Source organism: Ceratotherium simum, chromosome 15 (genome assembly GCF_057802395.1).
Source record: "Ceratotherium simum simum isolate JZ-2026a chromosome 15, ASM5780239v1, whole genome shotgun sequence".
NCBI lineage: Eukaryota > Metazoa > Chordata > Mammalia > Perissodactyla > Rhinocerotidae > Ceratotherium > Ceratotherium simum.
The window spans coordinates 11,545,903-11,797,417 of NC_141914.1; the positions used below are offsets into that span (position 1 = coordinate 11,545,903).

General features: G+C 40.4%; 2 protein-coding genes across 3 annotated transcripts; one reads left to right on the forward strand and one right to left on the reverse strand.

Annotated features, from left to right (window-relative positions):
- Positions 1 to 24,498: 24,498 nt before the first annotated feature.
- HHLA2 (HHLA2 member of B7 family) lies at positions 24,499 to 99,447 on the forward strand. Of its 2 annotated transcripts, XM_087439559.1 has the most exons (11): positions 24,499 to 24,623; positions 61,599 to 61,674; positions 79,585 to 79,696; positions 81,897 to 81,986; positions 83,572 to 83,928; positions 84,927 to 85,190; positions 87,677 to 87,994; positions 90,660 to 90,779; positions 92,705 to 92,823; positions 93,421 to 93,477; positions 94,481 to 99,447. In XM_087439559.1, the coding sequence occupies exons 4-11, from the start codon at positions 81,923 to 81,925 to the stop codon at positions 94,493 to 94,495; spliced, it is 1,314 nt and encodes a 437-aa protein (XP_087295685.1). In that variant the 5' UTR covers positions 24,499 to 24,623; positions 61,599 to 61,674; positions 79,585 to 79,696; positions 81,897 to 81,922; the 3' UTR covers positions 94,496 to 99,447. The 2 variants fall into 2 exon arrangements, with proteins under 2 accessions (XP_087295685.1, XP_087295686.1); XM_087439560.1 differs by lacking the exon at positions 79,585 to 79,696.
- MYH15 (myosin heavy chain 15) lies at positions 96,862 to 224,756 on the reverse strand. Its single transcript, XM_014792268.2, has 41 exons — positions 224,669 to 224,756; positions 220,102 to 220,208; positions 216,311 to 216,454; positions 214,689 to 214,845; positions 214,019 to 214,046; positions 212,599 to 212,692; positions 210,763 to 210,855; positions 208,270 to 208,333; positions 208,084 to 208,179; positions 199,850 to 199,953; positions 198,169 to 198,307; positions 189,059 to 189,177; positions 184,366 to 184,515; positions 183,573 to 183,743; positions 175,737 to 175,916; positions 174,572 to 174,704; positions 171,856 to 171,923; positions 170,931 to 171,018; positions 167,835 to 167,952; positions 166,800 to 166,923; positions 165,111 to 165,247; positions 160,232 to 160,487; positions 156,899 to 157,141; positions 155,656 to 155,832; positions 153,792 to 153,937; positions 149,927 to 150,017; positions 147,497 to 147,886; positions 142,375 to 142,501; positions 137,635 to 137,753; positions 135,026 to 135,222; positions 131,574 to 131,923; positions 129,271 to 129,395; positions 126,356 to 126,471; positions 120,883 to 121,075; positions 120,439 to 120,642; positions 116,357 to 116,482; positions 114,077 to 114,247; positions 111,113 to 111,217; positions 100,395 to 100,490; positions 99,318 to 99,452; positions 96,862 to 97,322 (listed from the first exon to the last, which is right to left on the reverse strand). The coding sequence occupies exons 1-41, from the start codon at positions 224,754 to 224,756 to the stop codon at positions 97,308 to 97,310; spliced, it is 5,784 nt and encodes a 1,927-aa protein (XP_014647754.2). The 3' UTR covers positions 96,862 to 97,307.
- Positions 224,757 to 251,515: the final 26,759 nt, after the last annotated feature.

Sequence of the window (251,515 nt, forward strand, 5' to 3'; positions counted from 1 at the left end):
AGATTGGCAGATGGAGGAAAGTGACAGCATCAAAGAGAAATGTAGGCCAACTCATGAGATCTATGTATGTAGAGTGGGAGTTGGCAAACTTCTCCTCTAAAGGGCCAAGTAGTAAATATTTTAGGCTTTGCAGACCATATGTGATTTCTGTCACATGTTCTTTTTCACCTCCTCCTCCTCCTCCTCCTTCTTCCTTTTTCTCTTCTACTTCTGCTCTTCCTCCTTCTTCTTCTACAACTCTTAACAAATGTAAAAACCATCCTTAGTTCCTGGATCATACAAAATCAGGCTGCAGACTATATTTGGCCCAAGGGCTATAGTTTGCCAATCTCTGGTGCAGAGGAATTTTTGGCCAAATCTCTTAGGACCATGGATACTGTGAATCTACAAGAGAGATGAGAGGTCATCTGCAGGAAAAACTCATGCCATATGATGGAGTACCTATTGGTCAATGTCTGTGCTAAAATACCAAATCCCTAGGCACCATCAGTTATGCATAGAAAGATGTGGATATGCTCTTTCTCTCCACAGCTGAGTGGACATAATTTCTGAGCAAGGATGAGATGGTAGCCTAAAAAAAAATCTTTAAACAGAAATGCAATTAAATGATTTTCAACTTGGCTGGAAATAATTGTTGAATGAACCACTTTTTCTACTGCTGAGCAGAAGTGGGGCTCCAGAGCTGAGGTGAAATTTGTTACAGAGATGGAGTTTCAGTTATGTTCTTTCTAATTTGACTTTCAAATCTATACCCAGTTTACAAAGTTGTTTGAACAACTACCAGTGAATATTAGAGACAATAAACATATGTCTCCCTGCCATGGTCATTTTGAGCTGTCAAGTTTGCACACTGCACATTCAAGACCTCTTTTAGTCTTTGAATACAGCTTTTGTACTCCTTTCTCTCTATATATACCTAAACCTCTGATAAGAGATAAAGTTATTTATCTTAGAATCCCCAATTATTTTTGACCACTTTGTACAACAGAGGTAAGATATAATTTTTAAATAGTTTATTTTTTTGAGAAATTTTCTATACTTTGAAAATTGGGTACTTTCAAACCAATTCTGACAACACCAAACCCAGTGAAAGATACTATCAAAGTTTACTTGATTAGGAAAAAAATTAACTATCTAGGCTATAGGAAAAAAATTGGGAAAATTAATTCTGATTATTAGAAACATTCAGGTTTAAATATATCAAAAGCTCAATTATAAAAATGAATTTCAAAATGACCCTGACACTTACTCTTTGTGATTCCTGATGGTAAGATCTGTGGGACAAACAAAGAAGTCCTCAAATCTTGAGCTGATGTCTAGAAAGGGATATTTGGCTCTTTTAATGCCTTAAGTGTTTTGGCCTAAGAGGTAGCAGCAATCATGCCCAGTTTTCGGGAAGTTAAACTCTTTTTATCACAGCTCTTGCACAATAATCCTAGGAAAAGGCCTCTGATGGTTTTGAGAAGTCCTAGTCCATGTGCCTTTAGTCTTTACATCTCTCCTTTTGAAGGTCTTGCTGAGGTTTTTGACTGGTACTTTTTCATTCTACTGACAGGCATGTGTCAGAACAGAGTAGTACAGGGTTTAAGTCAGGCTTGTACATGGTGGTATAAATCAGGTCAGGCCTCATGGAATCCCCAGGGCCAAGACAGACAGGAACTCCAACGCTGGTTCATGGCTGTTGAGAGAGTGTGTTTACACCAACTTCTTCATGGCTTTTGCTGTCTTTAATTTCAAGGCGGCCCAGGTCTTCTTGCCCAGTTCTATCTTGCTTTTAAAAATTGGACATAAGGAGACTTAAAATTGGCCTTGCATTTATCTCTTGGTGTAATGTCCAGCAAGACTGTAGTCTTGGGATGGCCTGGGAGTCTTCAGAAAGACTTGAGCCAGCCATTTTTCAGAGCTGAGTTATTATCTTGGCATGATCTCCCTCCATGGGACATGCAGGAACTCTGTCAAGGGGTCTGTGGTAGGTGCATCTGAGAACAATTCCGTCCTAGTATGTCCCCAATCTATCCAATTATCCTTCGTTTGCCCAATCCTTGGACAATGGAGAGTAGAGCAATTAATGGTTCTGGACATCTTGTTCAGATGATTTGGGGCAGAAATGTCTACTTCAATCAGTTGTCTGCTTCCTCTGAGAACCTTGAGTCAGCAGTTGACTTGCAGTTGAGTGTCATTTTAAGGTCTCTAATGGTTGTAACTTTCTAACTCTGTTAAAAATCTTTCCACTTTTCCAGAGGATTGGGGATTAATAAGGACAGTGAAATTTCTGAATACATGAAAAAGCCTTTTGTAAACCAAGAATAATTGCCCCAGTAAAATGTCTCTCCCTATCAATGGATAGATAGATACGTTAGGATGGCATACGTAGAAATCATGGAATCTTAGTGTCTCTCTTTTTTAATTATGCCACTGCAATTGCTATGGCTTCAACCCATCCAGAAAATAAATGTTCTGTTACTACTACATATTCACCTATGAAGGCAGACAATTTTATAAAATTTATTTGGAGATGCTTAACTAACCCTATCATTCATGGTTTTGGTCTGTATCATCTTTACAGTTTTTTCAGCATTATGTTAATTACAGATGAGACATGAATTGGGCATATCCTGTCTTATTCTAGAAAATTTTTCCCATTAATATTTACTATCAGAGGCAATTTGTAATGAATGGTATCACAGAGGATTTAGGAAGGATTTTAGTGAGGTCCATTTAAAGTTATCTGATGACACCAGGTGTCCTTCCTGGATTTGACAGTTCTTATCTTCATGATAAAAAACTTTAAAACTTGATGGTTTCCATTGTTGCCCAGAATTCAGGGTCTAATTTTATGCTTCTATTATGGACTCCTTGAACTTCTCTGTGGATTTTTCCTTTCTGTTATGTAGGGGGTATTTGTATTAGAACTTTGGTCAAAGCAATCTTTTTAGCATGGTGTTCTGCTATTGCTGTCTCTTACTGCCTCTATCGTGATGACAGCAACTTTCTTGGGTATAAAACCTTTGTGTTTCTATAGCATTTCGAAACCATGAACTCCTGAGCTACTAATGAACTACTCCAAAAGCATGTCAGTGTGTGTGTGTATTTATCACTATATTTATGGCAATTTAGCCAATAGGACCACAGGTTCAACCTCTTGAGCTGATTTGGCTTCTGGTAGGGGATTGGGTTCTACAAGAGCATCTACAGTAGTTATTGCATATCTCTCCCAGTATTATTACTTTTCACTTTTAAGATAAAACTTATCAATTAACAAAAAAGTCAGAATCTGGTATGGGCATGTCCAAAAGATCAGTTCTAAGATGGACACTTCTCAAAGTATAGAAGAAGAACCATGAGATTCTCTTTCATCGGGTAAGGGTAATCATGTTGCTGGTTTAAGATTGTTAAATCAGTAGGTAGGAATATGAAGAGGGAAAAAATCACAATATTTCACAATTAGTTCAGCCTCGATAGAAAATGCTAGATGTTTTCAGTGAGCAATAGGGACTGTACTGCATCTGGTACCATCAGATTTATAGATGATTGTGTTAGCTCAGGATCCCTGGGAAAACAGATAACTAGGAGAAGTTAGAAGTGCAAGAACTTTATTGGAAGCAATGCGCCTGTGAAATATAAAAGTGAGAGGGAGAGAGGATGAGTCAGGTGAAGTCTTTGGACTGTGATGTAGGTCCGATACTTAGGAAAGAAGAGAAGGAAGGAGAATTGAGAATGAAAATTTCAAACTGGGGTAAATCTCAAAGTCATTTGATGAGTCCAATAGGGAGTTCCAGAGCAAAGACTGCCCTTTAAGGAAGTCTCACATTGAGACAAATGGCCAGGGCCTCATACCAGAGTGACTGAGCACAGTCTTCCTGGGGAGATTGTGTCCTTGACTTGAATACTGTGGAAAATCTCAAAACACAGCCCTTGGAGGTTGTCCTTGTGGCAGGTTTTCTCTTATTGGGAGGTCCTAATGGAACGTTACATTGCTGTCACAGTCCACACTTGCACCATGCAGATCCATTTATGCGCACAAATTCAGGCAGCAGCTCCTTCAAGGTTCCCATGGGCCTCTCTTCCTGAGTGGGAACTTAGAGTGGGACGTTGTGGGAATAACCATAGCTTTGCCATTGCCGTTGGTCTTGGGCTGTAACTGATATGATGAATACTAGTTGACAGTCCAGATCTCTCTGGACTATATTATGACAGAGGACCAAAGAGTTAACTGTCCTCAAGGCATAATTGTAAAGATATTTTATCTGTTCCATGTGAATGCAAGTTTTCTGATTCTCATTCCTGATTGGGACAGAAAAGAAAAAATTTGTTAAATCCATGGTTGCATACGCGTATCCGAGACCCTTTTAATCTGCTCTAGCAATGCTACCACAGCCAGCACAGTGGCTGTGACAGAGGCTGTTAGTTGGTTGAGCTTGCAGTGGTCTGTAGTCATTCTCCAGGATCCACTCAATTTCTCTAGGGCCAGAGTGGCAAATTAAATGGAGATATGATAGAGACTACCATTCTTGTATCCTTTTTGGAATGTGATATTGTTTTGTATATACTATTGTATCTGGGGTGGGGGTATTTCAGAGACTTCTGCTTGGCCTTCCCCACTATGATAGCTCCTACTGATAGGAGAAGGACTCAATGTGAAGGTTATGCCAACTGGCAATTATGTCAATACTAACTATTCATTTGAGGACTAGGGAAATTATGACTGTGCAGTTCTACAGGCCAAGTGGATGTCCTGTATGTCAGTGAAATCCATTTACTACCTGGTCTTTGCATACCCCACCCTAACAGTGCAGTCTTGACTCTGTTCTGTGGGTGTCAATGTCAATGAAGAATGTATGTCCATAAGTCCTTGAAATGTCTGGCTATTCCCTTTTCCTCTATGTTCAAGTAAATGGTCATCGATCTTGTTGGGAAAGGACTAGTGGAATCATTACAGTACGTGCCTACCATGGTTTTGCGAAGTCCTTCCCCCTGAGGATTCAGCCACCTCTTTAGTCAACGAGTTCCAGATCTTAAAACTGTTCAAGTTCAGGAATGAAGCAAAATATGTGACTTTTAAATGAGATGGCCACCTTCAGCCTCCTGCTCTTCCATTCTCGCCTTCTGTTCTTTGTGTGTGTTAAGCAGAGCCCTCATTAAGTGCTCGTCTATTTTGTCTCTAGACACACTGCAACTCCCTATGGGCTAAGCCCCCTTGGCTGCCCCTCCAATCTTGCTGGTTGTTAAGGTGATTTTGGCCCCCTGGTTTGTGGCATTTAAGCACCCCCACCTGTCTCCTATTATTCCTCGTTAATCCCATTGATATCAATGTGCCAAACTCTGAGACCACCTTTTCTACTCTTAGCCCTGGCCTGAAGAGTAGAGCAAACACTGAACTTTTTAGAGATGCTGGCACCCCTCTCCCCAGCACATTCCTTATGGCCTTGTTGAATGGTGCATTTTCCAAGCCCTCCTGTGGAACATAATCCTGAGGTGGGTATTCTGGCCTCATATAATATCCATTCCAGCAAACCACTTCTCCGAGCCTTTTAATCCCTTTCTCCACTGTCTGTCTCAGCAACTCAGACATTTTTACTTTGCACGGTGTGGACCAGCACTTCCTTAGGTTTCTAAGAACCATCCTAGCAGCATGTTCAGTCCAACCCTAGGGTCCTTGTCATATCCCATTAAGCCCCCAAGTCAATAAACTCATTTATCCAGTCTGACACTCTTGCTCAAACACCCTCATAATCTATTATGATGGATACTCTCCTTGTTCCTGCCAGTACAAGCTAGCTAACTCTCACAGTTCCTTTGGGATCTCTATCCTCTCTTGACAAGTCTGGCATAATCCCAGCTGGCTTATGCTGGGATTTAACCCTAAACCATGGCTCCAACCTTATTGTCCCTGCATCTTGTCCTGTGATTAACACAACCTCAGTTTCCCATATCTTTTAAGAATTTGAACAATGAAATTTGATCTTCCTTATTATAGCCTGTAAAATCTTTAAGTGTCTTGTTCCCCCTGGAACATTCAACCTAACCACTCAACACATTGCAACTTTTAAAACAAATGCTTGAGTTAATTTCTTTTTTTCCTCTCCTTTCACACTTCTTTTCTTCAATAAATGCTTGTTAGTTACCAGGCAATGAGTACCCTAGGTGCTAGGGCGATAAGGTGAATAAATATGACCCCTGTTCTCAAGGAAGCTTTTTAAGAAATTATGTAGACAAGTGAATAGTTTCCATGAGATTTGAGACATTCTTCACATTACCTGGTAACAGAAGAAATATAATCCAAGTTTGGGTAAACGTAGCCTCTACAGATGAAAAGGAGAGAAGAATATGAGGGTGCATCTGACCTATCTGGAGATGGTAAGCCTGTGTTTCTGGGCATGGGAGTTCCTTCTACAACATGCAGAGACAAAATGCATTCCCACAGAGAAAGACATCTGATCTTCACATAAAACAGGCTGCTCTTAAGGAATCTTACCCTTCAACTCCCTTCTAATATGTAGAAGGAGATTCTGGAAAATTTACTTCTTCCGTAAAAATAAAGAAAAATGGGTATGTGAAAGTTGCATGGATTCATTTACTGTGTTTAAGGGGATGTAAATATTTTAAACAGACCACTAGGGTGGCAATCAAATCACCATATCCGAGGTTCTTAAAAATGCTTTAGAGACTCTTCACCTTCCGATTACTTTGACTTGTTAGAATCTGAAAGCTGAACCGATTAACCTCAGGGTTGTGATTGTATACCTTGCAATTGTCTCCAGCTCTAAAACTTTGAACTGTTAACTCTCATTGTGTACTTCATTGTTCTAAAGGTCTAAAATTAATTAAATTTAGTGTTCTTCACCGAATAAATTATATACTTTTGGAATGTTATAGTTTAGATTTGCTTATGCATAGCTCTAATCCAGAATTTAATGTAGGAGAAATAAGACTCTATTTCTGTACATTTCACTAGCTATGTGCCTATATTGTTGTTTTATAGTAAAGGAAAGCCTGACTTGTGATGACTAGAATGGAGTCCCGAGTTTTCCCTTGTGGTGGCTGTAACTCCCTTACGTGATAGTACTTGACTCTGCTGGCAACTGTCGCCACTTCTGCTCTGCTGGCCTCACTATAATTCTAGTTCACTGTTCTGTGGAACAATGGGGGAACTGGGAATAAAGACAGGGCAAGACTGTCTTAATAAAGACTGTGATAGTGGCAGGATGTTATTGCATTATTGCAGTGGTGTGCCTTTATTTATTTTTTTTGGTGAAGGTATCATTCAGAAGAGAGTGTTTGCACATGTAACCACTCTGTTCCTATGAGATGGATATCAGGTGTCATCTCCATTCTGTTGCTGAGGATTGGCCCACAGACACACTGTAAAATCATAATAGTATAGGAGGAACTTAACAGTTGAGCAGACATTTGAGTGTCTACTGTGTGCTAGGGGCTTTGCTAAGGGAATCACATTCCTATATAAAGCAAAATTACCAGCTCCAAGGGGGAAAGTCAGGCATAGTCTTAACGGTATTGAGAGGATACCAGGGTATGGCAGATATTGAGTCTCCCTGGAACTAGATGATTCAGAAGAAGTCTTGTAATACGCACTTGGAAGATCAGGAAACTGGTAGCAGACTTATTTCAAAAAGAAGCAATCCAATATTTCAGTGTCTACAATGAGTCAAGCGCCTTACAATGTTGTTGTTTAATCCTCTGTGCCACCCTATGAGTAGATGTTTTCTATGCCTCACAGATGAGGAAACTGAAGGATAAAGATCAAATAGCTGAAGTGACAGTGAAGGACTTCTGCTTCCAAGAAGATCAAGTACAAGTAACTTGTCTCTTTTCCTCCCACTGAGTACAATGAAAAACCTGGACATTATATATAAGACAAACATAAGGGTCTGAAAGGTAGAGAGAAGCAGGCCAACGGGCTAGGAACCCTGGGACTGAGGAGCGACAGTGTGAAGAGTTCCCTGGGTTTTCTTCTAGCCTCATATATGCCATATTTTTAGCTGAAGAGGCTGGCAACCCAAAAATGCCAACACATGCAGACAGAAAAGATCCAACCCAAGGCCTTCGCTCTCTACTAGAAAAGACCAGGAAAGGGGAAACGTAACAGAACAGAAGACTTTTAGACAATAACCTCTCTATTCATCACAAACATCACAGAAAAACGGTGGTAGAGAGCCTGGACTTCCACCTTCTGGAGGCTGTAAGAAAAGTGCCACACCCTCCCACTGGGGTGGTGGTGTTGGGGCCCAGGACAGGCCACCTCAAGATGTTCCCCAATGGCACATTGGCTATTTTGAGTTAAAGTTACTTAAAAAGCAAAAAGCACTTTCTGACCCTCTTGTCTCTGCTCCCCTGAAAGCAGGCAATAAATCTCCCGTGTAAAAAGTGCTCCTCCTTGGGCCGGCCCTGTGGCTTGGTGGTTAAGTGCGCGCGCTGCAATGCTGGTGGCCCGGGTTCGGATCCCGGGTGTGCATCGAGGCACCACTTCTCCGTCCATCCTGAGGCCGAGTCCCACATACAGCAACTAGAAGGATGTACAGCTATGACATACAACTATCTACTGGGGCTTTGGGGGGAAAAAATAAAATAAATAAAATCTTTAAAAAAAAAAAAAAAAAAGTGCTCCTCCTACATCCTTATCACCAGAGCTAGAGGATTCAAGGCGGAGAAGCCTGCATAAACAAACCTTGCTAATCACATATCCCAAACGAAGTTTCTTTGTCCTGTCAATTCTTCACAAATTTATTGTTTCCTTGTGCAAAAGAGATATATACCGCCTGCTTTGTTCACTCTCCACGTATCATTTCTTTATGGTCTCCAATACGTGCGCATTAAACTGGGTTTTTCTCCTGTTAATCTGGTCTTGTGTCGATTTTATGATTAGTCCAGCCACAGGAACGCGAGGAGGGAAGAAAGGGGATTTTCCCCACCCTGACAGTTTTGGCGAGCCAGCCACGAGCCCCACCAGCTGGAAAACTGCTTTCTTCCTCAGGCTGCTGCAGCCCGGAGACCCTGGGACGTCTGACACGAGGGCGGCAAAATGGCAAGCTTTCTTACCACATCACCCTCCCAGATCTGTGTCTGCAGACTCAGTGGGAAGGAAAGTGGTGAGAGTTTCTTTTTATCTCTTTCAATTTAGCTTAGCAGGAGAAAATATTTGTGAAACTAGTTTCTTGGACTCGAGTGACTTCGGCATTTGGTAAACGGTACTCTTGGTTTTGCTGATCCTTTCGTCCCTGAGAAGGTTTTCCTTCTTCTCTGTCTGTTGTGTTGATACCGAACCAAGAGGGCTCGCCTCCTGGTGAGTTAAATAAGACTCTACACCAGTGGAAGTTGTCTCACAAAGTAAAGTGTATTTGCAGCAAATAGGAGGCCATGAGGAATCATTTCCAAAGTCATGACGTGCCCCAACAAAGGGAAGCAAGAACTTTTATTTCAGTTGGGGAATGAATATTCAAAAGGGAGCGGAGGGCACACTGCAGACTATGGTAATGATGCTTCATCTCCTCCTGAAGAGATCTTAGTAAAAATAAGGCAAGGTCATGGGTGTACCTCTTGTAGGGAGGCTTGGTTAGCTTGAGGGTGGTTGCTGGTTGTGTCTCCTTTACATAAGAAAACGACTTGGAAAAATAGTTAAATGCTTCCAAACCCACCTTTGAGTTCCTCGGGGCACTAGTCTGTGACAGTGTCATTTGTCAGGAGGAAGAACCATAGGGCAGAACAGCAGGTACAGGCCTTTGATAAGCCTGCTGTTCAAGCCGGCCTCACAGACTGGGGGTTTTATGGTTCTCTTCAGACCAGCGTCTATTTAGACAAACTTTGCTGTGGGTTCCCTCTGCAAAAACCAGATGAAGTTTTTCCTTCCATCTTGTTCTATGTCCTGAGCGCTTGGCTTTGTGACCAGTGAAAATGTTTTCTCTGGTCTCTGCCATCCCGAAGGTGCATTTACCGAGGTGCACCTGGCGGCCAGTTGAAAGACTGGGGTTTCAAGAGAGACAGTCACAAGCAGTACTCTGCATGTCCAGCCGTGCCAGCTCTCAGGGCAGTATGTCATAAAGGGTCCAGTCCATAAGGGCTCTTGTCATCTCAACCTTCGATGCTTGTTAGTGCTGGAAAAATCCCATTCCGGTAGCGCCTGCCCGGTGTCACAGATTAGCAGGTCTGTGACTGGAGGCGTCCCACGCTCTCGTGGGAGACTGGAGACACTGTTTTCACTACACCATCCTTACCGCTTGTGCAACGAAGGTCTTTCCTTTCTAGACTATTTTTGGGAATGAACTTTTGGAACTTGGTAGGGCTGCTTCTTTTGCATTCTCTTTTGGGGACACCTCTTGTGTCCATTTATTAAGCCACAAAAAGGTTTATTGGTTTGAGTCGCTATTAAGATCCTACTCGTCAATGGCCAGATGATGGATCCTTCAAATTGGAAAAACTTCTTAACCGGAAAAATTTTTTAGAGAGCTCTCATGTTAGTATAACGGCTAGCCATTAAGACTCCCTTAATAAGATAAAAAGACTGAAATTAGAACAAATTCAAGTCCACTCAGACCCCTTCTTATTTGGCTTCAGACATTTGCAGATATTATTTTTTAAAAAATCAGGACACTGGAAATCTAATTGTCTGGCACTTAAGAAGGAAAAGGAAAAAAATAATATAACAGCTAGACTTAGGGGCTCCCTAACAAGACTAAAGAACAAAAATTTAGACTTAACATAAAAATCTAATGTAAAACCCACTTTTTAAAATCTGGCTCCATCTGCCAATTTTAGCTTCCTTTTCCTACAAGATTTAAAGAGAGCACTCCAGCCTAATCTCTAAGAGTATAGAGGTTATTCATGTAAATGCTGAAAGCCAGAAAATAAATCAACAGCAGCACCTAGGACAGGCAATAAAGCTTGCTTTGCTGGGCTCTATAATCAGGCTCTACCAACTTCAGGCCTTCCTATGCAATATCTTTTACAGATTTATCTAGAACCCCTCCCAGGGAATTTATGTCCCCTGGACAACAGCCCTTTCACCTCCACTCAGGGCCATTCTGTAATGCTCAGTCAAGAGAAAAAAAAACTTCACATTGTCCCTTCCTTTCCAAATCCAGACCCACTGATTATTGACCCTTTCTTTCCCAGGGATAGCTATTACCCTTCTCACTTCCCTCGCTTTGTGTCCTAAGGGCTTGGCTTAGCTTTCTGCCTGCCTGGGGCATGCATGCAGGCTGTCAGTTCCTTCTTTTGTCTATCTTTGGGAATGACTCTGGATCTTGGGAAGATAATAATCTTTGAGGACACCTCTTGGGTCTATGGAGTTGTTTAACACTGCCAGAAATATTTACTGTTTGTCTCAGCTAAAAACGGACAAGATATTTTGAAAGATTTTTTTAGTAGCTCTGTGGTCAAAAATTGGGCAAATTAAAAACTAACATTCAGACCCTGATAGGAATTTTTTTATAGGCCTTTTCCCCTAAGTTAAAATAAAACTGTGTACCCAGAGAAAAGAAACAAATTAGGAATAATGTAATTGCATGGGTAGATCTACCTATGGTGTCATTTAAGTTACAGCCCAATTTCTAAGAAATTAAGAGCAACTGTCCTTATCTTAAAAATCTTTGCAAAACTAAAAATGTGACTCTAAAGGCAGTTTAGATTCCACCCATTCCCTTTCGCCAATACCAAAACCTCCACTATTTTTCTCAAAAGACTTGAAACCTGTCCTTATTTAGGCCATTCAATTCCTAAGACTTTAAATCACAATTATCCTGAAACTCCCATAAAAAACTTGCATGTTTTCTCTCTGTCCTTTAAAGGTATAAATTTTACCATATCTTGAAAATGTAAACACCCCAGAAGATAAGAGCCCATAATAGCCTGAGAGTAAATCTGGCTAGCTCAATCAGTAATGCCTAAGGTTAGCGAAAAAAATGTTTTGTTTTGAATACAGACTGCTAGAAAGACTCTTTTGCCCCAAATCTAATTCACGGCTTCCTTGCCTAAGGCAAATATATCTTAAAAGTCTTCCCCAGAAATATTAGCAACAGCAACCAAAAAACACTTTTAAGTACATAACCTTAACTTGTTCCATCTTTTAGTGACACGATTATTTATAAATTAGTGAGTTTTATATTATACCTGATAATGGCTGAAATTTTTAAAATAAAAGCTATAAGATCTCTGTTTGTGTCTATGTATATGTATGTATGTTATAGATATGACATTTTTCTGCCTCTGGATAGTATTAGCAAAATTCATTTCTATAGAGCTTTATTTAATTAACTTAAAGTAAGCATTTATATAAATTATTTCTAAATATAATAAAAACAAACCCAAACGTTTTTCAAGTTAATATAATATAAAATAATCTTTGGTAAATAAAAGCTTGCTTAAGTTTGTTGGTTTAATTAAAATGGGCATGCCTTCAGAGTGATTAGTATTAGATATAATGCAAACATGCAACTTTTATTCTACCTGGGTTATGAACCAAATAAACTCATGTTATCTCTGTTATAAAATTGGTTAGCAAAAAAAATAGTAATAATAACTTAAAATGATGGCTAACTGCTTTAATGTCTTAAAAATGGTCATAAATAATCTGATTGTTAAGAACAAATAAATTATATAAATGTTAACAAAATAAAGATTTTTTAGGTACAATAATTATGTTCTATGGTATATGTACTTAAAAATAACTTCCCCCAGTCTTTTTGATGGCTTAAAACTTTCAAGTTTTACTAAGTAAGGTTAAATGATAAAAAGTTCATTAAATATCTATATCATCCCCAATAACATAAAATAATAAAATATTAATTACCCTACTGGAGTTTATCTACTTTGGGGTCCTTATTACAGAAAAACTAAAAGATAACTTTGGGTCTATTAATAAACATGTTTTGTGCTTTGTTAAAAGATTACACTATGAAAAAATGTATGTTTCTAAAAATTATAAAACATGTTCATAAATTTTCCAATTTGAAGAATATGGATATAACATACAGTTCACAATTGCTTCCTTGTTAGTTTTCACTAGAAATTAAGGTTTCTAAGGGTTAAAAATTCTAATTAATATATGTAATTAAGGCTATTAAAATTAATAAGTAAAAAATCTCTGTCTACAAAGAAAATAAGATCTATGTTTTTCATAAAAGGTATAAAAAATGACAATACATTTTGTTAAAAAAAAGCTGGATTCAAACAGAACAAGAATTAATTACATGGGACTGAGTGAACTGATGAGGATGATTATAATTTTTTATGACTTTTTGTCTAAAATATTACTGTTTTTATAACCTTTCATTTTTCCAGATTTAAGGAAACTTTTTTTCCTTTTCTCTTAAGCTATCTATGACACAGCAATTTGGTGAATTATACTTTTGTAAACAGAATTAAAACATTTATCTGTTTCTCTCTACCTGATCCCTCCATAATTTGGAAACTCTTAGTAAGTAAATATTATTTCATGGCAATGTATTTATTTACATAAGTTCAATAAGAATCTGTTCTCCTTGGGGGCCGGCCCAGTGGCGCAAGCGGTTAAGTGTGCGCGCTCCACTGCGGCGGCCCAGGGTTTGCCAGTTCGGATCCCGGGTGCGCACCAACGCACCACTTGGTAAGCCATGTTGTGGAGGCATCCCATATAAAGTGGAGGAAGATGGTCATGGATGTTAGCCCAGAGCCAGTCTTCCTCAGCAAAAAAAAAAAAAGAGGAGGATTGGCAGATGTTAGCACAGGGCTGATCTTCCTCACACACACACAAAAAAGAAGCCATTCTCCTTATAATAGGACACAATTGGAAACATTGGTTATGTTACCAAAGCTTTGACTGGAATGTCATACTTAAGAGAAACAGGCACAAGCTTAGATATGACCAGACAGCTTTTGAGGAACAAAAATTGGACTTTATGAGGGGCTGGCCCAGTGGCCTAGCGGTTAAGTTCTAGCACTCTGCTTTGGCTGCCCGGGATTTGCAGGTTCGGATCCTGGGCATGGACTGACGCACCACTTGTCAAGCTATGCTGTGGCAGCGTCCCATATAAAGTAGAGAAAGATGGGCATGGGTGTTAGCCCAGGGCCAGTCTTCCTCAGCAAATAAAGAGGAGGATTAGCAATGGATGTTAGCTCAGGGCTAATCTTGCTCACCAAAAAAATATATATATATATTGGACTTTATGGAATAAAGCCACTTGGAAATATTGGCCTGGTACCTTGTTTACAGGGTTCCCAGCAACCATACCAGGTAAGTAAGGAAGGTCATTTATCTGGCAGGTGCATGGAACCTCAATATTTTGGGGAACCTGAAAAGAAGAGAAGAATTCACCCGAAATCTGTAGGTATTACAGGCTTTGTCTGATAAGTCCTTGGCTTTCCTGGCCTTGAGAGGCCTTTAAAGTTCAATCTGAGATTCCTTATAAAAAATTCCAGCAAAGCAGGTTTAAAAGAGCCTGTATGACCAATTGCTATTCTTGCTGTACTTATGTAAATAACTGGGCCAAATTTTTTGAAACTAGACTTATTTTACAAGCCTGTTAGTCTTAATTTGTCTCTCTTTGGTAAAAATAAGGATGATTTGAGAGAGAAAAATTATGTTTCAGTGAAAACTATAATACACACTTGTAAATATTAAATTCTAGTGCTGTTAATTTTCCTTGAAGTTTGTTATTTACCTAAAAACTGGACTAGATCCTAAATTCTTCTAATTTCCTCAAATATTTGGCTACAAATCTCCAAACTAATATTTGCAATTTTTTCCATCATTTACATTCTGAATTAATGAGAACTGAACCTGCCCTTTTCCTGAAGCCCCGGAAACTAAAGCTGGACAGCTTGATAGAAACCTCAGAGAGATTCATGTCTGTTGCTGTGTAAGCCACTCAGAAGGATACCTGAACACCTGATGACATCATCAGAGACATTTCAAACTGCAAAAGATGCTTCTACTCTGACATCTAGAGACCTTTTTGACTGGCTGCCCCCTGGGCTCAGAAATTGTTTTATAATTTGCTCCAACCATTAACCATTGTTTTTCTTTGTTTCTGTAGAAATGCCTCTTACTAAATACCTAATTGCTTGCACCATAGACCTAACTTGGGGAGCCCACCTGCATCACTGCCTCCTGAAATGAGACATAACTATTTAACTGAACTGACTTATTTTCAAGATTAAAAGGTTAATTCAATGAAATAATGAAACAATCTACCAGGTCAATTTTTTTTTTTTTTTGAGGGAGGTTGTCCCTGTGCTAACATCTGTTGCCAATCTTCCTCTTTTTTCTCCCCAAAGCCCCAGTAGATAGTTGTATGTCATAGCTGTATGTGCTTCTAGTTGCTCTATGTAGGACGCCGCCTCAGCACGGCTTGATGAGTGATGAGTAGGTCCGCGCCCAGGATCCGAACCTAGCGAACCCCAGCTACCGAAGTGGAACGCGTGAACTTAACCACTGTGCCACCAGGCCGGCCCCCAGGTCAACTTTTAATATGAGAAACTTCCAGGGAAGTTTCAGAGGAGGGAAGTGTTGGGGCCCAGGACAGGCCACCTCAAGATGTTCCACAATGCATATTGACTATTTTGAGTTAAATTTACTTAAAGGGAAAAAAGGGCTTTCTGACTCTCCTGTCTCTGTTCCCCTGAAAGCAGATGATAAATCTCCCATGTGAAAAGTGCTCTCCCTGCATCCTTATCACCAGAGCTAGGGAATTCAAGGCCGAGAATCCTGCATAAACAAACCTTGCTAATTACGTACCCCAAACCTAAGTTTCTTTGTCCTGTCACTTCTTCACCAATTTGTTGTTTCCTTGTGTAAAAGATATATATACTGCCTGTTTTGTTCACTCTCCAAACATCATTTCTTTATAGTCTCCAATACATACATATTAAACTGGGTTTTTCTCCTGTTAATCTGGTCTTGGGTCAGTTTTACTATTAGTCCAGCCACAAGAACACAAGATGGGAAGAAAGGGGATTTCCCCACCCTGAAGGTGGCAGAGAAGGCTGAATAGGATACTGAGACTTTCAGCCCTTCTCAGCAGTATGGAGAACCTTGTCCTCTCCAGGGTGTCAGTGGAGACTGTGTGGGGATCCTGGACTTCCCCATTCTGTAGTAATGATATCGCATCCCTGCCTGCCCCTGCAGGAGCTGCATCAGAAAAAGCCAACTAAAATACAATGTAAAAGTAAGATCCAGAGTCTCATAAATTAAAAACTTTTGCTCTGCCAAAGTCTCTGCTAAGAGAATGAAAAGACAAGCTACAGACAGAGAAAATATTTGGAAACTACATATCTGACAAAGGACTAGTATCTAGAATATATAAAGTACTCTAAAAGCTCAAGAGTAAAAAGACAATCCAATTAGGAAATGTACAAAAACACGAACAGACGTTTCACCCAAGAGTATACACAGATAGTAAATAAGCACAGGAAAAGATGTTCAGCATTATTAGACATCAGGGAAATACAAATTAAAACCACAAGGTGATATCACTACACACCTATCAGAATGACTAAATAGTGACAGCACAAAATGTCGGTAAAAAATACTGACAACAGCAAATGCTGGTGAGCATTTAGAGAAACTGGACCACTCATACTGCTAGTGAATCACTCATGTTGCTGGAGGGAATGATACGGAACCTCTTAATCTCAAATTTGGGTCCCCGATGCACAGTAAGCCAAACACTGAGATATCAGTGCTTGGAGATGGAGGAAGCTTTATTTGAACTGGCCAAAATGAGAAGGTGGGAGGATAGGTTCTCTCAAATCCACCTTCACAAGAGCAGAAAGCAGGGGGTCTCATAGAGCTAAGGGGCTTGGCAGGAGGAGTTTCCGAGAAACAAAGGGGGTCACTCCTGATAAGCCCCTGGACAATCTGACTGCTGAGCATCGATGGCAACTGGAGGCCCGGCCATCAGGTGATCACAACCTCCCTGAAGGCATTCTCTTTCTTCTGCAAAACAAACTCACAAATCCTCCTAACCCCTGAGTCACCCCTCAAGTTAAACAAGGAAACAGGAAATTGACAAGATTCGTGTATCTCTGTGTTGGGAAAAAGATCAAAAGGCAATCATGTTCTTACTGAATATCTACAGTAACCCTCAGGTACCTGGCTTCAGGAATATAAATGGTACAACCATTCTGGAAATGGCGGTTCTTAAAAAATTAAACATCTGAGCAATTGCAGTCCTGGGTATTTATCCCAGACAAATGAAAACCTATGTTCACTCAGAAACACATATATGGATATTTATGGCAGCTTTCTTCATAATAGCCCCAAACTGAAGACAGCCCTGATCTTCTTCAACAAATGAAGTGTTACACAAACTGTACACCCACAACATGAATACTACTCAGTAGTAAAAAGGAATGAACTATTGATACATGCAACAACCTGGATGAATCTCCAGAGAATTACGCTGACTTTAAAAAGCCAATCCCAAAAGGTTATATACTGTCTCATACCATTTATAAGACATTCTTGAAATGACGAAATTATAGACATGGAGAACAGATTAGGAAATGCCAGAAGTTAAGTTGAGTGAGAGGAGGGAGGTGAGTGTGGCCATAAGAGGTGAATATGAAGGATCCTCGTGGTGATGGAAATATTCTGTTTCTTTGCTGTATCACTATCAATATCCTAGTTATTATGGACTGAAGTATGTCCTCCTAAAATTCATGTGTTGAAATCCTACCCTCCAATACCTCAGAATGTGACTATATGTGGAGGTAGGATCTTTAAAGAGGTAATTAAGTTAAAATAAGGTCATTAGGGTAAGCCTTAATACAATATGACTAGTTTCCTTATAAGAAGAGGAAATTGGGACACAGACACATGTAGAAGGAGGACACTGTGAAGACACAGAGAGAAGACAGCCATCTACAAGCCAAGAGAAACCAACCCTGCCAATACCTTGAGATATTCAGCTCACCTGAACTTCAGCTTCTGAGGCCAAGAGACCTCAAAAGAAACTAACCTTGCTAACACCCTGATTTCAAACTTTCAGTCTCCAGAATTATGAAGAAATAAATTTCGGTTGTTCAAGCCACCCAGCCTGTAGTTCTTTGTTACATCAGCCCTAGCAAACTAATGCACTGTTTATGATATTGTACTATAGTTTTGCAAGATGTTACCTTTCGGGGAAACTGGGTAAAGGGCACATGGGATCTCTGTATTATTTCTTATAACTGCATGTGAATCTACAATTATTTCAAAATAAACAGTTAAAAAAGTAATTCTGAGATTCAAATGTAGGTCTCTCTGTTGCTAAAGCTTATACTCAAAACTGACCCAAACCTTTAACTAAGTCCTGTGTTAGAGGATCTTCAATTCTGAGGTTGAGTCAAAAATCCAAACTACGAATTCAGACTTCAGTGATTAGTGTGGGTGCTGACCTAGAGTCTTAGTAGTGATAGATCAAAACTTAGCATTTTGCCATGGGTTTTCTGATTTTCTTTATTGTGGATCAATACTTCCTGACTGCTTTCTTCCACGTAGAAATAAGCCTATCTCACAGCCCAGAGCTTAGAGTAGGGAGTGACCTCAAGTGCTGTTGATTTCATATGTAATTAAAAATGCTTCGCCAAATCTTAAAAGTAATTGACACCACGCAGTGTTCTGTGACTTTCCAAAAGTCCTACTGTGCAATTTTGAGTTCAATTATTTCATAGTGATTAGGAATGTATCGCTTTTAATAATTATTTTTGGTACCACATAGCCCCTAAATGCAAGCCAGCTATGTTGGGTCCTCAACTGAAAAATAGTAATGTAAACTAAAGAAACAGTAATCTGTTTCCACGCTTAAAAAATAAAAACCCAAAAGACAAAAACTCTCTGATGAACTCGGGATGCTTCTGTCTGTTTCTTATGTGGTAAGGGATTTTTATAAGGAATTTTCAGAGGTAATTTTGACTTTGTGAGTGTTTTTCTTTTTATGCTGACTTTAGAAATTAACCTCCTCAAAAAATCCAATCCCACTTTGCTAATTTTGACACCTCTTTTGTCTGAAAGTATTCATTAACATTTCACATAATTGCCCCATTTCCAGAGCAAGTATATAATTTCCTACAGAGTGAAGACTTTGTAATGCACATCCAATAAAGTCCATCCTGTCTGCTACTAGTTGATGCCTTAGTCTTACTACGAGCTTCAAACAGATTTTTCTGCTGCAGCTCCTGTTGAATCTTGTTGGCCATCTGCACCATTAAAAGGTGACCACCTATTGTGGCCATTTGTAATGTCTACTATTCTTCAGTCATTGTTGTTCTCTTATGAACTCCTGGCTCTTTTCTGAGTATATCCTGCTAGTGGTTATTGCCAAGTCAACATATAGGATTTTAAGCAAAATTGACTAGAGTACTTTCATAACTTTGTTTTTACCAACATAGTTATGTAAATAAGAATCTAATTTTGACAATAATATTGGAGAATAGGGAAAGCCACTATAATATACCTATGAGATCTTACATTCTAGGGAAATATGAAGTGTAGGGGAAGAAGAAATATTCCTCTACCCTTCTAGGTTCTTCTGGCTGATCTAAGAATTAAATTGACATAAGATAGAATAACAGGAGAGTATCAAACAAGTTTAATAACATGTATACATGAGAGAAACCCCGGAAAACTAAGTAACTCACCAAAATGGCTGAAGCTGCCACCTTAAATATCATCTTCAGTTTAAGACAAAGGAGGTTGTTAGGGGTAGTGGTTTGGGACTTCAAAAGGAAGGAAGGCAATTCACATGGAGATGGAAAAACAAATGTTGGTAAACAAACGTTTGCCACACCTTGCAGAGACAATGGGACACGGGGAGGACTTTGATCAAATGGGCCTTGCTAGGTTCCTCCCTGTCTACCACACCTAGTTCATATTATACCATAGTAGTCTATAGTATTAGCTCCTTCCTGAAACAGGCCTTCTATCTTAAAGTCTTTTAGGCAGTTAGAGGGAAGGTCAAAATTTTTTCCTGAGTCTTTTGTTCTTAAAAATAATCAAGTCAAAGAGACATATTTTGGGGTAGCAAATTCTGCTGCCCTACAAAGCCCAAGGTTAGGCTTATTGAAACAAAGGTGTTTCACTTTCTAATTGCACAGAGCTTCAAGAAGAATTTTTAAAAATCAGGTATGTGTATTTGTTTTTCCTGAGGAATTAAAAGCAGTCATGAAAACAGATTTCAATTTATTATTTTCTCAACTGAAATGACCTACTATTATTTTTTACATTAAAAAAATCTACAATTTATATGTTCTTTAATAATTTTATTGGATAAATTTTAATGGATAATTCTGGTGTTCAACCCATAGAATAAGTAACCTGATAACTTTTTATAGGTATCTGTATTTTATGCTTTGAGAGAAATGGATTTGTTGGCCACTCTCTGTAGACTGCATATATGTTCTTTAGGAAACCAATGGAAAACACTCAATCAGTTGTTCTGTAGTGACAGATGTTTCAGCCAGTATATCTAAGATCCAGAAGTGGGTCTTAGTTTCTTTTCTTCATATTTATAACTTAAAACTCTGCATCTCAATCTTAAGTGACAAACAATCACAGCAATGTCTACATTCAGGCTGCCTAATTTCTGGTATCTGTCAAATATTATAAAATGATCTTTGTTGGCTCTTAAATCAGAAGCAGTGTGGCCAACTGATCTGATAGTTTGCACAAGTTGAATAGAATTATTCCTTTTCCACTTGTCTTTATACTTAGATTTCTCCTTTCCAAATCAAGAATAGTTTGACATTCAGCAACTGGCTTTTCTTGGTCCTATGCTGGTATGTGATGTTGATAGCAATACGATACTTTATCCAAGAGATTTCATTTATTTTTTATGCCAGAAACAAACAAATATGAATGACCATGTTCCAACTTTATAGAAGTTGTGAAAGGCAAACTCCCATTAATACATATATGAATATGTAATTATAGCTGGTAAATATTGATATTATAGCTATTATAAACCTCAAAGCTATAAAGACATCATTCTGTTTTCTCCGTTCAGTGAGACTGTTTAAAGTAAGCCATAAATATATCTAAAATAAGAAGCCATAAGAATAAAAATTTTACTTTTTATTAGAAAATGTAGGATGAAAAGGAGCCAGCCAGGAAGGTTTATTGACATAGAAACTTTATAGACTGACTTTATAAAGGTCATTGGATAAAGATAGCTACTTCCAGCTCTCTTAAGTCATCTGTAGAAGGGCAACTTATATATTTCTCTTCATAATTACATATGTATCATTCTTCTTAAACAATCACTACCTTAAAAATAACCACAATTTCCCTTTATTAAGAACCTAATGTGTACAAGGCTCTGCAGAGCTTATATTTAGTATCAAATATTAAATCTTATAGCTGTTGTTTGTGATTATAAATGGAAAAAAAGATGAGTATTGAGTTTTAGGTCTCGTTAATAGGGTAATAAGAAGAATGAACCAGAAAATAGAAAGAATGTCTTTGCAGCCTGTTATCACTTAGGTTCCTCCAAGAAGCAGAGCCTGAGATGAGTCTTTCATGCAAGTGGTTGATTTTAGGAAGTGAACCCAGGGAATAGGGGAAGGGGCCCTGAGAAAAGTGAAACAAGGAAGGAGAGAGAGCTAACCCAAGGGTGTGTTCTTGAGTTGGCTATCCCTATGGATAACAGGGGCTTATTCCTGGTGGGGTTGCTTTAAGCAACCATGTAGAAGACACTTCAGAACTGTTGACCAGAAACTCAAAAGGGAGGAGCAATCTGACCCCTGCAGCTAAAATTGACACCAGAGGGAGTTAATTTTCTCTCCTTCAGGATTCTCACTAGGAAGTAGAGAATCTGTGGGACAAGCAAGACAGACACATAGTACAGCAAAGATGAGGTGCCGTCAAGAACACCAGTGCAAAGCTAATGGGTGACTCAGCAATGGCCAGAGCCAAAATATGGGCTGGTGAGATGTGAGAGGGGAATGGCAGGTGTCTAATGTGATGCCCATCTTTGACACTTATTCATTAAGTGCATCACTTTTCACTCTTAGCACCAGTTTCCTCATCCTAAAAGAGGCAGGGAGTAACCTACTCTGCCTGTTTCCCAGAGTGAACTTAAGGATTTGTGAAAACACTTGGAAGCACTTTAAAAGATAACTCACTGCAAAACTGAAGGTAGCTGAGGCTGCTCTAGACCTGAGACATGTAGAATACAGGGAAAACAGAGAAACAAGAGGAGGTCCCAGAGAGAGTTAGAAGGCCACAAGAAGCCCCTGCATATGATGTGACAGCTCTGTAGCAACAATGGACCAGGAAAGGAAGACATGTACAAATGATGACAAATATCACACTTAGCATCTTGGAAAATAAATGTGTGAATTTAACAGATCAAATCATCTACTAGCTGGGATATTAGGAGATTGTTTCTCGTTAGAAATAAACATTGACTGAACTGATTTAACAAATGTCTATTATATGAAGACTATAATGCCTAGTCTGCCTCAGACCAATTTAAGGTCCTCTATATTTTAGTCATGTCTGTCTACCCCTCAGCTTTAGAGCTCAAATTCACTTTCTTCTGCAGTGTTTTGACAATTGAAAGACTTCAGTTGGATCATTAATTTCAGCCCTATTTGATCTCTGAGGATTCAGCCGGTAGATACTCTCCCATCCTCAAGTTACATGACAGTTATATTTTTATTTCTTCGGAACTTTTACAAATTTAATAAGTGTTAAATGTCAATGTTACTTTAAATTCTCCTCTAAGCCCTAGTGTAGGTGCATATGCTTGATAGATATACTCAAGGTTAACAATATTCCATATGCCATCTCTCTCCCAGCAACTCGAAGACATTATGGAGGAACTTTGCAGAGGAGAGCCCAAACTGGTATCTGAAGTGGTAACAGATCTCAAAGCCTAACTGAACCTCTGCCAGCAGTAGCCTTGTGGGCTTCCCTAATCTAGGGTCCTAATGGCTCATCCCACTTACTTTCAGGTACCCTTTCCTGGAGAGGTAGTGACAAACGTGTTGCAAGGGAAAGGTGCATAACCTAAAACTGTTGATCTAGTCTCCACTTGTGGTATGAATGTTGTAGTAACATTCTCTGTGACATAAACCTCAGAGCATCCTTTATCTCTCAGCCATTGATATTCTTAAAAACCTTAATTCTATCTTTACTTCAGCTTGAACAATCTCTGCATAAAAAATATCTTTGTGTGTACGTGGTATTTCATCCTAAAACTTCAAACATGTTCAAAGACCATCAAGTTCTTCTGTTTTGTGATTCCGTGAAAGTCTGTTCTCCCCATGTGGATGCTTTAGGATCTTAGCTATTTCCTTAAACTAACATTCGAGTAGCTGTGATGTACCAGGAACTATGTGGCCCCGGGGATTCACAAGTGAAAGCCGGGATTGCCTACATCTTTAAAGGAAGTCCCAGTTTCATCTTATTTCATAATGGATCTTATTAAATAATGATAAAAGTTGGCGTGGGCGACTTTGGGGATCCTGGGAGCAGGGCAGGGGCCTCCAACTCAGCTTCCATTGGGTAGCAGGAGGCTCACCACAGATAACTCCTGAGTACAGAAGGAAAGCAAGAAAGAGATGGGAAAGAAGAGGGGAAGAGGTCCCCAAGTGTACATTGCCCTCTCCTTTAAGTGTCTCCACATGACAGGAGGGTAAAGTGGATGTGGGGAGTAATGCCTGAAGGCTAGAAAGCTGGGCAGGGCCGTATGATAAAGAGCTTTGTGAGCCCTGCTAGGGTTTGGATGATATCCTTTGATCCAGGCAGAAGAGCCCTGTTGAAGAGTCCATTGTCTTCATGAAGTATCTTTTTGTTTACTTTGTAACTTTTGTTTCCATGCATTCAACAAATATTGACCACCTACTATGTGCAAGTGTGTAGTAGGCACAATGCCTACTATGTTGGGGCGTTGTTGGGGCTACAGAGGTGAGTTAGGCACGGTCCCAAGTATCTACTACACACCTGTGCATGTGTGTGACTGAGAGAGAGAGAGAAAATACCCAATAATGATCATAACAATACATAATGTGATCGCATAAAGGCACTGCTAAGCTCTCCCCCATGGAGTTCAGGGAAGTATTTACAAAGAAGTCTCTTCTCTGAAGCTATATTTGCTAAGCTTGGGTGTTATAGCAACCAGAACTTCAATGAGAATTGTAGGATCGGATAAACTATGACTTTGTGTAGGGTTCTGACTCTTTTTCATAGAACTGTCATCACCTGCTATAACCAGCAGCACAATTTTCTTTACTACTATGTAGCAAAGTAGACAAGTTTGCTCAGGACATGGAAGTCACAGAGCAGTCCCACTGCAGGAAATTCCCTGAATCACGCTGGCGATGAAGGCTGGCACGCAGAGCGTGGAAACTAGAGTGCACCACTTCCATAGGTCAATGCTTAGCTGCTCCATTATATGATCTGTAACTAGGCATTCTGATTTCTGGACTTTCGAAATCTGCACTAATCCTAATCTGGGCGGGGTTTACATTGAAAGAAGGAGTCGTGCGTAACATCATTGGTTTCCTTAACAGGTTAAAAAGTCAAACACACTTTAGACTTCACTCTCTGACTCACTGCGTTCATCAACCCTCTCGCTCACACCTGACTTCAACCTTTATTCTTACGGACTACTTAGCATTCAACTGAAAGATAGCAATTTCTAAGCAAGGTGAGAATTTTTTTCTAAGTTGTTTTACCTAGAACTTAAAACTGGGCTTGCATGAATCAAAAATGTGTAGTTTTACTTAACATTTTATTTTTATGTTAGGAAAAAAATTGGGAGTGGTTATTTAAATTGATTTAGTGCAAATATCTATAGTGCATATATGTAAAAAAAATGCTTAATAAAAGGTTGTCTTGAAGGATCATGCCGAAATATTTCAAATAAAAGAACTTACCAAAAATGATAAAGTGCAAAAGATGAAAGTCCTAATGTTCTGATAAGATACTGAAGGATAAATGAGAAATGTCTGTTTTGAAAAGTATTTGGTGAAATTTATGTCTGAAGGTGTATTCTTACTTATAATTACTTATAATTACTTACATATAATTGTTCATCTAGTTACACTATAGAGACTTGTTGGCTGCCCCAAGGATACACTTTTTCCCCCCTCTATGGGGAAAAAAGTGGTAGTGGTTTTCTAGAAGGATCAAGTGATCTTTGAATTCTAAAATAAGAAGCTGAAGTCTGCTAGTCTCAAGGGAGAGCCATTAAGTTAATTTCATTTTTAATGCCTAAGAAAGGATTCACCAAGTTAAGATTTAATTCTCATTAAGTTCCTATTATTTGAGACTTTGGACAGTGGAAAAAAAAATTACTAAAAGATAATTTAGGTTTTCTGTGTTACTGGTACTTGACAAAGCAAACTTGAGTTGCCTCACTTCCCAGAAACTTGGAGGAAATCATTTGTGTCCAAAACAGTAAACTGATGTCATCTCCCACATTTGTAAGCATATTTCAATTAAAAGATGTAATAAAGTGTAGTGGTCAAAATCATGGTCTTCAGGGTCAAATAATCCTTGGTGTGAATACCAGCTCCACCACTGGGCAGCTGAGTATTTTTCTCTGAGTCTCAGCTTCCTAATCTGTAAAATGGGGTAGATGGGACATCCTAGGTTTGTTGTGACGATTAAATGAAACGTATGAAAGTGCTTAGCAAGGTGCCTAGTATGTAGAAAGTGTTCAACAAATATTGATCATTATTATTTCGGAATATAGATGTAAGAGGCAATTTCCTAATCATATCATAATATGATACTGTTATATCTTATTATAATACTGAGTGTCCTAAAAGTCTGGTGGTTCTTAAAGTAAATTAAAGTCCATGGATGAGAGCTCTGCCCAGTTTCAGCGTGCGGCCCAGCAGCATGCTCTATCAGTTGGCCTGTGCTGGAGAGGGGATCAATTCCTGGCTTTAGTTTTCCTGCAGATGCTTAGAGGAGACCACAGCTGTATGAATATTTTGATCAATAACTGGGGATCCTGGGTGGCTCCTCCTTGCTGTGGTCAGTAACCAGGTCTACATTGTTAAAGTTATTTTCCCTCCTGAGGCTGTCAATCAATTGGAAATTCCCAAAGACTTGTCTAGAAGTGGAAACTTTGTTCTAAACTGTTACATAATAAAACCCTCTTCTTTGAGGCTTTGAATGAATCTCTGTGGCTGACTTCCAACTCCAGACATGGAAAGATTTGCCCCAACCTGGTGGGAATGAATATCTCTTCTCTGAGAAGCTCCCCAGCAGCAGCCTAGGGGCTATCAAAGTGCCCAGTTACTTCCTGACTTCTTTTAAGCTCTGAGAAGACCAAATTGCCTACTCAGGAAAAACCCTAGTGTTTCTCAACTTCTCCCAGGTGCAACTGGCCCTTGGGTATAGACTCTCTAGGGCTCTGACCTGACTCCCCTAGAAAAGAAAACTGGGGTCCGAGTTCATTCCACTTAATTGGAGCCAAAAATAGATGTCATCCTAAAATGCCTGCTATTCTGGTTTTCTTTAACTTTGAGTTCTCCTTTCCAACACAGTACTATCTTTCTAACATATGCACACCTTTCATTGGTATTCACTTGTGGTATTTGTGTGTTAGAAATCCCTCTGATTTAGCCCAAACTAAAGTTCTCAATACATATTTTAGGGCTTCTTTTACTCCATGATCTTTAAAAATATGTATTTTTCTTTCTTTTGAGATTGACCTTACCCTTGGAGGCCGTCTCTTCTCTGGATGCTCGTTTGTAGTGGGTCTTTGTGATGATGCCCTCCATTGCATCTGTCTCTGTTGAAGCATAAGATGTGGCTAGCAGGTGCAGCTTCCTGTCATCTCTCCAGTTTCAGAATTCTTCTCTGTAAAAACTGTTAAATGTCTCTTCAGAGGCTTACTTTTAAATTCTGAGTAATGGGGGTTGCTTTTCCTTTGCTCTTGATCTTGGAATCTTGTAGTGTTTAATTGTACATCTCTCCTTGTCAGCTGTTTAGAGTTCAAACTACTAATCCCCAACCAATGAAATATTAAGATACAAACTGGAGATATGCAAATATGAACTTACAGCTTTATTACCTTAGTACTTTGTGTTTCAGATAGGGTGTCTTCTCCATTGCCACCCAGCTTCTGTCCTACACACCATCTTTGACAAGTGGGATCCTTTTTATCTAATTTAACCTAGAGGAGAGGCATTGCAGAGAACACCTCTGAAGACAAAAACCTTCTTGCCTTCTTCTGTCCCCTCCTCTAACTGCCTTAGCTGTAATCACTAGAATGTCCTGTCAATTATACAAAATCAATGTTGCTAAGACTGACGGGTAGTATTTCTATCTGTCGGGTGATAAGATTTAACACAATTTCAAATTAGGAAAGTAAGTATTTCTTCTCTTGAAAAATACCACTGTCTTATACAAAGTTCAAAACTTCATTGAACATTCTATTCCCTGTTATATCTTTAAATTTTTACTCCTTGTTTTGGGATTACCGTAGGCATATTTTTTTCTTTGAAATCTATTATAGTTAAAATGGGTCTTCCCCTCCATGCTATCCCAGCCCACTCAATCCCCACGTCGGTCTGCATTTAGAGTATTTTTAAGAACATTTTCCATATTTAAATAGACTTCCTTGATTTATGTATTCCTTGAACCATTTCATCTAATCATCTGATCTCTAAAGAATTTATACTATTTTTAAAGCTGTGCTATATTTTTTTAAAAAAACCTAAAACATTTAATGATCATTTACCTACAATTATGTAAAAAATTTTTACCATCACTTTTGATATAATTGCAAAAATCCCCTCAAGGTATGTTTCTAAGTAACATAGGCAACAAGCTAAAATATTTAGCAAAGATGTCTCATTTGTTTAAAAAATTATAAATTCAAATTAATATAAGACAAAGATGCCTCTTTTTATTAGGAAAAAACTTAAAATATCTAATGTTGGTGATTTTGAGGTGTGACAAGTACTTCCAAACATCCAAACATGGCTAGTGCAGTGTATATTACAAAACCCTTTTTGAAAACTATATCTTAGTAAATATAGAACATGCATAATCCTGGAGTCAATCTCAAATTCATACAACGCTAAGACACAATATAGAAAGCATGCTGTGGGCCGGCCCCGTGGCTTAGCGGTTAAGTGCGCGCGCTCCGCTACTGGCGGCCCAGGTTCGGATCCCGGGTGCGCACCGACGCACCGCTTCTCCGGCCATGCTGAGGCCGCGTCCCACATACAGCAACTAGAAGGATGTGCAGCTATGACACACAACTATCTACCGGGGCTTTGGGGGAAAAAAAAAAAGAGGAGGATTAACAATGGATGTTAGCTCAGAGCCGGTCTTCCTCAGCAAAAAGAGGAGGATTAGCATGGATGTTAGCTCAGGGCTGATCTTCCTCACAAAAAAAAAAAAAAAAATCACGCTGTTTCCTGACCTAGTAGCTTACTGGAAAGATCATCTCCTGGTGAGTATACTGGAATAGAGTTCTAAGGGCTAAGATGCTATTGGTAGTTAACTGTTTTCCTCTGAGATACATTATTTGCCTGTGGTAACTGTAGACAATAAAAATATGAATATTTTTTATTACCAAGACTTTTACCCCTTTTGATTATAAGGCAAAAATCCTTTGGAAATTCTAAAACTCCATCTGGTAATTATTGGTAAGGGGCCTCATTTCTGAGTTCCAAGGCTTTTATAAAAGTTAAAACTTATTGTGTATGTATTATATGCCAGTCATTGTTCTACACACTTTTATACACATTAATTTGTTTAATCCTCCAACCATCCAAGAGGTTTTATTCTCATTTCTGTCCAATGCCATAAACATAAGTATAGCAACCAGGATTTGTACCCCAATGGTCTTATTCCTTATTGGTCTTTCTCAACAAGATTAATTATGATATGCTTATATCCCTTCTGTCCAGCTGTTATCAGATATAGACAGCTATGGTCTATACCAGACTCTCTCAGTTGCCATAATTATTTCTAGAGAGTTAAATGGCAGGATTAGCTTTCATCTACACAATATAGATTTAATATTTATCCATGAGTGAGAGTATATTCAACCCTTAAGGCAGGGGCACTAGCCAGTTTAAAACCCAGCATTAAACAACCAGTAAGATCAAATGGGTGTAAAGTGACTGGGTGTCAATCCACTCTGTGACTAACTCAACCCGAGTTGTCTGCGTGACTCAAGAAAACTAGCAGCTAAGTTTATCATTAACAGTGTACTTGTGTTTAAAGATAGCCTATGGCACAATCTTGAGGAATTTGATAAGGACTCCATAATTACAATTGCGAAGCAAGTTCTTTTTACATCTTGTGTTGTTTATTCTGGGCCCAGGAATTGGAAATCCTCACTCTACTTGGGCCTTCAGTTCATCCTTAAACATTCTTTGTTCTATCACTTTTAGCTTAAAGAGCCATTTTTTAGTAGGAAGATGCAAAAAGAATAAGAATTCTATTAACTGTTAAATACATGCTGAGCAGTGGAGCCCATCCTTCTCCAGCACGAGCTCCACGCGTGGTTTTACAAAGTCCTCTCTCATTCTTAACTCTTCTCATTAGCCTTAACTCAAACTAGACTGTCCTAATTTTGAATTCATCCTTGATAATACCTTTCTAACTTTGGTTACTCTCTTTTCAAAACCTGAATTTAGAGAAACTTTTTCATTCACAAGGTTTTCTTTGGCTTTCTACCTCATTTGGGGGGAGGAAGGATTATTTGTGACACTGTTATTTGTATTGATTTGAGAGACTCCATCCATTGTGCCATTTTTTATTTTAGAGAGTTTCACCATGGAATGATAGTTAACTCCTTGGAAATGTTAAGAAGTTAGTCTTTTCTAGAGTCTATAGCAATGACTATCTATGGTCAATGGGTTTTTTTGCAAGTAACATGATTACCTTTTTATAAGTTTCTCCAATAAACAACCCATTTTGTTCTTCCTTTTTTCAGGAGAGTGGACTTGTACTGTGCTTAATTTAAAGACAGATAGCATGGGTACTGTGTGAGATGGTAGTCTGAACATTAATTTTACACTTTGTCAAACAAGGATCCTAATATCTGAGCTCATAGAGCTTTTGATGAGTAGGGGCTTTTAGTGTTTATACCCACATCCTCTCTACACCATTTTTCATGAATAGTATTAGGTACATGGAGTGGATCGCTCCCTTTTGATAGTGGGCATTCAGAAATGAGTCTTTTCTAGAACTCTCTCTGGTTATAAATTCCTGGCGAAGAGACAACTCAACTCTTTTGAATTGTAAACCGATGTGTTCATAGCTTTTTTATAGCTTTGACAGGAGTGAAGTTTTTGTACTTCTTTGGGGATGGATATCCCTTTCATTACATCTGTGTATCCTAAAATAATTCAGATGCATTGTACACCTACTGTACCATTTATCTATTGTTATGTAGCAAATTGACCCAAAATGTAGTACCTTAAAACAGCAAGCAGTCAGCTCATGGTTTCTGTAGATTGAGAATGTATATACAGCTTAGATGAGTGCCCCTGGCTCAAGGCCTCTCAGGAGGCTGCAGTCTCTTCTGAAGGCTTGATAGAAGCAGAATTTACTTCCAAGTTCACCCTCATGGTTGTTAGAAGGATTCAGTTCTTTGTGGGCTGTTGGATGTGAAGGCCTTAGTTCCTTGCTAGTTGTGAGCAAGAGGCCTCCCTCAGTTCTGTGCCATGTGGACCTCTCCATAGGGCAGCTCACAGCAGGGCAGCTGGCTCCCCAGAACAAGAGAGCAGTGAGAGCCTAAGATGGAAATCAGTCTTTTTGTAAACTTATCCTAGAAGTGATATCTCATCACTTCTGCTGCATTCTATTTGCTGGAAGTGAGTCACTAGATCTAGCTTAGATTCAAGGGGGGTGAAACTACTTAAGGGTATGAATTCTAGGAGGCAGATTACTGGGCACATCCTAGAGGTTGCCTATCACACCTATCAGGTGGAGCAGGCATATGTGCATATAAGTGTGTAGGTAAAGAAAAAAGAGTCTCAGTCAGCCATGGGCTTAATCTAATAACTTATAAGAGGCCAAGCATGATACATGCCACGGTAGAAGTGATGACATTGCAATGGGAATGTAAAGGAAAGTAGTTTGGAGGAAGATCTCAGGAAGCTTTATGGAAGATGTGAGGTTTGTGTGTGACTTTGAAAGATGGAAATGGCTTTGATAGGTGGATGTTGACAGAAAAGATATCCCAGGTGGAGGAAGCAGTGTGGATTAAGCACAGAGCACAGTCAGGAGACAGGTAAGTGACTATGACCAGAATCCTATTGTGTATGAAGATAGGGATGAAGGGCAGACATTTTAGAATGATAGCCTGGGACCAGATTTTGTATCTTAAATTTTATTTTGATATGTTTGTCAGTGTCAGGGGCGGGGAAAATCCCTTTTTCCCCCTTCCTGTTTTCTTATGGCTGGACTAATAATAAAATTGGTGTAAGACCAGATTAACAGGAGAAAACTCCATTTCATTGTGTAAATATTGGAGATCATAGAGAAATGATGCTCGGAGAGTGAACAAAGCAGGCAGTATGTATATCTTTTACACAAAGGAACAATAAATTTATGAGGAATGACAGGACAAAGAAACTTAGATTTGAGTTATGTAAATAGCAAGAAATTTAAGCAGAGTTTAGGCTTGAGGTAGTAAATTAGCAAGGTTTGTTTATGCAGGCTTCTTGGCCCTGAATTCCCCAGCTCTGGTGATAAGGATGCAGGAGGAGTACCTTTCACATGGGAGATTTATTTCCTGCTTTTAGGGAAAACAGAGACAGGAGAGTCAGAATCACCTTTTTGCTTCTCACATGACTTTAATTCGAAATAATCAATACGCTGTTGTGGGATATTTTGGGGTGGCTTGCCCTGGGCCCCAACATGGGCAACATGAATCTATTAGATATCTGAGGAGGAGAATAAACTGGTTAAAGCACATACCTGGGCCATATTCTCTGTCCTCCAGGACACGTGGTATGAAGTTAAGAGCAGGTGCTTTATACTTAGGCCTTGCCACTTGCTATGAATTTGGAATAAATTATTCAATTCCTTGACCCTCAATCTACTCATCTGTAAAATGGACATATTAGTATGTATTTTATAGAGTTATTGCAAGGATCCGGTAAAGGAATGTTTATAACATACTTAGCAAATTTCCTGCCACATCGCCAACACTTATTGAATGACTTCTGTTAATTACAAAGTGAACCACAGGAGAGCTCCTTGTGTGTGTGGGGGTGAGGGGGTCTTTCTTATTGCATAAGCCATCTTTGTGGGCAGCAAAAAGTGAAAGAGCTTTGTAAGATCAATTTTTTGGTTGTTGACTTTATTTACCTTATATATCTGGGTTTGAGTGCCCACTTGGAAGGCAAGGGCATCCAGAAACAACATTTCACCTAAGATGTGTGGCTGAAATGGTCACACCTGGACACGCCCAAAAGATAATTGGCTTCTCAGTCTCTTGACGATGCACACAGCCCGGGGTAGAAAGAGGATGGGCTTTGGAATGGGACCAGGTTCACTGCTTAAGTAACTTTGTGACTTTGAGCAATTTATTCACTCTCTGAACCTCCACTTCCTGATTTTAAATGGAGATCAAATAGGAACTTATATGGAGACTATTATAGCTCATAACTAATTATCCAGCCTTTTAACATCTTTTCAAAGATACATGTTCATGGAGAAGGCTCTCTTAACTCCTCATCTTTTTAAGCCTCTCTCTATAGGTGTTCTAATTGAAAAAATTTTTTCTCCTGTCTGGTTTATACTCCATTAGCCCTGCCAGCTAGAGAAGAGAGGGATTTCTGGGAAGGGAAAATCTCTCTTACTCTTTCATAGATTTTCCTAGAGGAAATGATCTGTAATTGATGAGTTTATTATAATCATATTTTTGAATTCTGCCTACTTAGAATCTTATTTCTCCTTTTACTATTTTACCCTTTGATCAACCTCTGCCTTCCTTCCCAAGCTGAGTTGGCAATATTTTTTTAAATCCAAAACTACATTTTCCTGTGAACTTGTTCTTACCTAACTTTTTATACCAAACCTCTTCAGACTAGAAGGATGGATATCAGAAACATGCTTCTACTTCCTAGCCAATTTAAAGTCAGCGTCTGTGGAGGTTACAGCTATGAGCTGACATGTGATGTATGCAGAGCATGTAAAATGTTACCCACTTGACTAGGATGGGGGCCTGGTGGAAAAAGCATAAAAGCTCAGCTGAAGGAATAGATACAAATTATGCCTCTGAAATCTGCAGATTTCAGATCTACAGATTTGATGTGCCTCTGAAGATGTATGTGGACAGACTGTATAGTGTACAGGGGAATAATCTCTTCCCCATGTACCTTTGACTAGGGCTTGTGGTACTGTTGAAGGGAGGGGACAGATCGACGGCTTCTACAGAATCACTTCAAAGGAGTTGTCGAGAGCTTCTTGCTCTACCCAGGTAGTTCTGAGAATTCCTGTTTCTTTCCTTTTGAACACAGGAATACTTTACTAGGGATTGCTTCAAGATTAACCAGAAGGAACCCCTGTCTCGCTCAATACTTCCTTCCAGCCTTCCTCAGTTTCCCTAGGAATAGTGGGTCCACACTCATATGCAAATCTTTGGGGCCCTGGAAAGTCATTGTGACCTTTTGCTAGTTTTCCAGCCTCAGAAAGGGTACTTCCACTGTGATGAGTAATGGATAGTTGTTTCCAGAACTGGTTGTAAGCTGTGGGCATGTTGTGTGGTTTGGGAATGCTGATTATGGAAATGAGACCAGCCTTCTCTCTTTGACCTCAGGATTGTGTAGCCCATTAAAACAAAAACATCGTAGCATTTCTTAGAGAAAAACTGTCTGGATGATATCAACAGGAGCCCACTTGCTTCAGTGGCTCAAGTGTTGTTTAAATGCCAGTGACAACTGGATTCATCTCCAATTCCTGATGTACGTGGTAGAAAGTAGGTGGGTGTAGGGAGAGGATGTGGGGAGCTTCCCTTCTTCTACTCCATTTAAGAGGATACGTACTTAATATTCTTAATTGAAAGCACTTTTTAATTTCATCATAGAATTTAAAATAATAAACACTAAAGTTAATTGTAGGATAAATTCTTTACAGGTGTTGGTTTACCACTCATTTCATCGTTGGTTGTATTCATGCTAACTGGGAATAGCGGGCCTTTATACCACATTTTTGTCTTTTGAGAGAAAGAGAAAACCCAAAGCCTTATTCAGTCTAGGGGTGCTGTGCCTAGCATTCTTTCCTGTTCACTTGGCTAGTCTCACTGTGAGAATCTAAATTTCTTCTAAAGTAACCACATCAGTTGCTAAACATTGCTCTTAGAGATTTACAAATTGACAAATTATATTAAAAATCTAATTACATGTGAGCTAAGCTAGCAGCTCTGTTGTTATCAAGATCAACTTGGCAACAAGGAAAAGAAACCTGTTTAGGCTTTTTTTCCCCCAAATAAGCTCAAAATGTTAAATAGTTTTTGTAAAAAGACCCAGGAAGTATATAATAGCCTAAGTGAAAATGGGAGCATTGAGGGAATCAAGGCTTGGAAAAGACTGTTAGTGTCATTGGAGGGAGAAGGTGGTGTAGTGGAGAGGAGAAAAGAGGTGAACACTGGATGATAGGGGGTCGTGTCAGGGTAGGATGAGTTTGAGATTTCAGGGAGTTCTGAGTGATAAGGGCAGGAATCCACCTATGGAAATGAGAGGTTAAGTGGAGAAATGACTAGTTTTGGAGTTCTTGACTTTTTCCTTACACAGTTTTGGGTTTGTTAGCACATGGGCGTCGAAATCACCCAGAGTTTTGTTAACATTGAGGATGGAGAAGGAGACTGATTTTGGTGCTAGTTTTCAAAATTTATGGCAGCTGATCAGGATTTAGTAGATAATAAATGAAGGAGGAAAGTAAGAAAGCCAAGACAGATGGTCCAAGCCACCACACATTTGTTGAAAAACATTTCATACCTAGAAAATGTATAAAGAATACTGTAACCCAACCATATAAGCCCCACCCAGCTTAAAAACAGTTGACACTCCCTAAGTATCCTCCTGTGTAGAAGCAAGGGTCACTTCAGAAGAAATTTCAGTTCTCACAGTGAGATCCAGAAGCCCTGAAGATACAGAAGTGATGGTTTGGAAAGAGTATTGTTGTAGAAGGAGATGGTCAGCTTTATTGGCAGATTCCGGTGTGAGAGAAGGTGGGAAATGAGTCGCCCCTTGTTAAGAAAAAGGCGAAGCAGGGGAAATGGCGCCTTTGGGAATGAAGCAGGTTTCAATGGGGCCTGGAAGGCAGCGGAAATCTAAGCAGTTTATGGGTCAAGGGCAGTTTATCGTGGAATGATGTTTTCAGAGGGCACATGGAAGAGATTTGAGAGGAGCAGGAGAATTAAGATGCCAGGTCAGAACACGGAACCTGGGAAAAGGAATGTATGAGAAGATGCGTGTGAAATGCCAGCCTCAGCAGAGACATGAGGGGGGGAAGGAGCAGCTCAGAGCTTTCAAGCACAACCTGCCAGGGGGTTTCAGTGTATTTTTTTGTGTGTCTTAGCTACTACAAGCAGCTCCTTAACCAAAGATTTAGGTACAAATGATTTATTAAAACAGTGCTCCCAGGAGAAACCAGTTGGAGAGTGGGGGAAGTGAGTGTGACGGGAGGGATGAGAAAATAACCAAGATGAGCCAATGATATGCAAAACATTGTTTCCCTGGGCTTCTAGGAAACAAACTTCTCATCAAAAAGTGCTGGCTGAAGCTCCTTTTCATCGGGGTTTGGTTGTGTGTGGATGTCAGGCCTGAGACTTCTGCAGCCACTTTATTACCATGAGGAAAGCCAGGTTGTATATGGAGCAAACCCAGGGGAGGCAAAGCAGAGACATGGGACCTGGTACCATGAGTCCTGGATCATCAGCCTGAGTCTCCCATAATTATGTTTTTCAGAAAATTTCCTTTTTGTCTAAGCCAGTTTGTTCCAGAATTTTGTTGTTGTTGTTGTTATTGTTTACAATAGAATTCTAAATTCTCAAACACTATTTTAAGAATCCTATCATGCTTATCTAAATATGCTTTGATCTTGGGATTGAGAGTAATCAAAATGGCTAATGACATCAAATATTTAGGATTAGCTTCCAACACAGCTGAAATATTGCATAGCTTTACAATTAAATGAAAGAAAATTTTCTTTTCCATTGGAAAGGGAAAAGGAGATCATACACCCACAAATATCTCTTCTAATTTATGCTTTCTGGTCTTGGAGTTAGTCTTTTTAAAATTTGAGAGTGAAGAGACCTAGGCCCTCCAAGCCAATTTTCCCCATTGAATTTAGCTTTTTATTTTATATGCAAAACAACTTTATATTCTAAGTGTGCTTCATGGATTACATTTCTAATTCTTGTACATTCTTGTGCTCTTATTTTTGTGTGCTCTGACACAGTTCTGGAAGTTGTCGTTGAAGGGCTTTTTACCATCCTTTTGTCTGGCCTGTGAATTCCAGAGACGTGACAGCAGAAATAGACGATGAAATTCAAGTATACCCTTGCTGTACTTTCCCCACTGTTATTCATTTCCTTTTCTGAAGATTCCAGACACATCTGCTGTTTTCTGAGAAATTTGCTGTGTTCTCCAGCTATCTTCTTGCAGTCTGTTTTCTTAAGGTACCTCCTATACCACGCAAAAATTCTCTCCCCATGGTTTTCTCCCACCACAACCCGAAGTCGGTTGAACTTCCCTCCTCCGCCACCAATTATTTCAAGTCCTCTTGTCTCCTCCATCCCTATTTTCTTCCTTAGCCTAATTTGAGAGACTCCATTACTCCTCTTTTCCTTTTGAAGTTTTGAGGGTTGCCCACTGTAGTTTGACACATTCTTGTCGCCTTTCCTTGGAAGAGTTCTACCTTGGTCTCCCTCAGCTGAGCAGCCTCAAGGTTGTCTTGCCTACCTCTCTCTTCTTGGAACCAAGCAGTGTATTTTCCTTCCCACTTCTCTCTGCCTTCTACCTTACCCTTCCTGCCATCTTTTCTCTCGTGCTTCCAAGTTGGTTTAATCTCAGCGACTCATTTGCTGAGCACCTCCTATGAACTGAGCCGAGGTATCGGTGGGTATTCTCATTTTAGAATAAAGTTGAGAAATGTTTGGGGTTTAGGAAATAAAGTGAGTAAGGATCTGAGATTTGATTTCTGTGTTGCTATTTATATTTGCCATCTAATTGACGCAAGAATGCATACTTACTAGTTACATAGATCTAATTTTTCTAGTTGGGAAATGAATTTTAATATGAAGAATTAATAATCTGACCTTTTTATGGTATATAGATTTAGTTAGAGGAGAGACTACCTTGTTTCATTTTCTGTTTTACTGTATGAGGAGGGTTAATTAGTCACAAGATAATAATCTGAAATATGCACTAGATTAACTAGAAACCTGTAAATATTTTACTACCCAGGCTTCCACCTACCTTCCGTCATTTTGCTGATGGTATGTTGACACATTTAACATCAATCTCAACTTACTGCCCTGCTAATTGTACTTTGATTTGTTCAAGGTACAGCTGAGGATTCCGTGATTCTGACAATCCAAGATATTCAATTCTGTTCAAGGCAGGTCACGTGCTTTTTTGAACTGGGTCTTCAGTTTTTTTCTTTTCCCCAGCTCTCTCGTAGCCACTCAGCATTTTGTTGCTTCAGGGCTTTTCTCAGGTCAAAAGTGGCTGCTACTTTAGTAAGTGCCTTTTCCTCGTTCTTTTTTGGGGGACCTAACTCAGAAGAGATTATGCAACAGGGTCCTGAAGTTGAAGTGAGAGGAGGTAGGAAGGAAGAGGAGAAAAGGAATTCCCTGAGGGCATTTAATAGAAATATCTCCTTCTGGTGCTCCATTTCTCTCCTAGACTGGCTCTCTCCATGGAAACAGCACACACCCACAGGAAATAAAACATCATAGGTGTTTCTGTGTAGACTGGCTGTCTCCATGAAAACAGCACACACCCACAGGATAATAAAACACCATGGAGTCAGCATTCTCTGTTGTCTTGTGCGGAGAAGTCACACTTTTTCCTCTTTGCCACTGCTGCCTCTTTGTTGCTTGATTGTTTAGGCAAAAAAAGTAAAATTTTATTTCCCCTCCCCTTTTATTTGATATTCAGCTTAATGAGGGTATGCCTTGATCCTGAGCATTCTGTATCAATTTGTCCTGGAACATTGGATGTTCTTTTAATCAACAATTCAATTTTGTCTTCGTTTCAGAGAAATTTTCTTCTATTTATCTATGTATCAAAGGCTTGATTTGAAGGGCTCTTGACTTGAAGGGCCGATAACAATTATCCCTTTATTGCATCATCTATGTTCTACAGCTTAACACTATTGAATTGCATTCATTTCTTCTTTCATCTGAGTTATCAGAGTATGTCAAATCTTTCTATACTATGGTGTGAGATAATAGAAAATATATATATTGGTCTCTGCCCCCGTTCCTGGCAGAGAGCTCCTAAAACCCTTGTAATTTCCTAAGTGATAAGATAACTAGGAGCATGGCTTGTTCTAATATTTGGTCTTTGAGCTGCACCTGATACAGGGTTCCTGAAACCCTTGTAAATTCCTAAATGATAAGAGCACTAGGAGCATCTCTTGTTCTAATGAGGAGACTCGGAGTGGGCCCCTGGATGGATCCTGGATGGGAACTGGTCACCAGAAAGACCAAGCCATGACTAGAAGCTTGGAATTTTCAGCCCCATCCTCCCTTCTCTAGAGACAGGAGAGGGGCTGGAAATGGAGTTAATTGATCATGACTTTGTGATGAAGCCCCCATAAAAATCCCAAAATCATGGGGTTCGGAGAGCTTCCAAGTGTGTGAACATATCCACGTACCTGGTTGACGCACCCCAGCTCCACTGGGACAGAAGCTCCTGTGCTCAAGACCCTCCCAGACCTTGCCTTGTGTATCTCTTCATCTGGCTGTTCATCTGTGTCCCTTATCAAATCCTTTAATAAACTGGTATAGTGTTTCCCTAAGTTCTATGAGCCACTCTAGCAAATAGTCAAATCCAAGGGGAGGAGGTCATGGGAACCTCCAATTTACAACCAAGTCGAACAGAAGTTGTGGATAATCTGGTGACCTACACTTGCAATTGGCATCTGAAGTGGGGAGCAGTCTCCTGGGACTATCCAGGTAGATAGTGTCAGAATTGAGTTAAATTGTAGGACACTCAGCTGGTGTCACAGGATTGCTTAGTAGGGGAAAAAACCCACACGTTTGGTGATCACAAATGTCAGAAGTGAAGTCTTCTTTGTGAGTAGTAAAGGAGACACATAGAAGGAAAACTGTAGGTTTTTAAAAAAATATATGGGGCCAGTCCTGTGGCTTAGCGGTTAAGTGCGTGTGCTCCACTACTGGCGGCCTGGGTTCGGATCCTGGGCGTGCACCGACGCACTGCTTCTCCCGCCGTGCTGAGGCCGCGTCCCACATACAGCAACTAGAAGGATGTGCAACTATGACATACAACTATCTACTGGGGCTTTGGGGGAGAAAAAAAAAAGGAGGAGGATTGGCAATAGATGTTAGCTCAGAGCCGGTCTTCCTCAGCAAAAAGAGGAAGATTAGCATGGATGTTAGCTCAGGGCTGATCTTCCTCACACAAAAAAAATAATAATAATAAAATATATGGTCATTGGTGGCTTTCAGTAGTATTTCTTCTGTACTTAGCTAGCTCTATATTGTTATTCTCCCTAGAAATTTTAATGCCTTTTTTTTCCCTTAGATCTACAATTCCATTTTCTTCTTATTCTTTCATTTATCTTGTTTTTGTCTACTTGTTTTATTGTATACATGTTCTGGGCATTATCTTCTAGAATGGACTTAATATAAGTGAAGGCTTTCTTTCTGTTCTCTGAACCGTTTTATTCTAGGTTGGGTTTTATTTTATTTTTTAGTCATTTGCATGTTATTCCTGCACCCTCACCCCTTTTTGGACTATGGTATATATTGCGTATTTAGTGTGTCATTTCTTTATTTTGCTCAGTTAGTGACTAAACAGTCAAACTGCTCTGACATAGTATGTGTGATGGGTTCTTGATTTTTGTTCCTGTTGTATCTGAGACTTAGGACCACTATTACAACCACTAGTGCCACCACCTCACATCAAGGAACTCTTTGAGGTCTGGGTATTTTGTATTCTATTCTCATTTTCTTAGCCTGAGTTATTGGCCAGGGGTAGACATTAAGCTGTGTGCAGTTTTTGTTAGACAACTGGGCTGAAGTGTTTTTTTTTAAATCTGTTAAGAATTCCATTCCAGTGTTTACACCAGTTAGTTGGTGTCTGTGTGTGTGTGTGTGTGTGTGTGTGTGTGTGTGTGTGTGTGTTTCTAAGAGGGAATACATCAGGGGGCTTTGGATGATTGCTCTCAGTTCAAGGTACAGTTGTGTTAGCTGTACTTCCACTGTAGAGTCAACTCTGTTATTTATGTTCCTGTTTCTTTCCTACTACTCCCCAGGGAAGAAAAAAAGGAGAAAAATGATTTCTTTCCAAATGTGGGTATTATATTAGTTTCCTAAGGCTCCCATAACAAATTACCACAAACATGGTGGCTTAAAACAACAAAAACTTGGGGCCAGCCCGGTGGCACAAGCGGTTAAGTGCACGCGCTCTGCTGCGGTGGCCCAGGGTTCACCGGTTTGGATCCCGGGTGCACCGACGCACCGCTTGTCAAGCCATGCTGTGGTGGCATCCCATATAAAGTGGAGGAAGATGGGCACGGATGTTAGCCCAGGGCCTGTCTTCCTCAGCAAAAAAAAAAAAAAGAGGAGGATTGGCAGATGTTAGCACAGGGCTGATCTTCCTCACAAAAAAAAAAAAACTTATTTTCTCAGAGTTCTGAAGGCTAGAAGTCTGAAATCAGGGTGTCAGCAAGGCCATACTGCCTTCGAAGGCTCTAGGGGAGTATTCTTCCTTGTCTCTTCCAGCTTCTGGTGACTGCTTGCATTTCTTGACTTTCGGCAGCATCACTTCAGTCTCTGCCTCCTTCTCATGGCCTTCCTGTGTGTCTGTGTGTCCTTTCCTGTCTCTCATTGGACTTAGGGTACAGCCTAATCCGGTGAGATTTTGTCTTGATCCTTACCTTAATTACATCTGCAAAGACTCTATTTCCAAATAAGCTCACATTCTGGGCTCTAGGTAGACATGAATTTTGATGAGACACTAGTCAACCCACTATGGGTATATTAGGAAGAACTTTCAAGATTTTGTCAACACACCCACAAATCTCCTGGGTCACTGAGGGTTGGCTGTACCCCTCTACTAAAGCGCATAGCTCATGTCCTGCAGACCTCTAACCTCTCTAAATCTGGTAAATTGCTCCTTCAACCCAGGGTAATAAGCACTCTCTTCCCTGATTCTAGCCTTGGGGGTGCAGTTTCATCCTTGTTAGTTTCCTTTAACTCTGCCCATTGCTTTGTAAATAACCACATTAGTAAACTATTCTTGAATACCTCAATTTATTGGCCTATTTGCTGCTCAGTTCCTGCCTGATTCTGCATCCTTACCTTATATCTGATTTTAAAGGGAGTATTTCTATTTCCCCATTGAAGACTATATTTGTTATAGGTTTTTCAAGTATATGCTTTATCATATTTAAAAAAGTCTTTTGCTCATTTAATGAGTTTTTAAGATTATTTTGCATATTATCAATTTTTTCTTCATTTATTCAGATGATTGGCTTTTCACTTTTAATCTGTTTAATGTGTTGTCTTAACCTGGGTTCTCTAGGAAACAGAACCTGAAGCAAGGATTAAAATGCTAGTGTTTTATTTGGGAGGCGCAAACCCAGAACAGTGAGAGAGAAGGAAAATGGAAGTGAGGCAAGGGAAGGTGGGGAGCTTTGTGTAGGGATGGATTAGCATGCTGGCTACTGCTTGATGAATAGCCAAAGCGACCCAGCAGTTCTCTTGGTAGCTGCATTTGCTCAGCATCAGGGACTTTTCTGAACAGGCTGTATAGAGAACTGTGTCTCCAAGCAGTACATGGGAGGAAGGAAGGGGAGGGGGAATTCGTCTGTCCATATCTGTTTCCTTTTGGTTGAAGTTTACCCCACAGGAAGTAAACGATCCTATATATCCACGTTTCTTCATCTAGTCCCTTTGATGGCAGCTCAGAATACCAGGTTCTATGCCCTGCAGTATGGTGTTTCCTTCAAGCGCAGAAGTATGAGATGTCAGACACTCCAGGTATATGGCTGGTTGGCTCAGTTCTGCAGTGGTGGCCAAAAGGGAGGGTCTGGTACTAATCAGGGCAAATGACTAATCAGGTCCTGACAGTGATGGTAAGGTCTGTGAAGCATTTGAGCCAAGGGAATCTGAACACACACACAGATTTGGGTCCAACACGTGTGGTAAGTCACATTTATAGGTCTTTCTAATATTAAACCTTTGGATTCCTGGAGAAAATCCAACTTGGTCACTGTGGTAGCCATGAAAATGTAGGGCTCAGATCTCCTGCTGTGCAGAGTAGAGTTGATTGACAGCCTCAGTTGCTGCCCTCTGGATTAACCACCACCTTCATGTTATGGCCATGCTTACCCAGGCCATGGTTGATCTCACCTGATGCTCAGCCATTATTTACTCAGCCGATGATTGAGCACAGTGGTGATGCTAATGCAGGCTCATTCCTGAGAGTCTCGGGCATCCTCTGGTGGGTGCCTGGCTGAAGGATTCCCCAAGGGTCTTGCCAAAACCTTCTTAGAACTGCACTGCAGTCTGAGGCTCTTTGTACTCCATTTCCTCCTGTCTGACTTCTGTTTCCTCACCTTTATCCTTCACAGGAGTTTCCCCTCAATAAATCTCTTGCACATATTATCCCATCTTGGTGTCTGCTTCTTGGAGGACATGATTAGCACAGTCATGGTATATTATCTGTTTAAACATTGCTAGACTTGGTTTACTAACATTTTGTCTAGATTATCGTATCTACTCTCCTGAGTGAAATTTTGTCCTCACGTTATCTTTGCCTGGTTTTAATACCAAGGTGACACTGTCCTTAGAATTTGGTAGAATTCATCTAGAAAACCATCTGGGCCCGCTGAGTGTGTGTGTATGTGTGTGTGTGTGTGTGTCTGTGTAGGAAAGTTTTTAACTATTATTTAGTCTGTTTAATGATTATAGGATTCTTTAAGCTTTCTATTTTTTGTGTGTGTGTGACAGTTTTGTAAAGAAAAGATTCCCAGAAAACTGTTTCAAATCCATTTGCATAAAGTTGCTGATATTATCTTTTCAAATCTCTGCTTTATTTATAGTTATGCCACGTTTTTCATAGTAACACTTTTTCTCATTTAATTTTGCCAGTTTGTCTATTGTTAATTTTATTAGTCTTGTCAATTTTTGACTTTAACCTTTTCTATTGTTTATATAATTTCTATTTCATTTATTTCCATTATATTTTCCTGTTATTTTCTTTGTTGTTTTATTTTTCTAACTTCTTAGATTTTACCCTTATTTCATAAATTTTCAACATTTCATTTTAATATCAGTGTTTATGACTATAAATTTTCCTTAAAGGACTGCTTTTATTGCGTTCTACATGTTTGCATATGTTGTATTTTTAAATTTCTTTTTTTAAATTAAAAAAAATAATTTTAGAGTTATAGAAAAGTCGCAAGAATATTACAGAGAGTTCCTGCTTACTTTCATCCAACTTTCCCTATGTCGACATCTTATATAACTGTGGTTCATTTGTCAAAACTAAGAAATTAGCAGTGGTAAAATACTGTTAACTAAACTACAGATTTTATTTGAATTTCATCAGTTTTTCCATAGTTTTTATTTTCTATCCCAACCAACCCAGGATACCACATTGCATTCAGTGGTTATATCTCCTTAATCTTCTCTAATCTGCAACGGTTTCTCAGTCTTTCCTTGTTTTTGTGACCTTGACAGTTTTGAGGTATAATGATCAGACTTTTATTGACTCTCTCAATTTGGCTTTGTCTGTTGTTTCTCTCCTAATTAGATTGGGGTTGTGGGTTTTGTGGCAAAATACTACACAAGTGAAGAACCTTTCTCATCATATTAAGGGTACATGACATATGTTAGCCTTGATCACTTGGTTTAGGTGATGTCTGCCTGGTTTTTTCACTGTGAAGTTACTATTTTCCCACTTTCCATACCTTATTTGTTAGAACTGAGTGACTTAAGTCCAGCTCACACTCAAAGGGAGGGGAATTAAGCTCCACCTTTTGGAGGGGGGTGGTATGTACTATATATTCTTTGCAATTCTTTGGTAAGGAAAAAAGTTATTTATTCAACTATTTATATCAGTATGGACATATGGATTTTTGGGGGGGGGCCGCTTTATAATCCCATATTATAAATTATTTTGCTGCTTAAAATTTCCAGCTTTGGCCATCAAGGGCTCTTTGAGGTCAATGCCTGCGTCCTTTTGATGTACCCCCACTTCTTTTCTTTAATTAGTGCTTTCTTTCCCCTCTCTATCACTTCCCAAATGTTTTCCCATACCATTCATATTTACTTAGACTAGAGCAAATATATTTTTCTAGAGATAAATTCTAGGCTAAATTAATAAAAGATATTATTTTATCCCCGGTTTGATATTTATTCATAGAAAGAAATGTCTTACATGGATAAAAAGCAGTTTATATATTAAATTGCTTTCAGGGGAAAAAATATCTGAAGAATGCAAAATTTGTCAAAAGTGTCAGTTAATACCCTTGTGTGATTTTCATCAATCATATTCTGTTGGAGTTAATGGCATATTGTTCCCCTCTTACTTGGAAAAAATCAGCTGGCTTAATTGTTAATTTTTTTGAAATTTCTTGGCAAGTCAGAGTAATTCATTTGGATTATCGAGAGAAATTTTATAGTATAGTGGTCTGAATTCTGATTCTCAAAAGTTGTTAATCACTGAGAATTAACTGCATCCCAGATCCATACTGGCAGTGAGAATGAATTTGCCTGTGAGCTCTGATTAGGGATTTGATTTCTCATCTCAGCAGATAGGGAACTGGATGCCCCTCTGGTGCATCTCAAAATTTGATTTGAGAGCTTGAGAGACCATTTAAAATTTGGATTTGGGGAAAATGGGAGTACTTGGTATACTATATTCTAAATATTTGACTCTATGTCATTTGCCCTGGTATATGAGTTCCCTGAAGGTAGAAACATTTTTTTTAATGCAACATTTACCAGGCATATTCAATGATCATTTATTTTAACAAATGATGTTTTGGCAACTGTGTGCTAATATGCCCACACATAAATATTATTTCTTGCATAAGATTTTATTCACCAGAATGCGATATGGATTTGGTCGAGGGTTATAGCTTATAGATCTTCCAGGTTGTTTTAAAGACATATAGAGTTGAGAACACTTACAGAATTCTACTATTTATTTTCCTCAGTTTACTAAATGGAAATGAGTGTGCATGTCTGCATGTAGTATATATACTTGGAAAATTGCTCCACCCATAGCAAACCTGTGTATATATGTTTTTTCAGCTACTTAATTTGCAAGTGGTAGAGAACAAGACCTGGGACTCTTGTCTTTCCATGTTTCCTAATAAGCCTGTAATCACTTCGTTAAGCCCCTAGGGGCAGCCATCCTTTAAACTCTCTGTTGAGTAGTCCTGGCACAAGTACTGACAAATAATTAAGACACATGTGATTGTGCCCACTAAATTTGGACCTCTGGTTAATGCTTAATTATATTATTTAGCGTATGGTGAAACATTTCAGATGATGGCTAACATTTTGAAAATATCAAGTAATATCAAATATTAAGTATTGTTTACTCAGATATATGAAGGATAAAATGGAAATTCAAGCAAAGGGAAGGTTCTGCCAAGTCAACCTGTGTCAAAACTATTAACAGAATGGAACTCATTCTTACTGTTACCTTCAAAATACTCCAACTTTTTCTTTCCCTTTGCCTCGATTTAATTTGGAGTTGGGAATGGGCACCGGGAGGAGCTTTCAATGTTGGTCTCTTCCACAGTTTGAGAAGTAGGGACCGAGCTAGAACAACACGTTGGATACATCTGATGGCATTAACTAAGACCCGGCATGAATTTCATTACTTCTTTTTTGATCTACAGAGATGTGTGTGTCCCCAAATTAGTTTATTCTAGATAATGGCAGAGAGAATGGAGGACATATGGCTGCTTTGGTGTGCATACAACTCGGTTGGTACGAACAGAAGTGTGCAGAGGTACTGCCGCTGCTGCCAGTCACCTGATACTGGCTCTCATTTTCTTTCTGCACTTCCCCTGTCATCACCAGGAGGTGCAGTTCCATGGCCCCTTTTCCCTCTGGCTTCTGGATAGCTTTGGCCAGTAGGAAGCACAGGCAGAAAACTGGAGAGGAAGGGAGAAGCCAGGTTATTCCCCCCATCCTTACTTCCTGAGGTGTCTCCTCTGCATCCTCTGAGGGGTTCTAGCTCCCCTCCAGACAGTCCTGACTGCTAACATCACCTTCCATTGTCCCTCCAGCCCTAGGGGTTGTAGCAGCTTCTTGTTACTGTTAACCATTGGATTGCCTCATTTGTGGCTGTTGTTCCCCAACTCTCCCATCACTCATGTGGCCAATTTCCTGTAATTAATTTCTCCTTTATGAAAGACTTATGGTTGTTGCTGTTTCCTGGCTGGACCTTGCAGACTACTAGCTATGTCAATGGACAGGCATCAGTAAGAACAGTAGCCCCATTGATGTTCTGCCTAGATCCTGTTTTCTGGGCAGGTGCATCCAACATCCAGCTGCTATGAGTGTTGGCTACTAATGGCTCACGGATGCATTCTTCTCCAGAGAATTGCCCTTGCCCAAAGACGCCTGGGAGACTATGCTCTCCCACCGGGGGCGGCCCATGGCCAATGACCAACTGATTTGAGAGTGTAAAACGATGACTCCTTGCCTTAAGGATGAACAAGTCTGTGGTGCCATTCATCAGAGAGCAGACTTCAACCAAGCCCATCTTTGCTTGGCTTCTTTTCCTTCTCTGTCCTACTTCCCTTACTTCCTTACAGCTTTCCCTTGAAAGCGCACCCTCAGAAAACCAACTGCATGAGCATCCCCATCTCTGGCCCTGCGTCATGGGAACCTGACTTAAGAAAGTATGTTTTATAGAAAAAAAATGGCGAAACTCTGTTACTCTGATGAAATGGTTAAGTGGAAGTTATGAACAGAGCTTCAATTACAGTTCCTAACACAGAAGTGATGGTGAGAATGAAAAAAGCAATAGCTGAACATCTCGAGGAATCCACAGTTGTTGGAGAACTCAGAGTTTTAATATCTAGAAACATAATGCCTTACAAAATTAAGAAGGTTTAGAAAGGCTACATGTTATAGTGAAAAGATGATATTGTGCTTTTGGCTAGTTGAGTGTGGAGCCCCAAGAGTTTTCAAGAGTAAAAATGCCTGGGGGTGATAAGAAATGCAAGTCTGATCTTAGACTAGAATTATAAACTCTGTTAGACAATTATATGAAGGCAGCTTTTCTCAGACTTGAATAATATAGAATTCTCCTTTTTTGGAAAAAAATCTCTTGTATCTCCAGTATCGACTTAAATGATTCTTAGTTTTCTTAAATGATTTTTACTTTTTTGGGGGGGTAGCCACTAGTGGCACCTTCCATGTGGTATGTCAATTGGGCTTCAGTTGATGAAAACATATCACTTACATAAGTCTGCCCCTGTCCTTATTAACATGGGATAAAATCGTACAACTTGATGCTAAACAAAGGGAACACTGACACTGAAATTTGGTAGTAGCTTTTTAAAGTGGTCATCCAGGAGAGCCAGAATATTGGTCATTTTATTGCAAAATGAAAATAAAGTTCCTAAGTGACTTTTAGATCACAAAGAATACATCCTTGGACCAGTTGGGGGTGGGGGAATCATAACAGGCAAAGAAGGTGGAAGGGTGAAACTCGACAGTGAGCATCTCGGGCTCAGGTTTCAGGGGAACAAAGGTGGTGCAGGGAGCAGGACTATGATTCAGGGGGAGGAAAACCAGGAATAAAAGAAGGTCAACCCAGTGGTGCATTATTATTAGGTCACCACTTCCAGTTACTGTGTTCAATCCTTTGGGACCCTTCTGAGGAACATCAGGAAACGTGTTTCAGAACCATTAGCATTTATCCATCCCTTTCGGTCCTCCCATGGACATTACCTTCTACACATTTCTGGACTCAGTGTGTGTGTGTGTGTGTGTGTGTATGCGTGCATGAAGAAGCATAGTAAGAGAATTCCTATGGCACTCTCACTTCCCACTTCAGAATCTTCTAGGCAATGGTCTAGTCTCAGGGCAAGGTGCCCCAGGCTACCCCTGCAGTCAGCTGGTTGAAGCCTTTGCAGAGCTGGTTGCTGCAGCATGGCCAGAATAAGAGGTTTACTAAGTGGATTAAAGTCGTGCCCAGCAGGTGTCCTTATAGGCTACTACGTGTAGCATGAGGGATAGCCACAGAGAAGTGAAAAGACTTGATCTGGAGTGAGATCTGGCTCTTTATCACACAGAAGCTAATCTCTGTGACCTTGGGCAAGTCAGTCCTAATTTACTAGTGCGAAATTGAGGCTGAAGGTGTTTAGCAACTGACCTTCCATTATATTCCTTTGCAGGGTTAAAATCACTTCATGAGAGCCTTTCCCTTTTCTCCCCAGCCCCCAACTAAGTCCTCCTTAATCTGCAAGGTACACTTCAAATACAATCCTTGAGGGTCTATGGATGGCTTCACAGAGGAAGTATCGCTTTCTCTTCTGCGTGTCCATTGTTCCTAGCATAAGTCTAGCATGTACCATGTTTAGTATAATCATCTGTCCCTTCATTTCTGCTAGACTGGACTGCACGGGACACACTGATTTTTGTCTCTGTGCCCACAACTCTGGCAAGTTGGCAATCAAACTCTTATACTAACAAGTGCCTATGAAAATACTTGATCCAGAGAAAGATTAAGGGGGAACAACAGTAAAGGAGGTGGGAGAACAGCAATAGAACTGCATTCCAATGCTTGTGAGCACCTACTCTTGTTACCAGGGGTAAAGCAAATCCATGGCCCTGTTCTGTCTCTTCGAAGAAAAAGTTTTCTCCACTCCCACACCCTTAGGCTTACCTTTTGCCATTTTGTGGATTCCTTCCCCTTTTGAATCTGTTCTTAAAAGTCATTGCTTCTCAATTTTAAATAGGAAAAGAATATTGTTGGGGGTGAGGGAGGTTGGCAGGAGAAGGGGAGGAACTTGCCCTGGCCCCAGATGCCCCATGGATGGGCCTGATTATACCCACAGCTTCTTTCTCCACGTCTTCTGTCAGAAGGAAAGCTGGAAAGACAACAGAAGGGAAGGAGAGGGTGGTAGAATGTGAAAAAATATTTGTGTGCCTGCTACAGAGCTAGGCGGTTTACTTCATTGGGTTGTTGTGAGGATTTTTTTTTTTTTTTTTTTTTCTAAACTGGGACCTGATAAGGTTAAGGAACTTGTTCAAAGTCACACAGCTTTTTTAAAATTTTTTTTTATTTTTCCCCCAAAGCCCCAGTAGATAGTTGTATGTCATAGCTGCACATCCTTCTAGTTGCTGTATGTGGGATGCGGCCTCAGCATGGCCGGAGAAGCAGTGTGTCAATGTGTGCCCAGGATCCGAACCCGGGCCTCCAGTAGCGGAGCGCACACACTTAACCGCTAAGCCACGGGGCTGGCCCTGTTGTGAGGATTAAGGAGATTATTTGTATCCGCTGCTACCCCCAACCTCCATTTTACAGGTGAGGAAACAGCTTAAAGACTATTGTATTATCAAAGTCATATAACTAGTAAATTTCGGAGCTGGAAGTCACAAACCAGACCTGGATCCAGAGCCTGTGCTCTCGCCTGCCTCCTGCTAAGACACCTACTGGTATTGACATCAAGGCTCAGGTGGCCCCTCTATAAAAGGAGCCTGCCATGCTGAGTTGGGACTTTTCTCCCCACTCATCTGAATACAGAGGTGGCTGTGTCTATGAAAAAGATGCCAGGCTCTGTGTCAAAACTTCTTTTCAGCTTCTGAAAAGAACAAATGCCCTTATTTTCCCAGATGGGTTGAAAATGGTGCTTTTGTACTCACGTTAAGCCTTTCATCAGAGGCTCTCGCCCTGTGAAATTCAGTTCAATTCAAGGTGGCTCATCGAGCATGTGCCAAGGGTGTATTCTCTTGCCTCCTTGCCCTCGGAAGAACCTCAATTTCAGAACTGAGCCCTGCATGTTCCATAAAAGTGCTGTGCACACTGATTGAGTGTATTCAGTGGCTCTGGAAGGTTGGCAATTTGAGAATCCTCAGATATGACAGAGAACATGACCTCCTGTTACATAGGATGGGAGTAATAGTCTTTGGAGCTTAAGCGTGTGCCCAGGGTACCTGTCAGTGTGCTTCCTTAGGGCTGTTAACCTCTCCTTTGCCGCTTGACTCTTCTTCGGTCCATCCTCCCAGGTGGTCAGTGGTCCCTGCCCAGGCTGCAGGTGCAGAGGAGGCTCTTAGTCCTAACTGCGCTCTCCCTTTGTGTGATCTGGGGCAAGTCTGTTGACTTCTGCTACAGTTTATTTGTCACATAAGAGGCTGAGTCTGGCTAGCACTCCAAGAGGCTTTCTACTTCGGATTCTAGTCTGTTTGGGTAGGCGAGCTGTTAGATCAACTAAGATGATTTATCTTATGGGAGGAACTTTCGTTTCTGGAAACTCAGGGGCTTTCCTCTGAGATAATAAAGCTCTGCCAGGCACTGCAGGTGACATATGCCTTAGAAGAGTAATTAAGCCACTTAGAGATTATTAACCTATGTATATTTTGTGTTACATCCTTTCTATTAGAAAATAATGCAGAATTAGAAGTTTAATTGATATTTGGCCCAGCTTTAAGTACTATTTACCAAACTAGAGATAGCTTGTCTGATCATTTGGAATGGTGAGAGCAGACCTACACAAGCTTGTTTTCATGGGAAAAAAGAGCTTTGATGCTTCTTCAAAATCTTTGGAAACTACTTCTGCTGGCAGCTGGCTTTTCTTGATATTTTAAAAGGGCATATAATAAGCATAACTAGAAGCAAATGTGGTAGTTTTCTTAAGGTTGTTTGTTTTTAAACTAGAATGCTATACCTTGCATTTTCTTTTCTCTTGATTTTCAAATATCTGTCTGTCTCTTAAAACTACCTCCATTCAAAAGCCTGATCTATTTGTGTGGTTTGCATGAGGCTGATGTTTATTTGGGTAATCTGAGGTAGCAGAAGAGGAATATATTTAATCGTCTAACCTTTACAAAAAGGAACATTTGAAATGTCAGCATTTTATTTCAGAAACAGGTGAGCTATTGCACTCTATGGCTTTTATTTATTTATTTACACCCTTGTCTTTCTGAAAAGGAATTTGAAACAGCTTAGAACAGCTTATAATAAAGGGTAAAATAACAAGGAAAAAATATGGCAGAGGAAACAGAGTAAATATTCCAATCAAAAGAGTCAACATAGTTGTTGTGATGGATATAAACCTGTGTCTCAAATTCTGGAAAACGAGGCAAGGCAAGAAACAAATTGTATCATCTTTAATATTCAAGAGAAGAGAACAAGTTCTTCTGGTTCAAAACTCAGATCTCTCCTAGAGCACATTGTGTAAAGGATGTTGGTTTAATCCATTCAACAAATATTTAAGCACCTATTACGTAGCCAGATCTGCGTCAGGTGCTGGAGGCAAAACTATGTAGATATGAGTGCTTTTCTCGTGAAGCTCAGTCTATAGGCATGATAAATATTAAATCAATTCTATTTTTCTTTTGTATCAGTTAGTGAAACAGTAACAATTCCTAAATTTGCTTAAATGTCTCTGGCTTAGAATCCAACCTTGACTCCCCAGTCTGAGACTTGAAAGATGAGGAGGCATCAAGCAGGTAAAGAGAACAGAGAAGTGCCTGGGTGGGCTGGAGAGCCCGGAGGGAGCCATGTGCCTGGAGGGGAGCAGTACAGAGGAGACTGGACCATGCCAGCAAGTCCCCGACACATCGACAGGCTTTACTCTTTCAAAGTAAAAATGTGGGTCTAAGTAGACAGCTTTTGTTTCTTGAGAAATATTGGCCTTTTACTTTAAAATTACTGTGCTCAGTAAATTACATACTTTAAGTCATCTTATTTTTTCAAATAAAACTTGGCAACTAATTCTATGTCAGTTCTCAAAAAAACCTTCGTGTTTTGTTTTATTTTATTTTTATTTTTTTGTGAGGAAGATCAGCTCTAAGCTAACATCTGATACCAATCCTCCTCTTTTTTGCTGAGGAAGACTGGCCCTGAGCTAACATCCATGCCCATCTTCCTCCACTTTATATGGGACGCCACCACAGCAAGGCTCGACAAGCAGTGCGTTGGGGTGCACCCGGGATCCGAACCAGCGAACCCCGGGCTGCCTCAGTGGAATGCACGCGCACTTAACCACATGGCCACCAGGCCGGCCCCTTGTTTTGTTTTTTTAATTTAACTGGTCCATGAAATCCAAAAACCTGGGAAACATTGGTGTACACAGGACCCTCAACAAATATGGCTGGAGAGACATATGGATAATAAAGGTTTAGAGTTGAAGCATGATTTAGTGACAGGATTTCCTCCTGGGACAAAGGTAATGTCCTCTAAGCACATAAGCCATGGTTACCCTGGACAATTATTCAGATTGAACAATGTACTGGGCACCAGCTCATGGGGTGAGTGGAGACTGAAATGCAGTCCCCGTTCCTCTCACCAAATCATGTACCCTGGGGTAGGGCAGGCTCTGCATAGAAGAAGTGGAGCCTTTGTTTAAAATAGGAGGACACTGTGGCCAGTGGTAACTGTGTGTCGTCTCCCAGTGATCTGGTTTGATCCAAGGATAGGACTTGAAAAGCCTGTGGGAGTAGATAGATGGCATGTAGTTAGGCTCTCTGTGACATTCTTTCAGCCAGGTATATTTTTTAATGGATACAACTGTTCTTCTGGTAGGTAATGGATACAACTTTTCTTCTCAAGTGCTAGCTGCTGCTAATTAGTGATGGATCTGTATGTTTTAGAAATTAAACTGGCAAGTGGAAGTATGAGTAGCTATAAGGATAGAAGGGCATATCTTCATGTCGCAGTCATTGAGGTAGGTACTTTATTATTTTACATAATAGTATATCAGTTTACCAATAGAATCCTGATGACTCATGTCCTTGAGAGGGTAAGGTAGCCTATGATCTAGGAAGATTGCTTCTTGAGAAAACTGTTAGCTTTAATTATAGTTAATTTTGAATTTGGTCCTTATTGGAGCAATATTTTTCTGAAGACCTCATTATAAAGCAAAGTAGAGATGGGTGTGGTCAAAGGCTTTTCCGAGGAGGGTATAGCCAGTCATCCTCAGCAACGTGGAAAAGAACTTAACTAAAAAGTTTACTTTGACTAACACAGTCTCCAAAATACACCTCCCAGGATGAATTGGCTGCAAAAGGCATCCGTGGGTTACAGGGTAAATTGACCTATTCTGTGGAGTTCTTTTATAATTGACCAATTGTATTGGAGACTCTGCTGAAAACAACAACCTTACTTAGCTAATGTTCATTCTAATTCCTGGCAATAAGCAATTACCCAAATTATTTCTTTTTTCCAAAATCTTTTCTTTATATTATACCAATTCATGTTCATTGTAGGAAAATTAGAAAAGACAGATCAGAAAAAAATTATTCATAACTTTATCCTGTAAAGCAACAACACATTTTATTCATGCTATCAAATATTTTCTACCCCCATATATTTCAAAATATATATATATATATTTTTTGCTGAGGAAGATTAGCCCTGAGCTAACATCTGTGCCAATCTTCCTCTATATTGTATGTGGGTTGCCCCCACAGCATGGCTGATGAGTGGCATAGGTCTGCAACCAGGATCTTGACCCACGAACCCTGGCGGCCAAAGCAGAACATGTCAAACTTAACCAATACGCCCAAGACTAGCCCCCATTTGTGTATATTTTTGACTAAGATGTCAGTTGTGGTGACCCTGCCTCTCACAATCTACCTCAGATCAGCTTGTACTCCCTCCCAACAGCCCCCCGCTCGCACCCACCCCCAGCCCAAGTCATGTGGGAAGTTTAGTGCATGCCCTAAGATTTCTGGAATTTCTCAAGGACTTTGTCAAGCTTGGTTATCATTTCTTTCTTCATCTTGTAGGTATTTCCCTATCTGTACTTGGCATACAGCTCCTCTTTCTCATCCTCCTCAAAACATATACTGTCACTCACGAGACAGCATAAAGTCCTTTGGCCTCTGAACACATCGTGACTTTGTTCTTTCTCTGTTCTTTTGCTCTTTTCTTCTTCAGGTCTTCTCACACCTTCAATTCTTATTTCTTACTCACAGTGCTCTAGGAAAATGCCTTAAGACAGTTGCATAGGGGATTTAGGACCTGAGGGCCTGGGTGGGAAGGAGGCAAAGTCACTAAAGGAATTCTATTGGTAGCGAGTAAGATACTTTTTAAAAAATCCCACCATATAATGTAATTGGCTTTACAACAAAGAATGGAACCGTGCTATGTTCACGTTGAAACATACACACACACTTAACTATATTGTTGAGAATAGATTTCAGCAAATTTGGCCATTTTACAACCATCAGATTCTTTTTCCCTAGTTGTCTGTTGTTTCCAGTGATTAGATTATTAGTGAGGGCACTCACAATCTCTCTTCTAGGTGATTTGTCTCAGTCTGAATTCCGCCATGCATACTGTGGCAGCCATGAAAATACTCAAGTCTCTTGCTGCGGGGAGCATATTGACTAGCAGTGCCAGCTGCTGGGCCTCTGGATCTACTGCCTCATTTGCACTGACATCATGCTTCCCATGGCTGCTCCTAGCCAATCACTGAGCACAGCTGGGGGTATTAATGCAGGCTCTTTGCTGCAACATGAGTGAATCCTTAGATGGGTGACTTTGGCGTAAGGACTCCCCATCAGACTGGCTAAAGCTTTCTTGGCACCACACTGTAACCTGAAACTCTTCCCATCCAATCTTCCTTCCTTCCCTGTCTCCTTCACAAGTACCTTCATCACAGTCTCAACGTATACCCTGCCTTCTCCAGCTCTCTTCTCTTTTCCTTCTTGGGTCTGTCTCAATAAATCTCCTGCAATAATCCTGTCTTGATATCTGCTTCTCAAACGTACCCCAAATAATACATATATTTAGGAAGTGACCATTAAAAGTCCTAAAACCTGTTCATGCAAGTTTAGTGAAGTACCAGAGCTCTTGTCCTGTAAATACTTAAAGTTCCTCGCGTGACAAGTTTACTAGAAGCAGACTCAGAAATATTCTAGTGCTAACTACTCGTGTAGGTACAGGCTTCTATTATACTCCTGTCCATGCAAGAGCAGATGTGCGTGTACTTTTCACCAATGAATAAATATGTTGAGCATCTCTAATGCTAATTAACAAATCCTCCAATGCTGATGGAGGTAGCTATCACTGAAGCACTTGCAGTAGCTGCTTTTAAAGCACAGAACCTGGATTGCATGCAGTGAACAGGTTCTTCAAATAGTAACCAATCATCCCCTGGGAGTAGATTAAAACCAGTAAATACACACATCATCTGGTCTATGCTTAAGTACTTTAAAGTAAATTACAGTGCAATATGAACTTTGCCCATGTTAGTAGATGCATCATGTCTAATGACTGCATAATGGTCAATTGCATGAATATCCCACTTATTTTAATCAATTCTGCAAGAGTGGATGTTTTGAGTTCCTAATTTTTAACTGTTAGTTTTTGATTTAGCAAAGCCTTTCTGCACACTTTGGGCATTGTCCAACTTTTCATAGAATATTTTTTAGAAGTAAAATTTTTGGATCAAAAAGCATGCCCAATTTTAAAATTTTTGATATTCACTGCCAAAAAGTCATTCAGGAAGTTTGTTCCAATTTACAGTCCAACCATTGCTGTATGAGTAGGCTTATTTCTTTTTCCTTTATTTTCTGCATGTGAAATTATGTGTAAAATGTAAATGTTTAATCCAAAAAACAATTTAACAAACCTTTGAATCCTCCACCTAGATTATGAAGTAGAACTTAAAATCCTGTGTTTGCCGCTTTTCAACATTCCTCTCCATGACTCCCCTCCCCACAGAGTGGCAGATACAAAGCTATTTGTGAGAGGGACTCTAGGGCAAGATAAACTCAATAGTCTCTGGGTCTTCTGCTTCTGCTTCTGGGAGTTGACAGGAGGATCTTCTGGGCTAATCAGTGGGAGAGGCTTTGTATGAGTTCTAGGAGATCTGAGGCTTACCACAGTCTATGAATTTAGACAAGTTGTAGCATAAAACAGGTACTAAACGTGATCAGTGGGAGTGAAGTGAACTGCCCCGGGTTTTTTGCTTCCAAGCTCGCTATGGCCTTGTTCCAGCTCTCAGAACTAGATCGAAGCAGAAAACTTTGGTGGATGAAATAAATGTCCACAGCGGTGTTAGGCAGCAAGACCTGGAGGAATGAGCAGGAAACTTATCAGCAAATTGTCAAGATCACCACATTCTTATCTGGGCCAGGCTCTCCACGACATTCCTGGTGTTAAAAAAAAAAAAGACTATAGCAAAGCAGTGCTATAGTCCAGACAGCATGTCTGTCTGGACTCCCATCCATTCAATCTAGTCTAGTTTCCAGCTGACATCTCAGAATGGCTGTTCACAGTCCTCCGAGGAATCCCTTCATCCCTCTCCTATGTACAACTCATGTTTCCAGTACCATATCTTTCTTTTTCTTGGTTTATACTTTCATTTTCATGGAGCAGATTTTCAGTAGCTTCTTGAGAAAAGCGATGGGTAGTAAATTTATTTTTTTGAGACCATGAATGTCTGAAATATCACTCTACCCTCACAGAGTTTGAGAGTTTGACTATAATTATAGGTTACAAGTCACTTTCCTTTAGAACTCTGAACATCACTCCATTTTCTTCTTGCAGTGATGCTGTTACCAAGTCTGAAGCCATTATGATTCCTGATCCTTTCTGATCTGCTTTTTCTTCCTGGAAGTTGATAGAATCTTCTTTTCCTTTAGTGTTCTGAAATTTCAAATGTCTTTCTGTAAGTATTTTCTTCTACTACTTCTATTCAGTAAGCTTTTTTCAGGAATGGCAGTTCACCTCCTATTGTTCTAGGAAATTTTCTTGAATGGTTTTGTTTTGTTTTCTGTTCTGTTTCCTCTTTTCTCTTTTTTTCCCCCTAGATTTTCTGGGGTTGTCATCCAATTTTCTTATGTCTTTTTCTCCTATTTTTGCTCTCTTTGTCTTTTTGCTCTACTTTCTAGACTTCCTCTACTTTATCTTCTAACCTCTATGACTTCACTTCTACTGTTATGTTCTCGATTCTAAGCTCTGTTTTCTGTCTCTCAATTTTTTATGACATCTTGTTCCTCTTTTATGGATGCAACATTTTCTTATTTCTCTGAGGATGATAATAATTTTATTTCATTTGGTTTTGTTGATTCTTTCTCCTCCTGCATTATTTATTTATTCCAAGATGCCTTTTAGTGAGGGAGATCAGGTTTTTTTTTTTTTTAATTTCTGTCTTCCATGCTAGCTTTCCTCAGCTATCTGCAAATACCTGAATGTCTGCTTAATATTAAGGATGGGGGATCTAAAAATCTCATCAGAGGCTCTGAGAGCTTGAACTATGGGCCATGCTTACCAACTGGGTTCACTGTAGAATCATCTTGAACGGGGGTGGGGGAAGATCTCTGCATTCATCATTAGATATACATTTGATCACAATCCTAAGCCTTACCCTAACTCTAATCTATACCAGGATCATCAACCCAGACGTCTGGCTTTAGTCTCTCCCGAGAACAAGCTTCCAGATTTCTCTAAGAGTCGAGGGGGGCAATTGCTCAGTAAAGTGGAGTGGAGGAGTGACTCTGGAAGGTTTATCTTCTTCTTAAATAGTATAAGAGGGTCTGACTCCATTTTTTTTATTTTTGACTGCTGAAGCTTTCAAGCCCCAGTTTATTCCTTCGCCTTCTGACCCCTATTTGGACAAGCTGATAAGAAAGCCAGGGCAGTCCTTCCTTGGGCACCACAGGGAAGTTCAAACCACTCCAGAAGTGAATTCTTCCATAGTCCCACCCCCTAACCATGATAAAAACCAGGGCCACTTGCTCTCACTCTCTAAGACACTCAAGTCAATTCCAGACCAGCTTGGGTGCTGTCTTGCCCCGCCCAGAAATTTATATGATGGGAGAAATACCATTTTTTCTTACTTCTTAATGTGTGCATGGTGTCATCAGTCTGGACATCACACCTGTTAATTAGAAGGCTGTCCTAGTCTTCTTGGGCTGCTGTAACAAATTACCTAGACTAGGTGATTTAAACAACAAACATTTATTTCTCATGGTTCTGGAGGCTGGGAAGTCCAAGATCTAGGTGCTGGCAGACCCAGTGTCTGGTGAGAGCCTGCTTTCTGGTTGACCGATGGCCGGCATCTCATTGTATCCTCGCATGGCGGACAGCAAAGAGAGATGCACGCTCTCTTCTTCTTATAAGGACACTTATCTCATCATGAGGGCCCCATCTTCCAATATCATCACATTGGATGAATTCTGGGGGGGACACAAACACTCAATGCATAACAGAGTGGGTCCAGCTCACCTGCATTGGACAGCTACAAGAAACAGCTTTCACAGAAGATTTTCTTAGTCTTCCTTTCACCACCAGTTCCATAAATTCCTGAAATGTATGACTTTTGAGCACTTGGTGGTGTAAACTGGCTAGCTCTCACACCTTCCCAGTACTAGGCAGAGATCAGTTTTGAGTCTCCTATGTCAGTTACTACTTGCCCATCATTCTCTAGCTTCCAAAATTTTTCTGATATTTTTCCCTCTCTTGTTTTTCTGATTTGTATCTTTCTCCTTTTAAAAAATTGCTTCCATAAATTTTAATTGACTTGAGAATGTAAGAAACAAAATTGGAATCATGTGTTCAAGCTGCCGTCTTAACCCAGAAATCCTGGGTGCCTCATTTCTTCACACCTTGTTGACAATGGATGTTATCTTTTCATTTATTTATAAATTCCCGAAGTGTATACTGCGTTTAGTTCTAATTGCTCTGACAACTCAGTTACCTGTATTATTGGATTCTGATCTGGTCTACTGTTCACATGACTAAAAGCCTAAAGTACAATTTTATGATTTCTGGCAGATTCTTAAATCCAGTCATTCAGTTTACCGTTTGCTTCCTATTTTTAGTAGCACTCCATTGTAATGCAGATGAGAAGGCTTCTACCAACGTTCTAGAAACAAGTTGAAGTGAAAATGAGTTAACCTTACCCATCTCTACTCCATTTGTGTGAAAGAAATGGAAAGATAATCAATTCATGGGTGTCTGTTTAATATAAAAGCCACTTTTCTTCCCTTCTTGGTTATGAAAATTTGATCCATCTTTTGAATAAATTTAGCAATGATTTAAAATTCTTGGTTATACACACCAGATTTAAATTAAGATTTCAAAATGCAGTTGTTAATTTGAAAATAATGATTTCATCAAATGGTAACTCTATTTTGTTTTCAAAGTTGATTTATAGGCTGGTGAAATTTCTTTTTATTAAAAAATGTAATTCAAAAGTTATTTTCACAGTAAAAGCATATAGATGAAAATTAGACCCTCCCTTCCATAAACTGTACCAGAGTCCTAGTCTCCCCAAATTTGAGGCTGCAGTCCAGATTAAATTTATTATGTATGTCTTGAAAAATGATCCGTGTGATAGTATACATTTATATAAATATGTGAGCTTTTTGATACAAACAAGATCATACTATTTTTGCTGTTCTGTACCTTATTTATTTAACCATGTATTTCTGAAGATTATACCATATCAGAACATTATATCTCTTTTATACTCTTATTATTTTTTATGGCAATAGAATAAATACAGGGAAATGCACAAAATACGTATAGTTAAATGAATTAGCACAAAACAAAATCCCATCAGGTAACCACCACCTGGTTAGCCAAGTCATGGAACATTCCTACGTCCCTTCCACATCACTACCATCTCTTTCTCCCTCAAATGAAACGTTTCTGAACTTCTATGATATTCCTTTCCTGCTTTTCTTTAGTTTTACCACGTAAGTATTCATCCGTAAACCTTATAGTTTAGTTTCGTGTGTTTAGAATTTTTTGCCTGGGTTAGGATTTTAGGCAATTGGACTCATGCAGTATGAATTGTTTCTATCTGGCTTTCTATTTGTCCTATTTATTTTATGGTTTTTTTTCCTCCCAAATTTCCTTCTTTCTGGCCTTTACTGCAAATTTATTATTGTATTTTTTTCCTTTACTACCTTGTAAGTTACACATTCTTTTGCAGTTCTTTTACGGTTCACTAATCTCTGGTTAACCACGGGATTATGACATACTTTTCTGATGTCGAATCCTTGTATTAATTGGTATTTACTCTCTTCATGGGCAACGCAAGGACCCAAGACTCCTCTTTTGATATCTCAACTCTTTTAGCCTCCTCCAAACTTTTAAGCCATTATTGGTATGTCCTTTAATTCTGTCTATATTTTAAACATTATTATAATATTATCATCAGTAATCTACTTATTTAAATTTGCCCCATATTCACCTTTTCCTTGCTCTTCATTCCTTCCTGAATCTGAGCTTCCAGCTGGTGTCATTTTCCTCTACCTGCAAACCACGCCTTCAGCATTTTTTTTCTAGTGCAGATCTACTGGTTACAAATTCAATTTTGTGTGTCTTAGAATTGTTTATTTAATTTTATTCTTGAAATATATTTTGCTAAACCTATAATTCTATGTTAGGAATTTTTATTATTTTTTTAGCACTTTAAAGACATTATTTTCTTGTGTTCTGGCTTCTATTAACTGTTTAAAAGTCAGCTACATAACTAATTGTTGCTCTTTTGAAGGCAGTCTGCCTTTTTTGTTGCTTTAGACTGCTTTAAGATTTTCTTTTTCTTTGGTTTTAAAAATTTTACTATTGGGTACTTGGTTGTTTTCTCTTCATTCTGTTTGGAGGTTTTTTGGCTTCTTAAATCTGTAAGTTAATGTCTTTTGGTTTTGGAAAATTCTCTTCCATTATTTCTTCAAATAATTCTTCTTACACACTCTCTTTTTTCCGCCTACAATTACACTTATATTGCACTTTCTCACCTTATCTTCTGTTTCTTACCTTCCTTTCTAATGTTTCCATTTGTTTGTTTCCCTTTGCTTCATTCTGGATAGTTCTTTCTGACCAATCAGTATTCCAGGCTGCTAATTCTCTTTGACTATCTAAATATTGTTAAATCAATCTATTAAATTGTTGCTGATTTCAGTTATTACTTCCCACTTCTTGTAGTTTCTGTTTGGTACTTTATTATGCTTTTCAGTTTTCTACCAAAATTCTCTATCTTATCTCCTTGAACAAAATAAGTATGGTTATTTCAAAGTCTATGTCTGAAAACTCCAACATCTGAAGTGCTTATGAGTTTTATTTTCAGTTGTTTGTCTGTTCAATTGTTATCTTGTCTCTGAATATCTGGTGATTTTTTGTTCTGTGCCAGACATTTTATTTGCAAAAATGTTGTAGAAATAATTTTCAACTTGGGATAATATCTTCTTGAAAAGAGGATTTGTGTTTTATGTTTCTTTTGGTCAGAACGGGTACTAATACTAGGATCACCTTATCTAATTTCATCCACACAGCATGTAGAAGAGTACTGATCCTACACAAGATGCAATGGTGATGCCTCTTTTGAATGATGCTCAAGTACCTCTTATGGTAAGTGGGGAGATATACAATCAGGTTTCAATATGATCTGTGCAAGCTATTTATTTAACACTTACTTGGTACCAGGTAGTATTTTAAGTGCTTTCCAAATATCATTAAGATAATTCTTACAACATTGATTCTGAGATGGGTATTACTACTATCCCTATGTCACAGATATAAAATTGAGGCAGAGAGGACTTGGGTAACTTGGCCAATGGTACATGGCTTTAAATGGAAAAGCTGGGCTTTGAATACAAGTAATCTGTTTTCAGAGTCTCTGATCCAAACCAATAAGGTAGAGTGAGAACATTCTTTAGGTGGAACATATACAGGTTATTGTTTATGCTAATTCCTCTGAGCTCCCTTAGCCCAGTTCCTGAGCTGAATGTGTTGAACCAAAGGGCAAACACCATGAATAGGATTATTTAACTTAAAGTTTTTTTCCAGGGGCAAATTTTGTGAATGGTTACCAGGCTAACTTAAAGAAAATGATTTGGTAAGAGATAATGCCGTTGAGGTGAATTTAGACTTTGAGTACTATATTATTCTGGAAATGGTAAAGTTTGGAATCACGTGGGGAAGGGCAATTACGAATGGTACTCTAATGATTATGAATTTAAGAATGCATTATCTAGCTGTCATTTTGGCAGTGGTGCTGGGTGTTTAGGAGAAAATCACAATAGGATTATTATATGGGGGAGGAGACTCACTGAGAGAAATCCCAATTTGTGTAAACTCACTGCTGTGGTTCAGAACTGGGAGGAAGCAGAATTGTGGGCTGTGTGGGGTCTCTACATACTCCTTTGCACTGAGAACAGCAAGTATGGAGAAACTGCATCTTAGAACTCAGAATCTTTGCTTGATTCATGCGTGGGCTTTTGTTTATTGTGTTTCTTTTCACAATGACTGCTCAGGCTGCTTCAGCATGAACAGTTGGCTCAGTACCCAGAGAGTGTTTGATTAGCTAAGTTAGGAAGCAAAATGCCATACACTATAGAGGAAATTTACCCTAGAATAAATGTAGATCATTTAGTCAAAGTGCTATATTCTTAGCATGCTAAGGCTTCCCTGGAAGAAAATGCCATAGGAGTTTTCTTAGAAACACAAGTAAATAGAACTTATTTTTGAGGGAACCTGAAAAGCATGACCTAACACATGATTCAGGATCAGCCAACATGACCTTGGAGGGAAAGATGCCATAAAAAAGAAACTAACCAGAGTGAGGCAACAAACTAATCCTATAGAGAGCTTTAATGAGTCAGAACTCCTGGTTGCAAGTGACAGAAACCAGATTCAAATCAGCTTAATCGCAGTCATTGAGAGACAGGGAAGAGGAACAAATTACTCACTTTGGCTGACTATATTGCATATCAGTATAAATTTGCACTTGTTGGAGATGGAGAGAGGGATGAAATGTTTTCAAATGACCTAAATATACTGCTGCCCCTTCCACCATCCAACCTACGTTTGCTCTCCACTCCTCTCTTTGTGGGCTCATTAACTCCTACTGTGTATGTGCTTCTCCCATGTTGTTAGGGAAGAGGGACACAGGTATCTTTCCCTCTTCCTAGATTAGTCAGGCCCAGGACATGTGTTGTATTAGTTATCTACTGCTGCATAACAAATCGCTCCTGAATCAGCTGTTTAAAACAGCAAACATTTATCATGTCACACAGTTTCTGAGGATCAGAAATCTGGAAGCAGCTTAGCTGAATGGTTCTGGCTCAAGGTCTCTCACAGGGTTGCAGTTAAGGTGTTGTCCAAGGGGCTGGAGAAACTGCTTCTAAGCTCATTCTTGTGGTTGTTGGTGGGAGGCTTCAGTTTCTTGCCACGTGGAACTCTCCATAAGGCTGCTTACACAGCATGGCAGCTGGCTTCCCCCAGAGTGACTGATCAGAGCAAGAGAAGCCAAAATGGAAGACATAGTGTCTTTTATAGCTAATCTCAGAGGTAACATATCATTTCTGCTGGATTTTATTGGTTACACAGACCAACCCTGGCACAGTCTGGGAGAACTATACAAGGGTCTGAGTACCAGGAAGTGGAGTGATCATTGAGGGCCATCTTAGAGGCCGGCTACCGCAGGTGCTGTAATAGGCAGAACTCTACACTGGCCCCAGGATTCTTGCTTCCTGGTGTACATTCTGTATAATTCCCTTCCCTTGAGTGTGGGCTGGGCCTGTGAATATGATTGGGTAGTCATGGCCTTGATTAGATTACATTATATGACAAAGGTGAAGGGATCTTGCAGATGTCATTAAGGTCCCACATCAGTTGATTTTGAGGTAATCAAAAGGGAGATTATTCTGGGTGGGCCTGATCTAAGCAGTGAGTCCTTTAACGGAGAGGGTCAGAGACTTGAAGCAACTCTCCTGTTCGCCTTGAAGAAGCAAGGAACCATGCTTGCTCCATGTGGTGGAAACGGCTGTGTACAGGGAATGCTGGGGGACCTCTAGTTGCTGGGGCCTCTGCCCCACATGTGCAAGAACCCAGATTGTGCCAACAGTCAGTGAGCTTGGAAGGGGACTCCAGGCCTCAGATGAGATAGCAGCCCTGCCTGACATCTTGACTGCAGGCTGGTGAAAGCCTGAGCAATAAGATGCAGTTAAGCTGTGCCTGGAACTCCTGATCACAGAGATTATGAGAGGATAAATGTGTGTTGTTTTCAGCTATTAAATTTGTGGCAATTTGTTATGCAGCATAGAAAACTAATACAGGTGCCTACCTGTGAAAGATGAGGGATAGATGGGTGTCATCTCTGTCAGTCTCGCCTCATACTGCGAATTGAGAGGAAGATCCCCAAGAAAAGAAAGGTGCTTTAGAGAAATGAGGGGATGGCAAAGACAAACCAAGCTTAGCTCTCAGAGTTTACCATAATATTTCAAACCTGGGGACTCGAGCCATTTCAAGGATCTGAATCATCAAGCAAATAATACTCTCCAGTAATGTCCGAAATGTTGTTCTCAAAATGTTGTCTGTGTGTTACCTGTGATGGAACTCTCTGGAGTGTTTGTTAAAATAAAGCCTCCTGGGCCTCGCTCTGGGTATACTGACTCAGTCTCTACGGGGATAGCTTAGGGCTATGCATTATCTTATCTCATTTCATAGAATTTTGTATTTTGAAGATTTTCAAAATCAGAAAAACGTTGAAGGGAACAGGACCATGAACACTTGTATGCCTTTCACCAAGATTCATCAATTGTTAATATTTCACCCAATTTTCTGCATTTCTCATATACATATTTATGTATACTTTTATTGCTGAACTATCTGAAAGTAAATTACAAGCGTCATGACACTTAACCCCTAAACACTTTAGTACCTATCTCTTACAAATGAAATTACCTCGTATAGTCACATACCCGTATCACACCGAAGAAATGAAATATTGATGTATTATCTAATACACAGTCCATTTTTTCCAGCAGTCCTCAAAATGCCCTTTAGATTATTGCTTCTTAAAGTTTGATCTGTAAACTAGCAGCTTAGGCATCACTGTATTTTGACAAGAATCCAGTGACTCAAATGCCATCAGTTTGAGAAGCCCCATAGCTATTTTTTGGTCGAAGACATAATCAAGGATCACATTGCAGTTTGGTTATCAATGTTTTCTTTACTCTCTAGCATCTTTAAACTAGAATAGTCTGCATTTTTTTCTACTCTCTCCTTCTGCTCTCTTTCTGCATACCTCCCTTCACTCCATCTATCCTGGCAAAAATGTGTGAAATTTTAAAACCTTTCTGTGCTTTTGAAACTAACCGCAGAAAACTGTGTAAGGGCTTAGTGAGTGAGACAAGCAAGATGTTGAAGAGTGTGGTAGCAGGTGACAGCACTAGGAGGTGACAGGTTTCATGAAAGATGTGGCACTTCTGTGGATCTTGAAATCACAGATGCTGATGACAAGGAAAACGATTAGTGGGGATAAGCGTGATGCATTTGGGAAACCAAGTTAGTTGGTTCTCTCTGGCAGCTAGTTCAAGAAACAAAGAACATCCATTTTAAAAGGTAAGTTGGAGCTTGATTCATAAGCAATCAGAAATCTTAATTTAAAAATAACTTCCAGACTCACAGAAATATGGAGGCTACTTAACCGTGAAAATAAAATTATCTCTGGGTGGTAAAACTAATGAGTTTTAATTTTTTACTATATATCCTGCCAGTCTTTTGCAAAAAGGGATCATTGTAAAATGCTGACTTGCATTATAAATTCATATGAGAACTTCTCATAACATTAAATATCAATCCAGCCTTTAAGATCACCTCATAACTAATATACATTTACATATCATATTTTATGTCTCCATATTATTATTGTAATCTTCCCCCATTACTGGACATTTAAATTGCTTCCAATTCTTCACTATAACAAAAAGCTCTGTCCATACATCTATTACATCTCTGATTATTTTCTTATACTGGAGTCCCAATAGGGTTGACGTGTCAAGCTTCCAACAGACCCACACTGGGGTGTGCGCCCAGCTCACATTGACTCCCTCAGAGTCTCCGCTGTGCCATCGTTCTCAGGCCTTGTCCCCAGTCATTTTCATCCAGGAATGGAGCACTTGGAATGGTGCCTAAGAGAACTGCAATAAAAACTCCTAGATTTTGAGAAAGGCTCTGTTCCCCTTAGCTAGGGATGTTCCTTTCAGAAACTGTGTCTGGGTGGCTCAGATAGCACAGGGTTTAGGAAGAAGATACTTGAGTTTTAGAGTCGATTATCAGGGGTCGAGTATCTACAATGAAGTAAAAACAAAGTTGTGTGTGCCTTCCAGCATTCCACCAAGCAAATAAACTGCATGAGCAGATGGCCTACATGCCCACTGAGCCTCCCTCACTGCTGTTCCACCCTCAATCTGTGCTTATGGCCTTTTAGGGGGTTCCCTTAACAAGTTGTTGGGCACCGAGGGTGTTTTGGCAGGATGCCAGCTACCACCAGCTGTAAGTAGACTCTGCTGCGTCAGAACCCCTGATGGGTAACTCTAAAGGACAACAGAGGAGGGGAAACCTCAATTAGGTAGGATGCTGAGTAGCACATGTCATTGTAACTTTGTCTTGATGAAGATGAGGCCTCACGTCGGGCTCTGTACCACTTTTTGGACGTGTTGGTCAAGGATATGGAAGAAGGCTGACTGGAGGATTGAGGAAAGGAGTGTGAACATGGAACGTTCAGACCGGATCTGGGGCATGAGATTGTTCAGGAGCCCATGGAGCAAGCATGAAAAAGAGGCTGAGCTGACCTGACTCCGTCAATGCCTATTCACGTGATAGAGCCTCATCTGTAGTGAAGCCTTTCTGGTGAGCATTCACATGGAACGTGAAATAGGCAGCCATGGGAGTAGGGATGGAGTCTTCACATAGACTCCACCACACAACCTTTCCCTCGTCAAATCAGGCCAGGTTATGCCACAGCTGAGTGCTCAATTTGTCAGCCTTAGAGACCCGCCAACATCTCTGGCATGGCAACATACCTGGTGAAGACATCAGCTCCTTGTTGGATTATATTCAGTTGCTTCCACTACAGAAAGGAACAGCATTCCCCTTTTCCACTTCCTCCTGGCTATGCCTCTGCCAGAACTACCAAATGCAAAGTTACTGAATGCTTCTTATACCATCTTATTATCCCATTCAAATTGGCTGTGAAGGGAATTCCTTGATCAAAAACAAAGATAAAAGGCCATAGACTAACTCAAATGTAATTCACTATCTTATGTTCCCTATCAGTGACGCAGCCAGCCTTCTAACCTGGTGGAATGGCCTCTAAAAACTCGGCACTGCAATATTCCAGGGCGTCTTCTTCCACTTGATGGCACAGCTACTTTGCAGAAGACTGGTTCTGAGCCAGTGTTCCAAATAAGGCACTGTCTCCCCATAGCTAGAAGACGTAGATCTAAGAACCATGGAGTGAGGAGGGACTAGTGTACCTAACAATTGTAACTAATTAATCTACTCTCAAAACTTTTACTCACTGTCGCTTTTAGTACCCAAGGGAGAGATGCTGTCATCATGGGATCCAGTGTGTTTTTACTGAATTGGAAGCTAAAACTGGTCATTTGGGCTCTTCATGCCAGGGGACAAAAGGCAGAAAAGTAGAATACTGTATTGGCTGGTGTGACTGACCATGCCTAGAAAGGGGACTTATGATCATACAACTAGGAGGAATATGATAGGAACTTAGTGGATCCCTTCCTTTTTTTGATGTTCTCAGTGGGAAAGGTTAATGGGAGACTATTTCCCCACTATGGGCAAGACCACTGAGAACTGAAACAGCTCAAGAATTAAGGGTCAGGCTGCCCCAATGGGGAAAGAGCTAAGGGACTGGCAGAAGGTAAGGAGATCACAGAATGGGTAACAGAACAGGGAGGGCATAAATACTAGCTCTGGCTTAGGGATATGTGCAGAGAGAAAGACTGTAGCCTGTTTCCTTGCTTGCTGTGTCATTATTTTGAACAAAATGTCCTCTCTTTTCTATCCATATTGTATGCAGAGTGTGTTGCTAGTGGTAAAGGATTCCTTTTGGACCATAGATTGAAGCAGAATTCGAGGGGGAATGGATATCATCTAAAGCAGAACTCCTTAAAGTGGAGGTCTGCAGTCTGGTGCCAGTCTGTGAGCTGTTTATTACTGGTTCAGGATGCAAGAAGCATAGAAATAGAAAGAATTTAAACTTACTTTGCCAAAATGCTATCAAAATTTCTATGCATATTGTATGTAATAATAAAAAATTGAGGCTAGCATTTTATGTTTAATTTCATTTTTCTAGAAATTCATTTTTATGGCATTTTTCTAATGAATTTTTCCATGACAGATTAGAAACAAAAATTTACTATTCCTTTGCTACAGATAGTTTCAGAAGCACTGATCTTGATGAGCAGTGACCCTGTGAAATCTATTATTACTCTTGGAGGCAGCAGCTATGTGTGAAGGAGGACTGCTTCCACTGTGAAGGAAGTGAGTGAGCTTGCCTCTGTTCACAGAGTATTGGGGTCGTGGTAGGTGGAGGCAGCTTTGGCTCTACGGGAACACGTGTGTGTGTTGGGCAGCCAAAGGCGCATGTATGGAAATATACCAATGAGCTGATTGTGCAGCTTATGTTCTGTTGTCTTCTCTCCCTCCCTGCTATGGCTGACTTTCCCAAGAGTAAACGTGCATAACCAATGCTTGGTCCCTCCAATGTGGAAAGTGGAACAGTGACTTTGTCAGGGGGAAGTTGATTGGAACTGATTCACTATATAACAGAACCCAAGAAGTCTGCAGGGTTCCTCCTGTCAACTTTCCTGGAATTGCCTGGGCCTCCGCTCGTCTTGAAGCTTGGTTGTTCTTCCTTCAGTTCTGGAGCTCTCCAGTGTCCTAATAAATTCTCTTCTTGCTTAAGTCTTGTCACTAACTTACCTTAAATGATACAAAAGGTATTGCAGTTTTAAAGGCTTTTGATAAATATTGCCAAATTGCTATCCAGAAAGTTGTATATCAGTGTATACCATCACCAATGATATGAGGGACTATCTCCAAGTATCTTTCCAGAACTGAATATTAAATATATATACATGTATACATCTGTCATCTATCATTTATCCCCTATCTATCTATCTATCTATCTATCTATCTAATCTTTGCCATTCTGCCAGGTTGAAAATGGGGCCTTATTTAGAATTTTTTTTCGTGTCTTTGAATATTACTGAAGGTGAATTTTGGGGGGATTAGGAGTCAGGACACTTTTATATATAAGTTATAGAAACCAAATTCAAATTACCTTAACCAAAAAAGAGATTTTGTTAGCACACATAAAATGGAGAGATACCAGAGTAATTTATAGACTTGAATTAAGAAGTGTGGGCACCACGGCCATGCTTATTGGCGGGCACCTATGTCTGCCCCGGTGCACTCACCTGCTTGCCATCACACTCTCACCCTCAGCCTCTCTGTGCCTCTGCATCATTGATTGATTTCTTTCTCTCAAACAGTTCGCTTCACGTGCAGGAATTATTGCTGCCAGTAGTTCCAAACACATTCTCCCAGCCTACAGCCTAGCAGAAAAAGATCTTCTTGTTTAATGTCCAGAAGTGCTTTGGCCTTTTTGGATCACTTGCCAGCTCTTTAGACGGGTTGCCATGATTTGCCATGCCTGGATCATTAGCCTATCCTTGGTGGGAATGGTAGGGCAGGACATTGTGCCAAGAGTGATTGACATTCCCCCCAGAATGAATGAAATGGGGAAGGAGGGTTTCCCTGAAGGCAGGGTTGCTGGGCAGGCAGAAATGCCCCCTACACATTTAGCAGGAGCTCTTGATTTTTGCAAAGATTGATTACATGTTGAAATCAATGTTTGAAGATGACTAAGATGGCAATGGTACATAGGTAGGGTGACCATATAATTTATTGTCCAAACTGGGACACTTTTGACAGTGAAAGAGGCTACTCTTACTTATTAATGCAATGAGAGTTAAGCCATTTGGAGAGCTGAGCAAGTGGAAGCAGAGAGGGCTCTCTGGCAGCATGGCACTAACCTCTTTCCTGATGTGAGAAAGGTCTAACAGTAGTTTATAGTTGAAAAACCATACATGGTTGTACAATCACCACCGACCACTTGTTAAGAGAAAGTAACTTCTTGGAACCAGGGCTAAAACTCACAGAAGGGTCAAGGTTCACAAAAAAGGCTACATCTACACTGGAAGAACCATTTGCTCCTCGATAGTTGGTTCTCAGGGGAATAAACTTGGGGTGAATCTCTGATGTCACTCTTGAGGTTTCACAGTAGAGTGATTAAATGAAGGCCTTTAAGTCATGAGAGTGACGTAGTTTAAAGTCTTGACTTTGCCGTTTGCCCACTGTGACACTTAGCACATTACTTAACCTCTTTAAACCTCAGTGTCTTCATCTCTAAAATGGAAACTATAATAATTCACGAGATTGTGTTTAGATTTACAGTGTATACAACATTACTATATGCTTACTAGCACTGAAATGTTAGCTGCTAATATTATCAAATGGGGTGATAAATGCAGGAGAAAAGAGGAGACTATAGATATGTTTTTAGGAGATAGGACCTCCTAGTAAACATTGTTCATTTGTTCATGCCAGTTCTTTCATCCATCTTTATTGATTCACATGATCTGCTTTTCCGATCTGCTAATTCCTCTCCCTGAGCTCCCTACAAATATAGAAAACACCTCATTTTGTGGCAAGAGAGGAGTAGATGCATGTTTCCCCTGTGATTTAAGAATGTCTTCGAGTTTGTCACTTGTGTCACCAAGATCTTTCAAAAATGATTTCTGGGTTGGTGGTGGAAAGTCTGGTTTGCAGGATTTTGAGTAGTCAGTACATTGTGAGAAGGGGCGGCAGTAGATGTGATCCCAGATACAACTTGGATGGTAAAGGTAGTTGGGAATTAGGGTCCTGACTAGAGGAAAAGCAGGGTTGAGGAACGTTATGCAGTATGTTTGTAGGCTGGGGAAGAGAGAAAGGGGCAGGGCAGGGGAAGGGCTAAGGTCTAGGGAAGAGAAAGGGGACAGAATTGAGACAGGGAGGAATTGCTGGAAGACAGTTCAACAGAGAGCAGAGTAGAAGAGAGAATTCATATTTCTCAAAGAAGGCGGTAGGCGATCTTTGGAGATTAGGGATTGGAGGCCAAGGCAAGGAGAAGCAGACATCCTTCCGCAGTGAATCATGCTGGGCCTGGCTCTCACTGCGGAACAGATGGGCCATGGGCACAGATGCCTCTCTGTAAAAAGCCCTCCTTTCAGCATTGGTTGTTCTCTCTCTCTCTCTCTCTCTCTCTCTCCCTCTCCCTTTCTCTCCCACTCTCCCTCCCTGAATTTTACAGTGTCCTTACTGAACCTGGAAAACCCCCTAGGAGCATTTCTAGAATTTTAGAAACAAACAGAACTGAGCAGGGGCTGACCTACCAGGGGTGTCTGGCCAGCTTGGGCTGTGAGGGGACCAACAAATCCATGTGTCTGAATGAGTCAAACTCACGTGCTCCGCACTGAAAGGTCTGCAGACTGACTTAAAGCTCATATTGTCCCTTCTTTAGTCTCAACTTTACGTAAATTCGACACTAAACGTATGACATTGAAGTACACCTAATTATATCATGACACGTCAAATTCATCTTTCTACCAATATTCAAGTCCTAATTGTATACTATGAAATTGCTTTACTATTTTATAGCCTTATTTTTAAAGTCCCCTTGAAAACAAGTATTTACTCTTTTTTTCTTTGAAAGAAATAAGGAGAAACAGGGACCCTGGAGAGTAAAATAGCCGAACTCTTTTCTAGTTGTTTAATAGAAAACTCCATATTTGCAAGATACTGCCTCAGCTGAGATCAGTATTTTCCTCTTAATGTTGACACTAAAAAGAAACAGGAATTTAAGGTTAATGTGGTTCTGCTGTTAGAAACCTCTTCCTATAAAAACAGAAGGCACATTAAACTTACTATAAACTGCCAATGGCTCATAACTAATGTTTGTTTTAGCTTCAAGATTAAAAGTGGTTTTGCTACCATTAGCAAGCAAATGCGTGTCTCTAACTTTACTCTGTTAAAAGATAACTTCTTTCAACATTTTGTTGTAGTGGGAGGAAAGATTATTTTTCATTGATTTATTTGTGTAGACAAAAGTGGAGCCTACTTCCTGTGTCAGTAGCTCTTCATCAAGTATAAGAGTTATTTTTATTTTGTGTCACTTTGGAAAGTTTGGACACATTTGAAGGCCCAACTCATAGCAGTTTAAATATATTCCTCAGTTAATAGGAAGTCTAAAGGTGGAGGATCCAGAACAGGCAGCTACAGAGACTCAACAATATCATTACAAACCCAGATTCTTTCCATCTTTCTGTCTTTCTGGTCTGTCATCCTTATTACATTGACTTTTAAATCCTCATATTTGTTTTTTCATGTCTGTAAAATGGCTGCTGCAGCTCCAGGCATCAAATCAATGCTCAGCAAGCAGAGAGAAGGGAGTCGCCATTAAGTTCTGCTCTTGCAGCTATCCCTCTTATAAGGACGTGGATGTTTCCACAGAAATCCTTCCAACAGACCTCTGTGTATGTCCCATTGTCCAAAACAGTGTCAAAGAAATTTTTTTTTCAGTTTGGGATTTCAGTAGTTCGTTTTGGAGACAAAGCAGTGTAAGAGACTGGCCACACTTTCTTACCTCCCTTGGGCTCAGAGTTAGGAGGAGGAAAAGGCAGACATTATAGTTGGGGTTCAACACAAGAGTCATGTGAACATGGCTAGTTGCTGGACTCTCAATTTCCAAGAAAGTTGGGAAGTTCTGACTGGCTTCCACCCCTCACTCCAGGCTTAACTCATTACAGTGGTCACCACCCCAGCTCCTCCTTTCCCTACACCCACACTGAGCCAATCCTGGTCATCTCATTTACCTTTGCTGGACGCTTTCTCTGTTCTCCTGGTAGCCGGAGGTGGCCGCGCCCTGCACAGGGCTGGGCAGAGGAGTTCTGTTAGCAGGGAAGGAGGGAAGTGGTACTGGTGTCTGTCACAGTGTCCTTTCACGTTTTATCCATTTCACACTATGAAGTTTGCTTTTAAATGGTTTCCTGTCACATTTACTCAGTTGATGCTCACAGGCTGGCTCCTTTTATTCATCTGCTATAATCCCACTGGTGTGATCTTTCTAAAACACAACAGTAGCTTCAAAATTAGCTCTCTATTTCCTTAGTGTGGCTGATAAGAATGGTCACGATCGAGCCCTTGCACTCTTTTCCAGCATTTTCTCTTCCACGTGGCCTGCTTGGTACTTATGTTCTCCGTTGCAGCTGTATCCTTGTTCTATTGTCTGCCTAGAATATCTTCCCTCCCTTGCGTCCCTCTACTCTCCCTTATAGGCCAGTTTCTCCTCATCTTTCAAAACTGATGCTTCAAGAAGCTTTCCTTAACACGCTGCCCCCACTAAGTTCAAGTGTTTTCCTCTGTTCTTCCATAGCACCTGGTGGGAGTTCTTATTACTGCCTATATCTCTGTATTATGATTTATTTGTTTATATAGCCTGTCCATCTTTTGGTACCGGACTGAAATTTTTGAGCTTAGGGACTGTCTGATTCATCCCTGTACAGTTTGCGACTCATAGGAAATGCTCAAATTATATGTTTTTAATGGCAGAAAAGCTTAGTGGATGACAGAGTGGGGTACCATGCAAAGAAAAATCGAGTCCTATTTCCTAGAAGGTCAGGATAAATTCGAGGTATTTACTTTTCTCTTGTTTCTCAGAACTTTAACATTTTCTGACTCTAATTCAGGGATGGGCTGTGAGTAGAAGATAGGGCTGAAGCAATGGAGCTTTACAAACAAAGTTATTTGGCAGAATTGACTGAGCAGTACAGAAAACTCACTGGTACAAGGCCAGCCTGATAACCACGATACTTTGGAAATGACTCACTGAGCTGTGGACACAGAGCTAGGCCTACAGCCTCTCTCTTCTTGCACACCAACTGGTTGGGTTGGCTACAGTCTTAAATTCTAAGGACTGAAAGCCACCACTTCAGGTATACATAGGTACAAGCACCAGCCAGAGAGAAGTCCTCTATAAAGCATCACTTCATAAAAGTTCGAAGCAGTCTGTGCAGCTAGGAATAAGTCTTGTAAAGATTGGGCTATACCTATTCTTCACCCCAAATCCTTGATTCTGATATTCTGTTACAAGTCACTCAACCCCAGTGCCTTGATAGGTGGATACGAGGAGGAGTTCTTTACTTCTGATTTGAAAGGATGACACGGGGATGAAGTCAGAATAGTTAATCTCATACTGGGGAATGAGGAATACTGAATATATCACTTACTATACAGTAGGCGTATTTAAATATAACAACCGTGACCATCATCAGATGGGATTCTGATATCAGAATTAGGTGATAAACCTAAGCCAACATTAGGAAGGAACCTCCTAGTGCAGTCTGGCAGATTCTTTGACCCCCACATACTGCTGCTCCTTCACTGTGTTATAGAACTTTGTCTCACATTATCTGTGGTGAGAGTTCACTGTATCATTACAGAGCTCTCATTACTTTGGTCGAAATCCTTACATCTGACAGAGTCAGACCCAGTAGTTGGTCTGGTTAAGGGGAAAAAAAAGTTGGGTATCCAAATTACATATTTTGAATGTTTTTAAAATTAAAATACACAAATGTCCATCTATTTTCTATTTTTCTGAGTGGAGGAGGCCAAGGCCTTGTTCTAAATATGGTGCCACTGTTTGATTTTCTGTATTATCTTTCTTGCACAAGCTACATCAAAAATGCACCATCTAGTATGTTCAGTTTTTGTTTTGTGAAAGTGGCCAGAGAACTTTGCATTCAGATTGTTACGAGAGAGTCCAACTCCTTCTAGACCTTTACAATTTGCTTTCAGTGTTTCACTATTGTCTCTCCCACACCTAATCCAATAGCAATTTTCTTCCCTCCTTCTTTGTCACTTGCCTTAATTTAGCCTTTCCAAAGCATTCATCTCATTCAACTTAGTTGTTGGAGTAACACCAAGTTTGTCTTGTACTCCCATTTAATCGATTAACACAACAGTTAGTTGAATTATTTAATGATAGTGACACACTGAACTGGTGGGAGTAGAAGGATACAGTAACAGCAGACTGGCTTGCAGAGGCATTTGGCGCCATGGGCATCTATCAGTGTGTTTCATAGGGAGAGGTGACGATTTCCAAGAAGTCCTTGGCCTTACATCTGCACATGTTCAAACCTCGCACCACTTAATGGAGTCCTGTTCAATTGCTTACCACCTTGATGTGCTCAACAAAATGCCTGCCATCTGCCTTGTTAAGCCCGGCACTTTCTTTTGTCTGATGTCTTGGCTTTGCAGTGTTCTTGCTAAAAAAAGCCCCACTCTGTCCAATTATCTTCTTTTGTGTATAGAGAGCTGTTGAGGAGGATTATATAATCCACCCTTTTGGCAAGAAGAAACACTTGGTGATGGGAATCTGAACTGGAAAATGCTCCCTGGAGGCTCAGTAGTGCCCTGGCCCGCCCTGTGTAATGTGGTTTCCTATACATGAGCTTTGTCTCGAGCTCTGTTTATAGGGAACCAACCCCACTGGAGATGGCGATTTGTGGACAAGTAATGAGGGAGTGTTTTCAGGAGAAATCTGTAAGGAAGCGTGGGAAGCAGGATGGGGCAGATATGGAAGCTAAGCAAGGATGTGGCTTCAGGTGAAGTCTCAGCCTCACTCCCAGTAGAGCTCTGAACCACAGAATGTCTCTTCCCTTGAAGCCACCACTGAGTGGGGAGTAGAGGAGGAGTGTGACTCCCAGAACCACAGCTTCCATCACCTAAGGGCAATCCTCCAGAGAAGGTGGAAGTTATGAGAGCGGGTGGCAGTAGCTGAGGAAGGCATGCGGGAAAACTGAACTGATAAAAGTGATCGCAGGGGACCTGGGCAGGTGATGAAGGGTCTGCTAACATAGCAAAATATGAGATATTAAACGTCGGGCATTTTTGAAATAGCTACTTTTATTGGACTCAATTTATGAGCCTCCCAAGATTTTCTTGGCCTCATCTGTCTTCTGGGCCCTCGGCTGGTTGGACAAAAGCCCCAGCCCCAGTGCCATTGCCTCATCTCCAAACATCAGCAGCTGACCCCACCTCTGGGGAGGCCAACTTCAGCGTGTCCTCCATTGTATCCACCACAATGGGAGGTGCAACAGCCACAGAGTACAGACATGACCCAAGGAGAGAGACTCACAGAGGCTGTGGTTTCCCCTGCCCTATATTTCCAGACTCAAAATGCTGACGCAAAACTGAAAAGCAATAGGATATATTGGAGGATATGAGGAAGCCATTTGGTTTAAAACTAATTCGGCCTGACCTTGTTTTTCCAGAAAGGCCTGACGTGGCCTGCTGAGCATGCATTGTACATCTGGTTTAAACATTTACAAGGTCCCAAAGCCAAGAATGATGCCCTTAAAGATAGGGGTGTTGCCTTCCCCATATCCGCATTTCTTTACTCATAAGCATTTCTACCCAGAAACTCAGGATTAATTACTAACCTGCTTTAACTCACCTTGCGACCACCGACCTGCTGTGCTCACCTTGCAACCACCGACCTGCTGTGCCAGCAAGGCATCTCATGACTGTTGTAAAAGGGGCATTCCTGTCATATATGATGTATGCCCTTTGTTCTAAGACAGTGTATAACCTCTCTGCATATCCCACTTCTTTAGCGTGCTTCCTTCCTTGGTGAAGGTAGTTTCTCCCGGGCTATATGGTCCTCAAACTGGCTCATATAATAAACTCACCCCAATTTTTATTTATAGATTGATTATGGATTATTTGCATCGACAATGAGATACTGTGAGGCATGACACCTGGCTTCCTTAGTGGCTGTCCCAAGGGGCCAGGTGCACAGCCAGGAGGAGCACAGCAGCTGAAGCCCCATGGGGAAATCTTTGACCGAGGGAGAAAACCTGTAGATAAATTGCTCTTGCTCTCTCCCTCTGATGGGTTGTGCTGAAGTGCTGTAGTTCTGTAGAGCGTGCCTGGAGATGCCTGAGCCGGTTGCTGTGTTTCTGTTCTAAAGCCATGGCCAGCAAGGCAATCACCACCTAGTATCTGCTTCCCTTCTTCCTTGTCTCGCTTCCCCTTTTCTGTCACTCTGCTGCCCTGCAACTGCACCTTTGCACCTTCCCAAAGATGCATTAGCACATACTTTTTTTTTTTTACTGAGGAAGATTGGCCCTGAGCTAACATCTGTTGCCAATCTTCCTCTTTTTGCTTGAGGAAAATTGTTCCTGAGCTAATATCTGTGGCAGTCGTCCTCTATTTTGTATGTGGGATGCTGCCATAGCATGGCTTGATGAGTGGTGTGTAGGTCCAAGCCCAGGACCTGAACCCATGAGCCCTGGGATGCTGAAGCAGAGCGTGCAAACTTAACCACTATGCCACCGGGTTGGTCCCTATTAGCACACACTTTTAACCTGGTTTCCAAACCAACCAACCAAGAACTACTCCCCCTCTCCCCCAAAAAACAGAGCCTGAAGCAAAGACAGTACCCCTAGAGATTCAAAGTTTTAACCCAATGTATAAATCCTCAAGTGGCACATTTTCACCATAAAATATCAGAGATTTTTTTGAGTAAAGAAAGAGTAATCCTAAAATTGTTCTTTTTTTTTTTTTTTTTACTTTTTCTATCTAAACAAAGTCAATCCTATTAAAATCTAAGTGGATGCCAAGGAGAAATCCCTAGGATGCTACAGAGTTTTCCCTTTATGACTTCTTTTGCAAATTGACTCAGCGCCATGAGCCTGTGGAGAGGCACTGAATTTAAAAACAATGCAGAGGAGGATGTAGCACCCTGGAAGCTGCTTTTCCTGAAGGAATTCATAATGTGAACTGATGCAAGTGATGTGAAATATTCTTGTTTTTGCAAAAAAGGAGAATTGACTTATTATGTGGCTCTGGTCATATGTAGGCCAGCAGTTACGAGGCTAGGACTAGTCTTGAGTGTCACTGATGTGCAGGCTAAAGGATCTGACCTGAACACAAGTGAAATTTGTCTCAATGTCACAGTGCTGATGGCTGCAGTCAACCTGGTCTGCAGCCATTAAGATGGATACAGGGGCAGCTGTTCTGTCCTCTTTATTTTATGCTTGTAGAATGGCCTCAATTTTCTCTGCTGTCTGAGTAGTCTTAGCATCTGGATTTCCTTTTGCCATGTTCCATTACAGAGGCTGCCTCTCTGCCTTTCTCCTCCACATCTGGAATCCAGCCAAGAAGTACCAGCACGAGATGCTGCTAACATTTGAGCCCTTTTGTAAGGGTGCTGATTGCAACTTGGGTAACTTCAGTTTAATCCAAGGTGGAAGATTTCTGCTGCTTTGGGGGAAGAAAATAAATGTCTAAAAATAAAGCTTAGGCATAAAAATAGGGCCAAATACTCATTAACTGCCTCACTTTGCTGAATGCTGAAATTATTTCAACAGTGCTAAATCAAGCCTTTGTGTAGAAGAGGTTGAGTATGTTTTTTTATTCATAGCACTTTATCTTAGATGATAAATGGGCTACTGTAATTTGTCATTTTATTCAAAAGACATAAATTGAATAGTCTCAAGGGCCTAATTTTCGGCTCATGCTCATGCTGACCCTTGAATTGGAGCACTTGTGTTCACAAGCCTTTTGGAATGTATGTTATGGGTTATTATGGGAGAGGGTGGAGGGGCAGGCAGGACTGGGAGCCACGGCACACAAGGCTTGGTTAGTGAGGGTTAAAATTTTGGATCTGAGTGTGGTGGGAAGCCACTGGAGGGATTTAATTAGGAGGATGTCATAGAATGATTTATATTTTAAAAATATGACTCTTGACTGCTGTATTGACAGTGGATTGTAAGGAGGCAAGATAGTAAGGTGGCAAAGGGTAACCAGCCACATATGGGTTTTAGACATCCAAGTAAGACATGGCAGTGGCTTTGGAGTAGGATGTGAACGGTGGAGTTGAAGAGCAATGCACAAATAATGGATTTTATCTAATTCATGAACGAAAAAGCCTGGTTAATGGATTAGATATGGAACATGAGGGAAAGGAAGGATCAAGGTTGATTTGTAAGATTCTTGCCTTAAACAACTAGGAGGATTTGGTATCAATTATTGAACCAAATGAAGATGAAGACTAGAGGAGGAATAGGGTCATTTTTGTTGTCTTGTCTTGTTTGGGGTGGGGCAGAGAGCAGTGGTAAAGGGAATGAGGTGGAAACCAAGGGTTCATGTTAATTCTGTGATGCCTATAAGGCATCTAATGGACAGGTCAAATGTGCTGTTGAATATACTACCTTGACTCAGTAGGTAAGTTTGAGAATCCTTGGTGTACAGATGGCATTTAGAGCCCTGGAATAGAGGAACTCATCTACAGGGAGAGAATAGAGAAAGTATAAGGCCTAAGAACATTCCATATTTCCACATAAATAGGGCAAGCAGAGGAGGAGGCCCAGTAAAGGACTAAGGAGGATCAGCAGTGAAGAAGGAAAATAGGAGAATGTGGAGGTTCAGAAAGCAAGAAAGAATCCTCTACAGGAGAAAGGTAACAGCCAATTATGCTGAATGCTGCTGTGAGAGTGAATAAGATGAGGACAAATGGTATCCACTGTTTTTGGCAACATGGAAGTTCCTGGTGACACTGCCAAGGGCAACATGACATGTCATGCACACAGGAGCCCAGAGTGGATTGAGGAGAGATTGTAAAGGGGAAACGGGTATGGCTATTTTGACAGTTATTCCAAGAAGTTAGTGGAACTGAGAACTAGGTAGATAGATAATTAAGTGTCAGAAGAGAATATTGTTTTTCTCATGGTCTTAAGATGGGAGATGTTGGAGCACTTATGCTCATGGGATTGATCTAGTAGAGAGAACCTGATGGTACAGTAGAGAGGGGATATAATTGCAGAGACAAATTTCTTGAACCCCCAAAATGTGGGATGAAGAGTAAAAGTGAAGTGTTTGGCTTTGGATAAGAGCAGATGGGGGGCCGAAAGAGTGGACACAGCTGTTAATGGGTTGGTTGAATTGGTGGTAGGGAAATAAGGTAGTATCCATAATTGATTACAACTAATTAATGAAGCAAGAGCATTAGCTGAACAGGATATGGGAAAAGGGGATATTGGAAGTTTCAAGAAAAGGTAGCAAATATTGGAATCATTATGGAGAGTGGGAAGGTGAACCTATAGTAGGACAGTCCCAAAGTTACATTAAACATGGCGAATTTGAATTCATTTTTGCTTGGAAAGAGATTGTGCTTAAATCTTAGGGTTTTTTAATTGAAGTTTTTTTTATTAAGGTTTAGTTTTTGCCTATAAAAGTAAAAAGTATTATTACATATTTATATATGTTCAAAATAGAAAATGAGTTTAACAATTACTTGTAATCTTAATATTCAGAGATAATCATTGTGATATATCTTCTTTCGTATATTATATGTTCAAATACATCTATAGGAAGAAATATAAAAGTCTTATTTTCATAACTAATGCTATTGACAAATTTTCACTTTACCAAACATGTTAGCTATTGCTCTGAGAAAGACGGAAGCTATTGGAGTGATAACTTTGTCATATAGCAAATGTTGTCCATATTTATTTGTATTTTAATATTTGTTTTTGTTCCTTTTCCAATTTTTATGTAGACATATCTATAATAGAAAATGTATAGTCATGTTAAAAAGGCCCTCTTCCAAGGTTGTATATTCAATTATTTTTTTCTAGTATTTAAAATGTAAAAATAAAACTATAAATTATTAATTTACCAGGTTTTATTTTGATAAGATGTGATAAAGGAATCTAATTTTATTTTTTAGAGTGGTTTTAATCGTTCTTAAATTTCATATCCTACAGCAAATTTAGAATACAACCTTATAATAGTAGAGCTTCCAAATGATTTCTTTAAAATTTTCTTTTAGAGATTTTTAAAACTAATTGTATGCTATTCTTTAAACAAGCTATTTTCTTAAGAGTAAAAATTATCTATATTCCCATTACCAGAGAGAATCAGTTTTATTTTACTTACTGGAAATTATATTATGTGTGTGTATACATTTTGCCATCTATATTTTCTCACTATTTTAATTTTTTAAACACTCTTTGTAAACCATGATTTTAATGGCTGCCTTATGATTTGCACTATTATTGGATATTTAAGAATATGCTTCCAGGTTTAAATTGTTTTTTATGTGTGATTACAAATAACACCATAGTTAATGTCATTGGCATTTAATATTTAATTGAATTTGTTTTTGGTATATTTACTGTAAAAGCAGTTCATGTCCATTGTAGAAATCTTCAAAAATAACAGACAGAAACTATTATCCACAGAACCACCATTGAATACATACCAAATCTTGATTCATTCAACAGCCATTTTTCAGGATCTATTAAAGAGCAGGCTCTGCTTTTGATGTGAAACCTGCTCTTCAGAGTTAACAAGCCAGTGAATTTTTAGTGATGTCACATCAGTCTCCTATGTGCAGAAATCTGTGTGCTTTTAAAAAGGGATTATGCTACTTAAAAGTTGCATTGTAATCTGATTTTTCTCCTATAGCATTAAGAACTTCCTTCCATGCCATTGAACCATCTTTTACAATATCATCTTTAAGGGCTGCAGAAGAATTATTCTTGTGGATGTACCATAGTTTATTTAACTAATTCTCTATAGTCAGACTAATTCTTTTTGTTCCAATTCCTGTTTGTACTTAAAATCCATAACATGAACACTTTGCTTCTCTTTGATAGTATAATTAATATGACCTCCATAAGACATGAGGACACAGGCAGTGCTGTCTTTCTTCCTCCTTCTTACACTATCTCTGAGAGGATTTCAAGGTAAGTTTCTTTATAATACGCCCATGTATTAGTTATTTGTGCCATTAGAGAGGAACATGAGCACATACTGCAAAATGCCATAGATTTGTGAAATTTTCTGAAAGATCAGTTAATGAGAAGCAGGAAACAGACTGGAAGTCTGCATGAAGATTAAAAATCATATTTTCTCCTGTCTACTCTGATTAAGACTCTTATTAATCTGTTATCTGCTACCAGATACAAAATCACTAGAAAGGAAAGTTTGATTGATTGGTTGATTGATTTTTTTTTTTTTAAGTGTAAGTTTGTTACTTACTCAACACAGAAGGCATTATCAGCTTTGCTAGGTCCTGTGATAGGCATTTTGAATTATTCAATGAAATATTAGACAGTTTAGTAGAGCAATTAGGAAGGTCAACAAAACCACTCTGTTCTTTACCACCTGTCCATGTCTCTCTCTCAGAGATGTAAGACCACATATCTCTAGCTCTCTGTACAGGAATAAATTAAACTTCTCTGAGAGAAGTGAGACATGCAGCCTGGAAAGAGCCCCAGAGGAGGAAGCATAGGAAAAAGACTATTACATGGCCACTTGAACACCCAATTCTGGCATCTTGGGTGGCCTTGGCCAAGGTCCAGAGGATTTTACTCCATTGTCTGTAAGATAATGTCCTAATATCGTAGAATCCATAAATAGGGTACAAGAGCTACTTAAAATGTTTTTTGTGAATTGGTCAAAGAAGCTGGATACTGCCTTCAATGATTATGAAATGGCTAAGTACATTTTCTTTGCAAAAATCTTTATTGTGACGAATCCATTTGCTTTTTAAAATCAACTTCTGAAGTTCACAGTAAAAAAAACATGTATGTATATATGTATATATACTTGCATGCATGCACACACAAACACATATATAAATCAAGAGGATTGGCCTTATATTTATATCTAGAATAATATTCCTTTGCTACGTTTTGATGGATTCATAGGACGTATTGAGAGTGGTCCTAAACCCAAAATAAATGAGTTGCTTCATCACTTCATTTCTCCTTTTGGACTCCCCCTGCACATGTTCTTTCCCACTTGAGACTAGAGTCTGGATACTCCTAACAGATTCCTGAACTCAACATTGTCTTCCTCATGCTCCAAGTATTTCCTCACCCAACCAAGCTAAGTTTGTTGTATTCTTTTAGGGCCTGCTAGCTCCAGCCAGCTGGATAAAGGAATTTGTTATTGTTATAGTAGGTGTTAAAAGTGAATATGTTCAGGGGAATAAAAATCAACAGGGAGTCTTTTATATACATAATTTTCAGCACTGTAGCAGGCCAGGATCAGACGAGACCTGAAACAATTGATCAAATGGGTAGCAAACTAGTGTTTCTATGTTTTAATCTATTGCCAATTGTCATAGTTACAATGAATCAAACAAGCATTCAATTAAAATTGTAGTAACTCAAACACAGATCTTCATGGCTTGTTTCTAGTAATCAAACTAGCAAAGGTTCTTGATGAGGTAGTGATCAGGCTGCTGACCTAGGATAGTCCTGCTATCTCTTGATAAGCACCCATCACTAATTCTCTTATTAACTTCTTTTTTCTTGATTTTAGAGACATTCTTTTCAGGTTTCTTTGGTTATATGAGTACTCCGAGTGAGCAAACAGTCATTGGAAGACTTGATGAAGATGTAATTCTCCCTTGCTCATTTGAGAATGGGTCTGAAGTTGTAATTCACTGGAAGGATAAAGACACTCACAACGTTTACAAATACTACAAAGGCAGTGACCATTTGGAAAAGCAAAATCCCAGATACACAAACAGGACATCCCTCTTCCATAGTGAAATTCACAATGGGAATGCCTCCCTGTCTTTCAGAAGATTAAGCCTTCTGGATGAAGGAATTTATACTTGCTATGTGGGAACAGCATCTGGAAAAACCACAAAGAAAGTGGTGTTAAAGGTGGGAGGTAAATGTGCATGTAAAGTTTTATAAAACATAGCAATGATATCATTCCATGTTTTTCTGAAATGTCTTTTTCCTAAAATGCTATGGGCTTCCTTCCAAGTCCATTCATATGAATCTAACTCATTATTTTTAAAGCATAGTATAGACGTGCTGTAATTGATACACCCACTCCCCATTGGTGGATATTCAGGTATTTCCAGCATTTTACGTTACAAAAAATGTTGTGATGAAGATCCTTATATTTAATACTGGGAAATGATCTGAAAGAGAAGTATCAGAAGGAAGATTTTATTACATTACTGCCACCAGCAGCATAAAACTATCCATTTTCTCCTAGTCTTATCAGCACTTAATATTATCAATCTTAAAAATTTCTGCCAATATGATGGCTAAAAACATATCGAATTATTGATTTAAATTACATTTTCCTCTTTTCTCAATGAAGTTAATTTTAATATTATATGCTTTCCTCCTGTCCATATTAACTTTATCTATTTATTGGGGGCGGGTGGGGCTTGATTTTCTAATGGGTTGTTTAATCCAGCACTTGGTCCTTCTCCTTCTGTCCCATTTAGCTGCTTCAGACCTTGACTCAGAAATTTAAGAATTATGTATAAACAAAGAGTCACAAAGGCTCACAGCCAGTACCTGAAGTGTTCAGCCTGCTGCATGAGCTCTAGTTTATAGACTCGACACCCACATTTTGGTTCTTCAGTGAGGCCTTTAGATTTCTTTCTAGAATTCTTTTCAGAGGATTGAGATTGCTAGTTGTTACGTATCCATGAATGCTCTTTTTTTTTTCCCTTGTAGATAACTACACTATATCTTAAGGTTCTACAGAGTTTTTGTTTTGTTTTTCCTTTCAGTAACTGCCCAGTTTTGCTCATAAAGCTTAGCTTTTTATTTCAGGGGTATTAAAATAATAACTGTTCTGCATAGATGGCCTAAAAAGAAGCTAATGATGACAGTTCCTCATGTGCCCTCCTTTGTCCCTCATAGTTTTCGTCACACCTGTGATGAAGTATGAAAAGAGGAACACAGACAGCTTCTTAACCTGCAGCGTGCTGAGTTCTCCTCGTCCCAATGTCACATGGCAGATGGACAAGGCACCTATCTCTGAAAGCAATACGGAAGAGACCGGGTCTTTGGGTCCTCTTTATATTAACAGTGTAGTAAATATTACAGGATCAAATTCATCTTATGAATGTGCTATTGAAAATTCATTGCTGAACCAAACATGGACAGGGCGATGGACAATGAAAGGTAGGCCCTGAAGGGCTTTCTGTGTACGTGTGCTATGTCGGAGGTTGGGGGGGAAATGGGGATTGATTTACGGGGAAATAAAGAAGAGAAGAGAGAGAAAATGCATCTGCGGCGGTTAGAAGACAGAGGCTGGAGTCCCAGGTGTAATACTTACTGGCTGTGTTACCTTAAGCAATCATTTTTACTTCTGAGCATTAGTTCCTCATTGATAAAACAGAAGTAATTCCTACCTTGCTAGGTGTTTATAAGTGAAGGAAAACATTTTTGAAACAGAAAGCAGGAAATCCATCCATGAATATCACTGTTTTTCTCTATTGTTCATCTTCCAAAGAGATTTTCTACCTGCATTGCACTTTAAAAGATCAGAGGAGAAGGAAAGAATGCTTATCTATTAGCAGGTCACAATCTCTGATTCTTTGCCAATCTTCTAACTAAACAAAAATTAATTCGTATTATTGCTTCTCTTTACATACTATTAGCCCATTAGTCTTTATCAACACGTTGATCATAGCATGAGCAGTTTTTAACCCTCCTTCCTCACATTTATTTAAATAAACCCAAACTCTGATCCATCTCTATATTTATAACCTACTGTTTAAGAAAAGATTAAGGGGAAAAAAATTAATTTGACACCACATATCCAATTCCAAGGAAAATTATTGTTTTATATTTCGTTAGAAGCAAAGCAAAATTTTTCTGTAAATCTGCATTATACGGGAAGAGTGGAGGTTAGCTATCCTTTTTGGCCTTCTCTTCCCCTGAGTTTTATATTCACAAAACGTTCACCAAGAAAACACTAAAATTCTGAGTGACTCACCACCCTCTCATAATTGCAGTGTTAAAGGCATGGACACCCAGTGTTCACTTTTCATCAGCCAGGCAGCAATGGAAACATGGAAAAGGGTTGAAAGTGTTAATATTAAGTTGTAAACATTTTCTTTGGAAAACTGTAGTTTCTCATGTTTATTCAGAATTAATATCCTGAAGCACCAACAGTTCCTTAGGCTTAACACTACTTCTTCTTGTTGAGGATCTATTATGTGCCAAGCTTTGTTGCACTTAAGAACTGTGCACTTAAGAACTTAAGTGACTGTGAACTTAAGAACTGTGAACTTAAGAACAAGGACTCTTACGCATTTCTGGATCCACAGCATCTAGTACAAACATGTAAAAATAAAACTAAATCAGGAAGGTAGCATACAAAGAAAATGATTAATTCTGTTCACTGTAGTTGGGCATAAATGGGCTTATTACAGAATATATACCTAAGGAAGTTGCATAATGGCAGAATTTTTAAAGAGTAGAAGGAAATTTCAGGGGAAATAGGCATTGCAGGTAAAAAGTACAGAGGAGTAAAATTGCCTGGATTTGTGGGAGTATAAGTGATTGAGAGTCAAGCTAATGTATTGAGAGAGAAACCTGGAGAGGGAGGCAAAAACCAGACCAAAGGCCTCCATCTTGCTAAGGAGCTTCACCCGGGTCCTGGAGGTGGCGTGGAGCCAAAGAAGGAGTTCAAGCATCAGCGAGATCCTAGACTCGCATTTCAGGTGGCTTGCTATGGCATCACTTTCTAGCAGCTGGACTGGAAAGGAGGTGAGTCTAGAGCCAGGGAGAACAATCCATGGCAGTTCATGAAGGCCAGCCTACAGAACTACAGAACAGGGACGAGATGGAGCTGGATCTGGAGGGACAAGCCGAGAATACCCAGCAGAGTGTCTGCTCTAAAAGAGCTTGGTCCAGTGGGGGATGACCTACACCACAGTTGGAAATATACTTCTGACGTACGGGAAAAGAGACTTTGTCCAGAAAGAGGGATTAAGAAGTGGTTGAGACCATGCACGAAACAGAGACTACTAGGGAGTAGATAGAATGACAAGAGGGGAGTCCTGGGGAACACCAACAATTGAGGGGGTCAACAGAAGAACATTGAGTTAAAAAGGCTGGTAGCTGGTGGCAACGCCCATGAGTGCTCACTGTTAAAACCCCGGTGTATCACCTCCCTAGCTGGCCCAGGCTTAGGCCTCCTTGAAGGCCTAAACTTCACCTTGGTGGGAGACTTTAAATAATGGTAGGAAAGATTTTCTTTTAAGAAACTCCATGGCACAAATATCTAGCTGCTTTTCAAAAAGTTATTTTCCGGGCCGGCCCGGTGGCACAAGCTGTTAAGTGCGCGTGCTCCGCTGAGGTGGCTCGGGGTTTGCCGGTTCAGAACCCCGGGCACGCACCAACTCACCACTTGGCAAGCCATGCTGTGGTGGCGTCCCACGTAAAGTGGAGGAAGATGGGCACAGATGTTAGCCCAGGGCCAGTCTTCCTCAGCAAAAAAAGAGGAGGATTGGCAGATGTTAGCGCAGGGCTGATTTTCCTCACACACACAAAAAAAGTTATTTTCAAAGATATTTCTACATGCGTTTCTAAGTGTAACTTAGAAAATTCATTGGAAAATTTTATTTTCATTGATGTCTCCTTTTCTATCCTATTGTTAGATGGGCTTCATAAAATGCAAAGTGAACACATGTCACTCTCATGTGAACTTGCAAGCAATTTTTTTCTACCAAATCAAGACTTCATAGTCACCTGGTCCAGAGTGGAAAGTGGGACTTCCCCTATCCTGGCTTACTTTCTGAGCTCCTCTCAAAATATGACTGTCAATGAACCTCGATTTTCATGGAACAAAGAGCTAATAAACCAGAGTGACTTCTCCTTGACTTTGAAGGCTCTTAGCATTGCAGACAGTGGGGAATACTTATGTAATATTTCTTCAAGCAAATATACTTTACTCGCCGTCCAAACACTTCATATAGGTAAGTTACAAGTAGGGTTGATAATGGGTTTTGGCCATAGCAGTAGAGATTGTGAGTATCAAACAGGAAAATTAGGTTGGCATTTAAAGGGTACCTTACACTAGTATTTCTCCAAATATTATCTACAGGGATGCTTCTGGTCAAGATGGTAGACAACCCTCCTTCCTTCAACCACACAAAAGTCCTGTACTGGAAAATATATATATATATATTAGTCCCACAAGATTTCCTCTTCAGGGATTCAGGGATTCAGAAATGAAGAGGAAACATACACATTTTGGTGACTCGATGGGATGAGCGCCTTCAAGTCCTGCTTTCCACTGTGCCTAATACATGCCTTTGGACCTGGGCCTTTGGGAGTTGAGGCTGTACAGTGGGAAGTTAGAATTTGGGCCCCGCTGGATGCTGGGGAATCACGGCACTGTCTGTGAACCTGGTGGAAATAGTCACCAAAGGACATTTGAAACAATAGGTGTATGCCTGATTCAGCTCATTTTTGCCTCAATTGATAGTTAACTGCCAAAACTCAATATTTAAAATATTTCTAGTCCACTAACCATAGAGCCATGGAATGTGTGCCCATGAACCTGACTTTCTAGGAGTGCTGGTTGATCCCCTTACCCTTAAGCTGTCAACTTGGCATCATGGGAGACCATGGAAGCTCTCTTTCTACTTCTTAATAAAGATATTTGAGTCAGTGGAACATATGTTTTAGAAATATTTCTATCATTCTAGTTGTGAAAATTAGGAGGAATAACATATTTGGAAGTTTGGTGATTCTACGTAGTGAGATTTGGAGATAAGAGCACAGGTTTTCCTTAGGTCAAGTGGTCTTCAAATACATAGAAACTTCTAGATGCTGTGTGATAACAACACTCCCTTTGTGAAGCTGCCACTTTGATAGTACTGAAAACTGGGAGGTATTTGAAGCTCCTGTTTTTCTCCAAGACAGGAGTGTCAGTTTTATGTAAAATACAGTTAAGCTTGTATTCTATTTTTTTTAAATGTTGCCTCATGTTGATTCATTTTGGAGTGCAGAAAAATAATCAGGAAGAAGCGGGCTGAAAACCACACATGGCGCATCTTCCTAATCAGAGATCTCATTTTCAGTTTATACAAAGCAAAGCATCAGGACCATTCCATCTCTGACAAAGAAAAGAAGCTTTTCAGAACCTCTCATTCCCAAGTAAACCCTGGCCCATTGAGGCTGGAGGAGGGTCCAAGCACACTATCCCCCACCTCCCCATCTCACCCCACCCCCCTGCCCTGTAGAAGGAGCTCCCCCAGCAGGGCAGAGAACAGGGTCAACAGTCTCAGCACCCTAGACATCACTCTTTCAAGGAAACTTGGTTTTCTATTCTGAATTTCAATTTCCCACTTGCTGTCTTGCCCAGGAGATGCTACAACATTTGAAAAGGAGGCCCAGATAGGGGGGCTTATGATTCCTGGAGTCTAGTTCTGCTCAATAAAGGTTGCACTGAATTCAATGGAGTTAAATAATTCTTGCTAAATTTTGCTGCTGACTCAATAGGTGAACTCGGGCAAATCTCTTTACAGATAGGGGAACTGAGGGTCGTGGATAAAGTAAGAAGCAGCTATTCCCTGCAAGATTTTCTACAGGAGGAAAAATATGCATAAGAAACCACTTTAGACAGTCAATTTAACATTTGTACTTAACTGCTCCTTCTTTACATGAGTATAGAATTCCAAAATGACACAAATATGTGGAGAGATTAATGTTTTATTGGTTGCAAAACATTATTAAGAGTATGTTCATAAAAATTGACATCTGTTATACAGAGCTGCTCACTTTAAAGAACAGCCATAAACATTTTTCCCCCTGAATTGGCCTTTGTGCTCTAATGCTTGCTCCCCACTCTTTGATAGAACATAGATCACAAGATTGGGGGTTCTGACTTTGGTCCCTCCAGGTCTCCAAGTTTCTGCCTTCCGCAGTGCCCACTTCCTTTAATGCTAAGTCCAACAATTCTAGATCCAATCAAGATGTTGGAAAAAGTTCAGGCTTCTCCAGTTATTCCTGAGGAGCTCCAAGTGCTCTCTGTCACCTCATGATCACCTGTCACCTCTCACTCAAGACCATGGCTCCTACTCAGCTCTTCTTGTCTCTACACTTCTGATCACTATGCCTCTTGGACCTTGTCTTCTCCAAGCCAAGGGGGGACTACACCCTCCCTTCATTTTCCCAGGAGAACACAGGGCTAAGGCTAGTTTGTAGTCATAATTATTCCTTTGTAAAAGTGTGTTAACTCTCTTTTTACAATATAAAATAACAGAAACTTAAAGTGCATAATAGACTCATTGCCTCTGAAGTTTTCAGACTCTTTTCTCTCCCAACTCCCACCCTCACTAAGCCCCAAATTAGTTAATATTACAGCTTTTGCGGGTTTCCCACAAGAGAGACATTGAGACTGGGAGGTATTCATGCTCACAGAAATTTCTCTGGTCCAGATAAGGCCCCTGGCCTTATCTTTAATGAGTCTTTTCATTATGAAAAGTGTTTTCACTAACATGAAATCTGCCTTCCATCCAGAATGCAGAAATAACTCAGTTTAAAAATAGTAAACATACTTACCCTCTCACCCACATGTTTTATTTTTTGGTACTTTTTCTTCCAGCTTATAGATTTCTTGTTTGTTTTATTTAGAAGCAAGTCAAAAAATAGTTACCTGGAAAACTCGTTTAGTGATTTTCATGATTTCCTTGATTTTCGTGATTTCCGTGATTTTGGTGCTTTTGGCAATAACATACATCTGTTCCGGCCAAGGTAATATCTCATAGAAAACTCGTGCTCTGTCCCGAGGTTTTCAGGTAGAGATGTATCAAAGATGGCATGCAGGGGCTGGCCTGGTAGCATAGTAGCTAAGTTCGCGCACTCCACTTGGGTGGCCCGGGGTTTGCAGGTTCGGATCCCAGGCGTGGACTTATGTCCCGCTTATCAAGCCATGCTGTAGCAGGCATCCCACATATAAAATGGAGGAAGATGGGCACGGATGTTAGCTCAGGGCCAATATTCCTCAGCAAAAAGAGGAGGATTGGCAGCAGATGTTAGCTCAGGGCTAATCTTCCTCACCAGAAAAAAAAAATGGCATACAACTACACACCTACACTGCTGCTGGGCATGTAAACTGATCTGAATTTTCTAGAGAGTCATTTGTAAAATTTATCAGAAATCCTTTAAAATACTCCCACATTTCCAGCTAACTATTCTACTTTTAGGAATTTATCCTCCATCAAATGGTCAATCACCCTAGGCTATGTACAAGCACATTCTTTGCAGCACACTACTATTACTTCCAGTTTTCCTACTATTTCAGTAAATAATAGGAACTTGATCAAATTAATTGAAAATCACATGTCATTTAAGTTACTTTGTTTTTTACTAAAGAAGAGAAAAAAAAAATTAAATCTGGCAGTGAAGTAATACACAGGATGATCCCAATCTTCTTATATTGAAAAATAGCTGGAAATCAATAAGCCAAAGTTTTAAAAATGGTTGCCTTTGGAAACAGGGTGCCCCCTCTCCACCACATACCTGCCCAGGTGCTTCCGTTATGTCTGGGTTTCCTTAAGTCCCTGGGCTCTGTTTTCTCTCTATTTGAGCTTTGTCTATGGTTGCTACTGCTCAAAACAGCATTGTACTTTATGGACCATTTTATTTTAATCCTTGTTACATTTTTTAGAAAACTTTTTCTAAATTTTCCCCAACAAACCTGTGTTACTTATAGTAATTTAATTACCTACACTAATTAAAATGTTACATTAAGATGCCATGGTCACAGAACTTAAAAGACTTTTATCAATAGAATTAGATCTCTTTATTTCCACATTTCATAGATCAGGAAACTAGAATCCAAGAAATTAACTCAAATGCTAGTAGATGTGTAAGACAGACTTAAGGACACCACCTAAACTGAGCCAGCTAACTAGTGGCCAGAGGTAGATCTAGGCCCCAAGAAGCTCTCCCTTATTCCATAATCCCCCTGAGAAGGCTCTGAGTGTCCTGGGAGGTTGAGATAGATCCCACGTCCCTTCCTCTGGTCGACACCTGCCTGTCGCCCCTGCTGAAGTTAGGAGATTTGGTCATAGCAGAAACTATTATTGAGAGTAAGATTTTAAAGGTGACAGTGAACAAGAGTTCCACCAATTCTAGCCCAGTGATTGTTTGTACTAATAGGCAAGCTAGTTCCCTTACTTGTTACTCCTGTCCCTTAGCCGGCCAGAAGTAGGAAAAGATGGCAGTCTCTCATTTGCCCCCAAATGCAACCCCTCATCTAATATAATCATACTTTTGATTGGATTGGGTTCAAATTATAGGAGAGAGAGGTGCTACACGCTGCTCAAGAATGATAGTTTAGTTTCCGTATTGGAAGTGTGTATAAGTCAGGTCCTAACAGAGAACAACCTGGCACACTCAAAACCGTACAGAGAGGAGCACAGAAGATAGTGCACTCCCCCAGGGCTGGGAGCAGCTGATACACTAGCAAACCTAAACTTGAAGGGACAAGGAGAGCGAACAGTTCCCAAAACCTGGAAGGAGAGAGTCACGTAAAATCAGCTGCCTTGTAAGAAGAATGAATGACCTTCACTCGAAGGACACAGCCACACCAAGGCGACCTTCCAGGGAAGGAGCTGGAAGAATAAATACCTGATTTTGCTCTTCTCTCCCTCTGGTCTCCATCCAACTGAAAGACAGAGGGCAGAGACGCCCTGCAGATGGAACTGATCCAGGTCAGCTCCCCATGGCAGAGAGGAGGATGGATTCTGATACTGGAAGTGCAGCCGGGAGGCATCAGCAAGACAATGACAGGGTAGGCCACTTTTTTAAGAAGAATTTTCGATAGTTCTGTAGTTAGATGGACTTAATGTACATTTCAAGCTGTTACACTAAAAGTCACAAAACCTTGCCAACCTCTAGGTCCCTGGTTGTAGTTTCGTATGACTATGGTTCATATGTTTTCCTTTTAAATTCCCTTTTCTATTAAAAATACCCTTTGTCTAGGATAAGTATAAATTATCCTGGATGTTAGCAAGGCCCAGAAGGAGGGCCTTCCTTGAGAAAGGACATTGTATCACCTTAACCATCACCTCCTTGGCTGTTATTTTCCATTGTTAACAGTTGGTAGGAATCAGGCCAACAAGCCTAAAGAGCCAAGAATTCCTGGCCTGAACTGCCTTCGTTCCCCCCTTTGGACCACCTGAATCAGCCATAAGAATTGACTGCTGTTTGTTTCTGATGAGGTATTTCTACCCTGAATGCATTTTTAATGCTATTCGTTGGCAGAAAGATATGAAAGGGGAGTAGTTAAGGTGATTCTAATAACATAATTATATTGAGGTAGGAATAAGGGAGAATTTGAGTGTTTGCAAAGAGATATTTTTAAAGTGTGTTCTCTTTTGTCCTGTAGAGTGGCGTCACGTCTCCACTAATGAGAACCAGCAATACTGATAATACAGAAGACACGGTGAGGCACTTCCTTTATCAAACCACTTCTAGTATAAGAATGCTACTGTAAAACAGTGATTGAAGTTTTGACTGATTCACATATCACCATGCAAGACTTTTATAGAGAAAAAAAAGCAAGAGGGATTGCAGGATGATATAACAGGAAAAAAATACAATTAGCTTTTTCCCAATGTCTATAATTAAACAGGCTCTACTTGCTTAAATAAGTAGTTGCTCTTCTCATCTCCTATTGTTTATCTGTAGAGAAGATCTCAAATGGCACTGTACATACAAGGGTGCACCAATGTGCTTCTTCTTCTGATGGAAACATGAGATTGTATAGAAGTGGAAAGAAATACAGACAAAGTGGAGAAAAGCAGATTACAGTTTCTGCCCAGACTCAGACTGCTGACCTTCTATACTTTTCCAGCCATTTCTAGGTTCCTTGGAGACTGATAATTCACTTACGGATTATAGTTTGATTGCATACTTGCTTTTTGCTGCATATCTTTTATTATTTGAGTTCCATTAATCACAATACAAATAAGAGCAAAGAGTGGGGTAAGCTTGTTTTTCCACTTGTTAAAAACTCAGGAACACCTAGCAGGGAGATTAAAATTGACTGATAGGACCCAGACTTCATAACTACTCATTTTATAACTGTCTCATGGATCTCTGATTACAGATGCAAACAATAGCTGAAAGCTCCCTCTCCCCAAAAGTGAAACAAACACTACCATCCTTAAATACTTAAGATAAAAATGGTCACACTGAGCCTGCCCTGATGGCCTAGTGGTTAAAGTTTGGTGCTCACTGCTTAGGCAACCCAGGTTCACTTCCCGGTAACGGAACCACACCACCCATCTGTCGGTTGCCATGCTGTGGCGGCAGCTCACATAGAAGAACTAGAACAACTTACAACTAAGATATACAACCATGTACTGGGGCTTTGGGGAGGATGAAAATAAAGGTCATTCTGACACGAACAACAGCCACTTAGAGTCCATTTTTCTTGGTTCTAGGCTCCTTCAGAATAGCCAGCCAGTACAGGAAATGAAGACAGAACTGTCACAACACATCACAAGCATCTCTAAGATCCAGTGACTTCATCGCCCCTTTCTTCACTGTGATTCCAGCAATGGCGGTCATGACCTGACAATTCTATCATCACAAAGACTTGTAACCATTCTCTTTTCCAGTATCACATTCACTCTTTAAGACCAAAGCGTCATTCACTGACAGCCTACCTGCATCAAGATTATAAGTGCCCGGAGGCCAAGGATTCCAATTCAACTTAGAAAAGAACTGTCTCATTCATTTACCTTCCTGCTGCAATCAGCACGGAAGGTACAGTAAGGTTTTCCCCTAGAACTTGGAAGAAATGTGTCACTAAGTGCTGATTCAAAATCTGATCAACTAATAATGGATGAGAGAGCAGGTAGAAGCAGAAGTCCTCATAGCAAAAAGGTAAAAACCCAGGGCCTGGAAACCAAGGCAATTGATTTGCTAAGGTATTGGAATCTAGTGTTACGTGAATGGTTATATCACCTTAACCAATTAGATCTAGTGTGGTGAGTCTTATGGACCCCAAAGAGTAAGAATGTCAGTATTTCTAAACTGCCTAGGACAAAGAGCTCTGTCAACTCAAGAACTGACATCTCTGGGGTTGAGTTATACCTTCCACCATCAGGTTTGCATAGCTGAGTGACCCTAGCTATGAAGATAATTTGATTCACTCTTCTGGCTCAGTTGTCATATTGTTGATCAGCCTTTTTTTTTTTTTTTTTTAATTTCGTTTTTTCTTTTTTTGTGTGTGAGGAAGATCAGCCCTGAGCTAACATCTGCCAATCCTCCTCTTTTTGCTGAGGAAGGCTGACCCTGGGCTAACATCCATGCCCATCTTCCTCCACCTCATATGGGATGCCGCCACAGTATGGCCTGACAAGCGGTGCATTGGTGTGTGCCTGGGATCCACACCAGCAAACCCTGGGCCACCGCAGTGGAGCGGGCGCACTTAACCACTTGTGCCACCGGGCCGGCCCCATGATCAGCCTTTTAATAAATTTAGATTTCCATATAAATTTTTATGCAAGGGGAGAATGGCTAGGCCAGCTGACTTGATGATCTGTTTCCCTTAATTTTAATCATCAATTTATACAAATGGAAAAGTCTAACCAGGATTTCTGTGACTTAAGTTTTGGACTCTATAGTTTACAGGAGAAAACCACCCTGAATTGCATGTTAATGCTGACTCGTCCAGTTTTCTCTATCAGCTGGCCTGAACTTCACAATCTCATACCTTGTACGTAGTTTTGTTGACTCTATTTGCTGCAATGTTGTGATAGTTGTTCATCATAAACTGTAAAGTATTAAGGATGCTGTTGTAAAGAAAAACTTTTAAAAGGCACATAGGCTATTTTGTGAGGAGGAAAACACTCAGAACTGCTGTAGTCCTCTTACAATGATGAGGGGGACAAATTTAAAGACAAAAGCCAACACAATGAGGATGGCAGACGAGGAAAAACCTTCTCATCTGGGTCCTTCAACATTGCTGAATTGATCTTAGAGCCACCTGTACGAGTCGGGATCGGATCAGAGAGGCAGACTGCTGAGAATGACAGAGAATGAGGATTTATTATAGGGATTCAACCTTACACAACTGTGAGCACTGGTGAGGAAGCGGATGCCAGGCTGTCCCCTCTGCATCTGAAGTGACTGAAGTCACTGTAGGTCGGAAGTGCCAGCCATCAGGAAGGAGAGCTGGACGTGGAGTGAAGATGAACTGGAATCCACAAGAACAAACTGGAAGCCGCACCTGTCCCCAAGGGCCTCCCAAGTTAACGCCGTGGGTGACCTGCAAGAGAAGCTGGTGCCCATTGCCATGAAGCCAGCCGCACGCACACCTGGCCAGGACTCTGTGAGGCTGAGGGAGGAACCTGACAGGAGCTGGAAGAGCTGCAGGCCCAGGGAGCAGTTGCTGGTTTCTGCTAGCTCACCTTTCTGGCCTGGGGTAATATTTGCCAGCCAGCACAGCGCCTGGGGCCATACCCTGCCCTGACGAGCATAAAATAAACAGCTGCTCCTTCATTTCTGCCCATCAAATCTGGTGCAAATTTCTCTTGTGACCAACTCCAATCTAGAATCACACAGAGAAAGGATTCCGGGAAATGTACCTCCAGTTTAGCTAAATGGGCACAATACAAAGCCAGCATACCGCCTATCACTGAACTCAACGTCGTGTGTGAGAGGCCACTTCAGTGTTTACAGTCTGCACCAGCATGCAGCTCACATGTATGTCGATTAGGAGGGTTTGCCTACAAGTTCAAAATGCCTCATTGTGACTATAGATAAATCACAGCACTAAGAGAAAGGTTTATCAACTCCCACCATTAGTGGCTAAAAATACAGACTCATAGATGTAAGACACGAATTAAGCAAAATTTGCTAACTTCAGTAATAACCATTTACCAACACGCACTTGTCCCCAAGGACCACGACTGGTCTAAGGATGCCTTCTACGACTATCACTCATTAAGAGGCAACATGGACAATAGAACAAGTATTCATTTATTTTTTTTAACTTTAGAACGTAAAAGATTCTTGGATTTATATAACCTTTCATGTGAAATGTTTACCTGTATTTGAGGATCAAAAACTCCCCGTTAACCTTGGAAGCAACAATACTCCCTTTAATTATTACATTTTTCTAATCCTCTTGTTTAAACTGCTTTTCACACCATGTAAATACGTTTTTTTTTTTTAATGTTTCAAATGCAACTTAAGTTTTTGGCTATAAAGTGGTGCCCTCCTTGTGCTTCTCCAGTCACTGTCTTTCATAAGCAAGACTGCTTATTCTTCACGAACCTGAAAAACAGAATATCAGTGTGTTCTGTGAGAGTCCTGTGACTTTCAGCAGTGGAACACACGCCCAGAACCAAGCCCAGTCCTTTCTAGAGATAAGCAGGCCTTAGCCAACTCTTCATTAGCTTCCAAGGGAGGCAGAGAATTGAGGAAATTATCTGTACTATGGAAAGCAGACCCCGGTAATTCATGTAGGCGAGCTCGATCACTCCTCGCCTTGCCGGTGAAGGCAGCGCCCTCTACAGAAGACCCCATGGGGGAAAGACTAGCCACATCACCAATTTGCTCCACAGCCCCGACCCAATTCTATCAGAAAACCTTTTCCTCGTGACAGCTGAGAGATTTTCAGGCTTTCCTTCTGTGACTGGGAAACAATTAGTCATTGCACTGCCAAGGACAGTTTTCCTATTCATCTCTGGCCTCTCAGAAGCAATTTCTGCTACACTCATTTTATTCTTTGTTGGAAACAACTGTGTCAAAGTCGAATGCATTACATCTGTTGTGGAGGCCCTTCGACCTCCTGCAGCTGAGTGCAATTGCAGCACATGTGAGGCATTCTCCTAAACAAATCCATTCTAGGGGGTTGTGGGCGGGCTCTGCACAGAAGACCCCAAATCCAATGCCATAACACTTCTCAAATTGAGGCCAGAGTTCAATCCACTTAACCTGACCTCTCCATATAGGCCTTATCCTTGAGACAGCTATTCAGGCATCAATAAGAAGTCTCCGGAGTCTGCCCATGACTCATGCTTCTCACGTTTAGATCCAAATATATTCAACATAACTAACTTTTAATCTCTCCTTCAAAAGAGATTCTTTTGACCTCAAGGTAATATTTATTATTGGCAACCCTATCTACTTATCTTGCAGGGTGATTAGTAATTCATTTACAATAAATAAGAAAGAGGACCAGGCACGTACCAAATTTTAAAAAATGAAATGATGGTGCCTATCTGTACTAGGCACTGTGCTAAGTGCTTTTTAGGCATTCCATGAAGGATATCCAATCTCCTGTAATCTGCTTCTCCTAAAGCCAGATTTCATTTAAAAACTATGTGTTCCTGGGAAAATCTCAGCAAGGAAGCTGAGGTTACCCTGACTGCTACGGTCTGTGTCCCCCAAATTCATATGCTGAAATCCTAACCCCCTGGTGATGGTATTAGGAGGTGGGGCCTTTGGGAGATGATTAGGTCATGAGGGTAGAGTCCTCATGAATGGGATTAGTGCCCTTACAAAAGAGACCCCAGAGAGCTTTTCTTACCCTTTCCACTACATGAGGTTACAAGGAGAAAAAGGCCATCTATGAGGAAATGGCCCTCACCAGATATTGAATCTGCTAGCACTATGATCCTGGACTTCCCAGCGCCTAAAACTGTGAGAAATAAATATCTGTTGTTTACAAGCCACCCAGTCTCTGTTGTTCTGTTATAGCAGCCTGAGCAGAGTAAGACACTGACGCCGCCAAGCCTAGAGTTCAGTGTTCTTTGTCACTCTGCTACTTTGCCAGGAAAATTAGGGAAGAGGCCGCTACTATTGGATCAGAACAGCAGTTTCATGGACCACAGGGATGTAGAAAGTTCCTTTCTCTGTGTTTCAGGGTAGAAAGCAGGACTCTCGCATTTGTTGTCCTCCACTGCCTCAATTTTCCACCTGTCTAGGTGGTACGGACTCAGGTACTTGTCCACCATAGAAAGAGTTCATTCAGAATTTCAAGCAGATGCTTCTGTGCTTTTTAAATCCTCTTTGGTCCCTGGACTCCTGACTGTCCTACACAAATGAATCTAGGCCCTGGAGCTCAGCCTGCAAGTTAACCCAGAAATGAGCATTTGAGAAATATAAATACAGTGTGCATCCTCCTCAAATGCTTAGCACTTCATCCTACCTGGACAAGTAGGAGTTAGTAAATATGGAAAGATTTTATAGAACCTGTTTTAGGTTCTATCGAGACCGAAACACACATGCTTTAAGAGTTAGGACAGAGTTGAAAATCCGACGTACCTTTTTTCCAAACTCTTTTGCTTTAATCTTGAGTTTATTGACTTGAGATTCTGCTATCTCTGCCCTTTCCTTAGCTGCGTTCAGCTCATGTTGTTGCTTCTTATACTTAGAAAGATATTGATTGGCTTGTGCTTCCTATAAAATAAAAAATGAAAAAAAAAAGAAACCCCTGTGCCTACATAGTCATATTTTTTTCGACTCTGATACGAGAAAGTTGAAAAATGTGGAAGGAATCTAAACTTCTGAGTACTGAATGGAATATCATATTTTGGTATGATATATAGGGATTCAGACTTTCTAGCAGGCACAGGATCCATTTTTATAACTGTTGTTCCCTGGAAATAGAAAACATGGTCGGCACTTTCCACCAACTGGATATAGTTCAACTTTCACAGATTTGTGATAGAATAATCACAATTGTTTGTTTTGTAATCAGTGCAACATCCTATTCTACCTCTCGGTGATGGGGGTTTGTCTTTACAATTATATGGGGTAACAGGTAATTATTAGACATAGCAGTGTTTTAGCCCAAATCATTTACATAATCAATTCAAAACCCCTCAAGAGAGATGATTATTAGGCATAAATCAATATATACGGTACTTATCAATTACATTCCACGTAGCTATGGATACTAATCCAGGGTCGGCAAGTACATTTCAAGTGGTGGTGGTGATGTCCACAGCCATGTCCAGGCTTATCAGGAAACAGGACTGTGAACTGCATTTATGCTCACCCAAGGTTTTAGGGTGAGGAAGGCCCCAGGGTGATTACTCAACCAAAAATTTGCCATCTCTACATGATTCCATGCTCTTACTTGGCTCATTTTTTGCAATGCACATGGTTGGGTGTAACCATAAGGTCGAGGAAGAGAGCTCTGGCTCCCTGGAGGGAAAAGTAGCGCAAATTTTTACCATGGGTGATAATTCTAGCTTGAGAAAAAACAGAGAATGAACAGACTTTAAGGTGAGCTGGTCCTCTCTGATAAGCTGCTCCCCTAGCTCAGGGCACATATCTCCGTTAATCAAAAACCATGGCTAGGAAATTCATGAGGCTGCAACTGTGTCAGTCACTTACCACTGTCTCGATTTGCTGCTTGTAACTTTGCACTTTGAGCTGAAGATTATCCATCAGAGTCTGCATCCTGCTCAGATTTTTCTTGTCTTCCTCTGCCTGAAATGCACAGGTATGTATGTGAAGGTGATTTGAAGGATCCGGCAACTGCATTGGGAGTAGCCTCATGTGAGGAAATAAGAGTAAGGAGACTTGTTTAACACTACATTAGAGTGATGATTTGAAAACCAGTTTACCTCTACTCATCCCAAGTTCCAAGAAATTAATAAACACAGCTCTGTGCAATGACAGTCATTTCTTCTCATCCAACACAGAACTCCCAGCCTTCACTAAAATGGAATTTAAAGCCACTAGTTTCAATCCGGTCTTCATCCCTCCCATCCCAACCATCTTCCTGTGGTTTCTCAGTCCTGTCCCATCTACCAGACCCCCGCCTCCCCACCAATCAAACCAATGCTTCTCTTGAACTTTCTAATTGACCCTTGGCTTTGCGTAATGGAACTATAGGAAAGCTAAGTTTTCTAGAATTCTGGTGTGGACATCAGCAGAGACAGTGAAGAAAATTCTGCAAGCTGTGGGGACCATGTTGTGAGCATTCTCATTGCTTCTATTGCAACTCAGTCTTGGACTGGAGAAAGGAAATCGAGTGAGACAGTGTTTTTCAACAGTGCTCTGCAGAGCCTTAGGTATTGCAAGGAGAAAGGAGGGGAGAGGCAGGCAGGTAGGTAAGGCTCTGCATGTCCCGTGTTTTCCACACCCTTTTAGCTAGAATATCTCCACTTTGAAGCTGTTGAACTTCCCCAAAGAAAAAAGTGTCTCAACCAGCCGAGCTTGTGCACACGTTTGGTGCCCTGGTTTTTGCGGCTTCTGCCCAGGGGACACCCTTTGAAGGCTTGGCTCTGGTGGCCAGCAGGACTTATGTTCATGGGTCCCACGTGCTGCAACAAACAGAAACTGTTCTTAGTCAGCTATCCCCACCCCCCGCCAAGGTACAGTGCAGAAGCAGCAAACTGAAACACCCAGTCTTTCTATGAAAGAAGCCAATTTGTTTATCTTAGTAGCTGTGGCTCAAGGGCCAGGTTTCTAATTTAACACCTATCTAGGGACTACAATACTCTCCAGAGATCGAGGAGGTCTGAAGGTGCCACCTTCATGCTTTCCATCTGCGTGCCCCAGGTTGCTGGTATCTCCAAGAAAGGAGATTTTTGAATGAGTCTGGTGCCCTGGCTTTTGTGGCTGATGCCCAGAGGACACATCCCTTGATAGCCTGGCTCTGGTGGCCAACAGGGCTTGTGTTCACAGGTTCAATAGGATGGTAGCAAACAAAAAAACAGTTCTTAATTGGCTATCAATCCAAAGCTCAGCAGAAAGGGAACAGAAATGCCCATTTCCCAGTTTTCCCCTGAAAGAGGTATATTTGCATATTTTAAAAGCTCCTGCCTGAGGGTCTGGCTTCCAATCAGCCTGCATCTAGGTACTGACCAAGATTCCCCCCCTTTGAGACACTAACAGGTCTTGGACACCCTCAACTACTGGGAGCCAGTTAAGAACAAAGAAGCCTGCTTGGACAATCATAAAGTTCTCAGAGACAACCAACAGCTAGGGTCGGATTGAACAATAAGGATCATCTCCTGGATGAGACTATTCATTCAAGATTGGGAGAGGTAGATTTTTAGAGAGTTTAGATAGTTTTCTTAAATGCATAGAAACCAACACAGAACATCAAGGAAAATGAAGAAACAAAGGAATATGTTCCAGATGAAATAACAAGATAAAACTTCAGAAAAAGATGGAGGTAAGTGACTTACCTGATACAGATTTCAAAATAATGGTTATATAGATGCTCACCAACCTCAGGAGAACAACAAATGAACAAACTGAAAATTTCAACAAAGAGATAGAAAATACAAAAATGTACCAAACAGAAATCATAGAGAGGAAGAATACAATAACTGAATTGAAAAATACAATAGAGGGGTTTAAGAACAGACTAGATCAAGCAGAAGAAGGGATCAATGAACTTGAAGACAGGGTAGTAAAATTCATCCCATCAGAGCAGCAAAAAGAAAAAAGAATGAAACAGAGTAAAGATAGCTTAAGGGACTTATGGGACAACATCAAGCAGACCAACATTCACAGTATAGGGAGTCTCAGAAGAAGAAAAGAGAGCAAGGGGCAGAAAATTTATTTGAAGAAATAATGGCTGAAAACTTCCCTAACCTGGGGAAGGAAACAGACATCCAGATCCAGGAAGCCCAGAGAGTTCCAAATTAGATGAACCCAAGGAGGCCCACACCAAGACACATTATAATTAAACTGTCAAAAGTTAAAGACAAGGAAAGAATCTTAAAAGTACCAAGAGAAAAACAACTTGTTATATAGAAGAAAACTCCCATGAGACTATCGGATTTTTTTTCAGGAGAAACGTTCCAGGCCATAAGAAAGTAGCACAATATATGCAAACTGCTAAAAGAAAAATGTCAACCAAGCATACTCTACCCAGCAAAGTTGTCCTTCAGAATCGAAGGAGAGAGAAACAGTTTTCCAGAGAAGCAAAAGCTAGAGGAGTTCAGCACCACTAGACTAGCCTTATAAGAAATGTTAAAGGAACATCTTTAAGCTGACACAAAAGGCACAAATTAGCAACAGGAAAACATGAAAGTATAAATCTCACTGGTAAAGATAAATATATAGTTAAATTCAGTATAATCTAAGGTTGTAATGGTGGTGGGTAAATCACTTATAAATCTAGTATTAAGGTTAAAAGACAAAAATAGAAAAAAAACTATAACTACAAAAATTTGTTAATGAATACACAAGATAAAAATATATAAATTGTGACATCAAAAACATAAAATGTGGGCAGCAGGAGAGAGTAAAAATGTAGAGCTTTAGAATGCATTCAAACTTAAGTTGTTATCAACTTAAAATAGACTATTATAAATACAGGTTATTTTATGTTAGCCCCATAGTAACCACAAAGCAAAAACCTATAGTGGATACACAGAAGATAAAGGAATCTAAGCATGCCACTACAGAAAATCATCAAATCACAAACGAAGAAACCAAGAGAAGAAGAAAGAAAGAAAGGAATTACAAAACAGCCAGAAAACAATTAACAAACTTGCAGTAAGTATATACCTATTAATAATTAAATGTGAATGAACTGAATTCTCCAATCGAAAGACATAGAATGGCTGAAGGGGCAAAAAAAAAAAAAAAACGAGACCCATCTATCTGCTGCCTACAAGAGACTCACTTCAGATGTAAGACCACACACAGACTGAAAGTGAAGGGATGGAAAAAGATATTCCATGTAAATGGAAACCAAAATAAAGGTAGGGTAGCTATACTTATATGAGACAAAATAGACTTTAAGATAAAGAAGGTCATTATATAATGATAAAAGATTAATCCAAAAAGAATATATAACATTATAAATATTTATGCACCAACATAGGAGTATCTAAATATACAAAGCAAATATTAACAGACCTAAAGCGAGAAATAAACAGCAATACAGTAATAGTAGGGAACTTTAATACCCCACTTTTGTCAATGAATAGATCATACAGATAGAAAATCAATTAAAAAACATTGGCCTTAAACAACACAGTAGACCAGATGAACTTAACAGACATATACAGAACATTCCAAACAAAAGCAACAGAATACACATTCTTCTCAAGTGCACGTGGAACATTCTCCAGGACAGATCATATGTTAGGCCACAAAACAAGTCTTAATAAATTTAAATGGATTGAAGTCATATCAAGTATCTTTTCCAACCACAATGGTATGAAACTAGAAATCAAGTACAAGAAAAAAATGGGAAAATTCACAAATATATGGAGATTAAATAACATGCCACTGAACAACCAATGTGTCAAAGAAGAAATCAAAAGAGAAATCAAAAAATACCTTGAGACAAATGAAAATGGAAATACAACATATCAAAACATATGGGATGTACCAAAAGCAGTTCTAAGAGGGAAGCTCACACTGATGAACACCTAAATTAAGAAACAAGAAAGATCTCAAATATACAACCTAATTTTAGATCTCAAGGAACTGGAAAAAGAAGAATAAATGAAGTCCAAAGTTAGTAGAAGGAAGGAAATAAAGATGAGAGTGAAAAGAACTAGAGATTAAAAGACAGTAGAAAGATCAATGAAACTAAGAGCTGGACTTTTTAAAAAGATAAACAAAATTGACAAAACTTAGCTAGACTCACCAAGAAAAAAAGAGGATTCAAATAAATAAAATAAAAAATGAGAGAGGAAACATTACAACTGATTCCACAGAAATACAAAGGATCATAAGAGACTACTATAAACAACTATTCTCCAAAAAATTGGACAATCTAGAAGAAATGGATAAATTCCTGGAACATACAACCTACCAAGACTGACTCATGAAGAAATAGAAAACCTGAAGAGACCAGTTACTAGTAAGGACATCGAATCAGTAATCAAAAACCTCCCAACCAACAAAAGTCCAGAACCAGGTGGTTTCACTGCTGAATTCTAAAAACATTTAAAGAATTAGTACCAATCCTTCCCAAACCCTTCCAAAAAATAAGAGAGGAGGGAACACTTTCAAACTCATTTTATAAGGCCAGCATTACCCTGATACCAAAACCAGACAAGGACGCTATAAAAAAAATAAAACTACAGGCCAGTATCCCTGATCAACATAGAAGCAAAAATCCTTAACAAAATATTAGCAAACCAAATTAAACAATACATTAAAAAAAACACATACACCACGATCAAGCGGGATTTACCCCAGGGATGCAAGGATTGTTCAACACCTGCAACTTAACCAATATGACACACCACATTAACAAATGAATGATAAAAATCATATGATCCTCTCAACAGGTGCAGAAAAAGCATTTGACAAAATTCAACATTCATCCATGATAAAACTTCAACAAAATGAGTCTAGCGAGAATGTACCTCAATGTAATAAAGGCCATATATGACAAACCCACAGCTAATATCACATTCAATGAAGAAAAACTGAAAGCTTTTCCTCTAAGATCAAGAACAAGACAAGGACCCCCTCCTCTTGCTGCTTTTATTCAACATAGTATTGGAAGTCTCAGCCAGAGCAATTAGGCAAGAAAAAGAAATAAAAGGCATTAAAATTGGAAAGGAAGAAGTAAAACTGCCTCTATTTGCAGATGACATGATATTATATACAGAAAACCCTAAAGACTCCACCATAAACTGTTAGAACTAATAAACGGACTTAGTAAAGTTGCAGAATACAAAATCAATATACAAAAATCAGTTGCATTTCTGTACACTAATATCAAACTATCAGAAAGAAATTAAGAAAGAGAAATTAAGAAAACAATCTCATTTACAATTGCATCAAAAAGTATAACATAGGCATAAATTTAATCAAGGAGGTGAAAGACCTATACACTGAAAATGATAAGACATTGAATAGATAAATTGAAGAAGACACAAATAAATGGAAAGATATTTCATGGACTAGAATAATTAATATTGTTAAATTGTCCATACTATCCAAAGCAATGTACAGATTCAATGCAATCCCCTATCATAAATCCAAAGGCGTTTTTCACAGAAATGGAACAATCAATCCTAAAATTTGTATAGAACCACAAAAGACCCCAAATAGGTAAAGCAATCTTGAGAAAGAAGAACAAAGCTGGAGGCATCACACTTCCTGATTTCAAACTATATTACAAAGCTATAGCATTCCAAACAGTATGGTATTGGCATAAAAACAAAAACATAGACCAATGGAACAGAATAGAGAGCCCACAAACAAACCCACACTTGTATGGTCAATTAATTTATGACAAAAGAGCCAAGAATATACAATGGGGAAAGGACAATCTTTTCAATAAATGGGGTTGGGAAAACTAGACAGCCACATGCAAAACAAACAAAAAAAAGTAACTGTACCACTATCTTACACCATACACAAAAATTAACTCAAAATGGATTAATGACTTTAATGTAAGACCTGAAACTATAAAATCCTAGAAGAAAACATAGGGAGTAAGCTCCTTGATACTGGCCTTGGCAATTCTTTTTTGGATTTGACACCAAAAGCAAAGACAACAGAAGCAAAAATAAATAAGTGAGACTACGTCAAACTAAAAAACTTCTGTATAGCAAAGGAAACCACCAACAAAATGAAAACGCAACCTATGGAATGTGACAGAATATTTGTAAATCATGTATACAATAAGGGGTTAATATCTAAAACACATAAAGAACTCATATAACTGAATAGCAAAAAAACCCAAAAATCTGATTAAAAGGTGGGCAGAAAATCTGAATAGACATTTTTCAAAAGAAGACATACAAATGGCCAGCAGGTACATGAAAAGGTGCTCAACATCACTAGTCATCAGGGAAATGCAAACCAAAACCATAATGAGACATCATCTCACACCTGTTAGAATGGCTATTATCAAAAAGACAAGAAATAAGTGTTGGTGAGAATGTGGAGTAAAGGGAATCCTGGTGCACTCTTGATGGGAATGCAAATTGATGCAGCCACTATGGAAAACAATATGGAGTTTCCTCAAAAAATTAAAAATAGAACTACCATATGATCCAGTAATTCCACTGCTGGATATTTATCTGAAGGAAACAAAATCACTATCTCGTATCTGCATCTCCATGTTCACGGCAGCATTATTTACAATAGCCAAGACATGGAAACAACCTAAGTGTTGGATGAATGGATACAGAAAATGTGGTATGTATATACCACGGAATATTATTCAGCCATAAAAAAGAAGGAAATTTTGCCATTTGCAACAACTTGGATGGACCTTGAGGGCATTATGCTAAGTGAAATAAATCAGTTGGAGAAAGACAAATCATATATGATTTCACCTACACATGGAATCTAAAAAAACCGAACTTACAGAAACAGAGAACAGACTGGTGGTTGCCAGAGGTGGGGGTGAGGGGGCAGTGGGGAAAATGAGTGAAGGTAGTCAAAAGGTACAAACCTCCAGTTATAGGATGAATAAGTCCTGAGGACTTATGTAATGTACAGCATGGTGACTACAGTTAACAATACTGTATTGTATATTTGAAAGTTGATAAGAGGCTTCTTATCACAAGAAAAAAAATTTGTAACTATGTGTGGTTATGGATGCTAACCAAACTTGTTGTGATAATCATTCACAATGTAAATATATATCAAATCATTATGTTGTATACCCAAAACTAACACAATGTAACAGTCAATTATATCTCAATATAAATAAATAAATGTAGGTTTAACCAAGCTGCTTCTATTGCCTAGAATGCTCCCCCCTACCTTAATGTACAATCTGACAGTAGATAATTAATTACTAATTTTAAGCTCACTAACGTAGGGACCAACAATATATAAGGAATGACATGGTTAGGGAAATGAGACAAATCCATTTTTTAAATAAAATCTCTTCTCTGTTTACATCTGCTTATTTCCCTACCTCTCAGGCTTAAGAAATTTGAAAATTCATATAATTATGTGTTTATAAGAAGTTCTAAAACCAACAGAGGTTTAGTTGCTTAAAACCAATTTACTGTGTGAGTAAACTGACTGTGTGGTAAAAGAGGCCACACAGAAGAAAACGGGGAAATGCTGGAGGTGGTTGTGATGTTAATGATGCTCCTCCCACCTGGGCAGCAGAGCCTCTGACCTTAGGCCCGGGTTCCCGTCTCAGCTCTGAGGTTAAGTAACTGCAGCAGCCACGGTTGTGCTCTGTTTGGGTTTCCCTTCAAGCAAAGAACTAGCCATTCAACCATGAGGAGTGCAGTTCCCTGAAAACCTCCAGCTTTCGGATCTGCCCCAGCATCGTCCCTGAGATCACACACTCCCCAGGCAGCACCCCTCACCCCCACCCAGTAACTAGGCACAGTAGAGTTACGAGGGTCCGGACATTTCCGCCCAACATGGGACTCCTTTATGGGCAATCTTGGTGCTGGAGACTTGCTCGGAGCTGCACGCAGTCTGAGGCTCCTTCTAGCCAATCCTCCTTCCTTCACCCTCTCCCTTCACAGGGGTCAGACTCACACTGGGGTCTGAAGGCTTTCTCTGACCCATCCTGCTTGCTCTCCCTTTATCTTTCCCAGGTGTTACCTCCAATAAAGAATACCCTGTACTTGTAACTCCATTCTGGCCTCTGGTTCCCGGAGAACCCACCTGAGAACAGATTTTATTTCCTTATCCCTAAAAATGAAGATACTATATCTGTAATTAGATTTGTAGGGATTATATAACATCTACACACAGATCTCTGAATGTAGGAAGCAACCATGAAATGGAGCAGGCGAGTGGAGAGTGAGGGGCAGAAAAAGTCTTTACCTTCTACAACAATTTTCAGTTCCTAATCTTATGTCCTGCTTTATAGCACATTTTTCCAGGCACTGGAGAGAGAAAATAGGATGAGTTGCCAAATGCTAGAGGGACATACGGGGGAAGACAAATGCTCCATGGGGACTGGCCATAGAACTACGGCGGATGGGGGTCATATGCTCTCCAGCGTAGTAGGATCTTCGCAGAGGATTTTTCCTAGGAAAGGAAAACTTTCAAAATGACACTTTCAATTGGCACCTAGGATGTACCATCACAAAACACCCTGCTTCACGGTCCTGATGGTTACTTTGATTATATTTGATGTTAAACATGTTGAATTGACTCAGCATCTACTTTGAGTACTTTAAAACCAGGCATTGAGATCAAGGAAAGTGGAGGGCTCTCTAATGTCTCTTTAAACTTACAGGGTCTATCCTAATATCTTGCATAAAATAGGGTTCAATAGGTGTTATCTGATTTGATGGCAGAAAATCATGGCATAATTGAATAGATATACTCTAAGCATTATGCAGATACTTGGAAGACATTAAGAAATACAGCTCCTTACTAGCACATAGGGAACACTAAGATTATTGCGATAAAGAAACAAAGATAAAACACAATAGAACAAGAATGCCTTCCTTGGGACAATGAAAAGCAAAAAAGTATAGCTTTAGTGTTTTGTTCTATAATGAAGTTGTTTACAGAAGAAAACAGTAAGAATAATCCATAGGAAAATAAACAGAAGAAAACCCCAGACATTATTAACAAGCAGCATTTCATTCCTTCAACATGGGTGCCCCCCCCAGGCCTCCCTCAAAAGAAGAGTAGACCAGCACGTCCTCCATGTTCCCCAGGTATTTACTTCCTTAGCCACACAGACCATGGCTCACTCTTCAGTGGCTTTGATAATACCCAGCCTGATCTAAAGAAGTGTCAGACGAACTCATCTTAGAAAAGAACCACTTATTGAGCAAAGAAGAACTGTGCAAGAAGCTCATTTCATCATAATTAGCCCAAGATGATGCTTCTGAAGTGCTCTGCTTTCTTATCAACACTGTCCTTCCTGAAGACTTTGACACATCTAAGGACTCAGCCGTCGGGACCAGAATCTGGACCCACAGATCTTGCATCAGTACTGTCACAGTTGCTGTAAAAATGGGTGCCTAGAATGAGTTTGCCTTTTTACTGTAGCAAGCTACATTGTGTGGCGGGAGAGGGCCTAGAATGGCCTTTGGCATGTGTTTGACGACTGAAATATGTGCACCTGCTCTGTGCCAGGAAGATGGAGGCCCTGGGGAGGGAACAGTACGTGCCTCTGCCGTCTGGACTCTATGTTCTACTCCATTTGAAGAAAAGGGGAGAAAGGATAGAAAACGAAAACAGAAGTGAAGGAGGGGGCTGGCCCTGTGGCTTAGCAGTTAAGTGCGTGCGCTCCACTACTGGCGGCCCGGGTTCGGATCCTGGGCGCGCACTGACACACTGCTTCTCCGGCCATGCTGAGGCCACGTCCCACATACAGCAACTAGAAGGATGTGCATCTATGACATACAACTATCTACTGGGGCTTTGGGGAGAAAAAGGGGAAAAGAAAACAAAAGGAGGAGGATTGGCAATAGATGTTAGCTCAGAGCCGGTCTTCCTCAGCAAAAAGAGGAGGATTAGCATGGATGTTAGCTCAGGGCTGATCTTCCTCACAAATAAAAAAAAAAAAGAAGTGAAGGAGTATATTGCTACTTTAGAAATGCCTTAGTTACTGGTAAGAAGTCTGCCTACCTCTTTCCAGTTACTCGCTTGACACCAATGTTAGTCAGCAGGAAAACAGAGTCAGAAGGCTTGGGGAAGAGGGGGCCTCTTGATAGCATTTGCTTTGTTTCCACCTGGCACCAGCACCAGACAGAGTCCTGAGTGGCCTGGAGTGTTTGTGCCACCAGAAAATAGGAATGGAAATGTCCCCTGCTCCAATTTAGTCAGCGTCCCCTGGAACCTGGGCGCTGAGTAGCCACCCCAGTCCCCGCCAGTCAGTTCATTTACACATTGTTCTCACTCAGCCTCTCACAGGAAGGCATCTTTCTGAAAGTGCTGCAGACACTATTTGTAAAAAAAACAAGGACGGTATAAACAGCTCTTCACTTCTAATTGCAACTTGCCACTCACATTTTGCTTCCTGAGAGCTCTGGAAAGGGACGGCCCAAATTACTAATAGCAGAGGAGCTGGAAGGGTGAGTCAGAGTCTACTGCCAAGCGAGAGCGAGGATGGAGAGGGAGCTGCAGGAGGCCTAGAAGGCCGTCTCAGGCTGAAGGAGCACATTCTTCCAGGATTCTTCCTGGAATAGAGCCCAGCCAGACAAACAGGGGGAGGTTTCCTGGCGTACCTGATAAGTCAGCTCTTTGATGCATCGCTCAAGCCTGCGGGCTCCCCTCTGGGCCTCCGCGGTGCGGCGGACTTCGCCCTCCAGTTGGCCTTCCAGTTCACGAACCTGCAACCAACCATGATCTCAGACCACAGGCTGGCAGCCAGCAAGCCAGGCTGTTGCTGTATTTGCCTGTTGGCACGATCATTTGAAACAGAGGGAAATCACCAAGGGAAGATGTGTCCACTCTCCTTCTGACCGTGGTTGAACAGGGAAACCTCTCTGGGAAAACTGCCTCTCCAAAAGTGAGTTGTTTGAACTATGCAAGTTCATAAAAGGACTGGTTAGACTCTGAGGGATGTGAAAGGTTAATCCATGCAGAGGTGATAAGCTTCCCCTCTTAGATTATAAAATCACACACACACACGTATGTATGAATGTAGGCAAGTATATGGGGAGAATAAGCTATATACAGCACACTTCAAGGATTCAGCCGATGTACCACCTGATCTGAAGCTTCTTTCTCCATGTTCAGCTCGGACTCCCTAAAGAAATCAGACCCTGAGTCACACATATGTCACACACAGCCCCACAGCCCTGCCTGTCTCCAAACCCAGCTTGGGAGAGCTATTTTGCACACTAGCAATCTGCCTGTAGCCTTATAGAATTATACAAACGAGGTTAACAACATTCATCCAACACATATCTGATGCCCACTACACACCAGACCCGGGGGGTGGTGGAGATGCAGCAAAGCAAAGATCTCTCCCCTGTGGAAGCGTAGACTCTAAAGAGGGGAAACACACAAACAAAATAAAGTAAAATACAGAACAAGTTAGATGTGATAAGTGACATGGAGAGGAATAAAGCGGGAAGCGGGGTAGGGAGTTGAGGGGGAAGGGTGCTGGCTGCCCCTTCTCTTCCCCCAGACATCCATGGCTCTCTCCCTGCCTTCTTGACACAAATGCCGCCTTCTCAGTGGGGTTTCCTGACAACCACCCCTTTAAAACTGCAAAGTGGCGATGCCCTGAGGTAAGAATGTGCCTGGAATGTCTGACCCCACCGCTTCCTATCCCCCCACCCTCCCCCAGTTTAGCTGTACTTGCCCCCTTGTTCTTCTTCAGAGGTATAAGGCGGGCAAGGGGGGGCGGGAGAGTCAGCAGGTGTGAAGTTCCTTGTGCTTGAAGCCCATTAAGAAAATCGTCTGGCCCCCTTTCAGATAGAAACCTAACACAGCTGTGTCAGTTGGGACACGAGACTAACACAGGTCCTCTTCCACTTTTTTAAGTACTTACAGTTTTGCTGTGTTTTTTTTTAAGCGATTAAACACCTCAGGGAAAAATCGCTTTATTAAATTTAGCAAATCCTAGACATCATATAATTCCACCTGTAAATATTTCTTTATGTAATTCTAATAGCTAACGGTATGATGATGATGTTTTTAAGGAAATTAACTATAATTCCTTAGTATCATTTGATATTCAGGAGCTCATTGCTACTGAGTCATCCTTGGTTCTAGGCCTTAACAGCAATTGGAAATAAAATAAAATTCTGCAATCTTAAATTTGAGTTGGAAATACCAGTATCATATATGTATTTTTTTAGGAAAAAAAGGCATAGTGTAAGTTCTTTGATTTTATACTTAAATGCTTTTTCTCTCATACTAAAATCTTGGTTCTTGTATATGTTGTTGGATAAATAATTATATTAGTGTTATTGCTAGTAGCAATAATAAGATATTGTTATTTTGAAACTACAAGTGCGGTTTGCTTTATTTGCTATTTTTTGTTTTGTGCTTAGATATATTCCATAAGGAATGTACAGACAAAACACTATGTTTACAAGTCACTGGGAATAACTGTTCTTTGTGTGTATTTTATGGCCCCCAACTTGATATACAGTTAGTTTCATTTGCTTCTAATTGTGTTAAAATTTTAGGGATTGCTTTTTCTGTTTGATTTCAACCTGTTTTTTAATTACGAAGCATATAAATGTTTTATATGATTCTGCAATCAAAACAATGAAACAAGTTACAGTCAGGAGGTCTAACTTTCACCTCTGTGGTCTCCTATGAGTAGCTATTTTTATTAGTCTTTGTTTTATCCTGTCGTTATTCTTTTTGAAAATATAAGCAAGTGTGTACATCTGCTCATATTTCCCCTCTTTTTTGCACAAGAGGTTGTATCATCCCCACATTGCCTGCACCTTTTATCATCATTATATTGCTAGCCATGATCTCCAGGACGTATTACAGACTCTTCCTCATTCCTTTTTAATCAGCACGATCATATGGATATACCATAAATGTGCCTTGGTGTTCCATTGTAAGGATATAACATAAATGTGCAAAGACAACACTATTTTTCAGAGGCCCTTCTGAGCCATCAAATCCCAGTCAAATATTCTTTCCACCCTTGTAGCATTTGTCACATGACCTGTACATTGTCATTGAAATTGATTCAGTAATTTTAAAAATTCTATTTTCAAGATATGTCTTCTATTTGTTTTTAAGCTCCCTGAAGCTGACATCATTTCTGTCAGCCCTTACTATGTCTCCACTACGTCTTTCTTGATCCTGGATTTAGTGGTTTCCCTTCTCCTTCCCTGGCTGTGAGGACATGGCATTCTCTGCAGAGGAAACAACGGGAGCAAAGGCACAGAAGCGGGACTGTGCAGGGGAGTTGGAAACAGCGCGGCCCTGGCGAGGCAGAGCCTAGAGCTGGGAAGGGCGAGTGGGTGGAGATGCCTTCTCACTCAGCAGGAAGAGGGAAGGCAGATTTCATCCGGTCCAAGAAAAGTCCTATTGGGTGGCCCAAAGTCAAGCGAAAATGAATGAATATATGGAGATCGGACACTCAAAGACCTGAAAGTGCTAAAAGCAAAAGTAACGAGGGAGGCAGGGAATGTCTGGTGCGACGTTCCAGGACAATAAGGCCTTGAATTGGGAGTGGTCAAGACCCCATGATGACCCAGGCAAACTCCTACCCTGGATTCCAGTTTCTGGATTTGCTTTCTACTCCCCATCAGGGCAGTCTGCTCAGCTTCATCCAGCCTTTTTTGTAAGTCTTTAATTGTCTGCTCCATATTCTTTCTCATCTTCTCCAGGTGGGCGTTGGTGTCTTGCTCCTTCTTCAGTTCTTCTGACATGTTTGCTGCCTAGAAAAGAAGGAAAGGGACTGAGACAACCCAGCAGCCAATGGATCTTAACATGTCCACCCACAGCCTTCAGTTCCGGATCTGAGTAGATGTCACGGCTTGCCTCTGTATATTTAATCTCTTCCCACCACGCTCTCCCTAACCTCTGCAGCCCTCAAGTTTGTTAATGACAAGGCAATCAAGATAGCGGCAGCTACTGAGGAGCCTGGGGTGAGGGGTGGTGGAAACAGTCCAGAGATGAAGTGCCATATAAACATGCTTACACAACACTTGCATTGAAAGAAAGATGACCAACTGAAGCCACAGCTTTCAAGTGAATAAAGCACCAGAACACATCCTGTAACATCACGCACCTGGAAAATTGTGGAGGCGTGCCTACGAAAATCTTCACATCTCCCTTCTATAATTCTGTGATTTACAACTGCAAACAAGTTTAGGCTTCAGGAACTTGGCAGCAACAGATGCTCTCAGTGCCAATAAACTGGCACAAGGAAGGTTAATTCTCGCTAGTGAAGCCTGCTCTTGGCTTTGGCTATGCGTACAAGGGCTTGGTGTCTCCACACAATTATTAAGGACTGTTTCATGAATCTCTCAGTGCATTTAATGCTAGAACACTGCCCTCCCAGCCAAAGCTCCTCTGTCTGTCAGGTTACCAACCATCTGTATAATTTAAGTGTGAGACTCTGTGCAGATGGTGAGGGCAAAGAATGAATTACGGAGGCAACTCTGGGCTCTGCCGTGTAGGGTTGGGACTCAGAGATGAACTATTGGAGAATTGAAGGGTGGGAGGAAGAAGAAGTGAGTTCATTTTTCAACATTGTCAAGAAAATCTTATAAAGGCAAGGTTAAGCAGATAGAGTTTTCATACTGTGTGACTGCATAAATTTACCAGGCAGGCGTAGAAGCTCTTTTTATTCCTTTCTATGTGGATTTTCATAAATGTTAAGCATATTATTTTTCCCTTGGCCATCAAACATGCTCCAGCTTTCACACACCTCTTTTCCGTCAGAGAGCAGAAGTGTCTGCCTCGATACAAAATGGCCGAGGGATGGGCACGACTCTCTATTCTTATAGGGGGCAGGATTCTACAGTGACCTGACAGCTAGGATTTGGTGCAAAGGTTTTATTTAGCTCCCCAAGTGCTAAATAACTCGGGCAAATATAGATACAAGCTCTTCCTCTCCTCTGAATTTTAAAACAACTAATGTAAAATCTAATTAAATATCTTGTCCCCCCAGTTCCCATACCCTGTTTAGCAAGAGGATCAGCTTCCATTCGCACAGCAAGGTCAGGCCTGCTGCCACGGTTATGCATTTGACGGACTACATGAAATCACTTGATGCGGAAGGGGTGAGTGGAGGCTGGCATCAAGCCCAGGCTCTGTTCAGCAAGCCCAGGGCCTCCATACACACACTTGCCCCTTCACCCTCCTTCTGTGAACTGTTTCTGCTAAGTGCTGGGTTCTGCTTGCTCTGTCCTTTGAGAGAAGCATGCAACTGCCCACAATGGGTGCCCCAAGGGTAGCCTTTCTCTAGTTCCCACAAAGGTGTAGTCAAGGCTGGCAGCCAATCCTGAGCTTAGCGTCATTTAGGGAAAGCACCGCCATCAACAATTTTACACTTGCAAATAAAGAAGGTACAGCCCTGAAGCCCTTCTTCACCAACTTGAGTCTGCTACTCAAGCCATAGTAGGGGTTGTAAAATATAAGTGAAATAAGCATTCTTTCCAGATCATCGTCATACAACCATTACAGACCCTAGGAAAACAGCTGTTTGTAAAGAAAAACAGGAAGAATTGTTTCTATACACCAGAAATATTGATTCACAAGTGGAAAGTGGCTTAACTTTAAAAAAAAATTTCTTGCTTTCGTAAAGTTTTGCTTATAGCAATTCAACGGCTCCTTTCCATTGTCTCCGTAGGTTGGAGAGGAGGAGCTAATTGGCCTAATTTTCCAAAATGGGAACAGAGAGGCTGAGGGGTCAGCTACCCTCCTCCAGGCTGTCTGGAGAATCAGTGAATCCTTTTTGGCTGCAGATTTGCCCCTGCCCCTCAGCTACTGCTCCGGTCAACTCTGGAAGACAGGAGTGAGCAGACAGTCAACGGACCCACCTCAGTGACTGCCTTCTTAGCCTTCTCTTCTGCATTTTGACACCCCTGCACCGCCTCTTCAGTTTCTCTCTGCATCCTGGCAACATCAACCTCCAGTTTCTTCTTCTGGCTGAGGAGACTTGTGTTCTAAGGAAAAGCAGCATTCTTGTTAGACACGTTGAGACTAGCAAAGCAAACGCAAGCTGGTCTGTTTGGGACATGAAGTGGGAGAGGGCTCTGGCCAGGAGTGAGTTTTATTCCAGTCAGCCATACTCACTTAAACAATACTTCCCACCCCAGGAGGCAGCATTAGAAAAGCCACTGGCCATGAAAGGCATACCGGGATGGAAGAGATTTCAACCATTCAGGATCAAAGAGACGGCGGCCTGAATCAGAAAGGGGAAAGGGATCCCAGGTGACCTACAAGCCCCAAACGTGTGTTTGGTTTTGTTTTTCTGCCTTTTGCTCTTTGATGGGGCAGAAGCCAATGTCCCAGAGCAGAAGTAAGGGTCGGCTGCAGAGATTTGGGGAGCAGCCAGTTGGGGAATGAAAATCAGTTTCCAGCATGCTGCTCCAGGGAAAAAACCCTCCTCTTGATCTCCTTCCCTTCCCATCTGACTGCGGTGAGGGGGTGGGAAGGGCAGCTCAGAGGAGCCTCATCCTCCAGCCCTTAGAAGCCCCCACGACACTGGAGGGCTCTTTGTGTTCTGTGGCTGAGGCTGCCCTAATTCTTTTCTTCTCTGCTTGTGACAAGAGGCTGAAGCCCCTTTTGCTGCTATTTGGTCCACGATTGAAGCACAGCCTTTCTCAGGTGTGAAACCTTAGCACAGAGAGTGTGCATAAAAGGCACGGGCTTCTGTTTTTTATTTCTCCTCATTGTCCTTTCACTTTCCTCTAGTTAGTGGCTCTCTCAGTGGCAGGATTAAGCCATGGAAATAAATAGAAAGATATTCCAGCCTCAGGTTCTACTCTGCTGTCTCGATGGCATGAAGCATCTTCATCAAGGCTGTCATCCTCTGTCCTCACAGAGAGCCAGGCGCTGTGCACCCCCAGGCTTCCCACGGCCATGGGTGTGGCCTGGGGGATAAGTGTGTTTTTCTGGATGCTCACTGCACATAACTCCTTAGAAACTTTTTCTTTGTAGAGGGAAGTATGGGTATAAATGCTGATTTGTTTGTACGTAGAATCATTTAAAATCTACTAGGGAGATAATGGTTACAACTTTTTCAAGCTGAATGACTCTCTGGTTTTTGGGGGGAAGAAAGGGGTTAGGGAGTATTGTGTGGAAGGGTAATCTAGATTGTCACAGCGCAGATTTGAAAAAGGACACGTAATCAGGCAAGGATAAGTTTGGTCTTGTGTTTGATCTAGGCTAGAGATCTGAGAAAGCAGAAGGAGCTAAGAAGGTTCCTCAAAAGTTTCATTTGTTATCAAAAGATAGGTAGGGTTCTCTAATTGCAAGGTGCCCCCTCATGGTTAAGGTGGAGGAGAGGTCCTTACCAACAGTACATCACCTATACGTGCTGGTCAAAGGGTAGTCTCTGGACCAGCAGCATCACCTGAGAACTCACTCCACACCTGGCTCCCACTGCAGAGATTCTGATTCAGTAGATCGGGGGTGAGATCTGAGAATTTTCATTTTTGTGTTAGTTTCTCTTACACACCTAAAGTTACAGAAACTGCCCTAAAGACCAGGTCTTTACTGCCTAATTTTTTTTTTTCCCAATCCATCTCCTCCTCTCTCTGTCTGGTTCATGTCCTCATCTCTCACTAGGCTAGTGGTTTTTCATCATATTGGGACCCACTGGTACATTATCAGCTATAATATGCATGGCAAATGAGTGCTACAGATAGTGGATGATTTACTTTTTAAAAATTCAACATTCTGGGGGCTGGCCTGGTGGCGTAGTGGTTAAGTTCCCGTGCTCCACTTTGGCGGCCCAGGGTTCGCAGGTTTGGATCCCTGGCACAGACCTACATACCGCTTATCAAGCCATGCTGTGGCATTGTCCCATATAAAGTAGAGGAAGATGGGCACGGATGTTCGGCCAGGGCCAATCTTTCTCAGCAAAAAAGAGGAGGATTGGCAACAGATGTTAGCTCAGGGCTAATCTTCCCCCCACCAAAAAAAAATCAATATTCTACTTTATAAGAATCCCACTCATTGTATTTAGATAAGCTTTCTTGAGAGAGAGAGGAAACATTGGAGCAAGTTAGCCAGCTGGGAATTATGCATAACCTGCAGCCTGTTTGTTCTATACCACATGGTGTCCAAATAGAATTGCGTCACGCACAGGGACACAGAAGTCAAACTACAGGCACAAACTAATTGCAATGCCTTCCAGTTGGTACATCTCTGGCTTATACTTCCTTTTATCCAGTATTTCTCAGTGGAGGAACAACTGGCATTCTGGGAGGCGCAATTCTCTGTGATGTGGGTTATCCTGCACCTCGCAGGACTATTAGTGCCTCTGGACCCTGCCTGCTAAATGTCAGTGGCACTTCCCAGGCACTGTGGCAACCAAAATGACCTCACAGGCATTTCTAAATACCCCAGAGTGCAGCAATTCTGCCCCTCGTTGTTTCAATCCGTCCTTCACAGCGATCACCAGAGTAAACTTCCTAAAATGCAAATCTGATCTTTTCACTCTCAGCCACTCAGAATGCTTCAGAGGATCCCCATTAGCTGCAAGACAGAATTCAAACTCCATCCCCCTCAGACTCAAGGTCCCTGGTGACCTGGCTCTCCCTGCTTCTTACTTAGCATCATTTCTGCCGAGTCTACCACCACCCCTCCCCCACGTTCTAGGGCATATCAATTTCCCTTAACATCCCCAATTTCCTCTTCTCCCCATGCTTCTGCTCTTCACTTCTCTCTACTAGCTGACTGCTTACATGTCCTTCACGACTCAGACTAAGCCTGGTGTGCATCTGCCTAAGTCTAGGACTGTCAGGGAAGGCTTTCTGTAGGGCTGTGCTCTCCTTCATTATACTCACAGCAGTGCACTACTACTTACTCAGGTCTTCATTTTTGTTGGACAATGGAGACATCTTGTATCTACACCATATATACATGTCCAGGTTATGGTGGGCACCCTATAAATGTTTGTTGAATGACCCATTTACCATACACATTTGTCCTAGCTACTACGGTTTCTACGGATTCTATGAGAATGGCAAAGATGCTAGGAATTCATGTCACTTACATAACCTTCCATGAGAAGCCAGAGTCCTGACAGCTCATCGTCAGCAGCCACTCAGAATTGTTAGAAATCTCCTGGCTCTGAGGCTCTGAAGCAGGAGCATTTTTTTTTTTTTTTTAATCCTGGGATGCTGAGAGAACACGTGGCTTAGAGGGAATAGGAGAAGTAGGCAAGTGATTCCGGATCACCAGAGAATATTCCTCTCTCTCTCCCCAGGATCCAGGCTATTAATGCCCTGATGGACTATTCTTCTGGCAGAAGGCTTAGTGTTATGGGTCAAATGCTGAAGTCCTAATATCAGTACCTCAGAATGTGATCTTATTTGGAAATAAGGTCTTTACAGACATAATCAAGTTAAAATGAGGCCATTAGGGTGGGCCCTAATCTAGTATGACTGATGTCCTTATAAAGAGGGGAAATTTAGACAGAGACAGATACTCACAGAGGGAAGGTGATGTTAAGACACACAGGAAGAATGCCATGTGAAGGTGGAGGACTGGAGTGATGCCTCTATAGGCTAAGGAACACCAAAGATTGCCAACAAACCACTGGAAGCTAGGAAAAGGCAAGGAAGGACTCCTCTACAAAATTCAGAGGGAACATGGCCTTGCCAATGCCTCGATTTCAGACATCTAGCCTTCAGAACAGTGAGAGAATAAATTTGTGTTGTTTTAAGCCATCCAGTTTGTGGTACTTTGTTATGGCAGCCCTAGGGAACGGATACATTTGGGGATGAATGAAGAGTGTGACCACCGCTCTGCTGCCAAGGCCCTCCCTATGCCTCACATGCCACACCCACCGCTTGACATGCAACTGTGTATGGTCCAAGGCTGACCCACGTGTGGAAACCCTGCCTTCAACCAGCTGATGTAGCGAATGGGGAGAATATATGGGCCCCACCTGGGTATGGAGAAGATTGACTCTTTCTGTGGCTTCCAGCAGCTCTTCCTCCGCCAGCCTGCGCCCACGATCTGTCTGCTCTTGCAAGGACCTCAGCTCCTCTAGTTCAGACTGGAGAAGAGAGTTGTGCCGCTCAGCCGCAGCCACCTGCTCCTTCAGCTCACTATTCAGGTGTGTGCTGTCATCCAGCTGCACCCGCAGGTCCTGCAAGAGGAAACATGGGCCCGGGGCACAGACCCCTCTGAGTCCAATGGCATACGCACCTGTGCACGCATGCGCTGAACAAAACTCCACCGATGTAAGTGGAAGCATGTTCCGGCCCTCTTGAAGTATTAGGTTTGTTGTCCTCATTTTTATCGCTCAACACAATCTGGTGCTTGGTTTGCTTCCATAAGCAGAGGCATTCCTCCCCTCCCCCTCCCCCATATTACAATTAGAAAATACCTTGACTTGAATCTGAAGCTGGCCCAGGGATCTAGTTGACTCTGACACCTGCTGGTGGGCACAGCTAAGCTGGAGTTCCATCTCGCTGAGGTCCCCTTCCATGCTCCTCTTCAGCCGGGCAGCCTCCATTCTGCTCCTGGTTTCAGAATCCAGACTAGACTGCAGCGAGTCAATAGCACACTGCTGGTTCCTCCTAATTTTAGAATAACATTCATGGGGAAAAAATCATGCGCTCAAATTAAGAAAGGTTACCTGCTGTGTAAGATTAAAATTAAAAAATTAAATTCAAGAAAAATTCTGGGTAATTAACAATATGAGTCTAAAGCATTTTCACTTTAAAAACATAGCTGTTGTAGGGTTGGGTGAGTGAGCATACGTCCACCAATACAGACTAAGATTCCAAGGCCAACTTCCTGGAAGAATCAAGGAAAGCACCAGAATTATTTTCAGGTTCCCCTGGGGCAGCCTTAGCCTATCTAAGACTCCCTAAGGGACAGTCTAGGGCAAACACCTGCATTTCCTAGAGTGGCGAAGGATGAAGGAAGGATGCTCTTGCAGACAAACATAACATTTAAACTATTTCCACAGTGAACAATGTCTGAACGAGGCAACAAAGTCAGCCAGGTTGGAACAAGTCCCAAGCGCCAGCAACACTTCTCTAATAGCCTGTAGATGGTCAGCTCTCCTAGAACAGCAAGGTTATCTTTCTCCAGGAATTTGAGAATACAACCAAGGATTGGCTGAGAAAACCAGCTGCTGTGTGACACTGAATTATTTCAGTATGCCTTCATAACAACAAAAGCCCTATGCTGAAACCGTATTTGCAAAGTGATGGAAACTTAGACGATAGATGTGTGTTCAGGAAGGCAATGAAAAATGTGGGACCGCGTGCAATCATTCCCCAGCCCTCTTGCAGTGCACTGGGGTCATGTAGTCACATGAATTCTGGCCAGTGTCGTATGGATAGAGGTGTTTCCAAGCCTCATCCATACAACTTTTTTACTTGTGTGATCCTGTACTCCCTCTTCCCCATCTATGGCAAACTTGAGGTGGCCGCACATGGAAGATAGTGGCATCACAAGATGGAAGGAACCCGGGTCCTTGAATGACTTTGAGGAATGGTGGCCCACTCTCCATCCTACCCCACACTGGACATTAGAGACTGTTATGGGCTGAATTGTGTGTCCCCCACAAATTCATATGTTAAGGCCCTAACCTCCAGTACCTCAGAATGTGATTGTATTTGGAGATAGGGCCTTTAAAGAGGTGATTAAGGTAAAATGAGGCTGTTAGGGTTAGCCCTAATCCAACCTGATGGGTATCCTTAAAAAAAGAGGAAATTTGGTCACATGAAGAAACACCAGGGATGCGCACAGAGGCAAGACCCTGTGAGGACACAGTGAGAAGGCAGCCATCTGCAAGCCAAGGAGAGAGGCCTCAGGAGAAACCAAACCCACGGACATCTTGATTTTGGACTTCTAGCCTCCAGAATTGTGAGAAAATTAATTTCCGTTGTTTAAACCCCGAGTCTGGCATTTCGTTATGGCAGCCCGAGCCAACTAAGGCAGGGATGCGCACACTCAACATCCCTGAAAGCTATAAGATGCTTCTCTGTCTTACGCTGGAGAAACTCTCTTTTTTGTCACCGCTGACTCTCCTTACACAGGGACACTAGAGCAGACTCCTCTGTACATGCCACTTAAGCAGACGTGTGGAATGTTTCAAACCGTACTTTTGCCACAGTTGTTTATGAAACTTCAAGAGTGCCTGCAGACAAGTAGGAAGTGCTGTGGTTTGAGAGGCTTGGCTGTGAGTCAGGCGCCTAGCGAACGACACCTAAACAGTTAACGTATTTCACGCAGAGTCAAGAATCTTCAAAATGAAAACTCCCCCAAGTACATTTTTTAAGAAAAATGAAGCACTCAGGGTCAGGGCAATTTAGTAAGGAGTTCCTTTTTGCTTCTTTTCCCCTGAAACATGGAATATAATTTGAGGAAAGAAACCAAATGCAAAAAAAACCCAATAAAACAAAAACCTAGAGATCAGAATAAAACTTGAAAAGGCTAATGACTTAAAATTGACAATTAATTCAATAGGTCATTTTTTTCTTTTGCCATACTGCTCATCTATATCAGAGAAATGTAAGATTTGTCTTAATTCCAATACATACGATTTACTTTATAATGATTAACAAGGTATTTTGCTAACTGAATGCTATGTCTGAGTTTGAGATCCTAATTCTTAAAGATAAATATACTAAAATATTTTACTTAGAAATGAGAAGATATTTAAACATATTCTTCTGACACAGACTGGGACAAGAAAAGAAATTAAGTTGGATGGTGCATATAAATGAAAACCACATAGTAAAGTTTGATATTACTGAATTCAGAGGAGTGGATCCTATGGAAGGAAAAGATAAAGGAACATCACTAGATACCTGAGGCTATATGCCAGGGGTGGGCAAACCATGGGTTACGGGCCACCTCTGGCCATGCCCATTTGATTTCTAGTTGTCTATGGCTGCTTTCAAGCTACAAGTGCAAAGCTGAGTAGCTGTGACAGAGACCCTAGGGCCTGCAAAGCTGAAAATGTTTGCTATCTGACCTTATGCAGAAAACGTTTACCTAACCTTCTATAGGTGATCAAACCAAAGCAAACAAATGCATTTTGATAGAGTAAGGAATTTCAGTGCCTCATTCCCAAAACCTCCTTCCACTGCACCTCCTTGAGTGTGTCTGGAGAGAGCAGAATACATGCCAGGTGCACTCTGGCTCTGGGCCAGTGAGAAGACCTCACACATTTCAGTATTTCCTTGAATGTCTTGAGTTGGGAGAGGGATAGAGTTGATGGTTCCTGAAGATTCAGGATACATCTGACCCACTTGTTTTCAACCCAGTCTTGGGCCTTGTGGTAGGGCTTGACTTACGTGGCAATTGTGGCCACCAGTTGGCCTTCAAGCTGGCCACTGATGTCAGCCCTCCTTTCCCGTGTCTAGTCTGGAGAGGGTCGAAGCCAGCTACCAAAATTCCTCCCCACCTTTCATCAGTGAGTGCATTGTCACCTCCCTACCTACAGCCATGCTAATTATAACATTTGTAAAATTTTTAAAAAAATAGTCTTATCATCCATAAAAGTTGCGGAAGCCCTGGCCAGAAGAGCAGGCACAGTGTCTGGCCGACATGAAGTGCTCACATGTCTGTTGAAGAAGTGACCACACGACATGCATACCAGGTGCTCATACTTTTCACCACCAACAGGCCTCCAGGCCAGCTTTCTCAGGATTAGTGCTCGTGGAACGGAAGAGTGAGCTCGCCAGCAGAGAATGAGTTGAATGTTACCCAATTTGCAGCACTATCCTGGTTTTGCCTTTGCCTCTGAGTCCTCTCTTGCTTTCCTGGTCCCTTCTGCTTCTAGGACCCTGTCTCACAGGCCTCCTTCAGTTTCTGTGGGGTTTCCCAAGGTTTATGTGGAGTGGGACCTGGAGCCTCATCTTGCCCTCAGGCAATATTTCCCTTCTGTTCTATAACTTAGCTGGCTTATCTTTGATTGCTCTTGATCGTATGCTTTGCTGGTGTTTCCCCCTGGCATTCTATTCAGTTTCCTTAAGATCCCTTCCTCTCCTAGGCTTGAAGTGAGATTAAACCAAGGCCTTTCTGATACAATCTGCACTTGCACGGAGCACTCACACAGAAGGGTCTGTGATGGTATTTGTGATATTTTGTAAGACAGGCTCATCTTTCCTTTCCGGATGTACCTATTATGGTTATTATGAATCATTAACTAAAACTCATGAATAGCTCCCCCCCCTCTCCAGCCCACCCCTTCTCTTTCCAGCCCCTTCACAGCTTGTGTCTCGTCTTCAGTTCTTTCTTCTCCCGGCCCTAGCTGTTTGCATCCCCGGCTTCTCTTGCACTAAGATTATTATAATTGGTGAACTGCTCCGCGACATTCAGATGTACCTGACGAGATGCAGATTCTCTGAGGATGCATTCTTTCCTTAGCTAGGTTTATTAATAGGCACAGGTTTGACGTTACCTGAAATGAGGTTGGTTTTTTTTAACTGCACAAGAAGACGTTCATTTTTTGTTCCTCATGCAAGGAAGTAGGGCAAATATCAAGGCCCAATGTTTTCGCCCTTCATCAAAAAAATTCTTTCAGACACTGACTCAGAGTGTCTTAAGTGGACCAGAATTCACCCCCACAGTCAGCCCTCCAGAGGACAGGGCTGGGGAGGGAGAGCAAAGATAACTCAGCACAGAGAGGGCCAAATTGGGCTTGACATCCTCATTAAAAAAATGACCCCATGAGGGTTTTGCCTGAAAATGGGCTAGGGGAACAAGGCCAGTTCAGCTGAACATGTTATCAGGTTTTTTTTTTTTAATTGTTTAACAAAGATGTTGAAAGCAGGCTGCCAGTTGAACCTCAGAATCAAATGATTTTCCTTGCTGACATATGGCATTGACTTAAGGGAACAGATCAGACAGATAACATCATCGTAGTTAATTCCACGTGTTTACAATGGTGCCTTTGACATATCGAGTGTGAAGTGCTTTGCCGATGTCAGCTGACTGATCTTCCTCACCACCTTCTGTGACTTGTAGGGGGCTGCCTTCGTCCTTCGCTTCACTGAGAAGCCAAGAAGTGGAATGTCTAAAGTCATCAGCTTGTTATGAGGAAGCTCAGAAAAGATCCTGCAGCCCCTGAGTCCCGTCTAATTCAGTTTCCTGACTATTAAGACTCAGCTGCTTCAACAGGGATTCAACAAGCACCTTAGCTCCCGGCTCCCGCACCTCTCCAGAGAAATGGCTACAGGTACAGGCGGGGGGTATGTGAAAGCTCCACTCTGATCCAACATTAATTTTAATGTACAGCATCAAGTTTTTTAGTTCTTTTCCTCCACTGTCCAGCATTATCACTCAGTCTCTTGGATGCTCAAGAAAGAGGCTTGCTATAGGTAGACTTAGACAGTATACACAGTCCTTGTACATATAACTATGCTTTTTTGATGTCTTATCCTAAGTCTTGTATGAGAATAGAAGCTGCTCCAATATAAGAAAATTATAAAAAGTGACGGTAATTGTGTAGAGGCTTTTTTTATTTTTATTTTTGGCTGAGGAATTTAGCCCTGAGCTAACATCTGGGCCAATCTTCCTCTATTTTGTATGTGGGACGCCGCCACAGCATGGCTGACGAGTGGTGTGTGTTCGCGCCTGGGATCCGAACCGGCGAACCCAGGCCACCAAAGCAGAGTGCACGGAACTTCACCACCAGGCTACTGGGCCAGCCCCGAGGCATTTTTTTATATTAAGAGTGCAAACTTGCTAGAAAGATGCTAGTGTAGGGTTGGACTGGCTAAGTTTCTCTGGTGATGTTCCAACAGGGGTCATAAAAGCAGCCAAACACAGGGAGTTCTGTTCAGTTAGAGATTCTGAAACATGCAACTTGTGCTCACCAAAATAATCTTAAATACCTTAAACTTTCTATTTCTTCATTTTTCTCTGAAAGCTTTCTTTCAAGTTCCGCTTTAGTTTCCAAGAGTTCAAGCTGGAAACGAAGAACCTTGCTTTCATTACGTTCCAGAGCTCCCTGAAATACATAAATAAAAAGTACCAAATTAAGCCCACTTTTGGACAAAAGTTTTTTTCCTCAAAACATATGTCACTAATGTAGCTCTCTTTAGAGTCGCTGGGAGAGACGTAAGTTCAAACCAGGTCCCTGACGATCGGAACAGGATGAGAGACAAGTGATTACTTCTGTTTGTCATGTCACTTACAGCTTTGAGACTCTTAGGGCTTTCAGCTGTAGTTCAAGAACTAGAATTCTAAAGCATTTTTTAAAATAGAAAAGTTCAAGCTCGTCTGTGACTATATTTAAACTTTTTAATTTATTACTCTTGACTTTTTCTAATGTATTCCATCTTTGGGATGAATCAAAATATCAAAGCTAGAACAAGGAAGGTGATGACTCCTACCTGGAATCTTTAATTCCAGACATCACAGACGGATAGAGAAGAAGTTGAAAGCATTCAGAGGGCAAGAAATAGGACAGTGCCTAAATATTGTCATATGAAGAACAATAAAGGAATTTAGGATGTACTTGACACATAACACTCAGTGTGAGCCATTAGCACCATAATTACTATTGCTACCTCAAATAAATCGCTTTGACAGGTAGGGAGACCTCCGGCCCCTTTGAGTATTTAAATATAGGCAAGGCAATTACTGCCAGGGATGTTATAAAGGTGATTCAACTTTCAAAGTACAGGTTTGATTAAATCTTTAAAGCCTGTTCCAAAGACAAAATTTATATATAAGAAACAAATAAACAAAATACCACTTGGAGGAGACTGATGAGGATGTTTACAAAGGGCACAAGGAATGACAACAAGCTATTGGTCAGTTAACAATCGGCAGACAGTCCTGAAGGCAGGAGTAATTTTTTAGCTTCTTCTGAGGGGTGCTTAGCCCATACCACCAAAAGTAAAAAGTAAAACTGAGTAGCAATTTCAAAATAAAAATAAGAAAGATGTTGGGGATTATAATATGGCTTAAGGCGTCGCTGCTGTTGTCTCAACACCACCTTCAATATAAAAGAAAATAAATAAAAAACAAATGCTTGGATAACAATTTCCTTCAAGGGAATGGTGCCCTTCCTTCAGGTGAAATGTTCACCTCTAACCCTCTAGAATACACCAAGAAAGTGAATCTTTGGAGAAGGTGACCTGGGATCATTTGAGTTTTGTGGCTTCAAAAATAATTTGATTAAGTTTCTCATAAAGGCTCACCCAGGAACATAATAACCCAATTTTACAAATACATGTCCAAGTTGATGAAGTATTTATGGATGCAGCTGAAGACAAAACTTGAGAAAATGTGAATAGAATGTAATGCCATCTAGTGGTACTAAATGGTATGAGCGCAGGGGCCTTAATACTCCCACCTTTGCTCTGAGCACTAGTCCATTTAATAGACAAAGATGTCTACGTGTTACACAGGACTCAAATTGCCCCTGTCCATTCACATCTCTCATTGGCTTGTCATGGTGCTTGAAATTTCTACCATAAAAGTTAATTCTTTGGGTTAAAGTGGTGGCTTCAGAAAGTCCCTGGCCAGGATGGCCAGAAACCAAAGGGAACAAGTAAATGAAGCAAAGTTCACAACTTTTCAAGGACCAGCCTCGCTAGGGGACATCACACTGCCAATGGAAAGGTTTCTATATAAAAGGTCGAAGACCTCAGAAAACAATTATGCACAAAAAGGCAAGAGCAGTGTTAAGAGCCGTCCACTTGACAGCTCTATGTACAGGGTAAGACGGACACGTCTTCTGTCTGGAAGGTCTCTTACAGAAACATGGTGGTGAGATAAATTTAACAGACATCTCTTGGCACAGAGCAGTCCTTTGGGGTCTAATTTTCCATTATCACACCTTCCCAAAGGCCCCTGCCTAAAACTGACTGCTGTGTCTTTTAAAAATCTTCTCTACTGGAGGGTGAGTGGGTGGGACTGCATTTTAATGTGACCCGGTGCTTATTCAAAGGGTGGGGCAAGAAAATGAAATTCAGCTGTGAGAAAGGAGGCCTGCAGGGCTTGTTAACTACTTAATGATTGTGACAGGATCACTTCCTTCTGAGTTCACCCTCTTTGGCAAATGTCTTGTCAGTGATCCTTTCAATCACTAACACACACCTGGGATAAAATCAGAGCTTTTTCCTGAACTTTTCATCTATAACACTGAAAACGCTCCTGTCAAACAACTGCACAAAGACAAGCTTTCAGAAACAAATGTTTGAGAGCATCACTTTGAATCTCATTTTCAAAACTGCCTCAAATTTTTTGGAAAAAAATTGTTTTGACTGATTTGAGGAGATTTATTCATTCAACATTCAACAAATATTTACTGACCCTCTACTATGCACCAGGCAATGTTCTAGGCCAGTGCTTCTCAAATGTTAATGTGAAGATGAACCACCAAGGGACCTTGTTAAAATGCGGGGAGAGGCCTGGGAGTCTGAATTTCTAACAAGCTCCTGGGTGACGCCCATGCAGCTGGTCCCTGGGCCACATTTTGAGTAGAGAGGGTCTAGGCACTGGGTTTAGGCTGGTGAATGAGATAGACATGGGTCCTGTTTTCACTACAATCAGGAGATTTGCTTCCACTATTGCTTATTCTGTTCTCTGAGGCTTGATTTCCTCGTTTGTGAAAGGAGGACAATAGGTTGCTTGGGTGATTACATAAAATAACGCATATCAGACACTTGGCCAAGCGCCTGGCATGTGCTGATCATTGGAATAAGTGTCACTGCCTTGTTGTTGTTCTTGTTACTAGAATGCAGATCTTCTGCTCTGTCACAATGATAAAACCTTCTCTGTTCCCTGGAGATAATACCTCTGCTTCTTCCAGCGCCACCTGGACTTCAGTCTTCTCTTGTTCAATCCGTTTCTTGACCTTATCCATTTCACTTAAGTTCTGGTTTCCTTCTCTCACCTGATTTGTCAGATTAGAAATCTCTTCTGGAGAGGGAAGAAAAGCAAAGTTAGTGAAAGGAACCAGTCTCAGACCCATGATATCAGACACAACAGACTGTCCCCAGAGGCCCACTGGGACCGTGGTCATGCCATCCTTGGCAACTTGATGGCAAGGCCACTGGGGGCACACATGGGACCTTTGTTCGAATTAGAAAAAGACATCCCTTCTTGCCATCTGACAGAAAGTTGCCTACGACAGCTGGTGAGGATGGTGCTTCTTAGAGTGTTGTGCATTGAACATCCTGTACAACTCTACATGGCGGTCCTGCTTGCCAGAGTCATGCCAGATTCCACCTGGAGGTGCTGTAGGACATGGACCTGGAATCCCTACACTCCCAGTGTAAGTGTTTAGCTATCAACACCAGTGGCTGCCATTGTGTCCGCTGCCACTCGACACCAGGATGGGAACTTAAAGCATGAACTGGGTCACTGCCAGAAGCCAACACATGAGCCCAGCCAGATCAAAGAATCTGAAGGAGCTCAGGCAGTTGTGGGTTTGTGGCTAGGCTCTCCTGAACGCAGGCCTTTGACAGAGTAAGGCATCCAGAAGTGACAAACCGCCACCGCCTGATACTGTTCTTGTCAGTTCTGCCTCTTCATGGAGGAAGACTTTGTACCTAAGAGGTCGAGGGTAGCGCCAAGCAGCCCTGGGAATCACCCACAGTCCAGAGACGATGCAAGGAGCTTGAGAGCTTGCCCACTCCTCTGGTTCTGAGATCCCAGGCTGTGATGTGACGTGACAAGAATTTTAAAAAGTTACAAAAACAAACCTGTTGGATGGCAATTCTCCTATGCATAATAAATCCTTCCCTGATAAGCCCTCTCCAGAAGAAGAGTTCCCAAGAGAAAACTCCGAGCAGTGGTTCTCTACTCTGACCACACCTTAGCTTTTGAAAAAGAATTCTGTCCAAGCCCCACCTCAGACAAGTGTGGTCCCAGACCAGCAGCCCCGGCCCCACCTGGGAACTTGTTAGAAATGCAAAATCTCAGATCCGCTCCTGGACCTACTGATACTGAAACTCCGTGTCTTAACAAGCCCTCCAGGGGGTTTGGATGCGCTCAAGTTTCCTAACCACTGTTCCAGCACCTCTCCCATGCCTGGTGACCTGATCATGGACTATGTAGGTCAACAGAGAAAGCAAATTTCATTTACTCCTCCAATAGTAATCAACTTGCTCCCCGGGCGTCTCAGGGTTTTAATGCACATCACTGTTGCTGCTGGTGTAAGTTGGCAGCCTCTTTGAAGGGCTACTTGGCAGTACCTCAAAATTTAAAAATTCATTCCTTTAACTCAGCAATTTCATTTCTAGGATTCTATCCTGCTGAAATATTTTTACATGTCCACAAAAATATATACAAGGATGTATAATATAGGATTATTTATAATTGTGAAAAATCGTATCTAAAATGAATAAGGTCTAGTTAAATAAGTGTTAGTCATCCTCATTATAAAACACCATGAAGTTAGTAACAATCATGTGGCAGGTCCCCATGCACAGGCATGCAAAGACCACGAGGCACAGGGAGGGTGGCATAGCCCAGTAGTTAAGTGGGTTTATGCTGGCGTCAAGCTGGCTGGGCTCAGATCTCAGATGTGCTGCTTATCAACTGTGAATTTGGACAAATTCTTAGCTTTGCTTGATTCAGCATAATCTGCATTTTACAGATAAAGACACTAACATGTAAGAGAATTAACAATGAATAATTGTTTACAGAACAGCGCTTGCCACATAGTATGGGCTAAGGAAATATTGGTTAAATTAGAAAATATACTGATAAACGAAAAAATAAAAGGTGTAGAAACGTAATTTGAGTAAAAAAATACACACTTGAATATATGTGGAAAATCTTGGTAAGGCTATGGATATCAAGAAATTCTTAATAGTGGGGGCCTTTGCAGAGTGGAACTGGGGCTAACGGTAGGCAAGTAGTCTTATTTTTAGAATTAATTTAATAAAAATACATCTATAGTAAAAAAAAAAAAAAAAAAAAACTCAGAAAGAAGTATTACAAACAGCAAAGTGGAAACCTGAGGGGTCCCTGACAATACCGGGGCGTCTGCCCATGGAGGCCAGCCTTGCCCTGGAAGCCGGGCAGCCCCTGCCCCGCCCTGCCCCGCCAGCTCCCTGCTCCTGCTCGGGCTCCAGGCTGGGCCCAGAGTACCTCGCAGGTTCTTGTTCTCCCTCTGGAGGGTCTCCTGGCTCACGGTGCTCTCCTCGTAGGCGTGCCTGAGCTGGAGGAGCTCGGTGCCGAGGGCCCGGGCCTCCTTCTGAGCGGCGTCCAGCATGGCCCGTGACTCCTCGTGCTTCTGCCTCCAGTCTTCCAGGCTCTTGTCCAAGCGCCGCTGCTTCTGGTCCAGCGCGGCCGCCGCGGAGCGCGCCTGCCCGAGGTCCGACAGGGCGTCCCCGAGCTCGAGCTGCAGTCGGTGCCTGGCCCGCTCCAGGGAGGCATTCCTGGCATTGGCCGCCCCCGTGGCTTCAGCAGCCTCCTGCAATCTCATTGCCAGCTTCTTCCTGAGAAGGCGAGACCCAAAGGGTGAGTGAAGCCACAACTCTCAAGAGCTCATCCAGTTTGTCCTTGATTAAAGACGGTGGTTGGGTACAAAATGGGATAGCCCTGAGGCTGGCTTAATGGTACAAAGCAAAAGCAGCTCGTGTCTGAAAATGACCTCCTTGTGCCTACAGACCCCAGAGGTCTGCTGACCCCCATTCTCTGGCTCCTGGGTCCATGTGTCCTTTATTTCATCCCATCCCTGGACTTGGAACTCAGGATCTCTGAATCCCTGTATTTGCTTACCCTAAACCTTAAATAAGCAATACAGAGTTTATTGATGACTTCACAAGAAATGGGAGAAAGAGAAAGTTCTGCTGAACACCCCCTTAGGTGGATCTAGTCTTTAAAGAGCTTTTGGGCTCCATTGTTCTCTCCTGCTCATTCTCGCTCCCTCTTATCGTGTGGCTCCTAAACATGCCCAAATTCTCTCTTTTCTCTGGATTTCTTTGCCACCTCAACTCCTCTTCCCAAATTTATATACTCAAGTTCATCGCATTGTTATGTTCACTTAACAGGTCCCACTGCTCCCAGGGGTCCTTCAGCGCAGAGATGGAGTGGTATATTAACCACCACCCCCACGAGACAGTGCTCCTAGGCTTTCTGATGGATGAAATGTGTTCTCTTACTCATATCTCCTACAGCGACACTGGTAGTCCCATTCTTTCTCATTTATTACTCTTCTTAGATGAAAGGTACCACATGTACCAAAGCTTCTTCTGATCCACTGTTATTAAACAGGAAAAAGTCCTCAGGAATTAACATGTGACACACAACTAGCCCAACAGAGCAATGTGGTCATAAAGCCCTTTTTTGGTGGAATCCTGCAAAAACAAATCTGTGCTCAGCATCTAGGAGGGATCTGGGGTCTAACAACTTCTCCTTGCTCATTGGCTTTCTAACCATGGTCATTTCACTTCTTTGCTTCACTGTTCTTAACTGTTAACAGGAGATTCTGATATACCACAAGGTGACTCTAGTTAACAAGACTGCATGGTATACTTGGAAGCTGCTATGAGAGTAGAGCTTTAAAGCTCTTACCATAACAACAAAATGGTAATTATGTGGAGTAAAGAATGTGCTAACTAACCTTATGTGGTAAACATTTTGCAATATACACATATATTAAATCATCACCTTGTACACCTTAATTTTACAATGTTATAAGTCCATCATATCTCAATAAAGCTGGAAAGAGAAAAGAAGAGATTCCGATGCTTTTACTCCACCTAAAACAAGAGTCTTGTAAAATAATTACACGTATTTTAACTACTTTTGAAATGCTCAATTGGTACCAGAAAATAGGACTTTTCCTTTGGGTGAGCAACCATGCTGGTTTGCCAGGACTGAGGGCTTCACCAGGACAGGGGACTCTAGTGCTAACATCAGGCAAGTCCAGGGCAAGCTGGACAAGGGGTCATTCTCGTTTCGCTGATAATGTGGTTCCACATTTAATACCAGCTACCATTTTGCTCTTCACCTTGTCAACCAGAAGTATCTACTTAGCTGCCTAGAAAATGCAGAGATATGGGAGTTAAGAAACCAAATTCCTATCCCTGGGGAACTCAGAACTCAGAGCAGCAAGCTGGGCCTCAGCTGAGCCTGATTCCAATTCCACTAAACTAACTCTTGTGAACCCAAACCTGGAAATCAGAGCAGGCAGATCCTCAACTTTCCAAGTAAAACAAATAGAATCCTAGATTTTTTTTTTGGTAGCTCTACCTCCCTGAGGTGATTTAGCGGGAAAGCGTAATACAGAAAATGCTTTATTTATTTGATGTTCAACTAAGTTTAAAGCAAAAAAGGTCTTCAGATATTACCATGTTTGCCCATGGTATTTTTCTTTAGTCGTCATGTAGGACAGAACAATTAGTTCCAACAAATCCGTGTGGTCCTAAGTACCTCTATACTGTCCCTCTTTTCTAGCCCTCCCAAAGAAACCTTCAAACAGAAGGACTGGTAGGCACTTTCATCCGAATTCTTCAATCATTAGAAGAAAAAAAAATCTTACTTTAAAAGCAAATGCCATATTTTGGATATGAGGAGCCATTTCAGTTCAAAGCCCCACTTTTCTGTGGTCTGGAGTTTTTAAAGCGTCGACTGCAGGTATTTTTAGTACCTGTCATCCCACAGCCTTTGTAAGTTACCGTGGCTACAGAGAGGGATCGCTTGGTACCCGTTCTGGGACAGAACACAGTGGCTGTACAGCAAGTGCACAGCACTGTCTCTCAAAGATTTCAGTGAAGAAATGAAAACAATATTTTTGGTTGAAGCGAAAGAGAAATGTATTGATCTGCCATGGATTTTTGCCAAGCTACCAAGCCAGACACGTTCTTTTGAGTAAACCTTTAATGATTATAAACTGGGGTCGGTTTGACACTTTCTCTCAGAGATACACAGTCCTTCGACCTCTGAGCAAAATGCATCAGTACTGCACCCTGGTCCAGGTCATGATGCATCTGGGCGCAAAACTTCGGTAGTTCCTGAAAGAACTTCTGAAGCCTTTATGTAGTGTTGGCTATAAAACTAACCTTAGAGGTGGCCTGAGGGTGATGTCTTTTCAAAGAAACCTTTGTCCCATAAGGCATGATGACAGATCCTATCATGTTTCCAGCCATCCCTGTCCACCTTCACAGATCACTTTGTAGTCTACAAGTTGTAGACCAGAGACCTGATGACTTTAGTGTAGGCAGACGTGTACACACATGGCCTCAATTTTTTTGGTGTCACAAATGAAATAAAGGATTTTAAGTGCTAGACCATTTTCAAACCATTGTTCAGTCACATCTTCTCAGACTTCCCTCGTACCCCTAGAAAGAGCCTCCTTTCTCTCCCCAGGACCTTTCTATAGCTGTTATCATGTTGTATTATAATTTTTTTTTTTTTGGCCTCTCTAGAACATGTGCTTCTTGCCAGGGGTGGCTGTTTCAGCTTTGGTCTTGGGCTTGTTCATGCACTTGGCAAGTATTCGTTAAGTGCATACTTGAGGCCTTGAAGACACAGTCACTATTCCCATAATCTGCTGTGTGACAACTCCAGGTTCAGGGTAGCCTTGCCCTACTCACTTGGCATCCTCCAAGTCTTCAGTTCTCTGGATGGCATCATCCTCGTACTTCATTCTCCACTGCACAATTTCAGCATTGCCTTTGGATAAAGCCCGAAGCAGCTCAGCCTTGGCCTCCTGTTCTTCCTCATACTGCTCTCGTAGAAGGTCACAGTCACGCTTGGCTGACTTCAGTGCCTGGGCCAGGGCACTCTGTGACTGTATGAGACACAACACACGTTAAAAAAAGGCACCATCACCATTAACAGCAAAAGGCTTGGAGGTGACATCATTTTTTCTAGATAAAGGCTTGAAGGTTACATCATTTTTTTCAGATAAGGTTAATAACAACCTGCCACAAATTCAAGCTGAACCTGAACGTAGTAAGGTAATACCAGGGGGAGAATTTGGGACAAGAGAAAGGATAGAGTATCTAATTGCTGCTGGTAAAACAGGGAAGAGAGTTCTATTTAAGGAAATGCCAGCCTGACTGTGTGGCTTCAACAACAGACTGGCCTGGGGTCCTGGAAATAATGGAGAATGTGAAGGTAGCAAGGAGAACATTCACTATCATTTAAGCAATAAGATTTATATTTAGCCATATATAAGATTCAGATCTTATTCGGACTAGAAAGGACCACTGAGATTTAGTCTAGCCTTTTCATTCCATTGATGAGGGAAACAAAACCTTTCATTTCACGTGTAAATCTCTAAAAACATTATCTCTTATCACTTTAAAACAGCACTATCCAATAGGACTTTCTATAGTGATGAAAATATTCTATATGTGCACTGTCCAATATGGTAACCATTAGCCACATGTGGCCATTGAACACTCAAAATGTACCCAGTACAATGTGTGGTCAAAACTGAATTTTCAGTTTATTTAATTTTAATTAACATAAATTTAAATTTAGATAGCCACCTGTAGTGTAGTAGTGTCTACTGTATTTATTGGACAGCAGAGCTGGGTTTAATGACCATTTCTATCACTTAAATGGTAATCTGGTTAACCGAGTAGCATTGTTCCCAAAAGATAACCTAGTCTAGTGGGAAGAACCAGGGTCTCAGTCCTCACAGGTCCTTTACGCAAATTAGAGAAAAGCATCTTCTCAGGTAGATGCAGCTCTGAGAGCACAAGGCTTGGTTAATGGCAACCTCAACCAGACACCCTTGGGCAGTGAATGAGGAGCAACAATATATACAGTGACCCAGGCTTTGGAATCCGATAAACTTGGCTTCAAATTGCGACCCTTCCTGTAATTTAATATATATTTATTGAGCACCTGTTCCAGGCATTAGTGTTTACAGAAGGGAATGAGACAAACTCTTTGCCCTAAGGAGCGAAAAGGACTGAGAAGACACACAAAACACACATGTAAACAAGTTAATAAATAAGATTACTGACAGCAGTAAGAAAATAAAACAGACTGACACCACGTAGAATGTTTGCCTCCTTCTCGTCGTCCCTGAAAGGCCTTGAGGAAGGGCCCTCAAGCCACAGGAATAGCAGCTACAAAAGTCCTAAGGCCAGAATGACGGCAGCTTGTCTAAGAGGCGGAACAGAGGCCAGGGTGACCGGGGAGAGGGAATGAGGGAAGCAGATGATGAAGTCAGGTCACAGACAAGGCTGCAGCCGGAGTAAGGGGGCCTTGTAGGCCAGTCAGAAGCCACTGGGAAGGCCGCCAGAGAGAGCTTCTAGAATATAAATCAAGTCATTCCACTACCTGCTCAATTTCCTTCACAGTTGCTACCAGCTGTACGACTTTACACAAGTTATTTGTCTTCTCAGAGCCTTGGTTTCTTCATGTAAAAAGTTATAATTCTACCTGTTTCATATGACTTATATGAAGATTGAGATAACATGAGAGAATTATCTAGCATAATGTTTGATGCACAGACCATGGAAGCAATTTAAAGATTTATATATAATATAGAAAATAAAGAGAGTACAGGAAATAAAATAAAATATTTAAAAACAGAAGTCTGAAGACTCAATGACCTCGCCCCTCACACTAGATGCCTTTGCAGTGACATTATGTACAAGGGAGGTACTCTGAGGTCTTCGTAACAAGACACCTTGAATATAGACTAAGAATTAACTTGAAATACCAGAGCTCAAAGAATTCGTCTCTCATGTGAGTAGCTATGCTTTCACCTTAAAGAAATACTTTCACTGGGGTCAGCTGACTAGCAGCATTATATATTCTCTTGGGAAGAAATGACTAATATCTATAATTTATTGACAATTCAAAAGTAATATTAAACTAAGCCAGCCCCATTTATTTCATTCTGGTCTTTTATGTAAATTCCACTTGGTGCAATTTAGAACCAAAGATCCATAAAGAGCCTTGCAGACTTTCTGTTCAAGTAATAATGCAAACTGGAAACATGTACTGTGCTTCTTCTAAATCTGACAGAGTAGAGAAGCCATTCGCATCACTAGGAAGATCCTTCAGTGATCAAGGCCCTTCCTGGCACATACAAGGCCCAACAAGTCTTTTTTCCCATAACTTCTCGGGCACTTTCCCCTCTTCTTTCATATGAGAAGATATTCAGGTTGCACCCACCAAGCACTCGTTTTTTTTTAAACATAGTCAAGCTACTAGTGAGCAATAATAGATGCTTTACTTTGGTCTCCTCTGCCAGTTGTCTTTTCACTTCTTCAATCTGCAGAGTGAAGGTGCTCTTTTCTCTGGAAAGTTGGTTTATCAGAGCCTCCTTTTCTTCCAGCCTCCTTAGGAACTCACCTACAGAAAGATTTCACAAAATAAGCTAATCACAGTCTTCCTCCTCATCTAATGCCCCCATTCCACCCCCCCCCCACTTAATTTGTTGACTTTGAGGGCAACCAGAATGACCCCTACCCACATATTTTTGATATTTAGAAGGGGTCCGAGAATCCAGTTATCGGTAAATGATGGCAATGAGCCTTTCCAGGACTCACAAGAGAGCCCTAATAAAGAACTGATTTTTAGTAGTAAGTATGAGTCGATAACACATAATATTAGCTACCATTTATTGAGACTCTTCTATGCGGTGGGTACTTTATGTATATTATCTGGTTTAATTCTCATAACTCCTTAATAATGTATGTATTATATTACCCATTTTGCAAGGGGGGAAACAGGGCAACTTACTTCAATGTGATTGAGACACAAACACGCATAGCTAGTAATTAATGGATATAGATTCAAATTAAGTTCTTAATCCTGAAGAACACATTCTTTCCTTTATGCCATGCTCTCTTGTTTGTTATGTGTGGCTCTACCAATTTCTGGCTATATAATTTTTAGATAATTACAACTTCTTTGCCTCATTTGCAAAATGAAGATAACAATAAAAGATTGTTAATGAAAATTACATGAGTGTGAATGTATTTTGTAGACTGAATTGCTAAATAAATATGAGAAATAGTCATTAAATGGTGGGGAATGTGACGATGAGAGGTGGAAACTCTATTACACTCTAGTCTGCCTTCACTGCTTAGCTTATTTCATTAACGCAAGGTCAAAAATGCCTTGGTTATTAGAAATAGTACTAAAGCTAAGCCAATCCTGAGCCAAGGCTGCTTCTATAACACAATTAGTGCAACACTAAAAGCCCCAAATGTTTATGCCTTCATCCTTCTGGCTACAAATAAGTTCTAAAACTCTCAACATTACAAGGAAGCATCTGTTTGGGCTAAAGCAGTGATTCCCAAACTTTTTGGTCTCAGGAACACTTTATACGCTTAAAAATTATTGAGGACCCCACAGAGATTTTGTTCACTTGAGTTTTATATTAATAGATAGTGTATTAGAAATTAAAAGAGAAATTTAAGATGTGTATTAATTCATTTTAAAATAATAATAATAAAAATATTAATATGTTAACATAAACAATTTTTTTAGGGTAAAAAACTAGATTTTTCAAGACCCCCACCAAAAAAATTAGTGAGAAAAATGACATTGTTTTACATTTATAAAATTCTCTGGCTTAATAAAAGATAGCTAGATTATCATATTTGCTTCTGAATTCAATTTATTGAGTATATAATATATTCAACAATATAATATATTGTTTTGGTTGAAGTGTATGAAGAAAACCCAACTTCTCACAGGTAAGTAGTTGGAAAAGGGAAGTGTATTTTCATAGTCTTTTTAGATAACTGTGACCACTATTTGCTACTACACCAAAACCCAACAAATAGAAGTTTCTTAAGGGTTAGTTGCAATATGGAATAAACCACATCAATGAACTTTTCCCTCTGTTACATTAAAATTTCTGGGTCTGTCTTAAACTTTGAATGGATCTTTTACCCATTCATGATTTTGTAACATCATGAAGTAGTGATCTGAAAAATGTGTTCACTGAATTATGCAGATCTTCCAAATGTTGACACATTTCATTATACAATATAAAAAAAGTATATTTGTTAACATCACCACTGATCTCATCAGAAAAGTCTTTAAGAATTGAGAGCTGTCAAGCTCATGATAGCATATACATGTTTTCCAAAATCTAATTTTTGCCTAAAAGCTCCAGTTTTATTGTTGGCAACAAACGTTGTCAGTTGTTTTCCTTGAAGTGACAGGCTCACTCTGCTCATTTCTGAGAAAATATCTGCCAAATATCTAAGTCTGAATAAGCACAGTTTCTCAATTTTTCTTTCAAGTAAATACGGTACTCCCAGAAAAAACTGCTAGTTGAGCTCAGAGTTTAAACAATCACCCATCGTACTGAAGCGTGAAACAGAAGTGCTTTATGCATCCTTCTTGCTTTGTCACACTGAAAATCAAAAAGATATATACTCAAGGTTGAGCTATAATAAAACTAATTTTTTTTTGCTGAGGAAGTTTCGCCCTGAGCTAACATCTGCGCTAGTCTTCCTCTATTTTACATGTGGGTCACCGCCACAACATGGCCGCCAACGAGTGGTGTAGGTCCGTGCCCGGAAACTGAACCCGGGCCACTGAAGCAGAGCGTGCTGAACTTAACCACTAGGCCATGGGGCCAGCCCCTAATAAAACTAATTTTTACTGTTTCATTAAGGATATTCTTAAACAAAACTGACTTTTTTAAACTGTGAGTATGTATCAGTGAGTACAATGATTACTAGCACAGTTTGGTGCTGCTGTCTTGACTGGTGATGAGGCTCCAGCAGTTTTAATCATCATTGCTTTTGCACCATCAATACAAATGGCGAAAGAATAATAAAAGCAAACAGCATCTTCGAATTATAATGAATAATATAATTAACCTCATACAAGGGTTTTGACAATCACTGGGAGTCTGTGGACCAAACTTTGAGAATCTTTGTGTGAAAACATTATATTTACAAGGATTCTGAAGATGTGCTGATCCATTAGTGGGTTGAGACTAATATATCACGTATATTACAGAACAGAACCCATTTAACATGGCTTAATTGACCACATTTACTATCGGTCTCCTTTGAAAGCAGGGTATGATAAGCTGACAGGATAGGGCATGAGAAAGAAACTTAGGCAGTAGTGGTACAAAAGCATTAAAAAACCTGAAGCATAGACCCAGTGAGGGGCGGGGACATTTGGCTGGGTATATACTTAAAATTAACTCACACAAAAGCCAAAAGGTAAAGATAAGAATTAAGGGAAGGAAGAAAAGGTCCTGCATCCTAAGCAGAATCATCATCTCAGACCCAGTTTCACTTCACTCACTTACCCACCAATTTCCTCATCAAAAAACTGAATAGAAAATTAACGCCAATAAGTAGGGGGAGGTAGGCAGTGACTATCAGAACCAATTTTATACAGCACTTCCTGCAGGGCCAGACATCCAGGCATTCTCCAGGCTTGTCCCTGGACTGTGGAGTCCACACACAGACTACATCCTTGATGGCACAAAAGATCAAACTGTGGGCTTTGTAACAAGGCCAGGTGTCACACACGCTGTCACCAGTATAAGAAGAGGCTTATTCGGTGTCCCTGCCAGAACCAAAAACACTTTCCTCTTAAAGATTTCCAGGCTTGTGGTTTTGCCAGCTCGTTTTAATTTAGCTTTGGCGCTAGATTTAGCATCTCGGAACAGAAGTGTGCATTGGCAGAGGGAGGTTAATGGTCCAAATGGTCTTCATTCTCTTTTCGAAGTGTGTCTCTCTGGGCATCAAGAACATATTGTTTATTTCTATTGACCTAGGAATTCTATCTTTGGGAATATACTACTAAAAATAATTCTAATTGCAGACAAATATCCAGCCACATGCTGCTTATAGCAGAGAAACAAGTCAAGTTACAGGGCAAGATTAAGTAAACTATGTCCCTCTACTTAATGGATTAGAAGCAGCAATTATAAATGACTGAGGACACGGGATACAAAAAAAGCTTATGACAAATTGAAAAAGAAAAACCCCAAATAGATTGCCACAATGTAAAAGATTGGAAAATTTTTCCCCCAAAAAAACTGTCATCATGGCTAATAGTAGACAGCAAGCCATGGGACATTTTTCTACTTTTAATTTATTTATCAAATGTTTGTGGAGCACCATTAAGTGGCAGGCATTGTTCTCGATGACTGGCATACATCAGTGAACACAACAAAGACCCCTGCCCTCAAGATGCTTATATTCTGGCAGATGGAGATGGACAAATAAGCATGTTTGTTGTGTCAAGTATGTAGTTTGTTGGAATGTAGTAAATATTATGAAAAAGAAGCACATGGAGGAAACGGGTTGCAAGTTCTCAAATGTCGCCTTCTCAACAAGGCCTATTTCGACATCCCCCAGATACCCATTTGATTAACTTTCATCTTCAAGTCTCCGCAGTGTTAATAGGGTATTCCAGGCAGAGGAAATAGATAGGGCAAGACTGTGGGGTGGGAATGTGCCTGGTGTGTTCAAAACACAGCAAAGAGGTCAATGTGGCCAAAGCAGACCAGAGAGGGGAAAGCAGCAGAAGCGGTCGAAGAGATAATGGGGGGCCCAACTGTGCGGTCCTTGTAAGCCATTGTACAGACTATGGCTTTTACTGAGTGTAGGAAAGAAATGTGGGTTCATTATTGAAAATTAGAAAAAATGCCTCTTTCAATGAGGTAGACATTATAAAAAGGCGTGTCTTGTAGCATGTGTGGATAGCCCCTCCCATCCTTTGGTCTTGAGAGATGCTTAGCCAACTGAATGTTGGTTTTCCCCTTCATGGATGAGAACTAGGCAGAGCCTCCCAAAGTGGCACAGAAGTATCCCTTCCCAGACAAGAGCGTGTCTGTGAACAAGGGTCTATCAGAGGCCTCCTTCTTCCCCTAGAATCTTCAACTGCCCACTCCAGCTCAGTGACTGGCTTACCATCTCAGTCGTCCCTCCACCAGTCTGCTGGATTGAGGCTCACAAGCAAGCGAAGCAGCATGTTTACTCACCATTCTCACTCCGGAGCTTTGTCTTCTGTGCTGTCAGGTCATTTGCCAACTGAGTCACTTCATCTAGTTTTACATTTGCTTCATTCAAGCGCTCTTCGTACAGACTACAGAGCTTCTCAGCATTATTCTATGAGTTGAGAAAGAAGAGTTGGACATGGCTCATAGAATCCATGCTGAGTTAGCCACATAAAGAAGGAGGGGAGGGAGGTTCCTGGGACCCTTGTGCTCTTTTATCCTCTGAAGACCTAGCCAGCAAATCAATCTTCTAATTTAAGAAAGCACAGTAAACTCAGGGTCTGGGCCCCTAAGAGGCCCAAACTTCTCAGACTGTATGTGTCAACAGAGAAACCCAACTCTAAGTATTGGGACACTCTCTAGAATTCTTCGCTCTTCTGAAGAGGGAAACATGCCAAACACTGATGAAGTACATCATCACTTCCTGACATTATATTATATATTTAACCATCTTTCTCTTCCACTAGAACATAAGTTTCATAAGGGTAGAGATTCTGTTTGATTGCAGATATACCGTCAGTGCCTAGAATAGTGCCTAGCACATACTAGTCACTCAGTAAATAAGAGTGTACGTGCAGAGGGAGGGGAGATAAGGAGGGAGGGGATGGAATAAGAAGAAAGGAAATCCAAAGGGCTAACCATCAGGATAGGAGAAACTAAATGGGTGACCTGAGCTGTAACTGCTTGATGACAGAAATTTGAACTGTCAAAGCAACCGCACCCTCCTGATCACTAAGACTGTAAGCTCAAATTAACCCTGTTGGGTTAGTACTTCAATAACAAACTCCAACTTCTCAGAAATAGTTTTTTATGCTTAAAGAAAAGTCTGTGCCATTCAGCCTTTGCACTTCTACCTGGTTTAGGTAACAGATCTAATCATCAGATTCTTGCCACATTCTGGAAACTAATGCTAGTGACTTTGAAACTCAATATTCTCAGGACCAAGAGCTGACAAATGTAAGATGATGGTATCCTCTTTACCTAGCTTTAATATGCATTCTTCTTATTAATATGGTCAGAAATGGTAAAATGACTTGGTGGTTCTATAGACTTTACAGAGCTGTTTTTGTGTTTTGCTCTTTACATATATTAAATATCAATCCATAAATAGCCCATGAGACTTTTGTCTCTACAAAGAAAGAGCACTATGGAAATGTGGTCTTTGGAAATGGAAGAATAAGAAAACAAAGAAGGGATCATGCCAACGGCATTGGAGAAAATGCTGAAATCTGGTGGAAAACCTGATAGTCTCAATGTCAACCTAATTGTTATGATATAGCAATGGCCAAGGACCAGGAACATTTAAAAGATGATGCCAGGTTTGGTCTTCCGGGAAACTTCTGAATCAGCAAAAGTCTTAGAGATCTCCAGCTGGAGTCTACACTATGTTGAAGATTGTTCTCTTTAAGTTTGCACTACTGACTATTCTAAATTCCCTATGAAAGACTCCTCGATTGCATCTTCTCATGTCCCCAAGGCCGAATGCAGTGCTTGACACAACAGAGGCACTTAATACATGTCTAAGAGACTCAAACTACTGCAGACTTTAGTAAGAGGTTGGCCAACATATCCACTAAAGTTTACATAGAGGTCACAGTCAAACTTTCCTTATGAATTCCAACCCCCTTTTTTAACTTGGTCAAGGATATTATCCATTGATTAGCAAACTAATCAGATAATGTCCATTTGGAGGCTAATGAGGAAAGTCACAGATGTTCCATAGCACACCCAAGCTTGTTGGTGGTTGTGAAACCAGATCTGGCAGAGATTCAATGACCAGTTTCTCGTACAGTGCCATCAGCATCACACAGGTTAGAGCACTGATGTTAAGTGCCAGGTACACTCAATTATCCACTCTCTCCACTTGCTTCTAGAAGAAAGCTATAGTAGTGATAAATGTAACAGTTTTTAGATGGTCTGAAATTTCTAATTATATTTTGAATGCTCTCACTTCTGGAAGCAATTTGACAAAGTTGGCACACTCATTGTTCTCCTCACAATATCCTTCAAGAGTTCAGACTGACCTGTTTTACAAATGAGAAAACAGAGTCAGAGAGGCTAAACACCGTGCCCAAATTCACACAGCTAGTAAGTGTTGAAATTAAGATTTGAACCAATAACTGCCTGTGCAAATGCAAACAAAGAAACAAACAAAGATCAAATACTAGATTCATAAAGATGTGTTACGTGAAGTAGTAATAGCAAAGGAAATGTTAAGGATTAATTGACTTGATGTCCTAGTTGGCTCAAATTGTCACGAATTCTAGGTCCCAGAGGAAATTGGATAAAAATATGATGCCTATGGGAACCACCTGTATTGTATGTTGTCTCCAATAGTAAATGACCCCTTAACTGGGCCAGGAGGAACACATCCAGGTATAAGGAATGGCACTTGTGTTTGTGCCCTGACTATGTTACGCTGTGTACGTGTTTGCTGAGGGTGAATGAACACAGATCTCTCTAAGACAACTTAGTCAATGGTGTGTGGAAATGGCAAGAGAAGGAGCCAGGGAATCCCCAGTTTTCAAGAGATGCCTGTATGGGGAAGCCCAGCAGGGCTGTGCATATCTGCAGAGGAGGCAGCCACCTGGGCAGGCAGAAAAGGCACTTGCCCTTAGGCACAGCCTCAAATGGTAGGTATCCACAGGCAATGCTAAGCACTGGAATACTGTTTTCAATTTACAAAGCATTTTTAGAAGCAGGATCTGCAAAAGACAATGAGATTGTTTATCTAAAGGTGGCCTGTAGAGGGATATAACATTCAAAGGGGTTGGACCTTCAAAAGAACTTCAAATATAAGCATAAGGATAGACACTAAATTTTGATACTGGGAAATAAGAGGTTAATAGCATAATGCATGTTCATGCTAAAGCTGGTTGTTAAAGTGATGCATAAAAATGCTGCCTCCCAGAAATGCTGGAACCAATGGGAATTCAAAATAATCAAGATAATTGTGAGATTGCCTATAACTTCTAAATTGCCCTGGGCCTCTCTGTCAGCATAATATGCCTTGAAAATGCTTCAGTTTCCACTGTACCGTTGAGTATTGGCATTTCTGACATTATAATTCAGGAAAACATGAAGTAAACAATTCAAGAAAAACTTCAGCATAATGTATATGCCTAAGAGAGTGAACAGAATCAATTTATCCCACCAACAAATATTTAAGGTGGCAGCAGAATGTGGTCACCCACAGATACATATAGAGGATTTGGAGTTGAGGCCCATCTCTGCCATATAATTGTATGACCTTGGACAAGTCACTGAATCTGTGAGCCACAGAATTCCCAAGAGGCATATGTAAAAGTTAGCGGTCACATGGGGAGAGAGATTTCCAACCAGCCCCCAGCTGTTATAACTCTCCCAGCCCAGGATCTAGTTATATGAGTGAATAAACCTTCAGATGACCCCAGTCTCAACTGCCATCTGAGCTAAGGCTGTCAACCCCCAGAACCAAGAGAGATAATAATAAAATATTGTTTTAAGCTACAGGTTCTGGGATGATTTCTTATACAGCAATAGATAAATAGAACACTACCCTTTGGTCAAGGAGACAGATTAAGGCAGGTACGGACAGACTCTGCTTTCCTTTCAAAATCCCATCGCTAGTATCTGAGGAAAAATCTTTCTTATTTTGGTTTGTTTTTGTTTTTTGGAACCAGTGAATAATGGTTTTAAGAAAAATATTTTATTCTTTGGGATAAGAAGAAAAGAGATGGATGAGGGAAAAGAAAAATATAACTTATAAGGTAGAGAGAGAAGTTATACTGAATGGTCTTGATTTTATTAGTTAGTTCTTCTCATTTATTGACAGGAAGGATTCAGAAAGGCAGGGTTAGAATCTGAGGAAGGATTTTGTATAAAATAAAACAGAAGGTGAATTAGAAAATTAAAGAACTGAGCAGCAATGAAATTCCAGAGGCAATTGGAAAGTATGAAATTCATACCTAATGGATTTATGGTGAACCTATCAACAGTTTTATGATTTTATGACTTCTTACGAAAATGTGCAGAAACAGAAGAGTTCCTGAGGATAAACGAGAGGCACAGTGGAATATGGAGAGAGTAAGGACTCCTAGGTCCTCATTTGTGCTGAGGGAGGCAAAGGAAGCCTACAGGGCATGGAGAGAGGATGTTTTCATTGCTGAGTGAAAGACAGAATCCATATAAAATGCAGAACATATGAGAGATAGAGGAGAAAGAGACGACCCAAGACCTCACTAGATTTATAGTCTAAGATGATTGGAGGTGGGGTAGAGGGGACAGTGAAGAGAGGGTGGGGGGAGCAGGGTGATTGTGCTTCTTTCTACTCAATGTGGTCTTTAAAGGGAATTAATGCTAAACATTTTAAGAGCCACTCAAAATCCATGAAGAAATTTTACATTTTTCTGGCCACGGTCCAAGAAGATGAAGCTTTATTGTTGGTTTGTCTCGTCCTCAGGTGACTTTACAAATTCTGCTCACAAGGAGAATTTCGCTCTAGCTGTGAGCTCTGCTTGATCTAAAGCAAGCCTCCTCTCAACTTCCAGAAGGCAGGGTGACCACTACCTGTGATCTGATGCTAGTCGTTTGAGACGAGAGTGTGCAGAGTATACACTAACAGGTTCAGTGGAGAAAGGACATGTGATGAAACTTTCTTCTAGTGCTGGCTGGTTAAAGAGACGCCAGAGGACGTGAGGGAGAAAAAGTTCCTTCTCTCAGCAAAGCTGTTTGTGTCCACCATTCATTCAGACAGACTCTAGAAGTATCTAGGCCACCCCGAGGAGTGCTCCCAACACAAAACTGTTCTTCAAGAGAGACACAACACTCACATAGCTAGTGGCTTCACTTTCCCAGCCTACTTACTTATGTCATCACCAGAAAGAACCACAAGGAACACCGACTGGAATTTCAAAAAAAAAGAAGCCACCGTCAGGCTACATTCAGGTGATGGTCACGTGACCTTAACAACGACCGCTGACGTTAGGCCAGATCCAGTCAATCTGAAGAACCGGAGCCTCCATTAGCAAACACCTTGAGTCACCAGTCTGGTTAATTTTCTTTTCCTTCATCTCCCCTACCTACTTCCATGTTCTGAAGTCCACGAGGAGGGCTTGGGAATGTTTACCTTAGCTCTGGTCATCTGCTCAACACGGCTCAGGAGATCGTCCACTTCTAGCTGCAAGTCACTCTTGTCTTTTTCCAATTTCTGCCTGACTTGTTGTAGACTCTCTACCTGGTTCTCGAGCCCAGCCAGGCTGTCCGCGTGTCTCTTCTTCAAAGAGGCAGAAGTTGTCTCAAAGTGCAATGTGGCCTCTTCCATGTCTTGGCGAAGCTTCTGGAATTTTATTTCCTGCTTCTTAGTTATCTCGAGCTGAGCCAAACTGGCCCCTCCTGCCTCCTCCAGCCTCTCATGCAACTCTTCCAGTTCTTGGGTGAGGTCGGCTCTCTCCCTCTCCACCTTGGCTCGAGTGGTCCTTTCAGCTTCTAGGTCCTCTTTCAAATCTTGTATGTGAGTCTGCAGCAATAAATAATTTTGACTTTTACTAAACACTTGGAGCATCTTTTATATTCAAGAGCCTTACCGTATCTTTTATTTTTTTAATTTCTCAAAACTAAGAAAAATAATATAACACTTTTGGTTCCCATTTTATAGTTAAAGAAGATAAAACACACAAAAATTAGGAGATTTGCTCCAAATCAGTCCCAAGACCAAAATTAAAATTTGCAGTTCCTCCAAATCTCCCAGCCCTTGGTGATGAGCAACTTCATTACACTATACATGTGGAGGAGAAAACTTAGTAAGGAGGATCTTCCAAAGGAATGGGAAATATCTTTCATATAACAAGAAAAACATTTAGAGAGAGTTTGTAAAAAATAATGATGAATTTTATATACAATACCTAACTCATCTGGAATTCATTTACCTGACAATCTCAACTATTGGGAACTGGGGCAAAAATCTGAACAACAGAATGAATATCTCTGAGTTCAAGCAACTTACTCATAAGAAATGGCATAATTTAATTTTATACACAATTCTGACAAATGTGGCTACTTAGTCTGCAGGCAATCTCAAGTAGCAGGAGAGCTGAAGTAACAGATTGGAATAGGTGGAGGAAAGGGGACTACTAATGTGAGTAGTAATCTGATACCATCAGAGGCAGAATTATTAGGCAAAGAAAAGCGGTGATAAGACCTCCCAGAACCCAAAACTCTTTTAGTGTAGGAGCAAATAGCTCTACAATCTTGACAGCATCATTGTAGTACATTATACGTTACACTACACATTGTAGAACAGCACACTGAAGCCACTGATGTTCACTAACATCACCTTAAACAATTAGGTATAGGTTAGGGTGGAGGGAAAAAAGGATAGAATCTATTTTAGAATATGTTTTCCTTTCCATTAAGTAAGAGCACCACGGCTTAGAGGATGGTGATTTCTAGATCATACCACGTAAGTAAGCTATCAGATCTGTGGATGAGTTGTGACAGAGAAGGTGGTAAAAAAATCTATGATTTCCACATCCAAGTAAACACGATCCTCTTTCCACTAGCATTCTTGGGATCCAACACCTTTATCCCAAATAATACTGTCATTGAACCCAACATTTCTGAAACATTTCTTCAGAAATAATCTTTAAAGCATTTTTTTTAATCATCAAGGTAAGAAAATTTGTCTTTTGGATGAATTAAAATTTTGGATTTATTTTTTGTTTTGGATAAAGTCAACTGTCTTTTGAAGACAAGCTTGGTGAATATGATAGATAATCACTTGGAGATTAATATTGTGTCCAAAAGCCTGTCCAGATAGCAGCAAGACTGGTTTTCTTATTTCACTTAAAAGGTATCAGAAGATAATTTTCAGAAAGGGGTTCTGAAATTATTTTGTGTAATGGTTACATTACTGAGATAACTGTTTAGCTTCAAAGGAAAAACACCCATCCGTATGTGTATGTGAGGAGTTACATGTATACGTATATATTTATATTACTTTATAACATCGTCATATAGTATAAAACAGTCACATGGTCTAAAGCTTATAAATAAGTGCCTGTTATCAAATAATGTCTGGAAGCTACAAGCAGCTACAAAACAGATTTTCCACATAATTGCCTTCTAATCACAAAGACTAATCATCATAAAAATTAAATTGCTAACACAATGCTTACCACGGGTCAGGCACTGTGCTTACTGCTCAAATGTACTGTTGCATTTAATATTATCAGCTCAAAGGCCGTCAGGAGGATTAATGAGTGAAAAAATACATGCCTAGGATTTTAGCACAATGCCTGGTGCACAGCAACCATTCAACAAATTAGCTATTTGTTTTTATTATTCTCATGAGAAGGACATTTAAGCTTAAAAAGTTATTTTCCTAAGAGTCACATATCTGTGGAATGCCACAGTTTACCTTCTTAACCACTGCTCTTTCTGCCTCTGTCTATAGTTGGCTAAGGGTGTGGATACCTTGGCAGAGCATTTGTCAGTGAAGCACCAGTCGCCACCCATGCATCTCAATACAGGTACTCACAGGTACTGGATAAATGATTACCTGAAGCTCTTTAGCCATCTTCTGAAGCTGAGCCACCAGGCCTTTCTCCTTTTCCATGTTTGATTTCATCCGACTCAATTCTAATTCTTTTCTGTTTGGAAAAATGTATCAAATGGAATTGTTCAGAGTCATAATGTTTTGTTTAAATATTTTTAGAATTTTAGTAATAACACATGAATTCATTCTCATTGTAAAAATTCAACTATTACATCTATATCTGAACTCTTCTTGGCTATTACACCCAATCTTTGTTTCTTCCCTAGAAGTGACCACCACTATCAGTTTGGTGTGAATCCATCCAGTCATTTTTTTCTAAGTATTGACATATGTTTGTGCTTATATTTCAGTAGAAATAGTTTCATTCTTTACTGTGAAAGGTATAGTATTGTATACATTTGTATATATAGTTCTATAACTTATTTTTAACCCAATAATACATTGAAGATTTTTCCATGTTGGCCCACACATAGATTACTTCATTTAAAAATTAACTGACAACCTATTCCATGATTTAGACTTCCTGTAGTTTATTTATCCATTTCTCTATAAATAAGCACTTAGGTTTTCCCCAATATTTTGCTTTTACAAATAACACTGTTCACATACACGCCTCCTTGTGTACAAGTGAGTGTTTCTCTAGAGTGGACACTGAGCAGGGAATTGCTGGGTCAGGTACAGGTATGTGCTTAAAAATATATAGCCCTGCCCTTTGACCTCCAATAGCAATGTAAGATTATTATTTCTCTACATTTATTCTTAATATTAGCATACTGCTAAATTTTTCCTAATCTGAGAGAATGGATTTGTATGTCATTGTTTTATTTTGGATGTCCTTGTTTATTAGTGATGACAACATCTTGTCAACTATGGGGATTTAAAAATGGCCAGTAAACCAAATGAACTGCCTGCTTGTGTCCTTTGCCTATTTTTCTATTAGGTTACTCATCTAATTATTGAATTAAAGATTTTCTTTTAATATTCTTGATATTTATTTTTGATATCTATTGTAGATATTTCTCATACTTTATAATTTGTTGCAATTTTATGTTTTATTTTTATTTATTTTTTTTGTGAGGAAGATCAGCCCTGAGCTAACATCCATGCCAATCCTCCTCTTTTTGCTGAGGAAGACTGGCCCTGGGCTAACATCTGTGACCATCTTCCTCCACTTTATGTGGGACGCCACCACAGCATGGTCTGACAAGCAGTGTATCGGTGCGCGCCTAGGATCCGAACCCGGGCTGCCAGCAGCGGAGTGCGCACACTTAACCACTACGCCACGGGGCCAGCCCCTGCAATTTTATTTATGTTGGTTTTTGCAACCTAAATGTTTAAATTTTTGATGTAGTCAAATTTATCAAGATATTCCTTTTATGTCTTTGGCTTTTTGTGAGTTATTCAAGAAGATTTAACCTGCCGATTTCCTAAGACTCATCACCTATATTGTCTTCAAATGGTTTTTTTGTTATTTTTATTGCAGTAAGAACATTTAACATGAGATCCACTTCTTAACAAATATTAAAGTGCACAATACGGTTTTGTTAATTATAGGCACAATGTTGTACAGCAAATCTCTAGAACTCCGTCATCTTGCGTAACTGAAACTTTATACCCATTGAATAGCAACTCCCCATTTTCCCTTCTCTCTAGCCCTTGGTCTCCAGACCATCCTATTCTGTTTCTATGAGTTTGACTATTTTAGATGCCTCATATAAGTGGAATCATGCAGTACTGTTCTTCTGTGACTGCCTTATTTCACTTAGCATTATGTCCTCCAGGCTCATCTATGTTGTCACATATGGCAGGATTTCTTTCTTTTTAAAGGCTGAATAATATTCCATTATATGTATATAGCACATTTTCTTTATCCATTCATCCACTGGTGAGCATTTTGGTTATTTCCATATTTTGGCTATTATGAATAATGCTGTATTGTCTGATTTTTTTATAGCTTAATTTTTACATTTAATTCATTAATGCCACTGGATTTTATGTGTGTGAATAGTGTGAGGTAGAAGTTTAACTTTTACCTCATAATCTCAGCACCATTTAAGTATTCTATTTTGTCATCGCTAATTTGAAATTCCACCTCTATCATGTATTAAGTTTCCACGTAACACAAGTTCATTTAGAAAAATGTTTTATAATAAAGTTATAATTTCCTGTAAACATGGATTTCTAAAATGCCAGAGCTCTTCGACCTTGGCCTACAGGGATGGAGTATCATTTTCACTTTGCTGAGCTGAAACACAGTCTTTGAAATTGAATGCTAAGGGAACTTGATCATCATTTTGCCTTTTGCTGTTCCATTACATTCAAATGGTTGCTTATTTCACCTTTTCCAAACACCTATCAAGTTCAGTAACTTGTTAGTAGAATATTAATCAAGCCACACCATGAGCATGTATAATGGCAACTCACGAACACAAAGAGGAAAACCAGAAGCTCATAGCTGCTCACTTGACTCTCTTCTCTTTTTCACTGTGGGCCCCAATGATCGATATGCTCCCAGCTTGAACCTTTAACCTTGTCTCACTCTTTGACCTTACAGTCTTCCCGTCTTATTTGATCCACCCCAAATAACTTGAAAAATCTCTAATGGTTAGAAGAAAGTCTAGCTAAACAGAGGAAGACAAACAGGACACAGTGAGAAAATCCATTTCCCTGAGTGGTGAAACTAAACTAGAAGGGACCATCTTACTCTGAGGTTCTTAGGGTATAAAGAATCCATGTGAACTCAAAGTTCCATTATTTTTTTTTATTTATTTTCATTTTTATTTATTTATTTATTTATTTTGTGAGGAAGATCGGCCCTGAGCTAACATCTGCCAAGCCTTCTCTTTTTTGCTGAGGAAGACTGGCCCTGGGCTAACATCCGTGCCCATCTTCCTCTTCTACTTTATATGGGACGCCGCCACAGCATGGCTTAGCAAGTGGTGCATCGGTGCGTGCCCAGGATCCGAACCTGCGAACCCCGGGCTACCGCAGTGGAGTGAGCGCACTTAACCGCTTGCGCCACCGGGCCAGCCCCTATTTTTTTTTTTTACATAAGGTTTTCAACTTTTTATAAGAGAGTAACTTTTTTTTTGAGGATGATTGGCCCTCTGCTAACATCTGTTTCCAATCTTCTTTTTTCATTTTTCTCCCCAAAGCCCCAGTACATAGTTGTATGTCATAGTTGTAGAGTTGTAGCTCTTCTCTGTGAGACCACCTCAGCATGGTTTGATGAGCTGTGAGCAGGTCTGCACCCAGGATCTGAACCAGTGAACCCTGGGCCACCGAAGCGGAATGCGTGAACTTAACCGCTGTGCCACCAGGCTGGCCCCTGCATTAATTTTGATCATTGTTATGTTCTGCTTTAGATTTTAAGTTTAATATTTAAGAGTAAATTATTTGATCAAAGAAAAAGCTATATGAACGTTAATGAAGTTAGATCTGGCAAATAAGTATTTTTTTTGGAGTGATCAGAGGGTACATGAGACATCACATTAGGGTAAATTTTTTATTTTTGTTTTACTTTTTATGCCATTGGTCTCATCATGAGTAAAAGAAGTGAGCCATTTTTATTTTTTGAGTTGTGCCTCAAATTCTAATAATTCACATCTCATGTGCCTTACATCTTTCATTCGCATCTGCTATTCAGATGCATTTTCAATTACATTCTTCTAGATTATGCATTTACTCTCGTTACAACTATATAATAAAGCCCAGCAAAAACAAAAAAAATCCATTTCCTAGGCTTGTTATCCTCCCCTTCAGGTCTTGAGACGTCTGGCCCTGGAGTCGTGAGGATAAACGACATGAGAGAGCTGTTCCTTTCAGTACAAGGTCTCCCAGAAGCTCATGCAACAGAAAGGTGGCTTACTTCCTCAGCTTTTCCGCTAGCTGCAGCTGGCTGCTCTCCAGGTACTCTGCACTCTCCTGGTTCAGCTTGAAATCGCCCTCCAGTTTGCGCTTTTCCCTTTCACAGTTCATTCTCGCTTTTCTCTCCTGCTCAAAGGCACCCTCAAGCTGACAAAAGGAGATATCATTTAGCCAAATAAGTAGGTAAAGTTTATCCTTCACTACATGTGTTCACTAACTACTTACTTTCTGGAAAAAAAAGAAAGAAAAATACAAGCACGGATTCTGTAAATGATGCCCAATTATGCTGATATTTTTAAATAAATATTGTATGCATCAATAAGATAAAAGAATCTAGAAATCACAGTGATAGAAGAAAACATTAGAGATTAAGGAACATATGTTCTATCCTAGGGAAGGCACCAATAATAAATGGCCAGAAAGCCTTTGTCTGATCGTTTTCCAGTGACGGGAAGCTCACTTCTTCACATGGCAGCTCATTTCATGGGTGGATAAGTCCATTTACTCGGGAGTGCTTCTTCATAAGAAACCAAAACATTCTCTGTAAATTCTTCCCACAAGTCTAAGCTCTGCTCCCTGGAGCAACACCAAGAAAATCTGTCTCCACACGATCATCCATGATTAGGCAGCTGTCCTGAGTCTCCCAACTTGGTACTGACTGTTTCAGACACGTCCCACATGACATGATGTCCGCACCTCCTTTGACACCTTGGCACCCTCTTCTAGTCCATTACATTGCATCATATTCTGGCACCCCACCAAGGGGGTCAGAACATTCCAGTTTTGTCTGGTTTAGATTGGTCAACAATGATATCGAGGTTAGTTTAGCAGGAGGCTAGGTAACAGTGACGATATGGCTATTTTTTCATTGATTTGTTTACTTTTCAGCAATAGAAGCTATTTCCTGTAACCAGCAAAAGACATGAAATTCAAATGGGGAGAGGAGGGAGAATTTCTGGCAGGTGTATGAGAAAACCTGAAAGTAGATGAACTCCAGGAGAGAACAAGTGTGTGTGTGCACGCATGCGTGAGTGTACATACACACACACGTGTGCACTCACACACACACCAATAAATCCCCATAGTGAGGCTTTGTGAGATACACAATCAGTGGAAATAGGAAGAGAAGTGAGACAACTAACAGTTATTAGAGGAAATTGATAGAGAGGCATGAGGAAAAAGAAGCAGATAATAAAAAAAAAAACCTAACCACCCTTGTCAGCAATTGTATAAAGGCTAAGCTTTTGGGACTAATAGGAGAAGGAGTGTGTACACTGTGTCAGCTGGGGAGGGGAAAGGAAAGATGACGTAGCTACCCCCTGAGACTGATCTGAAACATCTTTATTTCACAGGGTGCTTGGAGGCAGACCAGGGGCACCATCTTTAGCATCTTACAAGTATTTCCCAACAGCGTAGGTAGAACACAGCTTGTGACTTACGTAACTTTCAACTATAAATAAACCTCAGCACACCACTGGAGACATGGCAGGGCCTTTAAACCAATCCTTCAGCACTAGTGTCAAACAGAGTCCCAACATATCTGTAGGGCAAAGTACCAGGTTCTGTGGGAGCTATGGGGAAAAGCCATCACTTAGAGTGATAACCCTTTACGATTCATCTCAGTGTTCTCCACTGCCCAGGGTTGTATGAAAGTTACATTTAAAAACTGAGATTACGTGCTGGGGCCTCTCTTATACTGTAGTGCTTCCGTGGACATTAAGAAAAAACATTTCTATTTCTAAGTAATGAGAGAAAGAAGCCATATGACTATGTTCTCCTGAAACTGTCAAGATACATTAACTGAGTAAGAATTAGAGGTTCGTATATACGTAGGCAGCTAACCAGCTAGACATAGCACTACTCACCTCACTCACTTGCTGTTCCAGCTTCAACTTGGCCTTGCTCAGGTGGCTGAGCCTCTCCTCCTCTGTGTGCAGGTCATCCAGGGTCTGCTGATGGGCCTCCTGCATGACCGTGGCTGCTCTGTGAAGTTTGTTGATATCCTCATTTAGAGACTCCACTTCCTCAGCCAAGTTCTTGACCTGTGGGAAGACGATGACAATGGCTTCATTAGAGCTACCCCTGGAAGGCTGGGCATAATGCTAAGGTCTGTCTTCTCTCTTTTCTAATATAAAAAATCCTATGAGGTATCCACTGTGTTGAAGAACCAAATTTAGCCAAATTCCTGATACACTTTTTAGAACTCTAAATTCACTGTTTCTTCCACACATACACAAAAAAGATCTGTTACCTGTCATGGTCCGGGAATGGGGTATTCTGGTTAATCAAATATCATCAATATAGCTCATTGGATGGCCAGTTTTCAGAGTATCATATTATGGTATAACAAGACCACCACTAAAGGTAACTTAGCTTTCTTTTGAGTATTCAGGGGACACGTATTAATCTTGTTGTGCCTCAACATCCTGAGAAAGTGGCAGTTAAAGAAGAGTTACAGCTGATAAAGTATGCAAAAATGGAAGCTGGCTATAGCAGGCCCATGTGCTTTTTATGAAAGGGAACCAATGGCACCAGAGTTGCTATATCTGCCAAATGTAGTGTCATTCTGGAGACTAGTAATTCAGCAGAGGTTTGGTACAGACTCCTCAGCTAACCGCAATTCATACACAGATGCACAAGCTAAAAACCTCAACTAAAACGAACAAAACGTCAAAGTCCTTAACTGGAATTAAAGTGACATCTTCAAGAGGTCAAACTCCAAATCGATGACAGAGCTGGGGATGCAGACACAACCAAATCACCTTTCAGTAAACCGCTTCATGCTTGCTCTCCATCCAAAAAAGGATACTTAGAAGACCAATGAAACCATTTTGCTCTTTCTCTTTAGTTTCAGATGCAATAAGATGGGAACAAATGAAAAACGTTTCATTTGGGAAATTAAATAGGATTCCATAAATTCGAATTGGAAATTTAAATCGGGACAGCACAGTTCATCAGGCCCTTGATTTTAGGCTGGTTCTGACTTCCAGTGCTGTACAGTTGCAGGCCACTGTGTTAATTAATTTAGACAGAGCAAGGCTGGTACCGAAGCCTGATTGCGAATGGCATTCAGGCATCTAGGCCTTCCTAATGTTATAGAAAAAGTACCTTGTGCTCTGCAGCACGCTTCGCCTTCTCTGACTTCGCCAATATTGTTTCCAGGTCATCGATTTCTTTCTTCAACTCAGAACATTCATCTTCGAGTTGCCGCCCCCTGGCAGTCAGCTCAGAATTTATCTCCTCCTCTTCCTCCACCCGCGCAGACAGCGCCTTGACTCTGGCCTCCAGCTGGATCTTGGATTTAATCAGCGACTCGCACTGCTCTTCAACATTCGCCAGGGTCTCTTGCTCCTGCCATGATGAGGAGAAAATTGTTGCCAACAGCTGGAAGTAATTTATCAGCTAGGCGAAAATGCTGCTTAACACATAGCAAAGAGATAATTGCCTGCCCTCTGCCCAGCACTTTCACCTACCTATCCTAAGCAGTTGAAATAATATTCCCAGTTCCCCGATGCTATTGTGGAGAAGTGGAGGAGTTGCTTGTGTTTGGAGGTGCTTTCAATCTTTCAGGCCATTCAGTAGATTAGATTACCTCTCCTAAAGCACTTAATAGAATCCTGGTGGCCTAAAGGAGCTAACACATCTCCCAAAATCAGCGCTGTACTGCTTAAATCACAGCTTCTGGAAGCATCCATGTGGGCAGATGGTTTGAGGTTGATACCTGCTCAGAATATGGTCTTTTAAGAAAGCAGTGTTCCCTCAGACAATAGAATATTTATGACATTATGATAAGTGCCTCGATGCAGGTGTTTTAATATATACAGGTATCTTCTAATAAATAGAGCTGAGCTGTATATTTTTTATTCTTAGGCTGAATTTAGAATTCATAAGGCTACTTGCAAGTCACTAACTAGATTTCACTATTATTTCCAGCTAAAATCTTTTCCTCAATGATTCTGCCAGCAGTAAGTTCCACAAGTTATACACATAGAGCACAAAGTACTCTCCCTTTTTCCTTTCAAACGTACTGCCTCCACCTCTCACTGAGTGACCCATTACTCCTGCGGTATGGGTCAAGTGAAAAATGAGGGGGCTGATTGCCTTTTGCTACAAAAGCACTTTTTATAACTTTGAACCCCTCTAATTTGTCTCCATTAGATGCTAAATAAAACCTCTTTGTGAGCAAGTTCTTAATTACCGTAGGTCTCGTTGCAACATAACTTCACACACATCTCCATCTTCCCTCTCTAGACCTCACCGTCCTCTGCAATATGCCAGTTTGGACAATTCATTACCTATCTATTTGACTGGCTTAAGTTGGTTCTGCTACTTAGATCAAGAGCAGAAAAAGGAAAAAATACGGGCTATTGGTTTCTGGCTAGGTCTTCGCAAGAGAGTGGCTGTCTGCCCAACAAATGGGGCTCAAACAGGCAGAGATGGGGGAGGTATAGAAGAGCAAATCTCAATCATCACCAAAGACCCAAAGAGAAGGTGCTAAATTAAAAACAAACAAATAAGAAGGCCAAAGCAGGAAGAATCCATACAAATCAGAGAAGCTTCCAATGTCTGGGTAATAATGGGCACACTTGATCTTGGTTCACCCAGGATGACAAGTGCAATGGTTGTTGCTCTTTTCCATTCAGTATGTGTGCAGGACCTGTCACCATCACCGAACGAAGAGGACAGTCCAATCGACCATCATTGATCCCTTCATTAAACGTGACGGCAAGATGTACGGCCAGCTGAGCAATGGTGTGGCGGTTGAACAGAAGGAAGATCCTTTCCCCAATGGCAGTTATTCTGTCACCTACTCACAGTGTTAATTGGAAACGGTTCACTCAGTTCTGCTGGTATTCTAAGTAAATGATTTTAAACGAATCCTGTTTCCTTGATCACTACTGTGTTTAGCTATGTCCCTTACAAATAAATGATGATAAAATATGTCAGAGTTCTGTCAACTTTTTAAATCACAGTTACAGTTTGAACTCATCCCTGCCTTCCTGGGTTTGCCCTGGAACACGCATGTTTCATGTGCTCCCCACACTGATCTTTTATCCTGGATCCCAGGCTTTTACCTGTTGCTCCCTGCACAAGTTAGGTCCATTTCTATCTACCACATCAGCCCAAGTAGCACTGGCCACTCTCTCTGTCTAGAGGAAAAATAATGAAAACTGGGAGGCCAGGTCTCATCCAAAGTGCTTCTCGCCTAAACCAGGCCAAATATAATACTACAAACTGTTCTTCATATAGGATGGATCTTAAAGGAGATTTGGAATGGGGCACAACAATTTGTATTTCTAGCAAGCATCCCAGGTGAAGATGATATACACTAAACTAAAGTTCTAGAATCACTGCTCTGTTAAATATGCATCCGAAATATGGGTCTGGGTGCAAATTCTTATGTAAATTATGGCCGATTGGAACATTGATGGATAGCACAGCCCTAAAATAAAAGAATAACTTGAGTCAGTCTCAAATTTTCTCTTTCAGTAAGTTTAAAAAGCAGGAAAAACAGTTTTATTTATACAATTGTATTGGAACCCAATATTTTTTAACTTAACACTGTGCTAAGTGCGGTGGAGATTATAATGAAGGTGAATACAGTCTCCTCCCTGCCTTTGGGATGTTTGGGGGTAACTGTAGTCCCAGTGGCTAAGGAGGAGGAATGTGAAAAGCAGTGAGTAACGGCACGTGGGCAACAGATGGGAGATGGAGGCTTGAATGCCAGGGCTGAGGGTTTGGGATCTATAAGGTCCATTTTGCAGGATCTGAAGCTTGTTCATCAGGGAAGCAACATGATATTTGTCTAAGACAATGGTTCTCAATCCTGACTGGATATCGAATCACCCATATAGATTATTTGACCCACACAGGGCCTGCTTAATCAAATATCTCAGAGTGGGGTCTAGGCATCTTTCTTTTTATTTTTTAATGCTTTACAAATGAGTTTAATGCAAAGCCGAGGTTGACAACTGCTGTTCTAAGAACTCGACTGATTAGTAATGTTGATTTGGACCGGGGAAAGGGAAGTAGGGAGACCAAAATCAGGAAAACCAGCCAGGAGCACACTGCAATAATCCTGAAGATCTAGGAAAGCTTTTCTCAGGACCTAAATCCTGTCTTTTGATTTGCTAATGAGTCATGGGCTGCATACAGAATTCAAATTAAGACTCAGAGCTTTCTGGCTCCCACGATAGATTGTAGCGCTTTTATATAGTTAAAACTCATCTCACAGTTGTTCCTTTTTCAAAGACATCCTGCCAGTGAAATCACTTCACTCTGAAACAGGGTGTCTCTAAGCGTTTCCATTGTCTGTGTTTGATGAAATTCTATAGTATTCGAAATGCATGTGCCTCTATTTTTTTCAGGTGAACACTGCCTGCAAAACAAGAGAATCTAATTAAAAACTTGATTTGAAGATAAAACGGTGTGGCCACTCACAGCCTGCAGCTGAAGAAGCAGCTCATTCTTTTCCCGGCTGAGGGACACTTGCTGTGCTGTCAGCTCGCCTCTCTGAGATTCTGATTTCTCCAAGGCTTTCTGCAGTTGCACACACTCTTCCTTCAGTCCAGCCATCTCCGTTCCTGTTCCGGCAGATTTGACAAGAGGCTTGATCTTGAAGAAGAGCCTCATCCAGGGCCAGTTCTTCACAGCCATGAAAGCTCTTATGTTCCACTGGATCAAAAGAAGTGCGTCCCTAAATCAATAGAGAAAAAAGGAAAGCCAGTTAACCCAGGCTCTAAGAGTTACTTCCCAAATTAAGATCCTTAATAAGCACATCTTTTTAGGAGTCATTATAAATTCTCATTAGTCTTCGAAGCACTTCTACATCCTGGCTCTCATTTGATTCTGGCCAAAATCCTAGGAGGGACTTCTGGGGCTAGCAACGTTGTGGACTAGATGTCCTGAAAATGCTCCCTCCACAAACATCCTTTAATTGAGAGCTGAACCTGAAAGACAATGTGAAACAAAGAGGGAGCTAAAATCCTGAGCAATAAGTCAATGCCTGGACAGCCTGGACACCTTGGTGGAAGAAGGAAACCAACCTTGGTATTATAGGAGATGGTATTGTTATATCTACATGGATAAAGAGACAGGCTGAGACTTTCAAAGAATTTCACCCTTAATGAAGAGGAGGATTAAAAACTTCACCCATTGACACAGGGAGACATCAAAGACAAGTATATCTGATTTGGTCTGGGCTCAGGATGAAGAAAAAAATCCTACTCCAGGAATTTTTTTTTTATCATGGACCAGAACCACTGAATGTTTGAAGTTTAAATTTTACTATCTGATTAGTGCAGAAATATGCACGAAATTAGCATGATCATTTTTTTATACTGGTAATAAATGCCCCTTTGACCCTTGAGGGAGGAAAATGAAAACGTGCACTGAAGAGAACACCCTAAAATCAAGAGCTTGTCTCAGATAAAGCCCCCCTGAAGATGAGTTTACAATTCAAAATTACAAAACACATATGGAAAAAAATCAACCCTCAGTGAGAGTGAGCACCTATAATAAAAAGTTTGATTAAACTCCCAGGAATTTCAGACAATTGAACAATCTGGTGGAGATCATAAAATAATTGTTCAAAATTTATAAGGCATAAAGGAAAGAATCAAAAAAACAAGAAAGAAATGAGCCACTAGGATAAAAAGGCAAACAGATTTGAAAGAGGACCAAATAAAATGTCTAAAACTGAAAAGCATAGTCACTGAAGTCAAGCACTCGATGGAAGAATTAAGCAGCTGATTAGACACAATGAAAAAAAATGTGAATTACGAAAAGAATAAACCCAAAGCAAGTGGCAAGATGGAAAGAATAAAAATAAGAAACTAATGAGGGGCCGGCCCGGTGGTGCAAGCGGTTAAGAGCACGCGTTCGGCTGCAGCGGCCCAGGGTTCGCTGGTTCAGATACCGGGTGTGCACCGACCCACCGCTTGTCAAGCCATGCTGTGGCAGCGTCCCATATAAAGTAGAGGACGATGGACACGGATGTTAGCCCAGGGCCAGTCTTCCTCAGCAAAAAGAGGAGGATTGGCAGATGTTAGCTTAGGGCTGATCTTCCTCACAAAAAAAAAAACCACTAATGAAGTGGAAAACAAACAAACAAAAAAAAAACAAGAAAATGAAAAGATGGTTCATTGAAGAGACTAACAAAATAAACATCTGGCATGAATGATCAAGAAAAAGGAGAGAAGGCACTAGTAAACAATACTAGGTAGTGATAATACTATAGGAATACAATAATCTAGGATTATGCTCTAGAAACAATTATAGATATGGTAGAGATTAAAAATAATAATCTAGCAGATTAGAAAATTTAAAAGAAATGTAAAATTTTTTAAAAAGAAACTTCTAAACTGATTCAAGAAGAAAAAAAATCTCAGTAGGACTATTACTATTAAATAAATTGAATCAAAAGTATAAAATCTATTCTAAAAGAAACACCAGATCTAGGTGGTTTTACAGCCAAATTTTACCAAACATTCAAGGACTAAATAATCACAATAAATTGTTTCATTTTGTGAAAGGAGGAAATATTCTCCGACTCTTTTATGAGGTTAAGGTAACCATGATCCAAAGTCAGATAAGGTAGCAGGGGAAAAGAAAATTACAGGCCAATCTTATTCACAAACATTGATGCAAAAATCCTTATGGTAATATTGCTACCAAACCCAACAATGTATGAAAAAGATAATATCTCATAAACAAAGTGGGTTTAAAATTTTTTTTAAATCTATCAATATAATTCAACACATTTATAGGTGAATGTAGAAAAACCATGTGATTACTTCAATAGACGCAGAAAAAGAATTTAACCATTTTCCTGATTAACAAAATCATATGGAAGGAATGTCCTCCACACAACAAATCATGTCTATAAAAAAAATAAATAAAATATCATCTTAAAAGGGAAATGATAGCTTTTCCCAAAGTCAGAAATATGACAAAATTTGACAAAAGTTTTTGAGGTCTGAAATGGCACAAGTTGGTGAGAATATAGAGCAATGGGACTTTCATACACTTCTGGTGAAGAGTAAATTGGAAAGCATTTTGGCAATATCTCATTACGCTGAAGTTGTGTATAGCCTAAAACCTAATAATTCAGACCCTGGAGAAATGCCACTCAAAGTGTTTGCGCCGGCCAGCTGCTATCCACAAAGTACCAGAGCATGGGCCAGCATTTTGAGTAACACTGCTCTCAAGAAACTGTTGCATATGTGCCGGGGAAGACATTTACAAAAGTGTCACTGCAGAACTATTTGTAATAGCAAAAAATTATAGACGACTTAAATTTACTTGAGCTGGAAAATGGATAAATAAATTGTGGTATATTCGTACAATGGAATACTATATAGAAGTTAAATTCAATAATCTAGCTTTAGATTTAGCGACCTTAATAAATTTCAAAAATAGTACTTAATATAAAGAACGAATTTCAGGATAAGACATACAGAATATTATTTATGTGAAGACTAAAAATATGCAAAATCATGTCACATTTTAAGGATATTTGCATATCTTCATATCTCCATAGGACTTGGATCAAGGGAGAAATATGCAAGGGGCTTCAACCGTGTCTGTTAGTTTATTTTTTTAACATTGTGAGTGCGCCAGCCCAGTGGCGTGGCGGTTAAGAACACACGCTCTACTTTGGTGGCCCGGGGTTCACAGGTTCAGATCCTGGGCGTGCACTGACGCAGCGCTTGTCGAGCCATGCTGTGGTGGCGTCCCATGTAAAAGTAGAGGAAGATGGGCACGGATGTTAGCCCAGGGCCAATCTTCCTCAGCAAAAAGAGGAGGACTGGCATCGGATGTTAGCTCAGGGCTAGTCTTCCTCACACACGCAAAAAAAAACGTTGTGAGCAACTATATAGAAAAAGATGTTAAAGGAATGAAAATATACCTTTATATGTTTTATATATGAAGTATGAAGGAAACATAAATACAATGATAAATACAAATTCAGGATCTAGGGAACTTTGATAGAACTGGTATCAAGGGAGAAATATACAAGGGGCTTCAACTTTGTTAATTTTTTTTTAAGTTGTGAGCAATTACAGAAAAAAATGTTAAGAATTGATACACTTTGATGATAGCTCCATGAGTGAGCATTATAATATTTTTTGTGTTTGAAATATTTCATAATAATTTTTTTAAAATCATTCTATGGGGGCTAGCCCTGTGGCATAGTGGTTGGGTTTGGTGCACTCCGCTTCAGTGGCCCAGGTTCGCGGGTTCAGATTCTGGGTGCAGACCTACACCATTAGTCAACCATGCTGTGGCGGTGACCCACATGCAAAATAGAGGAAGACTGGCACAGATGTTAGCTCAGGAGGAATCTTCCTCAGCAAAAAAGAAAAAAAATCATCCTATGCTAGAGAAAAAATGGATAGTAAAGACCTCATTTTAGAGATGAAGGAAGTGAACTATGAAGAAATTAAGAGTTTACCCAAGTTTATATGACTGGTCCTAGAAGCCATGTCCCCCAATCCCAAATTCCCATAAATTCCCATACCATACTGAATATCATATTAGGGTCACAGAAGCCTCTTAGGAGATGTCTCTCTAATATCTTTGACATCACCTTGTAATGGTCTTTTTTTTCCTTTAGGGAAACAGAAGGAATTCACAGATTGTCAATTAAGCAAGTTATACCAAGACCTGTGGACCTCTCTCCAGAAGGTAAACTATGCTACAGAAAAAGTAAATACAACTGCAGAATCCCTTGCTCACAATGCCTTTGTTTGGAAATTTTGCTAGCTTGCTTTCCATGATTCTATTAAAGAGTAGACAAAACCTACACCTAAGTGTCCAAATGTGGTGATAAATGTCCCTAGTGAACCTGCCTGAAATGAAGTAAGAGAGTTATGGTTACATGTCAGCAAAAGCCAGAGTTTCTGACCCAGGGGAGGTTGTAAAGTGGTCAGAACACCTTCTCACTTTGCAGCAAAGTTCCCCACAATGCTGGCTGTGGGATGCATGCAAACTCTTCCAGATCTGCTTCTGTTATGAATTGTGAGTCACTTCACCCTCAGAGGTCCGAACTTCTCAGACTATAAAGAATCCTTCCAAAGGGAAGGCTGGAGTCAAGGCAAGAAATATCTGAATTATGCTAATATTTGGTTGAAGAGGGCAATGAAAGCCCTTTGTGCTCTTTTTGGTGTTTCATGATTTAAAAGGTTTATGTTAAGTCCCAGCCTAAGCAGAGGAGGTCGCTCTTCACCCTGACTTTTCATGAGGCACTGAGATGAGGTCACAGTGATTGAGGCCACCATCACTCCAGCAGTGTGGGTGCAGGAAAGAAATATCATACCTCTCTTCCAGAATTCTCTGGAATTTGATTCTCATCAGTTTGCCCCGTATTCTGGCTTGGAACAACGTGAAGACTTTAGATAGTCTTTCATCTTTCATTGCTTCCAGTTGGCCCAGAAAGCCAGTTTTTAAAAACACCTAAAAAAAATGTCAGATTTTAGTTCCATTCAAAATGAGTATTCAGTAAATGTCTGTTGAATGACCCTATGAGCAATTGATATATTCATTTATCAGTTCTATTTGTTAAGCTTTATTTAATGTGTAAAATGTACATCCTAGAAAGCTTGGTTTTATAAATCTAAAGTTTGCAAAATATTTCACTGAATCCTGTGGTTACATTGGTTCCTTAAGAACTTTGACTATTCTCCCCCTTATCTGTTAATAATGTCTAGGTTGTCTAGGGAAGTTGGTTTAAGTTTTAAGATAAGGTCCAGGCAGGCAGTGCTCCGAAGTGCCAGGCAGGGGGCCACAAACGTTTTCTGTAAAGGACCAGATAGTAAATATTTTTAGGTTTTGTAGGCCACATACAGTCTTGGCAGAATATTTTTTTTTTTCCTTTTTTACACAAACCTCTAAAAATGTAAAATCATTTTTAGCTAGTGGGCCATATAAAAAAATAGGGCATAAAGATGGCCCTTAGGCCATAGTTTGTTGACCCCTGCTCCAGAGAAAGACACTTTTATCATAGGCGTTAAAGAATTCACATAAATATTTTTTCAAGAATCATCAGTAATGGCCAAGGTTAGGTGAGTGACGTGCTTAAGGCACAAATTTATCACTTTCAGGGTTGTATAAGTCAGCACATGTATAACCATAAGAGTGAATGCCTCCTTAAATTTCGTGCCTTAGGAGGCTCACTCACCTCATGCTAGTCCTGGCCTAGATGAGTAGTACACAGTAAAAATAACTAAACACTCAAGGCAGCAAGGCATCAGTAGTGGAAATCAGCAGAAACAACAAACAGCAGAAACAGACTCTCAGGTACTCAAAATGTGAGAGTCAAGTAACATTTTATAATCATGTCCTATGGAGTTCTTTTTCTGTGATCTCTTCACCTGAGGCCCTCCAATTCTCCTTCAGATAATTTGATCTTTCTATGGATGTAATTAGGAACAAGTGATACTGACTGTCAGATAAAACCAAATGTATTAGTCAGAAGTTTCCCAGAGTATGTAGATCATACCAAGATCATCTAAGATGAAGCAGAATAGAGCAAATCACATTTAAGGAAGTTAATTTTGGATTAATTTTTTGGAGAGTAGGTTTGACCTTAAAGTTTTTAATTACTCAGATAAGTCTTCTAGAATTAATTCCCTAAAAGAGTACTTGTGGATGAATGAGTTCACATGCAGGCAAGCAGTTAGCTCCAGCAAGTTGATTCACTTTTTTCTAGCTCTGATATGGATACACATTTTCTAGCACACTACGGTTGATTTAGTATTTTATATCTTGGCACATACTTGCTTAGGTGAATAATTATAAAAATGTAAAGTAGCCAAGACTGAGCTTAAGAAGCATTGATTTTCTGTCTCAAATAGCATTGAAGTTTCCACTTTCGACTGAGCTCTATTTGTATTATTTGTGGTCACAAGAACTGTAGAATGCCTTATAATTGCACTTTTGTGGGTATTTTAAGATACTCTTTCCTCCCACTCTTCTCCAAGTGCATCCTTTGTAGTTTTCTGGTTACCTTAGTGATTCCAAAGCGGTACTGGCTATGGTCTATCTCCAAGGAGCCAATTAATTCTTCAGCTGCTTTTCTGCTGCTCACAAACTTGCTCTTTGGAAAAGTCTTTGGGTTCAGAATGCAATACCTAATTTAAAATAGGTTAAGAATAAATTCTGGGGTCAGAGAGGCATATGATTCAAATGAAGAATAGTAATCTGGACAAGTAAGGTGAAAGGAGAGACAGACTTCTACCTCTCCTATGAGTACATTCAATTGTCACAAAACTCTTGGCAATAAGAACGAGGTTACAAGCAATAATCCCTTACACTGGTATAATAGTGTATACTTTTCAAAGTGGTTTAAAGACAACCCCATTTGATTCTCTGCTCAATTAGGGAGGGAGGCAGAGAGTGGGAAGGGAAAGAGAGGGAAAGAGGCAGACTCAAGTATCTCTATAGTATGGAGGAGGGAACTGAAAAGCAGAGACATTGAATGACTTTTCCAAGATTCCTTCACTCTAATGGTGCATTGGTGGAGAACTAGAAATATGCCTCTTAATTCTGAGACAGGTACTCTTTCTACTCTACCAGACTTTGCTCAAATTTGCTTGATGATCTATACTTTAGGCTGTTAGAATTCAGGAAAGAGAAAGCAAAGATGCCTCTCCTGCCTCCTGCCACACACCCTTCCTGCTCCCTTCCTTTCACAGGCTTGCTAGTAAACCAACAGCCTGCTTGGATGGCAGCTATGATTAAGTATGTACAACATTTCAGAGATTCAATTCAGCCTCCATATCTTTCTTCTGTATATATTTCTTCTATATGTGGGTCTATTATCCTTTAATAGAGATTTAAGGATATTACAGCTACATGGATGTTGGATTTAAGGGGAAATAATAATGGAACTCTGTCAGCATATATCTCACCACCACCAAAACACATCGATCCACAGTCTGGAGGACATCAACCAAACAAACAATGCAGCCTAAACCCACAGAAAGAGAGGAAACCAGAATGGACTGCCTCAGGCTTTTTGGACACTGGGATGTATGTTTACCTTTGTTTAAAATCCGCATAGAGCAGTCGGTTTGGAAAACCTTCATGGCATATCCTAATCCCCTCCAAGACCCCATTACAGCGCAGCTGCTGTAGAACCAGGTAAGGATCCATCACACCTGAAGGAAGAGGGCCACGTTGAGTCTGTGTCTAAAAAAATTATTACCCTAGATGTTGTCCTAACTGTTGCATCTTGGGTTTAAAAGAAAGCGTTTGAATTTGGTGTTATCTACATGGTAAGTAACAGGGGTTCACTCACTCCCAGCCTGATGGCCCTCACAGTACCGGTTCTGTTAGGTAGGAATCTCTAAATAGGATTTACCTGAAATTCCTTTAACGTGGAACAAAGTTAGATAAGATTTTAGTTCACAGTTAGATAAGATTTTACAAGCAAATACTTCTGGAAGATGAAAAAGATTACATTTTTGCTAGAATGTAAATGGCTAGTGTCATCCATTTGCCAGCCAAAAAGCAGCTAGAGAGGGGGATGAGAACACAAAAGGGACCTGCCACCTCAAGTAGGAGGAGAAAGGGTCACAACAAGGAAGAACATGAAGAAAGGGCAGGATGGGCACAACCACAAAACTCTGCTCACTATTTTGCCTTAGGAAGGACTTGGCCCCGTCTCAGTCTATATTCTCCTCCTATCATCTCAAGAGTGCCTACGTTTTATTCTATAGTTGAAGCATCCTCCTGTCACCTCCTCGTTCATCAAAAGAAGCCCCACTACAGCTGTACCTACAGTCTCTGATAGAAGCCTTTGAAACACCATCTAAGGAGCCACTGGATCTGACTCTTAGCAACTCTTCCAGAAGAAGCCAAGCAGCACTCCTCCTAACACAAGAGCCTGCTATAGTGTTATAAGAAAAATGGGAATAGATGATTCTCCGCCTACATCCAGGGTCACAGAATAAACTCCAAGCTGTATACCCACAGCCCTGTACTCCAATCCCTTTCATCAACAGAAACAGATGATCTGTAAGAAGGGACAGAAGCAGAGTCCTATCAAGCATGCTCATTCCCTTTAAGTACATATGAAGAACTGTTTTGATTAGATCATGAAGCTTTTCTTATGACTTTGTCTTGTGACTTAAAAAAAAAGAAAAACCTGCTGAAATCAGAGCTGACTCGATGGGAGGCAACTCTAATAGGTAACAAAATTGCTCCAAAATAGAGACAGCTAATTAGATTCCTTTCTAGATGGAAGCAGTGTCCCTAGATGCATTCAGAAACCCAGCTGATAAAAAACAATGAGGCAAAAAAATACAGCGTGAATTAAGATGAAGTGTTTGCATTGCAGAAACTCAAACCGCAGCATCATTGTTGAGCATCACACTCTCCCAAAATAGGTCACAGACTGTCGAGACTGGGGTCTTAATTACAGGAGGTTAATAAAAATGCAAGATACTACAGAACCTCAGAAATCAGAATCAGCAACATCTGGCTACATATTCCAAGGGTGATTAGTGCTCTGAAGACATAAGTGCTTGTCATATACACTCCTTTGAGGCTGACAGCCTCTAACCAAGCTCCATAGAAGCCTATAATTCCAAAGAGATGGCTGGCAATCTTTAAACCTATGATGTTAGGAAACCAATGATGTTAGGAAACCAATCCATGTAGTTAATATCTGTAAAAACTTTGTTTTGGCAATTAAAAACATTAGAAAAAATAACGCACCACCACCCACATATCCCATCATCCCCCTACCACTATCCACTCATCAAAAAGTATCCACTGCCCAAAGATCTGAACAGACATTTTTTCCAAAGAAGATATACAGATAGCCAACAGGCACATGAAAAGATGCTCAACATCACTAATCATCAGAGAAATGCAAATCAAAACTATAGTGAGATATCACCTCACACCCATCAGAATGGCTATAATTAATAAGACAAGAAATAACAAGTGTTGGAGAGGATGAGGAGAAAAGGGAACCCTCATACACTGCTGGTAGGAATGAAAACTGGTGCAGCCACTATGGAAAACAGTATGGTGATTTCTCAAAAAATTAAAAATAGAAATACCACGTGATTCAGCTATCCCACTACTGGGTATTTATCCAAAGAGCATGAAATCAACAATTCAAAGAGATTTATACATCTCTATATTCATCAGAGCATTATTCATGATACCAAGACATGGAAGCAACCCAAGTGCCCATCAACAGACAAATGCATAAAGAAGATGTGGTATATACAACAGAATACCACTCAGCCATAAAAAAGACAAAATTGTGCCATTTGCGACAACACGGATAGACCTTGAGGGTATTATGCCGAGTGAAATAAGTCAGACAAAGAAAGACAAATACCATATGATTTCACTCATATGTGGAAGATAAACACATAGATAAGAGGAGCAGATTAGTGGTTACCAGAGGAGGAGGGGGTGGGAAGAGGGCAAAAGAGATAAAGGGGAACATATGTATGATGACGCGTAAAAACTAGGCTATTGGTAGTGAACACAATGTAGTCTATACAGAAACTGAAATATAATAATGTACATCTGAAATTTATACAACATTATAAGCCAATATGACCTCAATTAAAAAAAAGCATCCACTGCCCTGAAATACATAACTAAAGAGATCAGTACTAGTAAGGAGAGGGAAGATGATAGTATTGGGAAGGAAGACTAGAGGGAGTTCTTAACAATTAAAAATGGATTTAGGAACTGTCTTTATGGTCAATCAGACCAAATAATTTCCTTTATGCTGAAATATCTACCTTAATCCCTCAATTGATTATTCAATCCCTTTTTATTACACTCTGCCTTTGTAGACAACAGCATAGAAGCTCATCCACATTTTAGCATGAAATTCAAGGAGGAATTTAAATGATAATATCAAGCATTCTAATGTTACCCAATTGAGCTTGCTTTGTGAAATCCTTCTATACGTCTGCTTGAATCTCAATTCAAAGGCAATCTTGAGGAAGTTCTAAAGATCTCACTTTTAACTTACTTTCACTTTTCTATCTGAAAATCTACACTTATATAAAAGGGATCAGTAAATGTTTCTTAAAAAGACATACAACATAGCTTACATCAAATGTATTTTCTAGTGTGGATTACAAACAAGTCTAGTTCTTACCTGGCATTTTGTTCACGTTGGGATTTATGCATCTCACAAAATGAGGTGCTGTTGATTTCAGATTAGTCATCAATTTATTTAGGTTTTCCTATAATAGAGAGCATAATAAATGCAAAATCACTCTGCAAATCACTAAAAACACCAATCCACCTCACAAATGTCTTCAAGTTTATCAACCTAATCTTAAAGTCAAGCTGCATACCAACAATAAAATAATGAATTCAACATTCTTCCCTGCTTACCAAACATACATTATTTCTCTCCTATGGCAAAGCAATATTTCTCTGACAGACATAGTTCTATTGTGAACCATATCTACCTGTTTTGAATTTGATAGCAGTTAACTACAGTTGGGCAATAAAATGGCTTGAAGAAAGAAATTGTTTCTTAAGTTTTCGGTCTGGAAAATCTTTATCTTAGGTCAGATTCTCTGGAAGCAGAATCTGAGATGAGGATTCTGGTTCAAGAGATTTATTCGGAGAAGGAGGGAAGCAAGGTAGGACAGAAGAAGAAAAAAGCGATGGTATGGACTCAGCTTAGTCTGATCCTTGCAGGAGCTCTGAGCACAAATGCACCAATTGTACCATGGTTGGTCCCTTCTTGAGGCAAGAGAGTGGCCAGAGGCTGGAGGAGAGGGAGACAGCTTAGCTGCCCATTTGGGCAAGGGCAATTCTGGCAACTGTGAGTTGTTATGAGCCAATATTCTCATCAGCTGGAAGATGGGTGCTGGGCTGATAAAGGGGACCTAGGTAGGGCACCAACAGTGTCCACTAAAGCCCATTAATACCAAGATAAACTTCAACTTTTCCAACTTGGCTAACTTCAGATACTTTATCCTTATTTGATGATGTGAAACTTCAAATAAGTAGTAATATGTGCAAATTGTGAGGCAGTTAATATATGAATAGATGCAATTAAAAATTACTTTATGCAGAGATGCAACCATTTGGAATGAAGCTCCTTTCTTGCACTTCTTCTCGCCAAACTGTAGAGCTGAAAAAAAGAAGAAAAAAGCATTTAAAAAGCTCTTTTTGTCACATTAGCATAGCCTGCTGATGAAAGCATAAATTCATCCAAGTTCTGAAAGCAATATGGCGCTATCTACCAAAAGCTTTAAAAATATTTATGTCTCAACACAAAAAGTCTATTTCTAGTGCTTTTCCTTAAGGAAATAATCAGGCAACTGCCAAAGATACTCATTGCAGCATTGTTTAGCCATTACACAAAAATTAAACAAAAAATAAAATTATTGACAAATGTCCATCAACAGGAGATCGCTTAGTTAAATTATGAAAGAGTAGGCATACAATGAAATACTGCAATCTTTTAAAATGGTGATGCAGATCCATATAACCAACAAGGAAAGATTTCTGGGATTTATTTTAAGAGAAAAAGCAGGTTACAAGATAGTTTACAAATTATGATCCTGAGTATATGTTTTTAAATGTGCTTATATTTTGGGTAACTATATACATAAAAAATGATGGGAGGAGTATACACCAAAATGTTAGCAGTTGTTATCTCTCTGTGTGAGATTATAGGTAATTTTTATGTTTTTCTTCTTAGCTTTTCTAAATTGTCTGTGTTTTTGGCAACACTCATGCATTGCTTTTATAATTTATAAAAAACAACGTATTTCCATTTTCTTGAAGCAAAAGATTCTATGCTAAGCCAAATTGTTTTACAAACATTTGTGTAGTGCTAACTCACAAAGATCTACAACAACAAAATCCATAGGCAATCTGGAGAAAACAGGCCAGCTATCAATACGGAAAACTAATAAAATGTTCTCAGAACCTGAGTAGCAACTGTGCCAAGGCAGATGTCATAAAGTTAATCACTAACATCCTATTGACACACCCCAGGCCCTACAAGTGGATCACTCAACCTCTTTGTATTTCAGTTTCTCAACACATGAAAAGGGAACACTATTACTTTCCATTAATTTTTAAAAAGAATCACAATTGGTTTAAAGTACTTGGATTTCCCAGAAGAGAATATGGTTATTGCTCTCTTCTTTAGGTAATTTAATATTTGGATGAATCAGAAACTTGGAGGCAAGTGTTTTCTGGGACTGCTTAAAGAATTATGAAAAAGGACATTCTGGACAATACTCTTCTAGTTCCCAAAAACACAGCACACATCCTCAAGAGTTGGAAGACAATTTCCTCTCTAATTCTCGCCCAAACCACTCTCTGATCTCTTATGATCAGAGAATTACCCATCTCAGAGCCATAAGGTTATGTGGCCACTACCTAGCAGACTTCTCAAAGGTACTTTAGAAGCTATTAGAATCAGGCAAATGCATTGCCTGGAGATAATCAGGGTCCAAACACAGTAGCTTCCATTTCTCAACCTCCACTTGAGGCAGGCCAACAGGATTCCATGCAAGATCCTGAATTATGTCATCATGTGCTGATGAAGCCGAGAAGAGCTAAATTCTCTCTCCATCCCTGACCAAGTCAATCAGGAGTCCCAACCCAGCCTACAGGGGCTAGGAGTTAACTTGAAGCTGAGTGTAAGATTATAGGAGGGTGAGAATGTTAGGAAGTCGGGGTACACACCCCACTTAAAGAACAGCTAGTGCAATCTGCCCCATTGCCACGAGGGTATCCGAACTCAGGCTGCCCAGATTTTCTATTTTCCCATAATTTCCATTTTTCAAAAGAAAAAGGAAATCCAAATGTGTGTGTAAAATCTTCTGATTTTTTTAACCTGTGTGGACAAAACAAATTCATGTCTAAGGCCAGGTTCTGCTCAGGGGCTGCCATTCTGTGGCTTTTGCTATGAATCATGGAGAGCTTCCCTCTATAGCCTTAGTCCAATGGTGAGGCTCAGCATCTTCAAATCCTTTGTATCATGGTGCAGAAGACTGAATTGCATCCTAAATCCATGTAGCCTGTCCATTTCTCTGTTTTGTTTGTTTCTAGGGGACAGTGAGAGAGGAATAGACACCAGACTAGGACACAGAGTCCTGCTTCTTGCCTTGGCTTTGCCATGTAGGAGATTTGTGAAATGGGGGACACTACTTAACTCTTCTGTACTTGTTCTTGTAAGATAGGGAGAGATTTCCCTCTGTATGTATCTGAAAGGGTCATGGCAAGGATTGAATAAGGTGATGCACCTAAAAGTGCTTTGTAAATTACAAACTACTAAATGAGAAGATCAATTAGCTGGTCCATAATCATTTATGGAGTCCCCGCTAAAGAGGCATTTGCTACACGCTTGAGGATATAATTGAACAAGTCAGTCATAATCTCCACCCTGATGAAGTTATAATAACCCCAAGTTATTATAATATGAAAGCAATGTGAAGAATTCTAAGATACTTGGGGAATAGACATTAAAGGGGCTTGTTATTTCCCCAAAATCATTTATCAAAGCATGGTTGGCTGCTGTCTCTTTGCAGCTGGGTCGAGTAGAGATAAAAGCAAGCCAGAGCAGGCTCCCTGAAATATTTCTACCTTAGAGCACCATTTCCCTGAAGAACTACCAGCGTGAGGACAGAAAGGCTAATAAGAGGGGGCAAGTCAGACCACAGGGAGCAGACATCGATGTCTTAGGAGAGAAGCAAGGATTTTTGTAAGCAGCAATGGGCTCCATTCTGAGGCTGAAGAATTAGGGAAGATTGTTTGACTCACCACTGTCGGCACTGATGTAATTTTCAAAAAGGTTTGCCAGGAGTCTGTTGGATGACTTCTGAAATACAGCCACCACTGTTTCATTAAGAAGGTCTTTGTTCTTTTGGAGCCAGCCACTGATGTTATAAGGCACCTTTGGAAAGGCAGGCAGTCAGGTAACAAAAGAGGAGAATACATAAATTAACATAGCAAATTGCGCATTCCTTAAAAAAAGTCACAAATTGTATAGGTCCTTTAACTTCAAATCAGTTTGACGTAAGAGTACGGAATAATACTCCAGAAGTCCATTGTGCAACCCAAAGAGATTTTCAGGCTTTACTATTTACATCCTGGAAAGAAAAGAAGAGAAGGGGAGGGAGGAAGAAATAGAAGGTATTTCCAGCAGAAACAATTCACATCAGGACCCCTTCATAGGCAAGAACAGATGAAATAACTGTCTCCAACACACAGTGAGCATTCAAAGAAACATTAGCAAATATAATGGTATTTTACTATAAATATCATTATAATTAATATTCAAGGATACCAAAGAAGAAAATTACAAGCATATCTATGCACAATTGGCAGGTCATTTTTAGGTTGAATTATTATCTTATCATATATCAGTTCTCTTTCTGTTCCATCCAGAATCACTGACTAGAACAGAAAAGCAGAAAAAAGAGGCACACACACACACACACACCCGCAGAGACAAGAGAGGCAGTGAGGGTCATTAGACGCTTTTGTTGGCCGTAGTTTGGAGACCATTACTTCACAGTGACTATTTCTTTATGAGAGAATAAAAAAATAAAACCTTCAATAAAAAAAATCAATTGAACTCACTCGTTCACACAATGTTAAGTTAAAAGGAAGGAAAAATAAGGAAAAAACCCATGACTTTGATGGTCTCCATGACTTTCTGAAGCTGCTTTACTTTGAGTTGGGGGTGACTGAGTCTATTTTGAGGTTTTTGACCTCTGCACACATGGAATACTATTATATATTACGGGTATTTCATTTCCTAAGTGCTAAGAGGCTACACCAACTTTTTTCTGGAACCTAGATTTATTTTATTCATCTCTTCATTTAATTTAAACTTTACTTATATATTATCTAAGGACTTTGGCTGAGTGCATTTGAAACAGAGTCAGGCAAATTCAAGGCTGAGGGTCTAGAGGTAACTTACCACTCCTGCATAATGGACAAGTTCAAAGTGAGCTTCATATTTCTTCTTATTATCAGGCTTGGGCTTCTGGAAATGAACCGACTTTCCAAAATGGTTGTCAAAAAGTTTGGTCTTGAAGGTCACGTCTGTAGCCTGAGGAAACATACATTCCTCTTCAAGGATGGAAAAGATGCCCATTGGCTGTTGGAGATACATATGAACAGCAGATGAAGAAAAACACCAGGAAACAGTATTTTCAGTAGAGGATCCATGTAAATTCTTTCCCAGGAACCTAACCAGTTGACAAGGGGAAGAGATGTTGACTACATATAACCAGCCAATCATCCATCAACAAATACTTATTAAATACCTATTCGGTGTCAGGTACCAGTAGGAGCTAGTAATGCAGCCTGAGCCACATACACAAAGCACCTGTCCTCGAGTGCTTACATTCTAGTGGAGCAGGGAGACAAAAGACAAGTACACCAAAAACAAATAACTAAATAACTTAGTTTCACATAAGTGCTCTGAAGAAATCATGCAAAGTAAAGAGATAGAGAATGACTGAAGGGCTGAGTGGGAGCTATTTTAGTAGGATAGCTGGGTAAAATCCTCTGACCTGAATAAGAAGAGCAAATCCTGAAAAGATCTGTGTACAAGTATTCTGGGCAGAGAAGTGGAGTGCAAAGTCCCTGGGGCAGGAGCCCACCGGCAAGTTTGAGGTCCTGCCAGAGGCAAGTGTGGACAGAGCAGAGCAAGGTGGGTGCAGCAGGTGGTAGAGATAAAGTCAGAGGTGAGCAGCATTGGATCTCAGAGGCCTTCCAGCCTGTGGTAAGAATTTTGGATTTTATTTTAAGTATAATGAGAGGACTTTGGAGATTTTGAACATGAAGTGATATGATTTGACTTATGCTTGAAAAGGATCATTTGTTTAGAACAGGGGTTGGTGAAGCAAAGCCTGTGGGCCCAATCCTGCCTGTGACCTATATTGGAAAGCCAGTGAGCTCATAACGGTTTTTACATTTTTAAAGAGTTGTAATAAACAAAAACCAAAAAAGGATATATGATAGAAAAACTGATGGCCCCTGTCAGCAAACTTTTTCTCTAAAGATCTGTAGGGTGAATATATTAGACTTTGTGGACCACACAGTCTCTGTGCCACCGCTGCCTTCAACTCAGCCTTGTCAGCCCTGAAAGCCGCTACCGACAATATGTAAATAAAATGGGTGTGACAACGTTCCATTAAAACGTTATTTACATGGGGCCAGCCTGGTGGCACAGCCGTTAAGTTCCCACGTTCTGCTTCTGTGGCCTGGTGTTAGCCAGTTTGGCTCCTGGGCTCGGTCCTACTCACCGCTTGTCAAGCCATGCTGAGGCAGCGTCCCGTATAGACGAGCTACAACTCTACGACTGTGATAGACAACAACGTACTGGGGCTTTGGGGAGAAAAAAGAGGAAGATTGGCAACAGATGTTAGCTCAGGGCCAATCTTCCTCAAAAAAAAAAAAAGGTATTTACAAAAACAGGCTGCAAGCTGAATTTGGCCCACAGGGCTGCAGTTTGCTGACCCCTGGTCTAGACTAGTGATAGTGTTGGAGATCGTGAGAAGTTATTGAAATGTGGTACAGGTTGAAAGCACAGCTGACTCACAACTTGCTGATGGACAGAACATGGGGTGTAATAGAAAGCAGAAGGATGAGCAGCTCTGTGGCTTGAGCAAATGGGTAATGGATGCTGCCATTAACCAATATAAGGTACATATGCATAGGGAAAAACAGGCTTTGCAGGGAAAATCAAGGACTCTTATATTTTCATTTCTAATATATATTTGTATAATCATTTATCTACCCATGAATATTTTTAAAGTGCCTTCTATGAACAAATCACTAAGCAGACACTTTGGGTTAGAACAGAATGAATCAGACATGGGTTCTGTCTCCAGAGCATCTAACCGAGAAGATGTACATTATACCAGACTACAAAGCAGACAAAACAGAGGTATAGAGAAAATGTCATGAGAATTCCCAGATAGAACATGACTCCTTGGCCCAACAACGTAGATTGCATGATTCTCTACCAACCTTTTGAACCTAAGAACCATAGACACTCAGGTTTGGGAAACACATTAAAGGTCTGGTCCACCCACCTAAAAGCTCCTTGAATTCTCTTCAGAATTTCCTTCTAAAAGGCAGATTAGCTTATGCCTGGATATTTTCATGGAAAGAGAACACACCAACTTTGAGTCAAAGCTCTGGATGGGTGATAGATTAAAAGAAAATTTGTTTTCAATTTAGAATCCTTTGTTCTAAATTATTCCACTGGAGCCAATACAAATGGATCTAATTCTTTTTCTAAGTGGCGGATCAGCAGATATTTGAAGATCATGTTTTTGACCACCTAAGTCTATCATTCTAATATATACACTCTGTTTTTCTTCTTCTTTTGTATATTCTCACAGACTTAGAAGTCGCATTTTACAGAAAATGTGTTGAACAACATTCCACCAATAACTCTTGTACTGAATAGTTCTGGGACGTCTTCCTTCCTCCCAAACATCTAGATGGGGAGTGATGCAGTGAGTGAATATGTGAAGCATTCTCAGCGAGGACAAGTATTCTAAGTGAAACCAACACCTGTCTTGCTCCTGGCAGCACTGCGCTTGTGGGTTCTTGGCAAAGTGAGAAATGAGGAGGAGGATGAGGAGGACAAGCTCTTGGAGTCATGGACTCCATCTTGTGCCATGTATTTTTCCTCCATGCCTATAGTCAACCCTCAGTGAAAACTGGAATGAATCGTTTAAAAATCCAAGCATCTCCTGGGATGGTGTCTGTTAACGAGAGCGTTGTGGCAAATTCACAAGGAGAGGCAGTCCCCAGTTCCAGCAGAGCCACCTCCCATACATGAGGACCGCCATTTCTCTGGGATGCCAATAAAGCCAACTTCCATTTGGGGATGAATGGAAGTTTTATGTAAAGAAAGTAGATGTCATAGCTCAGAGAGTAACAACTAAACCACTGAGGAGGGAAAAACACTATTTCTTCAGGGTCTTCTCCATTTCTCCAGTGCTCAGGAGGTATAAAGCTTCTAATCAATATGAGGCCCTTCAGCAAACTAATTTCCAAATATGTCAGGAAAAAAAGTAATTCTATTCTGCCCTGTAGCATCAATTGTCCTATATTGCACAGAAAGTGGTTTGAGTCTGTTGCCCTGACTCAGAACATTAGTGATCCAACCGTTCCCTCTTCAAATATTACCACTTCTGCCTTCCTCTCTTTGACATCTGTCACTTTCTCACTATTTCCATTTCTGCTGTCCTGATTAAGGACCTCTCTATCTCACCTGGCCTGCTCTCGCAGCTTCCTAACTGCCTTACCCTGAGCCTTCCCTCCCATCCCAGACACCGCACACAAACCCACCAGATTCAACACAAGCAGCTCTGACTACTCTATTGCCCGGCAGAACCCTCTGGCTCCCCACTGCCTAAAAATAAGGTATAAATTCATTAAAATCCCTTCCCAGTCTGACCTTCATTTGTACTTCTAGCTACTTCCATCTGTGTGGTCTAAGCTCTAACTAGATGACCTAACATTTCGGAACGTGTCCTTTGTTTCTGGTCTCTATCCCTTTGTTCTTGCCAGTCCCTCCACCTGCTCACTATCTTACTCTCTTCACCTGCTGAAATCATACCCATTTCTTAAGATCCAGCTGAAATTTTACCCCCTTCCCACCAGGGCTTCGTTGATTCCCGCAGACGGAGGTGACCTCTGCTCTTCTGAGCTCTGTGGGCCTCTGCCTGTGTCTTTACTGCATTTATACCAACACATATTTTTACATTTATCAGACCTACAAATCTCCTACTTGACTGCATACTTCCTAAGGCAAGTGCTATTTATAACAAATGCTTACGTTTTCTACAGCATTAATTCAAAGTCTTATACACAGTAGTGTGGTATTAGGCCTAAAATTCAGACCCAACATTAGGTGTGCCTTAACATCAGAGGAACACCAGGAGGGCCTCAGACAACCTAGTCGCAAGTTCCCCTCCCTGTTGTGCTCCTGCGGGTCAGGTCCCCAGGCAGACAACCCTCCTTATCGTGGGACGGGGTACAGTGTCTGCTCATCCTCAAGTAATGGGTTCAGTTCCTCCCAGCCGTGGAATTACTCCAACCAGTCACATCCTCCAGCAGGAACCAAGGATCCCCTCACCCTATATCATTCCTACACAACCTCCCTCCCACAGCCCTGCTGCTTCATGCTGCTCCCAAGTGCAAACGCCATGTGGCCCTGCATGGCACGCGGTGTCCTCCTCCCTCAGGCTGTGAGTATATGTGACCAACAAGCTGCTGTCAATCTCATCTGTCCAGTGTTAGGTGTCATCTGTCCAGCCATCGCCATAACCGTAGGGCGTTTATGGTCACCAATGGGGTGACAAGGAAGTGATCAAAACTAGTAGTTGCTAAATAAATGTACTTGTTTGTTTAATTTTAAAAAAATTAGTAAAAGTTTTGGTCTTAAGACATCTTTCCAATCATACCCTAAGTGCCAGGATGATGCCTTTGGTTTGCATTACTCATAACTCTGAGCACAGGAGGTCCCGAGGTGACTAAAATCTAAAATTTCTGTTAAGTGATTAATTGACAGGCAAACACTAAGACATACGGGTTTGAGGGGCCTGTCCGGTGGTACAAGTGGTTAAACGCGTGCACTCTGCTGCGGTGGCCCTGGGTTCGACGGTTCGGATCCTGGGCATGCACCAATGCACCGCTTGTCAAGCCATGCAGTGGCGGCACCCCATATACAGTAGAGGAAGATGGGCATGGATGTTAGCCCAGGGCCGGTCTTCCTCAGCAAAAAAAAAAAAAAAAAGAGGATTGGCAGATGTTAGCTCAGGGCTGATCTTCCTCACAAAAAAAAAAAAGATATACGGGTTTGAGCTCTGGGACCTGGGCTGCTTTGCTGTGGGCAATAGTCTGGCAGAAAGTAAGAGCTGTGAATAAAAAAGCACAGAGTTACATGTTTAAAGAAAATATTCATGTGCGTACAAGAGATAATTAGATATTAATGTGATTCATTTTAGAATAAAAACACCAGAATTAGCATATCCAAAGAACCTCACTTGGGAGGTAACAAAACTTATTGCCAATAAGCATAATCCCCATGCTACCAGGATTTAAAATATTTTAGAACCTTCTTTGGGATGTCTGACACCGTTGACTACTGGCATTGGAAATTTCCTGTTGTCTGACCACGTAGCATTGTGTAGAAACAGTCAAAAGTTATTCAGGCCAAGTCAGACAAATAAGGTGAAAGATGTGATCAAGCTAGGTAATATCCATAGTTTGGACTCGAAAACAGGTAAGATGATCAGTATTGAAGTTAATTTTCTCTCAAAGCCGGCAAAAGTCTAAAACCCTACCCTAATCCCCATCCTGTGAGGGACTTTTTCCAAAAGGGCTGAATTATTGGAAGACAGCCTCTCAAGGTGACCACATTGAAGGGGCAACATGTTTTTAAATGTATAATTTTGGATGTAGTTGTTTAAAAAAGTATTAGAAATAACTTTACCAATATCTATGTAAAACCATAAATATGTAATCACATGTTAATGCTTTAACGTGTAAATTATTGATGCTCAAGTCCTACACAAACTAGAATATTTCAGGTAATGAAAGCAGTGTGAGCTAATCCTGTAATAGATTTTTTCACTCTATATATAGAGAAAGAGGTCACTGAATGCTTGAAGACCAAATTAACAATGTTGGTGTTAAAATACATTTTTTTACTTTGATATAAACTTTTTTGTAAAAATAAAAAAACAAAACTTTTATGTACCAATATCTCTTTACTTTATATATATGCACACAGACGCATGCTGTAAGACATTTTATACATACTGACGTATTTTAGTTCTTTTGAATTTTGAAAACTTCCCATGATTCATTCTATTTCAAGGAGTAATTTTTTTTTGTTTTTTGGGTTTTTTTTTTGGTGAGGAAGATCAGCCCTGAGCTAACATCTGCCAATCCTCCTCTTTTTTTTTTTTTTTTGCTGAGGAAGATTGGCCCTGGGCTAACATCCATGCCCATCTTCCTCTACTTTATATGGGATGCCACCACAGCACGGCTCGACATGAGGTGCATCAGTGCACACACGAGATCTGAACCAGCGAAACCCAAGCTGCCGCAGCAGAGCACGCACACTTAACCACTTGCACCACTGGACCATCCACTCAAGGAGTAATTTTGATCATTAATATTTACTACAATTTTTCTTCACGTAGCCTGAACAAACACAATGATCTTTTCAAAATATAGAATTATTTAAAGAAAGATTTTGGTATTCCTTGTTTGCCTGACCTGAATATCTTTAAAATTGTTCATAGGAAACCAAAGACTTATCTTTTCCCTCTATCGTCTGGTCAGTTTTGGGTTTTTTTCCTCATTTTATCACATCAGTAGAAAATGCAAGAGGAAATTACATCCCTGTTGCTAGTGGGTTATTGGGAATAACTGAGATTGGCATAAATGAGACCATAGGCTTCAGATCAACTAAACATCAGTAACATTCACAGACCTGTGAGGCTCTGAATAATGTCTGTGTCACCTTCCTGCCTGAAAACAGTGTCTCGCCATAATCAGAGGGAGTAGATATTACAGGTGACAATTGCCAGAAGGTAAATCTGTCCCTCTAAGGAGCTCCAGGTCTTTTGTTTCATTTCTAATCAGAAAACTACAGCTTTCATAATGCCAGCAGACATCGACCAGATCATGGTTGGGTCATTATTATTATTTTTAGTCAGCTCACAAGTTGGTTCATTTTCATTATTTTTTAAATCAGTCTATCCTCCCCCCAAGAAGTTCACTGGTCATAAAATAAATAAAATCAATGTGACGTCCACTTCTGTTAGGAACAATGGCTATTTTCAAGGAAGATTTAGTTTCACCTAAAGCCTAATAAATAAAATTGATGGGACACTGAGTGATAAACTCTGAGGCCTGCAAAGGACAGTGAGAGGTCGGTCACCCTAGCCCCTTCCAGACAGGGTTGCTGAGAATCAAATGTGACAGCACGTTCAGAATGCTAAAAGCAGTAGGCCGTGGCCAGTCAAGCCTGTCTCCAGAATTCACTGCAACCCACGTTTATAGCGAGAACCAAGGGGCATGGAGCTGCTAACGTGCCGCCATGTTTGCTCCCGTGGACAAAGCCACAGAGAAGGCCAAGCTAAATTCCCCCAGCAAACCGGGTTAATCTCTCCCAGAGCACATGGAAAGATTTCAGACTACGGGAACATCACTGAATTCAGAAACGATACACGGCAGCTAATTTACTAATAAGCCATGAAGTATTGTCATAAATTACCTAAACTAACTGGTACTTGTCCAATTAAATGAACAAACTACATCCTGCAAGGTAGTGGCCTTGGGGATTTATGGTACTTGTTTGTTTGCATGCTAATTTGCCAAATTTCATTAAGCAGCTCTGGGCCTACACATTCACCTTATGTTAATCAGCCAGGCCCTACAGTGCTCATATTTTCAGCTCTGTGTTTTTCCAGTCAAGAGCAAGACCATTTTTAATCTCGACAAGTTTCCTCACGCATTAACAGTGGAGGCCATGCATAAGCAGCAAATGCCTGGCGACAGTCTGCGTTAGGGATGATGGAGTGGGCTGACTGACGCAAGAGTTTAGTCAGGATGCCACGGGTGCTGCACATGAAGACCATTAAGAGAAAACGTGCAGAGCTCTCCTGCTCCATTTCCCATCCCCTGACGGAGCCTGAGTCCTGACAAGGATCAATGTGGCAAGTAGGGACAATTCTCCTAAATGAAAATAGACGAGGAGAAAAACACGCATTACCTTCTCGACGAGGTCTATGCAGGCTTGCAAACCCAGACCAAAGTCAATAGGCACCCAGTCGATGCCTTCTTTCCTATATTCCTCTTGTTCCAGAACAAACATGTGCTGATTGAAGAACTGTTGTAATTTTTCATTGGTAAAATTAACGCAAAGTTGCTCAAGGCTGTTACACTTCAAAGATATGAACAGGTAGGAAGAGAGAGAAAAATGAAATTGAGAAAATAGTAACTCTCTGACGTGATGGGTATGTTAATTAGCTTGATTGTGGTGATTATTTCACAGTATATGTGTGTACCAAATCATCAAATTGTAGACCTCAAATATATACATTTTTTAATTGTCAAATATACCTCAATAAAAAAATAAAATAAAATTGAGGTCCACTTGGAAAAATGAACAGTAAAGAGAAAACCATAACCACTATCATATGATGGTAAATAGACCAACAAGTCACAAATGCTCAATTAAATTCTTACCTCCTTCAGATATATCCACAAATATAGATTATTATAATAAAATAACACTTGACATTAAAATTCAAAATCATAAAAGTTTCCTTTACCTCTATTTAACTTTATTTAAGGCTGAATTAATTTCTTAATACAATTAATTATAATTATCATTATTGTTACTTATTAATATTTAATAATAGCTCTTTTCCAACCAAAGTAGCTCTTAAAGTTTGCACAGAACGAATCTCATCGTTTCTTGACTACATTTTCCGACATTCAATTCACATTTTCTAATCTCCTTGTAAATACACATTGACCTCATTCTTACCATATATACTTACATCAAGGATTTCAAAACCAGTGATGTCAAGAATGCCAATGAAGAACTGCCTTGACAGCTTGGCGTCCAGGGCTCTGTTGATACGTGCCGCCAGCCACTTAAACATCCTCTCATATATTGACTTGGACAGGGCACCAACAGCATAGGTCACCTGGAAATCACATTGAGCCCATTCCTTGATCTGACAGCAGTGTGCATTTTAATTCTGGGCATTCCCCAACAGCAGCCACCTTCTAGTAAAATCAGGATATATTTATTGACTTTCTGTGGTTCTAGCCTGCTGCTGAGTACAATGAGAGAGAAGGAAGAAGCAAGGAAGGGAGGAAAAGGAGAAGGGAGGGAGAGAGAAGGAGAGGGAAAGAGAGGTAGGGGAAGGAAGCGAGCTAGGCTGGTGCCTGCCTACTGATCACTCCTGCGAGAGAAATCCCATTCCTATTATCAAAGGACCAAATTCCCTGGAGTAAGGTGGCAATGTGCTCTAAAGCCTTGCTAATCAAAGTGTGGTCCTAAGACTGCAGCATCAGCATCACCTGGGAGCTTGTTAAAAATGACGACTCTCAGCACCTCAGCAGCCAGTCCCAGGCCTAGGAATCAGAATTTGCACTGTAACACATTTCCCCGCTGATTCCTATGTACCATATCGTTTCATAAGTGCTGAGAGAGAGGTTAGGAATCTGGAATCCTTAGCCCTTATCCTGCTGCTGCTGTTGCTGCTGCTAATAAATTGTGTAACCTTCGGCAAGTGACCTAACCTCTCTAGGCTGCAGTATCAGCTGAATAACGCTCTCCAAGGTTCTTTCTAGCCTCAGCTTCTATCTTCTTTATTATATTAGTTCCCAGTGTCGCTCTCAACTCCCTTTAGGGAGAATAGCAATTTACTGCATCATTCTGACTCAGATTCTCCTACTGTAGAACTCAGGCTTCATTTCTCCTCCCTGGAAGTGTGTGGCAGAGGCTCTAACATAATCTCCTGGGGAAAGCTCCAACCTCTGTGCCTGGGTGCTGCTGTAAGAATGCAGATCCTGCTTCCATGATGCGAAGGCGCTGCTGTAGTAGCAGGTTTCTGACAGACTCCCAGTAGGAGTGAATTTCAGCTGGACAGTCTCCAAGCCTGGAAGCATAATGTGCTCCAACCGCTTAACATTTAAAATCGGCCTATCACATCCATCCTTCAGCTGCCCAGGAGAGAGACCGCAGCAGGAGCCAGTCGGTGTCTGGTGGTGATTTAGTTATGAGTCACCCACTCTCTGATCAGTGATCTTGAGTCATTTCCACAGTGATCCATAAGCCGGATGGCATCACAGTTTTTTATTATCGGCATCAAGAGCACACTCGCACACATAAAGCACCAAGAGTGATTTTTGTCCTCTGGCACACCGAGGAAATCACTCACTGTCTACAGCAGTCACTTTGAAACTTTGAAAAGAACGTGACTAACTTGCTCACCTCTTGTAATTCCCTAAATATTTGAGAAGAGGAAGTGGGAGAGAAACCATGCAGCCAGGGGTGGGGAGAAGAGAAGAAACACAGGAAGAAAGCCTGAAGATGTAGGCAGAGGAAAAAATAGAGGGCATGGTGTCTGCTGCATGAACTAATGAAACCAACAAGCCAACATACTGCTCACTAATTCATCATTCTAATCATTTTCTGTCCAGCGAAGGAGGAATGAGGCAACTAAACTGACCCATCCACTTTTCAGGGCTAAACGGACCCGTGTCTTAGTTCACAGAAGGCTTTGATTACAGGGGGCAAAGTGCATGATAGACAATACAAAAACAAACAAAGAAATGAAATCAAATAGCCATATTTTTAACCACTTTGATCCCTGCCTTTCTCAGCTGTAAAATAACAATATTAAAACACGCACATCTCAGGGCTTTTGGGAGAGAATCAGTGAGGCCAGGGATGTAAAGATACATCGAGGATGTAAAGATAAATCGCACAACATTTGGCACTTAGTATCCAATAAGTGTTAGCTCCCCTTTTCCCACCCCCTTCCCACTTTTCTCACTGCCTCATCCTCACTCCAGTATTTACTCGCCATATTACCTTGAGCAGTGAATCTTTGTAAGACTCACTGTCTTTAACTATAAAATGGAAATATACATAAGAGCAAGTTTGCAGGTGTGTTGTTTGATTGCACGATCCATACAGAGTACTTAGCATGGCACCCATAGTAAGTACTCGATGGCTACGGATTATTATTATTGTTTTATCATTATTAATCTTTTTAAGTTAAAATAACTTATTTCTAATAGGCATAGTTAGAACTCTCATGGAATCATAAAATACTTGACCTGAAGAAACTCAGTTCTTGATAAACGTGTATAGAGGCTCTCAACTTGGGATGGTACCTCGCCCAAAGGAGGAGTGGATTTGAAATAGGGAGGCATTTTCTGGTTGTCATTATGACTGAGAGGGCTACTGGCATTTAGTGAGCAGGGATGCAAAATCTCCTACAACATGCAGGACACTCTCATACATGAAGAACTGTCTCATTTAGATGCCAATCACCCCTCCAGTGAGACACACAGAGGAATTCAACCTCTTCACTGGGGTGCTCAGAGAGATGAATATGTCTGACTGAGGTCCCAGAGCTAGTGTTAGAGCTAGAACTAAATTTTGTATAGAGTGTTGACACTGCAAGAATTTTTGCCATCTTTTGCAATTGTCATCAACGGAGCATATACATCTCTATTCTTAGCAGTGGCAATTGTCTCTATAAAGTCATTAAAATTCCTAAGAAAAGAAAAGCCTTACAGTGTGCTTTCTTCCTCCGTCTTCAGTAAATGGAGGAACAGAGAGAGAGAGAGAGAGCGAGAGGTTAGAGGATGCGGGTTTTTTTTTTTCTTTTAACGTTGAATAATAATATATTAGCTTGCTTCACTTGCTCTATTATAGTAAAGGCTGGTGTGGTAACTCAGTCCCAGAGAACACAGTATTAAAGAGGAGAAGGTTTGATTTCAGTCCTCCAACGGGCTCATTAGTTTTATACAGAGAAAGTCCTTGTTCTATAATCATAGATGTCATGCATGCGTGTTGTGGTGAATATTTTAAAAAGCAAGAAACTACCAAACACTTCTAACCTCACTACCAAGAAATAGCTCAACTACTTGTCCTGCTGATCATGTTCAAGTTCAGCTCAACTTAGCTCGTTCTAACATTTATGGAGCACCTACTGCTTACAGGGCACTGTGCTAAGCGCCGAGGGTACTAAGACGAATTAGACACAGTCTAGAGCCTCGAGGAGCTTACATTACCAGGGAGGACAGCAATGTAAGCAAATTGTTTTGGTATAGTTAATATTATGGTAGAAGTAGAGTTATTGATTTAGAGAGCAAGCTAAACTAGGAAATTGATTTTAATTAGCTGTTGAAATGTTTTAAATAACATAGTCACATCAGATACCTTAATATGCCAAAGGAAATCGAGTTTATTGTAGTCAAAATAACTGTCTCCTACCACACATTTGTACATTTGTCTATCTTTTTCAGATTCAGGATGCATATAAAGGAAGACTCTCTGCCCCCTGAATACCAGCTGTGTGTCCTCTGGAATGTGTGTTATGTTTCCTAACTCTCAGTTTCCTCCACTGGAAACACAGACGTTAAGTATTCCTGTCCTGCTTACCTCTGGGTACTGTTGTAAGAACGGAAGGAGGTGAGACCTGTGAACACTTTACACATATTGTATGTGATCATACTATTTTCTCTTTCCAGAAAGACTGCATTTCTCAGCCCCTGTAGCTCAGGGGATGATCTGACTAATCCTCACCAACAGACTATTAGTGATAGACTTCCAGCCCCAGCAGTTCGGGTGGGTACACTTTCTCCACAACTTATCCTCTCCCCTCGTGCAGCAGTGGCTTCAGAGGCTGTGTGTTCCAGATGGCCTAACTACAAAATGAAGAAGCCTGTCCAATCTGTATTGGACTTGGTGTGAGCAGAAATAAATGTTTATTTTGTTGTCACTGAGATTTCAGTGTGTGTGTTACTGCAGCATGGCCTATCTGGTACTGACTAACCACATTAGAGATGTAAATTATCATTTTGAAATGCACTGGCATGCTTAGATGATCTCATTATCCGGCAGCCCTGGGAATATTTACTGCATCTGGCAAAGCCTCAGACCAGCAGTCCTTAGAGCACTTGTTATTCTATCATTAAAACATTCTCCTGAATGCTGAACAAACCTATGTGACTATCTGTTTCTCATCTCTGTTCTCAATCCCCTCCTCCCTTCAAATACTAACCTCAGCATATGTTCTGCAACCCTTTCTCAACTAATGCATTACTCTAAAGAGTCGATATCCCAAATAGGCGAGGAATGCGAATTTGCCAATTTTATTTATGTCAGGAACCACTAACTTTGAGAGCTTCTTAGCTGGACAACAAAGATGTTGATCACAAGCAAAGGGCTTGCCTCCATCTGCAAAGAGACTTGTTACCTAAACGAAACTGTCAAAACGGTATATTTCAGGCTAGAAAGGCTCTTAACATAAGAGCATTTACTGCGGGACGCGTCACACGAATACATCTGGAATACCCACCACAGTAGCTTTTTTTTTTTTTTTTTGCTTTTTAATAGAAGCTCTTGTTGCAGACATCGTCAGAAGTTGAAAAACATACAAGTACGATATGTAGACAATTATTACAGGATCATAGAATCACAACACTCTTGAAATATCGCCTTACCTGTTTTACATTTTGACCTCTAGTAACGTATTCATTACCAACTTTGATTCTAGGCTGGATCAAGCCCTTCACCAACTCAAAGGAGTTAATTCCCAGGAGGAAAGCAGCTTTGTCAGCACCTGGTCAGAACAAAGAAAGGGAGAGAAAAAAGGAAGGAGGGAGGGAAGGAGTGGGGAAAGAAGGAGAGGGAGAGAGGACGGTGGAAAGCAAGGAGAGTTGGGAGAGGGAAATGAAAAACGCTGTTAAAATCCATTCCGTTATAGTCAAATAGAGTGTGTTTAGACCTATGTAGCAAGGATGATGTGTTTAGACCTATGTAGCAAGGTAGACTGTAGTTTTAAAATAAATGCCTGGATCCTAAATGTTTAAAAGATTTTATTTCTTGGAAATGCAAATCAAAGCTGCAACAAAATGCCACTTCACACCCACTAGAATGGCTATAATCAAAAAGACAGACAAGGGGGCCAGCCCAGTGGTGTAGCAGTTAAGTTTGAATGCTCTGCTTCAGTGGCCCGGGGTTCGTAGGTTCGGACCAATGCACCACTCATCAAGCCCTGCTGTGGTGGATTCCCATATACAAAATAGAGGGAGATGGGCACAGATGTTAACTCACAGCTAATCTTCCTCAGCAAAAAAAGGAAAATTGACAGAGGTCAGCTCAGGGCCAATCTGCCTCACACACACACACAAAAGAGAGACAATAAGTGTTGGTGAAGATGTGGAGAAATCGGAACCCTCATGCATCGCCGGTTGGAATGTAACATGCATTGCTGGTGGTACAGCCACTATGGAAAACAGTTGACAGCTACTCAGAAGTTAAATTAGAGTTACTATAGGACCCAGAAATTCCACTCCTAAGTATACACCCAATAGAAAAAATTGTACACAAATGTTCCTAGCAGCATTATTCACAATAGTCAAAAAGTGGAAAAAACCCAAATGTCCTTCAACTGATGAATGGATAAACAAAATGTTGCATATAAATACAATGGAATATTTTTCAGTCATAAAAAGGAATGAAGTATTGATGCATGCTGCAACATGGATGAAACTCGAAAACATTATGCTAAGTGAAAGAAGCCAGACTCAAAAGGCCACATATTGTATGATTCCATTTATATGAATTGTCCAGAATAGGCAAATCCATAGTGACAGAAAGTAGACTTGTGGTTGCCAGGGGCTGGGGAGAGAAGGGAGTGGAGAGTAACTACTACTGGATACAGGATTTCTTTTTGGAGTAATGAAATGTTCTGGAATTAGATAGTGCTGATGGTTACACAACCTTGTGAATACACTAAAACTCAGTGAATTATATACTTGAAAAGGAATTTTATGGTATATAAATTATAGCTCAAATTTAAAAAGTATTTATTTCTTGATACTGGACCCTTCTAAAAAGAAGTATTTATCTAAAGGACATGGAAACATTTCATCTTTATTATTTGCCTTTTTTTCCCTTCTACATATATATTTGTAGATTCTTTGGATGAACAGAGACTTCTGCCATGTTATTTGATAATTCAAGACAACCACGAATCAACAGAAGCCAGGACACTTGCCCAGTACCTATCAAAAACATTTCCTTCTCCTGTGAAGTCTCTGTTTGTTCCATAGTGCCCTCTGCTGCCCAACAAGAATACTCGCAACCCACACAACTGTACTTTTATACAACGGTGCTTCCATTTTCTAAGGAAAGAAGGGGAGAGGAATGAGTGTTATCAGAAGGAAAAGTAAATAGGCATGTATCACATCATGTATTAAAAACGACAATGACACAAAAGAGTGCCACAAGCAAAAAGTTATAAGCACATTTCAAATGGTAGATTTCTTCAGTTAGCAAATAAAAGGAATATTTCACTTATCTGAAACCTCTCTGCTATGTCTTCCATTTTAAAAGAATCCTGAGATATGCTGGTATAGCTGATGTAGTCACTCTGTAACATAATGTCTAATAATAGAAGGAAATGCAGTTTTCCCTTACTTCGCCAAGAAGTACAAAATTTCCTGAACAACAACCACAAACAGAGAATAAAGTAAAAACCAAACACAATTAGAGAGCTACATGTCATTTGTAATCATGATATCAATTTCCTTTTGGTGGGCCTTTAAAATTTTCACAAGGGCTTAAAAAGCTGGACATGTTTGATTTGCTGGTTAACTAAAATCAATATATATTACACACACATTTCTGCAAGCTACATACCTAGTCTATGTCAGAGATAATGGCCTGGGTACTCAGCTGCTATGAAACCTTTCAAAATGCAAAGCTTGTTTGGGAAAATAAATGGAAAAATCAAAAGTAGAGCAGACAGGCCCATCCTATGCCGAGCTATCCCTGCGAAGAGTGCCACGTTTGGAGACAAAAGCCTGATTATTTCAAGCTGAGAATCCACTGGGTCAGAACGACAGACTTTTTGAACTGAAAGAGACTTTAGAGAGCATCTAACCCAAAGTGAAAATATTTAAGAGAAAGGGAGAAATGCAACATGCCTGATGAATCTGAGTGGAGATGAATAGTAATCAATAATGTGAAAAATGAGCAATTCCACTTTCTGTCCAGAAAAAAGGAGTTTGGTTTTCCAAGCTTTGGAAGCATGCACATGGACAACATAGGTAATTAGTCTCAAATTCATACATCTTTTTCCTAATGTAAAGAACAGTCCTTTGAGTCTATTTTTATCCATGAACTAAGGAAACGCAAATCCTCTGTATATTATCCCACCTTAACTTCTAAGAGAAGCAGCATCCAACACTACAGAATTATTTCTCACCTACTCCAGAGACAGCCACATATCGACAGACAGGGCTAGTATGCTTGGAGTTATCCTGCAGGTGTACATTATACATCACACGTGTTCTCCTTTTTTTTTTTTTTTGACAGAAAATAGTGATTATCATGTTCAAATAAATAAATGACTTAATTTTCACTAAAAGTTTACAGTTTTACAACCAAGATGAAAATAGTTTAAATCTATGAATAAATGTCCATCTGACATTCAGGAAATGCTGTTGTGAATATAGCAATGTCTATAAACACATTTTCATCATGTGACCTGAGGTCTTCCAAAAGAGGCTTTATGCAATTCCCACCAATACACGTCATTCCCTCAGGACCTTGTGAACAAACCCATGGATTTTAACTGGGCTGTATGATCTCACCTGGGAGAGGTAACATTTAGCCAGAGCAGGGGTTCTCAAACATTGGTGTAGATGAGAATAGCCTGGAAAGCTAATAAAGGCACAAAGGACTGGGCTTGCTGACAGAGGTTAGGGTCTGGGCCTATTTTCACCAGGTTCCCCGGGAGATTCTGATATACAGGAAGGGTTGAGAACAGAGTGCTTGTTACAGTGGTCCTCAACCTTGACTGCAAACTGGGGTCCCCTGGCATGTTGTAAAAGCAAACACCGATGCCTGAAACCACCCCCAGAGACTGGTTTTCTTTGGTCTGGGTGAGGCCTGAGCTTCAGATATTTAAAAGCTCCTCAGGTTATTCCAATATGCAGCCAAGTTTGAATACTACCGTTGGGAGAATGGTATCCAGGTTTGGTAACTACATTGTGAAGTCAAGAAGGTGGAGAGAACAAGGTCTGACCCACCTGAGAACAGGTAACGAGGGCGAGAAAAACAAAAGACAATCCTTTTGAACTTTACAATTCTATCCCAGTTCAGTCCCATCTGTAAATAACCAGATATAAAGAAAGGAACAAAATCCAGTTTTGTCAATCCACAATCTGGCTAATCTAAAAGAGGGGTTGTGACAATGGCATTCAATTAGTCTTTTAGGTAGGGTTAGAATATGATTTCTGAGCTGTGCACATTTTGTTAATTTATTGAACAAAGTTTACTGAGCACTTGCTGTGTGCAAGGCCTGGTGCTAGATGCCATGGTGAGAAGACAAACAAGACAAAAAATCCTTGGCATCAAGGAGTTTATAATCCATGAGAGTGAATTAAAAAACAGGCAAAAATAGTGGGTCAGTAAAACTACTGCATGAGAGACAAAGAAATCGAGAATTAGGAAAGTCTGAAATAGGCAGAGATCCCTTCTAGACTGCATGACCAGGGAAGTTCCAAAAGAGAAACAGCATTTGATCTGAGCCTTGACAGATGAGGAGGGTTTTGACAGGCCAACACAGGAACAAGAACTTCTGAGACAGAGAATTGCATGAGGTAAAGGCGCAGAGGCAGGAGAGCACAGGGGTGGTCAGAGAAGACAAATTGAACCAGTCAGTCAGGGAGCAAGCAATAAACAGAAAAGCGGGTGATTTCTGGTCATAGATGACATCTGATGTCACTATAAGGTATTACTCAAATAATGGGGAAATGTTAAAGGAGCTCTGAGCAGAGAAATGGCGCAGAGTCGGGCTTCAGAACGGTGAATTTTGTGGAAGTGTGCAAGACAGACCAGAGGGGACAGAGTACAGAGAAAGTGAACCCATTGCAAGACGCCCAAGTGAAAGGTGGCTCAGGTCTAAACTAGTAACAGGAAAGGGGAAAGGAGAGGCTGAGAAACACAACTAAGAGGTTTCCAGCCCGAGAGCAGACAGAAGAGCAGAGAGAAGTGAATATGAAAAGTCGAGAGGAAGACATCACGTGGGGGAGAAGGTGATACACTGAGTTTAGCCATGCAGAGTTTAGGGGAACCAGGAGTATGCAGCAAAAAGGTAGAAATGTGGGGTTGGAACCCTAGAAAGAGGTAAAGGCAAGGATGCCCCCTCAGGTCTGGGTGTCCTTCCCTTTCCACCCTCCTCTCCCCCTGTCTAGCTCCTTCACTTCCTTCCTAAATGATTAACTGGGAAAAAATGACCAAAACTTCATATATTAAGAGCCCTTAGAAATCAATAAGAAAAATCCAGCACCTCAATTTTAAAAATGGGCTAAGGATAGAAACAAAAATCCAAAAGAAGAAACAATACAAATAGGTAATAACATACAAAAAAATTAACTTTATTAATATTTAAGTGTAAAACAAAACCTAGCTAATTGGCAAGAGAAAAATGATAACTGCTAATGTTGGTGAAGTCAGTGAGAAAGTCACTCTCATATGCTGCTGGTGGGAATATAAGTGGTAAAATATAGGGCAGTTTGAAAGAAAAAATTACTTCCAGAAGTTCATTCTAAGAAAATAATATATATATGTTTGAATCTATAAGGATGTTCACCAAGGTTTTGTTCATGATGGCAACAATGTAGAAAAAAATTCAGCATTCAATAATAAGAGATATTTAAATTAATTATGATATATCCATAAACTGGAATTTTTTGTAGCCATCTATAAGGATATTGCAGACAAGAAGAAAGACGGTCACATATAATTTAGTGAAAAAATCTAAATGAAACAACACAAAGAGTAGAATCACATTTTTTTTATTTTAAAAAGTTACCTGTGCATAATCAGCTAGAAAAAAGATATGAAAGATACATCCTGTGGCATTAACAGTGATTGTCCCTGAGTAAGTAGGATTCATTTAACAGATAATTACCTACTACTATGTGCCAGGTACTGTTTTAAAACCTAGAAAAACAGCAGTGAACACACCAAATTAGGTCTCTGCTCTTACGGAGTTTACATCTGATGGGGACTGAGGAGTAGGATAGTCAATAAAAAATAGCTGTATGAATGACATGAAGAAAAATATTTAGGGTAAGGGGATGAGAGTGATGGGAAAGTGGTGGGGGTGGCCAGGGAAGGCTTTTCTGATAAGGTAACATCCAAGACGGCACCTTAATAAAGTGAGAGAGTAAGCCATGAGGATACCTGGGAAAAGGGAGTTCCAGAAAGAAAGAGGAATCAGTGAAAACATCCTGCAACAGGGGTGCTGGCATGCTCCCAGAAGAGCCAAGAGACCAGCGGGGCTGAGTGGAGGGGATGGAGAGAAGGGTAAATAGTGGGTGAAGGTTCCGAACCCAATTCCCATGGTGGGGGTGCGGGGTGGGGTCCACACCAAGCAATTCTGTGACACCAGCTGGGTGTTCTACAATTCAACTCAATTCTGACTCTTTCTACCTGGAGATAGCATCAGATTCCAGAGGTTAAGGGTTCAGTCCTATAAGACGGCGCCTCCCTGCTTCAGAAGCCAATCACAAGTCCGGGTTGTCACTTGAGCTACTGACCAACCAGCTATAGATCAGAAGTTCCAATGACCCCCTCCTCAGGTTCAATTAATTTGCTAGAGGCTCACAGAACTCAGAGAAACATTTTACTTACCAGATCAACAGTTTATTATAAAAGGATATAACTCAGGAACAGCCAGATGGAAGAGATGTGCAGGGAAAGGTATGAGGCAGGGGCACCAGGCTTCCATGCCCTCTCCAGGCATGCCACTCTCCCTAAATCTCCACCAAGTTGGAAGTTCTCCAAATCCTGTCCTTTTGGGTTTTTATGGAGGCTTCAATACATAGGCATGGTTGATTAAATCTCGAGCCCCTCTCCTCTCCCAGGAGTGAGAGGTTGGAAGGGGTGGGTGGGACTGTAAATTCCAACTCTCTAATCACATGGTTGGTGTCTGTGGTGACCAGCCCCCAACCTTAGGTGCAGTCTGAAAGTCACCTCATTAACATAACAAAAGACACCTTCATTACTCTCACCACTTAGGATATACCAAGGGTTTTAGGAGCTCTGTGCCAGAAACTGGACAAAGACCAAATATAAATTTCTTCTTACAAATCACAATAGCACAGTAGGAGAAGGGATTAGAGACAGATTTAGAGAGGTATCAAAGAGGACAAGGAGGCTATGATGAGGACTGGGAACTTATTTTGAGTTATGGTGGGATCCATTGGTGAGTCTAGAGCAGAGGAGAAGACATAGACTGACACACTATGAAAGGATCACCGCTGGCTGCTATGTGCAGAACTATCAGTACCGGGACATGGATGGAGAAAAGGGGACCAGTAGGGAGGTTATTGCAATAATCTGGTAAGAAATGGTGTCTGGGGCTAGGTGGTGGCAGTGGACATGGTCATGGTGAGTAGTTGTGAGTTTTACATGCATTTAAAGGTAGAGACAACAAGAAAGAGAGGAGTTCAGGATGACCCTGAGATTTGAGTTAGGGCCACTGGGAGAATCCAGTTGACATTTATTAAGAAGACTGAGAAGTGAAGAGTTGGTAGCAGGGGCAGGGTGAGATGAAGAGTTAGATTCTACCTAGAAAGACATTCACCACAGTAGAAAAAAAAACGTTGAAGCTAACGATAGGAGAATAGCTAAACAGACTATGGAACAAATGACTGATAAAATATTAAGTATTCATTTAAATGTTTATGAAGAGTTTGTAATAACACTGAAAATGCTTATAAGATTAATTGAAAAAGTAAACTCTATATACTAAATAGTGTATGCAATATGATTATGATCATTATTCCAAGCAAATTTGGGCCAGCCTGGTGGCATAGTGGTTAAGTTCACACGCTATGCTTCAGCGGCTCAGGATTTGCAGGTTCAGATCCCGGGCAATCTACATACCACGCATCAAGCCATGCTGTGGTGGCGTCCCACATACAAAATAGAGGAAGATTGGCAACAGATGTTAGCTCAGGGCCAAGCTTCCTCACCAAAAAAGAAACAACCAAATTCAAAATGGACAAAGGACTTGAATAGACATTTCTCCAAAGAAGATATACAAATGGCCAATATGCACATGAAAAGATACTCAACATCACTAATCATTAGGGAAATGCGAATCAAAACCACAATGAGATACCTTCTCATACCCATTAGGATGGCTATATTATCAGAAAACTCCAGAAAACAACAAATATTGGCAAGGATGTGGAAAAATTGGAAAACTTGTGCATTACTGGTGGGAATGTAAAATGGTGCAGCCACTGTGGAAAATAGCATGGTGTTTCCTCAAAAAATTAAACATAAAACTACCATTTAATCCAACAATTCTACTTCTGGGTACATTTACAAAAGAATTGAAAGCAGGGACTCAAACAAATATTTGAAAACCAATGTTCACAGCAGCATTATTCACAGTAGTGAAAAGTGGAAGCAACTCAAGTGCCCATAAATGGATGAATGGATAAATAAAATGTGAAATATACATACAATGGAATATTATTCAGTCTTGAAAAGGAACGAAATTCTGACACATACTACAACATGGATGAATCTTGAAGACGTTATGCTAAGTGAAATAAGCCAGATACAAAAGGACAAATATTGTATGATTACATTTACATGAGGCACCTAGAGTAGTCAAATTCATAGAGACGGAAAGTAGAATATGGTTGCCAGGAGTTGGGGAAAGGGGGTAATAGGAAGTTAGTGTTTAATAGGTACAGAGTTTCAGTTTGGGATGATGAAAAAGTTCTGGAGATGAATAGTGGTGATGGTTGCATAACAATGTGAAATGTACTTAATGCCACTAACCTGTACACTTGAAAATAGTTTAAATGGTAGATTTTATGTTATATATATTATACAATTGAAAATATAAAATTAAAAAGATTATTTGTTGAAAGATTCGGATGAATGGGTTTTCCCTTTTTGTTTCAGTTGCCAGGAATTTTAATATTAAGTGAAATAATTATAATAACTACACTTTCTTCTTTTCATAATCGTGATTTTCTATTTTAATGATCATTCTACACAGATCATTCATTTTAAGATGCCTCAAATCTTTTTGGTAAGGAGGCAACACTACAGATTTTTTAAATGTGAACAAAAAACAAAGAGAAATGAAGCCATTGTGGTCTCAACCCAGTGGAAACCCCACCTTTGGAATTCTGACCATCTTTGTTCACACCTCCATTGTGTTACTTAGTACATCTTACGATAATTTGCTCCTCTCTCGGTTTTTCTCAACAGTCTATGTGCTGAAGGCAGGCTATGTCTTAGTCAATCCTATAGCACCCAAGTTGAGCAAATTTACTGGTATCACCAATAATTAATTACAGAATGCTTCTTATTCTGAGATGTAAGGATTCTACCTCAAAATGATGACTGAGAGAATAATTTTGAGGAACAGCAATAGAGAGAGATTGCTGATTAATTTCAACAGTTTCCAAAAAACAAGAGGCGAGGTCAACTGCAAGGAAAAGGGCAGCAGGTCTGGGGTCAGGGATTGGGAGAGTAAATGCCACGTCTTCGAAGGAATTCTTACTTTCCGTGCCATCTGCTTCCACTTGCTCTTCTCTGGGTTTCTGTTTAAATCTCATGTTTCCTAAGTGCATGATAGCTCCGGTGAGTTTATAGGATCCATACTTCTCATCAGGAAGAAAGCCCAAGACGTCCATGGCTTGCTGTAAGAAGAGAAACAGATGGCCGTGTCTTCATTTGCCTAATGGCTGCAGTAAGCGCCTCACCCCTGCTGTGTGTCACACCTCCCTGTACTCTGCGGGCTGTGGGCTGCCGAAGGGAAGGAGACAGACTGCCACAGCCCCAAGGTGGGACAGCTCTGTTCAAAGCAATGCAAATCTGGCCCTGTTGGCACTAGGTCACCTGCAGTCTGCTTATTCCTTTAAAAGAAAACTAGGAAGGCACAAGACTTGGCTTGTTTAATTTCCAGTAGTTTTAGAACTTTCCTTCAATGCCCTGCTCCCCTCCTCTCCCTTCCAGCAACACATCATTAACTGACTATATGAGGTAAATTGTCTTCCTTTCACGGTTACAGCAGAAAGTAGCACCATATCTGATGGGTTGCTTATTTCTGGGATCCCATATGTTCTCCCAACTTTATTCCAGAGCAGACACATTTCAAAGACTGGTGAAAGGAAGTGTTTAAGAAAAGAAAAACGATGTCACCAAGGAACTACATCCTAAGGAGGCACTGCACGTGGTACGATGTGTGTTCTCACATACCCAGGAGGTTAGAAATTGCTACAGTCTTTCCAGTGGTTACTTTAGAATATGTATCAAGAGACTATAAAAAATTCATAATCCTTACTTAGTAATTTCACTTTTAGGAAATTACATTAAGATTTATAAAATTATATTCAATTAAAAAATTATGTGTTGAAAGTTGAATGAATGGGTTTTTTCTTTTTGTTTCAGTTGCCAGGGAATTTTAATATTAAATGAAATGATTATAATAACTATGCTTCCTTCTTTTCATAATTGTGATTTTCTATTTTAATGATCATTCTAGACAGATCATTCATTGTAAGATGCCTCAAATCTTTTTGGTAAGCAGGCAAGACTATAGATTTTTTAAATGTGAATAAGAAAAAAAGGGATTAATTTAGCATAAGGTGAATCTGATACACAAAAAAAGAATTTACCTAGAAAGACATTCACCACAGTAGAAAAAAAACTTTGAAGCTAACAATAGGAGAATGGCTAAATAAACTACAGAACAAATGACAGATAAAATATTAAGTATTCATTTAAATGTTTATGAAGAGTTTGTAATAACACTGAAAGTGCTTCTAAGATTAACTGAAAAAGTAAACTCTATATACCAAATAGTGTATGCAGTATGATTATGATCTTTTATTAAAAAAAAAAAAAAACACCAAACAACTATATAACAGCAACCCTAAATTGAAAAAAAGAATAAAGAATGTAATGATATATACCAAATAAAAACAGTGGCCGCCACTGAGTTGAAACATCTTCCCACTTTTCCGTATGTTCCAAAATTACTACACTGGCAAGGTGCATTGTTACAATAAATAAGTCAACTTTGGACAGAAGCAGCCCTGGAGAGGTTCCTTCCACCCTCCACCCCCAGGGGAAGGAAGGTCACTTCTCCAGGACCCTTTGGAAGAAAGGAGACCTAAGATGCTTTATTTCATTTCTCATTGTTATTACCAGACTTTGCTCTGATAACCAACAAGCCTTACATCTGTGGCCCGCAATTCTTTGGCATCGTCCAAGCTCTCCACAGCAACTACTCCATGAGAGCAGAAGGGAAAGTCAGAGGGATTCTCAGACACCAGGAGCATGTCTGCAGCAGGAAAAGCATCAGTTAAACAGCTTAAAGAAATCCACGAGGCTTTAGAAAATAACTGACCAATATTCACAGTTTACTCTTACAGCGCATAGCATACTTGTAAACAAGCCAAAATCAAATCCATATTCTACACCCAAACCTCTGCAATCAATTTTTGCCCTCCATTAACTTGTCAGTCGTGTGTTAATGCCTCCCAAGAGAAAACCAGTCTGGCCAAGTCTGAAAGCAGATGCAATTGCAGCAGCTTGAACTGGTGTGGAAAAAACAGATAATGTGCGTTGGCCAAATTTTGAAAACAGGAATTTGGCCTAGATACGTGGTTGAGGGCGAAAACAAAAAATGTTTTGTAAAATTATAAGTATAACAGGCCTGAGCTTCAAAGGCTAGGGAGCAGGCAGGCCCTGGGGTCAGCACCCAGGCAACATTAGCAGTGTAATCCTGTCACATCATGTCCGCCCTATTAGGAGGCTGACTCTGTCTTTCAAGGGACCCATAAATCAGTTACTGTGTTCAGTGCTGCTCCTCTGATATGTCTGAGACGCCTGACATGACTCACTTAGTCGGAAACATAACACAGGCTGAAGCCCAGGCAGGCTGTCGGTAGCACAGCGGCCACTCTCTCGGCCAAATCACACTAACCTCTTAATGCCTAACACTCACTCGCAGTGGAGTGTCTTTGAGCTGATCTGGTTTTTCTGTTTATCACTCAATGAAGTGAAGCTCTGTTATCCTGAACCCAAATCTCAGAAACAAAGAAATTAGGCTATGCAAATATTCATAGCAGATCTATTTGGAAATAACCTAAATGTCCATCAACAGTTAACAAACCGTTGTCAATCTATACACTGGATTATTACTCAGCAAACAAAGGAATGAACTATGAATACATGCTACAACATGGAAGAATCTCAAAATAACTATGTTGAGTGAAATAAGCCAGACAAAAAAGAGTATATACTGTATGATTTTGTCTTATAAAGTTCTACAAAATGCAATCTAATCTATAGTGACAAAAGTATATTAGTGGTTGCCTAGGGACCGGGTGGGGAGGGGAGGGCTCAAAGAAGTGAGAAGGGGCATGAGAGAGGGCTTATAAAACATCACGAGAAAAATTTTGCACGGACACATGCATTATCTTGATAGTGGTGATGGTTTCACCTCATGAATACATATGTCAAAACTTACACTTATGTCAATAATACTTCCATAAAACTATTTTATGAAAGCTAAGAAGTAAAAAGAAATTGGGCTAGCCGAAAGGAATCAGGCTGAAGGCAAGTACGACATATATATTTTTTAATAGAAATATAATCCATAATTTTTGTAAAGTATTTACTTGAATGATGATTCAAACTCCCTTAAATGTTAACACTTTGCAGGAATCTCCTTATGTTCTTCCTCATGCCTCACTTTATATCAACAAATATTTGTAGAGATCAAACAATGTGCCAGGCATGACTGTAAGTTTCAGAGATACATCAGTGAAAAAACATCCCTGCTCCTGCCCTGATAAAGTTTATATTCTAACAGGAAGAGACAAGTAAAAAAAAAAAAAGTAAAATATATGAAAATTGTGGCAGGTAAGATAGTAATAAGTGCTGCAAAGAAAAATGAAAGCAGGGAAAGGGGGTAAAAAGTATTGGAGATGCAGGGTTGCAGTTTTAATAGGGTGATCAGGGAAGGCTTCCATCAGGTGACGTTTGAGTAAAGACCTGAAAGAGTTCAGGGAGAGAACCATGGAGATGAGTAGGGGAGGAATGTTCTAGAAAGAGGAAAGCACCAAGGCAAAGGCCCTGCGGTGGGAGCTTCCCTACCATTTTGCCTGGCTAAGGTGGGTCAAAGAAGGAGCAAATTAAGAAAGCAGTAAGGAGTAGGTCATGAGGTCAGAGAGGCATCGAGAGGCCAGGCCATAGTGCCTCACAGGCCATCAGGAGGATTTGGGCATTTATGCTGTTTGTGAGACAGGAAGCCATGGGAGGGTTTTGAGCAGAGGAGTGACGTCATCTGATTTTGTTGTTGTTGTTAATTTACCATGGCTGCTGGGTTAAAGACAGAGGGGCAGGTGGAAGCAGGAATACCAGGCAGGAGACTGTAGAGTAATCCGGGAGACAGATGGTGGTATCTGACCAGAGTAGTAACAAGAGAGTTGGTGAGAATTGGCCAGATCTTGGATTTTGACAGTAGGGTCAATAGGATTTGCTGATGGAACAAATGAGAATAAGGTGGGAGAAAGAGACAATCAAGGATAACTCCAAGGGATTGTGCCAAGGCAAGTGGAAGGATAGAGCTGCCTCAGTGGACATGGGAGATGCTGTGGTAGCAGCAGGCCTTGGGGGTGGCATTCAGGTACTAGGTTTTATGCACATTAAATTTGAGATGCCTGTGAATGAACTATGAATACATGCTACAGCATGGAAGAATCTCAAAATAATTATGCCGAGTGAAATAAACCAGATAAAAAAGAGTATACATATACCATATGATTCTGTCTTATAAAATTCTAGACAAATTTTTTTCTTTTAAATTATTTTATTTTTGTGTAAGCTAAAGGGAAATTTACACACTGAAATCTCAAAAGACCTTGGGCATGCACGTTAACCTTGTTAGAGATTTTTCTACATGTCTCTCTTTTTTCCATAGGAATTTCCCCAAACATTTAAAACCCATAGTTTTTACCCTATGTATAGCCTAAAACATAGCAATCTATGATTATGTCATTTTACGCTGTGCAAAACTCTCAAAAAATAGTGGTTATAAGAGAATAAAAAAATCAGTAACAAGTAAATTTCATTGTAAGACTCATATAATTTTGCCCTTCTCCAAACCAAGAGGAGAAATAGAAGAGTCAGTTAGCTCTGTGTCTGGAATACCGGAGAGAAGTCCGGACTCATGATCAAACTTTGGCAGTCAACAGATAGAAATGATCTTTAAAACTGTCAGCCTAGATGAGGTCACCAGGAGATAGACCCAAGGACTGAGCCCCAGGGCACTCTAAAATCACGGGCTAGGTGAAAGAGAGGAACCCACAAAGAAACACCCAGAGATTCAGGAGGGAAGCAAGGAAGGGAGGTATACTGGAAGCCAAGGGGAGAGATTTTCAAGGAGGAGGGAGTAATCAGTGGTGTGAAATACTGTCACGATTCTAAAGGTCAAGAACATCCCGATATCTTCTTCTGCAAGGTTCATTCATAGCTTTATTGATGACTCTAAAATCTGTATTTATTTTCTGCGCTCCAGACCTAGATCTCTAACTTCCCATTAGACAATTTCAATGTGGATGGTCAGATGTAGCTCAAACCAGTGCTACCAAAATTGAATCTATGATGTTTTCTATGTCTGCTCTGAAGCCATTCTTTTTCTGTGGTTCCCTATGCCAGTGAATGTCACCACCCTACCCAGGCCAGACACCTAGGTCCCATGACTGTCCTGTCCCTTCACTTCCTTCACAGCTCAAATAGAGGCATCATCTCCATGTCTTTCAAATCAGAGCATTTACTTAACCTGTTTTCTCTACGATAGGCATACACTATGGGAGGAGGTGAGGATACAAAAATAACACGGTCCTTTACCTCAGGGAGGCTAGAGGACCACACACCTGACCAGTGCGGGAAATGCTGCGTGTTTTAGAGTGGGGGCATGTTTTTGTTAAAAAAAAAATCTACTTTCCAAGATTGTTTTGCCAAGAATTACCTTTCAGATCATTCTAAATCATGACCTTTTATATACTTTTCATTTTACTCTCATGTTTATTATGTCATTTTTGATCATTTTCATCCTGGTTATGATGAGCAAAGGTGCTACATTTGACATTATTTTCTCTATGTGGAGTACAGGAAGACAGAAACCTAGAAAGGCTCACTACCTGTCCAGGATCAAATTAATGATGAATTGAATTGAGAACATAGTCTCTGGTATGTCTGTTAGACTACGCCCGGCCCACCTACTCAAACCTGTGTCCGAAACTGTGATGAGATTCCATTTCCTTCTTTATGCTAGACAGAAGGAGGGTCTTGCCTCCATCCAAGCAGGCTCAACAACTGGACAAACACTGAAGAAGAGAGATCGGGGAGAAGAACACCATGTGCCCGAGGTCTAGAGGACGAGGAGGAGGACAGGGTCAAGATTCAGGAGGGGGCTGGCAGTAAGGCGGAATGCAGTGTATGAACTTCTCCCTCAGCACCTCCCTGCTTCCATTTGCATTGGTTGTAGAAGTCATTAAGTACACCTAATAGGTCTTTCTTCTATCTCCTTACAACCAGAAATATGGCTGCTGTCCTGGCCTAACCATTTGCTTGAGCAGCTATGCTCAATTTTGAGTTGTGGCTCTAAAGGATGTACAGACTACATGCATGCATGTTTGAGGAACTCTGAAAGGCCTTTAGCCCAACATCTTCCCCTCTGGGACTTATCAACATTATTTTCAAGGAGCAATGAATTTTAATTGGGATGAGGCTTGAGGTTATCTTGGAGGAGTATCATGTAAACAGGGATTCCTTTATTCAATTAATCTCATTTCTACCAAAAGCAACAGCCCTACAAGAATGAAAAAAAAAAGTGAATGCATTTTTAGGAGACACTATTAGGGACAGAGAGACTGTCCAGGCCAGCAAGGGCCCACATAGAATATTCTTGACCAGATCATGGGCTCATGGAGAACAGGAGAGCTTGTCAGGAGGGGTGGGAGTGGGTAGCATAGACAGGACTCTAAAGGCAAAAGCCAACTGCTTCACAGTTTCAGAGTATAGGTGTCAACCTTCGTGCAGATTCATTTCCAGAGCCCACTCTCCAGTAGGAGATGCAAAGGGCCCATTAAGATTGAGTATTTTCTCATTCAAGGCTTTGTTTTACATGTAATCCTAACATTAAATTTTACTTTCTGCATGGCCGAACGTTCTCCAAAACTCAGCTGTGTTCACCATGAAAAGGAGCAAAGCTGACATCAGGCCAAAAAACGTTTAGGATCACAAATAAAATTCTGTAGCTAGCGCCTCTATGCCGCATCACCCATCATTACCTGTTCCTCAGTGCTGCAACATACAGCGGAACAGACTGTGCACTGCCCAACTCCAGAGAGAATCATTTACATAGTCTACAGTTTGAATAGCATTCTCTGGAGTTGGGAAGTACACAATCTGCATAACCACACACACATCTCATGCCCCCTTACAACCAGTGGGGAGAAAGGGAGTAAAGATATGAGACTAGTTCAAGAGAGACCTAATGAGTAAAGTGAATCTGCTCCAGAATAGGGGGTCCAGATGCTGACCATTTCTTTCCCCAGAGGCATTCAGGCCACCAGTAGACAGACTTGGCAGCCACCACTATGCATTACTGTCACACTTTATAGACTGAATACTCAGGGTACTAGACAAAGTGTCAAGGATTCCAAGAGGCAAAGACAGGTTTCCTGACCTCTCCTCCTGGAGTTTATGAGTTAGTTGAACAGCAAGAATGGATGCAAAAAATAAGTGGAAAGAACAAAAAGTCAATGAAAAGAAGAGAAAAACGAAGATATACATGGGACCAAACTATACATATGGCATTAAGTACTAAAAGATTTCGAAGGAGCCACATCGGAGGGGACGTGGGGAGGTGGGGAAGTGGGTTTTTGCCGTGCCTGGAACAAGGGTCAACCTTGCCTGAAAGAGAAGGGGAGAAGGGACATTCAGGCCATGTAGAGGCTAGATAGGGGCTGGCTCTGGGGTAACACATCACCCCATTTCCTCAACTCCTTCAGCAGGTGGCCAGCCTCTCGGCTGTGATTTCCAAACCTGATTCTTTTGTAGTATGCACAAATGCTCATATTTTTGGAAATTTGGACATGATGATTCTCATATTGCTGAGATGTGCCCTCTTGTATCAGTCCTTGGGCCACTCTGAAGCTCTTCTTGGCAAACATGAATAGAAAGAGTTCCAAATTTTAAAACGTCCCAAAGAACGACAATTGGTGTCCAGAACAAGAGGACTCACAATATCCAGTTTGGACCACCAGATGTCAGTCTCTGCACGGTAATCAATCTCAGCATCCCCAAAGACTCAACAAGGTAAATGAACTCAGGACAATCATGAATTTTCCCCAAGACCAGACAGTGTCTTAGTAAAGAGATGCTCCTAAAAGTCCTGTCGTCACTGCTGGTACCCACATTGGACCCTGTGTCAGATGGTCTGCACAGCATAGAAATTTGTGTCAAGAATGTCAGATTTGGCAGGGTTAATGAAAGGAAGATCAAAACATTCTATTCCAGGTTTAGGTGGAGGGAAGGGGGGAAGTATTGAAAATAGCTGCTTCTTACATTTCACCAATTACACCTGTGGCAAAAATAACTGCCCATTTTGCAGAACTTTCCCCATCTGGTGCAGGCGCTTTGGAGTTGAAGACCATGTAGTCAAAACACCGGCAGATTTATACCATACTTAATCTAAGCGTAAGGGGCTGGGGGGACTGTTCCCCATCAATTTGCTCACCTGGATCTCCAATCTCATCCCACATCCCCTCCTGTGGGAGCATCATTGTCCTCAATGGCTTACTTTATATGCAATACCTTTGAAATCCAACCAGCTTGCCATTCTCCCCTTCCAATGACTTCCCACAGCACGTAAAATAAAATGTAAACCCTCTGCCATGGCCTGCAAGGTGCTGTTGGTCTGGCCACTGTCTATCTCCCCCTGCATTACCCTCTCCACTCCACCACCCACAATGGCCGTTTTGCTATTCCAAGAATAAACCAAATGCATGCTTGCTTCAAGGCCTTTGTGCTCACTGACTCTCCTCATGGAACTTTATTCCTGGAAATCTTTGCCTACTTGCTCCCTCACTCATTCACATGTCTGCAAAAATATTGCCTTCTCAGAGAGAACTTGTCTGACCATGCTATCAAAAATATAACCACCCACTATCCTCCCAAACCCCAGTTCACTCTGTGCCCTCACCCAACTTTATTTTTCTTTGTAGAACTAATATTCTTTGACACTATATATTTCTTTGTTTACTTGTCTGTTACCTGTCTTCCACACTACAGTGGAAGCTCACAAGGGCAGGGACCTGTCTGTCTCTTTATTTCTCTATCCCCCATGCTTCAAAAGCAGTGCCTAGTACACACATCACAGTCCCACAATAAATATTTGTTGAATGAATACCTGAAATTCATTCTCACCCCACAAGTTGCTTTTCTGTTTCTGTTCATGGCACTACCTTTATCCTAGTCAAGTACAAAACTTGGGAGTATTTTTGACTCATAACTGTCCCTCATTCCTACATTCAGTCATTGCCAAGACCTTTCTGTTCTTCTATGAATTCATCACCTTCTCCTCGAATTCCCACAGACACTGCCTTAGACTTGTCACCTCATACTGGGACTACCATAATCACTTCCCTCTAGAGTTTTGCGTCCAGTCCATACTGCCCATCACACCAGCTTAATTGTCACTGCCCTCAACAAATCATGACCTCCTCTTACCCCACCCCACCCCCACAACACACACCACACACACACACACTCCCAACTCCCTGAGTTCAGAAACCATCAGAATAAAATCTCCACTCTTCCTCTATGCAAATACTTTCCTCCAGCCAACCTGGTCTCTCTGCTCCCTGCTCTTGCCTTGCCTTTCCCTGCCATTGTGTACACTGTTCCTCCTAATGGAAATACCCTCCACTCATTTCTCTGGTTAAATCCCCTTCCCATTCTTGATATCCCAACCCAAACCCTCTCTTCTTTATAAAACTCCCATTGACTGCTTCACACCGTGATGATGTCTCCCACATCTGGCCTCTTGTCTATACCAACCATGTGGTTCTAATCATTTAACGACTTAAATGATCTAATACTTTTTACACACACACACAGGCACACACACACACACACAGATTCATTTAACTCTGCTGGGCATCCTACCCACCTACAAACACTACCGAATTGGAAAAAGCGTTACTATTTGCTCTCTACCCATATAAAATTATAGAACACTGGTTCTATAATCAGTTCAATTCCTTACATTTTAGGATGAATAAACTGAGTTCTAAAGAGCCTAAGAGACTTACTAAACAGCACTTTTCTAGCCCCAATAATCTGACTTCCGTCTCTTGTTTAGGAATGACCCTCAGCTGCAGAATAACACACTTACCACGCAGTTCTTTATTTCCAGACAGAATTTGATAGAATATGTGGTAGTTTCTCTCTCCAGGCTGCTGAAAAATCACCCGGGACTTTTCAAGCAAATCTGCAGGATGAGAAATGGATAAAGATTCATCCTTAGGTGTTCTCGCAAAACTTAGAAGAAAAGTAATCAGATAGTGCAATGACTACTTACAGACGTCAATGTCTGCAGATGACAGCTTGCCTCTGACACCAAAGTGCATCCTGATGAATTTGCCCTGGGTGGACATAGAACACAGTCACCTACTCAAACACTCCAAATAGTTGCAATGGCTTCATTATGCACATTACTCCCAAAATGATTACTTCTCCAAAAGTTAAAAAAAATGCAACATGGGTCTGAGATGGCACTGTTAATGAATGCTGGGAGGAAGCCAGAATGATCATCAAGACTGGTAGTGGTCCTGGATTCTAGTCTCCGACCTGCCATTTATTAGCTGTGTACTTTTGTCTGCATTATTGGACATCTCTAGCCTCAGTGTTCTTATCTAAAAATGAGAAAAATAGAATCTGCTTAATGTATTCTTTCATTCATTCAACAAACATTTGTTGAGGATCTACTATGATCCAGGAAACCTGCTGGGCACTGAAGATACCACATTAGAAAAATAGGTGTGGTCCCAACTCTTGTAGATTCTAGGTGTAAGCAGCAAATTCAACAGCTCTAATGTTTCCAAATCAAAAGAAAAGCCAGTTGTGCAGGAGTTTGGTGAGTTAAGAGAAAGGGGGGCATAAAACGGAGTCTGAGAGGTAGACAGGCACCAGGCACCATATCACGTAAGCCCCGTGGGCCACAGGAAGAGGAGGGTTTTAGTTCATGTGTGCTCAGGAGACACTGGGAGTGTTTAAGCAGAGGAGTGGTGTGATCTGATTTATGTTTCAAAACCCCACTTTGGGGGCTGGCCCTGTAGCCTAGTGATTAAGTTTAGCGCGCTCCACTTTGGCCACCCAGCCTTGGTTCCCAGGTGCAGACCTACACCGCTCATCAGTGGCCATGCTGAGGTGGCAACCCACATACAAAATAGAGGAAGATTGGCACAGATATTCACTCGGGGTGAATCTTCCTCAAGCAAAAAAAAAAAAACCAAAAAACACTTCAGCATAAATGATAGATGGGACTCCCATCCTTCCTTCTCAGTGAGGAGCCATAGGATAGGACCTAGTGGGGCAGAAAGGCTGCCCAGAGGTGACAGAGCCAGCGTTAGAACACAAGATGCAGCCAAGGCGGCAGTCCAGGGACAGCTAGATCCTGCGGAGTGAGGATGTTGGTGCAGGACGGGGGGCAGCCTGGTGGAGGTTGCCCCATGCGAGGAAGGAGTCAGAGCAGGACAGCAGCCTGGCAAAGGATGGAGAGTGGCTACGTACAGGGGGATTGAGCCATTACGTTAAAAAATGTAGGATAATGGGTGCCACACACACAAACATACACCTGTATATATACACATATATACACGCACACATGTGTACATACATGCATGTGTACATTTGCACGTGTATACATATATACATACATAGTGTTAATTGAAAGAATCTAAGCCGGATTTTTTTCTGGACTCCCTTTTCTCTCTTTCCTTCCTTCCATTCATCCATCTTTATTTATTTTGCTTCTCCACTTCTTTCCTCCTATCCTTCCAACTTTTTTCTTGTTTTTTTCAATTGCTTTCTTTCCTTATTTATCTCTTTCCACTTGCTGTTCTTTCCTTGCTTCCTTTCTTTGATTCTTTCAGCTATCTTTTTTCCTCCCTCCCTCTCTTTTCTCTCTCTTCTTATTTTCCAGCTTTTTTTCTCTCATATTTCAGCAGAAAAGCCCTTCACGTTCTAACAAATCCCGAATCCAGCAGTCCTTCAGGGCCCGGGACGGGCGCCTGCTCTGCAGGCTGACCTTGCAGGCAGACGTGAGTGTCCGCAGGGCAGCTCGAAGGCCCCGCATGGAAACCAGCCAAATCAGCATCAGGCTGTTATTTAATTTTGCCCAGAGACTCAAACAGGAAGCCTTCTGCAAATTTCCATGCAAATTATATAGTGGCTCCCTGCCACTCACTCTTGGCCTAAAATGGATTTGTGAAGCCAGGGTTTGAAATCCAAATTCTTCCTCTATTATGGGACTGCTAGTTATCAAAAGCTATGTTAAAAAGTACTTTCTCCCAATAAAAAAAATTCCCCAATGAAAAATATGCAGGGATAGAGGGGCCCTAGACAAGAGTAGAAACAATAATTGTAGTAAGTGAATTAGGAAGTGCTTCCTAAATCAACTTGTTATGAGGAGTACAGGAAATTATGAAAAAGAAAGTACTTTCAAATCTGTAAAATGTGATAAAATATATAACATTATTAAAATTTGCTGGGTGACTTTCCCTACTTGGAGTGGAAAGGAATTTGAAACTAAGATAAATAATTTCTTCCTGAAATTGACCAAACAATAGAAGATTCTCAGGTACATATTTATATGTAGTTTTAGTCATCTTAATGATGAAGATGGTAAATTTTTTTGAGTAATCTAACAATATTATAAACTTTAATCAAAGCCCTTCTTTGATGTTCTAGTAATTTTTTTTGAGACTTATGTGCTCAGACATGAATTTTACCATTTGTGTAAAAATTTGCTTAAAAATTAAAGACTGATATACTGATCAATCACATTACTTACAAAACGAGAAGAATTATCATTTCTCAGAGTTTTGGCGTTTCCAAATGCTTCCAAGATAGGATTCGCTTGCATGATTAGATCTTCTAAAGTCCCCTGAGAGACAGGTAAGAGAAGTACAGCTGATGAAGTTCTGAGCAGAATTCTATAATGTAGCAAACCCTCCAAACCCAGGTCAAACCTCATTCTTACTTTGATAACCAGTAGCCAAAAGCTGCTTCAATTTTAGTTATAAAATGTTATTTTGGAATGGGAACTCAGAAAAATAGATGAGAGACTGACTTAATATACGATGCCCCTATGAGTATATGTGGGAACTCATTTATTCACAGTGCTTCTCTTTGGGTGGGCATAGGCCTGAGTAGGAAAAGAAAATGAATATTTCCCAAAATAAACAACAACAACAACAAAAGTCTATTTCCAAACTTCACTCCATATTCCCCCTCATTGTTAATTTTCTTCTCTTCCCATCTAATCCTCACACCCGGAAATTTACCCTAAGATAATACAGCCGAAATTTGGCATTATTAAATTACATTTCTAAGTAATCTAGAGGTCCATACCAAGCAGTGACTTGTAATGGTATTGGTCTTCAATTTGAATGATGTGTGCTCAGACTGATGGGCCAGAGCAGGTCATCTACACAGAAGGAGTCTGAAAAACCACTCAGCACCCACATTGCAACACAGCTTTGTTGTTTTCCACATAGCCTCAAAGACCCATTTTATGGGGGGAATCATATAGTATATGGTATTCAAGAATTTATAGATTTACAAATACCATATCCCTTCTAGTTTTTATGGGTCTACCGTCCTTTAAATAAGTAAAGGCCTATATGAGCAAAGATTTTCATAGAAGTGTTACGTATTATGTATTGTGTAATATATTATCCTAAGGCTCAATGGCTAGATCCAACAAACACACACCAAACAACTAAAAATATGCACAAAAATGAAGTAACATCTAGTGAATAATAGAGTTCAATGATACCTAAAGAAATCAATCAAATTCAGGAATGTGGTGGTTGGAAAAGAAAGTTTCCATGGTTTGAAAACTGGATCAGATTGCTATGTTGATATACTTCTCACTTTGCAAAAACAAACAACAGTGTCAGACTTAGAAAGATGAAAGGTCATAACAGCTCAATAACTCATTGATTTTGAGTTCCACTCAGTATTATCTAATTTTATTTTGCACGCCAACTCTCATGGTCTAGTTATTCTCAAATTATTATGAAATCCATCAACCTGTTAATGGAGCTAAACAAAGTAAGCTAAATTAAAAATAGCCATGGATAAAAATAATTAAATAGAGAGAGAAAGTAAAGTTTTTCAGAACCTGGAATGTAATTAAACACTCCATCGAGTCTTTGGGATTTGATCCAGGAGATGGTGGTGAAGGAAGCAGACTCCTACTGGTGCATATCTGTGGGAGTCTGACATCTCACAGTAACTAAAGTGATTCAGATGTACCAAAAGTGGCCGTTCAAGGCATTGATCACCTTTAGGGAAGGTCATCCCTAGCCTTTAGGGAAGATGGTTTAGATCTTAAGTGCCTAATTCTCGGAGGGTCCGACCAACAAAGATCAGGCCAGTAAATACCTCTTAAAGCAGATCTGAAACAAATTATGTCATTTCATGTTTTGGGATTATTGGTTTGGAGTACTTGATGATCCTTTCAAGAGGCAAAGGAAATATGGGAAAAAAGACTTTTTATAATTTTCTGATGGTTTTATGGCTATTTTCCCCTTCATTCTCCCCTTAAGTGATCAAGGCAGAGCCTCCATGATCAATGGATAGAACCACCTCACCTCTCCTTCTGAGACAGATGGACACTTACCGGCTTTTCCCTGGATTCACCCATGGTTGCTACGGTGGCAAAATACTGGATAATATGCTTGGTGTTCACAGTCTTTCCAGCACCAGATTCTCCTCTGTGATTAGAAGTTCAATGACACAGTTAGCTGGTTCAAATTATAAATGCAAAGAAAGTTAAATAATTTTAATCATACAGGCTAAGGCAAGAAGGGAAAATTTTATGGAAGAGTGGACCTTAAGATGGAACTTGAAGGAGATGGAGGCATTTAATTGTTTGGGAGAAGGGGATGGACATCTCAAGCTGAAAAAACAGCATGAGCAAAAATCTGGAGTAAAGAAAGATCAAAGATTTTTATAAAAACAAGCAGCCTATTCCTCATGGTCCTGTTAACAAAAAGCTGAAGAGCACCTATATTAAATAGAGACAGGTCTCCTCATTATCAACTGTTGAGATTTTCACATGTTAAGGCTACCACCTGTCCAGGTCCAGCCCTCGCCCTCAGAAGAGGGCCTACCAATCATTTTACCAGGCAGCTGGCCTTTAGGTTTCTCTTTTACCTTTGATAACCAGCTAACTTTGTAACGTGAGGAGAACACAGTGGTGAATTTACAGCCTCATCACGCAAAGCGTCATAGGATCAAGGTCTGCCTTTATCTGTCTGAAACTCCAGAAAATAGTCTATCCTCTCTGCCAAGGGCTGAACTCTATCTGCCCTTCTAGCTCTATGATTCTGAGACTTTATTCTTCTTCTTGGGGTGGCTGAAGCCAGTGGAGAGCCCAACACATGAGATGGCATCATCATTGCACAGGAAGATCAAGGGCTTGAGCATTTCACTGCCTCTTGAGTCTTAGCCTATCCCCTCAGCCACCATGTTGACAGTTCACCCGGCCAGCCAATGCTCTTCCCATCAAAATTAGCATACAATATGGTATCACTGAAGTCCTTTCCCCTTCCTTCCTCTCACCCCCTTTTCCTTGTTCCTCCAATCCTCACCATCTTTTAGTTCTGACTACATAATGGACCTTGACCTGCCGCAATCTGGCTGCCCACAATAGCATGTTATCTGTTCCATGGTCATACCCACTGGGCTTTCAGCCTCTCTGCCTAACTAGCCAGTCCAGATGATTGAAAATGATCATTTGGGACAGGGAGCTTTCTCCATCAAGAAGATGACTAAGATCAGCTTGTGCACTGTGGATCCTAAAGATCTTCTAAAATAGTGGAGGCAGCCTAGCTGGCACCATATTTGGAGTAATCACTAACTAAAATGTTATGACAATTTCCTGAATATCTTATTCTTGCCTAGAGTGTATTCCACGTCTAAAGAGCAAACAATTCAAAGACAGTGAATTTATGTTTCATTCCCAGTGAAACGTGGGTGTCCGTTTCCCTTGAAACTCTCACTGCTGGCCCAAATGAAAAAGCAAGGCAAATGCTTACGTGAAGAGTACAGATTGATTCTCTCGATCTGCAAAAGAAAGGAAATCGTCAGAACATTCTTCTGCCAGAGCTTCTACATATTGATATGAACTTATTCAAAATTTCCTTGGTTGCAGTTTGAAATCAGACACAAGGGAAAGGATTTGCTCTGTATACAGTTAGGAAAAATACCATTTAAATGGTACAGAGTAAAACAGACTTTCTCTTGTCCCATGTATGCCAGTCATAAGAACATACAAATTCTAGGCCTATTTCCTTGCTCCAGAAACAAATGATAACTGACTAATGATTGACATATTTGCCATTTTAAGCCTTTTAAGAAGCATGGGGTAATAATAGCTATAGAAAAACTTCTTTGTGCCAGAAACTCTAACAGGCACTTTCTGTAATAAAAGCTGCCATCTACAGGGGGCTTACTCCGGGCCAGCCACCGGGCAAACACTTTCAATGCATCATCTCGTTTAATTTGATACGTGAGCTAATCATCCCCATAACTCTAGGAGGGAGGCTTTATTTTACCCACGTTTTATCTAGAAGGCAACAGAGGCTTCAAGCGGTTAGGTAACTATAAAGGTCATGCTCTTATCACAATGCCTACGTGCCTCTTAGTGACACAGAGGAAAAGTAGATCAGATATTTTTGCCTTACATTTTGTAGGGCGGCCACTTACTGTGAAGCATAGCCTGAAAGGCGTTATCGGCAACAGCGAAGATGTGAGGGGGCGCCTGTGATCGCCTCTTCCCTTTGTAGGCAGCCACGACTTCTTGCTGATACACTGGAAGCCACTTGTAAGGGTTTATGCTCACACAGAAGAGACCTGAATATGTCTGAGCGAAGATCAGAACAGATTTCAGAAAACAGGTTAGAAATACTTCCAGGTTTGTCAGCTCTTTCGCTGTCAGGTAACATTTGCTCGAATATTTACTTATAAAGGAACTAAAAGGAGGGGAGCTTTTGGATGCTTGCAGAGAAGGGACTTCTAACAGGAAGAGACAGAACTAGGTTAGAGCAACAACAGGACCTGGGATCACCTCCCCCCTGGGAGGCCTGTTAACTACTAACGTGTCTGACACATACACCTTTCAAAGACTGTGAGGACGCTAACAGCAGGCTTGCAGATTTCGGTAATCAGCTATCAGGCATTTGAGGCCTGAAGGGAATCTGTGCTTCAGCAAGATTAGGAGCCTGACATCTAAAGCACTGAAGAACAGGAGTTCATGTGGGTCACTCAGTCACTGCAGTGGTTGAATTGCGGCCCCCAAAAGATATGTCCATGTCCTAATTCCCCGAACCTGTGAATGTGGTCTTATTTGGAAAAAGGGTCTTTGCAGTTGTGATTAAGTTAAGGATCTCAAGATGACATTTGGGTGGGCCTTAAATCCAATGGCTGGTGTCCTTAGAAGAGACACACAGAGGAGAAGATATGGACACACAGAGGAGAAGGCAATGTGAAGACAGAGGCGGAGACTGAAGTGATACAGTCACAAAGAATGCCAATAGCCACCAGAAACTGGAAGAGGCAAGGAACGACTCTCCCCTAGGAGCTCCAGAGGGAGCGCAACTCTGCTGATTTGATTTGATTTTGGACTCCGGCCTCTAGAACTGTGACAGGATAAATTTCTGTTGTTTTAAGCTACCCAGGTTGTGGCAATTTTGTTACAGCATCCCAGGGAAACTAATACAGTCATGGGGTAAATCAGAGAGCCAAGGAGCACGTTGGCTGCATGTCAAGGCTTCTACAGCAATGGGTCCCAAATGCCTTCATCTTCACCTCATCTACTCAGCGCTGCTTTTGCTAAATAGGTTCAGAGTAAATCAAAGAATCTGAGCAACCAACCATCACCAATTTAGTGATGATAAAAAAAATCACTCCATACTGAGCACCAACTAGGTAAGAGGCATTGAGCTACATGTTTTTCATTTTTTTATTTAATCCTCCACGCTACCATGGAGAGATGCATTATATCCCACTTTACAGGTAAGATGACTACAAGAAGATAAGAAATTTAACAGATAGCAAGTGACAGAACTGGCATTTGGACATTGATCTATCAGGCTCTGAGCCTCATGCCTCTACTTTAGCATGACAACCTGTGGGAAGGACTATGAATACAGACAAAATAAAATTGGGGAAATGCTAAGATAAGGTCCCTTCCTAGTGAGCATTCCTCAAGGATTATCCCCATGTGCGTATGCTTAAATTCAGTGTATCTTTTTCACCCAAGAGAGGGCAGGGACATCACTAATATGAGTGCTAGCGTGATACTTCAGCAGTAAAGCACATATACACACATAGATCATCCAATGGTCATAGCGCCTCTTCAGGATATGCAGCACAGAGGCTTCGTTGAGGTGAGTCAGCATTGCCATGTCTTCAATCATTTCAAACTTTGGAGGATTCATCTGCTGGACTTCATCCTCCTTGACACTCAGACTCTGCAGAAAGGAGAAAAATTTAAGCTATATTCCCCATTTCTTCTATGCTCATTCATTTTGCCATATATTGGAAAGAATTTTCAGAGTCAAGAAAAAGATGCCTCATTAGAGGATGGGGCCAGAAGTTAAACCCACCTTAATAGAAGAAACAGGTGTTTCTCCTGCCCATGCTCTCTCCTTGCCTGAAGTTTTTAAAAAAGTGTTTTGTTGAATCAAGTGTTCTAAATTGTAGTGCCCTAATCCTGTGTCTCTCACAGACTCTGACTGCCTCTGTGTACACACATCATATTACATGTGATCTGGCTCCTTTCTAGATGTCTCAACATATCCTGGAGGTTTAGAAGAAGGAATTTGGAGTGAAAGACCAAGGAAGCAGACTCATCCTTCTAGACTTAGTTCAAGACCTATCCTCTTCCTCAAACCATCCTTAACTCCTCCAGCTCATTTTTTTAAAGTCTTTTATCATATATGCAACCTGTACTAGCTTGATATCATTAACTCTTGCATATGTTTTAATAATTGACTGTGTTAAGACTATTTCCCAGCTAGATTATAAGAAGGAGTTTTGATATTGTCTTCTTCTATAGTTATTAAAGCATCTGTCACAATGCTAGGAACATGGTAGTTATTCAACATTATCTCTTGATTAATATAGATGCATTGCTATTATCAAATAATTGCTCAGAGTTGCTCTCAAAAGTTTCTTAACACTATTTCCTATAGCCTTTTTCCTTGGTTAATAAATATTGGTATCAACTGATTGCTCCATTTAATCCCAGGTGGTGATGGCTTCTTCTTCCGAGGCTCTCACTCTCTCTCTATTTTTGATCCAACTCCTACCCACAGTCTTCTTTGACATTGTTCCAACAGTAACCCTTTTTCTTTTGAGTCCTTTCAACTTCTGTATTTCAAGGACTCCTTCTCTTCCGTAGAACATAATCTGGTCTTTTATTTCTTCAAATACCTCCCTTTAGGTCTGATTCTATTTTTCTCTTCTTTCATTACCAACTTTCTTCCACAAGTATTACTCTACACCCACTGGCTTTATTGCCTCTGCTAATGTTGCAAAGACCAACGTGATTGGAAGTTTAGTCATTTCTAACATCAGAAGAAGGATGCCTGGAGCCAGGGAGATGCAGAGTGGGGCTGGAGGAATGGGCCCTCATTATATGGTGGAAGGACAAATAGAACAAAACAAACCACTTTTGACTCCTCTTTCTACATCATTAACTTATTGCTTTCATGCTCTTCTTCCTATGATTTCTTTTGAAAATCATAGTTGTAAGCACATTATGTTTACAAATCACCTTAAATACTGTTGAAAAGACAGCAGTTTTGGCAAATGTGCTCAGAAGAGCAAGCCTCTCATCTGGAGGCCTAATAAAATTGAGTTGGACACCATCCAGAAAGTGAAAAGACAACACACAGACTGGGAGAAAATATTTGTAAATCATATATTAGAAAGGAACTTGTATCCAGAATGTATAAAGAACTCTTACAACTCAATAACTAAAAAGCAATAAACTAATTAAAAAATGGGCAAAGGATTTGAATAGACATTTGTCTGAAGAAGATACACAAATGGCCAATAAGCATGTGAAAAGAGTGTCAGTCATTAGGGAAATACAAATAAAAATCACACTAAAATATCACTTCATACCCACTAGAATGGCTATGATCAACAAGACATATAATAACATGTTGGTGAGAATGTAGAGAAATTACAACTCTTATACATTGCTGGTGGGAATGTAAAATGATGCAGCCACTTTGGAAAACAGTTTGGCAGTTCCTCAAAATGCTAAACACACGAGTTACCATAAGACCTAGCAACTCCACCACTAGGTATATACCCAAGAGAAATTAAAACATATGTCCACATAAAAACTTGCACACGCATGTTCATGGCAAATAGCCAAACATGTAATAGCCAAAAATGTAAACATAATAGTCAAAACATGTAAACCACCCAAATGTCTATCAACTGATGAATGAATAAACAACATGTGGTATATCCATACTATGGAATATTATTCAGCTATAAAAAGGAATGAAGTACTGATACATGCTACAACACGAATAAACCTTGAAACCATTTTACTAAGTGAAAGGAGCCAGACACAAAACAGCATATGTTGTATGACCCAATTTACCTGAAATCCCAGAATAGGCAAATCTATAGAGAAAGAAATTAGATCAGTGGTTGCCTGGGGCTGGTGTGGGAGGGGAGGATGGTGAATGACTGCTAATGAGTATGAGATTTCTTTTCGGGATGACAAAAATTCTAAAATTAGATTACGGTGGTGGTTGCATAATTCTTGAAGTAAGCTAAAAACCATTGAATTATATACTTGAAAGAGATGAACTATATGGTCTACAAATTGTATTTCAAAAAAGTTGTTAAATAAAAGTTGGCATGAACAATGATGGAAAAGAGGCATTCAAAACTGCTTTCTCTCTTTTAATAAGAGATTGTCCCCAGGCTAAATGGCCCTAACTGAGTCCTTCTGTTTCCTTCTTCTGAATTTTCCCTTGCCTACCTATTTATGTTTCTGTTGAGAAGGTCCAAGTTCTTCCCTTACTTCCATTAGTGAGTTATATAAAATCTACCTAATTTTGGATTTTTTTATTTCCTGATACTGTCAGGAAGGCGTATTAAGACACCATAAGTGGTAATTTATGAGGGGCCTCCAGAATTTTCCACCTCAAATGGCAATGCTTTAGATCATACATTGTCCAAACACAAAGATAAGGGAGTGAAAAAGACAAACTTTCTTGATAGTGATGGTACCTGTGTTGTTACAGGATGTTATACCTGTTTGTTATGGAGTTGGGGCAGAAGTGGAAGATGGGAGAAGTGAGTATGGGCTGAGAATCATCTGTAAAATCTATAAGGAAGCGTCATCTGAGTCAGGCCAGAAGTAGGGCCCAGCTCACTGCCAAAGGGCTGGCAGGCCACCTTAGGCCAGTGATGTAGGCAAAGGGTCTGAGAGTGGGCTGTCTGCTCAGTATTACCCTGCTGCCCCCTTGCCTTGGTGACAGGGAAAAGGGGGTGGGGACTGTTGCGTCCTCACTACACATTCCCTCTATGACCCTTACAGTCTAGCATATGCCCCAACACTGGTCCTGACCTGCTCTTTCAAAGGTCATAAGTGATCTCCTAATTCTGAAATCCAAGGCTTTCTCCAAGCCCTTAATCTCTTTCTTGTGCACTTGACATTACTGACCATTCCCCCATCTCTTGGCTTCTCTGATGCTGTGCTATTCTTCTTCAGATTAGCAAGATCTCTTTCTTGACCTACAAACACAAACACAGCTTGCTTCATAGTACCTTAGGTCATTATTCACTCCAAGGGGCACCTTAAAAAAAAAAAAAACTTGAAACTTCTGAAAGAAGTGAGAAAAGTTGTGAGTTCTGGGGTCAATGATCTTGACCACTGGCAATCGTTTTACTCTGATTTTCTCAATGGTCGTCATTAAATCTTTGATAGTAAGTGGAGGAGATTCTTAAAGAGAATGAGGTTTCCAAAGTGTATCAGTGGCGTCTCCTACCCCAGGTTTTTAAACTATCAGAGAAAGGATATTTTTAATTATTTGATTAAATAGAGAACTTCGTCATCCCTGAGATAAAATAAATATTCCTTTACCTTTCCATCTGTTGTCTCAACAATGATTTTGCCGTCCTCTCCCCTCCCTTTAACCTCAGCCTCAACATAAGCATTCTTGTCATCACAAATCCAGCATTTCTTCTTCCCTATAGAGAAAAAAAAAGGATTATAACTACAATACTTGTACAAAATATATGTTGGACACTTTCACACCGATATATGAGATCTCATTTTTCTGCTAATTCTGCTCGTTGACTTGGAGTCACCAATATAGGACACTGCAAACTCAGATAAAATCATGAAAGGTCATCCTGATGATATACCCATACAGTGACTCTGTAGGAACAAGAAACATTTGAGCAAACAGAGGCTGGGGACCTCATATACCATTTTGCTACAAGAAAGTTACCCGTCTACACCTTACCCACCCCTCCCAACCCAACACTTACCTCCCACTCCCCATCCCAGGTCCCGGCTGCTTACCTGATGCTCTCACTCTTCCCAGCTCCCCTCCAAAACACTTCACTCAGAAAGTTACAACTAAGTGAAAATTTAGATTAGTGGTCATGTCCGTCTTTCAGGGTTTCTTTAGACCTATTTTTAATTTTGGAGTGAAAGCCTGCTAAGAGAATTACATGGTAGAATTGGAGGAGTGAGGATTGAGGAGTGAGACTATGCATTATTTTTGTCATACAGCGTAACTGATTCATATTATTTTGTCTCATATATTATTTTTCTCTCCTCAGCCTCCTCACCCCCAAGTCCCATCCCTAAGCAAAGCAACCCTCCACAAAGCTATTAACCACTAAGAAGTTTCCAGTGAAATGAGCCAGAACTCATGAATACTTAAGGTAGTTTCTCAAGTTCTCTCCCGCCTGAGGCAGATAGCCCGGGAAGATGAATAAGAAATATACCTTTAAAAGAAAATGAGTCTTACCAGGAGCTCACAGAAGTTCCCAGTCACAGCTCACCAGGTAAACAGGGGGAAAGGGAAGAGGAAAGTATTTGGCTGGAAGAGGGAAAATCTGAACCCAGGCTTGTGATACCAGCTCAAGATAAGGTTGACATAAGGGAGGCCATGTTGTAGAAAAGAAATCCTATTGTAACTTTGAATGACCTCTGACAAACTAACCCAGCTGGATATGCACCCTCCAGGAGATCTAACTGCTCTGTAGATTTTATGACCCCTGCTTGTGCATGTACCTCCCAGGTGTGATAAGATGATAACTTTGTTCTTTTGAGTTCCTCAGGAATATGATGACCCCTGAACAGAGAGTCTATGCTGATAGCCATCATCAGTGAAAACTGAAAGATCTCTGTGGCACTCCCAGTCTGTAACACCAGAGTGTCAACGTTCCTAACCTCCTCCTCTGTAACCCACCGGCCTATATAACTGCTGTAAGATTTTGTGTCCCTTTAAGATGTTCTTTGAGACATTAGTCAGCCATCTTTCCTCTTGCTAGCAAGCTGTAATAAATTGCCCTTTCTTTTCCATCATCTTGCCTCTTGACGATTGGCTTTTGTCTTGCAGCGAGCAGATCATGCCCTTTGTGCTGTAACAGCTGGGGGATACACAGAGGAAACCCCCGGCAGGTCACGCCAACTCTGTCACCACCACCACCCTTAACACATGAATCACAAAAACTAAGCAAGCCTCGTTGCTGCAGGACAGGTGGCCCTCACCAGATGCTCACCCACACCAGATGCTCTCCCCAGAGGTGGGCAACAGGACTTGGGGATGGAGTATGTAGGAAGGAGGTGAAGTGGGGCAGCATTCACCCCTTCCTCTACCATGCTGGTCTCTGCAAAGAAAGTGGTTGCTCACTACTTTCTTGACACCACAATCTACGCTGTGCTCCCTTCCTCCTTTCCCTGATTACAACCAATTCACCACTGAAACCGCTGGCAAGAGTTTTGCACTCCTGTCTGACTGATTTTGCATTTGCTTCTCCTTGTCATTTGCATCTTAAATACTGGTTTTGCATTGTACTTACTATTTTGGTCTCTTTTTGCAAAAATGGATTTTGCTTTGTGTTACGTCTATGAAAATAGGCTTGTTTTTGAAAAGCACCCATTTCACATACATTTTGTGTGATAAGGTAAATGCACTGCATTTTAAACCAAATATAATCACTTGAAGGAAACACAGATATCACCTGGCACAGATTTCCCTTTTTTTTTTTTTAGAAAAAGAACCTGAGAAAAGAGATTAAGAGAGTTGTCCATAGTCACATAGCTAATTAGTGGCAGTCATTAGAATAATGACTTTAGAAATTAGATCCCCTACCTCCTAAATCAGAGCCCTTCCTCTGCAGCATGTTTCCTCTGTCTTATATGTTTATATGCTTAGCTTTTTTTCCTCCAATTTTTCTCTCAAGGATTAGGGTCATCACCTATACGATTAGCTCTTTCTGTTATCACCCCTGGAAACAGTGGGAGAGGAGAATTTTCCAATACCCTTACCTATCTGAAGCCCAGTTCCTGACAGGGATGTTTCTGAAGATGAAGTAAATGAACTCAGTCAACTCTTAATTCTTTGCATTCATGAAAAATTGCAGAGATGGAAATGTAGATGGCAATGGATCTGAGTCAGGCCACCTGGATCCTAGTCCTGGCTTTGCTAGTAACAACACATAAAGCAATGGCCTCATGTCCTCTCATCTGTAAAGTTAGGAGGTTTGCCTATATGATTTCACATTTTTAGATGATTAAATGTATTTTCCAATATAAAGGTAAAGTGCTTATTGGAGAAAATTTAAAAACTAGAGAATATATAAAGAAATTTAAAAAAATCACCCATAATTGAACAACTCAGAGATAACCACTGTTATCTATTCTGAGCATTTCTTTCAAGACTTTTTTCTATGATATTGATCAAAATTGCAGTAATACTATATTCAGTTTTGTAATTATTTTTAATAGGTTAAAAATCATTTTCTAATATAAAAATCATTTACATGTTGCTTTGGAATCGTGTTACATCTTTATCTCTAAAAGCCCACTTCCTCCCTGACACCCAGCAATACTAGCTTTCTTTCCCAGGTATCATAATAATGCATTGTGCTTGTTTTTCGCATTTATTGTCTCATTTGGTCCTCATGGAGGAGGGTAGGCAAAGCAAGTACTATTATCCCATTTGACAGATGAGGAAACCAAGGCTCAGAGAGGTGAAGTGATTTGCTCTAATTACACAACTAGAGAGGATCAAGGACAGGGAATTTGAACCCAAGACTACTTGCCAAATACTCTTATCACACCTCTTCCATTTGGCCTGACTTCAAAAAAGCAAACTCCATCGTCTACCAGCCCAGGTGGATGAAAAACTTTTGCTGACTCTCGTCTGTTTGCGGTCAGGGCATTTCTGTGAGAAAGGATTGTTTGGCCAAAAAAATTAATTAAAAATTATGTGGATTGTTATATTTTAAGTAATTATTTACGATGCTGATTCCGCTAAATGTATCATCCAATTATCTCTAATGCTTTGGCCCGACTTTGATTTTCTCCCTGGTACCACTGTGATCTCAGTCCTTCCTTATCTAACTACCTCCGATAAGCTTCTGCATGACCAGTTCTGACCTCAGGGATGGTTCTGTTATTGTATTTGATTTGATGGATTATAATTAGCTACTCTAAAATCCAATCATAGCAGTGAAATCCAATGACTGGAAACTGGGAACTGATCCAGGACTGGTCTATGATGGAAATATAATGACCTACATAACTGGCTTGAATTATAATTGGTCATATTGAAGTTTAATGTTGACTGAAAACTAGAACAACACTCAGTCAGGATTTATGTTGCACAGTTGAATAATTGTGGAATTAAGATATGTAGCCGGCTTGATGCTAGATTACACTGTGAATCTGACTCTAAATCTCCAATGAGCTGAAATTCAGAAGATGGCCATGCAGCCCAGACACATAAAGGAGAGGGAAAATGTAGCATTTATTTAGAGACTTTAACCTAGAACTCAGCCTTTATCTTGAGGGTAAATCCTCATTAACCTATGTCCTTGCCTGAAACTACCAAGAAATTATTAATCAGGGTGAGAAAGTCTACCAATTTTCTTTTGTTTAGTGTCGGCTGAGTGACCCTGAGGATCTAGAAGATACCCAGAGGGCAAAGTTCCAACATTAGGAAATTCTGAAGAGAGCTGGGGACAACTTCTGTTTCTCCTGCCTTCCCAGAGTTCTTCCTTTTTTCTTCCTTACCGTGAACAAAGCCCACCCACATCTGAGTCTCAGTCTTCTCTCTTCAATGGTACTCACTGACACTAAGAGGTTTCTGAAGAAAGCTCTGTCTGGACCGCTCCTGGGTATCTGTGTTAGTGCTTCCTTGAAGAGAAAACCTGTCTTAGGGCAAAGTAGGCAGGGCCTGGGCCTGGGCTGCCTCCCAGCCCTCCTCCTCTTCATTGCAAACTTCCCTCTCTACCCTGGACAACTCTGAGCTCCTCAATTGCTCAGTCAGAGGTTCATAGACACAATTGCACCCCAAGCAAATAAGTTAGGCTCCAGAATTGATGGCTCCTCTCAACCAATCAAATATCTTAGTTGCGACTTAGAAGCAGTAAAATAAAGTGAAGCCAGCAGCCCCCACAAGTCTTACCATCAGAGGCCGTGGCCTGTAGCAGACGCAGCTCAGCCTCGCTTCTTCTGAGGAAAGCTGCAGCCTCTCCAAGCTCTGATAGGTCCATCCTCTAAAGTGAGCCACCCAAACAGGCTTAGGCCTGAAAGTGAGCTGAAATGATTCACTCTGCAGAAGAGAGGTATAGGAAAAAAACAGTGGAAATGAGGCATCAGGCATGAAAATGAGAAACCATTCACTGTAGATAGACTAAAAGGGTTGTCTTCTTTTTAACTAGCTTCACCCCTACTCTCTCCCTGACCATGTCTCAAGTTTATGGCAACATTGAACTCAAGAATGTCTGACTCTAGCAGGGCCGACTTATCCACCAGGCACAGAAGGCACAGTGCCTATGGCCCATGGTGTTTTTAGGGGCCCACAAAAATATTTTAATTTCTTTTAAAATCAAAAGAAAAATATAATATTAATGATATATAATAATGAATCCAGTCTGGTTTATAGTAATTAGTCTTTATCCCAACATAGTTGTCAAATCCGATTTTTAATATTTTTTGTAAAGAAAAGGGCCCACAAAGACGAAAGTGCCCAGAGCCTGTGAGAGTCCTAATGCAGCCCTGAACAACAGAGTCTGACCTTGGCAGGTGGTAGAACAGGCCAGACTGAGAAACATCAAGTTGTGGACACTACGTCCCTTGATGGGAGAGGAAGAAGGGCTTGCAGGTATCTAGGTGCATCCAGGTAGATGGAGCATCGGAGCCAGATTGTGGTGACAAAGGGGAGAAGTTATTCAGACAAATGTCCAGCATTAGAGGGTAAGGGAATAAGAAGGTGAGTATCCTGGCGGAGATGAGTGCCTGGGAGCAGACGGCATACAAAACTACTGGCGGACAGACGTTTAGGAAGCTGGCCTAGGGCAGCAGTGGAGAAACCCCTGCTGGAGCGGGAAGCGCGTGTGTGGGGAAAGGAGTGAGCGGGTGTGGGTGGAGGAGTTCACCAGCTCAAGCAGGGCAAGTTCCAGTCTTGGGGGGACTGTGTTGCTGGGCAAATTATCAGGGTTAAATTCATTGATCAGCCCCATGGTTTACCCCCTCTAGAATGAACTGGAATCCCTTTCTACCTCACACTTGAGTGACATTGAACAAACCTAATAGAGTAATGATTTCACTGCACTTAATCTATTCTTTTCCTTGTAGTGACTTAGGTGGGTCCAGTGAAATACTTCTGGGATCTAAGGAGTGTGGTTTAAAACAAAGACCAGTGGTCCACACTAAGAGTTAGTTTTATCTCTGCCAGAAAAAAGGCATGTGACTTGTAGGAAATCACTTCACCTCTCTAGGTTCAGTTTCCTCCCCTACCCAATACAAGGATTAGTCATAATCTCTAGGGACATTTCTCAGAGTAGAGAGGAGAAGAAAAGATACTCAAGAGAAGCACATGCACAGAAGCCCAGAGATGGGACTGAGGGTGGCGTTTACCAGGAGAAAAAGATAAAACCAACCTTTCTGCAGGTGAGCATTCAGATTTAGGATTAATAATAACAATAATAATAGTAACTATAACGAACATTTGAATAGATAGAATGGAGCAAGATAGAGGAAAGCTCTGCAAGTTAGGCAGAAAAATTTAGAAATAGACTACAGGAAACATCGTAGATGCTGGGTAGGGATATGAGGAAAGCAGTATTTTAGGAAAATGGCTCTGGCAGCATCTCCAGGGTGGATTGGAATGGGCAGAAGCCACAGTCGGGGAGACAAGTCGTGAGCCTGTGTTTGTGAGAGAACTGAACTGTATCCTCCTCCTCTCACTCCACGTGACTTCCTGCTGGCTTGCGCTCTGTAGACAGAAGAGCTCAGGAAGAATATTTTTGATATAGAAGTTATCCATAAATGTGTGTGTGTATGTGTATGCATGTACAAATTTCCTGGAAAGGTACCTAAGAAACGGGTATCTGTCTGGGAAGTAGGAACAGGATGTGGGTGGGAGAGGAGACAGTTCCCTTTCACTTCATGCCATTCTGGTCTGTTCCAATTTGTGGCATGTGCACTCACTTTCATAATTAACAGATTTTTTAAAGTAGTTCTTATTATAACATCCAAGGATAAAAAGATCACATGAAGACACGCACACAGCTGTGTAAATCTCTTTCCTAGTCTGGACCACGTAGCATATTTAAAGGCATACAAGGAACAGTGTGCATAGAGAGCAGCACTGGATGGGAGGAATTTCCATATGCCAGGAGTACAGAGGACCTGGCAACTGTCCAAAGGATCAGAATCCTCTTTCCTCTTTGGTCTCCTGCCTCCACTAACCTAATATCCCTCCTATCCTCAGGGTCCCTTAGTCTCAAGTTGCACACAAGGCTTTAGAACTGTATAGAATAACATACTTGTCACAGCCCAGTCTTATTAACACCTTAAAATAGACAATGAAAGAACCCACACTCTCAAAAGAAGTAAACAAATTGATCTTGCCAGCAAAATAAACAGAGAGTGTATTTTAATCTTGATAGAGAAACATAAAGGACTACAGAATTAAAGGTAGGTCTTTTAGAAGAAGTTAATCTATATATTGAGAGGAAACTAAATTTGAGACTGATATTTTGGCACATTTTTGTCAAAAGATTCTGAGACCTGTTGTAAACTTGTTCCTGCTAGTAAATATATTTATGAGTCAGGAGAGAGATGGGCGCAGGGCTGGAATGCTGGGAGAGGCGAGGAAGGGATAAGACACAGAGTTGTCTGCATATTGTCATGAACACCTCACATCTAGGCACCAGTGCTCCTGTGAACATTAAGGAGCTTGACTTGTCGATTCGTACTGGGATGACTGGGCCCTGGGAGTCACAAATACACTCAGAAGTGTGGTGACTATATTATTTATCATCCAAACCTGGACATATTTTTTCATTCCAGGACACTTTTGAGAGTGAAAGGGGGCGTTCTTAATGATCAAACCTGGGCAACAGACATAATCTGAGCCTGCCTCAAGCAAATAGGGACATATGGACACCCCACTCATAAGGGACTCGATGACTTGAAATGACAACTTATATATCGGTAGTAAGGGTACTTATTTCTGTAACTACAAAGTCCAGATTACTTGTATCCGTTATTCACAGAGTACTTAGACAGTGCTACTGTCCGCAAGTTGGACTTAGAGAGAGGCCGTAGATACCCATGTGTGTTGACATTCAGTTTGTAGTACAGTCAAGTAACTCCTCCTGTTCTCTTCCAGGGATCACTTTCTCAGGTACTGAATGCTGTATAAACCACTACTCTTTTGTTTGCATTGATGAGATACAAGTTCCAGAATTAAACGTATCTCAGTTACCTAGTTAACACGGTAAAGCCAAGGAGTGGGAAGGCCTCGTGTGGAAGGGAGACTGAGATGTGAACTTTTCACCTTGGCCTGGAAAGGATCAAACCTAGCTGCCCTTGAGAGGAAATAAGCTAACGCCTGACACGAGAGAAATGACACCAGCCTGGGAGACCAACCATTCCCGGTGGCTGGGCACTGAAGCATTTCCCAGGACTTGGGACTCTCAATGCTTAAACCTGGAAAGTCCCAGGCAAGCTGGGACAAGTTGATCACCCTACTTATAAGTCTAGAGCATTTAGTCATTTTAAGAATAAAATCTCTAGTTGGAAATTAGCTATTTTTATGCTGGTTATGTTTTCTGTGGTTATCTCTCTCCCTAAGTATTTTGTAAAAAGATTTTTGAAAATGTCCATTTCTTCTCTCTTTCAATATATATTTATTGCCCATCTGTAATTGCCCATGCTAGGCTCGGGGGGATATAATGATGGGACAGTTTTTGCCCTCTAAGAGTAATAGATTGGGACCAGATTGGGTGGGGTGGGGATAGGGGTTCCTTCTGTCTTGACTTATGGCTACTTTAGGCAAATTTGTGGAGAAAACATCTTCACACTCCAGGAAAAGGTAGTGCTGGTCATGTGGCAGAAGTCAGAATGAGGGAGTGCAGGGGGAGCTGTGGAAGCCATGGGGAGAGGGGAGCTTGTGTGAGCTCATCACGCTGAGATAAAACCTTAGACAGGGTTGTTTTTCTTACCTGAGAGGCTTTTTCCTCATGTTATTCTTTCACAGGCTCCTTCACTCCCTCATCATCCTCCACTTGCCACGTCAGTGGAAGGGTTCTCATCCTTGACCCTTGTCGTCCCCCAGCTAGAACCCTGGGAGTCATCTCCAATTTCTCCTTCTCTTTCATGCCCACATTCAGTTGATCACCAGGTTCTACTGATTCTATAATTATCAGATTCTTATCCACTTTTAGAAGACACAGTTTGGAGTGCCTTCGGAGCCTACACACTGCTCTGAAAAGTGCCTGCCTTCATCCACAGGGAAGAACCACAAGCTGCCATGTCTCTAAGGTGACACTGGTGTCCTTGTCCAGCTCATTAGGCCAGGTATGAGTACCTGATCCAATAAGGGACAATCAGGTGTCTTTCCCTGGAACATAGACTTGGGACTTAGATGCTACTCTCAGCCTGGGCTTTTTGCTTGAATGGAATGATGCAAACTTGGGGGCTGAGGTTGGCACTGTAGTGTAGTCACATGGTGCCACATGTATGGTAATCAGCAGAAGCATCAATAGAGAGGGAGTCACAAGGATGTGGAAAAGCAGCAATAGGGGACCAAGGAAAGAAAGAAAGAAAGATTGCTTTTTTATGCTCCAAATAGCTTTCTCAGGTGGTTACAGTACCTCCTGAGACCTAGATTTAATTCCTGCCTTGAGTTTCCATAAGATCTTTCAATTAACCTTCTAATACATTCCCATTGCCCCTTCAACTTTAAATTATCTTGAGTGAGTTTTTGTTTTTGCCATCAAAATATCCTTAACAAAGACATTATGTCCCAGTCTCTGTCCCAACATGGGTTCTTATTTTCTCTCCTAAGATGATATGAGATTGTATACAAATAAAAATCAGCACGGTGTCTGGTGCATAGTAAAATTTCAATCGATGTTAACTACTCATTACTATTCAGAAAGCATTTGTTCAGTCTTTGAATGCCGTGCTACATATGCAGGAAGGTAGCTTTGCTTTCTAAATCGCTTAGTGAATCTGAGATGTGCAAAACCACGATAGAGGACAGTACCTTTTGGAAGTAGAGAGCGACATTCGCAAAGCGGCAGCTGTAACCGGGTAGATGGAGGTGCGACAGCACTATCATTTACTTAGGTGACGCTGTATCCTGGTAGGTCACACTGACTCTAGTCCTCTCACTGCTGGCCACAGAAAATCCATCGAGAAGCAATCTTACCTCTTTCTCAGGGCTAGACAATAAATTTCTGGGGGGAGGGGACACAGAGACTGTCTCCTTTGAAATCCATACCAGCTTGGCATTTTAATGCCTTAACTGTAAGCAGAAACTCAACTGATGCCCATTAAGTAAATTGTTAAAGGAGTTAAATTATTTTCATGTTAGCAACCCCAACAGTTTTTCAAGTTAGTTTCATCATAATTGATTAGATTCACTTGAGTTCTCATCAAGTTAGGTTATTATGTGTGTTTACTTTCAAAGACTTTCACTGCTGGGAAGCCATGATGCAAGTAATAGGAAGAAATATTAATATTCCTCTGAGTAAACAAACACTAAGACTCTCTTGACAAAGTCTCTTCCATTATTAAAATTGGAGACAAAGTGCCTGAAAATGAGAATGGATTTATCCAGATGTCAACAGAGGAGAGAGAGAATTATCAAGCACTTAAATGATTCCAAACAAGCTGGAACATGTGTCTCAAGGCAGTAAGTGAAATACATTTAGTTACAAGGCCCAGTACACACCATAAATCTGGGGAAATGCTGCAAGATGCTCTTAATTAGGGGCACTCCTAGGTAGACAGATGATGCTGATGTCTCTCAAAATTCATGCTGCTGGGATACTCTGTTACGTGATTTAAATCAGCAAGGTTTACTCAGTAGAAAATTGCCAAGCACTTAGTCTTTATGCGTAAATCTACCACGCTTTAACCAGCTCTAATTCCTGCATCTTATTTATTGATATGCAGTTTAGCTTTCTGTAAAAGCAGCGGCTTTAAGCAGGTTCATCTCCTTAAAAGATACTCGTTAAAATGTTGAATTGAATTGAATTACAAATCAAGAGTGTTGCACAAATTATTGATTATTTGAAGCACTCGCTTCAAAGGGTGATTATGGTTACTACTACAGTCTCCTGGCAATACAGCTCACACTCCTGGGTTTGCTCCCGCTCTTCCTGGCCTCTCCCCAGCCCACTGCGATTTGGCTTTTCCTCCCATCACTCCACAGAAACTGTTCTTTCTAATGATCTCCTGAAGACAAACCCTAAGGGTGATTTTTCAGTCTCTAGGCCTACTCCCCCTTTACTCCACTCTAATCCTTCTCCCTGGTTTGGGGATACCTTCCCACTTCTGTTCTCTTTCCCAGTGATCGTTAACTGACCAAAGGCCCATCCCCAGTCAACATTGTGGATATCAGTGACATTTCTCTTCAGCTCCCTCCTTCCACTGGTTCCCCCATCCCAGCTCCTGGCGGCCTTCTATCCTGTCCAGGACCATCTCGTCCAACTCCTTCTAGTCTCCCAATCTCTAATCAAAACTCCGGTTTTCTGCACTTAGCTATTTTCTATTTACCCAGAGAAGAACTTCTGATTAAATTCTGTCAGGCATACATTTTCAAGTGTGCCTTCCTAGGCTCTGTGGGGTAACAAAACAATAAGACCTCAAGAAGTTCCCACTCTAGTTGGGGCTGGGCTACAGAGATGTTTATCAGCTCTTACAATCCAATGTGAAAAATGCTGGAATACAGCCATGTACAGGATGGTACAGGTCATGGAGGTATGACCCTCTCACCTATCATTGTATTTTTAAAATAACAGCTTGCAGTTCAAAAGAAGGAATCTCAAATGTCCCTGAAATGATACCTGTGGAATCAGTACCAATGTTATTTTATAAGAGCAAATCATAGTTACCATTTCTAAGGGTTTATTATATGCCAGGCGCTGGGTTAAGTGCTTTACAACAATAACTCCTTTAACCTCACAGCAGCTCTATGAGGGACGTATATAATAGTCCATGTTATATAGACACTGAGACTTGGAGAGCTAGCAAGTGACATCTCTGGTTTGGAATCCAGACACATGAAAGTCATCCTTGATTCCTATTTCTCCCTTCACCTTCATATCCAATCATTGGCCCAGCTCTGCTGACTCTTTGTCTAAATATCACTCAGAACGATCCACATCTTTCAGTCCCCCTGCCAGCACCCTGATTGATGCCATCACTATTTCTCTCCTAGCTTATTGTTTGACTCTCTTAATTGGTGTCTTGACAGCAGCCAATCCAGAGTGAGGCTGCAAATACAGGAACACAACTGTATTACTATCTTATTTTAAACCTTTCCACATTTTTCCTTAACATAAAGTCTAACACTTTAACAAGACCTACAGAGCTCTCCACCCTCTCGCCTCCTGACATCCTCGCTCAGTCTCCCTTACTCTCTCATCCCCAGGCATGGCCTGGCTGGTGCAATACTAGTAGGCACCAAGAGCAATCTCTGACCTCCGGGTGTTCACACATAATGTGACCTCTGCCTGGAACATTCACCCTGTCCTCCTCTTCTGGCTAATTCTTAATCATCCTTTGGGTCTCCATTAAGCAACATTTCTACAAAAAAGTGTTCTCTAGGTTAGGTCTCTCTTAGACGTGTTCTTAGATCCTTTTACTATTTGTATCACGATAATCTTCATTTTATATAATTATTATTAGTTTAATTGTCCAATTAACTATACATAAGCAATCTTAGGGCAGGGTCTAGGTCTGCCACATTCAGAGTGGAGTCCAGTCCTTTGCACAGAGTAGGGTCTTAAACGCTTAAGGAATGAACCAACAAACAAATTAGACCCATCAGTCTAACTCCTGAATCCCTGCTCCTAAGCATGATGCTGCACTGCCTCCTGGCTGAGCTCCAGCTAAGGAGGGATCACGTCCTTGGTTACATTTAACGGAGATGCAACATGTCCTTATAGGTAACATCATCTCAGTCAAGAAAGCATCACCACTTCATTGTCTAAGTTGGATGACAAATGAAAATCTAGGTCTATGGTCCAAAAGAAGTATGATGAGGATAAAAATTGACTAGTTGTCTGTATCAAGAAAACTGAACTTGCAGAGAAAGACGTAGTAAGTAGTTTTTTTTTAATAAAAATATTTGTTAAGAAATCTGAATTGTATTATCCCAAGACTTTTGAATCCATGGAATTTTAGAACTAATAGTTCTTTAATACCAGCTATTTCAGTGCTCCATGATTTATAAGGGAGCATAAAAAAAAAACAGAAAAATAAATGGTTGGCTAAAGTTCACCTGCCAATGGTGAGTGTAGCCAGGCTGAAAGTATGGACAGTTTTGAGGAGAGTTTAGGAAAAAATACTCATGATAGATCTATGAAGAGAAACTGAAGAAAACTAAGGTTGAGGGTTGTAACTTTGTGCTTCAGAATTGAATGCAAATATAAACTCCCATAAAATACTAGTTAACACCACAGTCAGAGTAAGTATTAGATGGAATGGAATATTGTCATGATCTAGTAAAATATTCCTTAGGATCAGTGACCCATGATCTGCATAATAACTTAACACCTAGTTTAGAATTGGTGGTGCTATTGTTCAGCACAAATGATATGCATTAAATATATTTAGTGCTTCTAAAGAGTGATGTATAATATAAATCCAAGGTATTATTTGTATTATTCTCATTGTTTTTGCATTTTTCTAAATGATATGACCTTAACCCAGGATAATTATATGAGTTTTAACTAAGTACAATTATAATCAAAATCTTCACATGATAGAAATTCAACGATATACTTATCTTAAGTAAAACTGGAATATTAAGTATTCTAGTTCAATTAAATTCAACAAATACTTTTTGAACATCCAATAAGTGCCAAGAACTGGCAAAACACTTGGGAATCGGAATAATTAAGGCATGGCTCTGCTCTCAAGATTTAAGGCTAGTAGGAGATAAGACTTGTCAACAAATCATTTTCAGTATGAACTAAGTGCAATAATGGATATACATTCTCCAAGAGATTATAATGATAATAAAATAAATTGTTGTTAAAATTCTTACCTTAGAACGATTCCATTCTGTAAACACATTGTTTTTTTCTTAAAATATTTCATTTCATATAATGGATAACCCCCAGGGAAAAATATCAATAAATATGGCAAATTGTCTTTCATACCCGTCATTCAATGTGTTGGTGGAAAAGGGAGAGATAAAAACCTACCTTGGAAAGAGCAAAAGAAATGAGCAGACCAGTGTTGAATCAAGACTTTATACACTTTTGTCAAGGTCAATGGTGACAACCTCAGTCAATTTTGCTATTGTTTCTAAAATTGTCTTCTGGTTTTTGAGAAGTTGAACCCATGGATCTGGATTTGGCACCCAAAATGTCTCTGAGGCAAGGGTGTGAGATGCCAGAAAATGATTCAATTTCTATAACCCAAATCCACAAACTAATTTAACTCATTCTCTAAATGCTTGCTGCATAATAGGATTAGACAATATTAATAAGAGAAGCAGCAACATCCCCTTTGGTGGCATCAATTTTGGAGTCTTGGGCTCTAGTGCTCTCTCTCCCAATGATTTTGAACAATTAAGTTAAGGGTCTTGACATTTTCTGCATTGCCAAGAAAATAGTTAATAACAGTTGTCTACTGTTTATTTAGGCCCTTCCAGGAACACTAAGAAAGAACACGTATTAAGGCTTTACTACGTTCTCAGCACTGTTCTACGCACTTTGCATATGTGAATTCATTTAAACTTCATAACTATCCTATCAGATAGGACTTTTGTTATTCCTATTTTACAAGTGAGGAAACAGAGGCAGAGATGAAAAACTAGTAGTTTTTGGAGACAAGATTTGAGCCTAGAATATTGGGCTTCAAAAATCTATTCTTGTAAATATTATAATATATAATCATTAGCTCATAATTCTGATAAAGTTTTTTAATTTCTTCCCCTAAAAAGTGTAACTTTAAAAAGTGTCCTTTCTATTGAAGGAAATTCATTGCTATTTGCTTCTTCCAACAGCCAGTAAATTTTATTTCACTTCAGTTTAGGTGAGGAAAACAGCTAACCAATTGCTACAAAAGGTGAAAGAGCAAGTCAAAGCCCTTTGCTTCAAATCACTTTTCCAGGACTTGAAAGTCTTTTGCAAATTTTGAAAATGTCTCCCTGGAGCAAAAGACTTTCTGGACTATGTTGAAAATAACTTGGGAAGTGATGTAAAAAAAGTGGAACTCTTTTGGGTTATAGGAAATAGCTCATGTAATCAGTTTTCTGTACTGATGGGCCAGTTCTGCATGACTCTTCCCCAAAACCAATTAATTCACCATTTCCCACTGGGGAAAAAGAGAAGAGAGTAGAGAGACATTTATACTGAAGCCTATTACAGCAGTGTTGTGGACAGAAATGGGCTAGTAATAAATGCTGAAGCAAGTACTGCATAATTATAACTAATCAGTTATGCTAAAATGAGCCAATATGGCAGCCTAATTGAGATGATCCTTGGTACTTCTTACAGGAATGCGATTTAATTAGAATGGGTAAACTGACAGTCAGCAGTAACCTCACAGAATCCCAGGCAATATGAGACCAAGCAAGAGAAATATCACCCTGGCTGGCTTGCAGTTTGTAGGAAATGGACATTAACACAGTCCATTTGGCCTTTGGGAGACTGGAAGCCATTTTTCATGTGTGCTTAGGGCTTGAGAAAAAGGGTATGTTGTTGTGTTTGGACTTTTAAAAAAGAATCAATCCAGTTAAAGCAGGCTAAAGAGTTTAACTTGCATTTCAAGGAGCTCTGAGGACTCAAAATGTCCAAATGCAGAGGAAACTAACCAGATTGGGTTTTCAGAGGGGTCTAATTTGGAAAAAGTAAGAGGCAGCTGTTAAAAGTAATAAACCTGTTTCCATTTTGAACAGTCAGGAGGAGAGGCATGTTCCAGTAGACTCTGAGGGCAGGTGGTGGGGAAGAGGAGGTATATGTGGTGGGAGAGAGAGGACATGTTGTGGCTCTGCCTATTAAAAAAAAATTCCAAATAAAGGCAGGATCAGGGAGTTGCTGATGTGGCTTCGTCGGCATTTGGTAGTTGACAAATCTACAGGGCAGATAGGCGTGGCGGCCTGGAGATTCCAATTTGGCCTATGATATCATTATTATAACCCCAGGAATGTGAGGCAGGGTTACTTGTCCTCTGAGTTGACTAGTGAATGGGGGTCAAAACAAGGCCTTAATGTAAAGCGAGTCACATCTTAAAAAAATAAAGCAGGTGAGAGCTAAATTCTGTCAACAGCTGCTATAGTCAAATGGTCAAATCCCAGAGTTAATTGACTGGACAGTAAAATTAAAGTAACTAATCCCAACATAGAAACTCCTTTGAAGATGCACTATATATTGATGACATAAATCGTTCTACTTAAAATGTAGTTGATCAAGTACTCGAATATGCAGAAGCAAGAGTCGAATCTCAAATCCTATAATAATAATAATCGCTAAAGATGAAACGTTTTGCAGCACTACTACAAAGAGGTCACTAAACCATTTGAAAGCCAAGAATTCACATGCTACTGCTTTGAAACACAATTGATAACAAGTTATTATTTTCTGTTCCTAACCCAGATAGAAGGGTCAATATCGTAAAGAAGTTTGTGGTATTTAAATGAGAATGAACTATAAAACAGTATCACAGTATATTTAAAAATGATATGCATTTAAAAATAGTCCTAAAGTGGCTATCTCTGGGTGGTAGGATTATGGATTGTTTAAAAAATTATTTTGCAAATCTATATTTTCTAATCTTCCTATAATAAACATGCATTTTTTTGTGTAATAAAAATTGTCTTAAAATAAGATGGTGGTCACTATTTCTGAGTATAAATTAGGATATTTGGGTATATGTCTGGGTATATGTCTCTATATATACATATATAACACACACCTATACATAAATAATACACATATGTAATTAATTTAACTTATAAATAAGTCAAACGTATACAACTTTTTTTGTTTTTTTGGCTTGCTTTTGTCCTCTGGCCATAACCCATGTCAGATCTTACATTTTCTTACCCTTCCATTCATGTCATCCCTCTTGCTTTAACCCACCCCACACATGCCCCAGGTTAACAAATTAGAATTCATCCTTTCATACTTTCCTTCATGCTTATATGCTCATGTAGATATTCAAACACATCACACATTGCTATGGTTGTTGAACAGAATGGGATCAATTAGATATAGGTCAATATGTCAGTGAAAACCTGCCAAACCAGCTGCTAGACCACTATGTCATCATCTTAATGGCTGTATGATATTCCATGGTGTAGATGTACCATAATTTGTTCTACAATTTCCCTGTTGAAGTTTCTAGGGTTTTTTTTTAACCATTATGAAAAATGTAATCAGCATCCTTGTACATGTGTCATTACTCATAGTTTCATTCTTTGGGAAAGTGTGGAAATGTTAGCAATAGAAATGTTAAATCAGAGAAAATGCATTTAAAATTTTAATAGATATTGCCAGATTCCTTTCAAAATTAATTTCACCAGCCACATATGAGTATGTACTCTTTTTTCTGCGTTACTGACAGTAATTGGCATTCTCATTCTTTTTAATTTTGACAGTCCAATAGGTATAGAGTAATATCTCATTGTAACTTTAATTTCATATCTCTGACTAGTAAACAAGCTGAGCATATTTTCAAATGCTTATCAGTCATTTGGACTGATTCTCATCTGAGTTGTTTATTCTGTCTACTTTGCCTATTTTTCTATGGGGGCATTTGCTTTATTTTTCAGTTTGCAATTGTTCTTTGTACATTTTGTATCCTAATCCTTTGTCTATCTATATTATCAATTTAATTTACCATATCATTTATCTTCTGAATTTATGTTTACAATAGTCTTATTTTTTGATATAGCTAAATATATCTTTTCTTTTTGTAACTAACAATTTTTTTCTAGCTTTGGAGGATTATAAATGGTTATATTTAGTCAGTATTTCTTGGTAGTCCTAGTATTAGTTGCCGAGGGGAACAACACCAATAACAAACTTGCCCTTTGCAAACGGACAAGTTAGGAACAGAAAATTCCAAATAACAATGACTTAAATAAGCTAGAAGTTTATTTCTGTCATGAAGTCTGGAAGGAGTTAATCCAGGGCTTGTATGTATACTCCAGTGTAAGGGATCAGGTTTCTTCTTTTTTGATAATCTACTGTGCACGGCTCCCTTCCCCAGGTCAACTCATGATTCAAAATTCAAAACTTAGACATCCAGCCATTTGGTCCATTTCCAGACCAGAAAAAAGAGGAAGGAAAAAAGAAGGGCCAGGCCCTTTAAAGATTTTTCCCAGAAATTGTCTACCATTTCCATCTATATCACATTAACATCACATTAACATGAACTTTACGCTTACTCGCAAAGGACGCTTACATTTCCCTGGCCACTAGTGAAGAGACTACAAAACAGTCTCTGTTTCAGGTGGCCTTGTGCTCAGCTAAAAATTGGGAATTCCAATACTTGGAGGGTGGGGAAAAGCTCACTACAAGAAAGCTTCAAAACAATGATTAGCAGAGATATTTTGAGACTAATGAATACTTCATACTACTCTTAATAAATAGATAAATAAATGATGAATGAATGAATTAATAAACTCCCTTACAATATTTTTCCAGAGCTCATGTACTTTCCTAACCTCTCTCTTCCAACACTGCCACTCTCCAATCATCATTTTCTTCTATAGCCAGGTGCGCACGTACTTTTAGCAGAAAATTGCCATCAACCAGAAGTGACCCAGCACCACTGCTTAAAGAAGAGACTTTTTTTTCCAATCCATTGCTCGGGTTCATCAATTGCCCAATGCTCTCAACAATCTGGAAACTTCCTTCGTGAACCTGGTAAAAGGATTAAAGAAAGAATCCACAAAAAAGACCCATATTTTCCAGCTAGAAGGGTTAATGCTGCTGGGTGTTTTTAATGAGTGGCTAGACTCAAAGGAGTGACTTCTGTTTAGATGCTCTCATGTCTAGCCTGTTTTTAATAAGATTGCCCATTGCAAAGGAATGTAATAAATGTTATCTTTAAGAAGTAAAGATGGAGGCAAAGCAGATGCCATGGTTTATAATGTGGGTTTGTTATCTGGCTACCTTTTGCACCGAAGAGATAACTTTCTAAATATATTTCACCAATGCTTGCCATATATTGAAAATAATGCAGACTTTCTGAGTAAATCAGGTATCTAATTTTGAAATAAAATATCAGTATTATTAAAGAAATGGTCAGGATGAGGGGCACATGATAGGCAGACAGGTGTCTTTTGATTTTATTCTTTGATCATGTCTAACAATAATAAAAAAAAAAAGAAGAAGAAAGAAAGAAATATCTGGTGCCGATCTGCTCATTTACCATTCCACTATCTTTGAAAACTCCTGGGTCTGTCATTCAGCAGGACGACTTCTTCCTTCATGATTGAAACTGAATTCAAATGCATGAAATGGGCCAATGAAGCTAGACTCTTAGGCAATGATGCTTCGATAAACAAACTCTCCATGCTACACTTTATTAAGTCAATTCGTGCCACCAACAAGCATGTGAAAATTATAAATCATGCAAATCAGAGCTACCTGATTTTGCCGCCGTGAGGCATGTACGTTTACGGAGAGCCTCTGCGAGTCCTCACTAAACTGTCGACGATAAATTTGTCAAGTCTGAAGTTCGTTTTTCCTGTTCTGTTTCCTTTTCCGATCTCCGTTCTCTCACTTGTGAGGTCGATGCTCTCTGATCTTTTTACTCATTTCTAGTCAGTTCAACTCCTAATCTGTTCATTGTGCAGCTGGGCGTCAGGCTCTGTGCCAGTCACGGGGTGACCGTGGGGAATAAAGAGGCCCCTGCCCTCCACAAGGTCATGCTCTGGAGCAAAATTTCTCAGCCCTGTGTTGAGATCCACTACGAATTATTTGAAACAGAACAATAATAATCGTTTTGTTTTGTTTCTGTGAGGAAGATCAGCCCTGAGCTAACATCCATGCCAACCCTCCTCTTTTTTTTTTTGCTGAGGAAGACTGGCCCTGAGCTAACATCTGTGACCATCTTCCTCCACTTTATATGGGACGCCGCCACAGCATGGCTTGACAGGCAGTGCCTCGGTGTGCGCTGGGATCTGAACCCCGGCCGCCAGCAGCGGAGTGCGCACACTTAACCGCTACGCCACGGGGGCCCCCCCGGAACAATAATAATTGTAATGCTTGTGTTTTCCAGTGATTTTTATTTAAAAATTATACATTAGGACAGATTTGTAAATATCGATACATCAACACATATTACTCGCACTCATTCACGTTTCCACCAGTGTTCTCTGATTATCCAGCTCTCCAGTTCTCTCTAGCTGACACCTGTCATAAACTGCTGCCTGTCTGATCTATGCCACAAGCCCTGAGCCTCGATGTTATAAACATTAGTCATACACGTGGCTGAGGAAAGAGGTGAGGACTGATGTTCTGGTGGACTTATCTCAGGCAAAAAGAATTTGAGAACAGAGCAAATGCAAAATTCACTCACATTTATCTGTAACTAACTCACCTTGAAGAGCTCTCAACGATGTTCTCACATTTTAATACTCTTAATTCTAATTGTGGAGCTCAAAAAGTGTTCTGCTAGCTAGTGGTTCTTAAAATTTAGCCCCTATCGGAATCATCTAGAGGGTTTGTTAAAGCACAGTTTGCTGTGTACCACCCCCATAGTTTCTGATTCATTAGGTCTGATGCGGCCTGAGAATCTGCATTTCTAACAGGCTCCCAGGTGATACGATGCTGGGTCTGGGGATCTCAGTTTGAGAACTACTGTGCTAGACTAGAGGAATTTCCTACAATAGTGAGCAAGTGGGGAGATTCTGTTAAGCCACTGGGGCCACTGCATTCTCATTAGACCTGCCTACCCAGCCAGCTCTAAGGACTAGCCTCAATTCCCCTTTCTCTGGTAACTTAGACGCTGGCACACACTAGTACTTCTCCACACTCTGGGAGAGGCAGAGCTTCCTCCTCCAGTGCACCTGCCCCAGCACAGGTCTACCTGGAAACCTTCTACACCACCTCTCACTGCAAAGGACTCTCAGCTGTAGAGTCTATGTTTCATGAGACGATATATGTTATTCTAGACAGCTTTTAATTACATTTTGAAAAATCATCACCAATCCCACCCCCAAGTAATGTCTGGAATGCATTTTTATGACTCGTATTTTGAGTTGACCAGGTCTCAGAACTTCTCAACGTCTATACTAGTCAGGCCAATTTGGGGTTTGACAACTATGTTGCCATAGATAAAAGAGTATCTTGACTTACCAGAAGAGCACTGAGCTTAAGCAGTGGGCTCTGAAGTCAGGCTGCCTGAGTGTGAACTCTGACTCTGCTCTTATTTAACCAGGTGACACTGAACAATTTCTGTATTCTCTCTGTGCCTTGTTTTCTCATCCATATTATGCTACATCATAAGGTTTTCATTTTAAATAAAATAATATCTACAACATTCTTAGAATAGTACCTGGAAAAGAGAAAGTATTCAGTAAATGGCAACAATTATTATTATTATAAAAGAAATGTAATTATATTGGGGAGTATATGAGCAGAATTTATTCAGTTTCTCACTAATTGAGAATGGCTGTATCCTGGCAAGACGAATAGGCAGGCAGAAAGAATAATGAATTTCTTTGGATCTTCTTGGTGAAACAGGTTGAGCTCCCAGACACGCACATTATTGGGGAAAATAGCTGTGTCTTTCTGCACTCAGTCACTGCTGTGGGTTTCAAACAGTATGGTAAGGAATTTTGTCCTTAAAAAGCAATGACCCAGGCCAGCCCTGGTGGCCTAACGGTTAAGTTCTGCGCACCCTGCTTTGGTGGCCTGGGTTCGGTTCCTGGGTGTGGACCTACACCACTCATCTATCAGTGGCCATGCTGTGGTGGCAGCTCACATACAAAAAAAGGAGGAAGATTGGCAGCAGATGTTAGCTCAGGGTGAATCTTTCTCAGCAAAAAAAAAAGCAATGACCCAATTTAGGAGTATGAGCGTATATCTCAATTCAGTTCAAAAGCACTACACTCCCACTGAGTGCAGTAGGAAGATCTAAGTTCCTACAGGACTCTGTGTGCTGGGTACTGTCATCATCTCCTGTTTACAGATGAGGAATTGAGGCTTGGGGAGGAGAAATGACTGCACAAGGTCACAATGCTAATATCCAGCAGAACCAGTACTCAAAGTCAGGTGCTCGGACACCAGAGGCCATGCTCATAACCATTCTGGCTTCTTGACTCTGGGTTGGTCCCAGAGACAACTACTCTCAGTAAATAATTAGGATTCATATAGCTTTGGTGTCAGTGATAATAGAGAAGGTGACATTACATACTCTGCCCCACCAGGTACAGAGAAGAGACCTGGTATAAGGGAAAATTTTAGCACCATGACACTTGGTGTCTGAGAAAAGGGAAGTGAGAAGATGTGTGTTGTTGGATTGGACACAGAGCGCACAGAATAAGTAACAGGGAATGTTTTACCATCTGTCTGGATGTTTTAAAAGCGGGCTGACTACATTCATAATGTCATATCACGATTACTCAGAGATTACATCATAGCCTATTTTTATTCTGTCATTTAGTAATTTGTGTACTACTGATTAAGATTAGCAAGAATAAAACTCTAGGATCCCACTGTCAGGCTATACAGCATTTTGTTAGACAAATTACAAACATAAGTTGAGTGTCCACTTGCTGCCTAGTCTTTGTACTAAGCTTTTTGGAAAAATATAAAAATATCAGACATAGTTCCCATCCTAAAAGAGCATATGATCTTGTTGGTAAGATGAGGTAAACACAATTAAAATGATTATATGAAGTAGGAATGACCAAAATAGAAGATCAGATAAGAAGATGGCAGCCAGGAAGACGATGTTGTGTTGACAGTGTGGGAAAGCTGTGAATAAAGAGACGGAAGCACGTAAGCTGTATTTAGTCACTCTGCTTGCAACAGGACAATCAATTTGAAGTTTAGGCTGAGGGCAGATTGTGGAAGGCTTTGACTGACTGGCTAAGGAGTTTAGATTTTATTCTAGACTTTAAAAATATTCTTTTATGGGCCAAATACATTTTTCAAACAAACTACAATATAAGTCTCTTGAATGAAACTTCTGGTTCCACTAAGATGGAAAAACACGGAATTGATTTACCCTCTCATCTAAAAACAACTAAAAAAATTCACAGAGTATGTGATATAATGGTTTTCTAGTCATTGGTCCATAAGCAACGAAGGGCAATGGACGCTCTAGAGACTGGAAACAAACAAGGTGAACCCCGAGACTGCCTCAGATTACTGCTTGGAGAGTTTCCAGGCCAGGGCACAGGGAGTTTTCAGACCAGGCCTAGCAATCTCCTTGAGTTAAGGAGATGGAGCTGGGAGTCCTAGGGGGACAAATTGGCTGGAGTTCATAGAACAGAGTACAGGAAAGGAGGGAGCTGCTCAGAGAGAGAGAGAGAGAGAGAGAGAGAGAGCTCTGGAGATCTACAGAGGATCTCCTCAAATCCTCAGCTGAGTAATGATCGGTGCATGTGTGTAGGGAAAGGACCACTCAAAAGGATTAGAGGAAAAGTCCTCAGAATTCACCAGAAGTAGTTCCTGTTTCCCCAAGCCAGAGTGGAAAACCTCATACTTCATGGGAAACCAGGAAGAATACTCACAAGAGTTTTACTTCAATAGTGGGGAAAATTAGCCCCAGACTAAGCACTGTGCTGGTTCTTCCTAACAAAGCTAAAAATCTGAATCTAAAGAATCAGTTTCCAAGTAGCTTAATTGCATCCCAGAAAAAGCTCAAAAATATTTACAGGAATACACATATGTCCAGCACCCAACAAGCTAAAATTCACAATGTCTGGCATCCAATTAAAAATTACCAGGCATTCAACAAAGCAGGAAAATACAGTTTAAAATAAGAAAAAGAAAATCAATCAAAACTGACCTAGAAGTGACATGGATGATAGAATTAGTAGATAAGAACATTACAACAGTTACTATAACTGTATTCCAGGTGTTCAAGAAACCAGAAGAAAGATTGAACATGATAAGCAGAGCATGGAATAGTTGCTCTGGTTCAAGAAATGTTAACCCCAAGATGAGCAGAATCACGTGGCTCAGTGAAGCACAGTTGGAGAATTATTGCTATAGTTATAGAAAGCCATTGAAGACTTCTAAGCAAAATTTGACGTGAAAATAGTGGTATTTTAGGAAGATTTAATGGTTAGTGGGATTCAGGATGGAATTGATGGGAAGAGCAGGAGCAAAGATTTTAGGCAGAAGGTAACTGTCATAATACAACAGGGAAATGAGATTCTGGCCTAAAGAATGGCAGTGGGAAGAAAGAGGAAGGAATTTTTTGTGTGTGTTCAATTTACCTTTTGTTACTAAGAGACCCAAGTCTACCTGGCAGTCTGTCCATTTGCAGGGAAGGATTAGTGGGGCTGTCTCTTAGGATAACTTTATAAGTCTGCAGGATAACATTCAAGCCCATTTCAGTAAACTCTTGAAGCTACACTAAGCGTCCTAGAACAATGTAAAAAAAAGCCATTATCTCTGAAATTTCATGAAGACTGGGTGTCTTTTTAGAGATAACAGAATGATTCGTATTGTGTGTGAAAACTAGTATTGTAATGGTGCTTGGTTTTAAGTATAAGCTGATTAATTGATTGGGGTCAAATTCTGTGACAAACCAAGTTATGAAGGAAGAGACATGGATTTAAGTAGAAGAAAGTATATGAGCAAATACACCAAAAAGGAAAGAAGCAACCTAGGAAATGGAAGATCATGAATCAATGGCTAAGAGCAGTGGGTCCAACAGTAATAGAATGCAAGCCACATGTGTAATTTCAAATTTTCTAGTAGTCACACTAAAAAAGGAAACGAGAAACAGGTGAAATTAATTTTATTAATTAAACAGGAAATATATTTTATTTAAATCAATATATCCAAAATATGTAATCAATCTAAAAATTATTAATGATAAATTTTATATTTTTTTATACTAAGATACACACATATTAATCTGCTGTGACTTTCACCCTTATAACACATCTCAGTTTGGACTAGCCACATTTTAAGCACTCAGTAGCCACATGTTACTAGTAGCTATTGTATTCAGCAGTGAAGCCAATGAGCATCAGGAAGCCAGCCTTTCTTTCTTCTCCAATTCTTTTTTCCACCTCTAATCCTTTTGAGCATTTGTTAAGTGCAAGACACTTCCCTTTCCCAGGTAGACTTTAGTATTTCAAAGCACCATGCACAGCTGGACCCATTGAGTAGGAGAAAAAGAGACCCACGACAAGTATTTTTGTGGAAGTGATCTCTAGGTATTGCTTGCAAAAATAAAGGAAGGAATGAGTCAAGCAAGGCTTCAAGGGGTTGTAATTCAGGGTCAAGGTGATAATAAACATGTGTGTAGTGGAAAGAGCGAGGAAAAGAATATAGGCGATTTGGTTCCAGTTTCTACTCTAATTTTGCATCCTTGGAATAATTACCTAACCTCTCCAAGTATCAAGTTTCTAAGCGTAAAAGAACATGCAAAACACTTGGAAAATGTAAAATGATGTAAAAATAAAGTAATAGTATGAATGTTCTCAATTATAGGGCATTTTATTCACAAACACACTTAAGTGAGTCTCAATGGGAAGGAAAGAAGGTATGATGGGACCATCCCAGGGCCTGAGCTACCTTGGGGTAACAGCCAGTCTGCGCTCCAGATGCCAGTACCCTCGGACATCCCCACCCTGCCCGGAGAAGTTAGGCAACTCTCCTAAATTAACAATCTGGTGCCAAGATTTATATTTAGATGTTCTACTTCCCAGTCCTCACCCACTTCTTCCCACTCCTCCACTCTCCTCCCCCAAGAATGTGAACTTGATCTATGGCCAAAAAAACAAAAGGGACTGCATCACAGAGAAGGAATTCGGGGTGCCATGGAAATGAAAAGTTGAAAGGGGAATAATAACTCTGAGATTTGGTGGGGGAGCCCCTCTTTCACCTTAGAATAAGCAATTCAGAGGAGCAGTCAAAAGGAAGGGAACCTCGTCGATGAGATAAATTTATGTTTTGGGTGACTTGTTCTTCCTAGTCTCAAATTACATATCTTTTGTGACTGTACTTCAATTCAATTCAGATACAGTAAAGCAATAAAACATTTTAAAGAGATTTTTTTTTCTTTTTCCTTCTCATGAGTTTTGAGCAGGAGAGGCAAAATGGGCAAGACTAAGTTTGATCCGAAGAGCAGATTGCCCCAGAGAAGGTCCCAAAAGCAGGCAGCAGAAAGAAGTTCAGGCAGAAGTAAGTGATAGGGCTGGCCCCGCGGCTTAGCGGTTAAGTGTGTGTGCTACGCTGCTGGCGGCCCGGGTTCGGATCCCGGGCGCGCACCAACGCACCGCTTCTCTGGCCATGCTGAGGCCGCATCCCACAGACAGCAACTAGAAGGATGTGCAGCTATGACATCCAACTATCTACTGGGGCTTTGGGGGAAAAAATAAATAAATAAAATAAAATAAAAAAAAAGAAGTAAGTGATAGAATTTCAGGGAAGTCTGGCACATAGGGAGGGTTAAGAAAAATAGTACTGAATTTATGTTCAGAGGACCTGATCTCACATCATTGGCGATTATTTACTAGCTCAGAGACTCTGGGCAGTTTATTTTTTGAGCCTTAGATTCTCTGTAATTAAATTAAATGAAAGTACGACCACCATGCTCACCTGATCATTTTTGATGATCAAAGAAGAGAATGAATAAAAAGATAAGAGGGTGGTTTGTCAATGGTAAAGTCCTCCCCAGGTATTGGTTATGATGATCATCTAGGTGGCAGATGCACTTAAACCCTCACAGCACAGGGCAGGCAGTCAGACTATGGGAGAGAATCCGGTCATATTTCTTAGAAGACCTGAGGACTAGGCAGAGCCCCAGTCATGGAGGAATTGGGCTTCTGTACAGGAAACAGGACACACGGGCAGGGCAGGAATCCATTTATTAGGACTTGGTTTTCAGGTAGGATTTAATTAAAAGACCAAAGCCTACGCAATGGAATCTGGACATCCATTAAAGTTGGAACATCAGCAGTTTCCACAAGGTGGAACCACCACCCTGCCTCCCCCCTGCAGGGTTTTTCGTTTTTGTTTTTTTTTCAATTGCGATAACATTGGTTTATAACATTGTATAAATTTCAGGTGTACATCATTATACTTCTATTTCTGCATAGATTACATCATGTTCACCACCCAAATACTAATTACAATCCATCACCACACAAGTGTGCCGAATCATTCCTTTTGCCATCCTCCCTCCCCCATCCCCTCTGGTAACCACCAATCCAATCTCTGTCTCTATGTGTTTGTTTGTTGTTGTTTTTATCTTCTTACTTATGAGTGAGATCATACAGTATTTGACCTTCTCCCTCTGACTTATTTCACTTAGCGTAATACCCTCAATGTCCATCCATGTTGTCACAAATGGCTGGATTTCATCGTTTCTTATGGCTGAGTAGTATTCCATTGTGTATATATACCACATCTTCTTCATCCATTCGTCCCTTGATGGGCACTTAGGTTGCCTCCAAGTCTTGGCTATTGTGAATAACGCTGCAATGAACACAGGGGTGCATGTATCTTCATGCATTGGTGTTTTCAAGTTCTTTGGATAAATACCCAGCAGTGGAATAGCTGGATCATATGGCAGTTCTATCCTTAATTTTTTGAGGAATCTCCATAGTGTTTTCCATAGTGGCTGCACCAGTTTGCACTCCCACCAGCAGTGTGTGAGAGTTCCCTTCTCTCCACATCTTTTTCAACACTTGTTGTTTCCTGTCCTGTTAATTATAGTCATTCTGATGGGTGTGAGGTGATATCTCATTGTAGTTTTGATTTGCATTTCCCTGATAGTTAATGATGTTGAACATCTTTTCATGTGCCTGTTGGCCATCTGTATATCTTCTTTGGCAAAATGTCTGTTACAGGTCTTTTGCCCATTTTTTAATTAGGTTGTTAGTTTTTTTGTTGTTGAGCTGTATGAGTTCTTTATATATTTTGGAGATTAACCCCTTATCAGAAGGTATGGTTTGCAAATATCTTCTCCCAATTGTTAGGTTGTCTTTTCGTTTTGTTGATGGTTTCCTTTGCTGTGCCGAAGCTTTTTAGTTTGATGTAGTCCCATTTGTTTATTTTTTCTCTTGTTTCTCTTGCTCGGTCAGACATGGTGCTTGAAAATATGTTGCTAAGACCGATGCCGAAGAGCGTACTTCCTATATTTTCTTCTAGAAGTTTCATGGTTTCAGGTCTTACATTCAAGTCTTTAATCCATTTGGAGTTAATTTTTGTGTATGGTGTAAGGTAAGGGTCTACTTTCATTTTTTTGCATGTGGTTGTCCAGTTTTCCCAATACCATTTGTTGAAGAGACTTTCCTTTCTCCATTGTATGTTCTTGGCTACTTTGTCAAAAATTAGCTGTCCAAAATACCATGCTGTTTTGGTTACTATAGCTTTGTAGTATATTTTGAAATCAGGGAGTGTGATACCTCCAGCTTGTTCTTTTTTTCACAGGATTCCTTTGGCTATTCCAGTTCTTTGGTTGTTCCATATAAATTTTAGGATTCTTTGTTCCAGTTCTGTGAAATGTGTTGTTGGAACTTTGATAGGGATTGCATTGACTCTACAGATTGCTTTAGGAAGCATGGACATCTTAACTATGTTAATTCTTCCAATCCAAGAGCATGGAATATCTTTCCATTTCTTTGCGTCTTCTTCAATTTCTTTCAGCAGTGTTTTATAGTTTTCAGTGTACAGCTCTTTCACCTCTTTGGTTAAGTTTATTCCTAGGTATTTTATTTTTTTGTTGTTGCAATTATAAATGGGATTGTATTCTTAACTTCTCTTTCTACTGCTTCGTTGTTAGTGTATAGAAATGCAACTGATTTTTGCACGTTGATTTTGTATCCTGCAACTTTACTGTATTCATTTATTACTTCTGGAAGATTTTTGGTGGATTCTTTAGAGTTTTCTATATATAAAATCATGTCATCTGCAAATAGTGACAGTTTCACTTCTTCCTTTCCAATTCGGATCCCTTTTATTTCTTTTTCTTGCCTGATTGCTGTAGCTAGGACTTCCAATACTATGTTAAATAGGAGTGGTGAGAGTGGGCATCCTTGTCTGGTTCCTGTTCTTAGAGGTATAGCTTTCAGTTTTTCACCATTGAGGATGATATTAGTTGTGGGTTTGTCATATATGGCCTTTATTATGTTGAGGTACTTTCCTTCTATACCCATTTTATTCAGTGTTTTTGTCATAAATGGATGCTGTGTCTTGTCAAATGTTTTCTCTGCATCTATTGAGATGATCATGTGATTTTTATTCTTCATTTTATTAATGTGGTGTATCACATTGATTGATTTGCAGATGTTGAACCATCCCTGCATACCTGGAATAAATCCCACTTGATCATGGTGTATAATCTTTTTAATGTATTGTTGTATGCAATTTGCTAGTTTTTATTTGAGGATTTTTGCATTGATGTTCATCAGTGATATTGGCCTGTAATTTTCCTTCTTTGTGTTGTCCTTGTCTGGTTTTGGTATCAGAGTAGTGTTGGCTTTGTAGAATGAATTAGGGAGCTTCCCCTCCTCTTCAATATTTTTGGAAGAGTTTGAGAAGGATAGATAATAAGTCTTCTTTGATTGTTTGGTAGAATTCACCAGGGAAGCTCTCTGGTCCTAGACTTTTATTTTTGGGGAGGTTTTTGATTACTGTTTCGATCTCCTTACTGGTGATTGGCCTATTCAAATTCACTATTTCTTCTTGATTCAGTTTTGGAAGGTTGTATGATCCTAAGAATTTATCCATTTCTTCTAGATTATCCAATTGTTGGCATACAGCTTTTCATAGTATTCTTTTATAATCTTTTGTATTTCTGAGGTGTCCATTGTAATTCCTCTTTTATTTCTGATTTTACTTATTTGAACCTGCTTTCTTTTTTTCTTGGTGAGCCTAGCTAAGGATTTGTCAATTTTTTTTATCATTTCAAAGAACCAGCTCTTGGTTTTATTAATTTTTCTATGTTTTTTTAGTCTCTATTTCTTTTATTTCTGCTCTGATTTTTACTATTTCCCTTCTTCTACTGATTTCAGGCTTTGATTGTTTTTCTTCTTCCAGTTCCTTTAGGTGCATTGTTAGATTCTTCATCTGAGATTTTTCTTGTTTGTTGAGATAGGCCTGCATTGCTATAAACTTCCCTCTTAGAACTGCTTTTGCTGTATCCCATAAATTCTGGCATGTTGTATTTTCATTTTCATTTGTCTCCAGGTATTTTTTGATTTCTCCATTGACCCAATCATCGTTCAGTAGCATTTTGTTTAATCTCCACATATTTATGGCTTTTCTGATTTTCTTCCTATAGTTGATATCTAGTTCATACCATTGTGGTCAGAAAAGATGCTTGGTATTATTTCAATCTTCTTAAATTTATGGAGACTTGTTTTGTGGCCTAATATGTGATCAATCCTGGAGAATGTTCCATGTGCATTTGAAAAGAAAGTACATTCTGTGGTTTTGGATGGAATGTTCTGTATGTATCTACTAGGTCCATCTGTTTTTGTGTTGTTTAAGGCAATCTTTCCTTATTGATCTTCTGTTTGGATGATCTATCCATTAGTGTAAGTGGAGTATTAAAGTCCCCTACTATTAATGTGTTACTGTGTATTTCTCCTTTTATGTCTGTTAATAATTGCTTTATATATTTAGGTGCTCCTACGTTGGGTGCATAGATATTTACAAGTGTTATATCCCCGTTGGATTGTTCCTTTGATCACTATGTAGTGCCCATCTTTGTCTCTTGTTACAGTTTTTGTTTTAAAGTCTATTTTGTCTGATATGAGTATTGCTACCCAAGCTTTCTTTTCACTGCCATTTGCATGGAGTATCTTTTTCCATCCCTTCACTTTCAGTTTGTGAGTGTCTTTAGGTCTGAAGTGTGTCTCTCGTATGCAGCATATATATGGGTCTTGTTTTTTTTTTATCCAATCAGCCACCCTATGCCTTTTAATTGGAGCATTTAGTCCAGGGATGTTTAAAGTAGCTATTGATAAATATGTACTTACGGCCATTTTTTAGCTTTTTTTTCTCGGTGTTTTAGTAGTTCTCTGTTCCTTTCTTCTTTTGGTCTCCTCCCTTGTGGTCTGATGGCTTTCTTTAGTATTATGTTTGGGTTCCTTTCTCTTAGTTTTTTTTGTATTTATTATAGCTTTCTGATTTGTGATTACCATGGGGTTCATATATAGCAACCGACGTATACAGCAATCTATATTAAGTTGATGGTCTCTTTAGTTTGACCTCTATCTGAAAGCTCTACTCTTTAACTCCCCTCCTCCCACATTTTATGTTTTTGATATCATATCCAACCTCTTTTTTGTGTTTGTATCTATTATCCTCTTATCATGGAAATAGATAATTATTCCTATTTGTGGTCTTCTCTTTCCCCCTTATATAAGTCCCTTTAGCATTTCTTGTAGGACTGGTTTCTTGGTGACAAACTCCTTTAATTTTTGCATGTCTTGGAAACTCTTTATCTCTCCTTCCATTTGCAGTGTTTTTTAAATGACTCCTGATCAAAGGCAGGACTGACCTCAGACTGTTGGGTGGGGCTGAATCTGTAACCAAGGGCCCACTAGGACCCGTTCAAACTGACTCCATCTTATCAACAGAAGGTTAAAGTTATTATTTGGGGGCAAGCTAAAAAATGCAAG

Bases quoted from the DNA above. Each gene is read 5' to 3' on its own strand.
- HHLA2 (XM_087439559.1), top strand. From the start codon at position 81,923: ATGAGGACACAGGCAGTGCTGTCTTTCTTCCTCCTTCTTACACTATCT. The intron at 81,987-83,571 runs GTAAGTTTCTTT...TCTTGATTTTAG, and splicing joins ATCTCTGAGAGGATTTCAAG to AGACATTCTTTTCAGGTTTC. The intron at 87,995-90,659 runs GTAAGTTACAAG...TGTTTTATTTAG, and splicing joins CGTCCAAACACTTCATATAG to AAGCAAGTCAAAAAATAGTT.
- MYH15 (XM_014792268.2), bottom strand. From the start codon at position 224,756: ATGGACCTATCAGAGCTTGGAGAGGCTGCAGCTTTCCTCAGAAGAAGC. The intron at 155,833-156,898 runs GTACTTTTTCTA...GTCTTCCCACAG, and splicing joins AGCGTGCTGCAGAGCACAAG to GTCAAGAACTTGGCTGAGGA. The intron at 150,018-153,791 runs GTAAGCCACCTT...TTTTCCAAACAG, and splicing joins CTAGCGGAAAAGCTGAGGAA to AAAAGAATTAGAATTGAGTC.